Below are 285510 nucleotides of genomic sequence, written 5' to 3'. Positions count from 1 at the left end.
TTAAAAAGAGTAGTCAAAAAATTTCAAACAATAACATTTCTTATAGCATAAAATTATATAGTTACAAATGACACAAGAATTGTCCTAATGTCCAAATTTGCTGCACAGCAGTATTAACTTATCATAATCTATATTTAAATACTATGACATACATTACCAGAATGAACGAATTAAGATAATTTGTTGAATACGTAATGAAGAGAACATTTATCATTAAGTTAAACTTGCACCCCCATCCTTTACAACGTCCTCGATCTTTGAAATGACCAATTCGATTAAAATTTTTCTAAAAGAAGAAAATTAAATTTATGTTAAAATTAAACAATGAAAATATCCATGAAAAAGAATATCGCTTTGTCTTGTTTGAAATTTGGTAAAATAATATTTGTTAGCTATAAATTTAAAAAGTACTAAGCCCTTAATAACCGATCCCGAGGTCTTTACGGAGAAATAATGGACCGAGGTGTTTTTGTACAGACCGAGCCCGTAGAGCGAGGTTTGTACAAAAAGACAGAGTTCCGATATTTCTCAGTAAAGACCGAGAAAGCGAGGTTATTAAAAGGATTGTTATATGGCATTATTTGAACTGAAACGAAGCTTGCTTTATTTCTCGTCCTTGCTGTTTTTACGGTTTGATTTTCACTTTGCTAGTTTTCGTCCATAAAAAATAAATCGTTTCAAATTGTATCGTCTGGATAGTTAAACTGTTTTCCAAGTATTTTTCTTTCGAATCACATTCGTAAATGGTTTTTTGTTTCGTTTATATTGCGTTTTGCTGTTTGCATTAGGAAGTTTGTTTACACTTGACTGTAAAATTACGCGTTTTGGACCGTGGTCGATTACGGAAAAATAATGGACCGGCAAAAATGTTTCTGAGCCAATCAAAGCGCACCATTTTGCCGGAGGTGACGCTTGCCATTACATTTCTAAACACCTTAAAGACAAATCCATTGGAAAGATTATATTCTTTAGAAAATATAAACCAATAGTGTTTTTCTAAATGAAATTTGAATTTAAAATTGAGAAGCTATAACTTATTTCGACGTACACGGCATCCGCTATTGATAACGCTTGTCAATGAGCTTTATTAGAAGTTGTTATATTGTTTTTTCATTCCAACACAAACTACAGATACTAAGTGCAGTAATGACATTTATATTAGCTTATTTTAAATCTGCTCACTTACTGTTTTGACACCATCGACCTGCAAATCCAAACAAACATCTACAAGTAGGAACAAATCTTCTACGGCGTCTTCTTCTGCTTATGCATTTCATCCTACAAGATCCACCATTTTTGCAGGGATTTGGGAAACAGGTTTTAGGGATTTCTGTAAATAGATAAGAGAAAATATTTAAACAAGAGTATAGTTACTTGAATTTATAAACTTGGTTGCAATTATCAATAAATTTCTCTATCAAAATAATCATAACGAATAAAAGTAAATTAATTTTTTGCCAGTTACCTACGTATGCCTTACTTTATGCATATTTAAGAAAAGCAAATTTGCTTTCGCTAATAAAATAGTTTATTTTATTCATAATTCAACTCACCTTGCCAAGGTTTGAGATTCAATACCCTGCTTGAGTCGCAGACATTCTTGTAATTAGTAAGAAAAGCATCTCTTTGAACTGACACAACATCCACGTTGTTACAGACAACGTCAGACAGCTTACGTTGATTGATAGCTCTACGTTGACGAGATGTAAAAATGCCTCTCCTTTCATAGTAAAATCTGTCTCCGTCACGAACACGCTCGAATTGATCGATCACTAAACATGTAAAAGTCGGTCCAAGTATTGGATCTGGCAAGTCATCTGGTGTTTCATATCGTGAAAAGCGTTGTTTACTTCTGGGAATATGTGGAACAAAGCTTTTATCTCGTGGGTTTTCACCAATACCAGCAGGAAACACATCAGTATTTTGAGGTTTATCGTTGTAAACTTCTTTGAGACTTTTTAAAACTTCTGGTTTAAAGAGATCAGTGAGTTCATCAAAACTTTTTACATTAGAAAGATCAAGATTTGCAGGATACAATCCAGGATATTTACGTTGACATGTTGCTAAAATATCACTATAAAAACTTAGACCATGTTCACGTGCACGTTGCATGTTCAAAGCTGCAAGATTTAGACCCTCTCGACTGATTTCATCACGTTGAAACATTTCATTTGTAAGTCCTATTGCCATTTCATTGTCCATTTCTTGAGAAACATTGCCAACCAAACCAATAATCCAGCCATCAATTCCGTTGAGTTGAGCAAGTGTATTGTTAAAGAAAACTTGTCGCAGAGGGACTGGAGAGAATGGGAAAGGTTTGTAGTCACGTTTAAGAAAATCGAATTTAGGTCTGACTAGACTATGACCCAACCGAAATGCTATTGTAGAGAATTCATTAGAGATCCCTGGATCGATTTTAGGTCTGTATCGTTTGTACCGAGGCAAAGCATTTCTTCCTATGAGAATTGGCAGCCATTCCTTGAAGGTAATCTGCTGAACCAAGGCGCCAACAATTTTTCTTGCTTCCTGATAAATTTTCTCCTCGTCCCAGAAAGGATTGATGTTTCTTAGACCAGTTGCAATACGATTGTGTTCACGAACCCAGAGTGTATGCATAGCTGCTAAAGCTGCTTGTTCGTTAACACGAACGTCACCTGCTAAAAAACAAGATCCAAGATTCTCACAAAGGTTAAGAGGCTCACCCAATTGAGTGTTATCAATTGGAGGTAGATCATCACCAGAAGTTGCCAACAACGCACGATCATCTAAAATATAATTTAAACTTTCAATGTTTTTATATTAGCTAATGATTAATGATTACGTATGATTTGTTCATCACTTTCTAATTATTTCTTCTTTACGTTGAAATTTAAAGTACTCACTGGTATCACGAAGTCTGAGTGCTAGATTATCTGTTGAACCATAAATCATAGAGCCATCAATATATGCTGTATTTACATTGATTTGTTCTCGTGGCTCCAGTCGGTAACCATCAATTTGACATCTTGCTGCAGATCTAATCATTCTGATGCAAGATCTGTTATTTACTGGCAATATTGGAAAGCATGGATCGACAAAATCTGCTGCACTGCCATTGCAACTGTAGAAAAAGAATTTTAGAATGAGTCATGAAGTAATTTTGTTATATTTCATTTATTCATGAAATCATACTTCAGAGTGTTTAACAAAATTATGCTTGTTTTTTTTGCTAAAAACTACTTGTGTTCCAGCGAAATGGAACAATTTATAAAAGTAATAAACTTCAACATAATCTAATTTCAGATGTGTTCAATATTGTGATGGCACCTTATACATATTATTAACACTGGATTAATAAGTTTTTTTATTCGTTAGAAGATAAACTTTTCCTGATTTTTACTTCATGAGAATTGTAACGTATACTTACGGCACATCAGCACATATATCACCATTTTCAGATTCCGGTGCCAATGTTAAATCATGATCAAGAAACTGTCCCCATTGCATGAACAAATGTGTGATACCATCGCGGTTTGGTTGATTCTTGTTTTGAATTACAATGTATTGATCGGTCACATTGGATGGATTAGGTAGGTCTGGTGCATTAGGTTGATCTAGTCCTCCACCTGCAGGTTCACTCAGTCCTTCAGCATCAAAGTATTGAGCAGGAAGCAATCGTACAAACACACTGTCAGCTGCACCTCTTGTTGCATTTACTAAATTGTTACATGTTCCGTTTATCGTGCGATATCGAAATGTTTCTGGTCCACATTTTATATCTTTCACCTCTGGAATACATCCTGTCTCTTCTATTAAATCTTCAAGTGCCTTAGTGGATAATAATGCTTGAGGTCCAGCGTGAAATTGAGCATTTGGGTTGACTAAAACATTGAATTTGTTTATGTTGACTTGCATAATGTAGCAAAAATCAAATTTGGTAAACAACTACAAGCTTACGTGAGTAAGGAGAGTTCAAAGCTCCAGTTTATGTTTTATATAACAATCAATTTATTTGGATGATTTTATAAAAAAAATATATGTTTTACTAACTTGTATTTTTCATTTGCTTTACGGTCTCTTGATAAATATGGTTGAATTTAGAAGTTGCTAATGATGATTGTTTAACCCTCTGACTTTTGGTCGACATTAATATACTGTGAATTTTTTTTGGAAGAATGTAGTTTCGAGAAATAGGACGATAGGGATTGCTTGGTTTCACCTCCGACATTTTATACATGAGACGGTGCATTATACCATCGGCGATTCCTTCTTTAATCATAATCAAATTGATGTTGATTTTGTTAATGTTATTGTTTAGTTCGACGTTTATTTCATATTTATTTTTCCTATTAAATGGTATTGATCCTTGCAATGATTTCGCCAACTTGATTGTTCCTCTCATCTTATCATCCAGAATAAAAAACGCTGCAAATTTCACGTCGGTAATTTTAATGTTGAACTGCGAAATACCCATCGCATTCAATTTTGCCTTAAACACCATAGCACCTTCATCAGCGGACTCACTTATGATACAACTTTCGAAAAAGTCTGTAATAAGAAAATTTAAATGCATTACAAAACGAGAATAAACGACTTCATGTACTTTACAAGCTGTACAATATAGTTACCTTTTGCCTGGGTTATGTTGATGTAGGATATGAGCACCAATATCAACACAACTTTCATATTTCACTCAGTGTTGCAATATCTTGTGATTAATGAAATGATCTTCACTCTAAAAAAGTATCTTCTGTAGAAATGTTCCTTGTTCAACTAACCAACTCGTTATGACTTATTCGTCTATGTTCCTCGTCTTATATAGCCAAGGTATTGGTCGGTTACCGTTTTCTTCCTTATTGTGATTGTTTTGCCAATGGAACAAAATTTCTCTATGATCATACGCCCATCTAAGTTCCGTATAAACAATAGCATCTGTTTGAAAAAAACCGGTACTACTAAATATAGACATATTGCATGTTTAGCTAGTTGAGTGGCAAAACGTCATTGCTTTCACATTTATTTGTTGAGAGGCAGCACAGTGTAGTGAAAGTAAATATGTTTCCTATATCTTTGTAAAATTTTGCATTTCATTCAAACTACTCGTATTTCTTTTCTTTAAATTATTGTATTCTGATGAGTTTTTCTCTGGAAAAACAAAAGAGATTTCTTTGAGTTTAGCGTGTCTTCGTATAGCTACATTGGTGATTTTAGCTGTTTCAATTATCTTTTGACATGTATATTTTGTTATGATAATGTCGATGGATAAAGTGTTCAGTTTAATTGAGCAATTATGAAAGTATGAATGCAGAATTTAATAGAAATTCTAAGTAAAGTTCAGATTTTTGTAGAATAATATAACAAGTAACTGCAGTTTATTCCGTGTTGAGTGCACGCAAGTAAATCTTCTTCAACTTGAAGACCTTTTTTATATTGAAACGCAAGAGAAAAATTAGCGATAGATCAAGTCTTGATACATGGATACTTTAGAACATTTCAGTTCATAATAAAACGTTAATAAAATGATTTCAGGCATGCTACTCACGTGTATCAAACTTGTCCAAGCACGTGCCTCATTCCAGACAAAATGTAGGAAACCACTGATGTACAAAAAGTTACGTATTTTGAACTGGGAGCGGCATATTAAGGAAGCATATTTGTAAAATTAAATATTTTCTGTTTTCAAATACATTAGTGTTCTTTGAATAATTTTTGTAAAGTTCTTTTGCTTTTTTTTGAAATATTTTGCTTTAAAGACAAAGTCTTATAATTTGTATATATAGCTACAGCTTTTAGCTATATAATAAACACAGTGCAATAAAATTAATATACTCGTTGACTAAATCGGGCGAAACATCTCATTACTTAATTTTGGTTATCGTGTTTTAAAATCACTAAAATAAACTATTTTTTGTATTGCACTTATTGACAATAGTTTCACAAGAAAATCTGTGTTTTTATTTATTTTTGTAACAAATTATGTATACTTAGGGGCTGATTCAATGAGTAGCCGAGTAGCTGGGGATCCAGCCTAGCATTAAATGATTTTGGCAAATGGAAACGATTCAATACTCATCATCAGATAAATCTTCCCGCACAGTTTCACATAATTCTGATTTAATATCTAGGCAAAACATTTAAAATCAAAACCACCAATTCGGCCTAGTTTGAGAATTACAACAGAAATGACCTTGTGGCGCCTAACAAACAGTTGCCTCCTTTCAATGCCTCGAAATTATTTCAAGCCTTACTGAATCCCGGATTTGCGGGGGTTAAATAAACAGCTCCTCACATGAGTTTCAACTGAAAGTCTGTCGGCATTTGGTGAAATAAATAATATTTTAAAATATTAGAAAATTGGAAAAATATTTTCTCTCGTTTTAAATTATTTTGACAATATGACGAGCCTATTTCAAATACTCGAAACGGAAATGTTTGTTTAGTTTTAATGTTGTGGCTGATTTTGTCCTTAGTTTAAATTCGACATATTCAACTACACTGCATTTTGTCCACTTTCTGTTGATGTTCATTTAAAAATTACGTAAACCACTCAAGGTGTGTATTTCAATGCGATAATGTGCTTCCTTGTCAACAAATCACTCGTTTTTACAGTTTCGAAGGATGTATTTTGAATGAAATCTTTTTGTCTTCGCAAATTATATAACTATTAATTATGATATAAAGACTCTTACATCCTATTTTCCGCGTGCTGCGTTTTAGTTCCCCTTAGAAATTATTTTTAATCTTGCAATTAGCTAAACGCGTAAATTACAAAATCAATACATGGATTTTCTGAAGAATTTTCAAGGTAGGATTTAAACATCACAAAATTTATCCATATACGTTGGCTTATTGCTGTGACTACGGAAACGTAAGTGGTAATTCATAATTTTAGAGAATATTTTAACTAGAAAGCTTCTCATATAATGCTCTGATCGGGTGTTCTTCAACGTATAGTGAATAGTATAAAACAAATTCCGAAAAAGCAAGACATCTTGTGGTTGCAAAATATGCAGCAAAACAAGACGAGAAGTGAACTGTAAATTTTCGACTTTATTTTAAAGTCATCCTCAGACAGAATGATCACTTCTCGTCTTGTTTTGATGCATATTTTTCAATCTCAAAATGTCTTGCTTTTTCGGAATTTGCTTTATACTATATTTCTTTAAATTGTCGGCCGGTCATGGTTTTTGGTATGGTGGACAGAGTCAATGAACATTTAGAAACACTACATTTTGTCTCAGAAAGATTATTATAAACTGCGTTTTTAGTGCTTACTAGATATTTCTGTTTACAAAAACAAATAAATTCAGTTTAATGTAGAAAAAACGACCATATGCAACATACTGCAAAATAATGCAATACAATATAGTTAGATCAGCTCACGACTCTTTAATTCTAGATAGTAAGTACATGATGCTTTTTGTGGAATATTCACTAATATGGCAACGTATCTATAAACGCATCAATATATACTCTAAAGTATATACTTATCAATCTTGGCACGGCGTTATGTAATTTGCATGGCCATAGTAATTTTGCATACGTATAACAAAGTTTTAATCGTTTAATTGTGTCACACAAACACTTTCAATCATGCAGATGTAAGGAGATGTCGTCAATATATGGTAAGGATTGTTTAACTTGATTAAATTTTACACAGTTTTTCTTTGAGAATATTTTGAATGAAGTTTTATAATTCATCACATAATTTATCGAAAGTAGTTGGGATTTTGGTGATTGCTATTACTAATTTTTACTATGATTCTGTTTTGACGCTATTTTGAATAAAGCATTAACGCGATTAACTTGCACATAGTATTTTATATATCTGAGTTTTACAAATGGAGAACAAATGAACAATTGTAGGCAGCGTATATCACTTACTAATACAGTAATGCTGCATTAACAGACAATCTTTGGGTTAGTTAAAGTTGTTAAATTTATACCTAATTTTCTGGACATCCTGACACACCATAATATATTCACAACTAAAACAAAGGACAAAAAAGCTGAGATTATATAAAGCAACACACTCTAATAATATCAACATCATATATCATACTATAATCTCTGCTTTAGCATTGAGCACTCTATCTATACGATTATGTTTGCGCTAGCTACTACAGCTATCACTACAATAATCTTTTACTTATATATGTATTATTTATATATATTTATATTTGTAAAGTTCGTTTCGTGTTTAAACGTAAAGGTAGATCCTGCATTATAGTTCCATTCATTTTAGTATTTACGTGGAAGTGTTACAAAATGAGTGAGTCAAACTTTATTTATCAAATCGTAATTCATTATTATTGAAACGTGTTCAAAGGAACTATAACTTTTGCTTGACAATGGCTACAAGGAACGATTTTTATGTTGTGAAGACTACTGTGAAATACTGGTGAGCCATGAACTTTTGATTGCCTTGAGACGAAATTCTGCCAAATGAAAGACACTAAAGATAAAGTAGAAGATACATTAAAGATAAACGTCCTTCAATGAAGTCAACTTAGTAAAGTCTTCATATAATATTGTTGACGGGGGTTGACGCAAAATTGCAGATCAATTGCAGATACGATTAATCTTTTGTCTTGAGCACCAAGAAAAACAACGACATATAGTGCCATACATTTATAGGCCATAGTATATTAAATACCATGTACTTGTGGTTATATTGAACTGCAAATTGCAAAACAAAGGTAAAAGGTTCAAAACTACTGTATTTTCTATGAAATAACTACTAATGTTCAAGCTCTATCTTAAATTTATTAAAATAATTAATATTTTTCAATTAAATATTTATCTTTCCAGACTACCCATAATTTTACTGCTCGATAATGAAAGGATCTTTGAGCGATGCTTTGTCAGTGTAAACTTCGGGAAGATGAGATCTTTAACGTCTCTTGTAGGATGATGGTGAACAATAGTGTGGTTTAGACATTGGTTACTGAGATATTTTGATGCTTTCTGCAAAAAAACTTTTCTTTATTGCTGAACAGTAACGTGGTTTAAGAATTGCTGCCTGAGAAACGCTGGTGCTTCAGTCTGAAAAGAACTACGTTTCATTGCATTTTATTTAGCTGATCTCTATCTAGTTAATAACAGGAAATGTGAATAATTGCAATGAAAATTTCATGCAGGATCGGGTTATCGCCATTGCCCTAACTAATGCAGGAGAGGATCCTGGAGATTATGAAAGAAGGGGCTGAACTCTTTGAATTAGTTTGAAAACTGAAACTCAGATATATTATTCAATTTTCTTGGGTTTTTGTCTAGCAAAAGGGGTGGGGGTGGGCAGCTTCAACCCTGCTAATGTGCTTACAATTGCCATTTGATATATGCAAGAAACGTTCACCGTTTCAATAAAAAAACCCTAAACTGGCCAGTTATTTCTTTGATATTAGCCAAGTATTGAGCTGTTAACGATTTTAATTCTTCTGTTGCTTGATAAGGCAACGTAGCTGCATGGTTGCATTTTATATATATGTGCAAAAAAAACATAACATACAACGTGAATAAATTTATTGAAAAATATAATCTTTTTATATGGAAATATAAAAAGTTTATTCAGAATGAATGCGTTTTTGAAACACAAACATCCTTATACCGATGTGATAAATAATCATGGGATATTATTTTACTAGGTATGAAAATTCATTGTCTGTGAATATAAATTCAGCCTGTAGTTCTAAAGTAAACATTGATTAGTAGTTAGTTTAAGACAATTAAAAACGACTTAAAGCAAAAAATCCAGTTAGTTTTCACACTCTTCAGTTCTCACTTAATGGCAACAGCTCGGTGATTCTAAGAAAAAAAAAATATTAAACTTGAGTTCATTCAGTCTCATACAAGACTTTTTATTTGCAGAATTAAAACATATGAAGATGTTTTGATTATATGTCACATTATAACAATATAAATGCAAAACAGGCAAGAGACATATAGCTTTAATAAAGTCACTATTTTAAAAATTGTAAGTACGTACCTCGCCATGGTCTAATATTCAGTCGCCTTGTTCTATCGCAAACTTCTTTACGTCCTTTTGCAAAGAAAGCTTTTTGCTGAACTGATATAACATCAATGTTGTCGCAAATTACATCTGACAACTCACGAGCTTCTATTGCTTTTCGCTGAGCATCCGTAAATCCTTCTGGCAATGGATTTGTGTAAAAGAATCTATCCCCTTGTCTTAACCGATCAAATTGATCTTTGACGATACAAGTAAAGGTAGGTCCTAGAATTGGGCTTTCATTTGCTGAAGAAATACGCGGTTTTTCACCAATGCCAGCTGCAAACACATCAGTATTTTGAGGTCGATTATTATAAACTGATTTAAGACTTTGCAGTACTTCTGGTTCAAAAAGTACACTAATATCGTCAAAACTTCTCACACGAGAGAGATCAAGTTCGCTGGGATACAAAAAGGGATAACGCCGCTGACATCTTCTTAGAAATGCGCTATAAAAACGTAGGCCATGTTCACGTGCACGTTGCATGTTCAATGCAGCAAGATTTAGACCTTCTCGGCTGATTTCATCACGCTGGAACAATTCATTTGTGAGACCAATCGCCATTTCATTGTCCATTTCTTGAGAAACATTGCCAACCATTCCAATCAACCAGCCATCAATCCCGTTGACTTGAGCCAGTGTATTATTAAAGAAAAGTTCGCGCAGGGGGACTGGAGAGAACGGAAAAGATTCATAGTCTCTTTTGAGAAATTCAAACTTCGGTCTGATCAAACTATGTCCTAACCTAAATGCTATTGTAGCAAACTCGTTAGATATAGAAGCATTTACTCTGGGGTCATATCTGATGTTTGAATCTAATACATCAGTTCCAATCAGAATTGGTAACCATTCTTCATATGTTATATGTTGAATCAAAGCCCCAACAATTTTTCTTGCTTCCTGATAGATTTTTTCTGAGTACCAATGTGGATTTATTCTTGAAAGACGTCTTGCAATACGATTGTGTTCACGAACCCAGAGTGTATGCATAGCTGCTAAAGCTGCTTGTTCGTTTATTCGGTTATCACCTGCGAGGAAACAAGATCCAAGATTCTCGCAAAGGCTAAGTGGCTCACCTAATTGACTGTTGTCAATTGGAGGAAGATTATCACCAGAAGTTGCCAGAAACCTAAGATTTCCTAAAAAACAAATACAAAAGAATTATTGGACTTTTATGAATTTTAGCAAACTTTTAGAGGCAGTTTTATAAAAGTGTCTGTTTTTGTTATTTGAAAGAATGTTGTTTTTGTTATTCTTACTTATACTTTGCATGTTTGGCAATGTTTTACATATCCTTACCGGCATCACGAACTGCTTCTTCAACGCTTTCTGATGACCCATAAACCATAGATGCATCAAGATATGCAGTATTTACATTAATCTGCTCACGTGGTGTAGCTTTCTTAAAATCACATCTTGCCGCAGATCTAATTAATCGAATACATGGTCTTTGTCCAAAAGGCAAAATTGGGAAGCATGGATCAACAAAATCTTCTGCACTACCATCGCACCTGAAATTTAAGAGTATGAGAAAATAAACAATTTGTTTTGTTTAACAAAAGTTTTCAAGTAAAAAAACAGATCATTTTACATACGGTATATTTTCACATATGTCACCATTCTCAGATTCCGGTGCTAATGTTAAATCATGGTCAATAAACTGTCCCCATTGCATGAACAAATGCGTGATACCATCGCGGTTTGGTTGATTTTTATCTTGAATGACGATGTACTCATCTGTTACTTTGGAAGGATTAGGTAGGTTTGGTGCATTAGGTTGATTTAAACCTCCACCTGCCGGCTCATTCAGTCCTTCAGCATCAAAGTATCGAGCACGAAACATGCGGGAAAAAATAGTATCAGCTGCACCTTGTGTTGGATTATCTAAATTGTTACATGTTCCATCTATCGATCGATAAGCTTGATTTGCTTCGCATTGAATATTTGAAATCTCTGGAATGCAACCAGTCTCTTCTATTAGTTCTTCAAGACGCTCTTCTGAAAACATACCCTCAGGACCCACATAAATTTCAGCGGTCTCGTCAACTGAAATAAAATTCTTTGATTGAAATTTCATTTTTTTACATGATACAGATAAAATTTTCCAAATTTTCTGCATAATATAAATATATTTATAATAAGTATTAAAAGTATTAAAATTATAATATCTTACCCTCCGTTTTGATCAGTTTTTCAGCCTCTTTGCACACCTGATTAAACTTGCATGAAGCCAGTGAGTTCGCTCTTGTCCATCTGCTCCTTGTTGCCATAAGGATGCTATGCAATTTTTTTGGTAATCTGAAGTTTTGTCCAGTGGGTCGGAAAGGATTACTTAGTTTTACTTTATCCATTACAGACAAAGCTTTTTTAAGCAAACTATTGGCGTAGCCTGCTTTCAAAACATACACCACAAGATTGATCTTATCAAGAAGTATATCATTTCTTATGTGCCTTAGCTCACAGGTTATTCTGAAGGTTCTTTCGGAACCAAATGGAATGAGACCAAAAAGTGTCTTATTTAATACAATTATTCCATTTATATTATCGCCAAGTACAAGAACTGCCCGGAATCTTCCATCGGTAACTAAAAGCTGGAACGCAGCGCCAGTTGTTGCTCTGAATTTCGACTTAAACACGCCAGTTAGAAGCGGTGTCTTTTCACTGATGATCGATTTTAAAAAAAAGTCTGAAAGAAAAGAAAATCTTGTTAAATCTTTGAAGGATAATATCTACGTTGTTCATAATTTTTTTCATCTAGCAATCAATATTAAAATGGGTATTTTCTAGATAAAAAAGTGTAGATAAAATTGTAGCAAGTAATTAATTGAAATCGCATGTACTAAATATAAACAAAAAGTCGTCTTTTTCAGTCTTCTAAATCACCTGCCTTCATTGTGAAGTAAAGATTTTAATTTCAACTTATATAGAAACTTTGTAGAGATCAGGAAAAAATAGCATTTTCATACGGTTGGTACTTGGTAAAACAAAATATAGCTATTTTTGGAAAAGGGCATCAACTTCAAACAGATTTGGCCATGAAACATAACGGCTAGATGTCTCTAAACAAGCATTTACTGTTTAAGGAAGAATATTTGTCGTTTGCTCCATTGATAAGATGTTTGAAGCAGTCTTGGTTTCTTACCTGTAGCTTGACATGTAGAAATGTACAAGACCAACAATAATATCAATTTAGTCGTCATTTTCGTAAGCTACAGCTGAACAGTTGAGTTGCTTGATCAGTAAGCTTGCTCTATCTCAGTCACCGATTCACTTGATCTTATATATCCTTGCTGGTAATCGGTAATTACTTTAATCTCTAAGGAGAATTTTGCGTTGGAATGTCTTAATATCAAAATCTTTGCATGTGTCATTAAACTCCCCCAGAAAAATTAAGATACCGACAGTTAATTGTTCACGAAAATTTTTGCTTGTATACAGAGACGCACGATCAGAAAGATTTAAAAAAACATCTAGCGATTTTAAGAAGATGGGTATAGTTTTGCAAGAAATTTTATCATAAGATAAAATCTCACAAAAATATCTTTATTGCTAATACCTGACAGAAATATTATTGGAATTTGAATCCCTCTAATATTATATATGACATATAAAAATCTTGCATTATATTTTATATTATTGGAGTTTTAAGGTCAAATATATTGAAACGTTTTGTTATTAATATAGCGAAGAAAACTTTGAAGGTATGTCTAAGGTTGAGAGCATTATTTCTTTATTGTGAGAATTAGCCTGTAACAAAGCTTTTATCGTTACGTGTTTTTGTGTAATACATTGTGCATTGAAACTATCGTCATTTTGTTTTCTTTAATCTATGTTGATTGTAATGGTTTAGTTACATTGTTAATATGGAAGTTTGCCAAATATTCTAGACTATCTTGTGCATAATATTTTTTCAGTATCTGATACAGAATGAAAATGGATTGTGCTTACGACGTAATTATTTTGCCCACTAATGTAGACACTTCACGGGTAGGGATACTTTGGGTTTTTTGTTCAGACTACTTTCACCATAGTAATCCTCAAAAAAGGAGGTTTATGGAGCCCAGTATAAAAGTTAGTATTTCCTTAAAAATGATATATCTGAAAACACAACACGTTTGCCAACACAAATTCTTCACATGTGGCACACAAAATCTTCACGTGTACACTTCATAATTCCGAAGTGTTTTACGACTATTATAATAATCTTTAAATAGGCATTCGCCTCCCACAAATGGCAGGAAATGGCTACTCAAATAGAGTGATAATTTGTTTAACAGTTTTACCATGGCCTGTTGGTCTCAGTGAGTTGTATTATTACAAGACATATAAATTGTTAAAGATTTTTGCTCAAGATTATTAAATTACTTATTGAAATTGCTTGCTCGATTGTTGCAAGGACGACCATTTTATTGAATTTATAGCGTTTATCAATGAACTTCAATTCTTAAAAAAGCATTCATTTTAACTGCGATTATTTGATGTAAATGTACGTTAAGATTAGAGTCAAATTTATATTTAAACTTTGCATGTTATCTTTGTCCATCACTAAGGCGTATTTTATGCTCTTTTTTAATGATAAATGTCTCCAAAATTCAGTGCATACTGACACACTCTCAAAACCCTTAGAAAAATTTTCCTTCGTTGTTTTGAAGACTTATATTATACTTGAGAAAGACTAAGCGTGCCGGAAGACGTCAATTAGTCAAGTTTAGATTAACAAAATCTACCAAAACAGGTAATGTTGTTTTTAAAATGCCCATTATTGATTCCGGTAGCTTTATCGTTTTGTCAAACATGTGTATTAAGATCTCGTCTATGGAGGTTTAATATTTAAAATTTATTTTTGCTAAACAATTATAGTTAAATATAGTTGTCCTGCGTAGCAAACCTTTGTTGTTATATAACTGAAAAATCTTCTGTGTTACATAACTCAACACTGAAGTTTCACTTAGCAAAAATAGCAATTTCTAAATTATATAATTTTCACTTTAATGCTTAACATTCGTGGGTTCCTCGGTGCTCTAATGAACATTAGTTTTTTTATTGATGTCCAAAATAAAATAACGGAAACAAGATATGACGTTTTTGTTTTGTCATCTGTACCACGCAAGGCTACACGATCCCATACCACGCTTAAGTATGAAGTTTGTATATACTGTTTGTTAGATCAACAACATAATAAAACATTTATGTTTACAAAGTACTCTTTCTTTACGCTAGGTAAAAGATATAAACCTGTTACACTCAACGCTTACCAATTTTTTTCTCAGTAAAGTTTTTTCGGTGCTTTTTCAAAATAAGAAAAAACATGCATATGATATAAGCAACTCACACAGAGAAATATATATACCCACTGAAGTATTTGGGTAAAAGGGATGTTATGGTTTTTGTGATTATAAGCATCAGAACAGGAACTTTTTAATCAATATAGACCATTAATTCATCATATAGAGCATAATAAAAGTTGCAATTTATAGCTAGCTAAAGCTGTTTAAATTGCCCGTCACAGGATGATCGTTTATGTGTCTAGCAAAATATACCAATGCTAAACATGTACAAGTTTCAATTTCTCGTCTATGGAGGATTAATATTTAAAACTTTATTGTTTTGCTAAATAATTACAGTTAAATATAGTTGTCTTGTGTAGCAAACCTTTGTTGTTATATAACTTCAAAGTCTTCTGTGTTACATAACTCAACACTGAAGTTTCAGTTAGAAAAAATAGCAACTTCTAAATTATATAATTTTCGCTTTATCGCTTAACATTTGTGGGTTCTTCGGCGCTCTAATGAACATTAATTTTTTTATTGATGTCCAAAACAAAATAACGGAAACAAGATATGACGTTTTTGTTTTGTCATTTTTTTGTACCACGCAAGGCTACACGACCCATACCACGCTTAAGTATGAAGTATGTATATACTGTTTGTTAGATCAACAACATGATAAAACAATTATGTTTACAAAGTACTTTGAAAGTTTGTCTTTCTTTACGCTAGGTAAAAGATATAAACCTGTTACACTCAATGTTTACCAATTTTTTTCTCAGTAAACATTTTTCGATGATTTTTTAAAATAAGAAAAAACATGCATGTGACATAAGCAACTCACACAGAGAAACAAGAGTGCTGCTCAGAAAAGTATATTGCAGTTGGAAATTACATTTGTAGCTATTTACAAACCTTGAATTTATTCAATCACAACTTAAATTATATTCATATCAATTTAAAATATTGACAGTTTAATGCTCACCGATTGCTATGATTTAGTTTATAGCGCTTACTGATACACATTCATAATTTCCTATCATTTTTGTAGAGTTTGTCATGTTCTAGATTACAACTAACTTAACATTCATTTTAATTTTAAGGAATTTGTTTGTCAAAGGAATTGATTAATGCTCAATGAATAACGTTATATAGGTCTACCATAAATGCTTTATTTGAAGATTAAATATGAGAGTCCATTTGGCTGTAGTTCTGAACATTACACTTGTGAGAAAAATGGACAAATTCAAGTCTTAAAGTTTAACAGAAATTTTCCCTCTTTAGATAGATTTTTGTCCCTCTGTTACGGATGTTTGCATTGTTTTTCGGAAACACATTTTGTCTGCATCTGTTCAAATGAAACCAACTAATCACAATGGAGTATGAAAGCAGATCATGATGGGGTTTCAATGATCTTCTCACAAAACATCATTGCAAACACAAATATAAGTACTTTAACGATGAACAAAGGTTTTAATAACATTCAACAAAGCCAAACCACATGTCAACAACATCAAACTACGAATTTCAAGTCCATTTCATTTCGTGATGTTTGATTAAAGAACGCAGTTCTGATACAAGTGTAAGTTATTATATTTATATTTATATTTATATTTATATTTTAATATTTTATTTGTATTTATATTCATATTTATTCATGACACCCACATCATTTGCGCGTTTTCATTAGCCTAAATTATTAGTATAATCTTTGAAAATACTCAATACATATAAGTACATTCACTTGGCTTGCCTCGAGTATTCGGTCATTATATGATATGTGTGTTTTTTACAAGTTTGTAGATGTAGATCGTCCAGGTTCGTACAGTCCTGAGAAGGACTGTTTTTGTTGTTGTTGACTGACGTTTCGACAACCTTAGCGGTAGTCATCTTAAGAGTCAAATGAGGAGTAAACGTCAGGTTAGCAGTATTTGTTATCTGGTTCTTACGTCATTGTATTGTGTGTACAGGAAATGTTTGGGTGTTAATTGTGTATTTTAACTGTGGATTAGTGTGAAGTGTAATGTTTTTAGTTGATCGTTTGTTTGTATTGTGAATAAGTCGTTTGTAAAGTGCCGGTAATTGCTGTGATCTGTTCAGGGGGGTTTGTTCCAAGTTGATATATCAACTTTCTAATGTAAGCCATTGTTTATAGTCAGTGCTGTATGTAATGCATTTTGCCGAGTCCCAGTCAATGTTGTGCTTTGTGGGTCGGTAATGTTCGGCAATGTGATTAGTTTTGTCTTGTTTCTTTGTAGCTCGTTTATGTTCAGTAAGTCTTATGTTTAAGTTCCTGCCAGTTTCCCCGATACCAACGTTTGAGATAGTTGTTTTTGTTGTGTAGAGCGTCCAGTGAATCACAAATGATTTGCGCACGTCTTGTTAATATTCTGATTGTGGTGTCTTTGCGTGATGTAGGGTTGTAAGATGATTGGTCTAGTAGTCGGTCAGTGTGTGTTGGTTTGTGATAAACTGTTATTCGTAGTTTGTGATTGTCCTGTTTTATCAAACAGTCGAGAGAAGGAAGTGTTCCGTTTTCTTCGACATCTCTGGTAAATTGTATGTGGCTGTTCTGTTTGTTGATGTGAGTGTGAAAATTCATCAATCTCGTCCGCATGTAGTGCTGTGATTGTGTCATCTACGTAGCGGAAACAAAAAGGTAGTGCATGTTTGTAAGTCGTGAGCGCCCGTTCCTCTATATATTGCATTACAATTTCAGCAACTACAACAGAAACGGGTGAGCCCATTGCTGTACCATGTAATTGTTTGTAGTGTGTACCTTTGTACTGGAAGTAAGTCGAGGTGAAGCAGAGCTCCAGTAGCTCCATAATGTCTTCTGTCGGTAATGGCAGTACGTCCGTGGTGTTTGTAATGAGGGTTTTTGTACAAATGAGTGCCAGATTAAGTGGAATACTAATGAACAATGATTTCACTTCAAAAGACACTAGTATATAGTTGTCCGGTATTTGTATAGTGCTTAATTTTTTAATGAAATTTTCAGTGGATTGTAGCTTGTGTTTTGATTTGCTTGTAAGGGGTTGCAGTATGTAAGCCAAGTAGTTTGAGAGTTCGTAAGTAGGCGAACCACAGAATGATACAATTGGTCGCATGGGTATTTTTGGTTTGTGAAGTTTTGGTAGTCCGTATAGTCTGGGTGATCGTGGTACTGAAGATCTAAGTCGATGGTAAATACGTTCAGATGTAATGTTAGATTTTCTCATAGAGAAGATCTTGCTGTTAAGTTTGCGTACTAGTGATGGTGTTGGGTCTCGTTTGAGTTGTTCGTACGTTTGTCTGTCGCTAACAAGGGTTTCCATTTTGTCAAAGTAATCATTCCTGTCCATGAACACAGTCACGTGTCCTTTGTCTGCTGGTAAAATGACGATGTTGTTGTCGTGTTTTAGTCGTTTGAGTGCATGTTGCTCGTCCTTTGTCAAGTTGTTGTCACGTATAGAGGTAAAAAACAAGGATTTGAACCTGGGAAGGCACCTGAGCACCGCACCAACCACTATACCTCTCATCCAGACGAGAGACAGTCGCTGGAAACAGTTGGAAATTGGAAATTATATTCAAATCGGGAAACATTACATGCCGGGCGGGAACTATTATTCCTCAACGAAAATGGTCGATAACCACAAAAATAAGACCATGCTGGAGATGTACAATGGAGATGTATAAACGCGCCCGCGCACACGAGTGCCATAGACCATTTAATAACATGGCGGATAAATCATCAGTGGTATGTTTCACTGCAGTAAAGAGGCATATACAACCACAAATACAACCATCCGACTGGTGCAGCCTAAATAAGACATTTCAGGCTTTAATTTAGTTCATTTTTAAAATTTCATGTATGAGAACAATATTTCTTCGTGCATCCATGTTTTTTAGGAGTTTGCAACATCAAACGTTCGAATCAAGGCACCACAACCGACCAACAGGGTTCACTCAGTACTCATAAATATCTATGTGAGAAGTCTGACTCGGAGATTGGTACTTAGACTAATTATAGTCTAGTATTGTTAATTCAAGAACACAGTACTGGACTACTGGTTTTTGTTAATTGGGATATTTTTGGATTACATCTGCTAAATCTATCAATTTAGAAATAAATTCAGACGCTCATATGAGTTCTTTTACAATAACGTTGGGAGGAAAGGGAACACACGAATCGATGATATGGTATGAATTTTGAAAGTGTTCTTTTTATTATTTGTAGTTGCACAAATTCATATTAATTTACATTCATTGTTAATTGTGCTCAAATATTAATTATGTGTTCAACTTTATTTATGCCCACAAAATTTGTGTAGGAAAAAACAATTGTTCTGAAAACATTTTCCAGTTTGAAGTCTGTGTTCTCTATTTCCTTCAATAACAATGTCATATATCATTATATGTTAATAGAATAGCAGTGTGTCATATGAATGTCGATTTTTTGAGCAAGAAAGTGAATTGGGTGATTTGGTTTACATGTATTGTATAAATATGTAGATGGAAAAATATATTATGTTCATGGTTTTTCTCTCATTTATATGTAGAATGAACAAAGTGAACATATTGCTAACAGCTATGACAAGCACCAAGAGTTAAGCACCAAAACACAAGTTTGTAATGTACATATTGACATTGTTTCTCATAAAAAGTCATTGGAGATAGTTATATGTATGAGTGCTTTCAATTGAAGTAAATGAAAAATTTTGAAGTAATTTAAAGAAGGCATGTATTATTTTAACTCATATTAAAAGTATGCACATATTTTAAATTTAATAATGTTCTTTATTTTGTAGGATTTGGTGCCATCTTGAGGTAGTATTTGTTCTTGTGGTTCAGAGTGGAATAGACGTTCTATTCAAGATGAATGGTTGTACCTAGACTTGTGTTCAGTTGCATGCTTTTATTCAATCTATGATGTGAAAGGTAAGCTCTGATTTGCTACAGGTTGCAATTCACTTCATAATTATTTGACTTAAATAAATTATTTAGTGTGTAGTAGACCTTGCTCCTCATGTGCTACGAAAAAGCACTATGAAGGCGTTGAAGACAGGATTGTATGGTTCGGATCATATGCAATATCTCTTGCCGTTCCAAAAGATTGCATTCGACTTTTCATAACGTCCAGGTACTTTTTTATGAAAATGTCCCAAAGCATTAGTAGCTACGTTTTTCCATTATTTAGTTTCTTGTGCAAATATTATGTTTCATATGTACAAAGGCAAGTGTCTTCGGGTAATTTTAATTTCCCAACTCTAGGAATACAGAAAATTTTCTTACCAAATAATTTAAGAGAATCTAATACTGGATTGCTCATATCTTGCAAGATCTTGCATCTTGATTTTGAAATGCTTTATGTACGCTTAGGTACGTAATAAATTGGACAGCTGTCTCTATGCTATCAAAAGAATTCCTTTGAATCCAAAAAGTGTGCTGTTTAATCGCAAACTTACTTGAGAAGAGAAGTTACTTTCTAGATTGAATCATGAAAATATTCTAAGGTAAAAAGAAATTTATCATCCAAAATTAATCAAAATTTTATAACATAATGGTTCAAAGCGAGGTTCAATTTAGACGATACAAATTTCTTGGCTTATTAAATGTTATCTTTGTAGAAACTATTATAACAACCATGGTTATTTATGCCAAAAACTGGCATATTTCTATTTCTATATTCTTCTAGGCAATACAACAAGTGACGATCTCTTCCAGCCTGGACGGCTGTCTCTATGCGATCAAAAGAATTCCTAATAATCCGAAAAGTGTACTGTTTAATCGCAAAATTACTCGAGAAGAGAAGTTACTTTCTGGATTGAATCATAAAAATATTGTAAGGTAAGAAGAAATTTATCATCCAAAATTAATCAAAATTTTATAACATAATGGTTCAAAGCGAGGTTCAATTTAGACGATACAAATTTCTTGGCTTATTAAATATTATCTTTGTAGAAACTATTATAAGAAGGTAGATAATCCCTTTTTTCAATAAAGCCCATGGATGCTTTCGTTCATAATGAAAGAGTCATATTGTATAAGCAGGCTCTCGTTCATCACGAGAGAGTTATGAGAAAGTTACATTGTAAAAGGTAACAACTAAAAAACGTATAAACATGCTTAGAGTCGGTTTAAGTTTTGAGTCGAAATGGCAGAAGTTGTTTGAACGTTTGCAGTATCCTTGGATGTTCAAGTTTTCTTTTTGAGATGAATTCTTTTAAAGAAAAAAGACAAATTTTGAAAATATGAAAATCCCGTTTTCGTCCATGCCTCCGATACCCCGAGATATTTGAGTACTAGCGCGTCTCATGTTAATTAAGTGAACCAGATAATCCTGTCAGTCATGAAGCCCATGAATGGTTTGCTCGTGTTACGCGAGAAACAGTAAATGAGAGAGTTAAATCAGAAAGATATAAACCAATAAAAATTGTATAAAACATGTTTAAGGTTGTCTTGATTTATAAGTGCAAGAAAAAGGCACAGTGTCAGAAGAAGTTATTGAAACATTGCTTGGTTTATTTTATGAACATTGGTTTATTTTGTAAACAAAAAGATAAAATTCAAAAGCAAAAAAACCCCGTTTTCGGTCCATGCTTCCCGATACCTCGTTATAAGTAAGGCACTAGAACACCGCATGTTAACATTTCGGTAGGAGATTTCGGCCTCCACGCTATCCTACTTGGAGATGCCAATACGTGGCAAGCTTCCGCCCGTCAGACCCCGAGATCACCTGCAATAGGCTTTGCTCGGGGTCTGGGTCCCTAAGCCACTGCATACTGTATCGCACCCAGCTTCCACTGCTAGTTGACATCTACTATATAAAGTATTTACTTTATATATATATATATACACACAAATTCAAAGGCTTACAAAAGTTGTGGTATAATTGACATTGTTACTGCGCATGCCCAGATGATTTCTTTGATAATTTGCGACTAAGTGAATTAATTGCGACAATTGGTCGACTGCGCATGCTCAAGGAGACTACGCGTGCGCAGATGATTTCTCTATTAAATTGTTACTAAGCGTGCTATTTACTTCAAAATTGGTGCTAGTAGATAGTGTTGGTCGTTGCCATGACCATGAACTACGGCAGCTGGTCAAGTCGACCGCGCATGCTCAAGGAGACTACGCATGCGCCGATGATTTATCTGAAAATTTGTTACAGAACGAGCTAATTACTCCATAATCGGTACTAATGCATGCCCTTGGTCGTTAACATGACCATGAACGTGAAGAGTTCGTGCAGTAGACTACGCATGCTAAGATTAATTCTCGAAAATTTTTGCTTATAAATGCGCTTAGCAAATTTTCAATCAAATATTTTTGACACGCTGTTTGTCTTTTTAAGCTTGTTTGAGAAATGCATGTCAAAGTCATAAACACTTTGTTACGCCACTCCTAATATCTTTGACAATGTTAAAGATGTTTTTCGTTTTCTACATAACTTTGTATCTGCATATTTTGTGCATAAACAATCCTTTAATATTTATGACAGATATTATAATTCGTGGATTGAGGCAGAAGAAATACTTGAAAATGAAACTTCCAACAGTGAAACAAAATCAATAGTGACAGAGACGAAACGACGACGCCAGGTTGACGATAGCTTGATGAAATTGAACGTAGTTCAAGCACTTAGCGTACGCTAGAGAGTTTTGAATGAGGACTCGTTGATCAATGAAAACACGAATGATTCCAAGCATGTTGACGGCGATAAAAGCTCTAGCGTAGACGAGGCTCGATTGCAAAAACCATTTATAACACGGAGTCTACTGAAGATATGTTCAAAAAAATATCGATGAATCGCATATACAGTTTTGAATTTCGTTGGCTCACGTGGTATATAGTAGTGAGGACTGTTCATGATGTTGCTAAAAATGTGTAAAAATAACTACCTGTGTCTTTCCTTTAGGACGACGGAAACTGATGTCGAAAGTGAAGAGAAAGCAATCACCAAAAGAAATTTGCAAATCATACTCTGCAAACTTTTATATACAGGAGTATTGTGAGAAGAGTACCTTAAAGAATGCTATTGAGGAGGAATAGTACAAGGACCAACAGAGAATGTGGCTTATTCTCCGTGAGATTGTGGAACAATCAGTTCACATTCATTCACAGGTAGAAAAATAATGTGAAAAATTTTCGTTTAGCTCAATAAATATATATAAAGACTTATTATTTGCTATTTTCTCTAATTTTCGCCAATCGCGTTTCGACATTTTTTGGTTTTCTATTTTTGCATTTTTTAGGTGTTTTCTTTAAAAAGTCAACTATTGTCAAGGAGAAAGAGTTTGGCATTTGGATACATTGAAAGCTCGTTTTGGACTTATAAGTTCAAAAGTAAGTTCATGAGTAAAATCTTGCCTAATATCTTGCAAGATATCGCATCTTGATTTTGAAATGCTTTGTACATGCTTAGATACGAAATAAATTGGACGGATTTCTCTACGCGATCAAAAGAATTCCTTTGAATCGGAAAAGTGTGCTGTTTAATTGCAAATTACTCGAGAAGAGAAGTTACTTTCTAGATTGAATCAAGAAAATCATGTAAGATAAGAAGAAATTTATCATCCAAAATGAATCAAAATTTTATAACATAATGATTCAAAGCGAGGTTCAATTTAGACGATACAAATTTCTTGGCTTATTACATGTTATCTTTGCAGAAACTATTATAACAACCATGGTTATATGTTTGTAAATGTAGATCGTCCAGGTTGGTATAGTCCTGAGAAGGACTGTTTTTGTTGTTGTTGACTGTTTTGTTGTAGATATACTGTCTATAGTCAGTACTGTAAGTAATGCATTTCGCCGAGTCCCAGTCAATGTTGTGCTTTGTGATTCGGTGATGTTCAGCAATGTGATTAGTTTTGTCTTATTTCGTAGTAGCTCGTTTGTGTTCAGTAAGTCTTATGTTTAAGTTCCTGCCAGTTTCCCCGATATAGGAGGCGTGGCAGTCGGAGTAGTTTATTTTGTAAACTGCACCTTGTCGTTCGTTGGGTTGTTCTTTGTCTTTTATGTTCGTTAGTACTTGTCGTAACGTTGTGATTGGTTTTGCGACACGTATGTTGTATGGTCGTAAGATACGCGAGATAGTCTCAGACGTACTTTTGATGTAAGGTATCGTTGCTGTTGTCACTGAGTTGTTCGTTTCGTTGGGTTCGTTGGGTTTGTAAGTGTTGCGTTTGATAAAGTCAGAGTTATAGTTGTTTTTGTGAAAAACACGTTTGAGATAGTTGTTTTCGTTGTGTACAGCGTCCGGTGAATCACATATGATTTGTGCACGTCTTGTTAATGTTCTGATTGTGGTGGCTTTGTGTGATGTAGGGTTGTAATCATGGTTATATATGCCAAAAACTGGCATATTTATATTTCTATATTCTTCTAAGCAGTACAACACCTTCAGCATTCCCTTCACTATTTTAAACTTAAACTTACAGTGTCTCTCGAATTCTACATTCTTACAACCATGGTTATATATGCCGAAATCTAGCAAATTTGTATTTCTATATTCTTCCAGGCAATACAATGCGTGACGATCTCTTTGCGAACAAAAGAAGTCCTTTGAATCCAAAAAGTGTACTGTTTGATCGCAAAATTACTCGAGAAGAGAAGTTACTTTCTAGATTGAATCATGAAAATATTGTAAGGTAAGAAGAAATTTACCATCTTTCCACACAAAAATTAAGAAACTCTACCGAACTCAGTAAACACATATGGACACTAAAAGACAACAACGTCGATCACGATGTTCTTCATCACCTACCAACCACAACTATCATCACTCAACAAACGTAACGAACTTGTCTCCTCTTGTCGCCATAGACACAAGGCACTTTTATCCAATTTGTAATCGTACACCTAGCTTATTTTGTGATTCTACCTTAATTTTTATCCTAACTTCCTCGTATATATAGTTCAACACATGCTTTTGTATTCATTTATTATTATCCCCTGAAGAGTGAGAAATCACGAAACAGGCTTGTCGGGATGAAATTGTAGTTTTTGTGTATTTTTTTCTTATCAATATTTATGCTCTGCTCTAACGCATCGAGCAGTTTAATTACGGAAAATCAAATAAACAAAACTTCCTATATATGTATATATATACAAAGTGTATAACAATGTGCCCTCCCGGCTATCACCATAGTAAAATGGTGACTCCTGTACTTAGGACACAGGATATACAGGTAATTGATTATATATATAATCAATTAATACAAAGTTTGCGGCGCACGGTCTGTTATAATGAAAAGGGGCGAGTTATCGTTTGTTTATAAAATTTAGCTAGCTAAGTGATTTATTGGACCGCCTATGGTCTCACTTCTCTTCCTGCAAAATTATTCTAAAATATGCCGCTTCTCAAAACAAACCAAACGCTATCAGTAAAAGTTATTAGTCGGCCTTCACAAGAGCATTTTTGCACGCCGACTTATTCAGATGGTTTTTAAAGGTGTTGAACTACAATTCTAGCATAAAATGAAATTGCCCCTAGGTATGGTAGGTTTTTACTCAATTTTCTTCACTTATCTCTTTGACTGACTTTTTATAGATATTCTGCTGTAGGTTAAAGCACAAGTCGACTAAATTCAAAAGTTCGAACTCGTTATAAAAATCTTAGAAAATTTGCAAAATATAAGTTGTAAAGCTGCGTTAAGCGTTGAACGAGGAAGGCAACAAAATGCAACAAATTAATTTACCCCCCAAGGCATGACATAGTCGCATAGGTATAGTTTGACTTTGTTGCTCAATTTGTTTATGTAATAGCATGGTTTCGAGTGCAATTTGGGAAAAACATGCACTAGTGAATTTTTCAAAGACTATCAAAATTGAAGTCTTTGAAAAACTCACGAGAAGGGGAAAAAGGTGCTGGGTGCGGAATCGGATTGTTGTTCCCATGCAGTATAGCAAATTTGTTTTTAACAGTTGATTTCGTTTGTTAAGTTTATTATTGATCAACGTCGACTAAAAAATGAAAGTGGAACATAATTGAGACATGAAATACTGTTGAACATCCATACTTATCAAATGTAATTATTTGCCAAAGCGGATTTTTATATTTTTACACTTTGCAAAGCAGGAGATTATATATACCGTATTTTGAATCATGCGTCAGTAAAATTATGAAAATGTGATTTTATAAACGCAATCAATAAAGCATAAACTATAAAACTTGCTTTTCATTAACTTCGATTGAAATCTAAACAAAGTGAAAGTTGTTGTTTTTGCACAATAACTCTTATATAAAAGACAAACTAATCAGCAAGTCTCATTAATTAATATGTCAAGAAAAAATTAGATCAATCATTAATCCAATTAAGTTTCTCTATGCAACGTGTTAAATGCATTTTGACTTAATTAAATTGTTTATAGTAGCTTTTGTGATGATTATAAAGTCCATTTTACATTATTTCTTCCAGCTGTACTCGCTTGGAAGTGTTGCTCCGGGCTAGAATAATATCATATTGAAGGACAGTATTGCACTCGAATAGTACGCAATGACATCATGGGTTTATTGCGCATGTCAAAATGAAACCAATATGAGCAACTAGCTAAATATGGCTCGTCCTTCATAAATACCTTTATCAATACCATAGAATAGGCCATTTAAATAAAGCTTTGACTCTTTACACGACGTAAAAATTCTTTGTCGAAATTCATCGTCTACTGCGATGAACATCGTTTCACTTAATTGATATGTCTGACATTGACGTACTCAACTGAATAAACAACGAGTTGTCAATAAATTTTAAGTCATTTACTTTGCCTTCGGCTTCACACTGTGCGCAATAATGTAAAGTTAGCATTTCTCCTTCCGTACTGCACGTTAAAGTATGCGTTTATTTGAACTGTCGAAAAACATGTTTTGTTCATAAATTTCTTATGAGCTTGTAACTAAAATTTAAGTTTCGTCACGATCAGATCCATCCAAATTTTTCGTTCGTGTAAACGAGATAGCATTGTCATTGTCCTTTAATATTGACATGCTTAAACAAGTTCAAACTTGACCTTTTGTGAATTGTTTCCAAAGAAAATCATGATTATGGATTACCTAGTTTCTATTTGAATAGTAACATAATCCTGAAGTCGATTTCATTATACATAGCTAGTATTGCTACAACTCAGCAAAATACAGAAGACAACTCGATCTGAATTGACATATAATGGATGAAAAGTATTTTTACAAAATATTATTCTTGCTCTTTTTCATAAACACTTGTTTTTATCAAAGCCATTCTCAAAGTAAGTCAATTGATTTTTTTTCTGAAAAATTTTTTCTTTCGAGTAAAAGAGAATGCATAATTTTTAACAAATAGTGTATTACTTGTCAAATAGCTTTGTTGACTCACAGTAAATTAACATAGGAAAATTTCTATTTTTTTATTCGATAATTTTCCAAGCTGCTTTGTAGAATAATTGAATGTACAGCGTTTTTTAGATCAATAGCTACTTGTAGAACGAAAAAAAATCACGACAGCATCGAGTAAACGCATTATTTTCTTTCTTTTTAGTCTGTTTATATTTATTAAAACTGATAATAAATAAAATGTCGTGACATATTAACGCCAGATGACAATAATTAGTTTCCTTATTGATTGAATTGTAAGAATTTGAAAATAGCTACTTCCTTAACTTGGTCTGTTGCAACTTTGCTCTTTTCTTGGCTGTAGCAATATGAAATTAAGCGCAACACTTTGTAAAAAGTTGCTACGAATGTAATTTAATTGATTTCCTAAAACATCAATCTTGATCAAACATTTGACTTTCAGAATTCAGTCTGTCTAACAGCATGTCTCACTAAAGCTTGAGATCTGCAAATTGTTGCTTAAGTCAATAGAAAATCATTTTATTGTGTTGTACGGACATTTTTCTTGCTGATAATGAGCGTATTTGCTTGGAAGATAATACCACTCCTGCAAAAAATGAGAGCGTGAGAGAAAGGGCCTTAGCTAAATCACCGTTGAAGTATGAACCTCATTTTTTGACTTATTTTTAAGACATCTACAGCAACCTAAATTCCTGCAAACTTTCTGGACCATCAAGCTTTAAATGAAATAATTCCGTAGAAGAAAAATGCTGTTAAATAATAGAGCTGTGTATGATACAGTGTATACAGTGTTAAATTTCATTCTAAGACGTCTGATTATTGAGATCAGTGGTTTTACAAAAAATTTACATTGCGTCACAAACTAGCATGAGTAAATATACTATGTTCTGTAATTGCTCAAATACATTCAATATCCATGTATTCTTTAACTGATTTTTGGTCATTGGCTAGTACAATAAACCATAAGATACAGTTCAGGGCCGTGGCTAGAACGCTAATATGGAGGTGTATATACATATATTCTGTTGTGCTTGACTTCTGTTGAAAGTAATTTGGCTTTCTGTATTTTCTGCACAATGAAATTCTCCCAACTACATTGTTTCAATTTTCAAGACAAACTACTTTGTTATCCGTCATACATTTGCTGCTCAACATCATTTCAACAATCTTTATTTTTTGAACAGGTCAATATTCTGTTAGACTTCAAGGACCAAGAAGTTCTAGTGGTAGAGGTCGTGTTGAAGTTTATTACAATGGAGAATGGGGAACAGTTTGTGATGATTACTGGGATTTGAATGATGCAAAGGTGATTTGTCGTCAACTTGGTTTTGCTGCTGCTACTAGAGCTTTCCAAGGAAGTTATGTACCTGATGGCAGTGGACGAATATGGTTAGATGATGTTCGTTGTGTAGGAAATGAAAGAAATATTGCCAATTGTCGACACAATGGATGGGGATCACACAATTGTGGACATGATGAAGATGCTGGTGTACAATGTTTAGGTTTGTATGGTGCATAATTTATCTTTAAAATTTCAAGATAATTTCAATAAAGATGATTAACTGGAAGTGTGAGCATTTTAACTGGAAGTGATCATTTTAACTGGAACTGTGATCAATGTGTGCATTTTAAACTATTAGTCTGGGACCGGTTGCACGAAGCCTGGATAGCGTTATCCATTGGATAGCAAAACTTTTCAAACTTGTTAAAAAGGTGTTTATATTCTTCTTACGACAAAGAAATTTTGTAATCTTCGAAACAATGTTTGTTTCGTTGATTGCACAGTTCAAATCGTATACTTTTCTCCTATAAGAGATTTTATGAACGTTCAAAAAAGTTTGCTATCCAGTGGATAACGCTATCCAGGCTTCGCTCAACTGACCCCTGATGATGTCTTTGGGATAAAGACGAAATATTACACAATCTGTTGTCTAAAACTCTTGTATCATCTTGAATATCAAGAAAACGAGATGTCTGTTTTCGGAATTTGTTTTATTTTGTTTTACTACCTTATTCTAATAAGATGAAGAATTTTTAACTGAAATTTGAATCCAAATACAGAATATTAATGATCCCAGAGTACAGTGTTGTATTGCATGATTATCTACACAGACCTCAGATTCAATAAAAGTAATTTTACATTGCGCACATAACTCTTCGTCGTTCTCAGAACAAAAATAGGCCCTTGTCGATAAGTTGTTAGGGCGTCACATTAATGGGGCGTCATAATTAAACAATAGATGACCATTATATATGACTATTTTACATACATCAAAAGATAGTGGTGACTGGGGAACACAACACAAGCCAATTAGTATGGAGATTTCAATGTAAGCTGGATGCTGGAATTGCAGCGAAAACCCCTTTATATATTGACAAGTGATACTTGATAGGTACTATCATTATTATGTAGTTTTGCATGTAATTACTGCACTTTTACCATTTGTATTCAAAGTTCATTTTAGATGTTTAGTTGAATTTGTTATTAACTTCCTGCATTTATGTACGTATATTTATAAGTATACACCACTAAACAGTCAATTATTACTTGGTTTGCACTTTTTATCTTTATGTTATGTTTGTACGTATATATTGGTTATGTTAATATGTTAAATATGATTCCTTGAAGCTGTTCAATTTATTTATCATGATTTCAATATTATAATTTAATGATTAGGGAATACAGCTACCAACAACTAATAAGCAATTTCACAACTTAAAAGTGTAATTGATCACTTGTACACAATTTTGATTATCTAAGACGGCAGCTCATGGTCACTTTTTTAGTTTTTATCACAATTGATGTCATACTCGTGTATCTATAACTGTATAGACAATGGTTAAATGTTATCTATTTGTTAAATACTTCATTGTACTGGTAAATGCAAAAGTTCTATGACAACTATTGCTTCTATTAAATAGCCAGCTATTTATCTCCACTCATAAGTGCCTCTTCAAGTATACTTCAGTTAAACCAATGCTTTCAAGCTCCAACCTTATTTCCCAATTCTAGCATGCCATGCAGGCTTGCAACATGTATGCTCGGCGCACAAACTTTTGCTATATATTATAGGTGCAATGAACTGTCTAGCCGATGTATTAAAAATGCATCAATAATAGTTTCCGTATTTTGTGCAAAATGAAATGAAACTCTCTCAACTGCATTGTTTCAAAACTTCCAATTTTCAAGGCAAGCTACTTTGTTCTCCTTCATACCTTTGCTGGTCAATGTCATTTCAATAATCTTTATCGTTTGAACAGGTCAAATTTCTGTTAGACTTCAAGGACCAAGAAGTTCTAGTGGTAGAGGTCGTGTTGAAGTTTATTACAATGGACAATGGGGAACAGTATGTGATGATGACTGGGATTTGAATGATGCTAAAGTGGTTTGTCGTCAACTTGGTCTTGCTGCTGTCAGTGCTTTACAAGGATATTATGTACCTGATGGCAATGGAAGAATATGGTTAGATAATGTTCATTGTGTAGGAAATGAAAGAAATATTGCCAACTGTCCACACAATGGATGGGGATCACATGATTGTTCACATTCTGAAGATGCTGGTGTAGAATGTTCAGGTTTGTATGGTGCATAATTTATCTTTAAAATTTCAAGATAATTTCAATAAAGATTATGAACTGGAACTGTGATCGATGATTAATTTCAATATTTAAAATGATTTCATGTTATTTAAACAGATATTAATGAATGCCTGCAAAATCAACATAACTGCGGAAGTAACTCCAACTGTAGGAACACATTTGGTAGTTTCACCTGTGTTTGTCGTGCTGGTTTCTCAGGAAATGGAAGAATTTGCTCAGGTAAAAATTCTTTTATACATGAAGATGCTGGTGTAGAATGTTCAGGTTTGTATGGTGCATAATTTATCTTTAAAATTGCAAGATAATTTCAATAAAGATTATGAACTGGAACTGTGATCGATGATTAATTTCAATATTTAAAATGATTTCATGTTATTTAAACAGATATTAATGAATGCCTGCAAAATCAACATAACTGCGGGTAACTCCAACTGTAGGAACACATTTGGTAGTTTCACCTGTGTTTGTCGTGCTGGTTTCTCAGGAAATGGAAGAATTTGCTCAGGTAAAATTCTTTTATACATGAAGATGCTGGTGTAGAATGTTCAGGTTTTATGGTGCATAATTTATCTTTAAAACTGCAAGATAATTTCAATAAAGATTATGAACTGGAACTGTGATCGATGATTAATTTCAATATTTAAATTAATTTTATGTTATTTAAACAGATATTAATGAATGCATGCAAAATCAACATAACTGCGGAAGTAACTCCAACTGTATAAACACATTTGGTAGTTTCACCTGTGTTTGTCGTACTGGTTTCTCAGGAAATGGAAGAATTTGCTCAGGTAAAAATTCTTTTATATATTCTTTGTTATTTGTTGCTCTAAGTATTTTAATTGTTGACATGTTTAATGCTTTGTTGGTTTATTGTCAGGAATATTTGTCTTTGAAAGGTTTGAGTTATTAAACATTTATAGTTGATGGCCAAACAATTTTATTTCTACCGTTTCTTTAACTTTTTTCACAACCAATTTAAATTCCTTTCCTTACTGACATTCTTTTTTAATGTTTTGAATTGATAATTGTATATCATCTCTAAATTGCGCATTCTCAAAACAATTCTTACTTGAACGTAAAACGGTGAGAGTTTTCATAAATTTTTATCATGAGTGGTGTTTTGTCAACAAAAATTAATTTTATAAATGATAGATAATTTTGAAAAAACTTTAGTTTGAAATCCTTACATAAGTCATTACTCTATCTTAAAACATGTTCAAACATGAAATTTAGCTTTATTTATTGAAATAATCATAAAAAGAAAATATACAGGAATAAGAGACATATTTTAAAATATAGAGTAATAACCACGGGGTGGAATAATACACTTGCTACGATTTTAATTCTCTTAAGCGATTACAAAGTAGATAAAATTGAAAATTTTCAACTTACCATACAAAGAAATGCAAAAATGTAAATTATGATAGAATGTTTGTGCTTTTTGAATGCATACACACCAGATGGGTATTATGGCCTAGAAAACTTATGAATGAAATCGACAAAGACAGTTGTTTAAAGCTATGATTTTAGAGACAGAATTCAAAATCATCAATTTGATCTTACCGCATGAAATATAAATATTTGATGTCAGCCTCGGAACTCGAGATGTTCTACTTAATTTTATGGAAGTAAAATGAAAAGTTTAAAGTCATAGAAGTATGATTTTTAATTGGTCATTGAATGATATAAGACGCAAATACTTATTGTTATAGATATTGATGAATGTTCTCTTTCTATTGACAATTGTCATCAAAACTCAATCTGTGTTAATACAAATGGATCTTACTTATGTAATTGCAATGCTGGTTATTCTGGAAATGGAACTTTTTGTGAAGGTCAGTCTTGTAAAGTATGATTTTGAAATTAGTCAATTGAATTACATACGAATCGCAATTATATGTATTTTTTATTATAGATATTGACGAATGTTCTCTTTCTATCGACAATTGTCATCAAAACTCAACCTGTGTTAACTCAAATGGATCTTATTTATGTAATTGTAACGCTGGTTATTCTGGAAATGGAACTTTTTGTGAAGGTCAGTCTTGTAAAGTATGATTTTGAAATTAGTCAATTGAATTACATACGAATCGCAATTATATGTATTTTTTATTATAGATATTGACGAATGTTCTCTTTCTATCGACAATTGTCATCAAACTCAACCTGTGTTAACTCAAATGGATCTTATTTATGTAATTGTAACGCTGGTTATTCTGGAAATGGAACTTTTTGTGAAGGTCAGTCTTTTAAAGTATGATTTTGAAACTAGTCAATTGAATTACATACGAATCGCAATTATATGTATTTTTTGTTATAGATATTGACGAATGTTCTCTTTCTATCGACAATTGTCATCAAAACTCAACCTGTGTTAACTCAAATGGATCTTATTTATGTAATTGTAACGCTGGTTATTCTGGAAATGGATCTTTTTGTGAAGGTCAGTCTTGTAAAGTATGATTTTGAAATAAGTCAATTGAATTACATACGAATCACAATTATACGTATTTTTTGTCATAGATATTGATGAATGTTCTCTTTCTATCGACAATTGTCATCAAAACTCAACCTGTGTTAACAGAAACGGATCTTATTTATGTAATTGCAACGTTGGTTATTCTGGAAATGGAACTTTCTGTGAAGGTCAGTCTTGTAAAGTATGATTTTGAAATTAGTCAATTGAATTACATACAAATTGCAAATATACGTATTTTTTGTGATAGATATTGACGAATGTTCTCTTTCTATCGACAATTGTCATCAAAACTCAACCTGTGTTAATACAAACGGATCTTATTTATGTAATTGCAACGTTGGTTATTCTGGAAATGGAACTTTTTGTGAAGGTCAGTCTTGTAAAGTATGATTTTGAAATTAGTCAATTGAATTACATACGAATTGCAAATATACGTATTTTTTGTTGTAGATATTGACGAATGTTTTCTTTCTATTGACAATTGTCATCAAAACTCAATCTGTGTTAATACAAATGGATCTTATTTATGTAATTGCAACGCTGGTTATTCTGGAAATGGGACATTTTGTAAAGGTTGGATTTGAAAACTGTGTTTTGAATTTTAACAAAGAAATTTTACTCAAATGTGCGAATAACTCTTAGATATTGATGAATGTTCTCTGTCTATCGACAATTGTCATCAAAACTCAATCTGTGTTAATACAAATGGATCTTATTTATGTAATTGTAACGTTGGTTATTCTGGAAATGGATCTTTTTGTGAAGGTCAGTCTTATAAAGTATGATCTTGAAATTAGTCAATTGAATTACATACAAATTGCAAATATACGTATTTTTTGTTATAGATATTGACGAATGTTCTCTTTCTATTGACAATTGTCATCAAAACTCAATCTGTGTTAATACAAATGGATCTTATTTATGTAATTGCAACGCTGGTTATTCTGAAATGGGACTTTTGTGAAGGTTGGTTTGAAAACTGTGTTTTGAATTTTAACAAAGAAATTTTACTCAAATGTGCGAATAATTCTTAGATATTGATGAGTGTTCTCTTTCTATCCACAATTGTCATCAAAACTCAATCTGTGTTAATACAAATGGATCTTATTTATGTAATTGCAACGTTGGTTATTCTGGAAATGGAACTTTTTGTGAAGGTCAGTCTTATAAAGTATGATTTTGAAATTAGTCAATTGAATTACATACGAATCGCAATTATATGTATTTTTTGTTATAGATATTGACGAATGTTCTCTTTCTATCGACAATTGTCATCAAAACTCAACCTGTGTTAACTCAAATGGATCTTATTTATGTAATTGTAACGCTGGTTATTCTGGAAATGGATCTTTTTGTGAAGGTCAGTCTTGTAAAGTATGATTTTGAAATAAGTCAATTGAATTACATACGAATCACAATTATACGTATTTTTTGTCATAGATATTGATGAATGTTCTCTTTCTATCAACAATTGTGATCAAAACTCAATCTGTTTTAATACAAATGGATCTTATTTATGTAATTGCAACGCTGGTTATTCTGGAAATGGGACATTTTGTAAAGGTTGGATTTGAAAACTGTGTTTTGAATTTTAACAAAGAAATTTTACTCAAATGTGCGAATAATTCTTAGATATTGATGAATGTTCTCTGCCTATCCACAATTGTCATCAGAACTCAATCTGTGTTAACACAAATGGATCTTATACTTGTAATTGTAACGCTGGTTATTCTGGAAATGGGACATTTTGTAAAGGTTGGATTTGAAAACTGTGTTTTGAATTTTAACAAAGAAATTTTACTCAAATGTGCGAATAATTCTTAGATATTGATGAATGTTCTCTGCCTATCCACAATTGTCATCAGAACTCAATCTGTGTTAACACAAATGGATCTTATACTTGTAATTGTAACGTTGGTTATTCTGGAAGTGGAACTTTTTGTGAAGGTCAGTCTTGTAAAGTATGATTTTGAAATTAGTCAATTGAATTAGATACGAATCGCAAATATATGTATTTTTTGTGATAGATATTGATGAATGTTCTCTTTCCATCGACAACTGTCATCAAAACTCAATCTGTGTTAATACAAATGGATCTTACTTATGTAATTGTAACGCTGGTTATTCTGGAAATGGAACTTTTTGTAAAGGTCTGTCTTGTAAAGTATGATTTTGAAATTAGTCAATTGAATTACATACGAATCGCAAATATATGTATTTTTTGTTATAGATATTGACGAATGTTCTCTTTTTATCAACAATTGTCATCAAAACTCAATCTGTGTTAATACAAATGGATCTTATTTATGTAATTGCAACGTTGGTTATTCTGGAAATGGATCTTTTTGTGAAGGTCAGTCTTGTAAAGTATGATTTTGAAATTGGTCAATTGAATTACATACGATTCGCAAATATATGTATTTTTTGTTATAGATATTGACGAATGTTCTCTTTCTATCGACAATTGTCATCAAAACTCAATCTGTGTTAATACAAACGGATCTTATTTATGTAATTGCAACGTTGGTTATTCTGGAAATGGAACTTTTTGTGAAGGTCAGTCTTGTAAAGTATGATTTTGAAATTAGTCATTTGAATTACATATGAATCGCAAATATATGTATTTTTTGTGATAGATATTGATGAATGTTCTCTTTCCTTCGACAACTGTCATCAAAACTCAATCTGTGTTAATACAAACGGATCTTATTTATGTAATTGTAACGCTGGTTATTCTGGAAATGGAACTTTTTGTAAAGGTCTGTCTTGTAAAGTATGATTTTGAAATTAGTCAATTAAATTACATACGAATCGCAAATATATGTATTTTTGTGATAGATATTGATGAATGTTCTCTTTCTATCGACAATTGTCATCAAAACTCAACCTGTGTTAACAGAAACGGATCTTATTTATGTAATTGCAACGTTGGTTATTCTGGAAATGGAACTTTTTGTGAAGGTCAGTCATGTAAAGTATGATTTTCAAATTAGTCAATTGATTTACATACGAATCCTAAATATATGTATTTTTGTTATAGATATTGATGAATGTTCTCGTTCTTTTGAAAATTGTCATCAAAACTCAATCTGTGTTAATACAAATGGATCTTATTTATGTAATTGTAACGTTGGTTATTCTGGAAATGGAACTTTTTGTGAAGGTCAGTCTTGTAAAGTATGATTTTCAAATTAGTCAATTGAATTACATACGAATCGCAAATATATGTATTTTTTGTGATAGATATTGATGAATGTTCTCTTTCTATTGACAATTGTCATCAAAACTCAATCTGTGTTAATACAAATGGATCTTATTTATGTAATTGCAACGTTGGTTATTCTGGAAATGGAACTTTTTGTGAAGGTCAGTCTTGTAAAGTATGATTTTGAAATTAGTCAATTGAATTACATACAAATTGCAAATATACGTATTTTTTGTGATAGATATTGACGAATGTTCTCTTTCTATCGACAATTGTCATCAAAACTCAACCTGTGTTAATACAAACGGATCTTATTTATGTAATTGCAACGTTGGTTATTCTGGAAATGGAACTTTTTGTGAAGGTCAGTCTTGTAAAGTATGATTTTCAAATTAATCAATTGAATTACATACAAATTGCAAATATACGTATTTTTGTGATAGATATTGACGAATGTTCTCTTTCTATCGACAATTGTCATCAAAACTCAACCTGTGTTAACAGAAACGGATCTTATTTATGTAATTGTAACGTTGGTTATTCTGGAAATGGAACTTTTTGTGAAGGTCAGTCTTTTAAAGTATGATTTTGAAATTAGTCAATTGAATTACATACGAATGCAAATATACGTATTTTTTGTTATAGATATTGACGAATGTTTTCTTTCTATTGACAATTGTCATCAAAACTCAACCTGTGTTAATACAAATGGATCTTATTTATGTAATTGCAACGTTGGTTATTCTGGAAATGGGACATTTTGTAAAGGTTGGATTTGAAAACTGTGTTTTGAATTTTAACAAAGAAATTTTACTCAAATGTGCGAATAATTCTTAGATATTGATGAATGTTCTCTTTTTATCGACAATTGTCATCAAAACTCAATCTGTGTTAATACAAATGGATCTTATTTATGTAATTGCAACGCTGGTTATTCTGGAAATGGGACATTTTGTAAAGGTTGGATATGAAAACTGTGTTTTGAATTTTAACAAAGAAATTTTACTCAAATGTGCGAATAATTCTTAGATATTGATGAATGTTCTCTGTCTATCGACAATTGTCATCAAAACTCAATCTGTGTTAATACAAATGGATCTTATTTATGTAATTGTAACGTTGGTTATTCTGGAAATGGATCTTTTTGTGAAGGTCAGTCTTATAAAGTATGATCTTGAAATTAGTCAATTGAATTACATACAAATTGCAAATATACGTATTTTTTGTTATAGATATTGACGAATGTTCTCTTTCTATTGACAATTGTCATCAAAACTCATTCTGTGTTAATACAAATGGATCTTATTTATGTAATTGCAACGCTGGTTATTCTGGAAATGGGACTTTTTGTGAAGGTTGGATTTGAAAACTGTGTTTTGAATTTTAACAAAGAAATTTTACTCAAATGTGCGAATAATTCTTAGATATTGATGAGTGTTCTCTTTCTATCCACAATTGTCATCAAAACTCAATCTGTGTTAATACAAATGGATCTTATTTATGTAATTGCAACTTTGGTTATTCTGGAAATGGAACTTTTTGTGAAGGTCAGTCTTATAAAGTATGATTTTGAAATTAGTCAATTGAATTACATACGAATTGCAATTATATGTACTTTTTGTTATAGATATTGATGAGTGTTCTCTTTCTATCGACAATTGTGATCAAAACTCAATCTGTGTTAATACAAATGGATCTTATTTATGTAATTGCAATGTTGGATATTCTGGAAATGGATCTTTTTGTGAAGGTCAGTCTTGTAAAGTATGATTTTGAAATTAGTCAATTGAATTACATACGAATCGCAATTATATGTATTTTTTATTATAGATATTGACGAATGTTCTCTTTCTATCGACAATTGTCATCAAAACTCAACCTGTGTTAACTCAAATGGATCTCATTTATGTAATTGTAACGCTGGTTATTCTGGAAATGGATCTTTTTGTGAAGGTCAGTCTTGTAAAGTATGATTTTGAAATAAGTCAAATGAATTACATACGAATCACAATTATACGTATTTTTTGTCATAGATATTGATGAATGTTCTCTTTCTATCAACAATTGTCATCAAAACTCAATCTGTGTTAATACAAATGGATCTTATTTATGTAATTGCAACGTTGGTTATTCTGGAAATGGAACTTTCTGTGAAGGTCAGTCTTGTAAAGTATGATTTTGAAATTAGTCAATTGAATTACATACAAATTGCAAATATACGTATTTTTTGTGATAGATATTGACGAATGTTCTCTTTCTATCGACAATTGTCATCAAAACTCAACCTGTGTTAATACAAACGGATCTTATTTATGTAATTGCAACGTTGGTTATTCTGGAAATGGAACTTTTTGTGAAGGTCAGTCTTGTAAAGTATGATTTTCAAATTAATCAATTGAATTACATACAAATTGCAAATATACGTATTTTTGTGATAGATATTGACGAATGTTCTCTTTCTATCGACAATTGTCATCAAAACTCAACCTGTGTTAACAGAAACGGATCTTATTTATGTAATTGCAACGTTGGTTATTCTGGAAATGGAACTTTTTGTGAAGGTCAGTCTTGTAAAGTATGATTTTGAAATTAGTCAATTGAATTACATACGAATTGCAAATATACGTATTTTTTGTTATAGATATTGACGAATGTTTTCTTTCTATTGACAATTGTCATCAAAACTCAACCTGTGTTAATACAAATGGATCTTATTCATGTAATTGCAACGTTGGTTATTCTGGAAATGGGACATTTTGTAAAGGTTGGATTTGAAAACTGTGTTTTGAATTTTAACAAAGAAATTTTACTCAAATGTGCGAATAACTCTTAGATATTGATGAATGTTCTCTTTTTATCGACAATTGTTATCAAAACTCAATCTGTGTTAATACAAATGGATCTTATTTATGTAATTGCAACGCTGGTTATTCTGGAAATGGGAGATTTTGTAAAGGTTGGATTTGAAAACTGTGTTTTGAATTTTAACAAAGAAATTTTACTCAAATGTGCGAATAATTCTTAGATATTGATGAATGTTCTCTGTCTATCGACAATTGTCATCAAAACTCAATCTGTGTTAATACAAATGGATCTTATTTATGTAATTTTAACGTTGGTTATTCTGGAAATGGATCTTTTTGTGAAGGTCAGTCTTATAAAGTATGATCTTGAAACTAGTCAATTGAATTACATACAAATTGCAAATATACGTATTTTTTGTTATAGATATTGACGAATGTTCTCTTTCTATTGACAATTGTCATCAAAACTCAATCTGTGTTAATACAAATGGATCTTATTTATGTAATTGCAACGCTGGTTATTCTGGAAATGGGACTTTTTGTGAAGGTTGGATTTGAAAACTGTGTTTTGATTTTTAACAAAGAAATTTTACTCAAATGTGCGAATAATTCTTAGATATTGATGAGTGTTCTCTTTCTATCCACAATTGTCATCAAAACTCAATCTGTGTTAATACAAATGGATCTTATTTATGTAATTGCAACGTTGGTTATTCTGGAAATGGAACTTTTTGTGAAGGTCAGTCTTATAAAGTATGATTTTGAAATTAGTCAATTGAATTACATACGAATCGCAATTATATGTATTTTTTGTTATAGATATTGGTGAGTGTTCTCTTTCTATCGACAATTGTGATCAAAACTCAATCTGTTTTAATACAAATGGATCTTATTTATGTAATTGCAATATTGGTTATTCTGGAAATGGATCTTTTTGTGAAGGTCAGTCTTGTAAAGTATGATTTTCAAATTAGTCAATTGAATTACATACGAATCGCAAATATATGTATTTTTTGTGATAGATATTGATGAATGTTCTCTTTTTATCGACAATTGTCATCAAAACTCAACCTGTGTTGATACAAATGGATCTTATTTATGTAATTGCAACGCTGGTTATTCTGGAAATGGGACATTTTGTAAAGGTTGGATTTGAAAACTGTGTTTTGAATTTTAACAAAGAAATTTTACTCAAATGTGCGAATAATTCTTAGATATTGATGAATGTTCTCTGCCTATCCACAATTGTCATCAGAACTCAATCTGTGTTAACACAAATGGATCTTATATTTGTAATTGTAACGTTGGTTATTCTGGAAGTGGAACTTTTTGTGAAGGTCAGTCTTGTAAAGTATGATTTTGAAATTAGTCAATTGAATTAGATACGAATCGCAAATTTATGTATTTTTTGTGATAGATATTGATGAATGTTCTCTTTCCATCGACAACTGTCATCAAAACTCAATCTGTGTTAATACAAATGGATCTTACTTATGTAATTGTAACGCTGGTTATTCTGGAAATGGAACTTTTGTAAGGTCTGTCTTGTAAAGTATGATTTTGAAATTAGTCAATTGAATTACATATGAATCGCAAATATATGTATTTTTTGTTATAGATATTGACGAATGTTCTCTTTTTATCAACAATTGTCATCAAAACTTAATCTGTGTTAACTCAAATGGATCTTATTTATGTAATTGTAACGCTGGTTATTCTGGAAATGGAACTTTTTGTGAAGGTCAGTCTTGTAAAGTATGATTTTGAAGTTGGTCAATTGAATTACATACGAATCGCAAATATATGTATTTTTTGTGATAGATATTGACGAATGTTCTCTTTCTATCGACAATTGTCATCAAAACTCAATCTGTGTTAATACAAACGGATCTTATTTATGTAATTGCAACGTTGGTTATTCTGGAAATGGAACTTTTTGTGAAGGTCAGTCTTGTAAAGTATGATTTTGAAATTAGTCAATTGAATTACATACGAATCGCAATTATATGTATTTTTTATTATAGATATTGACGAATGTTCTCTTTCTATCGACAATTGTCATCAAAACTCAACCTGTGTTAACTCAAATGGATCTTATTTATGTAATTGTAACGCTGGTTATTCTGGAAATGGAACTTTTTGTGAAGGTCAGTCTTCTAAAGTATGATTTTGAAATTAGTCAATTGAATTACATACGAATCGCAAATACATGTCTTTTTTGTTATAGATATTGACGAATGTTCAGTTTCTATTGACAATTGTCATCAAGACTCATTCTGTGTTAATACAAATGGATCTTATTTATGTAATTGCAACGCTGGTTATCCTGGAAATGGAACTTTTTGTGAAGGTCTGTCTTGTAAAGTATGATTTTGAAATTAGTCAATTGAATTACATGCGAATCACAAATACATGTATTTTTTGTTATAGATATTGATGAATGTTCTCTTTCTATCGACAATTGTCATCAAAACTCAATCTGTGTTAATACAAATGGATCTTACTTATGTAATTGTTATGTTGGTTTTTCTGGAAATGGAACTTTTTGTGAAGGTTGGCTTTATAATCAACAGTTTTGCAGTACTTTTTATAAGCACTGGTTAAAATGACTGTTCTGGGATTTGAAGTGCTTGTGCAGTTCAGTTTGTTAAACTGGACGACCAATGAATGAGTAAAAATGATTTAGAAGTAATGTTTTGCTGAAAGTTGTTTAACCAGCATTTCTGACTGAGCAATATATATGAAAGTTATATCTTTTGAGTGTAACTTAGTAGTTGTTTGTTTCATTGAAAAGTAAATCTAAGTTTACAGAACACAAATGATTATCGCTCTTTGCTTTATAAAGGCCGATTTCCATTCAGTGCGAATTTCCGCACGATTGACTTTTCGAAATCACTTTTTTTTCGATTGTAAACTCTTAACTGGAACAGTTTAACATTGCTGCACACACACATATGAAAAGACAGTGATTGCAAGAAGTCGATCGCGCGAGAATTTGCCTGGCTTGAAATCAGCCTTTACTTTTGGTCATACGAGATATGCATAAAGCCATTTAGGCAAGTATGATGAAGCTTATCATAGCTTGACAATATTATCACATACGTTTGACTGTCATTTCGTATTATAATTTGTTATTTGCTATCATCTCTAGTATCCATAGATATAGATGAATGTATCAGTCACGTTTGTCTCTAATATCCATAGATATAGATGAATGTATCAGTCACGTCTGTCTCTAATATCCATAGATATAGATGAATGTATCAGTCACGCATGTCTGTAATATCCATAGATATAGATGAATGTATCAGTCACGCTTGTCTCTAATATCCATAGATATAGATGAATGTATCAGTCACGCTTGTCTCTAATATCCATAGATATAGATGAATGTATCAGTCACGCTTGTCTCTAATATCCATAGATATAGATGAATGTATCAGTCACGCTTGTCTCTAATATCCATAGATATAGATGAATGTATCAGTCACGCATGTCTGTAATATCCATAGATATAGATGAATGTATCAGTCACGCTTGTCTCTAATATCCATAGATATAGATGAATGTATCAGTCACGCTTGTCTCTAATATCCATAGATATAGATGAATGTATCAGTCACGCTTGTCTCTAATATCCATAGATATAGATGAATGTATCAGTCACGCTTGTCTCTAATATCCATAGATATAAATGAATGTATCAGTCACGCTTGTCTCTAATATCCATAGATATAGATGAATGTATCAGTCACGCTTGTCTCTAATATCCATAGATATAGATGAATGTATCAGTCACGCTTGTCTCTAATATCCATAGATATAGATGAATGTATCAGTCACGCTTGTCTCTAATATCCATAGATATAGATGAATGTATCAGTCACGCTTGTCTCTAATATCCATAGATATAGATGAATGTATCAGTCACGCTTGTCTCTAATATCCATAGATATAGATGAATGTATCAGTCACGTTTGTCTCTAATATCCATAGATATAGATGAATGTACCAACAAACCATGTCACAATGCAGACTGTGTTAACCAACCTGGATCATATGTGTGTGTTTGTAGTGAAGGTTTTATTAAAGATGGTGTATCTTGTAAAGGTATGTGCAATATGCATTTATATCCAAAAATACAGGATTTGTTAAATTTATTTTAATCAAATCAATTGACTGTAGATTGATGTCATACTAATAAGGGGTGGGATGGGTTGAAGACTTTATTTTGCAAAATAATTATGACAAAAAGTAGCGCAGCCAGTCTGCAAGCTTATTGGTTCTCCTTTTTTTTAATTCAGACCATTATATTGTTCTTCAATTCGTTACAAATATATTGTTTTCACAGTGACTGAACAGAATATTTTACAGAGCACGATATGCTTTATTGTAAACTTCTTTCATTACATAGATATTAATGAATGTCTTTTGGAGGCAGATTGTGGGTTAAATAGTGACTGTTTGAACACTGCTGGAGCATATGAATGCAAATGTAAAGAGGGATACGAAAAAAGAGATGACCGCTGTACAGGTAGATTGCGGGTACATCAGACAATCTAGTGCAAAGCGCAACCAGCCTTTCAGTTTGTTGGTTCTGCTTTTTGTAATTAGACCATTGTATTGTTCTTCAATTCTTTATAAATATATTGTTTTCACAGTGACTAAACAGAATATTTTACAAAGCTATTGTGCTTTATTGTAAACTTGCTTTCATTAAATAGATATTAACGAATGCGTTTCGGAGGCAGTTTGTGGGCTAAATAGTGACTGTTTGAACACTGCTGGAGCATATAAATGCAAATGTAAAGAGGGATACGAAAAAAGAGATGACCGCTGTACAGGTAGATCGCGGATATATCAGACAATTTAATTTAAAGCAATTTTGATTTCCAGTTAATTTTTGTATTTTTCCAGTACAATGCATTGTAATTCTTACTCTTCTTTGTGCTTGTAGAAGTCATTTCTTTGCAAGTGGGAAGATCAAAAGGTATAGTAGTAAATTTCAACTTTACATAGCTACGCCATATTCCCACGATAATGTTGAGTTAAAGCAGGGTAACTGTATTCCTTAAAAATTGACTGAATTCAAACATAATTAAAACAGCTTTTTAATGTATTCTTTGCACTACGACATCGTTAGGTGTAACTCTCCCATTCATTGGGCAATGACGTTGTTAAATTTTAGGAAAATCGTTGAATGCAAAGAATTTTCTCTCTTTCCCAAACTTGGCTTATGCTATAATTGCATTTGTTTTGTTTGTGGCTATAATACTGCTTGTTATGTTTATTATTCGACGACGACGACGGTGGCGCCAGGGAACGAATGAGAAGTCTTCAAAAGAAGAGAATGATATTCAAATGTCGTTTGAAAATGAAATTTATTCCAACTGTGAAAACGTCGACAATGAATACAACCATACGCAATCAGAAGTCAATCAGTTGTACTTTATACAGAAAAAATGTGTTGAGCCAGAAGTTTCCAACGTCACTGAATGTTAATGTGTGTCAAAGTTGTGTATTATTTTTTATATTTTCAATTTATTCCTACACTTGACACACAGCAAAAGCAATTTATACTACAATTACTTATAAAGAAATAAACAATAAAATTCTGTGAGGAAATTCTATTATCAAGTCTTGATCCCGAAAAAAATAATGAAACAATATCGACATCTCGGCATTTGATGTATTTGCTGATAAATATTGCAATTGATTAGGTAAAAAGATCAGAATTCTGAGTTGGTACAAATGCGCGTGATGAGGCGTTATTGAACTTTGTTCACTTCTTTATAATATTAAGTTGTCCTGTCTACATGCAGTTAGTTGATAAAGATCATCTAGGCAGACGCCTGGCGATTTTTTCCAAGTAATGATCTTTGTTGTTTTTCTTTCCATCATTGTCTGTCTTTATTATCTAAGAATGTAAAGCCATGTTTAGCATACGTAGCTTCATTCTTGCAAATTTTCATTGTTTTTTATCACCTTTCATTAATTTTTCCCCAATTTGTTGCAAGTTTTTGCATTAATCGTGCTTTAATTCCATATTCACGTCGTGCAGGGTAAAAACCTTGCAATCCAAGAAACAATGTACAAAACACTTTTGTACTAACTGAAACAACGAGAAGCGACATCTGTTATTCAACATAATGTGTGTGTTTACTTATACAAAACAAAGAAGTGAGGAGTAGTTACTCCGTACATAAGGTTTAGCCCTGGATGATTTTGTGCCCAAACCATTTCTCAAAGAACGTGTTCGTTAGCTGCAAGGCCGTCAGCTGAATTCATTCAAAGTTTTATTTGAATTTAACGAACAGTTACACAAGTTTATGGAAATGCCTACGACAAAGACAATATTAACATGACACGGCACAGTCTTTCTTTGAGTCCCAAAACGTGAATTACAAAATACACAGGAGTAAATGTGCTTCTGAACGTCCTCGTTAGGCCTGAAACAGTGTGTAGTGAATAATATCAAAATATTAATTAAATGTGATTTAAAGTTATTTATTATTTCAATAATTCAACTTAATACTTAACTTATGTTCTCTATAGTTTCACAGCTTTTGCAAAAAAGTAATATTTCGTGCATTTCGTCATCTCTACTTTCAAATATTTTTTGTTAAACATTTCGAATTTTCACATCATAGCTTTTTTAGAGAATTAGGCCTGTTTCAAACGTAGCATTTTACATGAGCCGAACGCATTTGAAACAAAAATGAAGAATTTTATCTCATTTTCTTTTGTTTTCAATGCACTCAGCGCATGTAAATTGCGACGCTTGAAACGGGCCTTAACTTCGCTCATTTATATTTCCAGTGAATGAACACAAAAATGTTTGCATTGTAGGAGTAAAAAGTAAATAATTTGAGAGAGATAAAACAAAAAATGTAATGTGATCATTTTTAATGACAAGTCACAACATATCCCACTGCAACAATAATAGAAACCGATTCTGAGATGTAGATCAACTATTATTTTTATTAAATTTTGTTACTCCTATACACGACGTGACTGGCGTTAAATTAACCCTATAGCCACAGTATAGATATCTTCACAGAAGGTCCACAAGTGTCGGAACCTTTGATGTTAGTGTCCCCTACTTTTCTGAAGCAATTTCTGAGACACGGCTTCCAGCAAGATACTTCCGCTAGATTGCAATAGACAATATAGATGTTTTTACAAATACATCGTTTTGCACTACAAAAGCTTGGAACTTTATCGTCTTCGTGACTGATATTAAAACAAATCAAACTATCATTTGTATTATGCGTCAGTCAAGCTCAAGCCCAACAAGTCTCATTAATATGTCAAGAAAAAACTAGATCAATCATTAACCGAAATAAGTTTCCCTTTACAACGTGTTAAATATCTTTTGCTTAAATCACGGCTTTTTCATTTTTATCATGATTATAATTTATAAAGCCCATGTTATACATAAGGTGAATCGTTGTTTCAGCTGTTAAACGTGACAGGGACTCCATAATCGCTGGAAACATTAACTTATGTCATCATAGTTAAATGTATCCCAGTGCATTTACAGTGATGTTTAAGTAATTTTAAGATAATGACATAGTTGAGACTTATTGATAGTACTTATTACTCACAATGACACCGTGGAATGTTTTGTAATTTCCTTGTTAATTTTCATATGCATGTGATAATTTGTTTATCGCATGCATATGAAAATTAAGCAAAATTAAATGACAATTTATTTTAAACTAAGTTCAATTGTGTGTGATCCGAGTTTGGTCTTTTTGTTGAGGCTATATTTTCAACCTACTTAAAAAATGTTTTTTCAGGTGCAATTTTATTTCATGAGGAAAATTGTATTTCACTAAATAAACTTTTTCCCATTTGTTCATTTCCAGAGTAGCCAAAAAATTTTCAAACCAGGATTTGAAAAGGATTTGATATTTTTGGTTTATGACCATTGAAACGACTAACTATAGAAAGTTAATCCAGGTATGGCCCTCTAAACTATGCGAAAAATCCTTTGTCGAAATTTGCCATTATCTGCGTTTAACTTAATGAATATCTTAATTTCACATTGATGCAGTCATAAACTAAATAAACAACAAGCTTTCAATAAATTTTAAGCGTTTACTTTCCTTTCGGCTTCACATTGTGCACGATAATTTAAAATGTAAAGTTAGCTCTTCATCATACTGTATAGGTTAAAGTATACCTTCATTTGTGCAGTTGTTCGTTTATTTGTTATTATGAGCTTTAAATACGACCTAAAAATTAAAATTTCGAGACGATCTGATTCATCGATTTTTTGTTTTTTATAAGAGATAGCTTTCATTTCATCAGGCTGTATAAAGACATGTTTGAACCTGGCTTGTACAAGTACAAACGTGAACATTTTTGCATTGTGTCCCGAAAGTTTTCCGAAAATGATTATCCACTTTACATTTAAATAGCAATATGTTACAGAAATTGATTTCAGTGCATAGCTAAAGCAGAACACAGAAGACAGCTCTATCTGTATTGACATATAATGGAAGAAAAATATTTTTACAAAGCATTATTCTTGCTCCTTTTAATCAATGCTTGTTTTTATCAGAGCAATTCTCAAAGTAAGTACATTGAAGTTTTTCATTAAAAAGTATCTTTGTAGTCTGTAGAGTGTAAGAACGAATAACTTTTTCTTCATAACGTCATTACACCATTAACTTAATATAAATTATTATAAGAAAATTTTCATGGTTATTTCGACAATTTTCCAAAACTGCTCAATAATTGCTCGAATAGTATTTTGCACTTTAGGATGGACTTGAAAAATAAAAAAATCACGACCACATAAAGCAAACGGATTGTTTCTTTCTTTTTAGAGACTGTCTATAATTATTTACGAACTTGTTCAGTTATAACAACGATGATTTCAAATAAAAATTTGTCTTCATGGTAGTAGCAATACGAAATGAAGCTACAACTTTTTAGAGAAATTTTCCTCGTTATAGGATAAGTAGTTTGATTGATATCCTAAAACATCATCAACGACCAAACATTTAACTTTTATTTTGTCTTACAATATGATTTCTCTGTAAGTTGGAGATCTGAAAAATTTCTGAATAAATCTTGATGCCAAAATGAAGATACTAACTGCATGAAGGACATTGCCTGTCTTTCAAAAAAAAGTGAGAGGGACCTAAAAGCTCCCTACAAGTATAAACAGTTTTTTAAGTTATATTGCTGTGAAGTTTTGAAGATTAAGGTAAGATTATACAGGCAGTCAATTTCGTGTAATTGTAAAGTATTAAATTGTTACCAAACGTGATTGATTACTTCTAACCTTTTCTTTCCCAAATACAATGCGGAAATTTTACAAGACATAAAATGCTCTTTCATATATTCTTTATATGATGTTTTATTTTATAAAAATGTTTCAATATTTTATTTATACAATCATAAACAATATTTGCGTCCATATGACGATCTCGTCTTTGTGACTTGTGGACATTTCGTTTTTAACCACATGAGATGTGGCATCATTCTTCCTGTGTATCTAAAACCGTACAGACAACGGCAGAGTGTGATCTTTTTGCTTTGTATAATTAAGACAGAAGCCAGAAAAATTGTTTGTACGAAAAAAACCCGATATCTTTGAGTTCCAAAGCTCTAAACTACGCAAACCTTTTTTGTTTTTGTTATAGCTAAATCTTCTCCAAGGCTTTCACCATTCTAATTCAGAGATAAATTCTCTCAATGCCAAACCTTAAAGTTCCCTTTTATTTTTTATGTATTGGGGACAGCCAAGTCTTTGACTTCATTCCCTGCTTCTTTGCGCCTGTAGATCATGCTTCTGGGCAATCAAATAGCTTGATTTTTCAATCAATATATACAAACAACATGCACTGCACATTGTTTTTCGGTGACCGATCTTTGTTGTCTGGTGTGGTAAAGTTTAAAAATGTCTACAAATGTCGTGATGATTGTAGAAATGAAGATTCAAAGAACCGCTCGTTAAAAACAATGCAACTACTAACAGAAACGTACATTATTGAGCTGTTGCAACTCGCAAGAATTGCAACTTTCTCATACCCTGTCCATGTCCTATCCACAAAAATTACGCAATTTGTTCTAAACTTGAAGCCGGAAGTTAATCTGTCCATATCAATATGGCTGGGGACCAGTGAACTCTACAACAACTGGAAGGCTAACTCATTATAAACAAACCTACACTTTTTTGATGCCAAATAGAAGCTGATTTGCCGCTTCGCGTGTATCTCGCGTGGACTGTTTTATTTGCGTGACGGATTGTTTTGCAAAAACTGCTAACTTGGAAATAGAATGCTAGCCTAAATGTTTTATTTTTTCAAAACCGTTAGCAAAATTTGGTTATTAATGTGTTAAGATGCGTTGTGGACGTTCCAAGACATGTTTTGCATACGTAACGCTGTATTATATAAAACATAAAAGGGAGAACACACTTCGAAATATGAATTTCTCATTTGTCGTCGAAAGACCAAAAATTTAAGAAAAAACTGATAACAGGTAGTCTGTATCTTTGAATGCTGTGCGAAATACACACAATCCACTTAATATAACATGTTTCATAACAGTTTTATTGCTTTCAAAGTTAGACTTGCTTTGTAAGAATTTCACATGCTTTTTTTGTTATGTGTGAAAGTGATGATTTGAAATTTTGAATTTTTGGTGATTGTTGGTTCTTGTCATTTACTTCTCCCACTTCTTAAGAACTGGTGGAAGATTTGACATGCATTCATATTTGTGTATTGAGCATTTTATCAGCAAGTTCATGCTTATAAATAAATAGCCAAGTGTACAACATGACAAGTATTGCTAATATAACCTGCTGTACATAAATGCTAAAAAGCAACCCTCATCCTCAGTGGTTTAAACTAGGGTTTTAAAATGATTATAAAGCAAGCAAAGCTATATCATGTATCAAAATTTTATAGTATATCATATTGAATATAAAATTAGTTTTTCTTGTAATACAGATGATGATAAATGTATATGTAATATATTAAATATTAGGATGTGTGTTTAAAATGTTTGGTCATATTTGTGAAAATATATGATGATTCTATAATATTAGACTAATAATCTTTTTCATACTTGTATTACAGTACAATTTTTACTTAAGTGTTTCAAAAGTTATGAATATGGAGTGTCAATTGTGTTTTTGTCTTTTTTTTAAGTTAGTATTGACCCTTTTGACTCTTTAATGGTGCAATTAATGATAACACAATAATATGGCATAACAGTTTTTTTTTAAAACTAACTCAAAATATTTTTTGCTAACTTTTTGAAATGTTTCGCAATGTTTTTTTGTTTTTGTTTACGCTCTGAACTTTCAAAAAGGACTGGGGCGAGCTAATTTTGCTCGGAAAAACAAAAATTACCGAAAAACAGCGTTTTTTGCCCTGACAGCTTCATTTTCAAAGATTCAAACAATATTATAAGGCTAGACAAGTGCATTTTACATCCTTTTAATGAAAAAAAACGAGGAGTGTCAGTTTTGTATTCAAGTTATAAGGCATGTTTTCACGTGCCAAAACAAAGTTCGCTTTTCATCCTTCTAAAAAGAAGCTTAAACATGTACAAATGTCGTTCAAACTTGTTTTATATTAAAGTCCAATCATTGTTTAAGGTTTTTAGACATAAAGCTGGCTTGAAGATCACTGTTTTTTGCAAAAAATCCGTCAATTTCGAAGTGATGTATTTCGCCCCGTACCTTCAATGGCGGCGCTCATGCAGGCTCCAAAGATGGCGTCCAAGTTAGCCTTCCAGTTGTTATGGAGTTCATTGCTGGGGACTCACTTTTCTGTGGTTTTGTATTACGTAATCGCTGTTTTTGTAACGTTCTGACTTTTACACTTTTCTGATCGGACCAATTTTCTTATCACAACTATAAAAGGATTTGAAGGATTTGACGGTTATTTCGGCATCGTAACGCTGTGAAACTTCCGGGAGAGTTCCGGAAGTTTGCCTTTTTGGGACAGAAAATTCATGTCCGTTTTGTTTGATATATAACTATAGGTTTGATGAGAATTTTTAAACTACGACGAATTTTACGAAGAAGGTCGAAAAGCAAACGTTTACCTTGTTTGCGTAGATATGGTATTCTAATGAAAATTTTACGGAGGTCATTGCTTGGAGGGGCTATTTTTGGCGGAAACTTTGGTTTTGAGTTTATGAATCATGAATTTCCAAACTGTAAGAGAGAAACCATTCCATGATATAAAAGACTTGAGTATTTGAATTTGTTTTTTGAACAATGTTTGGTTAGAACAAATGTTAAATGCGTGAAAAAATAGGGAATTGATCCAAGTAGTTTTGTGGTTAAAAGGCTCGAAACTTGAAAAATGTGTATACTGGCCAGTATGAGTTGTTTTAAGGAAAATATCAATTTCATTATTGGTTATTTTGAGGTCTAGAAAGTGGACATGTAAGTCAGAAAAGACATCAAAAGTAAATTTAAGATTTTTATCAAGATTATTAAATTTGGCAAGAACATGAGGAATGTCAGAATGTCGCATAAGAACAAGAGTATCATCAACATAACGTCGGTAAAACTTAAGGACACCTGAGTTGATCAAATGAGTGACAATGATGTTTTCAAACTCAGTGAGAATTATATTAGCTAAGACGTGACCGAGAGAAGGAAACCCATGGAAACCTCATGAAATATAATAAAGATTACAAAATTTCTTTGTCGTAAGAAAAACATAAACACCTTTTTCACAAGTTTAAAATTTTCGCTCTCCAATGGATAGCGCTATCCAGGCTTCGAGCAACCGGCCCCTGCATTTTATTTTAAACTATTAGTCTGGAGAAATTATCATAATTTCAATATTATAACTTAATGATTAGGGAATACAGCTACCAACAACTAATAAGCAATTTCACAACTTAAAAGTGTAATTGATCACTTGCACACAATTTTGATTATCTAAGACGGCAGCTCATGGTCACTTTTTTAGTTTTTATCACAATTGATGTCATACTCGTGTATCTATAACTGTATAGACAATGGTTGAATGTTATCTATTTGTTGAATACTTCATTGTACTGGTAAATGCAAAAGTTCTATGACAACTATTGCTTCTATTAAATCTGGCTATTTATCTCCACTCATTAGTGCCTTTTCAAGTATACCAATGATACACCAATGCTTTCAAGCTCCAACCTTATTTACCAATTCTAGCACATGCCATGTAGGCTTGCAACATGTACACTTGGCCCACAAACTTTTGCCTTATATTATAGGTGCAATGAACTGTCTAGCCGATGTATTAAAAATGCATCCATGATAGTTTCCGTATTTTGTGCAAATGAAATGAAACTCTCTCAACTGCATTGTTTCAAAACTTTCAATTTTCGAGACAAACTACTTTGTTGTCCATCAAACTTTTGCTGGTCAACATCATTTCAATAATCTTTATTGTTTGAACAGGTCAATATTCTGTTAGGCTTCGTGGACCAAGAAGTTCTAGTGGTAGAGGTCGTGTTGAAGTTTATTACAATGGAGAATGGGGAACAGTTTGTGATGATTACTGGGATTTGAATGATGCTAAAGTGGTTTGTCGTCAACTTGGTCTTGCTGCTGTCAGTGCTTTAGGTTATTGGGATAATGTTCCTCATGGCAGTGGAAGAATATGGTTGGATAATGTTCATTGTACAGGAAATGAAAGAAATATTGCCAATTGTCCACACAATGGATGGGGATCACATGATTGTTCACATCCTGAAGATGCTGGTGTAGAATGTTCAGGTTTGTATGGTGCATAATTTATCTTTAAAATTGCAAGATAATTTCAATAAAGATTATGAACTGGAACTGTGATCGATGATTAATTTCAATATTTAAAATGATTTCATGTTATTTAAACAGATATTAATGAATGCCTGCAAAATCAACATAACTGCGGAAGTAACTCCAACTGTAGGAACACATTTGGTAGTTTCACCTGTGTTTGTCGTACTGGTTTCTCAGGAAATGGAAGAGTTTGCTCAGGTAAAAATTCTTTTATACATGAAGATGCTGGTGTAGAATGTTCAGGTTTTTATGGTGCATAATTTATCTTTAAAATTGCAAGATAATTTCAATAAAGATTATGAACTGGAACTGTGATCGATGATTAATTTCAATATTTAAAATGATTTTATGTTATTTAAACAGATATTAATGAATGCCTGCAAAATCAACATAACTGCGGAAGTAACTCCAACTGTAGGAACACATTTGGTAGTTTCACCTGTGTTTGTCGTGCTGGTTTCTCAGGAAATGGAAGAATTTGCTCAGGTAAAAATTCTTTTATACATTCTTTGTCATTTGTTGCTCTAAGTATTTTAATTGTTGACATGTTTAATGCTTTGTTGGTTTTTTGAGTTTTTTGGCGAGATATGCAGACAGTTCTTACTGACTGTCTCTTTAGATGTTTTGGAGTGATGACTGTATTTATCATCTCCAATTTGCGAATGCTCAAAACAGTTCTTGTTCGTCAGTTTTTGCAGAATGCCATTATCATTTAATAAAAATCTTCTTGAATTTATGACATACGTATTAACTTAGTTTAAATAAGATTCTTTAAAATTTTTAATAATTAGCCAGCCAATAAATGGCATTGTCATTAATTGTTATCATGGGTAGGTATTGGCCAACAAAAAAATTTATTAGAAAAGACGTTACTTAACTACCGAGCTAAGGACTCGAGCTCGGGATCGACCTGAGACTCAAATATGGACTTGATCTCAGACTCTTACTCGGTCTTGAACTAAATTAACTTGTATATTAGTATATTGTGATCGCAATTTCCCACGTAATAAGGTCGGCATATAATCGTTGAAGCTCAGTCATAAAAAGATTTTTAAAATATGATCTACAAAACAATACGCACGGCTCAAACGTAGACATGTATGATATTTACAATGCCTGTTGTCATATACTATACGGAAATTAGCATGAGCTCGATTGATCTGTTGACTGTTGGCAAAATGCTTCCGTTCTTTATATACAAAGCTTCCCTAAATAGTTATAAATTTAGTCAAAACTAAAAAGCTCGAAATATTTTGCCAATTCAAGCTTCGCATGTGATCACTAACATAAGTCATAGATCTCTTTTAGGTGAACTGTAATAGGCAGTGAACTCTACAACCACTGCAAGGCTAACTTGGCCGCCATCTTTGCAGCCTGCATGATCGCCGCCATTGAGAGTACGGAGGCGTATAAAAATTTCCAAATATTTAAATTCATCAGTTTTATCTCGGAGATTTAAACATTTAATAACAGCGAATTTGTTGCATGTTTACATGGGACCCGCACGAAATCACGAAAAATCCTGATTTGTGTAATGCCTTCTTTGCAGGCTAGTTTTACACTTGCTAACCATTTCGTTTTTGTAATTTACTTTTGTCCTCATGTGTTGTTGTCATTTCAGACCGGTTTGAACGTTCATTTGAGTTTACATTGATATGCCAGTTTCAATTCATACCGTTCTGAACTTAGTCGGATCGTTCGGAAGGCGGTACGACTTCCGACCACTCTGAGCCATTTTCGTAAACATGTACACGATCCGATGTAAACATATACTAGAAATAATATTATAACCGACACGAGCTGGAACCGGTTTGACTTCGTTCCGCTCTCATGTAAAGAGGACCTTAAAATTCCAGAGGTTCAAGTCAAAAGTTTCATGGTGTAGCAACATATACATTTAACTAAAAGGTGGTGCAAAAAGTTTTGCAATTAATTGTTTTAAGTACTCAATAATGGAAGTAAACATCAAATTTTTTTATTTACATCCAAAGTTTCAAATCATAAAACTATCATTGTGAAAATGGTCATTGAATTATACAAAATGCAAATACGTGTATTATTCTTAGACATAGATGAATGCACTCTTTCTATCAACAATTGTCATCAAAATTCAACCTGCATCAACACTATTGGATCTTATTTATGTAATTGTAATGTTGGTTTTTCTGGAAATGGAAACATTTGTAACGGTTGGTTTTATAATTTTACTTTTTGTTAGTAGTCCACTCATTTCTGCTCAATAAAGTCTCAACGTCAAAAACTTGTTTTGTATTCTTAGATATTGATGAATGTACTCTGTCTATCAACAATTGTCATGAAAACTCAACATGCATCAACATAAATGGATCTTATTTGTGTCATTGCAACGTTGGTTATTCTGGAAATGGAACAGTTTGTGAAGGTTTGTTTTATAATATAAGATTTATAGTTTAACAAACCAATTTTAACTCAAAAATGTGTAATATTAATAGACATTGATGAATGTTCTCTTTCTATGGACGATTGTCATCAAAACTCAACCTGTATCAATATAAATGGATCATATTTATGTAATTGCAATGTTGGTTATTCTGGAAATGGAACAGTTTGTGAAGGTTTGTTTTATAAACTAAGATTTTGACTTTTGATAAAATATCTCTAATTTGATTACGTTTATTATTAATAGATATTAATGAATGTTCTCTTTCTATCGACAATTGTCATCAAAACTCAATCTGTGTTAATACAAATGGATCTTATTTATGTAATTGCAATGTTGGTTATTCTGGAAATGGAACTGTTTGTGATGGTTCGTTTTATCAACTAGAATTTATAGTTTAACAAACAAATTTTAACTCAAAAATGTGTAATATTAATAGATATTGATGAATGTTCACTTTCTATCGACAATTGTCATCAAAACTCAATCTGTGTTGACACAAATGGATCGTATTTATGTAATTGCAACTTTGGTTATTCTGGAAATGGGACTGTTTGTGATGGTTCGTTTTATCGACTAGAATTTATAGTTTAACAAACAAATTTTAACTCAAAAATGTGTAATATTAATAGATATTGATGAATGTTCTCTTTCTATCGACAACTGTCATCAAAACTCAACATGTGTTAACACCAATGGATCGTATTTATGTAACTGCAACATTGGTTATTCTGGAAATGGAACTGTTTGTGATGGTTCGTTTTGTAAACACTAATTTTAAAGGTGGTCTTTTGAATTATGTTATAAAAGTTGAGTGCAAATATGTATTTATTCTTAGATATTGATGAATGTTCTCTTTTTATCGACAATTGTCATCAAAACTCAATCTGTGTTAATACAAATGGATCTTATTTATGTAATTGCAACATTGGTTATTCTGGAAATGGAACTGTTTGTGAAGGTTTGTTTTATCAACTGAAATTTATAATTGTGACAAGGGTATACTGGGCGGAAAGCAAAGTTTAAATATAAATATCAAAGCCCAGCAAAGTGCTTTTAAAAGAGCCATTTAATGCATAGAAAGAAATATTTATAAGGTGTAACGTTTCGTCTTGACTCTCAAGACATCATCAGACAATATTGAATTACAAGTATAGAGGGATATATATATAATAGCTATTTACATAATATTAAATTACATGGTGGAATGAAAACGTGTTAGTAAATATTGGATAAGATGGTATGACGTGGGATAAGTAGAAACACGAAAGAAACAAAAAAAACAAACAAAACACAAAGTATACAGACATGAGGACGGACGAAATTAGATTAAAGCAACTGAAGGACAATGGAGTTTCCTTGGACGTTAAGAGATGGTTTCATTTTGTTGATTAAGAGGCTTTCGTGAATAAGAAGTTCTTGTCAGTTTGAGCATGAAGAAAGTAAAATCGTCGAAGGTGGCGGTGTGTCCTGTGGATTTAATGTGTTATAGTATGGAGGAATGACAGGGATGTTTAGAACGTTTACCAGTCAAAGGGGTGATGCCCAAATGCTCTGAAATTCGAGTTTGTAGGTGGCGGGTGGTTTGACCCACGTACGATGCGGAGCAGCATCGACACTTAAAAGAATAGACAACATTCGATTTCAGAGTTTTGGGCACTTTGTCCTTGAAAGGAAACAGGCTGGAGAGGCGTTTGGTGGATCGAAAGAAGAATCGTATTTCACAGTGTGGGAAAGCGGCACGACAAAAGCGATTGATTTGTGTGCGGATTTGGGATGAGTATAGACCAGTAAATGGAAGGCCGAAATACAGTATTTTCTTGGGTACGGTATGAACAGGTGGTTTGGGTTGAAAGACTTTGTCAAGAAACATTTTTACACAGTGATCAAATATGTGACAGGGAAATAAATTGGGAATAAATAATCTGCCTGCTTTTTCGATTTCAGTATGGAAGTTTTCATAAGTGGAGCAAATATTAAAGAAGCGATGAACTAAACATAATATTAAACTGCGTTTATATGTTAGTGGAATGAAGCTGTGGAAATTAGTAAAAAGACCAGTGAACGTAGGTTTTCTGTATATGGACGTGAAGAACTTTCCATTAATCAAACAAAATGAAACCATCTCTTAACGTCCAAGGAAACTCCATTGTCCTTCAGTTGCTTTAATCTAATTTCGTCCGTCCTCATGTCTGTATACTTTGTGATTATGTGTGTTTTGTTTGTTTTTTGTTTCTTTCGTGTTTCTACTTATCCCACGTCATACCATCTTATCCCATATTCACTAACACGTTTTCATCCCACCATGTAATTTAACATTATGTAAATAGCTATTACATATATATCCCTCTATACTTGTAATTCAATATTGTCTGATGATGTCTTGAGAGTCAAGACGAAACGTTACACCTTATAAATATTTCTTTCTATGCATTAAATGGCTCTTTTAAAAGCACTTTGCTGGGCTTTGATATTTATATTTAAACTAAAATTTATAGTTTAACAAACCAATGTTAACTAAAAAATGTGTAATATTAATAGATATTGATGAATGTTCTCTTTCCATTGACAATTGTCATCAAAACTCAACCTGTGTTAACACAAATGGATCGCATTTATGTAATTGTAACGTTGGTTATTCTGGAAATGGAACTGTTTGTGATGGTTCGTTTTGTAAAAACTAATTTTAAATTATGTTATAAAAGTTGAGTGCAAATATGTATTTATTCTTAGATATTGATGAATGTTCTCTTTTTATCGACAATTGTCATCAAAACTCACTCTGTGTTAATACAAATGGATCTTATTTATGTAATTGCAATGTTGGTTATTCTGGAAATGGAACTGTTTGTGATGGTTCGTTTTGTAAAAACTAATTTTAAATTATGTTATAAAAGTTGAGTGCAAATATGTATTTATTCTTAGATATTGATGAATGTTCTCTTTTATCGACAATTGTCATCAAAACTCACTCTGTGTTAATACAAATGGATCTTATTTATGTAATTGCAATGTTGGTTATTCTGGAAATGGAACTGTTTGTGATGGTTCGTTTTGTAAAACTAATTTTAAATTATGTTATAAAAGTTGAGTGCAAATATGTATTTATTCTTAGATATTGATGAATGTTCTCTTTTTATCGACAATTGTCATCAAAACTCACTCTGTGTTAACACAAATGGATCTTATTTATGTAATTGCAACGTTGGTTATTCTGGAAATGGGTCTTTTTGTGAAGGTTCGTTTATCAACTACGATTTATAGTTTAACAAACAAATTTTAACTAGAAAATGTGTAATATTAATAGACATTGATGAATGTTCTCTTTCTATGGACGATTGTCATCAAAACTCAACCTGCATCAACATAAATGGATCATATATATGTAATTGCAATGTTGGTTATTCTGGAAGTGGAACAGTTTGTGAAGGTTTGTTCTATAAACTAAGATTTTGACTTTTAAAAAAATATCTCTAATTTGATTACATTTATTATTAATAGATATTGATGAATGTTCTCTGTCTATCGACAATTGTCATCAAAACTCAATCTGTGTTAACACAAATGGATCGCATTTATGTAACTGCAATGTTGGTTATTCTGGAAATGGAACTGTTTGTGAAGGTTGGTTTTATCAACTAAAATTTATAGTTTAACAAACCAATTTTAACTCAAAAATGTGTATTATTAATAGATATTGATGAATGTTCACTTTCTATCCACAACTGTCATCAAAACTCAGCTTGCGTTAACGCCAATGGAACGCATTTATGTAACTGCAATGTTGGTTATTCTGGAAATGGGTCAGTTTGTGAAGGTACCTTCTGTAAACACCGATTTTAAAGGTGGTGTTTTGAACTACTTTAAAAAAGTTGGATGCAAATATGTATTTATTCTTAGATATTGATGAATGTTCTCCGTCTATCGACAACTGTCATCAAAACTCAACCTGTGTTAACACAAATGGATCTTATTTATGTAATTGCAATGTTGGTTATTCTGGAAATGGAACTTTTTGTGAAGGTTTGTTTTGTAAACACTAATTTTAAAGGTGGTGTTTTGAATTATGGTATAAAAGTTGAGTGGAAATATGTATTTATTCTTAGATATTGATGAATGTTCTCTTTCCATCGACAATTGTCATCAAAACTCAATCTGTGTTAATACAAATGGATCGTATTTATGTAATTGCAACGTTGGTTATTCTGGAAATGGAACTTTTTGTGAAGGTCAGTCTTGTAAAGTATGATTTTTAAATTAGTCAATTTGATTACGTACCAATCGCAAATACATCTTTTTTTGTTATAGATATTGATGAATGTTCTCTTTTTATCGACAATTGTCATCAAAACTCAATCTGTGTTAATACAAATGGATCTTATTTATGTAATTGCAACGTTGGTTATTCTGGAAATGGAACTTTTTGTGAAGGTCAGTCTTGTAAAGTATGATTTTTAAATTAGTCAATTGAATTACATACGAATCGCAATTATATGTATTTTTTGTCATAGATATTGATGAATGTTCTCTTTCTATTGACAATTGTCATCAAAACTCAATCTGTGTTAACACAAATGGATCGCATTTATGTAACTGCAATATTGGTTATTTTGGAAATGGAACTGTTTGTGATGGTTGGTTTTATCAACTAAAATTTATAATTGTGACCAAAGTATACTGGGCGGAAAGCGAAGTTTAAATATAAATATCAAAGCCCAGCAAAGTGCTTTTAAAAGAGCCATTTAATGCATAGAAAGAAATATTTATAAGGTGTAACGTTTCGTCTTGACTCTCAAGACATCATCAGACAATATTGAATTACAAGTATAGAGGGATATATATATAATAGCTATTTACATAATATTAAATTACATAATATTAAATTACATGGTGGGATGAATACGTGTTAGTGAATATGGGATAAGATGGTATGACGTGTGATAAGTAGAAACACGAAAGAAACAAAAAAAACAAACAAAACACACATAATCACAAGTATACAGACATGAGGACGGACGAAATTAGATTAAAGCAACTGAAGGACAATGGAGTTTCCTTGGACGTTAAGAGATGGTTTCATTTTGTTGATTAAGAGGCTTTCGTGAATAAGAAGATCTTGTGAGTCTGAGCATGAAGAAAGTATTTTAAAATCCTCGAAGGTGGCGGTGTGTCCTGTGGATTTAAGGTGTGATAGTATGGAGGAAAGACAGGGATGTTTAGAACGTTTACCAGTCAAAGGGGTGATGCCCAAATGCTCTGAAATTCGAGTTTGTAGGTGGCGGGTGGTTTGACCCACGTACGATGCGGAGCAGCATCGACACTTAAAAGAATAGACAACATTCGATTTCAGAGTTTTGGGCACTTTGTCCTTGAAAGGAAACAGGCTGGAGAGGCGTTTGGTGGATCGAAAGAAGAATCGTATTTCACAGTGTGGGAAAGCGGCACGACAAAGGCGATTGATTTGTGTGCGGATTTGGGATGAGTGTAGACCAGTAAATGGAAGGCCGAAATACAGTATTTTCTTGGGTACGGTATGAACAGGTGGTTTGGGTTGAAAGACTTTGTCAAGAAACATTTTTACACAGTGATCAAATATGTGACAGGGAAATGAATTGGGAATAAATAATCTGCGTACTTTTTCGATTTCAGTATGGAAGTTTTCATAAGTGGAGCAAATATTAAAGAAGCGATGAACTAAACATAATATCAAACTGCGTTTATATGTTAGTGGAATGAAGCTGTGGAAATTAGTAAAAAGACCAGTGAACGTAGGTTTTCTGTATATGGACGTGAAGAACTTTCCATTAATCAACAAAATGAAACCATCTCTTAACGTCCAAGGAAACTCCATTGTCCTTCAGTTGCTTTAATCTAATTTCGTCCGTCCTCATGTCTGTATACTTTGAGATTATGTGTGTTTTGTTTGTTTTTTTTTGTTTCTTTCGTGTTTCTACTTATCCCACGTCATAACATCTTATCCCATATTCACTAACACGTTTTCATCCCACCATGTAATTTAACATTATGTAAATAGCTATTACATATATATCCCTCTATACTTGTAATTCAATATTGTCTGATGATGTCTTGGGAGTCAAGACGAAACGTTACACCTTATAAATATTTCTTTCTATGCATTAAATGGCTCTTTTAAAAGACCTTTGCTGGGCTTTGATATTTATATTTAAACTAAAATTTATAGTTTAACAAACAAATTTTAACTCAAAAATGTGTAATATTAATAGATATTGATGAATGTTCTCTTTCTATGGACGATTGTCATCAAAACTCAACCTGTATCAACATAAATGGATCATATATATGTAATTGCAATATTGGTTATTCTGGAAGTGGAACAGTTTGTGAAGGTTTGTTCTATAAACTAAGATTTTGACTTTTAAAAAAATATCTCTAATTTGATTACATTTATTATTAATAGATATTGATGAATGTTCTCTTTTTATCAACAATTGTCATCAAAACTCAATCTGTGTTAATACAAATGGATCGCATTTATGTAATTGCAATGTTGGTTATTCTGGAAATGGAACTGTTTGTGATGGTTCGTTTTGTAAACACTAATTTTAAAGGTGGTCTTTTGAATTATGTTATAAAAGTTGAGTGCAAATATGTATTTATTCTTAGATATTGATGAATGTTCTCTTTTTATCGACAATTGTCACCAAAACTCAATCTGTGTTAATACAAATGGATCTTATTTATGTAATTGCAACATTGGTTATTCTGGAAATGGAACTTTTTGTGAAGGTACGTTTTGTAAACATTATTTTTAAAGGTGGTCTTTTGAATTATGTTATAAAAGTTGAGTGCAAATATTTGTATTTATTCTTAGATATTGATGAATGTTCTCTTTTATCGACAATTGTCACCAAAACTCAATCTGTTTTAATACAAATGGATCGTATTTATGTAATTGCAACGTTGGTTATTCTGGAAATGGAACTTTTTGTGAAGGTTTGTTTTATCAACTAAAATTTATAGTTAAACAAACAAATTTTAACTCAAAAATTTGTAATATTAATAGATATTGATGAATGTTCACTTTCTATCCACAACTGTCATCAAAACTCAGCTTGCATTAACACCAATGGAACGCATTTATGTAACTGCAATGTTGGTTATTCTGGAAATGGGTCAGTTTGTGAAGGTTTGTTTATCAACTAAAATTTATAGTTTAACAAACCAATTTTAACTCAAAAATGTATAATATTAATAGATATTGATGAATGTTCTCTTTTTATGGACAATTGTCATGAAAACTCAACATGCATCAACACAAATGGATCTTATTTCTGTAATTGTAATGTTGGTTATTTTGGAAATGGGACGGTTTGTGAAGGTTGGTTTTACAAACTAAGATTTCGAATTGAACAAAGCCAATTCTAACTTAAATACGTTTATTATTAACAGATATTGACGAATGTTCTCTTTCTATTGACAATTGTCATCAAAACTCACTCTGTGTTGACACAAATGGATCTTATTTGTGTCATTGCAACGTTGGTTATTCTGGAAATGGAACAGTTTGTGATGGTTCGTTTTATAATATAAGATTCATAATTTAACAAACCAATTTTAATTCAAAAATGTGTAATATTAATAGATATTGATGAATGTTCTCTTTCTATAAACAATTGTCATCAAAACTCAATCTGTGTTAATACAAATGGATCGTATTTATGTAATTGCAACGTTGGTTATTCTGGAAATGGAACTTTTTGTGAAGGTCAGTCTTGTAAAGTATGATTTTGAAATTAGTCAATTGAGTTACATACGAATTGCAAATACATGTATTTTTTATTATAGATATTGATGAATGTTCTCTTTCTATCGACAACTGTCATCAAAACTCACTCTGTGTTAATACAAATGGATCTTATTTATGTAATTGTAACCCTGGTTATTCTGGAAATGGAACTTTTTGTGAAGGTCAGTCTTGTAAAGTATGATTTTGAAATTAGTCAATTGAGTTACATACGAATTGCAAATACATGTATTTTTTATTATAGATATTGATGAATGTTCTCTTTCTATCGACAACTGTCATCAAAACTCACTCTGTGTTAATACAAATGGATCTTATTTATGTAATTGTAACCCTGGTTATTCTGGAAATGGAACTTTTTGTGAAGGTCAGTCTTGTAAAGTATGATTTTCAAATTAGTCAATTGAATTACAAACGAATCCCAAATATATGTATTTTTTGTTACAGATATTGACGAATGTTCTCTTTCCATCGACAATTGTCATCAAAACTCAATCTGTGTTAATACAAATGGATCTTATTTATGTAATTGCAACGTTGGTTATTCTGGAAATGGAACTTTTTGTGAAGGTCAGTCTTGTGAAATATGATTTTCAAATTAGTCAATTGAAATACATACGAATCGCAAATACACGTATTTTTTGTTATAGATATTGATGAATGTTCTCTTTTTATCGACAATTGTCATCAAAACTCAATCTGTGTCAATACAAATGGATCTTATTTGTGTAAATGCAATGTTGGTTATTCTGGAAATGGAAAAACTTGTGAAGGTCAGTCTTGTGAAATATGATTTTCAAATTAGTCAATTGAATTACATACGAATCGCAAATACATATATTTTTTGTTATAGATATTGATGAATGTTCTCTTTCCATCGACAATTGTCATCAAAACTCATTCTGTGTTAATACCAATGGATCTTATTTATGTAACTGCTACATTGGCTTTTCTGGAAATGGAACTTTTTGTAAAGGTTCGTTTTATCAAGTAAGATTTATAACTTAACAAGTAAATTTTAATTCAAAAATTTGTAATAATAGACATTGACGAATGTTCTCTTTCCATCGACAATTGTCATGAAAACTCAATCTGTGTCAATACAAATGGATCTTATTTGTGTAAATGCAATGTTGGTTATTCTGGAAATGGAAAAACTTGTGAAGGTTGGTTTAATAAGTATCGATTTTAAAGATGGCCTTTTGAATTACGTATGTGAAAAAAGTTCGCTCGAAATAGTATTAATTCTTAGATATTGATGAGTGTTCTCTTTCTATCGACAATTGTCATCAAAACTCAATCTGTGTCAATACAAATGGTTCTTATTTATGTAATTGCAATCTTGGTTATTCTGGAAATGGAACTTTTTGTGAAGGTCAGTCTTGTAAAGTATGATTTTCAAATTAGTCACTTGAATTACATGCGAATCGCAAATACATATATTTTTTGTTATAGATATTGATGAATGTTCTCTTTCTATTGACAATTGTCATCAAAACTCAACCTGTGTTAATACAAATGGATCGTATTTATGTAACTGCATTGCTGGTTATTCTGGAAATGGAACAGTCTGTGAAGGTCTGTTTCATAATTTTACATTTTAGCAGTTGTTATTATTTTATATGAAATGATGGTATAATGATGAAATTTTTTATTTTAGATATTAATGAATGTTTGATGTCAGTTTTTAATTGTGATGAAAACTCAATCTGTGTCAACAACATTGGATCATATTCATGCAGTTGTCAATATGGTTATGTACGAAATGGAGTTATTTGTACAGGTCGGTGTCTTAAAAGTGCCAACTTGTAAAGGATTAGGAAATAGTATAAGGATAATGCTTTTAGAAATATGCTCAGAAAATAAATATTGTCAATTGTTGGCATAGACGTGCCAAACAACTGTTCCTTGCGAGTGTAATTTTTTTGCACTCGCATGGAGAATTTTATTTCAGTAGAAAATAATTCACACTAATGTGGCAGTCATGTTTTTTGTATAAATGGTATTTGCACTTTAATCTATAACTCGTGGTTGTACTGGTAACGGAGAAAGTGGTTTGTTAAATGCGATTAAGTTTAGGAATGAAAGAAAACTATATCACAATTTCCCTCTTTTTGATATTTTCCCTGAAGTGAAGGATGAATTTTTGTGTTTAGTCCCTACTACTTTGCGTTTTATGCGTTAGAGGCCATTTCTTCTATTCACAGGACAATGATTTTGTTACCTTTTAGAAATACCTGTGAATGCAAAGAATTTTCTCTCTTTTCCAAACTGGGCTTATGCAATAGTTTCATTTGTTTTAATTTTGGCTGCAATAATACTTGTTATTTTTGTTATTCGACGACTACGAGGACGCCGCCGCCTGGGTGTGGATAAGAAGTCTTCAAAAGACGGGAATACTATCCAAATGTCGTTTTTGAATGACATTTATTCCAATTGTGAAAACACCGACCATCAGAGGAAATCTGTTGAGCCAGAAGTTTCAACGGCACTGAATGTTAATGCGTGTCGATGATTCGTTTTTTTTCTCAGTTTTTTATTTTTTTCATTTAATCTCATTCATACACGTGATTTTAGACTTTCAGCAGAAACAAATAAACAGAAATGACTTATTTAGAAATTTACACAAAAGTTATTTGTTGTAATTCTACGTACGATATTTGGCAAGTGTCATAATCCACACTGATAATCATTTGCTTTGTTTTCGTGATTTTAGAAAACAATTTTGACGTCCTAGCATTTTATGTAGTTCATGCTGGTAAATATAGCAATTACAACTTAAAAGCTCGAACATGTTCAGAATTAAAGAATGTAATAAAGGTGAATTGCAATATTTACCATTAATAATACAAGCGATACCATGCATAATAAAAATACTGTAATTTTTTCACGGTAATTACAATTGGCATTCATGTCAATACATACAAGGAATAAAAGTTAAAACATATGGTTTTGAATAATATCTTTAAAATTTTTCAGGCTGCTTCATATGAAATGATTTCTCGGTTATGTTCAACAGCTAGTTTTATTTAAATTGTATTGTATAGTTTGCAAAATCATTGAGCTAAAATACATGAACGCTACCTGTACTTACGCAGTAATTATTGCTGGGTTACATATTGCGTATGTTCTCTCGTGCTGTTCCACCTCCCCTTCCCCGGCCTTTTTTGGAACAGCGCGGTCAATGTGGTTTAAAAAATGCAAAGAAAACAACTGTGTTGAAAAGAAAATTCGTAAAAAATTTGTTATTTTTTAAACTCTAAGAATGCATATAACAATCAAAAATGTCTGATGCTAACATCACTCACTTTCAATCTTCTGGACAATTTTCCAAAAACACAGTTTCGTTAACACTAGAGTGCAAAAATTTTATCCTTTCTAAGAAAAAACCTGTTTCTCGTGGAAAACAATCAATGAAGTGGTATGTCGACAATATATTCTACCCTTTTATCTTATGTTAATAAAAGCAGGAGTGTCACATAACTTTTCCTTAACTTAAAACAGGAGACAACTCTTCAACTTTTTCTTCTTGAATTGGGAGAAAATCACCTTCTTCTTTTGGTGTTTTATTTGGGGCATAAGAAATGGTTCGGATTTCCTTTACGATGCAATTTTTAATGTTCTTAATATCTGTCTCCGTTAATGCAACATTCGTGACAACTGGAACGGTTCGAGATCGAATGAGAAGGAAGACGCATAACAATAGAATTATGGTTATTATTACAACCATAACTGGTTGCCACATTGAAGGTATTTTACTAAGGAAGGCGTTCAAACTTTCTCCACATGAAGCAGCAATGTATTCCAATGGATGAAATATCAGACGAGTTGCAGTGGTTGAAAGAGCCTGAAATTGCAAACAAGAGCAATTAAATAGGAAAGGCTTGTCACTCACCCAAATCAACCCCAATTTGTCTGAAAGATACTTTTCCAGTGACTAAACAAGCATTGTTGGAATCGTAACGATTTAAACTATTGAAACGTCATTTTTAAGAACAATTTGTTGTGGTCATCTTATCACCACTAATCACAACTTTCTTTCATAGAAACGCACGCTTTGCCAGGTAGAGAAGTCTTTAGAGTAAAAAGTTACAAGCAGAATAATGAAAACAAGGTTAGAAGATTATTGACATTCACATTCGCACATTGAAATCCTACAAATGAATTTTATTGGATTTATGACAAGCCGTGACGTAACCCAAGACGAAACACGTATATGACAACATGTACATGGGCAGTGCCGTGACGTAGCTCACTATGACGTAACATTGCGTTATCAATAGTACTTACCACTGATGGTGATATTTCCCAAATCGGATCAATCAAAATGGCTTCTTGATATTTAATACAATCATCTTGTTTCCACGTCAAAGATCCGGCGATCCACACTGATATTCTATCCATTATTGCCATGTTTTTAGCTGCAAGACATTGCTTAGGAATTTCTTTTAAATATTCGACTTGTTTACGTGCATACGATTGCTTATAAAGTCTAAACCATTCCCAAGGAATGCTTATAAGGAAAAGAAGACCAAAAACGTACCAACACTGACGATACCAAGGCATGCTCGTACGAATTTCAAATAAGATTAGCAAGGAGAGTATCACAACCATAACAAAAGCTACTGCAAATGTACCATTGTGGTATGAGACAAATTGAGCCATGTAAATAAATATTGACTCAGAAATAGGAACGTCGTCTATTGGAGCATGTAAAAAAAATTTGGATATTATTTCCACAGCATGTGCAACCTTTTCGTCTTTCCCATTTTTAAATTCTTCAAGATGTTTGAAGTCATCGTCCGTTAAATAAATTAAAAAGTTTCGTTTCCCAGGAATTGTGAAAGTCTCCAGAATAATTCGAGTAAGTTGTTTTAAATGTGCAAAGTCGCAAGTTGTCGAGCCTTTTTTAGAAAACATATCCTGACTGTCGGCCGACATTGATTCTGGATTGAAGGTCGAAAAATATTTTTTTTTGTTTTTTCTCTTTTTCTTTGACTTTTTTTTACCATTATTGTCTTTTTATTGAGCTGCAACAACATGAATACTTTAGTTAAGAAAATATCTATGACATATATGTAATTAAAAGGGAATGCAGGGATAGTTATGTAGTTAAGAGGAAATGCAGGGTTCATAAACAACAGCCAAATGTGCTCAATCAAAATGACAGGACTACTTCATAGTAGCTCAGTCAAATTTATAGTTTTAAAAATAGTATTTTTCATTGCTCATCTGATGTGGTATCTTCAAGATACTATAACTATTCGTGAGTTATAAATATGCATTTTATGAGTTTATTTCATCAAATTAAATCCCAGCTCTACGTAACTATCAGGTGGTTCATTGTCAAAGCATAACCTAGTTCTCTCAGGCTTTATAAATTGCTTTGTGACACACTCCTTTGAATTGAATTATTTCAAAAGGTACTTAGCATGTTGTTCAGTGTTCATAGAGGAAGATATATAACATACATAGTAATACATCTCCACTATCTTAGACAGACTGCGTTTTTACTCCAGTGATGCAAATATTTTTGTGTTCACTGACCATAAGAAAAATAGATTTCTAACAAAATGAATAAAGGCAATCTTTCAAAATTTACATATCAGGAATAAATCTGCAGGCTTGCTATGCTATTGAATGTATATCTCACTCATAAACAACTTTTAAACTATGGTACTGCCCCAGAAAATGTTATTTAAGAATTGAGAGATTTTTACCATAGTTTTTTGTTTTATGAAGAGAGGATTGTTACGCATACCATAGTTAAATGTTTTTGCATAAAGAATGTTTATATTATGTTAAATTAAAGCTAAAAATCATGCATTCTCTACAGGAATAAAAAACATAATCCTACAATTCTGGTTTGTTCAGAACCTTAGTCAAGAGTTGCTTATTGATCACTGATCAGGATGCATTTAATCAATTCAATACTAATTCTGTAATCAGTTTGATTATGTAAGCAAAAAACAAAATTTGCACACTTCTGGAATAAATCTAATATAATAATCACTTTATACAAACAAATCAAAGATATTTTTATTCATCTTTATGTCACAAATGATTGTAACAGCTCATTCATGAAAACTTATCAGTTCATTTTACATACTTGTCCCTTGCATGTCATAATTTGCTATGTAAAAAACAAATTAAAAATAGGGGAAGTTGGCATGAAGACATGCAGTCTTCCTATAGGTTTAAGTGAGCACCATTAAAAAAGTAGAGATTTTCTTTAATAATATTTTCATATTTGGAGTTTGGAGTTTCATTTGTCATTTTGTCATTGTTTTTTTCCATTATTACTGCATTTTTGAGCTTAAACACTAAGCTGAATTATCTCCTTACCTTATTAAAATGATCATTTTTTGTTTGAACCAAGGCCATTGGATCAACCCAATCATCAGGAAGTATATTCTGTTCATTTGGATGATTTAACTTACAAGAACAATAACATAAACAGAAAGTGATTAAAAAAGCTAATATTTGTAGCTTCTCCATAAAATCCATTTTGGAAAATATACTAGCAGCACGGTTACAGCAGCTATTTTTCAATTACATAAAAGGACTTCTAGCACAAAACAGAAAAATATATGAACATTTCGTGTCTCTTGTGTGGGTTGTCACTTGTGTTGTGTGTGTGATGTCGTCATTTCTACGAATTACAATAAACGACCAATCACCATTTCAATAGCGATAGTGCGACAACGATACTTCATGTAATTTACACGAATAGACATATGCACCATTTTGCAAGAAGAAACATGCGTTCATTTAGAAAACTCTCAAAACGTTTTTGAAAATGAATTTGTTGCCAAAATCAGCGAAAGATTTCGGTTCAAAACGGTACTGGGATAAATTTTTTGAGAAACGCAAAGATGCTTTTGAGTGGTACGGTGAATATGCCGACATTTGTGGTGTATTACATAAATATTGTAAACCTCATGATCATATTCTTGTAACAGGTAAAAATATATGTCTTATGTTCAGTATACTGACACATTTATTAATTTTCAAAAAATTGTGGGACCTGCGGACCTAGATGAGCTCTTATAATCATTTTAAGCTATTCTATTTGTGAGGATTGCAATGGCATTTTTAATTTTGCGTAAAACAAGCTTGCTGTGGCATATTGCATCTCATCTGCAATCAGTTTTTCAAAATTCAAAACATTATGATTATTTTCTTCTTTTGAAATCCATTGCTTATTGAAGGGAATGGGTACTAACATATTTGTATTGAATAAGCAAATAAACTGTTAAAAATTAATGCCACTATTTCATGTTTTTCTTGACGTAATTCATGAATTCATGTCACTCATGTGTATTGATAACTTTTATATAAAAATTGCTAGATAACTTTTTTATAAAAAACTTTTTAATTTTGCATGGACCACTCTACACAAATTCTTTCTCTTTGTTTGCTGGAGTACTAGCTGTTGTGAACGGAAAAATTTTTTTTTATTGTGCTTCAATTTGGCATAAAAAACATGTGTTCAAGGCAACTGAAAATTTTTACAAGAATTTGTCTTGAACATGTCACATTTTGATTTTTAAAACTAGCATAGTGTTTCCTGCCTTATGTCAATTATTTGTGAGATGAATGAATACATTTGAACTATTATTCTGTTAGGGATTGGTCAACATAATCAGTCAACTATATAATATTTAAATTTATGCATGTACAGTAATTTCAATTCTTAAACTGCTACCAATACAATTTCTAGACTGCAACTGATACAAAGATACTATTATCTTTGCAATTTTCATTGCTTCCCAGAATTTGCTTCATGAAAAGTTTTTACTCAAAAAATTTATTTTTTGCCATGAAGGATTCAAAAGTTTCTGATTTTTGCACGAAAACATTTTCTCCAGAGTGACCTTTTCATTGAAAGAAATCATTGGCTTTATGAATCAAATGAAGCATTCTTACATGTGCCCTAATTTATTTTAATATCACATGTTCCTGCAAATTGCACATTTAATGTAACATAAGCATAGAACTCTCAATAAAAGATCAGAATTTTTCTTCAAGTGCTGTATGCCAACTGGCAATCTACTCTCAAAATATATGTTTAGTAACAAAAAATTAATTATAATTTCAAAGTTTTGTGCACCTTATGTAATTTACATATTCTGCTTAGGTGATTATCTGACGTAATCACACATATTAAATGTCGTCAAACCTAATTAGCAACAGCTGGCAGTTAATCTGCCCAATTGCTCTGTGTAAAATACTGTATGCATAATGTTTTTTCTCTGTTTTTGTATTATGCTCTCTATTGTTCTAATATCATTGTATTTTCATAATATTTCATATTTATATCTGTGATTTACATATAGATGAAGCTGTCTTTAGTAGTTACTTTTTGCTCAACTTTTTACTTATTTGATCTAGTTCTCATGTACCCATGGCCAATGTGTTTACATGTAAAGTATTTCTGGAACTCAGCATGTATTTGAAATAACTGCAATCATGTTCGGTGGAATTTTAATGGTTGTTTTTCATACATATATTTGTGTTTTTTTTGCAAATCAATGCATTTTGTGGTGATAGTAAAGCCTGCAGACAACCACAGTGTTGTAGTAATGTGAACATTCACTGGAGTGTATAACCTGCAGACAACCACAGTGTTGTAGTAATGTGAACATTGACTGTAGTGTATAGCCTGCAGACAACCACAGTGTTGTAGTAATGTGAACATTCACTGGAGTGTATAGCCTGCAGACAGCCACAGTGTTGTAGTAATGTGAACATTCACTGGAGTGTATAGCCTGTAGACAACCACAATGTTGTAGTAATGTGAACATTGACTGGAGTGTATAGCCTGCAGACAACCACAGTGTTGTAGTAATGTGAACATTGACTGGAGTGTATAACCTGCAGACAACCACAGTGTTGTAGTAATGTGAACATTGACTGGAGTGTATAACCTGTAGACAACCACAGTGTTGTAGTAATGTGAACATTGACTGGAGTGTATAGCCTGCAGACAGCCACAGTGTTGTAGTGATGTGAACATTGACTGTAGTGTATAGCCTGTAGACAACCACAATGTTGTAGTAATGTGAACATTGACTGGAGTGTATAGCCTACAGACAGCCACAGTGTTGTAGTAATATGAACATTGACTGTAGTGTATAGCCTACAGACAGCCACAGTGTTGTAGTAATATGAACATTGACTGTAGTGTATAGCCTGTAGACAACCACAGTGTTGTAGTAATGTGAACATTGACTGGAGTGTATAGCCTACTGAACAAAGTACGTAATTAATGTTAGTATAGCATAGAAAAAATTGTTCATTAATAAAGTGTAGAATTTATCTCCGAACATCAATCATTCAAAGGAATTGACTCAATAAAGCAATATATTTTTATGTTACTATTAATGTTGCCTTTTTGTGTTACGATTATTATTCATTGCTGTTTGTGGTAATTAGCCCTATTTTTGGCTAATAACGTTAAAATCAATGCAACGCATGCACGTGTAATCTATTATTTTATGTATGTATTATTGCTTCAACTATATATGTAGTTATAAATATTTTTTAAACGTATGTTCCTCTAACATTAGCAACTTCAGTTTCAACAACAATTTTGGGCGTGGTCATAAGTACCTAGTTCAGTCCCCATGTCGGATTTGCCGCTTTGTGACAGACTCTCCGTCTTTGTTATAATTCCTTACAACGCGAAACTTTTTTAAGACTTACATAAATCACGGACACGCAAACTGAGCCATCATTATAGGCAGATATAAGCAAAATTGTTTATTTGTTCTACGATTTTCATTATTCTCACGAATTTTTCAACAATTGTATGCTAAACTTGCATTTTTAAAAATCATGATGTGACCACTCTGATGTGACCACTCTGGCAAAACTCAAGTGTTGCGCAATCTAATTTCCCACAATATTGTTATAATTGTAGTACAACTATCTTTTATGTAAAATACCTAGATTGCATTGAATTGACTCTTTTTAATACTGCTTTTGCTAGTCATGCACAATTTATTTAATTTACGCTTTTATGAAATGAAAATTTTGATTTGATTACCAAACACATCCGCAACATTTAAGGTTACATATTTTGGTCACATGTCCATTGACGTCATTAATATTATTTTTCTTTTTGATAATTATTACTTACTTTGTTGTATCATATTATCTCTGTATCTGTCATTATTTTTCAAACCATTGACAATTTTTCCTTGTAACATAAAGTTTAGGAATTACGTAAAGGTCATGACTATATGACATGAAAAATTCATAAAATATGACACATGTTTGTAAATGTAGATCGTCCAGGTTGGTATAGTCCTGAGAAAGACTGTTTTTGTTGTTGTCGAAACGTCAGTCAACAACAACAAAAACAGTCTATCTCAGGACTATACCAACCTGGACGATCTACATTTACAAACATGTAACGATACTCCCGGGTTCAAATCATTTACTTTAAAATATGACACAGTTATTTATTTCAACTGGCAACTAAGTATACATTATTTACACAATTAACAGGTACGATTTTCTAGCTGATAACCATCATCTTCCATACAGATCAAATGTTATTTTGTCTGTATGTAGTTCTATGTTGTTCCAAAGTTATAATAAAGTATTTACAACAGTGCACGTTCAATTTACTGCTTCCTTATGTACAATGAAATAGGCCAATTAATATCATTGAAGGTTATATCAATGAATATCAAGGAAGGTTAGTAGTCCTAGCCACACCCACCGTGTATTTTAACTTGTTCGCTTATAGTATATTTGTTATATTAATTTGGTCGTCGAGTTACGAAATGATATATTTCTAATTGCGCAAAAATCTCTTTAAATGTGATCAAATTTGCATCTTAATTATATTAACTACTGCATTCAGCCGAAATTACGTTATTTATTACGAATGTGGTATAAAACAACTCATTTTTCGAATTTCTCTTGAAAAAGAGTTATTTTAAACCACCATTTAATTCCAAGATTGTTCTATTCAACAGCAATTCTTGTGAAGCAACGCATTCAGTGCCATAGTTTCTCTGGAAAATGAGTTCTATTTAATTGATATGTATTTTATTGACAGGTTGTGGTAACTCGCGGTTGAGTGAAGATATGTACGATGTTGGTTATCATTTATTGAAAAACATTGATATCTCAGATGTTGTTATCAGACAAATGACCTCAAGAAACGAAACGAAACGCCCTCAAATGAAATTTATCAAGATGGATTTGCTTGATCTGCAGTTTGACGATGAATTCTTCCATGTTGTACTTGATAAAGGAACATTAGATGCTATTTTTACAAGCAATGATGAGATGGTTATTGAAAAAGTCGATAAAATGCTTAATGAAGTTTCTCGAGTTCTAAAAATTGGAGGAAGATATGTTTGTCTATCGTTGGCACAAGATTATATCCTTAAAAAATTGCTTGATTATTTTCAATATATTAACTGGTTTATTCGAGTTCATACCATAAATACACCATCAAATGCTTCGTCATTGCCAGTTTTTGTTTTTGTATTTACTAAAACAAGACCTGCTCATCAAGTGTCATTAATGCCGAAAATAATGGAAATTGTTTATGATTCATCAGAAAAAGTCAAACGTTTGAATAACCCAGATGAATTATCTGATGTTATAAAGTCTCTGCGAGAGTTTGCCTTTAGTAAAAAGATTTTGGAGACATTGAATCCGGAAGAAGAATTTCACATCGATTTATGGTCAAATGAGAGCTCACTTGACCCAAGATTCTCCTTAACTATTATTGATTCAAAAATTTATAAAGCTGGAAAATTTGCGATATTTATTGTCCCTCAAGGAAGGGAGCATGAATGGTTGTTTTGTGTTAAAGAAGGACAGAGGCAACTTGCTGAGTCAGCAGGTTTTCAACGTCTTATCATAGTTGCGTTGAATCGAGGTCATACGTATGAAAGTATTGATAAGATTAAAGAAGAATTATCTAGCAAAGTGATGGAGCTTGCTCAAAATGGTGTTGATTCTGCATTTAAGGTTCCCTTTCTTTCTATTGGTGATGATATCGGTTCCCGCACTTTAGTACATTCGGGTACTTCATCATACACTGGTAATTATGTCGTTGAAGACACCACAATGGAGAATGGTGAAGTATTTCGTTATTTGATTTTCTTGAAGAATAAAAATATCGTGCAATCTGAAGCAAGGTTATGTGAGAAAAAAGTTATGAAATCAAATAAGAAGAAAGGTAAAAGTAAAATATCACTAAGTGTCGATTTTTCTTTTTTATCGTGTCAACATCACGAGGCCATTGTTGCTGCATTATCTCTGTCTCCTAAAGTTTTAAATAATGATGTGAGTGTGTTGCTTATTGGTCTTGGTGGAGGAAGCCTTCCTATGTTTATTTTCTCTCATTTTCCCCGCATTTACTCAACGGTCGTTGAACTTGATCCGGATATTGTAATGATTGCTAAAAAATGGTTTGGATTTAGCGAAAACGAGAGAATGAATTTGATTGTCAAGGACGGTCTTGACTTTTTGAACGAAAGCTCAAAAACTTATGACATTATTGTGTTTGATATTGATTCCAAAGATGCTTCAAACGCTTTAAGTTGTCCACCAGATGCTTTCATTGATAAAGCAATACTTGCTAAGGTAAAAGAAATGTTGTGTCGTGATGGCTTATTTCTCTTGAATCTAGTGTGCAGAGAGAAAGAAAAAAAATCTGTGGTCGTTAATAATATATGCGAAATATTTTCAGTGGTTTATAAAATGCATATTGTAAATGTGGTAAATGAAATTCTCGTTAGTGGTGACTTGGATTCGACATTAAAACTGTCTGAGGTTAAGAAAAACGCTGGAAAATTAAAAGATCAAATTATAGCTGTTAACAGGTCTTCAAAAGTTGACCTGGAATCACATTTGAACAATCTAAAAATTGCTCAATAATGTCGTGATTTTACCTATGGAAATGTAGATAAAATACTCTTTTTCTTCCCTAATCATGGTGTATTGTGCAATGCTTGGCGCATGAAAAAAAATAGAAACGTGAAACTGAATTTTTTCAGGCTATATCAATATGTGAAACGTAGACATTGGGGAATATAGTTATCTTTAAAAGTGTAAAATCTTTGGAATAGAGTGCTAAGTGTTATAGAATAAAGGTTTTTGTGGAACACATATTGTTGGTGATACTTTGCATATTAAGTACGAAAAATTTCTGCATTTTTCAAAACAGTGGTTATAGCGATTCTACACAAGTGCATATATTCATAGGGTTATCAAGAAAATTTAGAAAATGCGTAGAAAACTATCATTTTATCAAAATTTTTGAAAAGTGTGTTCACGTCAAAGTGTTTTGTCACATGTCGTTTATCTCAAAGTAAAAACCATAAGAAAAATTAATTCAAGTACTCTTCTGAAAAACATAGGCTGCTCCATAAACGAAATAACTGTCATCGATTATTTTTTCTGAGTTGAGCACTCACATGCATGTTATTTTAACTTGAGGCTGTTTTGACTGATATCATTTCCTGTCAATGGTCAAGGCCTCGAGGTTAAAGGTGATTGCGTCGTCAGTCGTCTTTTTAGATAAATAGAAATCTTAATTAATTATTTTCACTGGAAAGACATTAAACGATCAGTATACTTTCTGTAGCATAAGAATTACAAATCTAAAACTTAACTGTAACGCTAAATAACTTTCTGTTTAATTCTGTTTTTTCTTAACTCTTCTAAAATGTGTGTGGCGCAAGCCGTGTAACTGAAACCAAATCGTAAGTTTCGGCATGCTGTGTAGAATGGATTTCTCAAGACAAAATAATGGAAATGAAATAAAATTTACAATGCGCAACCAAACTTACATGCTTACTAAGCCAGTACGACTGTATTTACTTACCCATTTCTCATTTGGCGCAAAAGGCTGCATTATATATTTCCGAATAAAATTTTTTTTCGTTTCATATTTCAAAGAATCGGCGCTTTACCCGTCACATTTTGTTACAACGTTTTGTTTTACTAATGTTCAAATTGACATTCCGGAAATACGTTATCTTTTGATGAAACATAAATACGTGTTGATAAAATTTAATATTATTTCAATTTGATTTATTCGTCACAAGAAAGAAAATCTCTTGTTGCTATCGGTAAGATTTGTTTTCTTATTTATTTGGCTCACGGATAAGTTTTAATCTGTTCTTGTAAAAGTTCTTCGTGCGCTTGTATTTATTATAGGCGCTTGATATTTGTATGATTGTCGCGCGCTTTGTTAATCGCACATTTTACGTGATAAATGTGTAGAAGGTCATTTTAACATTTCATTTATTGCCAACTGAAAGTTGCTGCTTTTACGCACGTATAGCAAATTTTTACTTGAACAAATAATTATTCTCTTCCCAATCCGATGTCAATTTTCCTAGAACATCATTCAGAAGTTCTTATTCACGAATTAACTATTTCTAACAAAAAAATTTATATAGCTAATATTCAATTTTAGGTAATGTTCGAAATGTTAAACATTTTTATTTCACACTGTGAAATGTTATTCCTTGTTGTAACCAAAGCGGTTTTCGCATATTTTTGAGGTGTGATACAAGCAAGCCAAGTGAGTTTGTCTTTTAAACTGAACAGATTATGTTTAAGAATTAAAAATTTCCCAAAGTTAAAGTGAGAAAATAATTTTTGTTATTCACATCTGTCAATTTTATCCATTAACTTGATAGCGGCAGGAAAAAATCTGAATAGTTGTGATTGTGCTTGTGTTGCATTTTTTTCAAACGGTAAATTATTTTTATCCTATACAGAATTACAGATATACTGTTAATGAAGCTTGTGTTTGAAGTAAATCCTGTGAACTTTATCATTTTGTGCGTTTCCAATCATTTGACCTTGTGTATATGTGCTTCACCCTAACGACCAATGACAAATTAACAATAGCGATGTTTATTTTACAACGGACGAGTAAAGTGTTGAAAAGTATTTTGCTTCCCGGTGATATCATTCTCGTGCTGTAAAAATTGAAACCTTACCTTATCGCTAGTGTAGTTATGCTTATTTTATAACGATGACTAGTCAAAACAACAGTTTAATACAATACATCCCTAGTATGATTCTTGCGATTCTTACGTTTAGGAGTGACTATGTAAAGATGCTTCGTCCTTGTGGTGCCTTAATATTTTTACTGTCTCTCACTGTCATCTCGGCTATGAAGAAATGCGATACAACTCCATACATCTCTCAGCCTCCTATATCGTGGAAAAAGGGAAATGTTATTGTTGTTGCTCTGCTTAAAGCTGGATGACCATTGTGTCAGCGTTACGCTGTTTTATTACAACGCATACAAATATACATGAACCGGTGAGCTCGATCATTTCTGCCTAAACTTATTTATATTGTGAGCATTTTCAGGAGTTGATTCAGTGGGGGACTTCAGGCGATCCCCATCACAACCTAAGCTCGGATATTGTATTAACTTATAATTAAAATTTTATGGTATTACAACATGCATTCGATGCAACCCTTCCTTAAAAAAATCCTCGATCTGCTGTTGTGTGTTCAGTTATACGACTTAAAAAATGATTGGCAGCATTTGATGTGTGTAGCCACTAACTATACGGAACAAAAACCAGAATATTTCATGAACAATAAACAATTACAATGGATGTATTTAAAACGTGCTTAAAAGAGAAAAGGAATTTGGCCATGCAATTAAAAACAGGTAGCTACACCGTTGATTTTAGATAATTAAGTAAATTCTTATTTGCTACGAAAACTATACAATTTAACAAAGACAAGTCTTAGTCTTTGAAGGGTAAGACACACTCACTAAGAAACCGTTTGTAGCTAAACATGCTCGTACAGGTTAAAAACTTTTATTCATGAAATATCTTAAACTCTAAATTTCACTTTTGGACCTAATTGTCATAAATGGGACCTTTCTTACTTTTTGCATAAAAAGCAAGTTGTAGCTATGAAATCGCCCAAAAAGTTCTTTCCACTAATCGTATATCGTAATTTCTTCAATTTTCTAGGTTCAATGTTTCATTTGTATCGATCAATGATCGAAGTGATGGCAAAATTGCGATTTTAAAAAGAATTCTTACTTTCCCAGTTTATCAAGACACAAAAAAGCTGAATTTGTGGTCTAAATTGGACGGTGGGAAAGATCATTTCTTAGTTTTTGATAAATGTGGTCGTCTTATCGCGCATTTAAAGAGGCCCAAGCTTCGTAAATTTTTTTTAATAATTTGGTAAGTTATAGCTATCTTTGTAAACAAACAGAGGTTTATTCCCATCGTTGAACTAAACTCTTTTGATATGATTTTTAGGAAGAAAATTGCCAAAGCCTATAATAGGAAAATGTGTGGATGGAAATGCGCAAAATAATGCAATCAAAAATCACAATGGTATAAGAAGCTTACAAACGACCATAAAAGTCTTTTTAAATTATTCGTTATAGCTTTTTTATAAATTTTATATCAACAGGCTTAGCGAGCACGATGAACTTCAATGAAAAGGTCTTTTTGATTTGTTTTTTTTGTTTATATCAGTCTTCCAAGCTTTGTCAATCTCATTTTAATTATTTTAGGGGTTTAATGATATTTTTGAGCAAACAGAACATTTGCATCGTTTAGTTTTAACTGTTAAAAATCCATTTTTCTGTTACTTTTAACGCTGGGCTTTGTAGCAAAAACCGACAAAGTGTAAAACACACGTTTTATGCCTTACACATCCATATTATTTTACCATTGATAAAAAAAATGTAGAATTTCATAGCATTAGACAGTGGCTATCAATGTGCATGCATGGTTTAATTTTATGCGTAGGTTTTGATGATAAAATTTTGTTAAAATAGACTTCATGCAGGATTTTTGATGACCCAATCAACATGAAATATAAAAAATAACCATTTATGTAATTTCAGGCTTATGCTAATACGAACTGTATATGCATGAAGTAGATCAGAGTTTTCAAAATAATACAGTTTATGATGAGCTTTTCGTTAAAATTAGAAATGCGTTAAGTTTTGATGACGTTCTGTAAGATAAAGAAAACGTTAAATTACATGTCTTGTGCTATATAAATAAAATTTGTCTTTATTTTTTTAATATTTCTCTTGTCTTTACCAAGCCAAAACACTTACAAACTTTGTCTTGGGATGTCAAACTCTGCTGAGATACACTTAACATATTCATATACCTACGTAAATAACAGCTAGTTGTCCTTGGGGCTCAAAACAAAAGACCACCGCTATGATTCCGCCCTTAAACAAAGATTGTTTTATTCAATTGAGTTACAATTATAAGTGATTCATGTTAATGATGTCAATCTTGTAAAGACGAGTTGCAAAAATAGCAAACAGAAAACCTTGGCCATTGAATAACAAAAGAAAACACAGATTGCCAACTTGCCATAGCATGGCTTTGCAGTACATCGTGCAAAATTAGAGAGGACTTGATATGCGGTTATGAATTGCTGTTATTTTCTTTCTTTTATGGCTTCTTTTCCTTTGCGAAATGGAAAAAAATTGACGAGACTGCACGTATAACTAGATTTGGAAAAGCCGACTTGAATCACTCACTTATCCAAAATGGATTAAACATCGACTATAAATCAGATGATGGAATCAGACATTGACAAAAAAAGTTTACATTGACTCAATTTAACCGCCCTAATTTTCTTCCAGTGAGTTTCATTTGTCTTCTTTATTGTTCCTCGCTTCTCACACCGCTGTCACACCTCTAACTTGCAGCTCATTTGCAGTCATTCTTTGTAATTTTTCTGCTAAAATCAAACGGCAAAAGCATTTTGAAATCAAGACACACGTGGGCATAATCAATATGCGCTTGCATAGCTATATATTATCGAGAAAGTTTTGAATTAAGGATTGAGCATTGGCTGTTTTGCTTTTTGTGGTATTAATGAGCGACAGGCAGCATTAAAAAGCAATGAAAAAAATTGTTTGAACTGAAAACCTATTCAAAGTCAAGTTAACTCTTTAAATCTTTACTCATTGTCTAACAATGTAATTTCCGTATACAATAAAAGTTCACCCCTATAGACAGTGTTTAGTGCTTTTTTATTTAAATAGCTACATCACAGGTTGTTTGTTGTTTTCTACATGACGAAGAAAATAATTCATATTTCAAAAGGCTCTACCATAATACGTTCTATAAAAGCAAGCATGTTGTTCTCACCTTCTTTACTGGTCACACCGCCTCTCACTTAAGATCTATATATAAATAGAATATAAACGTTCTCTGGTTTTGATTTTTTATTAAATTAATCACGAGTTTTTGGCCACCAAACTGTAGCCTTCGATGGGTGGGTGGTATATGATGATTATAAATAGTAAATGAAGTGATGTGTATGAAGGCGACAATTTGGTAACCAAAAACTCGTGATTAATTAATAAAAATAAAAACCAGAGAACGGTTATTCTATTTCTATTATTATTATGTCTACACTTGGTTACATTTTAGCAAATGCAGTTTAGGTAACAAGGTGCTAAGCCTTAATAAAATCATAATGACCTTGGATTTAATTACACATCTATTGGCATAATAACACGTTGATCTGATGTAAAAATAAACGAACAGCTACAGTTTAGCGCATTTCTCGATTTTGTGATAGCATAAAAATCTGAAGTCTAGGTAAACTTGCATTAAGTTTATGATATTTTAATTTGTCAATCTGTTCTTCTGTACTTTTGGTAACGTCTTTTTTGAGAGAGCATGACCAAAACATGCATGAATTTTTAGGGATGATTAATTTACGTGGTAATTTTTACATTCACCTTGCTATGTTATTAATTACCTTATTCACTGAATTTAATTTATTAATTATTCTTCTTTGGGGATAATTTTTCATAGCAATTTATAATCATAAATTGTACTTAAATAGCAATTTTAGATCACACATACTGTTTCATTCAGCTTAAGTCAAAAATTGCTACAAACAAGTCTTGACCAGATTGCAACTTTATAAAATATAAAATAAAGGATAATACTAAAAAAGACATCTTGTAAACTCAAATTATAGTTATAACCAAGGCAATTTACTAATATTTTGGTTTTAGTTATTTCAAAACTATCAGTCTGTTATACTCCATTCATTTACATATTTTAGAAGAGTTTCAGTCATTGTTACGCTTTAAAGTACAATGGCAATTGGTTATAAAATCATAAATAGTGCCTGCTTGCTAATATGTAAATTACATACGGACAAAGCATGTTTTTCATACAAAAGAAAATGAGATCACTGATGGAATTTTGAAACCAAATTGTGAATCATAGAAGAAATCACGTCTCTTTGATTCCAAAATCCCATAAATTCACTGTGTTTACCATGATCATTTTAATTTTTGATGCTTTAATAATTTGATCTGTGTACATTGAATAGATTTCTTTAAAATAAAGGAAGTTCGTGACAGAATAAGTAGTTAGAATTTGGAAAAAATCACTTAGCTGATCTGTCTCGTTTTTCAAATACAAAATCCATGCATGCTCATGAGCACAAATTCAAATTACACAGAAAATTTTGCAATAATGGCAGTGATAAAAATGTGATAATTAATTTTGTATTTCTCTCTTAAAAATTTCTAATCTTTTGAAACATTCATAAGTGGGGACTTCTTTACCTTTGCTAAATCATTTTACTCATTTCCATGGCAAAAGACATTTAAACGTCTGTTGGTACTTTGTGTCACCTACCTACCAATACCTACATGATAGCTATTAGATGTGATTGCAAAAATTTTTGTTGATTTAGCTGAAACAATCTGTTAGGTTAAGGATATATAATGTATTATCGCGTTTAAATAAATATTTCACTTGCAAGTACATGCGCCCCGGTGTTGATGGATATTTTTATGAGACGTCGTAATCAGGATGTCATTAAGGAGATTACGTGTTTTTTGCCTTGTAAAAGGATAATTATAATGACATTTTGAGCAAAAAAAATCAAATCGATAACGTGAAAGCATCACTCATTTGCGATCACATTCCATCGTACGCAAGAAAACTGCATTTGAATATAGATTTTCTCAACAAAAGGTTTGTAATTATTTAATGATCTTTGCGACTTTTTCTAAAATATTTCTTGAAGAGAAAATTCAAATAGCTATCTATTGCGTTCAATCATATCATCCATAAACTATAGTAACTTACGTGCAATATATTATATCTTGAACTCATGAAGAATTAAATGGTTGAGCTCTTTGAACTATAAAACTTTGTAAATTTATTATGATTCTATACTTAGTAAAATCTTCGTTTTTATTCAAAAAAGTTTGATTTTCGTGTCTAAAAGTTTTCATATACTATAGAAATCAGCAATATAAAAGCTTGCGTGATTAACAATGCAATTTTTTAAATGGTGTGGATTGATTTTTCAACTAGCTGTTTCTTAAAAATTGGATCAAATGAATAAATAGTTAACAGTGGAAGAGATAGAACAGGAAAGTTGTTTGTTAAAATATCTTTTTTTCAATAGTCGAGGTCTTTTATATACGTATAGTGCAAAAATTCACTTATGTTAATTGACTGTAGAGCCTTATCATACAGAATGAAGAAGATAAGATGTTGCTATAGCGTATCTTAAAACGTGCAATACAGCTTTGTAATAGATTTCGTAACAAAAACTCTGACGCAAATGTGTTTGGACATTGATGTGAAGTGTGTATGAAAAAAATTTAAGTCGGTCAGAAAATCTCTACACAAGCATCAAAATTGTTTCTTTAAAAAAAGTTGATGAAATGATTGTTTGCAAAAAATCAATATCTGCGAGGCCATTGGCTGTTTCAGGATCGACTTAGCATTGATAACTTTTAGCTACTAGCGTCATTAGGATTTTTTTAAACAAAAAGTGATGTAATTTAAAGCAAACAAGAAAATGCGTTAGTGGCTGGTTGCTTTTAAAATTCAATATACGGAAGATAATATCGATTTTGATTGGACAAAGTAGCCTTGACAAAACGTGATCCAATTGTCTTTCAAGTCAAGATAAAAATACATAAAAAAACTATAGCACACCCACCAACTGTCAAATTCTTATCTTATTCTTAAGTTGTCAACTATATGACACACCCGAGGGAGCGATACTTAGCTATATATAAACTATTCTCTGCTCGTTTTTTTCATTAGGGGTAGAATCAACCATGAACAAACTGTTTTTCCTCGTCATGGTTGCGTTGACCAACACTTTCGTTTTGTCAGTTAAACTTCGTTGCTGTAGAAAACTTCCACAACTTATTATCAATGGAACAAATATCTTCAAAGAAAAAGAAGGAAGCCATATTCTTTTGGCTTTTCTTGAAGGGAACAATAAAGACTCAAGGATTCAAATCAAAGGAATGGATTTGTTGTTGCACAACTATCGCAATATGTAAGTACTATTAGGTGTTGTGTGTTATTCTGATATTCAATAACATATTTAAATGAAACAAATTACAAAATCGCGTAATTTATAATCTCAAGTGTGCAATGTATTTTAATTAATGGATAAATTTATTGGGGGTGAAAACCACTGCATTGTTACCATTAAATAATGAAAATGTAAAGGTATCAAATCTTTATAGACAAAAATTTATTGAATGCATTTGTCACATTTACCATCCAATATTAAAAGTTCTTTCGACATTTCATTTTACATAGTTTTGCTGCTTAAATGGTCAACATTTAAGTCAGTTAGAATTGTTTGACTTTTTCCTTTTTTAAAGACAAGAATATGACGTATGTAGCTGGAATATATCTTTGGTGAAGGTGTAAATGTGAAAGTACATTTGATGCTACATATATATAATGATTTATCATAACCGATGGATTTGAATTAAAAAGCTAAAGGCTTGAACGCATCGCTGTGTTAATGACAATGGGAAGACTTGTTCCTTGTTTTAATTTTCTGTTTTTTATATTTCCACTGTATCCGTATTAAGTGTTGTATCCGTATTAGTGTGCAAAATGTTGTCGAAGGTAATCAACAGAAACACCGCTAAGTGTTAGATAGCTATTGTATCAACAGCTCAACGTTCATCATCGAGTAAACAACCTTCATAAATCGTAATATTTATTAATAGATTAAATTGTTAAATAGGTATGAGTCAATAAAACAATAGAGCTGTTGTATACCCATATTGTAACTTACTGTTAATAATCAAGGTGACATGCACTGTTACAATGTCCTCAAAATGTAATCAAATAATTAAGCAGCAACAATTCAACTTTAGATTTGTAATTTCAGTATTCTAATTCAGTAATTCTAATTCTGCAAACTTCAAAGCGTCATGCTGAATTGGAACTTAATTGATTCACAGAGTTGCCAAAAATGCATTGAGCTTCATAACATATATAGCAGCACATATACTCTATCGATATGATCGAAAATTCGAAGATAAATATTTGTAATTCACTTTTTAGGGATATTTTGGACATAAATTTTATGGCCATCAATCGTCACAATGATTCAGGATTTCGTCATCTGAGACGGAGAGCAAAATTTGATATTTACCAAGAGCCAACGGGAGGAAATATTTGGGAAGAACTTCATATAAGTACTAACGATTTCATTATTTTTGATCACTGTGGTTATATGGTTGGCTTTATTACTTTTCCAAGTAATTACTTATGGAACGCAAAAGGAAGGTGTGTATGTGTATTAAATAAATGATGTTACTCGATAAAAGTCATGTAGAAAATATAATATGTACTGACAAAAACCTTTTTATGTAGCTAGTACCGACAGATAGGTTCTGTGCCAATGCTGAAAGAATACTTCTTTTTTATACATCTCAACTCTAGCAGTCAGAAAATTTATCTACTTTGTTATGAATTTTTGAGCTATGTGCTAAACAATCATTTTTGTATAGCTAATTCTAACATCAGCAAATCATTCGTTGTCAGAAATGTTTCTAACATTTAATTCACAATATTGGCAGTAAATTTAATCAGCACATATAGCAGCCATATTTTTTCATTCAATAATTGATATTTATGCAGTAATTTCTTTTATAGAACCTGTACAACGACTCTGATACGCAATACCTATCTTAAATCACCTTGCAAAAAATACTGGACATGTCCTATACCACATCATCAGTTCAATGGACACAATTTTGTAGGTGAAATTGAGTAAGGTATTTTCGTTGTTTGTAAATCATGTGGTATATGAATGCACAACTTTATCAGCAGAAGTAAAGACGCAGTTCGCTTTTCTTGGTTTCAATTTGTAAAAGCAAATCGCTTATGTAAATATTTTAAATTTTCTTTTCGTACAATTTTATATACTTGATTAGAATTGAATACAACAGCCAGTTTCACAATCCATTATAAAATAAAATAACTTATTTTTATCACATCAATGAAACGCAAAGTGTAGCTACTCAAAGAAAAAGTGCAGCCAAAATACGCTTTGAGACAAATTTTGCTCACCAGTCATCGTTTGAAAAAGTCGGAGTCATTCAAGAAATCGGCATTCATTAAAGTTGACATTTAAAAATTTAAGGCAGCCAAATGTACTCGATGTAATTGTAACGTAGTCGAACGAAGTCGTTTTATTGAAGAAGACATTTCATAAGAGCAAGGTCGAATGAACATCGCACGAGGCTTGTGGTGGATCTTCAGATTTTTCAATCACACATATGGATCAATTGTGCTGGATGGGGAGTTTTGATCGAAACTCATTGAAGTTATTTCAGTATTGAAAATTTTGTAAAAATATGTTAAGTTAAATAAATTACCTCCTGCCTGTGCATATAACCGCCACAATGTCAAATTCAACAGCAGAAAGTTTTTTTCTTTACTTCGATGCTTAAATTGTTCTTTATTAAAATACAAAAATGCAATTTTGACTGAATTGTTTATGAATCTTAAGCATTGCTGGAAGGTTAAGTTAATTTGATGTTAGTGGAAGTTTGTATAAAATGGTCACATGGTCAATTCCAGTTTTCGTTAGCACAGTGAACATTTACATCCAGCTTCTTGAAGTATGGCGCCATTCAGTGATAATTCCAGATATCTAAATATTGAGTTCATTTGATGGGGCACATCACCATTCAGAAATATTTCTGCCAGTAGTCAAGATGTACTTTTAAGTTTATTCTTTGCACTAGGTACTTTAGTCGTTGCTTCATGTAGACTCTTGCTTTGAAGATATAACATTATCTCTTCAATAAAAGTTTACATGTGTTGTATTTCTTTTGTGATGGGATTTTCTTCTTTGACGGCGCTGGAGATTTTGTTGACTTCTTTAGCTACTCGACTAAGTTTGCATTGAAAGTAGATGGTATACTTTAGCTGTGATTGGAGGTGAGCAAGAAATCTAATTATTCAACTAGCATACATATGAAAATAACACTAATACTCATTAAAACGATCTTTAGAAAAACCGAATCAGATACTTGGTTAAAGCCTTACCAGAAGGTCAAAATTTGGAGTTTTTTTCTTGTTTTTAATATAAGGTCAATAGATATGTGCATGCTAATAAAGAAAATAAAGTTTATTTGTGGTTAAAACAATTTCAGGAAGGGTTTTTGTGAAAATTGATTGAAATCAAACATTTAACGTAAATGAGCACTTTTTTAAATTTTGTAAGGCATACATATTTTGGCGAACTTATGCCATCTTCAGTGCAGTATAATGAATGGAATATTTACATAGAGTTAATTCATGATGAAATATAATACATGATATATTTATAGACAAAAAAGGTCGATGCTAAAATTATTTACAATATTTTGATTAGGGGTGTTAAGTTATTTACAAATCAAAGATAGTATTGACATGCTGAATTTTTTTCTTGAGATTAGGCTTAAGTTTTTTGATGTACAGTTCTTCTTTGATTTTTAAAGAGGAACATATTTCACATCAAGCTACCAAGAAAGGGAATTTCTCTTTTTGAACAGCTATGAAGGTTGATTTTGGGTGCGTATGGAACGTAAATCCGGTTATTTGTCATTCTCCTAAAGAGGTTTTGCTCCATGAAACGCTTTAAAATGTTGTCATATTTATTTTGAGTCAGTCTTCAACCGACATTCTCCAGAGTGTTCGATGTTTTGTGTCAAGCGTAATTTCAATAACAGTTTAACTTTATCAACAGTTCAAAGGAAGTAGTCTATCTTTCTCTTCTAAATTTTCTTATATTTCAGATCCAATTGTGACACATTTACACAAACAAAGCAGACCAGCACGTTTTGCATATCGACGGAATCGAAAAAAATTACTATTGCAACTGTTGCTAAATATGTACAGGAAAGTCACAGTTCGAAAAATCTTGGAAACTAGGGTAAATGTGAGTAGTATTAAGCTACGTGTGGACTGGAAAACAATTTTTTGGGCAACCTGACTCACAACAAAGGCTCTACAGGTACAAATATACATATCGATAATTGTGGGCAGGGGTGTATAAGTAAGTGTGGGTTTGATAGAGCTGCTAGAACAGTCAGACCTCAGTGAGTGTGAGTGAGTGAGCTGTTAGGAGAGTCTGGGCCTCAGTGAGTGTGAGAGAGTGAGCTGTTAGAACAGTCAGGCCTCAGCGAGTGTGAGTGAGTGAGCTGTTAGAACAGTCAGGCCTCAGTGAGTGTGAGTGAGTGAGCTGTTAGGAGAGTCTGGGCCTCAGTGAGTGTGAGTGAGTGAGCTGTTAGAACAGTCAGGCCTCAGCAGTGTGTGAGTGAGTGAGCTGTTAGGAGAGTCTGGGCCTCAGTGAGTGTGAGTGAGTGAGATTTTAGGAAAGTCTGGGCCTCAGTGAGTGTGAGTGAGTGAGCAGTTAGAACTGTCAGGCCTCAGTGAGTGTAAGTGAGTGAGCTGTTGTAGAGTCTGGAACTCCGTGAGTGTGAGTGACTGAGCTGTTAGAAGAGTCTGGGCCTCAGTGAGAACTAGTGAGTGAGCCGCTAGAAGAGTCTGGATCTCAGTGAGTGTGAGTGAGTGAGCCGCTAGAAGAGTCTGGATCTCAGTGAGTGGGAGTGAGTGAGCCGTTAGAAGAGTCTGGGCCTCAGTGAGTGAGAGTGAGTAAGCTGTTAGAAGAGTCTGGGCCTCAGTGAGTGTACGTTAGTGAGCTGTCCGAAGAGTATAAGCCTCGGTGAGTGTTAGTGAGTGAGCTGTTCGAAGAGTCTGGACTTCAGTGAGTGTGAGTGAGTAAACTTTTAGAAGAGTCGAGATTTTAGTGTGTGTGAGTTGGCTGCTGGACGAGTCAGGCTTCAATGAGTTTGAGTTAGTGAGATGTTGGAACAAACGTATTAGAGAACGGACGTAAACTTATATCCTGTGAAAGCATTAATACACAACACACCAACGAGGTTGAACAGTCGAACTTTTTATTCTTCGAACTCGATACTAGTCGAAAACACCGAATTACAATAAACGTTGAATGTCTTAAGCGTTAAATAATCGCTAGCGATCACTTAGGCAAAGGAGTAAAGCAATATAATTTTTGGCATGAAATTGTGTGCAAATGCACATATAATTCACAAATGAACTATAGTCTTTGGCATGAAAATTTGTGAAAATCATGAAATTTAGTCATTGGCATGAAATTGTGTGAAAATCATGAACTATACTCTTTGGCATGAAAATGTGTGAAAATCATGAGCTAGAGCCTTTGGCATGAAAATAAGGGAAAATCATGAACTATAGTCTTTGGCTTGAAAATGTGTGAAAATCATGAGCTATAGACTTTGGCATGAAAATTTTGAAAACCATGAACTATAGTCTTTGGCATGAAAATTTGTGGAAATCATGAAATTTAGTCTTTGGCATGAAATTGTGTGAAAATCATGAACTATAGTCTTTGGCATGAAATTATGTGAAAATCATGAACTATAGTCTTTGGCATGAATATACGTGAAATACAGTCTTTGGCATTAAAATTTGTGAAAATCATGATTTATAGTCTTTGGCATTAAAATTTGTGAAAATCATGAGCTTTAGTCTTTGGCATGAAAATGTGTGAAAATCATGAGCAAGAGCCTTTGGCATGAAAATAAGGGAAAATCATGAACTATAGTTATTGGCTTGAAAATGTGTGAAAATCATGAACTTTAGTCTTTGGCATTAAAATTTGTGAAAATCATGAGCTTTAGTCTTTGGTTTTAAAATGTGTGAAAATCATGAGCTTTAGTCTTTGGCATGAAATTGCGGGAAAATCATGAACTATAGTCTTTATTATGAATATATCTGAAAATTCATGAACTATAATTTTTGTCATGAAAATGTGTAAAAATCATGAACTATAGTCTTTGGCATGAAAATGTATGAAAATCATGAACTATAGTCTTTGTTATGAATATATCTGAAAATTCATGAATTATAGTCTTTGGCATGAAAATGTATGAAAATCATGAACTATAGACTTTGTCATGAAAATGTGTGAAAATCATGAACTTTAGTCTTTGGCATGAAAATGTGTGAAAATCATGAACTTTAGCCTTTGCATGAAAATAAGTGAAAATCATGAACTATAGTCTTTGTCATGAAATTATGTGAAAATCATGAACTATAGTCTTTGTCATGAAAATGTGTGAAAATCATGATCTATAGTCTTTGGCATGAAAATGTGTGAAAATCATGAACTATACTCTTTGGTATGAAAATTTGTGAAAATCATGAACTTTAGTCTTTGCATGAAAATGTGTGAAAATCATGATTTATAGTCTTTGGCATTAAAATTTGTGAAAATCATGAACTTTAGTCTTTGGCATGAAAATGTGTGAAAATCATAAACACTAGCCTTTGGCATGAAAATAAGTAAAAATCATGAACTACAGTCTTTGGCATGGAAATGTGTTAAAATCATGAACTATAGTCTTTGTTATGAATATATCTGAAAATTAATGAAAATGTGTAAAAATCATGAACTATAGTCTTTGTCATGAAAATGTATGAAAATCATGAACTATAGACTTTGTCATGAAAATGTGTGAAAATCATGATCTATAGTCTTTGGCATGAAAATGTGTGAAAATCATGAACTATACTCTTTGGTATGAAAATTTGTGAAAATCATGAACTTTAGTCTTTGCATGAAAATGTGTGAAAATCATGAAATTTAGCCTTTGCATGAAAATAAGTGAAAATCATGAACTATAGTCTTTGGCATGAAAATGTGTGAAAATCATGAACTATAGTCTTTGGCATGAAAATTTGTGAAAATCATGAACTTTAGTCTTTGGCATGAAATTGTGTGAAAATCATGAGCTAGAGCCTTTGGCATGAAAATAAGGGAAAATCATGAACTATAGTCTTTGGCATGAAAATGTGTAAAAATCATGATCTATAGACTTTGGCATGAAAATTTTGAAAACCATGAACTATAGTCTTTGGCATGAAAATTTGTGGAAATCATGAAATTTAGTCTTTATCATGAAAATGTATGAAAATCATGAACTATAGACTTTGTCACGAAAATGTGTGAAAATCATGATCTATAGTCTTTGCATGAAAATGTGTGAAAATCATGAACTATACTCTTTGGTATGAAAATGTGTGAAAATCATGATTTATAGTCTTTGGCATTAAAATTTGTGAAAATCATGAATTATAGTCTTTGTCATGAAAATGTGTAAAAATCATGAACTATAGTCTTTGTGATGAAATTGCATGAAAATCATGAACTATAGTCTTTGGCATGAAAATAAGTGTAAATCATGAACCATAGCCTTTGGCATAAAAATGTGTAAAAATCATGAAATATAGTCTTTTACATGAATATACGTGAAATATAGTCTTTGGCATGAAAATGTATGAAAATCATGAACTATAGTCTTTGTCATGAAAATGTGTGAAAATCATGATCTATACTCTTTGGCATGAAAATTTGTGAAAATCATGAACTTTAGTCTTTGGCATGAAAATGTGTGAAAATCATGAACTTTAGTCTTTGGCATGAAAATGTGTGAAAATCATTAACAATACACTTTGGCATGAAAATAAGTGTAAATCATGAGCTACAGTCTTTGGTATGAAGATGTTTAAAAATCATGAATTATAGTCTTTGGCATAAAAATGTATGAAAATCATGAACTATAGACTTTGTCATGAAAATGTGTGAAAATCATGAACAATAGCCTTTGGCATGAAAATAAGGGAAAATCATGAACTACAGTCTTTGGCATGAAAATGTGTGAAAATCATGAACTATAGTCTTTGGCATGAATATACGTGAAATATAGCCTTTGCATGAAAATAAGTGAAAATCATGAACTATAGTCTTTGGCATGAAATTATGTGAAAATCATGAACTATAGTCTTTGGTATGAATATACGTGAAATATAGTCTTTGGCATGAAAATGTGTGAAAATCATGAACAAAAGCCTTTGGCATGAAAATAAGGGAAAATCATGAACTACAGTCTTTGGCATTAAAATGTGTGAAAATCATGAACTATAGTCTTTCTTATGAATATATCTGAAAATGCATGAATTATAGTCTTTGGCATGAAAATATGTGTAAATCATGAACAATAGCCTTTGGCATAAAAATGTGTAAAAATCATGAAATATAGTCTTTGGCATAAAAATAAATGAAAATCATGAACTATAGTCTTTGGCATGAAAATGTGTGAAAATCATGAACTATACTCTTTGGTATGAAAATTTGTGAAAATCATGAACTTTAGTCTTTGGCATGAAAATGTGTGAAAATCATGAACTTTAGCCTTTGCATGAAAATAAGTGAAAATCATGAACTATAGTCTTTGGCATGAAAATGTGAAAATCATGATTTATAGTCTTTGGCATTAAAATTGTGAAAATCATGAACTTAGTCTTTGGCATGAAAATGTGTGAAAATCATGAACTATACTTTGGCATGAAAATAAGTGAAAATCATGAACTATAGTCTTTGGTATGAAAATGTTTAAAATCATGAATTTATAGTCTTTGGCATAAAATGTATGAAAATCATGAACTATAGTCTTTGTCATGAAAATGTGAAAATCATGAACTATAGCTTTGGCATGAAAATAAGTGAAAATCATGAACTATAGTCTTTGGTATGAAAATGTGTGAAAATCATGAACAATAGTCTTTGTCATGAAAATGTGAAAATCATGAACTGCTTTGCATGAAAATAAGTGAAAATCATGAACTATAGTCCTTGGCATGAAAATGTGTGAAAATCATGATTTATAGTCTTTGGCATTAAAATTTGTGAAAATCATGAACTTTAGTCTTTGGCATGAAAATGTGTGAAAATCATTAACAATACACTTTGGCATGAAAATAAGTGAAAATCATGAACTACAGTCTTTGGTATGAAGATGTTTAAAAATCATGAATTTATAGTCTTTGGCATAAAAATGTATGAAAATCATGAACTATAGACTTTGTCATGAAAATGTGTGAAAATCATGAACAATAGCTTTGGCATGAAAATAAGTGAAAATCATGAACTACAGTCTTTGGTATGAAAATGTGTGAAAATCATGAACAATAGACTTTGTCATGAAAATGTGTGAAAATCATGAACTTTAGCCTTTGCATGAAAATAAGTGAAAATCATGAACTATAGTCCTTGGCATGAAAATGTGTGAAAATCATGATTTATAGTCTTTGGCATTAAAATTTGTGAAAATCATGAACTTTAGTCTTTGGCATGAAAATGTGTGAAAATCATTAACAATACACTTTGGCATGAAAATAAGTGAAAATCATGAACTACAGTCTTTGGTATGAAGATGTTTAAAAATCATGAATTTATAGTCTTTGGCATGAAAATGTATGAAAATCATGAACTATACACTTTGTCATGAAAATGTGTGAAAATCATGAACAATAGCGTTTGGCATGAAAATAAGTGAAAATCATGAACTACAGTCTTTGGTATGAAAATGTGTGAAAATCATGAACAATAGACTTTGTCATGAAAATGTGTGAAAATCATGAACTTTAGCCTTTGCATGAAAATAAGTGAAAATCATGAACTATAGTCCTTGGCATGAAAATGTGTGAAAATCATGATTTATAGTCTTTGGCATTAAAATTTGTGAAAATCATGAAACTTTAGTCTTTGGCATGAAAATGTGTGAAAATCATTAACAATACACTTTGGCATGAAAATAAGTGAAATCCTTGAACTACAGTCTTTGGTATGAAGATGTTTAAAAATCATGAATTTATAGTCTTTGGCATAAAAATGTATGAAAATCATGAACTATAGTCTTTGGCATGAAAATAAGTGAAAATCATGAACTATACTCTTTGGTATGAAAATTTGTGAAAATCATGAACTTTAGTCTTTGGCATGAAAATGTGTGAAAATCATGAACTTTAGCCTTTGCATGAAAATAAGTGAAAATCATGAACTATAGTCTTTGGCATGAAAATGTGTGAAAATCATGATTTATAGTCTTTGGCATTAAAATTTGTGAAAATCATGAACTTTAGTCTTTGGCATGAAAATGTGTGAAAATCATTAACAATACACTTTGGCATGAAAATAAGTGAAAATCATGAACTATAGTCTTTGGTATGAAAATGTTTAAAATCATGAATTATAGTCTTTGGCATAAAAATGTATGAAAATCATGAACTATAGTCTTTGTCATGAAAATGTGTGAAAATCATGAACAATAGCTTTGGCATGAAAATAAGTGAAAATCATGAACTATAGTCTTTGGTATGAAAATGTGTGAAAATCATGAACTATAGTCTTTGTCATGAAAATGTGTGAAAATCATGAACTATAGCCTTTGCATGAAAATAAGTGAAAATCATGAACTATAGTCTTTGGCATGAAAATGTGAAAATCATGATTTATAGTCTTTGGCATTAAAATTTGTGAAAATCATGAACTTTAGTCTTTGGCATGAAAATGTGTGAAAATCATTAACAATACACTTTGGCATGAAAATAAGTGAAAATCATGAACTACAGTCTTTGGCATGATGTTTAAAATCATGAATTTATAGTCTTTGGCATAAAAATGTATGAAAATCATGAACTATAGACTTTGTCATGAAAATGTGTGAAAATCATGAACAATAGCGTTTGGCATGAAAATAAGTGAAAATCATGAACTACAGTCTTTGGTATGAAAATGTGTGAAAATCATGAACTATAGACTTTGTCATGAAAATGTGTGAAAATCATGAACTTTAGCCTTTGCATGAAAATAAGTGAAAATCATGAACTATAGTCCTTGGCATGAAAATGTGTGAAAATCATGATTTATAGTCTTTGGCATTAAAATTTGTGAAAATCATGAACTTTATAGTCTTTGGCATGAAAATGTGTGAAAATCATGAACTATAGTCTTTGGCATGAAAATAAGTGAAAATCATGAACTATAGTCTTTGGTATGAAAATGTTTAAAATCATGAATTATAGTCTTTGGCATGAAAATGTATGAAAATCATGAACTATAGTCTTTGTCATGAAAATGTGTGAAAATCATGAACTATAGTCTTTGGCATGAAAATAAGTGAAAATCATGAACTATAGTCTTTGTTATGAATATATCAAAAAATTCATGAACTATAGTCTTTGTCATGAATATGTGTAAAAATCATGAACTTTAGCCTTTGCATGAAAATAAGTGAAAATCATGAACTATATTCTTTGGCATGAAAATGTGTGAAAATCATGATCTATAGTCTTTGGCATTAAAATTTGTGAAAATCATGAACTATAGTCTTTGGCATGAAAATGTGTGAAAATCATGAACTATAGTCTTTGGCATGAAAATAAGTGAAATCATGAACTATAGTCTTTGGCATGAAAATGTTTAAAATCATGAATTATAGTCTTTGGCATAAAAATGTATGAAAATCATGAACTATAGACTTTGTCATGAAAATGTGTGAAAATCATGAACAATAGCCTTTGGCATGAAAATAAGTGAAAATCATGAACTATAGTCTTTGTTATGAATATATCTGAAAATTCATGAACTATAGTCTTTGTCATGAAAATGTGTAAAAATCATGATCTATAGTCCTTGGCATGAGATTGTGTGAAAATTATGAGTTATAGAATTTGGCGTAAAAGTAAGTGAAAATCATGAAATATAGTCTTTGGCATGAATATACGTGAAATATAGGCTTTAGCATGAAAATATTTGTAAATCATGATTTATAGTCTTTGGCATGAAAATTTGTGAAAATCATGAACTTTAGTCTTTGTCATGAAAATGTGTGAAAATCATGAACAATAGCGTTTGGCATGAAAATAAGTGAAAATCATGAACTATAGTCTTTGGCATGAAAATGTGTGAAAATCATGAACTATAGTCTTTGTCATGAAAATGTGTGAAAATCATGAACTTTAGCCTTTGCATGAAAATAAGTGAAAATCATGAACTATAGTCCTTGGCATGAAAATGTGTGAAAATCATGATTATAGTCTTTGGCATGAAAATTTGTGAAAATCATGAACTATAGTCTTTGGCATGAAAATGTGTGAAAATCATGAACTATAGTCTTTGGCATGAAAATAAGTGAAAATCATGAACTATAGTCTTTGGCATGAAAATGTTTAAAATCATGAATTATAGTCTTTGGCATAAAAATGTATGAAAATCATGAACTATAGTCTTTGTCATGAAAATGTGTGAAAATCATGAACTATAGTCTTTGGCATGAAAATAAGTGAAAATCATGAACTATAGTCTTTGGCATGAAAATGTGTGAAAATCATGAACTATAGTCTTTGGCATGAAAATGTGTGAAAATCATGAACTATAGTCTTTGCATGAAAATAAGTGAAAATCATGAACTATAGTCTTTGGCATGAAAATGTGTGAAAATCATGATTATAGTCTTTGGCATGAAAATTTGTGAAAATCATGAACTATAGTCTTTGGCATGAAAATGTGAAAATCATGAACTATAGTCTTTGGCATGAAAATAAGTGAAAATCATGAACTATAGTCTTTGGTATGAAAATGTTTAAAATCATGAATTATAGTCTTTGGCATAAAATGTGTGAAAATCATGAACTATAGTCTTTGGCATGAAATTGTGTGAAAATCATGAGCTAGAGCCTTTGGCATGAAAATAAGGGAAAATCATGAACTATAGTCTTTGGCATGAAAATGTGTAAAAATCATGATCTATACTCTTTGGCATGAAAATTTGTGAAAATCATGAACTTTAGCCTTTGGATGAAAATAAGTGAAAATCATGAACTATATTCTTTGGCATGAAATTATGTGAAAATCATGAACTACAGTCTTTGGCATGAAAATTTGTGAAAATCATGAATTATAGTCGTTGTTATGAATATATCTGAAAATTCATGAATTATAGTCTTTGGCATGAAAATGTGTGAAAATCATGAACTATAGTCTTTGGCATGAAAATGTAAGAAAATCATGAATTTTAGTCTTTGGCATGAAAATGTGTGAAAATCATGAACTATAGTCTTTGTTATGAAAATGTGTGAAAATCATGAACAATAGCTTTGGCATGAAAATGTATGAAAATCATGGACTATAGTCTTTGTCATGAAAATGTGTAAAAATCATGATCTATACTCTTTGGCATGAAAATGTGCGAAAATTAATGAATTATAGTCTTTGCCATTGAAATATGTGAAAATCATGAATTATAGTCTTTGTCATGAAAACGTGTGAAAATCATGATCTATATTCTTTGGCATGAAAATTTGTGAAAATCATGAACTTTAGTCTTTGGCATGAAAATGTGTGAAAATCATGAACTATAGTCTTTGGCATGAAAATAAGTGAAATCATGAACTATAGTCTTTGGCATGAAAATGTTTAAAAATCATGAATTATAGTCTTTGGCATGAAAATGTATGAAAATCATGAACTATAGTCTTTGTCATGAAAATGTGTGAAAATCATGAACTATAGTCTTTGGCATGAAAATATGTGAAAATCATGAACTATAGTCTTTGTCATGAAAATATGTGAAAATCATGAACTATAGTCTTTGGCATGAAAATGTGTAAAATCATGATCTATAGTCTTTGGCATGAAATTGTGTGAAAATCATGAACTATAGTCTTTGGCATAAAATAAGTGAAAATCATGAACTATAGTCTTTGGCATGAATATACGTGAAATATAGGCTTTAGCATGAAAATATTGAAAATCATGAACTATAGTCTTTGGCATGAAAATTTGTGAAAATCATGAACTATAGTCTTTGGCATGAAAATGTGTGAAAATCATTAACAATACACTTTGGCATGAAAATAAGTGAAATCCTTGAACTACAGTCTTTGGTATGAAGATGTTTAAAAATCATGAATTTATAGTCTTTGGCATAAAAATGTATGAAAATCATGAACTATAGACTTTGTCATGAAAATGTGTGAAAATCATGAACAATAGTCTTTGGCATGAAAATAAGTGAAAATCATGAACTATAGTCTTTGTTATGAATATATCTGAAAATTCATGAACTATACTTTTTGTCATGAAAATGTGTAAAAATCATGATCTATAGTCTTTGTCATGAAAATGTGTGAAAATCATGAACTATAGACTTTGACATGAAAATTTGTGAAAATCATGAACTTTAGTCTTTGGCATGAAAATACGTGAAATATAGTCTTTGCATGAAAATATTTAAATCATGAACTATAGTCTTTGGCATGAAAATTTGTGAAAATCATGAACTATAGTCTTTGTCATGAAAATGTGAAAATCATGAACTATAGTCTTGGCATGAAAATAAGTGAAAATCATGAACTATAGTCTTTGGCATGAAAATGTGAAAATCATGATTTATAGTCTTTGGCATGAAAATTTGAAAATCATGAACTATAGTCTTTGGCATGAAAATGTGTAAAAATCATGAACTATAGTCTTTGGCATGAAAATAAGTGAAAATCATGAACTATAGTCTTTGGTATGAAAATGTTTAAAATCATGAATTATAGTCTTTGGCATAAAATGTATGAAAATCATGAACTATAGTCTTTGTCATGAAAATGTGAAAATCATGAACTATAGTCTTTGGCATGAAAATAAGTGAAAATCATGAACTATAGTCCTTGGCATGAAAATGTGTGAAAATCATGATTTATAGTCTTTGGCATGAAAATTGTGAAAATCATGAACTTTAGTCTTTGGCATGAAAATGTGTAAAATCATGAACTATAGTCTTTGGCATGAAAATAAGTGAAAATCATGAACTATAGTCTTTGGCATGAAAATGTTTAAAATCATGAATTATAGTCTTTGGCATGAAAATATGAAAATCATGAACTATAGTCTTTGTCATGAAAATGAAAATCATGAACTATAGTCTTTGGCATGAAAATAAGTGAAAATCATGAACTATAGTCTTTGGTATGAAAATGTGTGAAAATCATGAACAATAGACTTTGTCATGAAAATGTGTGAAAATCATGAACTTTAGCCTTTGCATGAAAATAAGTGAAAATCATGAACTATAGTCCTTGGCATGAAAATGTGTGAAAATCATGATTTATAGTCTTAGGCATTAAAATTTGTGAAAATCATGAACTTTAGTCTTTGGCATGAAAATAAGTGAAAATCATGAGCTAGAGCCTTTGTCATGAAAATAAGGGAAAATCATGAACTATAGTCTTTGGCTTGAAAATGTGTAAAAGTCATGAGCTATAGACTTTGGCATGAAAATTGAAAATCATGAACTATAGTCTTTGGCATGAAAATTTGTGAAAATCATGAAATATAGTCTTTATCATGAAAATGTGTGAAAATCATGAACTATAGTCTTTGTCATGAAAATGTGTGAAAATCATGATCTATAGTCTTTGGCATGAAAATGTGTGAAAATCATGAACTATAGTCTTTGGTATGAAAATGTGTGAAAATCATGAATTATAGTCTTTGGCATTAAAATTTGTGAAAATCATGAATTATAGTCTTTGTCATGAAAATGTGTAAAAATCATGAACTATAGTCTTTGTGATGAGATTGCATGAAAATCATGAACTATAGTCTTTGGCATGAAAATATGTGTAAATCATGAACCATAGCCTTTGGCATAAAAATGTGTAAAAATCATGAAATATAGTCTTTTACATGAATATACGTATAGTCTTTGGCATGAAAATGTATAAAAATCATGAACTATAGTCTTTGGCATGAAAATTTGTGAAAATCATGAACTATAGTCTTTGGCATGAAAATGTGTGAAAATCATGAACTATAGTCTTTGTTATGAATATATCTGAAAATTCATGAATTTCATGCAGTCTTTGGCATGAAAATGTGTGAAAAACATGAACTATAGTCTTTGGCATGAAAATGTTTGAAAATCATGATCTATAGTCTTTGGCATGAAAATATGTGAAAATCATGAACTATAGTCTTTGGCATGAAAATATGTGAAAATCATGAACTATAGTCTTTGGCATGAAAATGTGTTAAAATCATGAACTATAGTCTTTGTTATGAATATATCTGAAAATTCATGAATTATAGTCTTTGGCATGAAAATGTGTGAAAAACATGAACTATAGTCTTTGGCATGAAAATATGTGAAAATCATGAAATATATTCTTTGGCATGAAAATGTGTAAAAATCATGAACTATAGTCTTTGGTATGAAAATGTGTGAAAATCATGATCCTACATAAAAGAGTACACTAAGTATTCAGAACTCAAATGAATGCTGTTCTTATAAATTTCATCAGTCTTCAAAAGTCTACATTTATGTTTGCTTCTGTGTACCTTTGTTATTTGTGTCTACCTTTTTGTTTTTATGCGTCTAAATTTTTGTCGAACTTTATATCTGCCTTTCTGTATAGATTTTTGTTTACCTTGCTGTTAATGAAAATATTTTAAAATGTTTTCCCATAAAATGAAGATGACTTTGTAAAATTTCTATACCTATGAATAAAATCTTTTTGAAATGTCGACTCACTTAGACGAGATTTTAAAGGACGACTCTTGCTAAAGGATGATTCTTTAGAAGAGACTCCTACGAAAACACGCTTTTAAATGTTTTTACGTTTGAAATGAAGATATTTATGATATAATATAAGGAAGATTTTTAGAAATGAATATTCTTATGAAATTATGACTTTTAAGACAGAAATTTATGTTGAATGAAGACTTTGAGAAAATGATACTTGTGAGGACAAATTTTTATGCCTCTTAGAATAAGTCCCTTGGGTTGTACGCACGGACATACGACTAAACTTCTAAAACGGAAAGTGTGCAGTTAATATAACATTTATTCTGCATCCTTAATATTGTCGATATATTCTTTGTTTTCATTGAAGGATTAGAGATTGTTTGACGATTAGAAGGCAGACATCTTTCTACAATCTCTATTTGCAAGCGCAGGTCTTATGGGAGATTTGACTGTTAACAGCTTACAGTTGAAATGCATTTCCCACATAATTATATGAAAATATTACAGAGTCAAATGTTGACGGAACTTTGTATCTTTATACATTTACATTGTAATCCCTGAGACGGTTCGAAAAAGCCCATGATTCTGTAGGAACTTATTTTTTAAGGACGGGAACCTAGTACTTGAGGGAAATAAAGACAGCAAATTGGGACAGGTCATAATCCTCGTACTTTATCGTTAGAGGAAAGTATTGAATATAAATGGTGTAGATTTTTGAATCACCAAAGTTTAATAAAGTGTGTATACATAATATTATATGTCTATATCATATGGAGAGAAAATGGAGCTTACACTTCTTTATAGCTACACAAAAACGCGGCAATCCAAATAATTCAAAAAAATTTGAAAGGAAAGAAATTCCTAAAACCAGGCATTTTGAATGACAAGAATTAAAACAGACGAACGAATTATAATGCAAATTTTATTAACAGATGTAACTATACAGCGAACTTATGTCGCAGCATCATCTTCAAATAGGACCACATATGCATTTATCAGTGAAGTTAAACCATGCAAGGAATATAATTATTTTAAAGTTATAGAAAGCCATAAATTATCTTTTAAGAATATGTAATTTACCAATATCAATGTATTCGCGTCCTTTACAATATGGCAAAGAATAAAGGTTGCATCCTTTGAAGCATTTGATCTGCAAATATCGAGTGGTTACTAAGTTTTACCATGACAACAGTGCACTGGGAATCGAACCCAAAGACTAAATTGTACCGCTCTTTAAAGTTGTTCATTTCATTTTTGTTAATCGGGTAGTTTAATTATTCAGAGAATTTTAAACATATTTAAGATGTTCTTCGTAATTTTAAAACTTCATATTTTTAGTTGCTTCACCGTGATGTTACATAAAGGGAAGCCTTAAATTAATATCTTAACAAAATTCAGTCCTTAGGTGCTTATTTAAAAACATTTCTAGTGAAAAAATTTACTTATTAAATATTACTGAACACCGCCAGAATATTGCTCCTTACAAAAAGCGCAATTTGATGCTGACAAAGAACAATAGCTACCATGTACATTTTTTGGGGGGTGGTCTAGCAGTTGGTCAAAATGTTCAAATTTTAGCTGCCAAAATTACATGAAAATTATGCTTTCGAAATATTAAATTGCATTGCATCAATTTTTAACATCTTCTTAACTGTAGTAAATGACCGAATAGAAAAAATAGTATTAGCTCTGAGACTAACAAAATGATATTAAACTTTGTTATGTGGTTGTTAAAGCTCTCTTATAGAATTTTTAGTTCTGATGATTTTGTATTTAACATGAAGTACAAATTTAGTCCCATACCAACGACACTGTTTTTTTTAAAACCTAACCGAAATAAAAAATCTCTAATGGAAAAACCTGAACGGTATAAACCAAGACCGAACACGAAGTCCTAAGAACTTGGAGAATACTGAACAGGAAAAAACCACTAGAGATTTTAGCCGAAGTTCCGCACCCCAGGGGCCCTTAGAAACAATAAACTTTACTTACTTTTGCAACGATTGAAAAAGCCAAGACCAAAAAAAATTCGAAATTTTTTCATACCTTTTCAAGCCTAACAATTTGTTAGTTTTTTTTAAGGTATTTTAGTTTTTGAAGTCTTTCGCCATTTTCAACATCCAGATAACGAACCGTTGACGCCATATTTCAGTTTAAATAAATGGATTTGATCACCGAACCGGACAATTTTCTACTTTGAACGAGAAAATTGTGTAGCTGAAGGGAATTTCTTAAAACGTGTGCTTTGCTCATCCAATCTACATCCGCATCGCTCAAACCTAGCGCCACCTAAGCGTCCCTATTTTGCACTGTTTCATTCAGTGCTTAGCGCGCCCGGTGTCACTAACGCTTTAAACTGGAGCATGCGCGCTTGCTGTATGACATGGATTGGATGAATATACCTCAAGATATTTTATAGAGCCAGAATTTTTTCTTTATTGGCAATAATGCTAATGTATTTCGAACAAATACAAATGAAAATGCAATTTCGACAGAAATGATTTGTAGAAGCACACGTTAAGTTTGGTTCGAATGGTTTAACCAAACAAATAGCAGCGCTTGCTTTTAGTTTCTTTTCCACTCATTGCAAAACATACTCGCAAGGTCGCTGAGAGTGCCAGCCTGCGAGTTACTTGCTGCGAGCTTACGATGATTTGCATTCAAGTAAATCATCGTAAGCTCGTAGCGAGTAAACTGCAGGCCCTGGCGGCGAGCTTGCTGGTATGTTTTGCGATGAGTAGAAAAGAGCCTTTAAAATGAAATGTTTAATTTTGACGATAATCACATAAATAACTTTGATAGCAACGCAATTGGTGAACATGGAAACCTTTGTGTAACTATTAGTAAAATACGTGACAACGTCTGCGGTTTGTCTTCATAATAATCATTATAAGAAAACAACACAATGCACTTTCATTCAAATTACGTTTCCTTTCACGTTTTTATGAAGACATTCCGCATACTTAGACCTGGTGTACTAATCATTTACTTTTTACGCTTGCTTACGATGTGGCTTGCAGCATTGAAATTCCCTGGAATGAAGTCTTCTTCATAAGAAAACAACAAACCGATTTTTACATTTACAGTGATTGCCACGCCGCCCCTAGACTGTAAATGTCTTAACAAACTGAATACTTTTATAAAGCTTCAATTTGTCGTTCTAAAAATGACTGAAAAGAAGATTGAAATCGAAATTTGCTTCCAAACTTATAAATTTTAGTCATTTCTTTTAATAGTGGTGTTGTCCTGTATAGGCACAAATCCCACATTAACACTGAGCGTAGCAACTTTCCGCAGCAACTACAGCGCACGCCTAAGCTATCTAAACTTCCTACCTGCGCATGACACCGGAATTCCGCCCTGAAAAGGAATGCCCCTTGAAGGAGGTAACCCATCATGCCCTTAACTTAACCTAACCTAGTGCATGTAGCACCTACAGGTGACCTCCAACCGGGGTAGGTTGAACTACTCATGCATTATAGGGGTTCCATGAGTGCCTTAATAGTCACTGTAGAAAGCCATTCATGAAATTGGCTAACTACAACGACTGCATGCTTTTACCGTACTAGGGGAGAGATATTTTTCTTTCCACCAAACCACCGTCTTTCCTTTGTCTGCAATAGGTCTTGCTCGCTTGATCCAGTCTTCAAAGGTCTTCTTACAGATGCTATTTGCATCCTCTACACTAAGGTACCATTTGTACCCACTAACCCCAAGTAGAAGTTGCCTTCCTTTGGCCAAACTTCACTTGCATTTCCGATCTACACTATTTATGATCATCTATCACTCGGCGAGGCAAGAACCGCTGCTATAATGCGTGGCTCCTTAAATCAGTATATTCACACAGAGGTTCTTAGAGATAAACCGGATAGAACAGTCGCAATTGACCAATAACCGCGCGTTCACACAAACTTCACACTTACTGAAGAACAAATTTTAAAAATATGTATTGTATTAAAACAAAATACAAAAAATTGCTCGAATCGAAATAATTTTTACAACCTCTTAAACAAAACTATTTTTGAAAATGCGTGTGAGAACTTGAACATAAAAGTGCATTTATTAAATTCTCTGCATTAAAAAAATAGTCTTACAGTGGAATATACTGCGCACCAGGATTTGTTGTGGCTTTTGCCCAAATTGTATAAAAGACCTTGCCTGTTAGCAGGCTACACTACGTACAGACAAAGTAAAACTCACGGTTTTCGGCGAATCCCTTGCCAACGTTTACGACAGACGATGAAAACCTTTCCAATTTATCGACAAACAACGTATCTTTGCCAAATGTAACAGCGATCGGATGCTCAGCACGTAAAACCACATAGATGCGCAAAATTTTTTAAAAAATTTAAAACGTTGATGGTTAATCCATCGTATCCAACTTTCCGGCTACCTGACGAACATTCCAGGTTTCATGTCGACGACGGCAAGCACAGAAGCAAGATTGGCCATTTCTTGCAACTGCGCATGTCGCATACGGCATGAAATCGAAAATATCGACAGACAGTCGGAAAATTAGGACTTTTAGATTTCAATTTTTGAAAAGAAGAAATTCCATGTTTTTATACGGAAAAATTTTCATTTCAATTAATTTTGAAATTTATGAGTTTGATAGTGGCGTGGTTTCGAGACTTGTCTTTACAATTGATTAACCAGGCAGGAATCGTAGTCTTAGCAGGACAAATACCCAGGAAACGCGTTTCAAAAAGCCATAGTCCATTTGATAGAGGCTCCTCTATGAACACAGATGTTGAGCTGATGGACCGGAGATGTTGCTCTCGAGTTGTATTTTGCATTTGCTTTCATAGTTTGTCATTTATAGCTACACCTGGATGGAAGTGTTTGCCAACTTTAAAATTTACCAGAGAATATAAAGTCCATTCTTAATCATTGTTCACAGGGTTTCTAAAAGAATAGCGTAATCAAAGTTAACAATTGCATTTTACAATATATACTTTTTGAAAAATTCGAATAAGTATGTTAAGGAAAAAAACGATACTTACAATGAACAATTTATTCAGTGTTAAAGCAGCTGAAAGAAAGTAGAATTTCAACCAAAATTACGGAATTTACAGCTGCACATAGCGCAAATTGTTCGTTATTATCATTTATGTTTAGCTCAGCATCAGTGGAATGATTAGCAAAAGGCAAATCCGTCTTCATCGTGAACAATTATCAACTTCTTTAGTTAAACCTGTTCACCATCGTAATGAATATAAACCACCAACATTTGTTCAATATTTCTCGATGGCGTTTGGTGATCATTTGTCGTTGAATAGAAATAAGTTCAAGTCTAAAATCAAACATAGAGCAACAAATATTAGTTATCAAAATGAAATTTTAGTGGAAGACAAATTTGGAATTCACATTTTGCACGAATAAAGATCAAAATGCCGTTCACATTTCACACATCGATCAAAGATAAAGTTCTCTGTTAAAAGAAATTTCAAAAGACATACCTGAACTTGGTTTCAGGGAGATATTCGACTCATACTTCATAGTAGAGACTTGTCTTTGCAATTGATTAACCAGTTAGGAATCGTAATCTTAGCAGGACAAAAACCCAGGAAACACGTTTCAAAAAGCCATAGTCCAATAAAATAGTGGCTCCTCTATGAATACAGGTGTTGAGCTGATAGAGACGTTGCTCTTGAGTTTTATTTTGTGTTTTCTTTCGTAGTTTAAATTGTCATTTATAACTACACCTTGAATGGAAGTGTTTGCTAACTTCATCAGAGAATATATTGTCCATTGTTAATCTTTGTTCTGAGAGTTTCTACAAAAGATAAGCATGACCGAAGTTAATAATTGCAATTCACGATACATACTTTTTGCAAAAATTCTGATAAATATATATTAAGGAAGAAAAAAAGATACTTACTATGAACAATTCATTCAGTGTTAAATTATTTGTTATTATGTGTAGCTCAGCCTCTGGGAATAATTAGCAAATGCCAAACCGTCTTCTTCGTGAACAATTATCAACTTCTTTAGTTAAACCTGTCCACCATCGTAGTGAATATAAACCACCAACATTTGTTCAATATTTCTCGATCGCATTTGATGATCATTTGTCGTTGAATAGAAATAAGTTCAAGTCTAAAATCAAGCATAGAGCAACAAATATTAGTTATCAAAATGAAACTTTACAGAAGACAAATTTAGACTTCACATTTTGCATGAATAAAGATTAAAATTCCGTTCACATTTCACACGTCGATCAAAGATAAAGTTCTCTGTTAAAAGAAACTTCAAAAGATATACCTGAACTTGGTTTCGAGGAGATATTCGACTCATACTTCACAAATCGTTTCAAATTTTTCCGGATAATCTTAGTGCACGAACTGACGAACAGATTCAAATGACAAGTTCGCAAGCTGTACATGTGTTAATCTTGAAGTATGGCAAAAATTTCGTTAACGTGTTGTGTTTTGATTGGTCATTTTTTAAGTGCGTCACAATTGTAATTAGTACCTAGGTAAAAAGGTCACTAAGGTATATCTTATGTTATATTGTGTTTATCAGCAAGCGCTTTCATAGTTATAATTAGCAATGCAAAAGAGTTTAATGACTACATGCTATATGTTTAGTACATGGTTTAAGGTTTAACAAACAATTGCTAAATGCGTCAGTAATCGGCAGTGCGTCCTTAAGGACCTTGACAAACTGCTCATCTTTGAAACCGTCGGCTTATTTCACAAAATTTAGCAATTACTTCGAACAAAACTTATTAACTCGTCAGGCGTTGAGGAGAATTTCATTTTTTGCAATTTAATGTAAATCATTACAACTGACATACTTTTCAGTAAGCAAACTCTGATGTAAAAAAATCAAAACTTTGAATTTTAGAAAATGCTCTTTTTGCAGGAAAAATGTCGTGTTTAAACAAAAATTACCCCCAAAATCTTGAGCACCCCCTCCCCCTAACTTTCACTTGCTTCCTATTCTTCTGACAAAAACATAATGACTAAGCAAAAGAATTATAAAATCTGCAATACTGATGTTCATTTTTATCGAAAAAAACATTTATGAACAAAAATTTGAACATTTAAAGAAATAAATGATGTAAAAATACGAGTAAAATAGGCTAAAACTATTTATTTGCTTCACAACAATTACCTTACAACATACAACAATGTTAAATTGTTACACTTTAAAGCATCAAATACTATAAAAAGCTAAGTGCTTGTTTATTCTTATACAACCAATTATTATTTAAAAACATGACTGAGAAATTTTTACGAAGTAATATCCTCCATGAGAATATTTATAGCAACATTTCATCTTCTTAGAGTTGTAGTTTTGGTTGCCACAACAAGATGAGCCATGAAGTCGAGAAAGAAGCTTGTATCCACAACAAATGGTACTGGAAGGATGATAATTTACACTGCCACAACATGAACTACCTCTAAACTTCGAGCGAATATGACCAGAACAGCAAACATGTTTTCTTGTATCATAGACATTAGAGCCACAGCATCCAGTGTACGAAAAATAGGATTTTGACAGGACATTGTTGTGACAGCATATCTGAGAAGACAATCGGTACAAGGAAGATCCACAGCACTGGTATCCAGAAGAACCATTAAGTATCTTACCATTACAACAACGTTGAGATTTTGAATTGTAATTATGGCTTCCACAACAAGATCTCCGTCCTCTAGATTTACTTAAGATATTTCCATGGCAACAAACATACAAACGGGAGTTGTAAGGACGAGATCCGCAGCATTTGTTACCGTTTAACTTCGAGTATAAGTTGTTGTAACAGCAGATATGCGTTCTTGAGTCATAGTTCCGGCCTCCACAACAAGATGATCCAAAATATCTTAGTTGAACTTTACCACGACAGCAGATAGATGTAGTTGAACTCATTGGAATACCGTAATAATAAGGACTTTTATATGAACCCCAGTAGGTACAACAATGGGAGCCAAATGATTTTGGATACAGGTGGTTACCACAGCAAGTTTTTTGTAAAGGATCAAAGCTATTCGAGCCACAACACATACTTCCAGTGGATCTTAATCGAAGTTTATAGTTACAGCAAATGTGTTTTGTAGGATTGTAGTTTCTCGAACCACAGCAGCGAGATCCAGAGGAACGAGACAAAATATTTCCATGACAGCATACCTTACTAAAGGAATCATAATTTATAGAGCCACAACATAAAGTACCCTTACTTTTGGGCAAAACTCTACCTGAACAGCAGACCTGCTTGCTTCTATGATAAGCATGACTCAAACAGCAGCTAACCCCACTTCCACCAGGAAAAAGGTTATTGTGACAACATTTTTTGTGATTAGGGAAGAAAGCCCTAGAACCGCAACAAGATGAACCATGAATTCTTGAGATAATTTTGCCATTGCAACACAAATGACTTTTACTATTATAATTACGTGATTTGCAACATGAAGAACCTCGCCATTTGTAGAATAGTCTTCCATGACAACAAACTGCCACTGCAGAATTATAAACTTGATTATGACAACAAGAATTACCTCTCCTTTTACTGTGAATCTTACCATTACAACAAACTTGTGAATAACTGTTATAAGAGTGAGAACCACAACAACTACTACCAAGAAATCGAGATTGAATCACTCCACTGCAACACACATGAGAACCACTTTTGTAATTTTTTGAGCCACAACATACATCACCTGATGACTTAGACAGAATGTTACCACTACAACAAACTGAACTAGAAGGATTGTAATTTATTGTACCACAACAAGCAGAACCAAATCTTTTGCTTAAAATTTTTCCATCACAACAGACTTGAGAGGAAGGCCGGTAATAATTATTACCACAACAACTTATAAAGAAACCATAGAATACCTTGCCATTACAACAAATGGCTCTGGTAGGATCGTAGGTTTGGGAAGCACAACATTGAAAGCTTGAAGGTAAATATTTATGAAGCTTACCACCACAACAAACACCAATAAAAGGATTATAGTTGACAGACCCACAACAAGCAAAACCGTTTGTTCTATCAAGAATCTTTCCATGACAGCAAACAAAATGTAGTATCATAAATTTTGTCCCCACAACAATTCCCACCGCTATAAAGTGGATGTATTTTTCCTGCACAGCACATTTCAGTTTGAGGATTATAATAACGATGTCCACAAAGAACAGATTGCGGTGGCGCATGGTATTCTAAAAGTAAAAATGTAGCGTGTATTACTGATGCTAAGGATCTCAAAATTTAATCAAAGTTTATACCATAACATTGGATTTTGAACATAAGCAGTTGAAAAATTTAATTAGATACACCTGGTCATAGTTTGCATGTCATAGTTGATATGAATACATTGAAAGTTGTTGTAGGTAATAGATTGATAATAGATGAAATAATAATTAGAAATAATACTTAGAGTGATTAATAATATGATATAGAGACAATATCAATGTCGTAGAAAACGTGTTAATCTAACTCTGATATAGAAGCTGATTTATAACATAAGTGGTAAAATATTCCGCTATCTTTGGTTATTTGGTTATATTCCGATATTTTTGTCTTTTCTAAAGCTATTTCTCATTTATTTGTCACAAATTCGTCTTGAAAATCAATAAAAATGCGTTCAGTATTTAATGGACACCAACTAGCTCATTACACAAAACATGACAAAACATAAGTTCATAGTCGTTTTGTGAGAGTTTACTTAAATTGGTGCATGCGATATATGAGACATATTGATGTCTTACAAAAAGTTCTATGAAAACTAGTGTATTAAATACGAGAAAAACAATAATTATTAAGTCGCTGACCTTCACAAAACGAGCCGTTTCCAGAAAAACCAAAATTACAAATACAAGAATACGATCCATTCGTGTTAACACATGTTGCATTTTGATGACAATTGTCGATAGAAAGAGAACATTCATCAATATCTATAATAAGAAACACATGTACGTATTTGCGATTCGTATGTAATTCAATTGACCTATTTGAAGATCATACTTTACAAAACCGACCTTCACAAAAAGTTCCATTTCCAGAATAACCAACATTGCAATTACATAAATAAGATCCATTTGTATTAACACAGATTGAGTTTTGATGACAGTTGTCGATAGAAAGAGAACATTCATCAATATCTATAACAAAAAATAGATGTATTTGCGATTCGTATGTAATTCAATTGACTAATTTGAAAATCATACTTTACAAGACTGACCTTCACAAAAAGTTCCATTTCCAGAATAACCAACGTTACAATTACATAAATAAGATCCATTTGTTAACACAGGTTGAGTTTTGATGACAATTGTCGATAGAAAGAGAACATTCATCAATATCTATAATAAAAAATGCAAGTATTTGTGATTCATATGTAATTCAATTGACCAATTTGAAAATCATACTTTACACGACTGACCTTCACAAAAAGTTCCATTTCCAGAATAACCAACGTTACAATTACATAAATAAGATCCATTTGAGTTAACACAGGTTGAGTTTTGATGACAATTGTCGATAGAAAGAGAACATTCGTCAATATCTATAACAAAAAATACATGTATTTGCGATTCGTATGTAATTCAATTGACCAATTTGAAAATCATACTTTACAAGACTGACCTTCACAAAAAGTTCCATTTCCAGAATAACCAACGTTGCAATTACATAAATAAGATCCATTTGTATTAACACAGATTGAGTTTTGATGACAATTGTCGATAGAAAGAGAACATTCATCAATATCTATAACAAAAATACAAGTATTTGGATTCATATGTAATTCAATTGACCAATTTGAAAATTATACTTTACACGACTGACCTTCACAAAAAGTTCCATTTCCAGAATAACCAACGTTGCAATTACATAAATAAGATCCATTTGAGTTAACACAGGTTGAGTTTTGATGACAATTGTCGATAGAAAGAGAACATTCATCAATATCTATAACAAAAATTACATGTATTTGGGATTCATATGTAATTTAATTGACCAATTTGAAAATCATACTTTACAAGACTGACCTTCACAAAAAGTTCCATTTCCAGAATGACCAGCGTTGCAATTACATAAATAAGATCCATTTGAGTTAACACAGGTTGAGTTTTGATGACAATTGTCGATAGAAAGAGAACATTCATCAACGTCTATAACAAAAATTACATTTATTTGTGAATCGTATGTATTTCAATTGACCAATTTGAAAATCATACTTTACAAGACTGACCTTCACAAAAAGTTCCACTTCCAGAATAACCAACGTTGCAATTACATAAATAAGATCCATTTGAGTTAACACAGGTTGAGTTTTGATGACAATTGTCGATAGAAAGAGAACACTCATCAATATCTATAAAAAAAATACATGTATTTGCGATTCATATGTAATTTAATTGACTAATTTGAAAATCATACTTTACAAGACTGACCTTCACAAAAAGTTCCATTTCCAGAATGACCAGCGTTGCAATTACATAAATAAGATCCATTTGAGTTAACACAGGTTGAGTTTTGATGACAATTGTCAATAGAAAGAGAACATTCATCAATGTCTATAACAAAAATTACATTTATTTGTGAATCGTATGTATTTCAATTGACCAATTTCAAAATCATACTTTACAAGACTGACCTTCACAAAAAGTTCCACTTCCAGAATAACCAACATTGCAATTACATAAAAACGATCCAATTGTATTAACACAGGTTGAGTTTTGATGACAATTGTCGATAGAAAGAGAACATTCGTCAATATCTATTACAAAAAATACATGTATTTGTGATTCATATGTAATTTAATTGACTAATTTGAAAATCATACTTTACAAGACAGACCTTTACAAAAAGTTCCACTTCCAGAATAACCAACATTGCAATTACATAAAAACGATCCAATTGTATTCACACATTTTGACTGTTGATGACAATTGTCGAGAGAACGAGAACATTCATCAATATCTAAAATAATACAAATATGTACATTGGATTTTTACAATTTAACATCATACAAATAAACCATTAAACCGAAAATTGATTCAATCATTCAAATAATATTCAGTACAAAATAAGTCCATTTCTCAAATAATAATGAGGAAAATGACCCATGGTTGTTAACACAGATTAATTTCTTATGACAATTATCGGTAGAAACGACACATTAATTGATATCTATGAAGACACCAAAAAATACGTTTTATCATCATGATCATATATCATATATATTGAAACAAAAAGTCAAGGTGATAGCTGTTTGCTTGACTTTAAACATGAGAATGATTAGAAACACAAACAGTTCTTTTAGCGATTGAACTAACCTAAACGATCTACATCCACGCCCATTTACATATGTCAAGTTTGAATCGTTAAACACTTTGTATTTCTTTAAATTTATTAATTACTTCAAATATTTCTACTGCATTTCGAAATATCTTTATGTAATTTTATTGCCACTGTACAAAACCGTAGTTTTTCCAAATACATTTGCAACCCTTTGCGTTGAAAATTTAATTCAATTATTGATGAAGTCATGAAAGTATAATTAAAAACCGCAAACGCATCGGTGATTTTTTCACTTAATCATTTAACATGACGTGTACATTTCCTTCTATGTTTCACTTCATACAGCACATGTACATGTAGCTAATTTTTAACAGGATGATTAAGTTGTGGTCAGTAAAATACTTTGAAAAGTTGTTGAAATTTTATTTAACTTAATTTCATTAAAACATTGTTTTATCAGTGAATTCATTTTACTCATACGCCACCGTTGAGGTATGGCGACGTCATGGAAACCACCCAAAACTCCAAGGACCAAAATACTTGGCAAGTAAAGGATTAGAATCTTTTTGATGGTTTGTTTATTTGAAAATGTTTCTAGAATGTTATTTGTAACTAAGTTCAATCTTCGTGCATAAAATGTTTGTAAAGTTCATTTACGTAGAAACATATGCAAATGTTTTGTTTTAATGCAAGAAATGTAGTTTCTACATCTTTTAATAAAGCACTATCAAAAAAAAATTAAAACTGATCAAATTTCTTATTGCCATTCTTATTAACCCAATCATTGATCATACAGACAAGCAGATATTTATCCAAAAGTTATCGAGCACTTCACACATGCATTAGTACAGCACTGAGCAAAAATTTATTTTGAGAAAGAAAAGGTCAAATAATATATCATAATACCTACTTAACATAACAGCCATAATTTCTCTACACTATCACCATAACATTTACCTGTCTGGCAACATGTTCCTGTCCAACCACTTTTACAGATACATCTACCATTTGTTGGTCTTCCTCCATTACGACATTTATTTCTGTTGCATGCTCTTGTTTCACTGAAACTATATGGACAACGCCCACCACAACATTCTGTTACAGACTTTCCTCTTTTTCGTGTCTGTACACCAGAATTACCACATTGATGATTACAAGAACTCCAGCTGGACCATTGACTTGGTACACAATTTCTGGGAGGAGGTGGAGGTGGAGGCCTTCTTCGTCTACGTCGTCTTCTACGTCGCCAACATGATGCATCATGCAATAACACGATAATTAGAATCACTAAGAAAACCTTCATATTTTATCAAACAGTTGAAGAATTTGCGGCTATTTTTCCTGTGTTCTTGTTTCTTTACTATGTATTAAAACGGCAAGCTAGAAGAACGCGTTATTGTTCGGATTGATTGTTTGGATTATGATTTGTTCTTACATTGATCCCGCTTGTCGTTTGGCTTTCTGAACCCCGATGCAAGACGTCTGTTTCCTTTTATTCAGTAACAGAAAGTTTTATAATAATGTATAATAATTGGCTCGCTAGAAAAGTCTATTTTCCTTTAGCTACGTTTATCCGGTTTCATTTAGCTTGAGGGCAACATTTAGTAAATTGTGGAAATAATTGGTATTGCTCAAAGAACAGAAAATTACGGTGTCTTACAAGAAAATAAAAAAAACAAGTACATAGAACATGATTTTTGTTTGTTTGTGTTTGACCCTTGTGAGCCGCTGTAGGAAAAAGAAAGAAAAAGATTAGAATGTTAAACTACTGCAATTTTTAAGACTCGTGTTTAAAAGAAAACATTCAGTATTATACATTATTAGGTGATTTACTACAGACGTGTTTCATCATGAAAAGCCTTTGATGTCAAAATTAGTTGCTAAAAAAAAATTTGCTAAAGGAACAGGATACGTTCAAGATTTAACAAAAGAAGTATTTTCAACAATTTTCTCGTTCGTGGCAACTATGTTTGTTATGGCTGTCTCACACATCGCTACGAAAGAAATGCAAAAAAAGAAATGTCTTTTCCTAACGTCCAACACAATTTTTATTGCTTTTGTGATTTTGTTATGCGGAAATCAACAATAAAAGTGGTTTTGGCACTGCGTTTCCATGTTTTCCACATCGTAAATAAAAGATTTTTTGTCATAGAACAATTCATTGATGGATAACGTTAGTAGAATCTGCCCGACACCTAACAGTTAAAAATCACAATATTTATCATTTATGATAGCAATGACATACTTGACAGCAGTTACAGTATAGGGAATAAACAGTAAGACCACTTTTAGTGTGCGACTAGCTGCTGTATATTTAATTAGATTACTGGATGCAGTTAGCTATTTCGTCATTCCTATTAATCAAAAAAAGCAATTGACTGGCTGCCACTATGGTAATCACATGAGTAATAAGACATGCATGGCAAGAAAAAATTCAGGGGAATGGCTCTATTAAATATTTACTTTACTGAGTAGTAGCATTGTAGATTTTGTACCATTACGTACACATGGATTGCAACCAATATCCACGGAATTATGAAACAATGTTACCCGCCCACGACGGCTGGTGCCAACAATGTCACTGATAAAATATTCTTTTATATTTGACCACAACATGGCTGCCGTGACGTGACATACAAGTCACCTCTTCTGAAATGACAAACCTTCGCTAATCAAACTGATTCTACATGACGTATGTTTAAATAACAATATAACCTGATGAATGAATATTTTCTCCAGAGGACACAGTTTGCTAACACATTTCATGATTTATCGCAAGAACACCTTGTTTTTAGTATGCTGCAAAATTATTTTACATTTTGTCAAGTTGTGTAACGAATTTGCATTCGCTTTTATGTGGCAAATTATTGATAAGACTCATCTGCAAATATATTTAAAATTTAGGAATTTGAATTGTCAGTAGAATATACTAAACTTATTGTCGATTTCAGTTAACGTTTCAAATGGCGGTTGCCAAGTTACTTTCTAATGTTGCCAACTACATTTCCAAATATGGAATATTCGATATGAACTTGTCAACTTGAGTTGACAAGTTGTGTTCTTGAGTAGTTGCGAAGTACTGGCAAACGCTAAAAGGTCTTTGTACCCTGTAGACATTTGGCAATGAATCCGTGGCAACCGCCATTGAAAGCTTGGCAATGAAAACTTGGCAACCGCCATTGAAAGCTTGGCAATGAAAACTTGGGAACCGCCATTTGAAAAGTTAACTGAAATCGACAATAATATGTTATGTGCATTTCAAATAGTTAGGAATAAATATATTTCAGTGAATTTATTTAAGATATCAATGTTTATTTTGAACAGCCCATTGAGTCCAATGTCTCTCAAGTCTAATTAACATAATACATAAGTGGAGTAAATTGTCGACGTCTGGTCAAAAAAAACACATACTTTGCAACAATATAAAGTACATCATGCGTTCAAATATATGCTCGAAATCAATAAAAAGCTTTGAACACGGCGAAAAAATACTATAAGTGTTTCAAAGAAAGTCTAATTAATGTGGGAGGAATTGTCGCGCGCCAGGTCTATGACGCGTTCAAAAAAATCATAAATGCTCATGAATTAAAAGCTTTCAACGTGGCGAACATTAATGCTATAAGTGTTAATAAAGGTCTTTGAATTTTTAAAGCCATTGGGATTTTCTTCGGATTTTTATTTTACCAATAAAGCCTGGTTCACATATAACTGAGACATGACTGAGGCATTATTAAGGCAAGCCTGAGATGCTTTCTGATCTTGTGGCTGAGGCAGGACTGAGGCATGCCTGCTATGCTTTTCAATGACATAATTCAACATCGCCGATATAACCCACCGAAATTTAGCGGCAGTTTGAATTTGGCAAAATGGTGCTTCGTAATCTGAAAATAGCGATACCAATAGCGAATTATGCGGCCCTTTTAACAGTCATTTTAAAATACATCAAAGATGGGAGAGCCGTTTGACAAAGAGAGAAAAATTTGAATTTTACTCATTGATTTTTGTACTCTGGACACGATTTATCATAAATAGCCCGATAGTTGTGTATTGTATCCACAAGTTTTATTTTTATCGTGAAGTGATTGGGATTGTTCCATTAAGTCTTTTTGGTTCCATGTCCTGTGTTGAAAATTCATCCACCATCTTTTATCCAAATGCAGGATGGGAAATATTGCCACCGGTCTATCGCAGAAGCGTTCACATATAACATAAATAACCAAAATATGTTCTGTACACCGCCGTTCAGCCGCCGACATGCCGGGAAACTTGAACACAACTCAACTTTTACGGCATTTCGGCGGTATACTGCAGGTAACTCCTAGAACTACCTGAAACACCATTTGTGTGTCAGCGATGAGTGTTTACATTTGCTTTGAGAGCAACGCAGGCGTCGTCACAGGTATGCCTCAGCCAAGTCTCAGTCGGGAAGAAGCCAGTATAGCAAATTTTTTTCAACAGTTTTATCAATAATCATTCAATATTTATTATTGATCAATCTAACGTCAACTAAAAATGAATGTGGGACATAAGTGAGACATGAAATACTGTTAAACATCCCAACTTATCAAATGTAAGTATTTCCCAAAGCGGATTTTTATATTTTTATTCTTTACAAAGCCAGAGATGTAGAAAAAAATATGAAATAAGTCTTCGTCTCGTACAAAATCAAAAACCTGTTTAGTTTTAAAGACCCCATTTCCGACGATCTTATATCTTTACTTGCCAAAATGTAAATTCCTGTTGTATTGGTGAGACCACCCGACATCTAGCCACTAGGACTACAGAGCACTCCAACAAAAGCTCACACATGCGCAATCACTTACTGAAAATCTTAAATGAAAACCCAAATATACTCGCGCTTGCTTCTACCAACATTATAAATTTCAAACATTATAAATATCAAACCTAGACTGTCAACTTTGCAACTGTCTATTAGTTCAGGAAAAGCAGATATTAGCCTTAAATATTGTCAGTTTTGCCACCTTTCATAATGAAGTCCCCTCATTTAGTCTCGTAACTATATAAAGTTTCGGCGGAGTCGAATATCCAGTAGATTGGGTTCTAGGTCATGAATTGCAACTACTTAAGGCATATAATCGCTAAATTTTCATCGTCTTGTTGAAAGCAGGGGCGAAACTAAAACGTTGATTGGCGGGGTTGGTAAATACTCATATATTCAGCTGTGCCCTGCTGACTTCTTTTTAGGCGATGTTAATTTGAAAAGAAGTCAGCAGGGCAGAGCTGAATATATGAATATTTACCTCCTCAATTAGTGTTCTAGTTTTGTCCCTCGTTGAAGCTTCTGATTGTATATTTTTTGCCCATATATGTATATCCAAATCTACAAACGAGCATTGATCAATGAACAAGAAGTAAATCAGAAAACTTTCAGTACGCAAAAGTAATCAGATGGTGTAAGGTAACATTGAGGATATACTGCATGATAAAATGTCTGCAGGTACGTAAAATTACATTCACTCTAAGTACATCAAAGTTCATAATGACTGTATACTCATTCAAAGAAGTTATATATATTACACGATTAGATGGATGCAGACTTCTTTGGAGACACTTTTAGGAATTGTGCTTTTACATGGTTACTCGACTTCGGTATTGTGTAAATGGTGTTATAACCAGTAGCGTGTTGGTAGGGAGGGGCATTGTTCCCCAGCTGTCAATTTTATGGGGGTGCAGCAATCAATCTAGGTGCCGAATTTCGAAATTGGTTGCAAAAAATGCATTTAAAATAATGCACTTGTTTGAGTCTTATTTTCGAAAATATGCATTTACAGATTCACACATTTAGGCGATAAATTGATATAACAAATTTCCGACCTTTTTCTCTAAACGCACTGCACTTGCTACCATACATGAGATTATTTACTTCAAAACATGATTGACAATAATAAATCTTTGATAAAGTCTAACCCCTATTTTCATGTCTCTCGATAAGGAGCAGATTATTACAACATTTGGAAGTCTCACATCAGAATTAATCAAAGTCCTTGAATAAAACTGTTGATCGTTATTGAAAAAACAATTATACTATTTCAACTTTCAAGCAAAATTAGTAAACACGTTAAAGAAGAACACCTTTCATTAATTTTGTCGTCGATAATTAATTTGAAAATAACAAATAGAAAATATACTGAGAGATTGTATTATGCTATAAAATTGTCATAGAATAAAGATTTATAGTCAAGCCAGTATCTATTAATTTAAGTACTAATTAATCGGTCTGAATATATTTTCGATATGTTACAATGCCATCTCTTCACCAATACATTTATGTCAAATCATACCCCCAAAGTCCGGGAAATGATTATTCAGAGCTTCTAAGTTTAAAGGTTTTCGGGATGAGCATGCCCCTTGACCTACCCAGCAATTAAACCCTTGCAACTACGCGGCTTAGCACGGGTCTTCGGCCCTCGCTTCTTAAATTTGATAATTATGGCGCATTTTTTAACGGTCACCCCAGATAAAATGTTCTTAGCACATCACTGGTTAAAGCAATCCATTTTACCAAGCGCAAATTTTTCACTAATAAGGCACCACAAAAGTCGGTCCAAAAACTTTGAACAACACTGACGAACTCTAAGTTCTGCCGAAACGAGACCAAAATCCTTACAGCCGTGGTTAAACGAGAGTTATTGCCGTATGCGTCTGACGTTGCTTGCAAAACGCATGTAGTCGTTAGCAAGTTGTTCGCTCTGTCGTCCAAAAGATCGCAATAATACAAATACAAAATTGACTGATATCAGAAAAAAATTCATGATTTAAACGGAATTAATTCAACTGTTATGTAGATGATAAATTTGTGTCATGTACTTTATATATACCTCTATTGTGATGTCTTTGTTATTGTCCTTGTAATTATTTTCAAACTATTAGGCAATCTGTAATAGCCTGATTGATGATTTACAATAAATAAATAGATTAGGTTACATCTTATTTCATCACTTTCTTTCAGTAGAAAGCTTAATAAAGTCGTGTAGTTTGTCTAGTTTCAAATAGAAACGCCCACAAAACCTTTACTTTTTACCTTTCGATCATTGGGACACAACAGCTGAAGATTTTTGATGAAAAAAATTGTATAGTGCTACAGAGGGTATACAGAGTTAAATGCTTCAATTTTTGTATTTTGCTTCAATTCTTGTATTTAACTATCTGCAGTTGTTTTTATTGGGTTTACTACAGGCTAATACCTCAAAAGACAACATATTGATTCGCTTAAAAGAAAATTCCATTTTATTTTCTTATTATGAAATTACAAGCCTGTTTCACTCAATAGTGAACAGTCGAATATTTGTAAATTAATTAATAAGAAACCAAATTGCTTTTGAAAGCTGCAAGCACGGAAAAATAGCTAATGCCTATGGTACCAATTCAGTTAGTTGAGGTATACAAACAAAGAAATATGAAAGTGAACTACTTTTTATTGTTTATTATTCGTCTATTTCTACTAACACTAATCATACTCTAATCAAATGCCCTAATGGCATATGTTGTTTAGTTAATACTACTTCGTTTTCACGAACGTTTCGTTTTTGAGTCGTTGTTTTTTGCGTTGTTCACTTTAGGTCAACATGACTTAGACTTTTTCACTAGGTAGTAACCACCATGTGAAGAGCGATAGCAACATTTCATACTTCTTGAGTTGTATGTCCGGTTACCACAACAGGATGAACCATTACGTCGATAGAAAAGATTGTACCCACAACAAATGTGGGTAGAAGAATTGTAATTTGCACTTCCACAACATGAAGTACCAGCTGATTTTGAGCGCATGTAACCAGAGCAACAGACGGATGTTCTGTTGTCGTAAACACCAGAACCACAGCATGCAGTGTCGGAAGAATAAGATTTTGACAGGACATTGTTGTAACAGCATATCTGAGAAGATAATTGGTACAAGGAAGATCCACAGCACTGGTATCCAGAAGAACCATTAAGTACCTTACCATTGCAACAACTTTGAGAACTTGAATTGTAGTTATGACTTCCACAACAAGATGTCCGTCCTCCAGATTTACTTAAGATGTTTCCTCCACAACAAATGTGCGAACCAGAGTTGTAAGGACGAGATCCACAGCAACTGTTTCTCATGCCCTTAAAAAACAGATTATTTTTGCAGCAGATATTTATAGCTGGGTCATAGTTCTGTCCTCCACAACAAGATTTTCCTTGTGATTTTGAATAAACTTTGCCTCGGCAACAAATGGATAAAGTTGAACTCATTGGAGTTCCATAATAATATGGGCTATTGCGCATGCCCCATGGCGTACAGCAATTGGAGCCAAACGATTTTGGGTACAAGCGGTTTCCACAGCATGTGTACCTCAAGGGAAAGTAATTTAAAGAACCACAACATTCGTTTCCGACAGACCTAAGTTGCAAATTGTAGTTACAACAAATGTATTTTGATTTGATGTAATTCTTAGAACCACAGCAGTGAGAACCAATTGAACGAGGTAAAATATTTCCATGACAGCAGACTTTATTGGATGGATTATAGTTTAGAGAACCACAACATAAAGAACCTGAACGTTTTGAAAGGACTTTTCCTAAACAGCAAATTTGTTTGCTCGTATTATAACTTTGACTCCTACAGCAGCGAACCCCGTCTCCTCCAGAAAAAAGATTGTGGTAACAGCATGTCTTAGAATTAGGAAAATAAGCTTTAGAACCGCAACAAGATGAACCATGAATTCTTGAGATAATTTTGCCATTGCAACACAAATGACTTTTACTATTATAATTACGTGATCTGCAACATGAGGATCCGCGCCATTTGTAAAATATGCGACCATTGCAACAAACTGATAACGCATGATTATAAACTTGATTGTGACAGCAAGAATTACCTCTCCTTTTACTGTGAATCTTACCATTACAACAAAGTTGTGAATAACTGTTATAAGAGTGAGAACCACAACAACTACCACCAAGAAACCGAGATTGAATCACTCCACTGCAACACACATGAGAAGCACTTTTGTAATTTTTAGAACCGCAACATACATCACCTGATGACTTAGACAGAATGTTACCACTACAACAAACTGAACTAGAAGGATTGTAATTTATTGTACCACAACAAGCAGAACCAAATCTTTTGCTTAAAATTTTTCCATTACAACAGACTTGAGAGGAAGGCTGGTAGTAGCTTCTTCCACAACAGCGAGCCTTAGAACTGTAGATTATCTTACCATTGCAGCAAATTGCTTTGGTTGGATCATAGACTTCAGAAGCACAACATTGAGAGTGGGAAGGAGCAAAATGATGAAGCTTGCCACCGCAACAAACACCCATAAATGGATCATAGTTCTTAGAACCACAACAAGCAAAACCATTGGCTATAAATGGATATTTCCTTGGCAGCAAACAAAGTATGAAGGATTAAAGTTTTTATTCCCACAACAATTCACCCCGTAACGACGTGAAAGTACTTTTTTTGCACAACATACTTCAGTTTTGACATTATACAAACGAGAACCACATGTTCTAGACAGCGGCTTTCCTAAAAATTTCATAAAAACTAAATGGAATAATGTGAAAGCTTGTATTGTTATCCAATCAGTATTTATTGTTTTGTGTTAAAGTAGATTTAAGATCTGATAAGAAAATTTTTATAGGATTTTTTTATTCCTGTAGAGGAGCTCATAGTACAAAAAATTGTCTTAAAGTAAAGACAGTTTATGCATGATTATGAAATGAACTCTGCAACTCAGGTGGATATGACGTGGTATAAAAGTACTTTAGACTTTAAAAATGACTATGACGACTGAAAAACTTTCCTATGATTTCATGGCGTTTCTGGACATAATAACCAGGACAACAATATTTTCCCATAATTTTGCATTTGACTGGTTGTTAATGACTACAAATGCCTTCATCAAAACAAAATTTCATCTCCAAAATGAAGTAAATCAAAAATTTCTAGCAACGGAAGCGTACTTGCAAGTCTAAACGTGTTACTATTACAACGCTGTAGACTTTAAAAAAAATTTATTGGGACGATAGTATGTTTAAAAATAAAAGAAAAAGGAATATGCGTTGGTAGATGTGCCTGAAATCTTTTTGAAGACATTTTTGCATGAGATTTCAAAGAAAAACTTGTGATAACATGAGCAGTTTAAAAACCAAAATAATTTGCTTGACACTTTTGACTGAGTACATGACATAAAAATTTAACAATATTCGTGCAAACTTTACCACAAACCTTTCGAACATTCTACTCCAGCATCTTCATGATGGCGGCAATTGTGTATTCCCCATTTTTCATGTTTACATTTGGCTATATTTGCTTCATTTCCAGCACAATGAACATTATCTAACCAAATTTTTCCTTTTCCGTCAGGAACAGAACTTCCTTGAAGAGCTTTAAGGGCTTTACCTAGGCCAAGTTGACGACAAACAACCATGGCATTTTTTAAATCCCAGCTATCGTCACACACTGTTCCCCACTCACTGCCATAAAAAACTTCAACACGACCACTGACATTAGAACCTTTTATTCCTCGAAGTCTAATGGCATCTGAAGGCCCTGCAAAAAGAAGAATTTTTGAATCAAAGCAGAAACATAACTTACAGAATAGACATTAATTTTTTTTAATTATTAGAAAATATATATCGAAATTACTCCTTAATTAAACTTGTTTTCTTACCCAAGCATAATGTTCCATTTCCGAAAAAGCCAACTTTACATTTACATGTAAATGATCCGTTTGTATTTGTACATATTGCGTTTTTATGACAGTTATCAATAGAACGTAAACATTCATTGACATCTACAAAATGCAAAAATAAAATTAACGATTTTCACCACTACTGTTGGCTTGAAATCCATACAGCAAAAAGACTGTTACATGTTTTTAGATAATGTCATCATTTGATGTTTTAAAACAAGAACGATTTTTCCACTGACGAAAGAGCTTGGAGAATTTGATGCAAACTAAGCTATGTTGTCACTAAACAAACCTTTGGCGCAACATTTTCCTTTCCAACCTTTTCTACAGATACATCTACCATAGGTTGGTCTTCCTCCATTTTGACATTTATTTCTGTTGCATGCCTTGTTTGGATGAAACTATATGGACAACGTCCACCACAACATTCTGTCACCCTCTTTCCTCTTGTTCGCTTCTCTATACCTGCATTACCACATTGATGATTACAAGAACTCCAGCTGGACCATTGACCTGGGACACAATTTCTGGGAGGTGGAGGCCTTCGTCGTCTACGTCTACGCCAAAAATCCCGCCACATCATGCAATACCACGAGAAACACAAGCATCAGAAAAAGTTTCATATTTTATCAAGAAATTCTGAAAAAAAGATTTAAATGATCATCGAATGCAAAATCTATAAAATGTGTATTTATAACATTCATTGTGTGATTTGATTCATCGCGATCTTCGAGTTCTTTGAAGAAATCATAAGAAAACAAGTGATCCCTAATGTCTACCGTCAACTTCGTTACTTGATATTCTAGTATGTATCACTGACCTGTATATAATTACTTGGATGAGAAATCCACATCCAAATTACTATATTTTATTAACGCGCGGCCGGGTATCAAAACATGGATGCCGTAATACGAAGTATGGCAAATTTTGGGGAAATGACGTGGCCTCATTCAATGAAAAGTTTTGCACTCCCCCGGAATATTTTTAAATTTCATATATTTATTGCGTCGTAACAGCAAGTCGTATATTTCGAAACTTTCTTTCTAAAATGCCAAAATATTGCGGTACCTGGGTGCCAAAATAGTACTGCATATAAAAAGTTTTCAATGCACCGGTAGGAAAGAAAGAATATAATTTTATGAATGTACTTATTGCTTTTACTATTCAGTGCCGTCGCTTTTTTTACAGTTACTTTTTCGCTTTTTGCAATCGCTTTTTTTGCTTCATTTTCTTTAATATTTTTCTCATTTTAATTTATCTTTTATCATTACAGTTGATGATTATAGTCGATGGTTTCTATTTGGTGTTTTGTCAATGTTTTCACCACCACTCTTCTTTATTTCAAAACTTTCTTTGGCAGGCTAAAAAGTAGCAGAAGCTCGTTTTATTTGATAACAAATTAACATGACGATCAAAACAACAAAATTTGTGTTGAGGTTATTAAATAAGTAAAATGTGTAGTCCTGTATCAAAGTAAAAATACAAAACGAAAACTCAATGAATCGTGTAATAAATTCTTTATTTTCAATTTTTTGATTTGTCAACAATTTATATAACACAAGACTTATAAACATATCACCAATACCTTCACTTCAGGTATAGTAAAAACTGCATAATAATATAATGGGAAAATATCCAGCTAGTTATTATTTAGGTGCAACAATTCTCAGCAAAAATAAAAAAGTTGAGCCTAGAATGTAGATGGCTGAACAAGAAAGTAGACAACACGACTTTCATATAAGGAGCAATCGGGATTCGGCAAACCAAGTCAAAAATCATCAAAACTGAAGAGTCATTACATTTTTGTCGTATGAATACGCGTCCATCAATTCCGCAATTTTGCACTGATTCGATAAACAGAACAAATACTTCACAGCCACGTTTCGAAATAAAAAGAAGTTGACCTAACGCTAACCAACCCACCAAAACATTTGTCTTTTACAGTTTACAAACAATACTCAGTTGTCTAGTACTCAATTTTAGCTCAGCCACACTGGGGGAGTGAATAATAAAAATAATTTTTCAAGTGGAAGTTTTTCACCAAAAATTTAATTGTGGCATCCATATTTTTGATACCCGTGTCCAGACCCTTTTCCCTCCAGGTAATTTAGTAGAACTCAATGGTATGTATATGTAATAGGATAGTTTCGAGGGCAATTTGGAAAAAACATGCACGAGTGAGTTTTTCAAAGCCTATCATGAAGTCTTTGAAAAACTCGCGAGTGCATGTTTCCCAAATTGCACGAGAAACCATGCTATTACATTTTAATAATATACATGAAAAAATTTCTAAATTCTGTTGACTTTTAACTTCACCGTGCGTTCATTTCAGCCGGCGAGTTTAATCATCCGATCGACCGGCTCGTATTTTTCAATTCCGTCGGATATTACTTTTCACAACACCATAGTTTCCGCACACTCAGCTCTTGGACAAGGTATCTACTTTTAGCAGTATTGCTATTTTCATCCAGAAACACTTTGCAAACGGTGAACTGTAAACTCGTTTGCTAAAGAAAATCCTCTTAAAACGTACGCCAGCCGTTGTAATTGCTTTGTTTACAATAATTTAACTTTCCCGCCTTTGAAACGTTTTAATTTGATTGGCTCTTAGATTATTTCTTTGTTTGACTAACCAATGAAAAGCAGCTTTGAAGTGAAATCAGCACTGGTGTTTCGCTTTTTTGCACTGGCGTTTCGCTTTTTGCACAGGTGTTTCAAATTTTTGCACTGGTATTTAAGAAAAACTGCACTGCTCTTAACCAATCAGAATTGGGAAATTTTTTCATGTATATTATCATTCATGAAACAATAAATGAGGTGTCAGATTGTCAAGTGATGGGGGTTAGTGGGGGAGGCGAGCGACTCCTGACAAAATCACAATTAAATATTATTTAACAATCAAAAATTTATGGGAAATCAAATTATGAGCTCAGAACGTATTGGCAGCTTAAATACCATTATTGTATGACTTCGCAATTTCAGTAGCTAAGGGAGGCGTACGTGACAAATTAACATAGACTCTTCTATTATGAAATTCTAAGTGAACATTGCTCCATGTATAAAGAAGTCGCAAGTCGGAAATATAAATTGATAAATACGATCACGTATTCAACCTATTTCTGGTGAAGCAAGGCGGGCACCAATGAATGATTGACAAAGGGCCCCAGCCGTTGCATTTTACTAATATATCTTAGACTACGGACGTAAATATTAACAAAAACGATAATGTGGTGTGATGTCTAAATAAAAATATCTTATTGAAAAACATGTAGTTTGAGCTTTTGAGGCAATATAGTTAATACAATGAAGTATTTCTGTGGTTGTCGATGACTAAATATTTACATTTTATAAAGACCACAAAGTACAAATTAGTATCCCTTACGCATGCACAGTTATACACTCAGCTAGAAAGAAAATAGAAAAAAATTGCATTTGTTTAGTATTTCTAAGATTTCAAGGCAAATATTTTGCATAGCCACTCACAGAGATAAGCTTTGAGTATGAAGAGATTTATTTCGCAATGATTAACGAAAGGATTTGCATCATCATCAGAAATAAAAAGAGATGAACGCTTGTCAACTTTGTTGATTTGGCGTATTTGCAGTGTTTTATGTCATTGCAATTATCTACCATCCAAGATACGAACTGTAAAGTTTTTGCCCTCAATGAACGCTGACAAAAATAGATGTATAAATTTGGCTAAACTAAATTATTGGGCATAGTGTATAAGTGATGTTTTGGTAGTTATATTCCTAAAATGCAAAGCGATTAGACGATGCAATAGTCGTATTTTATCGGACAAAACCCTCAAATTATCGAACACTCGTGTATAGGGTGAGATTTTAGATCATGAAAACTATTATTTGCTTCATTTAGCTAATACATCATACCTGTTCGTGTAGACTGCAAGAAAAATGAATGAGCTTATGAAAAATCCAAGAACAACAATGCTATGTGAGTGAAGCTTCTTCAGTCGACTTTGTGCTGCTTGGGAGTAGATCATTTTATTTTATATGCTTGCACCTTCCTAATGCAGGAAGTATACAGGCCACAAAGTTTGCTAAAGGAAGCCACAGGAGCTGCTGAAGATCGAGGCACATAACAATAAAAGAATACATGATTCGTGGCTTCTCTCATCTTTCTGGCGCTGCCGACACCGTTTAACTTTCGATAAGGCGCCATTGTCTGGCAATAATATGAGATAACGAATTTTTTGAAAAATGATTTTTGACAGCGTAATTTGATCAAAACTAAAAGTAGAAAAGGCAAGCCAATAATTCAAATCCTTTCTTTGCCAAAGAAATCAATTACAAAGAAATGCAGAGGAATGCAATGACATGATTAGACTTAGCAATTAATAAAATTGCAAAAGTGATAACCAATTTATTTCAAAATCGTCTTGTATTGGTTTGGACTCAGGTTATTAAAATGCACATTTCTTGAACAAATTGTTGTGTTTGTTTTCTGATGCTTTGAAAATGAATTAGCACGTCGAATCGATCGACTTAAAAATAGATATCCATAAACACTGTCTCTCTAATCAAACTGTCTCTTTGTCAACAACAAAAGACAGACTGCGATGTGGATTTTGTATGGGGCAGGAAATTGCTGAACAAACATATCTTTCGTTGTGGCATTTAGAAATCAACTCAAGCCTGACAATCCATTTATAGCTTGATTTGCTTCTTCTTCTTCTGATAAAAATAATGGATATGACAGCATTTTGGTGGTGTATTTGGTTACATAGACAAAGCTATGCATAAGCGAAGCAAAATGAAAGCTACTTTGATAAAGAATTTGCTTTCCACACAGACTGTGCATGTGGTCATAAATTAATGTAAAAACTTTTGTTCAGACTGTAACAAACAACATTCATTTAACATACATAAATGCTAAACTTGTGGTTTTCTGTCTTGAGCTTATGCACATATGAATTTCTTTGATATAAATATCGTATGAATTATGAAATACCGCATCCAATAAAAAATCAAATTTAAAAAATGTGTTGAGTAAAACATGTTTTTGAATCAACTAAAATTGAACGTACAAATACATTTAAATGGCCATACTTGCACACTGTTTTGTCCATTATAAACAAAATTTAACCGTATTCAACATTTATATGCGTCACATCCAGCAAGCAATTAAGACTTGATTATTCATATTGTAACAAAGATCATTTGGCATCCGGATCGACTATGCTCTTGTACGACGCGTCCAACCTATAAACGGTTAGTGAATAAAGAAATATTATCTTTTCATTTGTGTCATTTGCTTGTTATAACTGAACTATTTTACGAAATATTCGTTCTATGTTTCTTTGAAATCAATAATAGACAGCTTTAGAAAACACAACGCGACGTCGACGAGGACGTATTAGAGAGCTTTAGCAAAGAGTACGAGTACGACTACGAACACGAACTACGTCCTTTTGACGCGAAAACATCGTTGCGACAACAAAAACACGTAGCCGTGATCAATCTGAGTACGATGTTTTGTAAAAAATTCGTAGTCGCGAGTACGATGTCTTTTTAAGCAAAGAAAGTAAGTATATTTTTTCATTTTGTTAAAAATTAGTTTACAGTACTATTTTCGAGCATCCAGGCTTTACTTTAGAACCTTTTTTTGAGCGCATATGTACATTTAAAAGGAAAATATGACCTTGAAAACTTTCATGCATTTCGTACGCAAAGTGAACGGTAAACAAACAATAAAATAGTATAAATATATCGTACATAAAATTTAAAATAGTGAAGATTTTTTACTCTAAAGAGTCCTGTGTTCTTGCAAAATCAGTATTACCGATTAGTTGATATCATTATTGACAAATGGAGCCTTAGATGCTTCGCAAACGTCGGTGTTTTACACAATAAAAAGGCTCGTTCTGTTGTTTACAACTAAAGCAAAATTTTGACGAAGCGACAACGACAACAAACTTCCTTGTGCCATTCCCTTACACGGTCAAACTTCGTACTCGTTGTCGTAGTCGTACTCTTGCTACAGCTCCCTATTGTCAGAAGTCGCTGAAAACTAATGCGCTGTTGTGACGTCACGTATATTTCCGTAGTTGCTTGCTTTTAAATTAAAGATGGCTTTCTTTGTTCAATTTTATTTATTTTCGAAGTAATTTAAGGAGGGTTCTGTAGAGAATTACGATGTCATATAAAGTTCATTCTCTATTAAACATATGAAGTATTTGTTGGTAATGAAAAAAAATTGGTTACAGCATTAGGTCAGGTGACTGCGTGAATACCTCTCAGCAATCAGTAACGCCAAACGCAAGTGTTTCAAATATCATAAAATGAAAAGCTGTTGTTGACGCTATATTTTAGAAATACTGTAACATACTTTACTCGTAGTCGAGTAACCAAACACCACAGTCATACCATTTTACTTAATGTTTGATGAGATAAATCATTACCCGACATTTAATGTAATTTGTTGAAGCTTTTAAGAGATTGCAATCATGAACATTCGTGTATTGTAAAAGTTCTTTTTTTTTACACAACAAAAGAATATTTATAATTAAATGCAATTGTGAACTACACAGACAGCGTTAAGTCGAATTAGGATAATTTGCATTGAACAAGAAAAACATGAAATAACTAAAAAAAGACAGAGCGTCATCCTCGTTGTTAAAAATACAAAATATGTCGTCTATATTATTATAAGCACCACTTCTTGCCCATCTTTTAACCTAACATATTGTATTACAGACGCTAGGTAGGTGACAATTTTGTAAAGTAAAGATGAATATCTTGTTCATAACTTCATATATGGGTAAACTATCACTACTATTAATGGAGAACGCATGTACGAACAAAAATCTTTTTACTTCATGGTATCTATTTTACATGGATTCGAAATATCACGACTGAAGGATACTTATTTGAAGTTCACAATTATTGTAAACTAAAGTGAAAATCTATGAACTAGGCTGCTAAAACAATGTAAAATGCAAGCAGTAAATATTCTTTGCCAATTAAAACGGTCAACAATCTGATTTAATTCTGTTATCATGCAGTAATATTTATTAACTAACTTTACGTAATATGCAAAGATGACAACTATCTCTTCATAATAAAGTTCCGAGTGTCCATGCAATATACTTCTCTGTAATTCTTAATTATTTCTTGAGTCTATTTTTAGCCTTTAGAGACTTAGAGTCTATGAAATCAGTTGAGCAGACAGCCTCCTGCAGTGTTACTTGTGTAGATTTTTGATGTTATCTTCTCGCTGTATCAAATAGAAAACTGTCACGAGTTTCTTTGCATAATTGAAAACTATTATCCTTTCTAAGAGTTCAAGACCATTTACGAATTTTACATGGAGCAATTTTAGCGAGTAAAATTTAGTAAATTTTAAGTTTAAAGTCTTTCTGCAAGAATATTCACTTGCGACAAATATGAACACGAGGTCATGAAGTAATAACAACATTTGTAGTAACTCAGTTCTCTCTATCTTATTTACTTCATGAAAACAATATGTATACAGTCAATGCGAAACAAAGTTTGTCACATATATGTGTAAATAAGTCCCCATAAAAAATACGAAATAATTTCACACAGCGATAGTTTCGATATTTATTTACTTTAATATAGACTAATTCTGTTGTCATATTTTATTTTGTGGCTGTGATTTTTGCCTACATTGCACTTACATCTAAACTGGTTAACCTGAAAACGCACAACACTGTCAGTGGATTCTCAAATAAAATAAACATGCAGGTGTAATAATCGAGTGAAATAGTATACATAAAACGTTTAAAGTATTTTAGTTTGCTTGATTATCATACCCATGCACTTCGTAAAGATAAACATTACACAGTGCATTAACTATTCCAATTATCTATTGATTACCAACAATATTACCATACAATATATCCAGAAAAGACGTAGACATAAAATTTGCCATTTCTATTATCACTGTTCATCGTGGCACAGAAAACATATAAACGTATTACATAAAAACTACACAAAACTCTATCATTTTAAAATGATATTATTGCATATTGAACTCGACTTTTTGAAAATACTCATTGCTGACGTGCCTGACAAAAATGTTCCTGCTGTTTCTGAAACAATTCTGTAGGAGACTACAGAGAAATCCCAATATCGTGTTATTTTCTCAAAAGTTAACTTTACTTGCCAAGAAATGCCGAGATTTCCATTCAAGATTAGCATCAACTTGTTCGTCTTCTTCAGCAAACGAACAACTTGGGCGATTACAAACATAAATAGGGAGCTTTAGCAAGAATACGAACGACTCATTGAGTTCTATAAGGTCTTTTATCGCTTCCGCATAATCATAACAAATCGAAATCCAAAGGAGGTTCTGGGGCTAATGACCTCTGTTTTCTGTGCGCATGACATTAAAGAGTACTCTCTTTTGGGTAAAAATTGGCAATGTGTGAAAGCACATGCCGATTTATTAAAATAGAAATAACAAGAATAGCATAATCTAAATTAATTATTTTACACAATTTAAACAAAAATCTTTACGAATAAAGTTTTTCAGTATAGCATAGAAAAGGTGGGGTGCTAAAAACGCCATCCCGGAAACAAGTCTAAATGGTACATGCAAAATCGACAGAGAGAAAGGGAGAGAAAGAAGGGTGGATTTTTCGATAAACTTCACCTGGCGACGGCCACCTGCTGAATGATATGTGATTTGTTTGTGCATAACCTCTAAGTCAAGGCTAACACCTGTGCACGTGAATCACACTACGTGCATGTGAACAAAATGCAAATAACTGTAGCAAACAGCCTGTTTGCTTTTGCAGCGTCCGCAATGAACCTTGGACTCCATGACCTTAGCACGCGGACTGCTTTGGGTAAATAACAACAAACTTTCCCAGTACTTTTTTATATGTTAATAGTGTGTCCCACCCTCTCTTTGTTTCCCCTTGATTAACATATCTCCTATTTACAATTTAAACTACAAAATAACCAGCGGAAGCAATAAAATTATTATTCGCTTATGCAAATAACTCCTATAGAACTCAATGGAAGACACGGGTCGCAAAATTCGACAGCGTCGAAGTTTGATGTGTCGTTCGACGAAAGCCAATTTAGATGTCGCGTTTTCGTCGAATAAAACTCATGGCATTATATGCGACGAATTAAATCCGACTGAAATTCAACGTATAAACTGGGCCTAATTGACCTTTTGCAAAAGTTAATGTTTTTCGTCCGTTCAAATGAATATTGCAAAGTTTTCGATTTACAACTACAAAATTTCCATTTGTAACTCAAGTTTTGTTACAGTGGCACGTTTTTCCATCATTCGTATGTATTTTCGGAGTTTTTTCGAACTTTGGTGAAGACTCTCGATGCTCAAAGCTTGCTGTTTAACTATTTCCCTTGACTCTTCGATACTCTTGCGCGCTTCATCCATTTCAGCTTTAAACGATGACCACGTACACTTAGATTTTCGAGGCAAACATTTAGTTCTATCACAATTTTTACTTTTCACTGAAATCTGTGACATTATTTAGTTTATCTGCATCTAAAGTTTTGCTTTAAAAATGTCGAAATTGTCAGGACTCGGGAGTAAGAATAGCCACACCACACATATTTTGATCTTTCATTTCAACAACGAACCGAAGGTGTTTGAATTTTTAAAGCCATTGGGATTTTTATTTTACGAATAAGATGTTGGAATTCTTCATATGGATTTTAACAATAAATCCGTTATTGTAATTATTACACAACAGTTCTTTTATTTCAAAACATATAGCTTGTCGAATTTTAATACAAACCGAATTTGTATCTTGTTATCGTGGGGGCGATAAGCAAAATTTTATAATATATTATAAAATAAACAACACGAAATGTCATATTTGGCGCCATAAATAAGATGTTAAGTTTGTTGCAACCCTGCTTCAAATTGGTCGTGTGCAACCATTCCCCTGGGAGTAAGACAGCAATGGAATGTTCGCCATGTTGACAATGGATGACATTTGCATTGTAAATAAGGAAAACTTTTTAAATTCATCCAACATGGCTGCTATGACGTACTTGCACACCAACAATTGGAGTCATTAATTTTCGTTATGGCGTAAAAGTTTAGTTGTTATATGCATCAATTTTAGGCTTAAAAATATGTGCTATTTTATCAGAGATTTAAATTTGTATAAGAAAAAAATACTGTTTTATCAAATAGTCCTGGTTGTCTTTTTTCGAAAATGTTGCATGTGCAAAATTTCTGTAAAAACTCCAATGACATTAGTTACTTGCATATACAAAATATTTTGGTACAGTTTTCATCCGGTTCTTACCATAGGATACGTTCATATTCTGTACTTGGTCCAAAGCAGTAAACAAAGTGGTAAATTACTGCTGAGCATTCTTGAAAATTATATATACGCGTCACAAAATTCTGTTTCATCTTGTTCACTATTACAATTTATAAAAGCTTTACAAAGTATGTGGCAGTAACCCTTTATTACTCATTTTGCATAATCGACATGACTGACTGGCAAAACTTGAATTTCTAAAACATAGCCAGTAAATAATAGACTTGTAATACATGTACTGCACCCCTTTCTGGTTACTGCTCTGTTCACCGAACTTTGGCGGTCAATAGCTCCCTCTCCACCCCAAAAATTTCGATAACATTTAAAGAAATTCAATAAATATCACTAAAAGGTCAATGGGAACAGAATGTTTAGTTTGGTCATATGAATTCGCTAAAATGTTATTGAATTTGAGCTTTTACATCAACTAATCTAATTGACCTTCAGCAAATGTTAATGTTTTTTTTCCGTTTAAATGAATATCCAAAGTTTTATTGATGTATCGCATCATGTTATTGAATGTTCATTCTTGTTTAACGAAAGGCAAAAGGTCTATTAATATGAGAATTCGTTTTCCGCCAGGAATTTCCTTGTTTACTATTCTAATTCCTGATTTGAAACAAAACGTCATGAGCTTGGTCCCTTATGTTCCTTTTCAATAGTACATACGTTTTAAAACTATTTCTTCAATATCAGCAATCACAGTGTCCTCCTTGTTGTCCACAGCAAACATGTGGGTCAGCGGTAATTAAACCATGACATAAACATTTCTCAGTCTTTACATGTTTTTTACATCCACCTTTACAACGTCGCAAGTCATGTGACATGACGTCATCTAAATTAAATGTCAGACTGAGACGTTTATCAATTTTGAAAGGTTTGAAAATGGGAGTATTGATTCATGTTTGTTGACGTAAATCACCCAGGTAGTGAAGTCCTAAGGACTGTTGATGTTGTTGATTGACGTTTATGCTGCAGGATGTGAGGAGTGAAGGATAAAACGTCAGTCAACACCAACATCAACTGTCATTCTCAGGACTTGATTTACAACTACAAAATTTCCATTTATAACTCACGTTTTGTTACACTAGCACGTTTTTCCATCATTCGTACGTATTTTCGGAGTTTTTTCGAACTTTGTTGAAGATCATCGATGCTCAAAGCTTGCTGTTTAACTATTTCCCTTAAATCTTCAATACTTTTACACGCTTCATTCAGTTCAGCTTCAAACAGCGATGCCCACGGGCACTTAAATCTTCCAGGCAAACATTCACTTCTATCACAACTTTCAATTTTCAATGAAATCTGTGACATCACTTAATTTATCTGCATCTAAGACTTTGCTATAAAAATGTCAAACTGTCAGGACAAGAATAGCCACACCACAAATATTCTTCGTCTTTCATTCCAACAACGAGCCAAACGAAAAGCTTTATGTGACGTCATTAATTAAATGAACAATTAAATATTGACAAACTATTAGATTCCCCTCGAACATCAGACTCTCCAAATCGAGTACCACTACTAATAGTCTTTAAAAAGCAACCAAAAATTACTTTAGTCGTTTCGTTGTGTTCAACCTCTTTCCCTACAACATTTATCATCACAAATTTAATTACAGCAATTCCGTGTTTCTGAATTTCAAATTTTCTGATGATGCGTTATTTTCCTAGTTGGCTGTAAGATTTGGCTGCAAAAATACCATTAACAACCATGATTTAAAAAGGATATAAACATGATACTTATTTTCTTTTCTTTTTCTTTTCAACACCATAAGCAAGCAGTCTTGATGAGGACAGTTTTGATATTTTGTCAGATTTTGCTCCATGAAAATAACGCATTACTCGACGTTTCTTGTTTATTTCAAATCGATCATTGACAGATAATTTTTTATTTCCCCTCCATCGCCATTTTACATCACCTGCGGTTTTCTTCGTAACTTCTTTAATCCGAGATTTCATTAAATGATTTTTTCTTTTTCTGTTGTTATTAATGTCGTCATTTTCTTCTTTATTATCAATCCTATTAAACAAAGATTTGTTATACAAGAGCATTAAACTATTGCACTGCAGATGACTCAGAGTTTCAGTTGACGAAGAGAAAAACGTATGATTCGGTGCATAATTTTAATTCCTAATTGTTTTGTTCATTAAGTAAATGCCTGTGTAAGAAAGTCCATCTTCAGTAAATGATTAAAATTTGTGCCATATTACAACAATGCAAGCAGATATTCAATTTAGCAAATACTAACCAGTGATTTCGCCATACACCTTATAATAACCTTATAATAACCTTTAAATACAATACCTCACATACAACATTAAAATAGACGTGATATAAACAAGTTCGAGTAAAAATGACTGCAACAGTGTGTAGCTAGAAATTGCTAAAGTTTACAGGTAAGATTAATTATTTACCTTTGATAATACACTCACAGTAAACATTGATTGCTAAGCTATACCATGCATGATTTGTTTTTTAACGATAAAGAAAATTTCCTGGTAACATTGTTTAAGACATTGCGTGTAGAGAATTTTTGTAGTCTAGAAGAGAAGTAAATAATCCTGAAAAATATAGCCTTAACAAAGTACTTTACCCTGAAACAGCAAGAGACTTGAGAATCATCATTTTCTTTTTATATCTTTTCCTTCTGACGATACTTTTTAATGTCCTTTCTTTCTTCATCTCTTGTTCTTTATAATAAAGAAAAAAGTAACTCTTGTTGAATCCGTTCAATTGTGAATGGGTAAAATCATTGATCGCTCAACGAACATTTGAGAAGTGCATTCGATAAAGATTTAGCAAAATTTTATTAAATTTCAACAAAACAATTGAATCTCAAGTACGCACCTATAAAGAATTGATTTTTTCAATGAAGCCCATTGATTTAACTCCTTATCGTCGCACATCAATATCTAAACGAAAGTTAATACATGTAGCGCAGTAATAATAAAATTCATCAACACAGCAGCTACAAGCTGCAGTGAAAAATGTTCGAATAAACTCTGCACTTGCTTTTTTTGAAACTTTTCAACCATGAACGTTCCTAGTGATAAAGTTATCACAATCAAAGGAATTAAGAAATATCAAATCATCCTAGTGATAAAGTTATCACAATCAAAGGAATTAAGGAATATCAAATCATCCTAGTGATAAAGTTATCACAATCAAAGGAATTAAGGAATATTAAATCATCCTAGTGATAAAGTTATCACAATCAAAGGAATTAAGGAATATTAAATCATCCTAGTGATAAAGTTATCACAATCAAAGGAATTAAGGAATATTAAATCATCCTAGTGATAAAGTTATCACAATCAAAGGAATTAAGGAATATTAAATCATCCTAGTGATAAAGTTATCACAATCAAAGGAATTAAGAATATTAAATCATCCTAGTGATAAAGTTATCACAATCAAAGGAATTAAGGAATATTAAATCATCCTAGTGATAAAGTTATCACAATCAAAGGAATTAAGGAATATTAAATCATCCTAGTGATAAAGTTATCACAATCAAAGGAATTAAGGAATATTAAATCATCCTAGTGATAAAGTTATCACAATCAAAGGAATTAAGGAATATTAAATCATCCTAGTGATAAAGTTATCACAATCAAAGGAATTAAGGAATATTAAATCATCCTAGTGATAAAGTTATCACAATCAAAGGAATTAAGGAATATTAAATCATCCTAGTGATAAAGTTATCACAATCAAAGGAATTAAGGAATATTAAATCATCCTAGTGATAAAGTTATCACAATCAAAGGAATTAAGGAATATTAAATCAGCCTAGTGATAAAGTTATCACAATCAAAGGAATTAAGGAATATCAAATCAGCCTAGTGATAAAGTTATCACAATCAAAGGAATTAAGGAATATTAAATCAGCCTAGTGATAAAGTTATCACAATCAAAGGAATTAAGGAATATTAAATCAGCCTAGTGATAAAGTTATCACAATCAAAGGAATTAAGGAATATTAAATCATCCTAGTGATAAAGTTATCACAATCAAAGGAATTAAGGAATATTAAATCATCCTAGTGATAAAGTTATCACAATCAAAGGAATTAAGGAATATTAAATCAGCCTAGTGATAAAGTTATCACAATCAAAGGAATTAAGGAATATCAAATCATCCTAGTGATAAAGTTATCACAATCAAAGGAATTAAGGAATATTAAATCAGCCTAGTGATAAAGTTATCACAATCAAAGGAATTAAGGAATATTAAATCATCCTAGTGATAAAGTTATTACAATCAAAGGAATTAAGGAATATTAAATCATCCTAGTGATAAAGTTATCACAATCAAAGGAATTAAGGAATATCAAATCATCCTAGTGATAAAGTTATCACAATCAAAGGAATTAAGGAATATTAAATCATCCTAGTGATAAAGTTATCACAATCAAAGGAATTAAGGAATATTAAATCATCCTAGTGATAAAGTTATCACAATCAAAGGAATTAAGGAATATTAAATCAGCCTAGTGATAAAGTTATCACAATCAAAGGAATTAAGGAATATTAAATCATCCTAGTGATAAAGTTATTACAATCAAAGGAATTAAGGAATATTAAATCATCCTAGTGATAAAGTTATCACAATCAAAGGAATTAAGGAATATCAAATCATCCTAGTGATAAAGTTATCACAATCAAAGGAATTAAGGAATATTAAATCATCCTAGTGATAAAGTTATCACAATCAAAGGAATTAAGGAATATTAAATCATCCTAGTGATAAAGTTATCACAATCAAAGGAATTAAGGAATATTAAATCATCCTAGTGATAAAGTTATCACAATCAAAGGAATTAAGGAATATCAAATCATCCTAGTGATAAAGTTATCACAATCAAAGGAATTAAGGAATATTAAATCATCCTAGTGATAAAGTTATCACAATCAAAGGAATTAAGGAATATTAAATCATCCTAGTGATAAAGCTATTACAATCAAAGGAATTAAGGAATATTAAATCATCCTAGTGATAAAGTTATCACAATCAAAGGAATTAAGGAATATTAAACCATGGTTTTAAGAAACACAAATATGCATAAAGGTCCCTCTACACACGGCATAAACAACACAAAACAAGAAAGAATGCCTCGTCTCGTCAAATACCTGACTTTTTTCTAATGCATAACTATTACACTCTTAACTCCTAGAACCAGCGTAACACAAGAAATCACTGAAGCCGAGAAGTCCCAAGAAATTAACAATATACGTTATTAATGAATAAAAGCATATAAACTGAACCTCATCAACAGTTAAGCCAAAATCATTTGGTTCCACTTGTCTGTATTTAAACCTGCACGGTAAATCACCAATGATGTCTTCATAATCCAGCTTGTAATACTCATCAAAATATGCTTCAAATGATTTCTCGTCTATAACATTAAATATAATTCATTTATAACATCAAGTCCAACGTAGAAAAAAACTCAAGTGAGCATTATGAGTACATACTTACAAATACACACGACAAAAAATCTTACTTGGATCAAATGAAGGTTTCGATGCATAAACAGCGCTAGCAAACAAAGATTTCTTTCTTCTATTATTTTCATTCATCGTTGTTGAAGCTGTATCATCGAAATCTGCATCCATCTTTTTAGAAGAAACGTCAAAGTTTATTATAAAAAAAATTTCTTAATTGAACTGAGATACGTATGTACGACGCACTACGAAACAATAATAAGAAACTATTTACTAATGACATCGCATCAAAATATCTTACATTAAATCCAGGATCATCACAATGAAGTTCTAAAAATGAATAAAATAAATCATTACCTTCATCAAACGCAAGTGACAGATATCTTTCTGGGAAACTCCATTTAAAATACAAATTTAAGTTGATGAATTTCATATAATATTGGAAATACTGCAATGCCTCAATAATGTTAAATGTTTTAAACATCATACCGCCTTCATCATTGCCTTCCCATTCATCCCAATTTTCTGAAAGAAATAAACACTCAATGATTTCAACTTGAAGCATCATAGTTTTTAAAACCAAAAAAATTTTTACTCGGCCGTTGTAAGAGGCAATTCACCAAAAATCTTTTCTGATGAGATTTTAGACAAAATTTTATCCAATAATTTTAACAACGATTGGGTTTATACACAAGAAATTAAAACACCATATACACGTTGACGAACGGCATGAAAAGCAACAAAAATTCTATCTATTAAAGGAGATACAAACCTTCTTCATAATCTTGCCAATCTTCCTCGTTAAATTCTGGTTTTTCAGTTTCTTCTTCGTTATAATACTCATCATCAAATGCTTTCTACAAAATCATTTAAAGGTACAAATATTAAAAAACAAGATGTTTAACCACAACGAAATTAATCAAACTTCTGTTTTACGTATTTAGTTTGTATAACCTGCATTGCTTCATCATATTTGACTGGATCAAAATCGCCTTCTAAATCTTCATCATTAAATCCTACATTTGGATTTCCTGTCACTTCTAAAAATTAAAAATAAATATACTTTTCAAATATTAGGCATTCACATGACATTGAATCGAGTCTTAGATACTCTCTACAACAAATCACTTTGACTCTAATGTTGTAAATTATCTACAATTGCTTCAAGATTGTTGAATGAAATATTTCATTTCTTTAAAACAATCTCATGATGATAATGGGATCTATACAATGATAGCAAATATTGACAGTAAATATCGTAAACCTTTCAATTTTTCCAATTTTTCTAAGATCTCTTTCTTTTTGAGATTCTTTAATCGTTTCAATTCCTGTTTCTTTTTCTCTTTTTCCTGTTAAATAATCACATTCTATTGAGCGGTACATCACAAAATGCTTCATCTATCTATTAACAAAAATAACATTTTAAACAATATTGACATACGCGTCAAACCTTTTCTCTATAATAAGTTGATGAAATTTATTCATTACTGTGAAATGATAAAACTAAGCATTTTATGACAACCTTAAGTTTACGTTCATTTCTTTCCTCTCTTTTCTCTTTTCTTTTGTTGTCTTTTCGGCGAAGTGTTCCCGTGACATTTCTTGGATAACTTTTTAGCTGGCAAAAACAATTACAAAATAATTAAAACAACGGTAACTAAAGAGAGTTGAGTTGTTTCTTTTTTTATATGATTCTGTTTCTAAGAGGTGGTTTATAGCATACTGGCTTATAATGAAAGATCTGGGATTAATGGTTGTAGTTGACTTGTTATCCCTTAATGTATATGAAATATGGCGATGAAATTCATTAAAAACAAAAATCATTTGAAAATTGACTTCTCTGATCAAAAAACGAATAACATCCGAATTGAACATAACTTAACAAAAACTCTGTTTGTAAATGTAGATCGTCCAGGTTGGTATAGTCCTGAGAAGGATTGTTTTTGTTGTTGTTCAGAGTCAAAATGACTACCGCTAAGGTTGTCGAAACGTCAGTCAACAACAACAAAAACAGTCCTTATAAGGACTATGCCAACCTGAACGATCTACATTTATAAACATGTAACGATACTCCCGGGTTCAAACTATTTACTCAACAAAAACTATCTCGATCTTTAAAACCAGTAGTCAAATATTACAACATTTTTATAAACAAAGTTAACAGTACAAACTTGTGCTGAATCTGGTTCTTCATATCTGAAATTATATTTTCGTTCAAATTCTTCCTGTTTCTCAAGTTGTTCTTCATCCTGACAACAGGAACGCAAGGAAACATAAAATATAAATCAATGATGAATAGAACCTACGTATGTATGTATAAAAATCTTATGACAGAATGTTTTATGCAGTGCGGTATTTGAAATTAAATGAAGATATGATCTTCGCACTTTGCTGGACAATTTGTCCAGGAAAGTGCGAAGATCATATCTTCATTTAATATAAAATCTTGATAATGAACTTGCCTCTTCAAAATCATCAACAATTTCATCATAAGTTGGAGTTCTAAAGGCGTAAATATCGATAACTTGAATCAACTGACAACAACTTTCATAAGCATTTTCTCAATAACATTAAATTCATTAAAACACATAAACAATATACATACTCCAAGGAATCTTTATCAATGTATTGTTTTTGTAAAATGAAATTACGAAGAAATTTCTCGTCTTCGTCAAGGTCTGGATTATTCCAAATTTGAAGCAATGGCTCCTACATGAACAAAAAAATTTTCAAAAACTAGCAGCAATGGCTAATTCATTTTTAGCAATTCAAATCATGATGAGCAACGAGAAAGGTCAGGCTACGTATATGACACGTGACTAGTTTATCTACAAACCAATTCCGTTTTATCTTTTTCTGATAAATCTTTTTCTTTTAACCATTCAAGGTATTCTTTGTCTTCTGTTTCCTATATTTATGTAGAAATACATGAAGAAACTACGTATGAATTTAAACTTCACTGTCACACCATACCTACGTAACATGAAATTCTAACATGAAGGGTCTATGCCCACTTTTATAACTTGATTAAAAATTATAAGAAAATCTTGCAGATTTTTATTGATATTAACATTCCAGTAAATCAACAATTATGCTTTCAGTAAAAAATTCAACATAATTAATAGGTTATTGAAGATGAAACTTCTCAAATCTGAGAATTTTTTGTTTGATTTCAAGAAAGTTTTTGTCCTGACTGAGAACACTCAGTTCCTTATAAAAACATATCACAGACTCGACAACTACAAAAATCACACGAGAACCATCATTTATTATTTTCCATTCTAAATTTATTGATTACAAAACAAAAAAACCGAGAAAATCACATACATGCCAAATGATATTTTTGTAATGTTTTTTCGAAACACTCAAATAATTATTTACCTTTTCTTGTTTTGGTTTTATCCGTGTCTTTAAAAAATCACTTTTATCTTCATCACCATTGAAAGCATCTTTGAAACTTAAGAACAAATATATTAATATGGTCAACAAAAATTTGCATGTTACATATGTACAATGTCTACTGCACTGTTACGCTATAAAGCTGGACAAAAATTTGCATGTTACATATGTACAATGTCTACTGCACTGTTACACTATAAAGCTGGACGTTACATATGTACAATGTCTACTGCACTGTTACGCTATAAAGCTGGACAAAATTTGCATGTTACATATGAACAATGTCTACTGCACTGTTACACTATAAAGCTGGACGTTACATATGTACAATGTCTACTGCACTGTTACGCTATAAAGTTGGACGTTACATATAAAAAAATATAGATAATGTCTATATGTTGATGCTGTTTTTAAATAAAATGTAAATTGCAAAAGAAATGTGGACAACAAGAAATAAAGTCTATCCTAAATGACAGCAATATGTCCGATGATGGATGTACCAGTTGGTTGACATAAAAACCACAATTGGCAAGTGGCATGACTTGTAAATTCATAAAAATCCATCATTTCATACCTCATTATTTTAAATTTTTCTACAAGGTCAGCACTGTTACTCAAACAATAAATGAAAATGATATCAAGTTACTTTCTATTTCACCTTTTTTTCAACTCTTCTTGTTCTTCAATGTAAGTTAATCCATTCTGCAACATAGACACTGGATAACTATAGGATAACTATAGGAGAACTATAGGATACATATAGGATAACTATAGGATACATATAGGATACATATAGGCAGTGTGCGAATTAACGATGTGCAATGTGCAAATTGCACATCGTTTTAGCTAAAATGAAAACAATTGCACATCACTTTTTCAAACGATGTGCAAAAATCAGCGGTTTTAACGAAAAACACTGTCGTAAATCATATGAATTTGTTCACGTTTAAAAATACTAATTTAGCAATTAGCGCTATATAATAATTAACGTAATATCGATTTGATTATGCCTCTAAAGAAACACTTTTGTCAAAGAATTGAATGAATGAATGAATGAAAATCTTTATTTTGACACACTGGCCTTGTCAACTGGGGTTGATTTCCACAAGGGGCGTGCTTTTGTTCAAAAACAATTACAATTGCAATAGGTTAAATTACAATTGCTTTTGTTCAAATTGCACATCGTTTTTTCTGAACTAATTTGCACACTGCATATAGGACAACTATGAACATAGAGTAACATCAAAGAATGGATGACTGGATAACTTTGGCACAACAATTAAAATAACAGAGTAAAGCTTATGTAAGGATGACAATTAAGATGAGTTAAATAAAACCACCTCTTTATTCTTTTCTTCAAAGCTACAACTTTCCTCAGATTCAGAGAGTTCACTTAAAATGTGCAAATGCATTATTAACCTTTCACTTCAACATTATATGATTGAAATAAAATTTTATTTCAACATACGATCCTTGTTCCAATAATCTTTTCCTTTCATAATCTTTAAGGAACATAGGTTTATCACTTTTTCTTGCTTTTTCTTCATTCAAGATGACTTCTAAGAAAAATGTTATAAACACTTAATTGTAAGCTTTATAAGCTATTGGCAAGTTGACATGATTTCTTTAGGTGATATGTTGTTAATGTTTATAAAACTTTGAACATGTTTTAAATATGCTTGCCATTTGAATAAAATGTTGCATTTTTATCATAGATTTTTGGGTCCTTGTTCTTTATAAGTGCCAAAGTCTTTAGAAAATTCTTTTCTTTTTCAAAATTAAGCTCCTGAAAATCAAAATAACACACATGATCAAACACTCCAATGATGTTAATTGTTATATGTACGTATAAGGAGTATGTAAAATCATATCTGCATCATCAAATGAGTTGCCAGCAGTTGTTCTTGAATTAAACTTGTCAGCAAACATGGGACAAGAGAAATCTCGGCCCAACCAACTCAGCTAAAATTTCCAGTCTCTATTGTTTGATATTTATCGAGATTTTAACACTACATTACTTAACTAAACACTAAGGTTAAAAATTGTATTATTGTTGTTTTTCTTAACCAAACCTTGCAAGCATTGTTAACCTGTTCCTAACTCAGGGATCAAACTACAATAAAATGCAAGAATCAAAAACTTTTAATTGGCCGACCATTTAATTCAAATGCGAAACAAGACCATAACTTCAGATTAAGGTAAATCGTTAACTCAAACTATAGTTTGGTAATTTTTTATGGCTACGATGAAGTAAAACCTCAATGGTTGTGTTATTGGGCCAAGTTGGTTGGGCCGAGATTGTCGTTGGCCGAGTAGACCAAACACCAAATTTAATGTTTCCTTGCACTTGGCAATTTTTTGGTTTCCAATCTGGCAAAGTCTGGCATGTAAACAATCTTTTGTGAGATGTGACATGTTCTCAAGAAGACTAACAATATAAATGGATATTTCGAAATTTAAACTAACAATACCCTTGCATCTTCATCTTCTGACTCACTCGAGCTTTCAGAATTGTCTACAATTTCGCCATATTTGTCCTTTACTACAATTTATCAACGATAATAAAACAAAATAATAAGTTGATGTCAATTCAAAACATTGCCAAAGCGAAAAGAAATATTTCATACACTTATCAAGTTCAGCCCTTTCACTTCTTTTTTGAAAATTTGCGGCGTACTTTTTGTTAATTTTCAATGCACATTTTTCGTATTTCATTTTGTCCGCCATATTAACTATTATATGCCATTACTTCATGTAATAAAAATATCAATCAGAAGATTAATAGTTTAAGAATTCACATTTTAAAAAACACACTTCATTCTTGTTTTAACAACTAGTTTAAGTTTAGAACCAGGAATTTCATCGGTAGAAATGCAGAATATTGAAAGAGGGAGAAATCAATGATCTTGTTAAGCCTATTAAGCCTAGTTTGTCCCAATGATCTCAAATAATGCAACCAATGTATTGCAGGCTCAAACCCTTCAATGGCGGCTTTTTATACATTGTTATACCTTTTCTTGTTTTGTGAAATCTTTGGTATTGGGTTGTTTTTAAAAGGCTTTTTTCCTTTGAAAGAAAACACCACTGGTTTTTCTACAAGTAATTCCAATGAAAATTTAGTTCGTCATAAATTTGATCGTTTGATTGTTGTCTTGGTTGATGCATTGCGAGCAGATTTTGTATTTGAAAATAATTCTTACATGGCTTTTACAAGCAACTTGATAAAAAATGGTGACACCTTTAGGTTGGTAAAATCACTATGACTTCGAAGTTCATAAAGTTAATAATTAAGTGTGCTGATGAGGTTTTGCTAATTAGAACTATAGTAACTAGGTTTTCTCATACATAGTTTGTACGTTGTTGGTTGTAATTTTCTTTATCCAATACACGTCTATTCAATATTTTTATTTTCACTTTCTGTTCATATAGTTTTCGTGCATATTCCAGCCCTCCAACTGTCACGATGCCCCGCATTAAGGTAAAAGAGACAAACTTGGCTGGCTTTTTCCATAAGCAATTGCAGTGCAGAGTGAATGCGTAAATTGTATTAAGTACTTGTGTAATCTAGAAAAGGCAAAATGGCCATTCTTCAGTCATTGTAATGTATCTAGTATTAAATTTTCAATGAAGATATATATTTAGTTTTATTAAGTTAATACAAAAGTGTTGGTTATTGACAAATCATAAATCACTTTTTTTGTTCAAGAACTACACTTCATTAGATTGCATCACAAAAAAACATTAGATTTTTGCTACATGATTACTCTTTAACTATAAAATGTACACTTGTTGATATTTTTACTATTTTTGTGTTTATTATCCACAGGCAATAACAACTGGAACTGTACCTGGTTTCATAGATGTCATTATGAATATTGACTCAAACGAATTGTCTGAAGATAATCTTATTGCACAAACAAAACAGTCAAATAAGAAAGTCATATTTTATGGTGACAACACTTGGATTAAGTTGTTTCCAAATCATTTCAGACGACATGATGGGACAACATCATTTTTTGTGTCTGACTATACAGAGGTAAAGAGAATTGTCTTTGTGTCTGACTATACAGAGGTAAAGAGAATTGTCTTTGATAAGACAAGTTTTAAATAGATGTTCTAGTCATACTTGTTCAAGTGTTTTTCATGAACATGTGGCTCTCCCAGTTACTAAATGGGGGGCATTCATATGTCCATGCTATAATCCATAAAAAGTTTATACAAAATATTGCCCTCCCTCCCTCCCTCTCATATATTAGGCTGCCCATGTCACCATTAAGGACCTGCTTCGTATTTGGATATGGTCTAGATTTCCACGTTATCGTATTATTCAGAAATCTTTAACATAGCACTAAATCATGGTTACTTTTTTGAAGTTCTGCAGTTAAATATGTCGTAGTTTTAGGTGGACGAAAACGTAACTCGACATGTTATACCAGAGTTAAACAAAAAGGATTGGGATGTTATGATCTTACATTATCTTGGACTGGATCATATAGGTCATCTTGCTGGACCAAATAGTCCACTTGTACGTCCAAAACTACGTGAAATGGATGAAATTATACATCGCATTTATGAAACGATAGTGCAACAGGATTTCAAGCGAAATATTTCAACGTTGCTGGTATTATGTGGTGATCATGGTATGAGTGACGGTGGCAGTCATGGAGGATCTTCTTTTGCAGAAACAACCACACCACTTGTGTTTATGAGCTCTCTTTTTGCCCAAGGAAAAGGTACAAAAAGCACGTTTACGTAGATAGTAGCTACATATACGTCGATTAACTGCTTTTTCGCTAATGGTAAAGTCTCTTTAAAGGAAACGTTTACGACGCAACAAAATGGGTTGATCAAATTGACATAACGCCAACATTGGCTCTTCTTCTTGGTCTGTCAATACCAAAGAACAGGTAAAAAAGTTGCATCATTGACAGCAATATTGAGATCCCCGCAATAGATCGAATATTTATTTATCTTGAATTTTTTCCAGTACAAATAGTTGTACAAATATTATAGACGTAACTAGTTGGTTTAATCCATGGTTTAATTACACAAATATCTAGACCCGAGAGCCATCGGAAATTTCCATCTGTAGTGAAACCGAGTTGAATAAATGTTTGAATCAGTCACAATTCAGAAAATACCATTTTGCCATCTACCTGAATTTTGTCTTTTATATTTTAGTTTTGGTATCTTAATCCCTGACCTGTTCAACTACCATTCTGTGAGAGAGCGATTAGAAGCTATACGTATGAACGCTTTACAAATTTCTACAGTTTACATGAGAAACACAAATAATGAGAGCGTTGTTGAGTTAGACCTTGCATTGCGGTTTCATGACGAGTTAATAAAGAAATTTGTTGATAAAAATCTTGAGAGGGACGCTGCAGTTGAGAAAATTGAAAAACTTTACTTCTCTGGAATGAAGAAAATGGCCGAAAAACTAACAAAGTTCATGTCTTCTTACGACTTTTATTCCCTGTATGTTGCAATATCACTGTTACTCCTTTGCTTCATAGGTTCTATATTTCTGCATCTTGAACTGTATCCCAAAATATTGTACGAATTCTTCCAAACTCACTTTTCTTTTCTTTCAATTGCATTCTTTGTATTTACAACTTTAATTTCCTACAGTCATTTTTATCTTTGCACATCTCCAAGACTAGGTAAGGAAACATTTTCTTTTCTACACATTTCACATTATGTCAATCTCCTGTTACAGTGTAAGTGTAAAATGTGATTAGAAATACTTGACGTCTGAATTTTAGTACTTGTATATTTTAAATATATTTTTTATCTTTTCAAGGAACGAGTGAAATATTATGTTCTTCTTCAACTCTTTCGTATTCACTATCCTGGACGTTTATCACCATAACAGTCATGGCGTCACTAAGTTTTCTTTCCATTGTAATCAACATCTATCATCATGGTGTACCAACATGGCACAGAGAATCCTCATATATCCTAAAAGGAACATGTACATTCCTTCTCCTTGGCATATTATTACACAACATAAGTTTGTTGTCTACGAGTTTTATTGAAGAAGAACATCAAACTTGGTATTTTTTAACAACTACCTACCACTCCATCGTATTTTTCAAAATATGTTCGGAAAGATGGAAAATGAACTATCAATTTTGTTCACCAGATAATGTTAAACGACCTACCAATAATACATCTTCAAGCGAAAGCACTGATAAGATTGTCTTACGGAATAATATGAGCAATCTAAAAGTCTGCGATCACACCTCAACTGTTACTATAACGGCATTGTGTGTATTCTTCCTGTTGATTTGCGATAGAACATTACGTAGTTGGAATCAAACAGGAATAAAATGGTCTGAGGAACCTGATATCGAAGATTGGTTAATCAATCCAGAAAGAAACATTGTGTTATCTTTATTAATCATCATTTCTTTAGTCGGGATAACTCTAATCCTGTTTGACAAAACCAGGATCAAGGATGATCCGTATGAATTCATTGCGTTTGTAAGTGAGATCATCAGTGTTTATATATTTCGGGCAACCACTGGCACAATTTCATTTCCTATTGTTGTTGAAAGTCGAAAAACTGGAAAAAATATTGCTAGATTTATCTACTGTTGTGTTATAGTAATGCTATTACGTCGTGTATTTGCTAAAACAAGAGCAGTTAACATTGGTGAATCAATTATCTGCGCATATGTATTATTGATAACTCTACTTTTAAGAACGCATAATATACCAACGGTGCTGATTATGTTACTGCAGGCTCGTATCCATCATCAAGTTGTATGGAGTAGGTGAGTATTTTAAGTTAATGTAGTCTTAAACACATCGTTATCATGACTACAAACATAATCTGCATCGTTCAAAATTTACTTGGGCTAAAGATAGGAAATTCTTTGTTCTTTGGTTTAATAAAGACAACATGTTTTTCATGATTTCTTTAGATGTTTTACAAACCTAGAAGTTATTCTTAGCGCTTATTATATGGGCTGGTTGACTTATTTTGCTCAAGGCAACTCAAACAGCTTAGCGACCGTTGATATTTCAGCTGGATACATAGGCTTAGGAGAAGATTATTGGCCGTTAACTGTTGCTCTTCTAACAACACTGGCCACTTTCTCTGGACCTCTTTTTTGGTTACTTCAAGCGATGACGTATATTTGCCGTCATAGGTAAAAAATAATGTACTTTAAAATATTTCAAATTCTAGGTGGGGACGTTTTTTGTATTGTGGCAATGATAACACGTTAAGAAATTTGGCAAACGACACAGAACTCCACTAATTATAGTAAATCTACCGAAGGACGACTGAATATGAAGGATGTTTGTTATGCCTATGACTAAATGGAATGAAGGATTAAATTTTGTAAAATGTTGCTTTCTGCACACTACATTCATGATATCGGAATTTAATCATTGATAAATCTATTAAGAATTATTTTGGTAAATTATGCGTCCCATCATTGATTCCGAAACAGCTAATTTCTCATTTTCTTTTTAGACTATGGTCGCTTTCAAAGTGTTTAAATGAGATGTGTACAGCTTTGTTGTTTATAAAATCTCTTAATCTCACAGTTTATACAATATTGTCATATATCAATTGTTATCATTTATTTATTTGGAGTGTGTTTGCACCAAAATTACTTTACGAAGCTGTCACAAGTCTAATATTTGCTATTTTTATTTTGGTCCTCTCTCTGTTTTCTCAAATGTGTAAAAAAAGTTAATAAATTAATTAACCAAAGAATTCTCAACAGACATTGCATTTATTATTAATATAAATCTATTACTATCATGAGTTCGGTCGGCCACACAGGATTGTTGTATGTCCGGAACGTAGAAAACTTTCATGCGTAAAATTAAAGTAAATGGTTTGAACCCGGGAGTATCGTTACATGTTTGTAAATGTAGATCGTCCAGGTTGGTATAGTCCTGAGAAGGACTGTTTTTGTTGTTGTTGACTGACGTTTCGACAACCTTAGCGGTAGTCATCTTCAGAGTCAAAAAATTCGTCAGAGTCAAAGAATTCAAAAAATCTTCAGAGTCATTTTTGATCTTACTTTGGAATACCCCATTCTTTGCACCATCTTTGGATCCCTATTTATCAATTGAGTTCCTCGGCCAGGAACACCCTGTTCTTTGCACCATCCTTGGATCCCTAGTTATCAATTGAGTTCCTCGGCCAGGAACCTAAATATTACTCAATAATTAAAATTTTGTTAGGATCGTTAGATGTTCTTAACGCAGGAAGCTTCGTGTGTGAAGGCGGTTAAAAATGACTTTTTTCATCAGTTCAAACAAAAACCCTACCTTAGCTTTTAAAACAACCTAAGATTCCTTAGGTTTTCAGTTTTCACATAAAATCCTAACAAAATTTTAATTATTGAGTAATATTTAGGTTCCTGGCCGAGGAACTCAATTGATAACTAGGGATCCAAGGATGGTGCAAAGAATGGGGTATTCCAAAGTAAGATCAAAAATGACTCTGAAGATTTTTTGAATTCTTTGACTCTGAAGAATTTTTTGACTCTGAAGATGACTACCGCTAAGGTTGTCGAAACGTCAGTCAACAACAACAAAAACAGTCCTTCTCAGGACTATACCAACCTGAACGATCTACATTTACAAACATGTAACGATATTCCCGGGTTCAAACCATTTACTTTATGCGTAAAATTAGTTGAAAACGATAATATAGCCTAGCCGGCCAGCTAGGATCGTTAGATGTTCTTAACGTAGGAAGCTTCGTGTGTAAAGGCATTTAAAAATGACTTTTCTTATCAGCTCAAACAAAAATCCTACCTTAGAACTGTTAAAATAACCTTCTATGAATTGACTAACTACAAAATATCACCACGAAGAAGGTGAATTAAATTCAACACCAAGAGAGTTTACATGAAGTATAATCACCACTAATCACATTACTGCATGGAAATATTGCAAGTTGAATGGAATAGTCACGATTTCATTCAACTATGCCTTTAAAATTAAAATCTCTACATTCTGAAAGATCCTGATTAAAAGTCTTATTTTTAAAAAAGAAATAACAAGAAAATCCACTTTATCGATCACTGTTCACGACACGTCAGATAAAATTGATTTAATACACCCTTAGGTTCGTAAAAAAAACGGAGCTTTAAACTTAGCTAGTAATGCGACAAAAATGTTTTTGTTCTTTTATTAGAAACATAATTATATGTTAATGAATAGTTTCTGATAGTGTTCTTTATTAAATTATCATACACTGTAGTAATTATACTAATGTAATTTCTTTTCAATCGAACAAATTCTCGATATTGTCTTTCCAAAAATAACCCATTCTTGAAATGACCCGGATCCCAGTGTCACTAAGTGACTTGAACGACTCAAAATATTCATTTCAACAATAGCCACAACGCTATGATCCTTCAAAAACGGATTTGATTTATGAGCACCATATCGCTTCGGTTTCAACTTGTTCATTACATATTTTTCATGCAGCTTTTTGACCTTGAGGTTTTTAGGATACAGAGTGTCAGAAGCAAAGTAACACAGGTCCGTCGACAAAAATACGCTCCCAATCTTATACTTTCGTTTTTTATGCATTTTGCAAAGTATATTTTTTATATTTTCCCACCCAATCAATATGGTTTTTACGTTTAAGTAAGAGTTGCAAGTAATAAACAAATCCTACGAACCACACACATTAATCTTTTATATACGTACTCGCTAGCTCATGTTTAGATGATATCATATTATCTAGAAGAACTAATACAAAATTTGTAAATTATTCATTTCTTTGGACATAAACTGTTTTTAAATCAACACTCAATAAGCAGAGAGATATTTTCAGAAGAAGTAAAGACCCTTTAATTGTAATACAACTTGATTTATTGGTTTTGTATTAATGTCAATCATTAAAAGTTAATATGCTTAAGACAAAAAATTATGAACACAACAAAATATCGTACGTAGATGTACTTTTTTGGTCTTTAGATTGTGTATATTCATGGTTTTGTAATTTAAATGATCACATAATCAAGTTGTGACATAAAATAAATCACATTGTTTATTTTTCAAACATCATAACAGCGGTGAAGACATAAATTGTTTATCCATAAATAAATGATATTACTTGAAGTATTAGGATGATACAAATAATCTTTTGTCAGAATGAAAAACTGGCACTGTTGGTCTAAAAAATTTGATTTCCCATGAGAAGTATTCATCTTATTATGACGTAATGTATCATCTTATTATGACGTAATGTACGTAAACGTAAAAATAAAGAAACAACTCGAATATATGATTTCATTTAGCATTGCAAGATTTGCGCGTTAGTGAGATGCATAAACTGTAAGATTTTGTACGTTTTAGTACACAAATACGTCTCTACTTCGGGTAAAATTAAAGTTGAAGTAACATATAACTCAACTCACAAAAAACATCTAAATACCTGAATGATGCCAACAATTACACCAAACAAACCAATTGCACTCCCAAAAATTTCCACAATTAAAATTTTCACAAACAATGCAGCATTCTGTGCATCAGCTAAAGCAGCACCACTACCAATAATACCAACACAAATACCGCATGATAAGTTAGAAAGACCAACAGTCAAACCAGCTCCAAATATCTTGTAAGCTAAACATGAAATTCTTAACGTTAAAATTCTCAACCAAAAATTAAAAAATAGGTTCGCAGAGCGCACAAGCGGCTACCTACAGCAGAACGTTTTATTGGGGAGTTTACGTTAAATACAGGGTTGTATAACCACAGACTTGTATAGTAATTATTAAAAAGAAAAAGAAAGTAAGAAAAAACAAACACATCCTAGTCCCATAGTTTTTTATGAGTAAAAATGAAACGATTCTTCTCTACGTAGAATAACACATACATACGTAGATAACACATACATACGTAGATAACACATACATACGTAGATAACACATACATACGTAAATAACACATACATACGTAGATAACACATAAATACGTAGAATAACACATACATACGTAGATAACACATACATACGTAGATAACACATACATAAGTAGATAACACATACGTACGTAGATAACACATACATACGTAGATAACACATACATACGTAGATAACACATACATACGTAGATAACACATACATACGTAGATAACACATACATACGTAGATAACACATACATACGTAGATAACATACATACGTAGATAACACATACATGCGTGGATAACACATACATACGTAGATAACACATACATACGTAGAATAACACATACATACGTAGAAAACACATACATACGTGAAAACACACATACGTAGATAACACATACATACGTAGATAACACATACATACGTAGATAACACATACATATGTAGAAAACACATACATACGTAGAAAACAATACATACGTAGATAACACATACATACGTGGATAACACATACATACGTAGAATAACACATACATACGTAGAATAACACATACATACGTAGAAAACACATACATACGTAGATAACACATACATACGTAGAATAACACATACATACGTGGATAACACATACATACGTGGATAACACATACATACGTGGATAACACATACATACGTGGATAACACATACATATGGATAACACATACATACGTAGAATAACACATGCATACGTAGATAACACATACATGCGTGAGATAACACATACATACTGGATAACACATACATACGTGGATAACACATACATACGTGGATAAACGCATACATGCGTGGATAACACATACATACGTGGATAACACATGCTGTGGATAACACATACATACGTGGATAACACATACATACGTGGATAACACATGCATACGTGGATAACACATACATACGTGGATAACACATACATATGCGTGGATAACACATACATACGTAGATAACACACATACGTGGATAACACATACATGGATGAAACACATACATACGTGGATAACACATACACGTGGATAACACGTACATACGTGGATAACACATACATACGTGGATAACACATACATACGTGGATAACACATACATGCGTAGATAACACATACATACGTGGATAACACATACATACGTAGATAACACATACATACGTAGATAACACATACTTACGTGGATAACACATACATACGTAGATAACACATACATACGTGGATAACACATACATACGTAGATAACATACATACGTAGATAACACATACATACGTGATAACACATACTTACGTGGATAACACATACATACGTGGATAACATACTTACGTGGATAACACATACATACGTGGATAACACATACACGTGGATAACACACATACGTGGATGCACGTACATGCGTGGATAACACATACATACGTAGATAACACATACATACGTGGATAACACATACACATACGTGGATAACACATACATACGTGGATAACACATACATACGTAGATAACACATACATACGTGGATAACACATACATACGTGGATAACACATACATACGTGGATAACACATGTACATACGTAGGATAACACATACATGCGTGGATAACACATACATACGTGGATAACGTACATGCGTGGATAACACATACATACGTGGATAACACATACATCGTGGATAACACGTACATACGTAGATAACACATACATACGTAGATAACACATACATACGTAGATAACACATACATGCGTGGATATACATACATACGTGGATAACACATACATACGTGGATAAACATGCTTACGTGGATAACACATACATACGTGGATAACACATGCATACGTGGATAACACATACATACGTGGATAACACATACATACGTGGATAACACATACATACGTAGATACATGCATGCGTGGATAACACATACATACGTAGATAACACATACATACGTGGATAACACATACATACGTAGATAACACATACATACGTGGATAACACATACATGCGTGGATAACACATACATACGTGGATAACACATACATGCGTGGATAACACATACATGCGTGGATAACACATACATACGTGGATAACACATACATACGTAGATGTACATACATACGTAGATAACACATACATACGTAGATAACATACCACGTAGATAACATACGTGATAACGCATACCGTAGATAACACATACATACGTAGATAACACATACATACGTAGATAACACATACATACGTAGATAACACATACATACGTGGATAACATACATACGTAGATAACACATACATACGTAGATAACACATACATACGTAGATAACACATACATACGTAGAATAACACATACATACGTAGATAACACATACATACGTAGATAACACATACTTACGTAGATAACACATACATACGTAGATAACACATACATACGTAGATAACACATACATACGTAGATAACACATACGTACGTAGAATAACACATACTTACGTAGATAACACATACTTACGTAGATAACACATACATACGTAGATAACACATACTTACGTTGACGTATTCTTCAGTAACATGAAAACACGAAGCAAGTACATAATATTTTATTGAGAATCTGAAACATTTCATAACTAATTTTTACATCTTGGTATATTAACAAACAAATAGTTCACATACCTGCACCATATAATTCTCGCTTTTTAACTTCATCAATATCTTGTAAACTACCATTCTAAAAATAACAGGAGATTACATGAATATAAATGTCACCAAATACTACATGAGTTAGCACAAAGTCTACTTAGCAATACATGTGAATTTGATAAATTTGAGTATAGCTTTCATTTTTCCACAAAATTTGGGAGAAGATTTTGTGGTACATGAACAACAATATTGGATGATAAAATTACAAATTGCAAGGATTAAATTCTGTCAATCATGTAATGAAATAATGATAAATACTCTAACCATCTTATCATTTGTTCTACATTGCCATTTGTACTGCCAGAGGATGGAATATACGTAGCAATTTAACAGCGCACATCCTTTGGAGTCGTTGTAGTCTTTACAAACCTCACTCATGCATGTTTATACATAATTGAAATTAAAACTATGACTAAAATGGTGAACTTTTTATGTAAAGACTAAATATTTTCCAGGTAATCTAAACAATTTGCTTTCATTAAACCACAAACCTCCACTTTTTGTACCAACACAATAGCCATGATTATGCCATAAATTGCAACTGCCTCACAGAATATAATACTAACAAGATTTCTTGTTTTAATCCTGGGTGCTTTGACTCCTGCCCCAAGAATACTTACACCAGTTGTAAAAATCCCCCTATGAAAACACAAAATAACAAAGCTCACTGACATACACAACTTACTTCAAATTTTTCATTCACCCAAATCACCACCTGCAGTAAAAACTGATTTCAAAGTTTTAAGACCCACACCTTTACTATTTAATACAGTGTTGGGTGCTCCCTGGTAATAGGGGGGACAATAAATTGTTAATAAGATAACAGATCTACGTAATAATAGGGTGTACAATGGATCACTGTTGATATTGCAAATTTATTAATGCATTGTGAAATGCATTATCAAGCTAATTTAAAATATTAAATTTATGCTAATTATTTAGTAGGCTTTTATTCTCAATATATTTATGTTATTTACCAGTTCAATTTATTTGAAAAGAGGTGTTTTCACTAACAGAAAAGCAGCCAAAGATGCACATTGTCTATCACAGTTTCTTTCACAAATAATTTATATAATTACATCTTTTTGAAGATTTTGCTTACCTAAAGATGCTTGAACTGTACTACATATTTATAACTATAGTTTTGAAAGTTTTAACTTTAATTTCAATACTGATTTTCAAGCAATGCTTGGTATATATACCAGATTGATAGATCCAGTACTATATTAACAAACCTCAGCTATTGTTGCTATTGATACTCCATGGCATATCTCAAATTATGTTCAACAACTGTTCATTTTAATATATCATTCACAATTTAGTACACTAACAAGTAATTTAGCCAATCATAGGTAAAGTTTCATAGATATAATGCAAGTAATGCAATTTTGCTACCATCAGTTTAAACCTTGGACATTAAATGATGAACAAGGTAAAATAATTCTCACTATACCATGCAGCACCAACAACGGAAAGTGAAACAGCCAATCCAGAGCCAATACAAGCCCACATGAATGGTGAAGAAGATGAAAGAACCCTAAGAAGTTCAAGAAAAAATAATCACAACACTTGAGTTAAAATCAAAAATTACCAAATATTCTATTGAAGTACAAGGATTTGAGACTGGAAAATTTGTAAGCTTCCTACCTGAGATCAAAATTTTAAAGAAATTTAGGATATGTGACTATTGTTTTTGAATGGCCGAAATGCAAATGTTGCATTTGCCTGTAATATGATATTTTAGTTTTTTCCTAACAATTACGTACCAATACGAAGGTTTTAGCACCATACTTGCCAAAAATATCACATTTTTTAAAATTTGCAAAATTTTCATTGTTTTCAATCATAATAAGACGTATCAATTAAACAGTTTATTTTGTGAAATCCGTCTAACGAATTAATGAAGGTACGTACGTATCAGACGAGACTACGAAGAAATATCACAAATCGTCAGTAACATAGATAAATTATCTGTCAAATGACATATATACATACCATCCAATATCAAAACGTCCTCCCTGACCAGTCAAAACATAATACAAACCTAGGAGGAAAAATTTACAAAATGATTTGATAAATCTGCACTTTTCAATTTTCATCATCTAGAACTCGACACTAACCAACGGCTGTAATTATAAATGTTGCTAGATATGAGACATATAAATGGTACGATAAACTGCTTGATGTTCCATAAGCCATTATTAATAAAAAGAAAATTCCAAACTACTTTTCACAAAATCTACTGAGGTTGACATTGACTTTCCACCATCTTGAACTTAATTGTGATCATTGTCACATGACCACCGGGATTTGTGCGTGGTAAAACCACGCGTTGCAGGCATATCACGCGAGGTACGTGCAAAATGGCAAATCGGATACATTTCTTTGGAGTATGTTTTTTCTTACTTCCGTGTAGTATTTAAGAAAAAATACTATTTTTGTAAAGCAAATATATAGAAAATTACCTTTTTATATCTTACACAAGTTGTGGCAGCTTTCGTAAGATATAAAAAGGTAATTTTCATAAAGATTCACGTGGACTCTAGGCCAACTAATTTTCAAGAAGAGCAGTAGTTTGAATCGCGTATTGATGCGTATAGGTTTTTGAAATATCTTCTGCCATGGCTAAATTTAGATACAAACAACCTATATTACCTTTAATGCAAACTGCAAGTCTGTTAGAGTTTTTGGTTAAAATAGTGGACGTAGTGTTTGTTGCGAAGTAAATTGAGTCAATTCAATTAACAATTAATTTATTCTGAACAAATTAAATAAATGGTTTCAACTGATGGTTATATATGGTCGTCAAATGTTCGTTTTTTAACTTGAGTTTTGATTTCTTTAAGCTAAACTTTAATTGTTTTTGTTTGTTTATGTTTCGTTATGTGTAATTAGATTTCCTTTAATGACTCTGATGAATATTGCTATATCTGAACAGAGAATTTGTTATTCTTCAATGTCAACAATATCAGGCCTTTTATTTTTGTTAGGACGGTTCAGCAAAATATTGGTTGACAGGGGGAAGTATTTAAAGACCAGTTGAGATTGCGTAGCAATATACGTATTATAAAAATTGCGGATTTCAAATGATCTTTGTCATTTATCTATGGCTTAAACATATACTTATATATACGTTAACACATTTTTATAAAAAAGTTTCACACAGTACAAATTTGTTCATCTTATTTTAAAGTACTTGCTTATTTATTCCTGGTTTCTCAACGTGCGAACAAGCACGATTTTGCTTAAAATTATTCAATGTTTGGCGGCAACGCAGTTTTCTACACAAATATAGGTAGAATTAATACAATTTGTTACCTTAGCTACACCATTTGATCAAATTTGTTGAAACGAAAGCTTCCTAACAATAAGATTAGACCTGCAACGGAAACCGCCCCGCTCTTGACACAAGTTATATAACTACATGTCCTTGTTTAGTATACTACAATTATTAATCAGCATTTTTTAGTCGAAACTAAGGAATTGTCTCATTCCTAAGTTGTCTTATACTTTCATGCAACACCATAAGACAATTTTCGTGACATTTCTAAATCATCTTCAACGTTTTGTATGTCTCCTAGTGTTATGAAAATTAGATGTTATGGCTTGTAATTTATTCAGAATTATAATATGAGGAAATTGTACACGGCAGGGTGTTTCACATTATTTTAATATTTATCTTCACAATAGGCGACAGGAACAGGCAACCAACGCAACTTTCCTGTCGTCAACCCATTAATTAAGGAAGCACGTATCTTTAAAAAAGTGATCAAAACCGACTGTCTAACACTCTTACACAGTATATCAGGGTGTCAAGAAGGGAAAACGAGTCTCGTGAATTATAAAACTGGAAGGATTTCAAAAGATAGAAAAGTTAAAAGAGGACTGTGCTTAAGTAAGAGGTAACAGAAATAAATGATTAATTAATGAAAAACCAGATGAAGGTTTAATTTATTGAAATATGAATAGAGACATGGTCTTATTATTTACATTTAATGAAAGTGCGTTTTTACGAGCTATAAAATTTGATGTGAAATTAGCTATAAGCCTATAAAACAGGTGCTGCTCTTTATGCTATAAAACTTTCTGTTAATAAATTTTTATCTTAAATAAATCTTTCCATATGATGTCAGACTCATTCAATAAATCACAAATAACTTGACAGAATGGCCACAGCTTGATTCTTAACGTTGTTTATGCAACAAATTAATTAAAAAGTTTTCTTCGATGAACAGTATTAGCTAAAAGAAAATTTTTCAAGCATTTTGTAAGTACTTTTTAGCTTTGACGACATGGCTATATCTTCCACGTATGTCATTAATGTAATAAAAGAAATTAACTTTTGAGTTTTGGAGTATTTACATTGGAGAAATTTTGATTGTTGTATTTATATAGATGAATAAGTTGAATGAACAAAGTAATTTCAAATTTAAAACAATAATTTCTTGAAAATGGCAAATAATCAATGGCGCCTGAGTTTTGTCTTTAGTTTTGTCTTTTTTTACGTGGTTTCCTTGTTTCTTCACGTTTCAAAGTGTTTTCTTGCCAGTATTTTGCGTTTTGTGCCGTGATGTATGGATCATAAAACACTGGAATGATAATTGACCCAAAGCAACATAATGAGTATATTAATAGCACCAACATTATGGCATCATTAGCACGTAACAATGCTATTTTAAAATGAAGCTTGTTATCTATAAGTTGAGATAAGTAAATGAGAGTTTTTATGAAGGCAAAAGTTTAGCAAATAACAGAACCAAATACCAAACAAAAAAGCTTTATTTTCGATAAAAAATGAAGTTATTAGAATCGAACTTATTTCTGATTCCTCTTCAAAGTTATATAATTCTTACTGGATGGATACTTTTTAACCAATTAAATTAGTTCAAAAACAATACTGATAATTTCCTGTGTTAATAAAAACTCTTTGTGTAGCGTTGCACGCTGTAACTATAACAAAGATTTTGACATCCTAAATTGCAAACTGAAAGTATCATAAACTATCTTATTTTAGAAAAGTATTATAAAAATTTGTCATAAAAATGTCTGTGAGTCATGTAAGAAAAACAAACACTTAGCATTTATCATAGACAACAAGAGTTAATGTATTTATAATTATTTATGTTATATAACTTATATATTGATGCCGAATATGGGAATTTGAGAAGGACATTCGATGTTAAACAACGTTATAATTGCATATAATTAACATAAAGTGAAGAGTAAAAAATATATTACAGTTTATTTTTTTATCTTTATCAAAAGTCGCAGAAAGAAAATGGAGAACAACCTAGCTGTTAGCACTGTCGCCATTCCAATGGATAGTTATGACCGCCGACCTTCAGCATGGTTCAGGGAAAGTTTTGGATTATTGGGAAAATATGGAAAAATTTCTAAAGAACAATTTGTTAGAGCGTCTTGTGATATAGGGGTAGGTATATAAATGTGAGACAAGATATTCATGAAAAATTGTAAAATCCTATTTAGTCAATGAAAAAGCATTTTTCTTATTTTTAACAAAGTACGATGGCATAACACATTTACATAATTTTTCAATAGGATTTAAGCTCAAAGTTGTATGGCATGTTTGATCCAAAAAATGTTGGATATGTACAAGTTCAAGAAGTTGTTGGTTCTTTTAGATTGTTATATCTGTAAGTATCTACATACGGGCCCAGGCACGCTCAGTTTTCACATAACATATTAGAGATGCAGGTATATTTGATAAAACAATATGTCGGATTTTCTGCTTGACAACATACTAAATACGCGCATGAACCAGGGGCGAGGAACATTGATAATCGGGGGGGGCTATATTCATATATTCATATCTTATAATCCGTAAACACAATTGATTTCAATGGAAACTAATAAAGTGAAGCATGCATATATGAATAATAGCCCCCTCCCCAACTATCAATGTTCCACCGCCCTTGGCTTGAACTATTGAGTTGTGACTAAATCTTTATATCAGTGACGATCACTTAAGTTAGTTAGCACGCCTTGGTTGTTTCTAATAACTCAAATACATAACATACTAATTGTAACTTCAGGTGAAACTAATTTTTCTGCCTCAATTTACCCCGCAGACGGAGCAAAACTGGTAATGGAAAAGCAAACACAAAATCATTCATTTGGTTAAGGAATAGTGTGGAGTATCTAGCAGATTCGAATGGCAATATTCCATCTGAAAAACTAAAAGAAGAAATGACGAAAGCAAAAGTACGTAGAATAAGACAAAAGCAAGTCAGCAAAATCGCAATCTTGCTGAGTTGAAGCAACATCTGCGAAAATTCGAAAGATTTTTTTGATTTTTTACGAGTTTTTTTTCAAATATTCTTCTTTGTTTTTTAGTTTATGGAGAATTTTTTTAAGCTTTTGGATGTTAATAATGAGGGCGAAATTAGTTTGAGCCAAATTGTTGCAGCAATCGACAGAATTGAATGGTATAAAATAAGTGTGATATTTTTTCTGTGTTCCAGTTAAAACGTTGTCATGCAGTCATTTTTATTTTAATTTTTTTAAATTACGTAGCTCCTCGACAGATTCCAAGTGGTATGAATGGATCGAAGAAAAATTTTCAGTGGACAGCAATGAATCACGTTTAATCACTCTAAAGCAATTTAAGAAAGGACTTCACATTGAAAAGGTACATAAAATGAAATAGCCATTTTGAGAAATTTTATTATCTGTTATAGAAATGTGCGGTTCAAAACTAGAATCTGTTATTCTGGCAATGTAAATTTCTGATTTTTCTATTTTCTAGAGTTTTTTTGCCGAACGATTTTTCCATTTGTTTAAAACGGACTTAGTTGAGGAGGCAGATTCAATTTCAATGAAAGATTTGTGCCAGGGACTAGAAATGTTAACGAATGGAAGTCAAATAGAAAAGTTGAAGTTTTTATTTAAAGTTTATGATATTGATGGTGAGTTTTTAGTTCGTAAAAACATTGAAAAAAATATCGGCAGTTTCATGAAAGGAGATGCAGTTTTTGTAATGACTTACAATACCTGATAAAAACGATAATATTTTTATAGGCAATGGTAAGCTTGATCGGAATGAAATGAAAACAGTTCTGGAATCATGTGTTGAAGAAAGTTCTTTAAGCATGGATCAGCAACAAGTTGAAGATCTAACAGACGTTTTGTTTGAAGAGTCTGACAAAGAAGGAAAAGGATTTATTACATTTGATGAGCTGCAAAGTTTTCTTGATAAATTTCCAGGAATTGCCGAAAACCTGACCATCAGGTCTGTTTTTTAAATTAGATTGCTTTAAGCATTTCCCAATTACCAATCATATTAATTATAAATTTTTTTAAATTTAAAGTGCTGGTAAATGGTTGACCCCACCTCAAAAGTCAAAGAAGAAAACAGTCTCAAGTTATATTCCAAAATATTTTACTTGGAACTACATTAGCAACAACCCGGAACGCGTGGGTTTTATTACTTTTTATCTTCTTATTAACGCTGCCCTTATGGTATGGGTTGGCATTGAAAGAGCACCAATGGGAGTATTTGTTGTTTTGGCCAGAATCCATGGCATGTGTTTGAATCTTAACTGCACATTTATTTTTGTGCTCATGTTAAAAATGAGCTTGACTTGGCTAAGATCAACGTCGTTGAGGAAAATACTGCCGATAGATGATCATATAATGTTTCATAAACTCGTTGGTCTCTTTATTATCTATCTCAGTTTTGGTCATACATTGGGTCATGTTGGCTTTTACAGTAAGCATAAATCTCATATTTTCAATTGTCATTTTAACTTCAAATAAAAAACTGAAACACATGGAATGATATAAAATATAGAAAGAATTGCAGTGATGAAAATTGTATCCCATAAACTGATAAACAAGACATTTATATTGATTTTTGTTATTGTTAGTTGACACACCAGGAATGAAAGATAACAATGCAACATTAGCTGTTTGGGAATATCTTTTTACAACACGAGGAAAGCAAGGATGGTTTGAAAACCTTGCTGGAATCACAGGAGTTATTTTAATACTTATACTCGTCATTATGGGGATTTTTTCTTTGCCATTTGTTCGAAGGAGTGGACATTTTGAGGTGAATAACTAAAAAGGTTCTTTAGTCTAAATTCATGAGCAAGATTGTAAACTTTTGACAGTTATAGTATAGTCATAACAACGTGTGAAGACTTTGTTATCAACTTTTTGTTTTATTTCATGTTTCTGGATATGGCCATCACGAAAACACTTTAATTTTTTTCAGATATTTTACTGGACTCATCATCTTTTCATCGCATTCTGGATATTAATTATACTTCACGCTCCAAATTTCTGGAAATGGATTATTGTTCCAGGAATCCTTTATATAGTCGAAAGAATAATTCGTCTACGATGGTTCAACCTCGCAAGATATGGACGAACGTTTATTGAAGAAGGAATCACTTTACCATCTAAGGTGGATGAACGATAAACAATTTGGATGAATACATAAAGTTTCTTGCATAAATTTTCCGTAATCTGGATACACAATATTTAAGAAGAAAACAATCGCAAACTTCATTTTTTTTTTGTCTTAGGTAACACATCTTGTAATCACAAGACCTCCAAACTTTAACTTCAAACCAGGAGATTATGTTCATATCAATATTCCAGAAATTGCTAGTAATGAATGGCATCCATTTACAATAAGCAGTTCTCCAGAACAAGAAGACGTTTTATGGGTACATGTGAGAGGTGTTGGTACATGGACCAAAAAGTTGTATGACTACTATGAAAAAGAAATTGACAATGAAGAACAAAATGAAGGTAAAAAAAGGTCAACCATCAGACGAGAAAGAACTCATCGGGCAAAAGATCGTGATAGGTAATGTGTGATATTCTTTTCTTGTTAAACTGCAACTTTTTAAGAAATGTATTTTTTCTTTTTAGATATAAAGAAGACATTGGTGAAGACAATGATGGAGTTGTATCGGAAAACAATGATAATAATGAGATAAAAGAATCGGAGAACACAATGACAGTTAGACGTCGCAAGTCACCTTCACAAAATCGAAAGAAATTGAGAGTTAGTATTTATTAAACTATTATCATATAACCTTTTGACAGACATATCTAAACAGTTGAAGAGAAATTTTATAACCTCTTCCTCTCTGCTAACAATAACAAATTTCATCCTTCAGATTTATGTCGACGGGCCGTATGGAGCACCCTCAGTTCATATCTTTGAAGCTGAGCATGCAGTATTGATTGCCGGCGGTATCGGTGTTACACCATTTGCTTCCATTCTTCAAAGTATAATGAAGAAAGTTCAAAGTGCAACTAACGATTGTCCACTTTGTCACCATAAATGGGTTGGAGCAATGCCTCAAGGATTGCAAAAACTTAGAAAGGTTAGTTAATGAAGATCTAGTTGATTAAAGAATGAAGTATTTGTTTTAATGTGGCATATTGACAAAAACAAACAAAAACAAAAACAAAAACAATAATTTGCTTCTTCACTATGTAGTTTTTATTTCACTGATTAATGTCATGTTTAGGTTGATTTCTACTGGATAAATCGTTGCCAGCGCTCATTTGAATGGTTTCTTAGTTTAATGAATGAAATAGAAGTTCAACAATGCTGTCAAGGTTTGAAGAAAAATTTCATCGACATGCACATACACATGACGTCAGCTTTAAAAAAAGATGATATGAAAGGACTGGGTCTACAGTTAGCATTAGATTTAATTCATGAAAAGAATTCTGTGGATATGATTACTGGCTTGAGAACGAAAACATCACCAGGAAGGCCTAACTGGGATAAGGTAACGATAAATTATAAAAATCTAATTCTTAATGCATTATTATATATAACCTTTTTCTGAGAAATAAATGAAAAACTTTTAGCTAATTATCTGTTTTGTTATAGGAATTCGAAAGGCTTTACAATGAAAAACAAGGCAAAGTAACTGTGTTTTTTTGCGGTGCACCAGTCATGGGCAAAGTGATCAAAGTTTACTGCAGAAAATATGGATTTGGGTTTCGAAAAGAAAATTTCTAATTCCAAATCGCGATGTTACCAACAATATTTACTCGTAAATGAAAAACAGCATAACAAAAATTCAGTCTCTGGTAGAAAACATACGATAATTTCTGATATAAATTCATTGACAGTAAAAGAAATATAGCAAATGACATTTGTATAACAAATGAAATTGTAAGAAAACCTACGATATGAATCATAACAGTCATAGTTAAATGTATATAGGTTTGTCTGTAAATTAATTTAAAGAAAAGCATTAATTGCTGATATACAAACATAGCACAAATAAATAGGAAAGACAGCATGGTCAAATAGTACGTATTTACTATACATATTTCTAGCCAAAGAATATACTGTAGTATTGTATACAAAGAAAAACACTTGGTGTAGCAACTTTAGAAACATTTTTCATACGATATATTCAACGTTCAACTTTTTCCAACTGACACTTTTATGAAATATAATAGAAAACATCATCTTGTAAACTAAAAATCTTGATTGTTTGAAGTATGTTTAGAGTATTTATGTTTTTCATGCATGAATTATTGACATGTATAGTTTTTACAGCAAGTTTTGGGACAAAAGAGCATTCGCAGTACGTTTCACAATGAAATATTTCAAGACAAAAATATTAAATTCCAAGAGAATAAAAACGCCATACATATGTCATGTTGCAGAAAGTAATTCATGGTGGATTCTCTGTCTATCGTAAAAAATTGAAATTTCCTAAGCACGGTAAACGTGTAGTACCGCAAGTTTTTTTATTTGATGCAATCAATGTTTTAAAAGAGACGTTTCTTCTAGCTGATTTTTAATCCTTTTCACATTACCACTACATTTTTCACAGCCAAACGTATATTTTCATGAAATAGCGAGAAACTTGCCAAGCGGGAAACGGATTCGTATTAGAGAAACAACTTTATACATTTTTCCTTATAAATATGAGTATATTTTTTCCTGTTCATCACACCTAACTCACTGTAATCTAACACTAACAGGTACTCTCCCAATATGCAAATCTTTGTATATATATAAAAACACACATGGACCATTTTAACTACTAGTCTGATGATGTCTTGTGTTAAGACGAAACGTTACTGTCATTAAACTTTATAAAATAAACACAATGAAACGCGTGCGCTGATTGGTCTAGAGCTGTGTTTGCATTAGCCTGTGCAAAACACATCTGAGCTCAACCAATCAAATCAATTAAAACAATCAATCAGTCAAAGAGAATATGTATCTCGAGCATATGCAACCCTCGACCTTCGGTCTCAGGCTTGCACTGATCAGCTCTAGAGTTCTCCCAAAAGTCTCCTCGGCTTGCATAAGCCTGTGCAAACACAGTAAACATCTTTTATTTCTTAAATAATTCTTTAAAAATGGCTATAATTAGAATTTTATGTTGCGCAATTGTTTTTCAAAAAAGAGATATACTTGGAACAAGGCATACTTCGTGGGCACTAAATCACGTTCTAGACTCGACGGCAATTTTTTCTTGACACGACTTTAATATAAATGTGAATTTCATTCACATTATCAATACTTAAATATTTTAACTAATGACAACTGTAACATTGATTTTAACCTGTTGATACCAACAACTAACAATTTTATTATTTTTACAGGAGAACGAGCTTGTTCATTCTCCATGCATTAAACTCTTTCCCCGATTTAGGTTTTCTCAATCTAAGAAAAGTTGAAATTTTTAAAAGACATGCAAGTACTAATTTTTGTGTACTCACGTCGTTCAACTTGCTTTCCTTAATCTCGAACATCACAAAAATATGGAAAGATATTTAATTATTTTTAAACAATCCAGGAAACCAATATAAACGGTCTTTACACTCTTGATCATCAATCCAAATCATTCCTTCTTGAATCATGTGTTCCTAAATAACAATATGTGTTCCAAAATAAGCTGTGTTTCTAAATATCAAGTTGTTTCAAAATAAAATATGTGTTCCACCGCAAGCTTGACATTTATTACTCATCAAAACAGCTAATACAGGTAATATTGCATCGGCTTAGCGTCCTTGTACCTTAGAGAAGCCTAAACACAAACAGTCTTGATTATAAATATACATACTGTATGTCTATAGTGCTCCATGCGGATGGGTAGGTGGGACTCAAGTCAAACTGGATGCAACAACAAAATGATCTTAATATAACCTACACCACGCGCCACAATGATTCACAATTGGGCTCCCAAGGGTGTGTGAGAAAATATTTTCCGCCTTTTCGTTCCTCAGTCGGCAGGAAATACTTCACAATCAAATAAAAACAAAATTTCCACTCACCAACACATGTTCAGCACGTTTAATTTCCCATCCTAAAGTATTCGTTATTAAAGATAACGAAATGTTGGAAGTTTCCTGTAGAAGAGTTTATTCATTGTTAAATTAAAACTTTGAACCATTGTTTTCCCCACCATATAACACTGTATAAAACATTGTTCCATATCCTACAACACTGTGTAAAACATTGTTCCATATCCTACAACACTGTGTAAAACATTGTTCCATATCCTACAACACTGTGTAAAACATTGTTCCATATCCTACAACATTGTGTAAAACATTGTTCCACATCCTACAACACTGTGTAAAACATTGTTCCACATCCTACAACACTGTGTAAAACATTGTTCCATATCCTACAACACTGTGTAAAACATTGTTCCATATCCTACAACATTGTGTAAAACATTGTTCCATATCCTACAACACTGTGTAAAACATTGTTCCATATCCTACAACACTGTGTAAAACATTGTTCCATATCCTACAACACTGTGTAAAACATTGTTCCATATCCTACAACATTGTGTAAAACATTGTTCCACATCCTACAACACTGTGTAAAACATTGTTCCACATCCTACAACACTGTGTAAAACATTGTTCCATATCCTACAACACTGTGTAAAACATTGTTCCATATCCTACAACACTGTGTAAAACATTGTTCCATATCCTACAACATTGTGTAAAACATTGTTCCATATCCTACAACACTGTGTAAAACATTGTTCCATATCCTACAACATTGTGTAAAACATTGTTCCACATCCTACAACACTGTGTAAAACATTGTTCCACATCCTACAACACTGTGTAAAACATTGTTCCATATCCTACAACACTGTGTAAAACATTGTTCCATATCCTACAACACTGTGTAAAACATTGTTCCATATCCTACAACACTGTGTAAAACATTGTTCCATATCCTACAACACTGTGTAAAACATTGTTCCATATCCTACAACATTGTGTAAAACATTGTTCCATATCCTACAACACTGTGTAAAACATTGTTCCACATCCTACAACACTGTGTAAAACATTGTTCCACATCCTACAACACTGTGTAAAACATTGTTCCATATCCTACAACATTGTGTAAAACATTGTTCCATATCCTACAACACTGTGTAAAACATTGTTCCATATCCTACAACACTGTGTAAAACATTGTTCCATATCCTACAACACTGTGTAAAACATTGTTCCATATCCTACAACACTGTGTAAAACATTGTTCCATATCCTACAACACTGTGTAAAACATTGTTCCATATCCTACAACACTGTGTAAAACATTGTTCCATATCCTACAACACTGTGTAAAACATTGTTCCATATCCTACAACATTGTGTAAAACATTGTTCCATATCCTACAACACTGTGTAAAACATTGTTCCACATCCTACAACACTGTGTAAAACATTGTTCCATATCCTACAACATTGTGTAAAACATTGTTCCATATCCTACAACACTGTGTAAAACATTGTTCCACATCCTACAACACTGTGTAAAACATTGTTCCATATCCTACAACATTGTGTAAAACATTGTTCCATATCCTACAACACTGTGTAAAACATTGTTCCACATCCTACAACACTGTGTAAAACATTGTTCCATATCCTACAACATTGTGTAAAACATTGTTCCATATCCTACAACACTGTGTAAAACATTGTTCCATATCCTACAACACTGTGTAAAACATTGTTCCATATCCTACAACATTGTGTAAAACATTGTTCCATATCCTACAACACTGTGTAAAACATTGTTCCATATCCTACAACATTGTGTAAAACATTGTTCCATATCCTACAACACTGTGTAAAACATTGTTCCATATCCTACAACACTGTGTAAAACATTGTTCCATATCCTACAACACTGTGTAAAACATTGTTCCATCCTACAACACTGTGTAAAACATTGTTCCATATCCTACAACACTGTGTAAAACATTGTTCCATATCCTACAACATTGTGTAAAACATTGTTCCATATCCTACAACATTGTAAAACATTGTTCCATATCCTACAACACTGTGTAAAACATTGTTCCACATCCTACAACACTGTGTAAAACATTGTTCCATATCCTACAACACTGTGTAAAACATTGTTCCATATCCTACAACATTGTGTAAAACATTGTTCCATATCCTACAACACTGTGTAAAACATTGTTCCATATCCTACAACACTGTGTAAAACATTGTTCCATATCCTACAACATTGTGTAAAACATTGTTCCATATCCTACAACACTGTGTAAAACATTGTTCCATATCCTACAACACTGTGTAAAACATTGTTCCATATCCTACAACACTGTGTAAAACATTGTTCCACATCCTACAACATTGTGTAAAACATTGTTCCCATTGTCCACATTTGTGTAAACATTGTTCCAAACATTGTGTAAAACATTGTTCCATATCCTACAACACTGTGTAAAACATTGTTCCATATCCTACAACACTGTGTAAAACATTGTTCCACATCCTACAACATTGTGTAAAACATTGTTCCACATCCTACAACATTGTGTAAAACATTGTTCCATATCCTACAACACTGTGTAAAACATTGTTCCATATCCTACAACATTGTGTAAAACATTGTTCCATATCCTACAACACTGTGTAAAACATTGTTCCACATCCTACAACACTGTGTAAAACATTGTTCCATATCCTACAACATTGTGTAAAACATTGTTCCATATCCTACAACATTGTGTAAAACATTGTTCCACATCCTACAACACTGTGTAAAACATTGTTCCATATCCTACAACACTGTGTAAAACATTGTTCCATATCCTACAACACTGTGTAAAACATTGTTCCATCCCAACACTGTGTAAAACATTGTTCCACATCCTACAACACTGTGTAAAACATTGTTCCATATCCTACAACACTGTGTAAAACATTGTTCCATATCCTACAACACTGTGTAAAACATTGTTCCATATCCTACAACACTGTGTAAAACATTGTTCCACATCCTACAACACTGTGTAAAACATTGTTCCACATCCTACAACACTGTGTAAAACATTGTTCCATATCCTACAACACTGTGTAAAACATTGTTCCATATCCTACAACACTGTGTAAAACATTGTTCCACATCCTACAACACTGTGTAAAACATTGTTCCATATCCTACAACACTGTGTAAAACATTGTTCCATATCCTACAACACTGTGTAAAACATTGCTCCACATCCTACAACACTGTGTAAAACATTGTTCCATATCCTACAACACTGTATAAAACATTGTTCCATATCCTACAACATTGTGTAAAACATTGTTCCACATCCTACAACACTGTGTAAAACATTGTTCCACATCCTACAACACTGTGTAAAACATTGTTCCATATCCTACAACACTGTGTAAAACATTGTTCCATATCCTACAACACTGTGTAAAACATTGTTCCATATCCTACAACACTGTGTAAAACACTGTTCCATATCCTACAACACTGTGTAAAACATTGTTCCATATCCTACAACACTGTGTAAAACAGTCTTCCATATCCTACAACACTGTGTAAAACATTGTTCCACATCCTACAACACTGTGTAAAACATTGTTCCATATCCTACAACACTGTGTAAAACATTGTTCCATATCCTACAACATTGTGTAAAACATTGTTCCACATCCTACAACACTGTGTAAAACATTGTTCCACATCCTACAACACTGTGTAAAACATTGTTCCATATCCTACAACACTGTGTAAAACATTGTTCCATATCCTACAACACTGTGTAAAACATTGTTCCATATCCTACAACACTGTGTAAAACATTGTTCCACATCCTACAACACTGTGTAAAACATTGTTCCACATCCTACAACACTGTGTAAAACATTGTTCCACATCCTACAACACTGTGTAAAACATTGTTCCATATCCTACAACATTGTGTAAAACATTGTTCCATATCCTACAACACTGTGTAAAACATTGTTCCATATCCTACAACACTGTGTAAAACATTGTTCCACATCCTACAACACTGTGTAAAACATTGTTCCATATCCTACAACACTGTGTAAAACATTGTTCCATATCCTACAACATTGTGTAAAACATTGTTCCATATCCTACAACACTGTGTAAAACATTGTTCCATATCCTACAACACTGTGTAAAACATTGTTCCATATCCTACAACACTGTGTAAAACATTGTTCCATATCCTACAACACTGTGTAAAACATTGTTCCATATCCTACAACACTGTGTAAAACATTGTTCCACATCCTACAACACTGTGTAAAACATTGTTCCACATCCTACAACACTGTGTAAAACATTGTTCCATATCCTACAACACTGTGTAAAACATTGTTCCACATCCTAAAACACTGTGTAAAACATTGTTCCATATCCTACAACACTGTGTAAAACATTGTTCCACATCCTACAACATTGTGTAAAACATTGTTCCATATCCTTGAGTTGAAATATGAAAATGCTTCAATTTCTATACTCACATTTACGAAAGTAAATGTTAATAATTTTTATCAGACCTTTACGTAATTTTTCCATTTGAATGATTAAAAGAGCTATGCTGCCTTTTTTTATTAATTGAATAAGAGAAAAAATCATTGTAGAACGAAGTAAACACAAAATAAAATAACTAGCCAATTGCTAGACTTATTCTGGATTTACAAAAAAAATACCCTCTCAACGCATGCGCATTAATTTCAGCTTTCCCAATCTTTTGCCCACCTGAACACGTGAGGGCAACTTGAAAGCCCAACAATATATATTATAGACATAGAAATAGTATTTACCTGTGACAGTTCTAATACAGTGGTATGATCCATATTTAATTCACCAGGCACAGATTGGACAATACGATTCTGTCCAACAGGTATAATTTGAAAACCACTTCCTAATGTATGAAGCTTTTTTATGGCCCGTGCCAAATCATCTCTTAAAAGTAAATAATGAATCCTGTAAGTCCGTCGACCTGTCATGTAAGTACATGATGAAAAAACTGCTGGACAAAAAATTCATACAACCTACATGACGTAGATTTGATGAGATAAATTTCTATTCAAAAGAAATTTACTCACACAGTAACATCTTGTCTGGATTTTCCTCCTCCTTTTAACAATAAACGATGTAGTTCATCAAGAGGCAAAAGACCTGAAGAAACAAACAAATTCTGTCGTAATCTCCTTGACAATAAAACAAAAAAATTCTGTTCTACTTACCTCCATTTCTTGTTCGTGTTGCCATACATATTTCAATTGCTTGAATACCAAGCTACAGAAGAAAATAACAGAATTTCACATTATCAATAAGACAGAGATTAATATAGTCGGCTGAACGAATATAAGAATCAAGTAAATGGTTTGAACCCGGGAGTATCGTTATATGTTTGTAAATGTCGATCGTCCAGGTTGGTATAGTCCTGAGAAGGACTGTTTTTGTTGTTGTTGACTGACGTTTCGACAACCTTAGCGGTAGTCATCTTTATCTTCATCTTTTGACTCTGAAGATGACTACCGCTAAGGTTGTCAAAACGTCAGTCAACGACAACAAAAACAGTCCTTCTCAGGACTATACCAACCTGGACGATCTACAATTACAAACATGAATATAAGAGTCACTAAAGTAATGACAAGTTAAATATGATTTACCTCATAGTAGAAATCGCCGACTCCTAACATTTCTGCCCAAAATCCTTTGCTAGCTAAATGAATATACATGAAATAATAAACGCAACAGTTCATGGGTCTTACGTAAAAACGCTTTATCGTTGGAGATAGAAAATTCATTGTTTTTATTGCAAACTATTAGTAAATACGTTCTTGATAAAACTTTAACTTTGATCAAATCTTGGAAACTTACATGCTAATGGATCAACTCCAATCCTAGCACACATTTGTTGAAAATGTCCGCGAAATTCGGCATTTTTCTTAATATCCGACTTGTGTTTTGTAGCAAATTCCTCCAGATATGTTTTGAACGACTCCAATTGTTTGGACATCTGGTTTTTCAATATATTTTATTATTTTACAAGTAGCAAATAATAGTGATTACAAAGAAATGTTAAATAAGCACTTCATAATTGTAATATTTCTTACGCTATTATAAAATGATAAAAACTATAAAATGCGCTATGGTATGGACAAGAAAAAAAAGCAATTCTTGCAAAGGGCACCATAAAATTTTTTTGGTTTAACCAAAACAATACATAATTCATTAAAACAGGCGCTAGATGAAAGAAAAAACTGTATTAAAAGAAAAATATTTGTTTTAAAGTACTTAGTGATGATATCAACTTAGTAATACAAACAAACAAACAACATTTGTATACCGGCCAGTATTAATCCCCGCCAGGGGGGTTGACCGGTCCATGAACTTTTCTACGCCAAACGTCTCTATCTCTCGCCATATCTCTCGTTATACCCATCGCCTTCATATCACTGTTCACAGCATCCATCCATCTCTTTCTCGGTCAATCCTCTCTTATCGCAAAGCCAACACCATTCGTGCCACTTCCGTTTCCCTTCCAAAACCACTTAAATCTCGCTCCATTATCTTCACCCTTTATGACTCTCGTACCTTCACCTTTAAACCTTACCTCCTGAAACCCACACACATCAACTTTCCTTCTCTTCAACATGTCCGCCACTTCTACACTCCTTCCCTTCATTGTCCCAACGTTCACTGTGCCAAGGGTGACACTTCCACCAACATTCGTAGAACCAACTCTCACCCCCGAGTTTTCGACTATCGATCCGGAGATTCTTCGCACCCCCTGCCCACTGAAGGGCTGCCGGGAACTGGGGGCCATGTCTTCTTTTCCAAAGTTCATGAATTTTGTTGGAGCAAAAGTTTTACGGTAGGATGCCCTTCCTTACACGAACCCCTTTTAGTCGTCTTTTACGACACGCAGAGGATACGTTGGCACAATTCTAAGCTGGCAACCACACGGCTAATGATCAACTTAGTAATGACCTAAGTAAAATTTTGTGCCAAGATTATAACTAGGATATCTACAACTACAACAATTTAATATAAATAAATGTGAATCAAATGATCGGAGGAATAGATTCATAATGATTGACTAGCTAACATTTCCCTTTGATAAAGAAAAACTCCAAATAGCACAAAGTTTAGTTTTTAATAAATGCCTGCTTTACCTGAGATATTTGGGCATCAGCAATATCATTTCCTTTTTGTTCAAACTTTGCCTGTAATGTTAAGTAGAAACATAAAACATGTTGGTTAAAATCAAAATTTCTATCAAAAATTCTACATATTTTACAAGGGAAGTGGCATTAAAGATATGTAGGCAGCAGGCTATGATGCTGCAAACATTTCTATTCATGACATAACTTTGTATATCTCACTTCTCAACAACAACAGGATACAAATGTGATAGCAAAAATATAAACTATGTAGCAATTGCATACCCAACCCAAATATGTACATACTTTAAAAACAATAGATTTCTCACAAAATAACAATGATAATGTTCCAAAACTAGCATAATACGTAGGTATAGAACATGCAGGGCAACTACATTACCCTGTACTACAATGTAAGGAGATGAAAGATGTCAGTTAAATACAAGTTAAGCAAAAAATGCTAAGAATAACATTGGGTTTGATCTAAAAGGGCAAATAAAAACATGAGAAAGCCTTGAGGGCATACATATTTTTTATTACCTCATCACCAAGACTTTGAACAATAATCAGACTAAGTTATGATTAGGAATAATGCAAATGTTATTTGTAGCTCCAGACATGCATGCAGGTAAATAAGCATATGGTATGGGTCTTCTACAACTATTCAGTGTAAAAAATAACAAAACTAATATCGTTTTCTGTCAATTAGAAAAGTGCAGGAAGAAAAAAGCATAACATTTGACTATAACTCCTACATGAAAGTTTGAGAAAACTGGGCTTTTAAGATTGCAAATTTTAAATCTTGACTCTTGAGAGCGCAGTTTACAAACTTTCCAGTCTGGGCTATAACCAAAAAAGTGTCCTTCCAAAAAAATGACCAGATTTAACGGTGAGGAAGTGCTGAGATAGATACAACAACAACTAAGTCAATGAAGAAAGAAAGAACAACAGATAAGACTACAAGGGCAAAGTACATACATAATTTTTCAAACACAGTAAGTACTTTTTCAAAATTACCTTAGCAAGCCTCTGTTTATTTATGGCCCCGATTCCCCCAGGTCCTCGTCTCATGGCTGTTATTCTCTGAATAACCAAAAAAAGCCCTTGAAAGTTTGGGACACAAAACCGAACTCCATTCAACAATTAAACTTCAACTGTGATTAGAAGTCGAAGGAGACTATTTTACATCTATTAGAAGGCTTTCGAGATCAGAACAAAAATAGACCGTGTAATGTGGTCTGAGTCTCTAAAGTATTTTTAGCGACAGTATTAACAATAAAAGCTCTTGCCAAAATTATTCAAGTTTTTAAAATACTAATGGCAACGCAAAGTAAGAAATATTTCAAAGAAAACATTTTGGAAATTGGAATGTAAAGTTAGAAAGGTTCGTATATATATGATATACAATTTAACGTCGAACCCATCGCTATCCCCTAATATCAAGATATTATCATATTATCCTTCATTTCGTAAAGATTTCATAATGGCGGACGACGGACACGTGAAAAGCAAAGATTTGAAAGATTTAAAGGTTGCAAATTTTTTGTGCGTTTCTTTTTAACTTTGTTTTGAAACCCTCATGAATCATACATGCAGTGGCTGCATACGATTGAAAAGCAAGCCTAAAACTCAATAGCCATTTTCCATTTATGATTTGGGCATTAGCATCAACTCCGAAACTCACTCAGAGGTCTGAGTCTTTAATGTTCGACCTCTTTACGCTTTTTGTCACGAATGAAAAATGCATCCGTTAGTGTATGAATTTTATGTTGGGAAAATTGACTATCGCAACTTGACTAAATCGGCGTCAATGTGATTTTTGAATAATAATGGTATTTTAAAATAGGAAAACGTTGTGTGAAATTAACATGGAATACACGCTGTGTAACCAATCATATAGTTTAATAAATACCTTAATTTCATCTATTTAAGGTTGTTGAGCTTCGTAAAGAATTGCATGAGAGAGGATTGAGTATTACTGGCAATAAAAGTGACTTAATTTCTCGTTTGGAAGAACATCTTTTAAAACATGGTATTAGCAGACATTGATTTGATGTCATCAAATTATCCTTTTGTTGTGTTTAGTTATGTGTTTGTACCAGAATCTTCAAACAATACATCAATAACCATCATCAGAGAATATATATATAATATATTAATCCTAACACGGTTTTTAATATGCACATGAAAAACATGTCCATACGCAGTTTAAAAGAGATTTGACTCGTCTCCAATCCCTGTGAGCTTGGTAGCTCGACAGGTAGAGCGGCGGACTAGTATCCCAAAGGTGCGAGTTCAAATCTCATCCAAGTCACATGTTTTTCATGTGCATATTAAAAATCGTGTTAGGATTAATATATTATATATATACATCAATAACATTCTACAATGTTTCTGCCCTTTGAGTGTAAACAAGAAGTTATTTTCTCACATTTTTATTAGATATACATCGGGCAATCATTCAAATTTTTTGCCTTTTTTAATATTGGCATTGATTTTTCTCGCTAAAATAAATAGACTTACCTAAATCCACCTGGAACTTTGTTATGATCACCATACAGTTTTAGTTGATTGGAAACTCAATATATATTTAATATTATGAATCATAACCTTATTTTTTCAATTTGAAGCAGATGAAGGAGAAGAAATCGAGGTTGAAGAAGGAGTATTTGATAGTGAGATTGAAAACATAACTACTGATCTTGAACACGATGACTTGACTGAAGATACTTTTGATGAGCAAGACAGTGGAAATGATTCAAAAAATGAGCAAACTGATGAAAAGGTGGAAAATTTGACAAATTTCATTTAATATTAAATCTTGGATATGTTCACATCAGTGGCAGATCCATTATCAGTCATATATTATAGCTACTCATTTTTAATTCAAAATGCCTTTAAAACAACAATATTTGTTATGAATTTCCAAAATTTTACTAACTGAGGGAATTGCCTCTAAGGTGTTTGGAAAAGTAGATGTATTTAAGAATAAGCAGTAATTGGCTTACCCTAAATTTGCCACTGGTTCCCATGGCAACATCAAACTATAGTTAATGATTGTAAATTCCATTTTTTTATTAGTCTGATGTACCAAGTGAAAACATTCCTCCAGATGATGATTTATCAAATGTTGAAGATAGCTTGTGAGAAATAGTTATTTGCTACTAGTATACATAATAAACGTATACCATATTTAACATAGGCTGCATAAGACTTTCAATTTGTTATAGAGAGCTGATCAAATCTGATGAGCAGCCAAGAAAAACTCCATTGACCTCCCTAAAAACAGAAAGTGAAGTATGTAGAATATATTTCTTCTATATTTGATTGTTACTTTAAAGCATTAGGTTTTCTTACTTTGTTCTTTGTCTTGTTATTTGTTTAGAGAAAACTAGATCGACAAAAAAGATTTGCTATTCCTCTTAATGAAAAACAAAAGAAACTTGCCAGAGCTGAAAGGTTAGTACTTTTATATTTATAATATAATGTCACAACTGTAGTTAAATTTTTTCAAACAATGAAATTAACATCAAAATATATCAATGTGTATGTAGATTTGCCATCAGTGGTAGCAAAACTGAAGGAATAGTCAGGGTTTGTATGGATGAATGCATAACTTTCTTTCCTATAATCATGGAATTTCACTAAATTCAATCTTTGTCAAATATTGCTTAAAAAACAAAATTTTAATTGTTCTTTTAAAGGAATCAAGTCAATTGGAAAAATTATCAAAACGAGCTGAGCGGTTTGGAGCTGTCTCTAAGGCTGTTGCTAAAGTACATATTAATTTTCTTTTGATCTTGAAAGTTTGATTTCTAATGCTTTTGTAACATGTTTGGAAAATTTTTCAGACAGTTGAAGAGGAGAAGATGAAAAAGAGAAAAGAAAGATTTGGTGCTTTAACATCAGCCTTACCATCTGATGTTGAGGTATAAGTCTAATGCTCTCATATGTACATTTAGCTTCTCGCTTTAAGTCAGTTTCCACCAAACAAAGAAGTTGAGATTTAATTCTTATTTAGACAAGAAAGAAGATGAGAAGTGAAAGATTCAAGTCTTGAACATTGTGCAAATGACTATGTTTTACTGCACATTTAAAATTCTTCATTCATAGACATCCTATAAAGTGTATTTTTCATATAAGATAAACATAATCTTACAAGATGAATCACATTTATCAATCATTGTTTAAAACATTCAAGATATTCCTATAGTTGTAAAAAACAGACGTGGTTGAAATGCATTTGTCATGGATTTGGCAAAATTCATTGTAAACAATGTTACAAATTAGTACCTTATAACAATAATTTACAACTAGAAGACAATAACTTTGCTCATCACTGCAAGTTGTACATAGAGTTGCTCATTTTGAGATTGTAAATTCTGTCAAGTGTTATTGGTATAAACGGTACAGTTGATACTATTTGTGATGTCGTTTGCTGATTTCAAAACCCTAGCACTTTATTGAAAAATTAGGAAATTTTCGACCAACACAATTTCAACGAAAAACCAAAGATTTTGTATTTTTACGTTGAATATACATTACGTTATTTTGTATTTTTACGTCGAAATATAAGCGAAGGTTTGATGGTGTTATGTAACTGATTAAAGTAAATTAAATGTTTAATCTAAAATGTTATTTGCATGTTTCGTGGAATGTTACCAGGTTATTAGGTCGAATAAATTAGCAGGTCATTTAGGTCAGTATTTCTGTCATTCTATTCTTTTTATATAACTCTATTTACACGATAGAAGCTTGGTTTCCCCAAACCAGACGCTTATAAAGAATTAAGAAACTATTGAAATTGGTGTTACATGAAAAACTGACATTATTCATGCAAGAAATAAAAGAGTTCAAACCACTGCACCAGTAATGTTTAATTCAATACCTGAAAATGTTCAACGAAAAAAAATCAAAAAACGGAGCTATTTGATATGAAGGCCCAGGATCTTGGAACAAGAATCTCCCTCAACGAATCCTAAAATTTGAAATGACATGTACAGAAACATATAAAGTTGAACAAATTTGCGTAAAGATGATTCTAATTTTATAACGCTAAAACTTAACTCAAAAACAAATTTGTGTTTCTCAAAGACCACGGATTTGTATGGACTTTGCGTTAACGAAAGAAACAAAAAACTATTCAACTTACATTTGACTTTGGATTATTCTGTACAGCAAACCATTCAATAGAATACAACACCATTAACATACCACTTCCAAAGATTAATGTAACCCACATAAATATATTCCAACCAGGAGAGACATTTTTGCCTTTTCTTGGTTTCAAAAACACGAATGAAACTGGAAACGAAAACGAAAGCAGTTCAAAACGATGTCAAAATAATCGTTTCTTAATGAATAAACCACCTTAGCACATGCAGGTAAAGGAATCATGTTTAGATAAAAATCAGACATCATAAAACTTTATAGTGTCATTTGTTGATACATATCTCTTTCGGACATGGGCCGTTCACAAGAAAGAGCTATATTGTTGAAATAAATTTTTTTGCGTTTTCATTTCCAAAACAAGAAAAGAAATTCGGGCTTCATCTTTAGTCACTTTCTACACAGGCATTTTAACACAACAAAAATCTCGAAAACAGATTGTAGTCTTTGATATCCAAGAAGTCTTTGTTATATCCATGCAGTGTATCGTTTATATCATAAAAAAGCTAAAGATATGCAATCTAAAGAGTTTATGTGAATGGCGTATTCTTGCCACCTTATACAATAAGTAGCGCGGAAATAGGAATAGAAAAATTTGTATACAGAACTAGGTAAGAATAAACAAACATATGTTGAAAGTTTGAATGAAAGAATAACAACTTGGTGTATGTATTCAGGAATGTATTCTACAATAACTAAATCTCGATGTTCCGCGCGAAATAATAATTCGAAGGAAAAGAAAAAAATTCAGATAATACTTTCATTTTTTTAATAAATTTACCTCCAAAACCAAAGAACGAGACGAATAACGCAGGGAAAAAAAAGTTGAATGAAATTATCAAGACGTATTCGTGAACGAGAGCTGAGATTAAAAATGTTATAATCATTGCAATATTTCTATTTCTTCTGAACATCTATAAAACAGAAATAATAAAATAAACTACACAAACATTTCTATACGTAAAGTCTACGTAATAAAACACTTCTGTCACTAACCCAATGAAAATCTCGAAAACAGTAAGCATACAGCCAATCATGGACAACAACATTCCATGTACGATAATAATTTGCATACGATGTGGAATTCCACCAGTCCTAAAAATACAAAGTTACGTTGAACTAATCTCGGAATTTTCCGCCTAGTGCATTTTTCCAAACACCATTTTATGTCAAAATGCTGTTTCACGTTTTCAATATGTAAATTACAAATAATTAATTTTCTTTTCTCTTTTGTTGTTATTATTAGTGTCTTAGGTAGGTAAACATTGCAATAATACACGTTACCTTGTAAAACATTCTGTCAGCAAACTTGAGCATTTCCGCAAATGCATTGAGCCAGGAATGAAGAATGCAAAAAAATCCAAGAACAAGAACAAGGGTTCCAGGTAACATGGTGTTGAAAATAGAAAGAACAACCTTTCTACGGAGATACGTAAAAAGAAATAAAACATGTTCCTATTGTATGTAAAATTATAAAATATTTATGAGATTATGAGATTATAACTTCACCAGATTCTTTTTAAGAATTAAAACAAATGTTTTACATTTTCCTCTAATATTTATTGAATTGATTTGCACAGGCTAATGCAAACTCAGGTATAGACCAACTCGATAAGGTATAGACCAAACTCAGGTATAGACCAACTCAGGTATAGACCAAACTCAGGTATAGACCAACTATAGACAAACTCAGGTATATACTCAGGTATAGGTGTGCGTGAGCGCACACGTTTTACTGTAACTATTTTAGAAATAATTTTCTCAAATAGGAAAAAGACTAACAACCTGTATGTCAAAGACAGACAATGAAAATGCCATATATAAAATGATCTACCAAATATTTCATTATATAAACTTACTTCAAATTAGGAGGATTATTTCCCATATCTCTGAAGACCGGAACACAGAAACGGACAAAGATGTAGTAAGTATAAAACACACAACCAAGAACTTGAAGAAAATTCGTCACAACATAATGCCAACGAATCTTTGATGTTCTATACAAATACATGGATATTCCTGAGGAAAAAGTTTACCAATCGATAATATTTATCAAAATTGAAGTTCAAAAAGTTAGATTAAATACAAAATACTGATAAAAAACAGTCGTTCAAAATAGGCCACTTTATATATGCATATATAGGCAGGGACTTGAGAAACCATGGGTGTGTGGGTGTCCGTTTTGTAGTGTTTTTGTAGTGTGGGTGTCCTTTAAAAAGGAACACCCACAAATTATACTCCTTGTTGTAACGTTAACGATACAATGTCAAGTTTTAATAGGTGCAGCAAATTTTTAAACTAATGAACAGGCTCTTCGCTTTGATATGATTGGTAAAGTTAAAAAAAAAATTCGATAGAAAATAACTAAAACGTAATAACTAAAATAGCGTTTGTGAGTTATTATCACAGAAAAAGCTTCGAACATCCACAAAAGCTTTAAAAGCTTCCAAAGAACTTGCGTAAAAAGTGCTTTGATACACCATCGAGAAAATAAATCTTTTATAATAATACCTAGTAAGGTATGCGTATATAAAATAAGTATAACGACTTTAAAACACACAAACGACAGAAAAGGACTTACACACAGAAAGTGAACTTGTATGGAGCTGGAGTATACACAATGTGTTTTATTTGGTTCAGCTACTTTGTAGCTACTTTCTCTAACAACTTATCAATTTTTACTTCGGTGTAGAGATTATGTATGAACATTATAAACACTTACTGTGGGTATGAATCTCTGTAAATAAGAGTTGGGGCAAAAAGGAAATAAAGAAACTGACTAAAACCAGGAATGTTTCTATCTTCTTTACAAGCATCCTCATTATCCTCATCTTCTGATTGTTCGTTATCACTGTTCTTTTTGTCCGAACCTATAATTTCAAAATTCAAAAGCTTTCATTTGATTTGTAAATTCGTTTTTAAAATAATTTACGTATAGTACTATCTCAAATGGAAAAACCTTAACAATGTTGAAAATAAAGAACTGAATATACGAATATTTCATTTGTTCTATTTCATGCGAGAGATGAAAGTAGATGACAGTAAAAGGTAAAAATGATAAAATTACTTGAAGAAGCAAGAACTCTAGGGGCAACTTCTCTCACAAATGCGTGAAGTTTCATATAAAACCGAACCTAAAATAAGAGAACATATGAATATAAAGAATACCCCAATCATTCACGTAAAACATCTACCACAAGTTATAAATTTCAATAGAAACCTGTTCCATGAGGAACATATAAATATAAAGAATACCCCAATCATTCAGGTAAAACATCTACCAAAAGTTACAAATTTCAATAGAAACCTGTTCCATGAGGAACATATAAATATAAAGAATACCCCAATCATTCAGGTAAGACATCTACCACAAGTTACAAATTTCAATAGAAACCTGTTCCATGAGGAACATATAAATATAAAGAATACCCCAATCATTCAGGTAAAACATCTACCACAAGTTATAAATTTCAATAGAAACCTGTTCCATGAGGATAATAATTCGGGAGACAGGAGGTAAATCATGCGCGTAGATCACATTGATAGGAAAACAAATGAGGAAAACCACATAAGCAATGAGAATTCCCAACCAAATAAAATCCACGACTTTAGATGATGGAGAACGCGTTGATATCCAGGCTTGAAACAATGGATACGCCGAAAGGAGTTGCACTTGCATGGCTATCCACGTCAACAAAACAACAGGAACATTGCCAAAAGCCCAGGTCAAAATACTAATGTCTATCACAAACCTTGCAAATACAAAACACACAGGTGATCAAGCAGAATTGTCGTAAATTAACCGTTTAGCTGCAGTACCGCTCACGTGTATTTAACACTTTTTTGCGTATGGTACGCGTATGATACAAATATAATGTGCGTATAGTTAGTTGTTTTCTTTTCAGTTGTTTAAACTAATGCAATAAAAAATGATCTGAACGCCCTTCTCTATTAAACGTTTTCTATACGGGTATCATACGCACATTATATTTGTATCCTACGCGCATGTTAAGATACACGCGAGGGGTACTGTAGGTTGCACGCGTATGTTAAGATACACGCGAGCGGTACTGTAGGTTGCACGCGTATGTTAAGATACACGCGAGGGGTACTGTAGGTTGCACGCGTATGTTTAGATACACGCGAGGTACTGTAGGTTGCACGCGTATGTTAAGATACACGCGAGGGTACTGTAGGTTGCACGCGTATGTTAAGATACACGCGAGGGTACTGTAGGTTGCACGCGTATGTTAAGATACACGCGAGGGTACTGTAGGTTGCACGCGTATGTTAAGATACACGCGAGGGTACTGTAGGTTGCACGCGTATGTTAAGATACACGCGAGGGGTACTGTAGGTTGCACGCGTATGTTAAGATACACGCGAGCGGTACTGTAGGTTGCACGCGTATGTTAAGATACACGCGAGGGGTACTGTAGGTTGCACGCGTATGTTAAGATACACGCGAGCGGTACTGTAGGTTGCACGGCTAACAATGTGTATTAATAATTTTCAAATTACCTTCCATGATCAATGTAGTCGTAAACAAGAGTGTTAAAACTAAATACAATAAGTATTGCAACGAAAATGTTGTAAATTGTGCGAATATGGGAAACTTCCAGCAAAACACTAAAATAAAAGAAAAACATGATATACTCATTTTTCTACTACACACGAAACGAGTTTTGTCGCTTAGTCAGATATAAAAACAATAGTAGTATTTAACATACGTAAGGACAGACTGCTGTGGTTTGAACACTTTTCTTGACTCCATGGAGCTTAAACATGAAGAAAAATAAAATTTCACCGATGAAGCAGTTTCAATTTCAATAAAAAGTATAATCATTAGGGAGAGTCACACATCAACATACCATAACACTACCATGATGTAAAATGAAATAATTACACATTAAGTTGTAATAATTACACATCAACATGCCATAACATTACCATGATGTAAAATGAAATAATTACACATTAAGTTGTAATAATTACACATCAACATGCCATAACATTACCTGATGTAAAATGAAATAATTACACATTAAGTTGTAATAATTACACATCAACATGCCATAACATTACCTGATGTAAATTAAATAATTACACATTAAGTTGTAATAATTACACATCAACATGCCATAACATTACCTGATGTAAAATAAATAATTACACATTAAGTTGTAATAATTACACATCAACATGCCATAACATTACCTGATGTAAATTAAATAATTACACATTAAGTTGTAATAATTACACATCAACATGCCATAACATTACCTGATGTAAATTAAATAATTACACATTAAGTTGTAATAATTACACATCAACATGCCATAACATTACCTGATGTAAATTAAATAATTACACATTAAGTTGTAATAATTACACATCAACATGCCATAACATTACCTGATGTAAATTAAATAATTACACATTAAGTTGTAATAATTACACATCAACATGCCATAACATTACCTGATGTAAAATAAATAATTACACATTAAGTTGTAATAATTACACATCAACATGCCATAACATTACCTGATGTAAATTAAATAATTACACATTAAGTTGTAATAATTACACATCAACATGCCATAACATTACCTGATGTAAATTAAATAATTACACATTAAGTTGTAATAATTACACATCAACATGCCATAACATTACCTGATGTAAATTAAATAATTACACATTAAGTTGTAATAATTACACATCAACATGCCATAACATTACCTGATGTAAATTAAATAATTACACATTAAGTTGTAATAATTACACATCAACATGCCATAACATTACCTGATGTAAATTAAATAATTACACATTAAGTTGTAATAACACATCAACATGCCATAACATTACCTGATGTAAATTAAATAATTACACATTAAGTTGTAATAATTACAAATCAACATGCCATAACAATGATAAAATCTCCAAAACGTAAAATTAAAATATCAATAGTTGAATACAACAGACATAAATTTCAATTGTGAAAGGCAGTGGTGAGATGTGCTGTGCCTGTATCATTGAGATAAGAAATAATACTAAAGATGGCATCATAATACAACGTGTAAGGCAAAAAATGGTACGCGTAGGGGGACAAATCCCATTCCAGGATGTTGACTGGTCAAGCGACAATAACAAAGTTTTCGGGTATATTTTGTCCAAATATTATAGTGAATGTTATCAAAATTAATTTTTTGAACTATGTTTTTTATCGCAATCTTAGATGGTTTAAACCACTCGTATTTTGCAAAACATATTTGTGTTGCTTTTAAACATAAGTCGGGAGTGTTGATTGATAAAAACGCCTTTTTCGTCGTTAATTCAGCCGGTAAGAGACTTCAAAAAACATATTTTTGTCATCTATACCAGGAAATGTTAAAAATGGTTAAACTATGTGAATATGTGGGTGGTAAAAATAGAAAAACAAGCAAGAACAACATAAGCGCCTTCACGAAGCAAGCTCGCGTTACACCTTTCCCCCACGTCCCTTCTATAGGGGAGGGGGGGAAGGGGGTATGACATAGGAGTTCAAAGTACATGGGAGAATGCATCAAGGTGAATGGCAGACTAACAGACAAAATTAGAAAGGAGTCCAATGGACTACGATACTTCAGCTGTGACATTGACATTATGTAGTAAGGATAGAGAGCATAAATTAAGTTACTCTAGAGAGATGAAGGAATGCTTTAGAAAGTCGACAAACAAAGATAAGTCAGAAAACACAGAATACACATGATTGAAAGGGATCTAAATGGTACAGTAAGATTACGGAAGCAGAGATGAAGGTGGAGGATTTTACTATTTTATGATCAACACTCCAGAGCATTAAAAAATGTGAAAAGAAAAGTGAAAAAACATGTGAAAGCAGAATGAAAGGTATGTTACAAAAATCAAGATGCTGAGGTGAGATCATCAGACTCCGGATCAGAACTAGACTCCGGATCAGGATTAGACACTGAATCAGGATGGCCACATGCAGCAAATCCAGGTATTTTCGTAGGATGCTAAGTTTAGAACTTAGCACTGCATGACCCTAGAGGCTATAGGCTACAGAGAAATACAAAACAGGAGGTATACATACAAATACACAAAAAGAGGCAGTTTGAGACAGGAGTCGATATATTATAGAGAAAAGATCAAGGCAGATGATTGGCAATTGTAACCTCGAAAAAGAACAAGCCAAAAAAAAAGATGAGGAGTCACTTCACAAGCTAACTTTTCCAATCACACAGCTATCTGAAAACCATGATTTTCATTTTAAGAAGTACATTACTCCAAAAGAGCTTATATTGGAGTATTTGTATTACATATGACATTTTTAAATGATGTAAAACATTCACAATAATTTTAATAATTTAATGATCCTAAATACCAATAAAATTAGACATTTATATTTATAAGTATACTAGCAAGCATTTATTATGACAGCAAAAACTTTCATAGATTTGTATGCATTATAGCATGATTATGCTAGATCAATCTTTAAAATAGATTGTTGATACAATCCTTGGTTTGCACTCCAGCAATATTCATAAAACTTAATCAATAGCAATTTAAAAATTGAAAAATGAGCCACACAAAAATATTTCAAAACAATAGTTAAATAAAAGGTCCACATTTTAAAGTGGACCTTTTATACACAACTCTGTCAAACATGAATGTATAAGAGTTGAATGTGTGAAAAGCTTTGACAAATGTAGTGAAAATCTAAAATTTAAATATTAATAAATAAAAAAACAATAGATTGTACAATTTAAAAGACTCAAAACTCCCTTTTTTAAATCTTGTGGTGTGACGACAACACTTATTATTTAACAATAATTTCCCGTTAACAAATCACAAATGTTAAAATCTGCGGTACATTTCAAATGTTCATTTAAACGCTCCGTGGAGAAATTTGAAATTTCCCGTCATAAATTCATGTTTCATGTCTGTCCACAAACAAGTTATTTTGAAAATACATTTCTAAATAGAGAACCAACTTACTTCCTTGTAGATTGATCTACGATGCCTCCATTTCTAGTTGTTTGGCCAACAGACCCAACATTCTCTCTCAAGAAATCTTGAAATAAATCATCCATACTCGACTCAAAGCTGTCTTGAAATTGTCGAAGCAGCTTCTTCTTAACATTCTTTTCAATCACGGCATCATAAATGTTATTACAAAAATATAAGTAACATGGTCATAGTTTTATTCTCTAGAAATTTTGTTATTTTATCTCATGTAAAAAATATTACTTTAAGAATTCAAATATACCTCGGCTTTCGTCTTTAAATTTTGCTGTTTCATTTCGTCCATACTCTGCCAAGCAATTTCTACAGCAAGTAATTCATATATGAAATTTTACGTGGAGTAAAAAGATCACTTATTTTCCGTTACTTTATTTACACTTACGTTCGGGAAACTTATTTGAATTTATATTCTTCATCGTTAAATCGGAATAAAAATAAACATCTTCCGAAATGCGATTTGTATAATGAATAATAACAAGTCAAATATATGAATAATAACAAGCTATTTTCCGCAACAGTAAACTTACTTCAGCTATCAGTAATTGCGAGTCTTTGTTCAATGTTCTTATGAACATTATGAATAACAAGAACCACACTGTCGCTTGTGTTAAAGTGCATGGCAAAAAATGGCATTCATACAAACAATGTCGACCTGAGCGTAAGGAACAAGAATCGATTCAATAATCCAGACACTTGATTTTGTCCGAATGACTTGATTTTAATCCGAATGACTTGATTTTGATTATAGCTTAAAGTAAGGCTAGTGATAAATTTTGCAGATAGAAATTACACAAAACAAACTTTATGCTCACTCGTAATGTTGTATAAAAGTGATGAAGCCTTCAATATTAAAATTTACTCAAATGCCGAACTCAGAATTGAAGGTTGTTGCACTTATCCTATTTATGCAAAAACTTCACCTTTCTGGTCATGAGATTTGTGGCTCCGGAAGGCACTTTTAGGCCGTGGACGGTGGACCAATGCGCTCAAAAACATAAATTTCGCTGCACACCTCTCACAAATAATGAGTTCTTTCACAGAGTTAGAGAATAATGCAAAAGCAAATAATCAGAGTGGCCTCAAACAATAAGTGTACACAAGCAGAAATTTACGTTTTTATTCACGATGAAGTCATCAATAGCTATGAAAACCAAAAAATTTGCAAATTCCAGGAATTCTCAATACCATTCGATAGACTAGTATGAAATGAGTAAAAAGTATATCACACCGTTCACTTTCAGTCACTCGTTTATGAAGCATCAACGACTGTTAACCATTATGCTGACTCAGCATTTTAAGGTCTTGTCTTATACCACCAGGCAGACCTGCCAACTCACCTGGTTTTATCTGCCATCACATAAATATTAAAACAAATCTTCAGAACATGAGATTTTCGATCACTTTCATCCGTTTTAAATTTTTGCTATAACTTGTATTTAGTAAAATAATTTTGAACAAATCAAGTCTAAGTGAGTGTTTAATTGAGAATTCTATTCACCTACACATTAACGAACAGAAGAACTCGTTGGAAGAGAATAGAGTGTTTTCGTCAGTCGCCGGTCATCGGCAATTTGATGTACTCCCCCAACATGGCTGATTTGACTTCACATACACACACTCTATTGTACATTTAGTACAAAGCACATTTTTAAATCTTTCACAAGTTTGATATTAGTAAATAATATTAAATATGTATCGTTGCTTCAGCTATGTTTAGTTAATTTACTTCATTATGTAGCCATACTTGACAGGCTACCCACACGTACGCACTACGCATCTATTTTTACTAATTGCATACAAAGTGAACAACCTTCCTCGACGTTTTTAACAATATTCATTCTGTGGCTTACTATTTTGTATTTCTTTTTTTATATGAAGGGAAATGATTTTACAAGTAACGTTTATCGTTTACCACATTAGAATAACATGAATTTGTGTAATGCAAAGATAAATATCTATTATTGAAAATAAAAAGTGAATGAAACAAATAAAAAAACTCTACGTAAAACCATGGGTGGCCAAGAAATCTGTAAAAGCTATTTAATCGAATTCATTGTTTATTTTAAGACACCACCACAACAGGTACCTATCAGCAAATCAGAAGTCTATAAATACAACTGCGAACAATTTACCCATCTGACTAATTTCGTACGAGTCAAAATGAACGAACCCAGTAATTAACGAACAATTTAATCCTAACTCCGAAATTTCCTTCCGAACAATTGTCACATCATAAATAGGGCCAAGCATTGGTCGAGCCTTTTACTTAAAGAAACAATCGCCATCTGAAGGCAAAAACTGGAATTTATGTGACGAATACCTGTTTAACACATGTGTAAAATAGTGCTCTTTGTGCGGTTAAAGATGACATAGCTACGTTTTCGATATTCCTCCTTTCCGATACACCCTTCCATTACGTTGTACATATACATATTTGATAAAGTGCTTCCTTTATTAGTCATAGTGAACGCCTCATTTCTGACACTATAAAAACAAATTACATTATATTGAGTTACCGTTGTTATGTATTTTATTAAACAACATTTTACTATATTTTTGGAGTTTTTTAAAACTTAAATATATTTCTATGCAAATTTTCTATGCAAAAATGCCTTTATTGTGGTGTGGTCACATTTGCCTCATAATCTGATCAACGTTTATGCATCTTTTGTTAGTTAGAAACTGGTCAATTTTTACGTTTTTCAAAAAGTTATTTTGCTGACAACAGGATTCTACGGCTTTATCCTCACCGCCTACGTCATCTCTTTGCAACTGCTTATCGTTATGTACTACACTCTCGCATATGTGTACCGTGAGATAGCAAAAAGTATCAATGTGAATGAGAAAAAACACTGTTGTGAATGATTATTAATTCGCCACAGAGAGATCTCAACGTATAATATGTATGGAATTATTAAAAAAACTCTACGTAAAACCATGGGTGGCCCAGAAATCTGCAAAAGCTATTTAATCGAATTCATTGTTTATTTTAAGACACCACCACAACAGGTACCTATCAACAAATCAGAAGTCTATAAATACAACTGCGAACAATTTACCCATCTGACTAATTTCGTACGAGTAACGAACAATTTAATCCTAACTCCGAAATTTCCTTCTGAACAATTGTCACATCATAAACAGGGCCAAGCATTGGTCGAGCCTTTTACTTAAAGAAACAATCGCCATCTGTAGGCAAAAACTGGAATTTATGACGAATACCTGTTTAACACATGTGTAAAATACTGCTCTTTGTGCGGTTAAAGATGACATAGCTACGTTTTCGATATTCCTCCTTTCCGATACACCCTTCCATTACGATGTACATATACATATTTGATAAAGTGCTTCCTTTATTAGTCATAGTGAACGCCTCATTTCTGACAGTATAAAAACAAATTACATTATATTGAGTTACCGTTGTTATGTATTTTATTAAAAAACATTTTACTATATTTTTGGAGTTTTTTAACACTTAAATATATTTCTATGCAAATTTTCTATGCATATTTTCTATAATAGAAAATATGCATATAAAATATGCGTTCGTCATATTTTTGAAGGCATCGCAGATTGACTACAATTATTTTTGCATAAATTGAGATTGGCTATAATAGTTTTCGCATAAATTCAGCCAATCTGCCATGTCTTTGATTATGAAGATGGTTGTTAAATTTAAAATAGTATCATGCTCTAAATACTAAGCAGAAAAACCACTGAGATAATTATAATTGATTTAATTTACAAGCACTAATTATATATGGTTCCATCAAATGGTGCCCGCATCCTCCAGTGAAGCGATTCTAAAGCAACAATTTTGTAAATAAAAAAGATACAAAACACATGATCACGATGTGTCAAAGTGAGTATTCTTACGTGTTCAAACGGCCTTCTTTTTCATTGAAATGAGAACTACAGAAATATTCTCATAAATATATTTCCTCATATCTTTTATTTACTAAAGCTCCAGTAACCTGTTCTCTCCATCAGTTAGTAAATATTAGCAAATATTCTATTTAAAAAGTACATCCCAACACAACAAAATCAACCTGCAAATAAGAAACGTGATACAACAAGAAAACCCAAAAAATTACCTCTTAATGAGAAGTAAACACTAGTAAGAGTATGGGTACTAAAGTAAACACTAGCAAGAGTATGGGTACTAAAGTAAATAATAGCAAGAGTATGGCTACTAGAGTAAACACTAGCAAGCGTATGGGTACTAGAGTAAACACTAGCAAGAGTATGGGTACTGGAGTAAACACTAGTAAGAGTATGGGTACTAAAGTAAACACTAGCAAGAGTATGGGTACTAAAGTAAATACTAGCAAGAGTATGGGTACTGGAGTAAACACTAGCATGAGTATGGGTACTAAAGTAAATACTAGCAAGAGTATGGGTACTAGAGTAAACACTAGCAAGAGTATGGGTACTAAAGTAAACACTAGCAAGAGTATATGCCTAAAGTAAATACTAGCAAGAGTATGGGTACTGGAGTAAACACTAGCATGAGTATGGGTACTAGAGTAAACACTAGCAAGAGTATGGGTACTAAAGTAAATACTAGCAAGAGTATGGGTACTGGAGTAAACACTAGCATGAGTATGGGTACTAGAGTAAACACTAGCAAGAGTATGGGTACTAAAGTAAACACTAGTAAGAGTATGGGTACTGGAGTAAACACTAGCATGAGTATGGGTACTGAGTAAACACTAGCAAGAGTATGGGTACTGGAGTAAACACTATTAAGAGTATGGGTACTGGAGTAAACACTAGTAAGAGTATGGGTACTGGAGTAAACACTAGCATGAGTATGGGTACTAGAGTAAACACTAGTAAGAGTATGGGTACTGGAGTAAACACTAGCATGAGTATGGGTACTGGAGTAAACACTAGCATGAGTATGGGTACTAGAGTAAACACTAGTAAGAGTATGGGTACTGGAGTAAACACTATTAGAGTATGGGTACTGGAGTAAACACTAGCATGAGTATGGGTACTAGAGTAAACACTAGTAAGAGTATGGGTACTGGAGTAAACACTAGCATGAGTATGGGTACTAGAGTAAACACTAGTAAGAGTATGGGTACTGGAGTAAACACTAGCATGAGTATGGGTACTAGAGTAAACACTAGTAAGAGTATGGGTACTGGAGTAAACACTAGCATGAGTATGGGTACTAGGTAAACACTAGTAAGAGTATGGGTACTGGAGTAAACACTAGCATGAGTATGGGTACTGGAGTAAACACTAGCATGAGTATGGGTACTAGAGTAAACACTAGTAAGAGTATGGGTACTGGAGTAAACACTATTAAGAGTATGGGTACTGGAGTAAACACTAGCATGAGTATGGGTACTAGAGTAAACACTAGTAAGAGTATGGGTACTGGAGTAAACACTAGCAAGAGTATGGGTACTGGAGTAAACACTAGTAAGAGTATGGGTACTGGAGTAAACACTATTAAGAGTATGGGTACTGGAGTAAACACTAGCATGAGTATGGGTACTAGAGTAAACACTAGTAAGAGTATGGGTACTGGAGTAAACACTAGCATGAGTATGGGTACTAGAGTAAACACTAGTAAGAGTATGGGTACTAGAGTAAACACTAGCATGAGTACTCTCAAAGTATTCAAAGTATGGGTTTGGTGACATTTGACACTAATGTTGTTGAACGTTTGTACCAAGTAGCTCAGTGAATTGGCCCTACTCTTATTCTTTGTACTGTCGTTGTTTTCGAGTAGTGTTTTCGTAAAATAGCCGAGATCTTTCTTAAGAAAAAAAATGCCTTTATTGTGGTGTGGTCACATTTGCCTCATAATCTGATCAACGTTTATGCATCTTTTGTTAGTTAGAAACTGCTCAATTTTTACGTTTTTCAAAAAGTTATTTTGCTGACAACAGGATTCTACAGCTTTATCCTCACCGCCTACGTCATCTCTTTGCAACTGCTTATCGTTATGTACACTCTCGCATATGTGTACCGTGAGATAGCAAAAAATATCAATGCGAATGAGAAAAAACACTGTTGTGAATGATTATTAATTTACTACAGAGAGATCTCAACGTATAATATGTATGGAATTATTAAAGCAAATACATTGGAGCAAAAACGACAATATCCTCATAGGTTCGAAGCAAAATAATAAGACACAATTGCATTTACTAACGCAAATTTTCACGGCAAAGTTAACAGCAAAATACGGAAATTAGATATGTCTTCACTAGATTAATTAGTTTTCATTAGAACAACTATTAACATTAATTTAGTTTGAATTCAGTTCCACATCAAAGTCTAATGAACAAATCAATTCAGACTACCTCAGTCTAATGGAACATTTTTATACATGTCATTTTTTGAGAAAGAGGTAATGTTGAACCAAGAAATCAGTACAAAAATTTTTCGGATTGCTCGAGGTTTAGATCCAAACTGAGTAAAATATACTTATATAATGAAAAACCATATATACTTCATTATCCAACTACGCACATCTTTTCACAGACATACTTTTATACATATGTTGCGTCTTCAGAAGCCAAACTTAACGACCTTTGCATATTATTGTATTTTTTTGATTTGGGTAATGTCTTACTTTTTGTAGTGTCGTAGGATGGCTTTTGGGCAACTGGTGGTTTTTGTGGTTTCTTCGCAATCGGTGGCGCTTTTCCCTCAGAAAAACATTGCGTGGTGTTTCGCTTGACTTCGGAACCTCTTAGAGAAGGTGAAAATGAAGGATCAATTTTATTTTTTAGCGTTGTGAGAACGGGCTGCTCAATTTTTAGTCTGTTAGTTCGCGATTGAGAAGTTGATGATGTAATAACATTTGAATCTTGAAAATTTCTATTCTGAGCAACAACTGCAGCTGCCTGTTGAGCTATAGAAGCCATAGCCGTCTTAGATGGTTTTTCAACCATTTTTGTAACAGGAAGAGTCGTTTTATCTGAACTAATAATGTGCTGTTGGTTTATTGAATTACTTTTTGGTGAAACTGGGACAAAAGTTTGGGATTTAGTAGCAGCCACAGTTCTAGCGGAGGTATTTAAGTTTGAAGATGAATCTTTGGAATCTTTAGATACTTCATCATCTACAGACATGGACATTAAAACTTTGGTGGTACTTGGGGATGCAAGTTGATGTGGGTTATCATCCAATTCAGCTGAAGTTAGAGAAACTTGCTTTCGAGGAAAAGATACGTTGGGCGAAGAAGAAATAGATTTTTTTTGATGTAATAATGGTTTAGGCTGAATAGAAGGACGGTTGTAGGCGGGATTATTTGGGCTGGATTTTGTTCTTTTTACAGGAACGTGTTTGGAATAATTGTCATATTTAAAAGCCATTGGACTTGCATCAGATTTTTTAGAATAGACTGATTGCTTGGAAGAACTGATTTTTTCAGCCGGTTTCTCTTCTTTCATCGCGTCATTTGCTACATCAACATCAATTTTAAAGTCGGAGGTGGTCTTGTCATTTTTATAGGTATTATTTTCTAAACACTTTGTTTCAATGTCTTCACTAGAGCTGATTTGGACAAAGGCGTCTTTTGAAGATGTTTTCTTTTGAGTTCCAATGTTGCTTTCCTCTTCAATTTTTTTTATCTCAGCTATTTGTTGTTCTTTGTTTTTTGATGTCTCGAAATCTTCAATAATTTTAGCATCAGTTTTCTTTCTTGTATTCTTAAAAATTGCACTCTCAACATAAGATGGCTTTCGCTCAATTTCCTCAACTGAACCGCTCACTGACTTATGCTCTTTCATTGACATTGATTCTGGACTATCTCTTCCCGAACACTTCACAGAAAAATCTGAAGTTTTACTTTTTTCATCGATTGGTAAAGCAACAGGTTGAATGGATTTCTCAACGCTTTGACTTGATGATTTTGAAGGAGCAAATTGAGGCTTTCCCTGCGAGACTTGAGCAAGCATTTTCTTGAACAATGGACGATTAACTAGCTCTTCGCTCTTTGGAGGAGATGGTGACGGCTGTGTTGTGTTTTTTTCAGATTTATCTTCAGCTTCTTCCACCATTATCTCATTCTTTAGTGTGACAGAACTTTCTTTGGTTTCTGGAAGATTCGTTACAGGAGCGACAATAGGTGTTGGAGCAGGCATAGGAGATGTTTCACCATTTGGATTAAGTAGATTTAAAGGTGTAACTCCTGCGATTGGCATAGCACCTACTTGAGATTGCTGGAGTATCATTTGCTGTAGCAACATATTTGAGAGCATTTGTTGTTGTTGTTGTATCAACAACTGTTGATTGTTAACATCAAGCTGCTGTTGAGGGTTTTGAAAAATAGCTAACAAAGACTGTAATTGTTGTTCGGCTGTCAACAACTTAATATTTTGATTTGTTGATAAATTATCGTTTTTGTCAACTGTTTTCATCTCAGGATTGTTCTTTCCATCAACCTTGTCCAAAGAAGGTCTTGATAAAATCTCATCTTCCATCTTTTCTTTCTTCATTTCATTGGAAATGTTTAAATTTTGCTCATTTTCATGTTCTTTATCACTAAAATCAGTTTCTTGACTTTCATCATCAGACTTGATGTCTTGTGATTGTACGTCATTTCCATCATCGTCAACATCTTAAAATTTAAAACATAAGTTGTGTAACAAAGTTTATGCTATTTTGTGTTGTGTTTACAAAAGATCTTTTCTTACAACATGTGGAATTTTGAATTAACACAACGTAAAACACAGCTTACCTACTGGAAAGTCAATATATTCAACTTGTTTTTCACATTCATCAATTGGTGGAGGAGCTGTCTCCGGTGGCGGGGGCGCAATGAATACTGGGAATGGTGTCTTATGTTCATTACAAGGATCGTCTATAGCCATAGATTTTTTCAGGTAAGATGTCTGAAGCTCATTTGAACTTTCTGGAGGAATTAAGGTCGTTGAACCATGAGATGTTGAAGGAGAAAGTGGGATTGAAGAAGACAAAGAACAAGAAGGACATTTTGGACTATCATCTAACGTTTTGGATGAAGATGATATAGACGAAGGAGAAGATAGTGAAGAATTATGGCATGATAAAGTATCACGAGGTGAAGTAACAGGAGAGGTTGAACTAGTAGAAGTTGAAGTTGCAGGAGAGGTTGAACTAGTAGAAGTTGAAGGAGAGGTTGACATATCAGGTGAAATTGAAGCAGCCAAAGATGCTGAAGAAATAGGATTAGTTAAAGATTTTGTTTGATTTAAGAGATTAGAAGTCGCTGACGGTATATTGTTGTCTTTTTCACTCGACGTTACTTCGACATTTACGTTAGCTGTAGATAATGTAGATAACATTTTTGGTGGTGATGGAGCTCTGCGTTTTTTCATTTCAGTGTTATTAAGACTTATACTGGAACCATAAATGACATTGGTAGATTTCCCACTGCTTGGAGGTAGGGGTGCTTTCTTCTTGGAAGGTCTTTTCGACGGTAATGTGTGACAATATGTTTTAGTGACAGCTGGGTCACTTTTGCTGGGTTTAGCCAAAGTATGACCGGATGGTTTTCTTTCTAAAACACAAGATTCCGTGCAGGAAAACAAATAAGTATTTCAAAGTAGAACTACAGTAAATGTTAATGCTATGATACCTAAGCTTCTTTGATCTGCATTTCCCCCCTCTTTTTTCACGCTATCATTGCTCTGTCAAGATAGAATAAAATTAAATTTCAAAACCTGAATGGACACAGCTATAGTGGCAAAATTTTATACATTCTTTAAAAAAAATGCACTAAGGTCGTCTTTCATCTTGTAAGTGCCGTAAACTGCAAAACATTTTCTGTTTAGCATGGTATACACTACAATGCTACCATTGCAAAAATGAGTCCACCTTGAACATTTCGTGACAGCATATAGACGTGATATCGCTTTGCAAATCTACAACATTGCGCATGCCCAGTACTATTTTTTATTTATTTTTAAAACAAATAAGGTCCACTTGCAAATATAATCAGATTATCGAGATAAGGCTATCATACCAGAGTTCTATTTATTATAGCATTTTTAAAAAAGCAATCAGTATATGCTATGCTGACCTTGCTTAGGTTTTCAACAGAACGTCCTTGAATTTCTACAACAAAAAATCGAATTAAAAATCATTAAACTCAACATGAACAGTTGGAACATCTCTTGCAGAGTTAAATGCCTTGATTTACGAGATGCATTAACTCAATACATGAATCTAGTTGGACTTGGACTGGTATCACAACACAACTTAAATATAAGTAGCTACATGATTTTAACAGCCTACCTCTTTTAGAAACTAAGCGTATCTTGTCCGTACTCAAATCGCCAATTCTGAGAGACAAATTCACACTGTCCTTGGTTTGCTGCATAACTTCGAAATAATATTCATTTACGGTGAGGTTTTCTTGAGTACACACTGTCTTTAGAGCTCTTTTTAAGGTATCAGTCTTGTAGAAACTGTATAGACAGACTTTTGAAGATGGAAGACAGATTTCCAGATTAACCATCTTAAAAAATGAAAAGCACATTATAAAATACCAATCATTAACCAGGGAATCTATGAAAATGCACAAAGAAGTTGGCAAAGCATTATGTCACTCTACAAAGAAGATAAAATAGTTTGAGAAGAAATTTTCTACAAAGTGAATTGTAATAATATCCAATGCAATACTATATGCCTTCTATTTTAATAAGTCTATAGGTAGTTACTGCAGTTATTTTTTGAATAAAACAGAAGTAGGTATGATTGTCAAAGTAGCCTATAGACACTTACTAACTAATGTCTACCAATCATGATAAAAATACAAGCAAGATCACGTCCAGATGGCCAGAACACATATTACCATGCTTAGCAAATTCATACGTGATTTATGATCGTGTTACCTTATCAAAATTTTCTTTTTCTAGCTCCTTTCCTTTACGAATCGTTGAAGCCATTCTTGAAATTGTGTCGTAAAACTGAAAAACAATGCGTGAAAATCTAATTAAACGTTTATTGGTTTATTTTAACATGGATTAATTTCAAAATTACGATGATGATGAACTGTATACAGAGAGCACAAATTGCACAAGCAAATACAAAGAGCAAAGTCTTTTACAATAAGTATATGACACAGTGACGTGTACAAGTAAATGGTAAAATTTTTCTAGGGAAAGAGCAAAGCTTATAAAGGGCAGGACGTTATAACTTTTCAAACCACGAATTTTTTCAAGCATCACAAAAGCACTTAATGTCCAAAGAAAAATGATATTGTTTTGTCTTCCCTTTCCAAATTATATTGTTGTTACTGACAATGAGATAGCATGCTGGTGTAACTGTCTCTATACTTATGTAAATGCGCATGCTTCCTTCCCAGTTTATTACATCAATCATACAATGACTTCATGAAAATTTTCGAAGAGCAACAGATGTAAAAATAATCTACCTGAAGCGCAACAGATTTACTCGCGAACTTTGCTCCAAATTTTTCTTGATCTTCCCAGCAAACAATATTGCCTTCAATACTTGTCTTCGTTTGCCAACTTATGACAGAGTCAATCACCTATACACATATGAGAAAAATAATTTTTTAATCTTTCTTGCATATGATGAAATGTTAAATCGTTTTCATCAAAGATTACGGGACTTTAAACTTCTTTTTGTACAACCAGGAAATTGATATAAAAATATAAAAAATAAGCATATAGAACACATCCATTCAGCTCTTACTAAGGGGGAAAATTCTTGTTGGGGTGAATGAACAGGACTCGTTTTGAACAGCATCACCGTAAACAAAGGGTGTTTAGGTAGTACAAGTTGGGATGTGGTAGTACAAGTTGGGATGTGTCTATGTACAACGGCACGATCTCGCTGACTGGCAAAAATTACGGCAAAATTTGATCATTTTTACCGTAACTTAAACGACAAAGATTCATCTCAAAATTCGGGACGTGTCTTATATTTAATTATAAGAAGCTATCGCTTTTTTAAATTATGCGTTTTAAAATATTATTTTCTCTTAAAAAACCCGTTTTCAAGGATCGATGGTAGAAAATTTTGTTGTTTTCATTGCAATACAGAGGACAAGAACTGCTTCATTAAGACAACCATTAGCAATGTAAATGTTTTTTAATAACAAATTAGCAGTTGCTTGACGTCTAATTGAATGAACTACTTTGTTTAATGGAAGACATGAATTGATTGCAACCTCCGTTTGGCATTGATTTGGGATTGTAACTTCTCTATTAAAAAAACTGCCTTGTCTCTCTGCTTCATCATCGATGTTTAATTGCTTACATGTATAATTTAGTTTTTCAGTTAAGAATGAAGTGTTCTCCGTAGAGTCTCCATTTTTTATGAAAACAATCAACTCACCCTGACAAAATTATCAATCTCGTTGTCGATGACTAAAATCCTGAAAGGATATTTTACATGGTGGAAACCAACTCGGATCAAGTATATGGGTAGATAATCCGATTTCAAGCTGAGCCAATTGGCTCCCTCGATGATAAATATGAGGCCGTGGAAGGTCGCGAGTAAATGCTCACTTGGTCGTAAAAAAAGCGACAAATGACGTGAAGAATCTTCACTTTGACTTCTTTTAAACGCAGTGACAGGAGGTGATGGTGCAGTCTTTGATTTTTTTTCACTAGAAATAAATAAATATTATAAATAAATTTATTTGTAGTTATTAATTCATTGTAATTTCTTATCCTAAATTCACCCTTGGTTAGGAATGAAGTTAAGTCACAGTTAACACACAAAACTTTAATAGTCTATACGCGTAATTCTTCCATCGTTGTTAAATAATACATCAACACATGAAATTCTGCAGCTAATGGTGTTAAATGGAAAAAATTGCTTTGCTAAAACTAAAACTTTGTATAATATAAAGGAATAATGAATATTCTAATCATAAAACAACTTTAGTTTACGCATCACTTGCAACAAAACGATAGAAACATATAGCTCATGATTCAAAAGTTTCGAACAACTCTCATTGAGAGAATTTATAATCTTGTGACTCTTGTCTAAGCTTCAATAAATAAGCAAAAGAGCACCAAACCGAATTAACTATAGGATGAAGCAAATAACGCGTCTGTTCAGGAGCGATATCTGCTTACAAGATTTTGTTATAATTAACAATCCAGTTAAACGGTCCTTTAGTTACAATTATAACTTTAAATTGTTCTGTAGTTAATCAACAGGGTAATTTGATGTACGTAGAAAGTACATACTCTCCAGAACTCCCTGTCTTTTGCAAATATTGTGCCTTATAGACTGATTCACTAGAATATTTTACTGACCGATTGGCCCATAAATATCTTAACTTAGCAATGAATTCGCGAAGTTTTATGTAAAGTTTAAAATATAAAATAAAGAAATACTACATTAATTAAAAAACTGTACAGACTTTAAGAAAATAATTTAAAATGATAATGCTATCACATAATAATGACTATGAGACTGACAGACTTTACATGCATGTTTTAAGAAAATAAGATAGCAACTAATATAATAGATTAAAGAACAAACCGATGTCAAATAAAAAAAAACAAAGCTTGCTGAAATAAAGTACTTTTTTACATATAAATTTACAATATTGATCGAACAAAGACCAAGTCTATCGTCCGTCGCAAAATCGTTTCAAAGCCCACATATTTACATAATAGTTTTCTAGCAGCGTTTTACAAATAAAAACCATTTTTTTCTTTCGTGCCAGTGCACTGGCCAAACTAAACGAAAACGAATTTTCAATTCAGATAAATAAAATGAAAGCAAGTTAATTTGATGCAACCGCAAAGCAGCTACCGGTATTTATCATTAAGAGTTTATTCGAAATTTCGAATGCGTGACCCGCTACATAGCTAATATTTTACTTTTTTTACACCAAATTGTTCAACAGATTGATATCCTTTAACTTTATTGTTAACAAGATTATGTCGAATGAAATAAGTAATTAAGTTTCACGCCTCAACAAGTCTTTTTTGGCATGAATTAAGCGACAGTTTTCGAACAGACCTTCGATATGAAAATGTAAGGTGGAATATATTTACACAGCAGTATATAAACGGAATACAAATTGTAACTTACATACGCTCGTCTAAAACCAGCATTTCAAAAATTTGTCGTCTCGAGAAAGTATTAGACTACTTCGAAATAATCTTGTGTACAGGAGAAATATTTAAGTGATCAATCAATGCAACAAATGTTTAACATTACAGGTAAAATATTTGGAGTATATGTTATAAACAAGACTAATTTCATTCGTTTGTACCACCGTATGTGTATTATTGTGTATGTATATTACTCAATTTAGATGACACAGAGTTTGAAAAATAACATAGACACAAACCTCAATAATCGTTTATCTTTGGAATCTTCGCTGTTCGTATTTTTTGAATTTTTCTCACTAGAATAAATTTCCATGCTCATGAGGATAAAACAGTTGGGGGTTGGGAAAGTATACCACAATAAAATAACTGTGCTATTTCAATGAAATGGCTTCACAGTCATTACTCTAATTCATACAACATCGTTTTCGCGATTTGTAAAATTTCTATAATTCACAAATTAAATGTCGTCATTTCAGAGTTCTTTAATGACGGGAAGGAACGAAAAGCACTTATGTGCAAGAGACGAAGCAATTTATTCACTATGAGCAATACACAAACAAAATTTGCATGCCTATCTCGAAAAGAATTAGTGTTAGTTCACCATTCAAGTTAAAGTGATTAATTGCAAAGGAATCGGGGACGACATAATAGCTTAAAAAAAGAATCTAGACTTATTGGAATGAAATATGGTCATATTGATAACGACTACGGCACAAACGAGAAAGCCGCACTGCACGTTTCTCAGGAATTAATGTGACACACTGTCAATCACCTACCTTCGAAGATTTTCTCACGCTTTTCTTTCCCAGCATGAAAATAATAACATTTCATAGATTTGAGTAATACTACTCATTCCTTTGAATATGCAGGATAAATATCAACCAGAGCAAACCGGCAGAATTCAAACCAGTGTATCTTCAACAAACATATTGTTTTATTTGTAACTATGAGCCGAAAAATTTATGCAAAAAAACAAAGCATCTTTTTGGTTTTCAAAACGTCTTTTGGTTTTCAGATTCGTCACACGATTTGACATGAAACAATAGATCATTCTCGATCTATATCATCAAAATTCAAAACGCACGTCGAAAAGCAACGATTGCGTAATGGTAATATAAATTAAAACTGGGCGAACACTGCAAAAAAACAAAACTGGAAATAAAAATTTCCCAGCCAATCACATCGCGGGGTTTAGAAATCTTAACAAAAAGCAATTGATAAGTTCATTAAGTTGGGAGAAATAAAAGACAGTTAAGTCACCTCGACAATTGGCCACAAACGACATTTCAAAGGCTGCTCTATGTCTGAGCATTTTTTTTAAATTTAAAACAAGGGTAAGGTTAGGCTATTATTATGTTGGTGGTAACCATCATTTAAGTAGTTTGTGTAAGACAAAAAAGCGCAATTACCAGCAATGTGAAACCAAGTCATTTTGATCAAACGACCGCATTGTGCTTACAATTGTTAAGAATATCAAATAGTCAAAATGACTCAGTGAACATTAACATACAATAATTTCACGAACTGGACCAACCTGGACGATGAAAATCTACATACAAGTTGAATTATTTAACGATGTTAACTTTGGGTCAAAAATCAAGCGTTTGGTTCGGATAAAATGAAAACACTGCCACAAAAGCATGGAATACAAACGCACAAAATAGAACTACTCTATTTAATTTTGCAGAAAACTCACAAATTCTCAATAATAAAAAATTAAGTCAATTTTATTTTTGAATGATTTTGGTGTGAAAAGCTGGATATGGCCATGCATTACTTAAAATGCTTGATAAAAAATCGCTCAATATGGTAAAATTTTAGTTAAACATTAAAAACAATTATTGTTTAGACAGTTTCTGATATTCGTAGCAGTGAAGTAAGATAATGTATTGTGTATGTTTAACAATTTAGAATTGACGCAAAGTTCAACATTATGACATCAAAAAACAGCTGCAAGTGTAAATAAGTTGAGCTGTGGAAAAGCCTTGAAGACAACTTAAATTGTCTATTTGACTACAAACAGCTGATTGAGTCTGTAATGTTTAAATGTTAAGTAGTATACTTTGAAATCTCGATGTATTTTCTTCACAGTGCAATTTCAAGTTTTTATTTGACACAAGCAACAAAATCATGTGTTTTAATGTGAATGGAATAGAACAGTGAAGTATTTTACCTTGATTTGACAAATCAACATCAACCACATTTCAGATTTGAACGTTTTTTGTGAAACATTTGAAATAATAATAATGAACATAAGCTTTCATACTAACACAAAAAAAATAAGCTACAGAATGATTAAGTTTATCCAGAGTATCTGTCATCTTTAACAGTGGAAATGAGTAAAGAAATCTATTTTTTTGACTTGGCAATTTTTCTTTTCTTGCTCTGACTTGTGCCTGCATACTTTTCTTCCAAATTGGTGAGAAAATTGTTCATTTCACTCTTTCTATCATTCTGTCGTTTAGCAATCAAAGCAGACAGATCATTATCACTATGAACACCCATTTCTTTGGCTAATTTCTCTGCTTCAACAGCTTCTTGCTTTGCCTACAACATGATCAACATCATAAATGGAGATAATATACAATATAAATTTCCAAAATATTAATATCATTTGATATACTATCTTGGACATGTGAAATAAAACACAATATTTTTTCAATCTTATAAAAAAATTCACAGGATAATATGCAGGTCATTCAAAGTAATATAGCCTCAGGCAAGACAAAGAACTTCTAGCATGATAAAAATACCTTAATTTAACAACAACATGCATAACTGATTGAAAATATTTGTGAATTCTCATTCATCAAGAAACTGCCATTATGTTATGTCTGGAAAGATCTTGGAATAACTTAAGGTTCAAGGAAGGCTATAGCAACAATTGAACAACCAACAAAAATTTTAGAAAAAATGAGAAACACAAGACCAATTAAATATTACATCCACCATGGTTAAGAATTGTAAAAAAAATTAATGTGCAGACCATTCAGCTGACAAGCATTCATTTGAATTGTAAGTGGCAACCACAACTGAGCAATTAAATCACGATTTAAGGTATACTTGTCATTGAGCTATTTGCTTCAAACCTTTTGTTTTCTAGCTTTTCGCTTTTTCTTATCAACTTTGGTAAAACTTTCCAACTTTGGTAATTCACCCTTGTCAATGGCACTTTGTAAAATCTTCCTAAATCTACCTTCATCATCTTCAGTTGAACACAAAACGTTTTCCAAGATTCCTTCCATATCTCCTTCACACTTTATATAAGCTGATTTCAAATCATTGAGTTCCTCAACAGAATCTTTGTACTTCTTTTCAAATTTTTTAATATCTTCATTTGTAATTTTAGGAAATAACAACCTCCAATAATACATCCAATCGCGTTCTTCTTTCACTATTTCATCGCCAATTTCACCTGTTTCATCGTAAGCTTTACGGAGATGCTTATCCGATAATAAAGAGTGTATTTTACTTATCGCTTGAAATTTCTTTGTAGCGTTCTGTTTGTGTTCACTGCCAACTCTGTCTGGGTGTACTTTCAAAGATAATCGTCGATACGCTTTCTTAATCTCAGCATCAGAAGCTGTTTTCTCTACTCCAAAAATCTCATACAAATTACTACAGCCAAATAATGAGTTTAGTTCGTCTAAAAAGCTCATAGTAAATTCGCAAAAGAAAAAAATATATACGTCTTCTTTACAGTCTACGTTGTTCGTATGAAACTCGTTGAAACTCAAATTTCCACTTCAAAGCCCTCACCCTGCATAGCCACTTTACTCTTTTCCAATTCTTTACTCTCTGTCAATAATCAATATCAGTGGTCAAAATTTGTTTTCTTGCAAGAACAACGTAGGAAATGATGGAAACACAATCTATGCTTTGAGAAATTGTGAAGACTTTTATGAACAGAGGAGCTGTATAATTAGTATCATTCAGAATGAGGTTAACGTTGAATCCAGAATACTAGATATAGTTAATAATTGTTACTATGGTATCATTGTTGGTATGCCTCATGGTATGTGCCTATGGCTATATGTTTACTACGTTGGTCGCTGGGCAAGACTAGTAGAATTTGTAACAGAGTATTTCGTTAAAAGGGGCTCATACTGTCCAACTGGAACATGACTGCAAATGTTATTTATGTATAAACAAGCATAAATGAATAAGGAAGTCAACTTTCAATAATAAATCTTATTTCTAATTCTATTTTACTGGTTATTCAATTTTTGGAAATGAGTGGAAAAAGAGAATTTGAAAATCCTTATTCTGATGAAATAAGTGGCAAACTTGTTGAGAATTCTGGAAAGGTATCGTATTTTTACAGCAATATTTACCAAGGACCAAATTCATAGTTGCAGTTGGGTAGCCAGCCATCAAATTTTGGTCCTGCTATGCTAAATTCTGATCATTAACAATATTCATTTCTTTAGAAATCTATTGTTTTTACAGCAAAATTACCATAGCAGGACCAAAGTGATGAGCATTTGTCCTTAGCAATTCTGTCATTAGATCAATCATTTCTGGGTTCCATACATGCAAGAACATGTAATCAAATTCCATTCATTCATCTCATTCCACTTTTGTCATATTTTAATTTTAACTTTTTCAAGATTGATATTATCCTTGACATATCATCTTTGTAGGTTTGCCAACCTTTAGAGCTTCGATTGAGACATAATATTGAGAAGTATTTAAACCATTTACATAATGGCTTGAAGTATTCGAATCCCCATGATTACTCTGTTTACACTGGATCTGCTGGTATTTTATTTTATCATTTAATGTATTTGCAAATAACTCTTTGTTTTTATTGACAATTAAGTGACATACATTGCTATTATAATAATATTCAATTGTGTAAAATCATTATTTTGCCATGTACAGGAAATTGCTTCATCTTTCTTAAGGTATTGCATTACTTTACCTTCATGTCGCCTCAACTGTTTTATCTCAAAATGTGGGTGAACAAACAAGGTTGTTGACCAAAGCTACAGATATTATTGAAGGTGATTTGCGCAGACTGAGCAGAAGGCGTGTCACATTTCTTTGTGGTGATTCAGGTGATCAATGATAATTTACACTCAGTAGCTGTTACTTCTGGAAATTTACTTGAATGATTTCCTGTAATTCTTAATAATGTTTGATCAAAGTTATTGTATGACTCCTTTGTAATATAAAAATAAAACAACATCATCAAAGTTTGCTTTTTTTTGCTCAAAACTTTCTACAATATTTTTTACGTTACACCTAAGAAAGCTAATTAGTAAGGTTTGAAAACTGGTGTTTACTGCATACCAGTGAAGCATGAATTCATTATTGCCACTTATGCTTCTTGCTCCATTTTCATATAGTGTGAAATGTAATTGCTATTGTGGAACCATTATAGTTCAGCAGATGTCAACTCTATTACAATCAGTGGAATAGCCAGACCACAAGCTAAAAAAAATAGAATTGTAAAGAAATAATAAATGATAATAATCAGTTAATTTTACATGAGCACGACCAAACTTGCAGACTGGCTACCCCATCGATTGCTACAGTTATTTCTTTATTTCTGTAGGTATTTTATCCATTGCTGCAGTGTTGTATGCAAAGCTCGGACAAAAACAAAAAAGTGATGAATGTCTATCTGCCCTATGCTCCTTGCATCGTGACATAGGAGATGATTTGTCTCTGCCAGATGAATTGCTGTATGGTAAAGCAGGATACCTCTATTCTCTCTTATTTGTAAAAACTCATTTAGGAAAAGACCAGTTGTTGGATCATATTGCTGAAAAGGTAACTAAAGACCCACTTCCACAGTTCTGCTTCAATTATCACTGTAGATTTTAAAATATAGAAATTTACAAAGTTCTTGTTGATTCATGCGAAATGTACTTGTCGCTTCCTCAAATAATATGCCATTATTTTCATTTGTTTTACTTTGTGAAGTACAAGTAAAAATATCTTTTGTAGGTTGCCTCAGCCATGTTGCATTCTGGAGTTAGTCTTGCTCAAAAGAAACATACCACATCTCCCCTAATGTATGCTTGGCATGGTAAATATTACGTTGGAGCTGCTCATGGTATTGCTGGAATATTGTACATGTTATTACAGGTTTGATGATTTGCAAAATATTACAATATATTCATACATAAAAATTTCCTAGATTTTTCAATAAATATCTTGTTTTGTTACTACTACTTAAACTTTTTAAATACATAAACCGTTATATCTTCTTTAGCTTCATCCATACAGTCATGCTGTGAAAGAACATATAAACGAAATTCAGGGCAGTATTGACTATCTACTCACAGTACGATTCCCATCGGGAAACTATCCATCCTCCTTTGAAAATGAAAAGGATCGTCTGATCCACTGGTGTCATGGTGCTCCTGGAGTTGTGTTTTTAATGTTGAAAGCATTTCAGGTTTGTTTGTACAATCATTGTAACGGAAGATCTTTTTTTAGAACAAAAATTTTTCTTTACAAAGAATTCATGTCATCCATTTTGACCAGTTGCAGAATGTAGCTATTTTTCATGATCGTCATAAGCGTTTTTCAACTCAGGAGTAGATTTTTTGTTTAACTAGAGTTGTTTATTTCACCAAAAATGTTAGCAATCTACCTGAACGTACGCAGTGCCTACCACCTTTTATGTGTTTCACCTTCGCGTAACGATGCATAACAATTTTATCATTAAGGTGTTTGAAGAAAAGAGGTACCTGGATGCGGCAATATCTTGTGGGGAAGTTGTTTGGAAACGTGGTTTGTTAAAGAAAGGTTATGGTATTTGCCATGGTGTTTCTGGGAATGCCTACACCTTTTTAGCCCTTTATAAACATACGGAAAATGAGCTTTATCTTCATAGAGCATTGAAGGTTAGCGAATATAATTAAAAATTGAATGTTACAATAATTTTAGCATACATCTATGTTGGGAAATGATTTCAGTCTGCAACCGTCTCCCAAACTTCGTTAGGAAGCCTTTAGATTGAATAACTGTTTTTGCATCGTCTCTGCATGCCTTCCACAAGCTGAGGGTCCTTGGATTTTATATGGTAGTCATGATAATAAACATTTTGGAATATGTCAATTGTCCCCTAGTTTGCTGAATGGACATTTTCGTATGGGGAACATGATTGTCGGACTCCTGACGCACCGTTCTCATTGTTCGAAGGTAAATTTTATACCATTTGTGGTCAAGGGGGCTTTTTTCAGCATATGATATACAAGCTTCATACTACGACGTATTATTTTTAAAGGAAAAATAATTTACTTCACTCCAAATTAACGAGAGGAAAGAAGTGCAATATTGGAAAATAAATAAATAGTTATATTTTAAATTTCTGATGTTGAATATTTTGTATTCTTTTCTATTTTTTTCAGCTAATAAGAGCATAGTGTGTCGCTCTTTGTTTTGGACTGTGTTTGATCTAGAAGGTTGCAAGCTTTCCAACAAAGAACAAATTTTGTCTTTTTGATTAACGAGAATTCGTTACTCAAACAAAAATTTAATTGACGTACGTAAGAGTGCATTCCTTAATGCTTTTTATCTTTGTGTAGGACTCGCGGGAACCATTTATTTTTGGTCAGATCTTCTCGATACCAAGAAATCTCGCTTTCCAGCTTTTGAACTTGGCTAGAAAACATTTGGCTACGTAAAAGAAAGTTTGTGTATTGTATGTAAACGTAAATCACAATTTACTCGCCTTTTCACAACAGGTTCACTTTCCTTTTCAAGAATTGCATAATAATTATAAAGTTAAATGCATGTTGTGCAAACAAAGTTGTAAAAAAGATTTTGTTAAAAAATAGAGAGTAATCACTTCTAAAATGATTCTTCTGCTGTTTTGGTTTATGCAAACAAAGAAACGTGTGATACAAACTAGAACTAATCAACCAGGACGCAGAGTGTTTCGTCTGTGATTTCTTCATTTTTATAATGCTATACGTATGTTAAAATTGTAGAGGCTGCACAAGATGAGCTGTGGCACCAGTTAACATGTGTTACCGAAATGCCACATTTGCCAGGTGTAAACAATTTTTTCAAAGAGATTCCAGCGGCAAAAACTAAACTCTAAAGATATCATATTTAGGGCTTTGATGCTGTTGAAAAGTAATCAATGTTTTCAAAATTTAAAACACTGAATCGTGATTTAATTTTCAAGACAGCTAGAAACATTCTCATTTAATTATTACTGCAGTTCACAATTGAATGTAATTTTATAATCTTTTTTACTGCACTAGTTAGCTGGTGTTATTATAAAATCTCTTGAGAAGAGAACCAGTTAAGGCACTGCAAAACTTCCTTTACGGAAATGCTGCGACAACTTTAGAGACAGCCTGTTTACGAAACTGCTGAGTTCGGATAACATGAATAATATAAAGTTATTAGTTATATTTATTTTAGCTATGCCAAGTCATACGATTGGGAAGTTAAAATTGTTCTTACGTTATAATTGTAACGATGAACAATTTTTACCGAAAATTTTGTGGTAATTAGTTCCGATTTTGTACATGTGCAACTAAAATTGTGACTAGTTCCAAATAAAAAGTAAATTTAACCTTTCCTTTCATCACTGATTACGACGAAATCCATTTTCGAGTCGATTGGACTCGAAAGTTGAGTGATCCAAATTCCCATCGGGTAAAATTCGATTGTCAACAACTGATCAATAAATTCCGGTCGGGTTAAGTACCATCAACACAGCTTGAGGAAATCGCCTCAAATGGAATGTTTGGTCTATGGAAGGTAAAAATGACATAAATAAAAAAGCGTGGGTATCATAAAGACAAAAGAAGGTAATTTTTCCTTTTGATAGTTTAATTTTAATTTCAAATATACGAAATTTATCGACACCACAGAAGAAACGAGTTTGAGTCATGCCCATATCCGCCGGAGTTCTTGCATACAAAAGCAAGTAAAAAGTTTGACGTAAATGAAATAAAAATTAAGAAAGCCAATATACAAGCCACATAAATTAACACCTAGAAGGTCGTAAAAATTTTAATGCCGAGAAATCTTCGACATTTATAAGCAAAGGAGCAAAATACCGACATTATTTACCAATATCAACACCTCTTGTACAAATAAATGCAGCTTCTCCGCAAAAGTTGATGTAAACGACGCTTTTTGAGGTATATTTTCGTTTTGTTAAATATACGCGATTAGCATGACGATTAGGTAATTCTAGTTTCGTTGTAGTTGGAAATTTTGTCATTTCTACATGTCAGGTTGGAAAAAAATTATTTTGATAAAATACAATGCCGGTTAAGATATAAAACCATTATAAGAATGTACGTTTTATGTTATTTTTAAGTTTCAATTTATTATCTGGTTTTGAAATAAATTTTGAAACAAACACTGAGCAGTTAGCGAAAATTTTGCTTTCGCATAGTAGGGCTAATTTTTCATAGCCGTGTGGTATTAACCAGGTCTTTTTTCGAATCATTTTTGTTCAATGAAATTTTACTATAACACCTGTTTATATGATTATATTTAGTATATTTAATATGATGTTCATTATTATACTTCAATTTTATAATTTATAACATTGTAATTTATACTTTTTAAGATTATGCTTTGATTGTTTTGTTTGTAAAAATGAATATCATTTCATTTGTGAACATATGCATCGTTGTAATTTCACTTTAAAAATTTTGTTAAAATTCTACCCTGTGGGTGTTCTGTTAATTGTATGTCTTAACACACAGCATATTTTAATAGCAGGCTGTATATATAAATGGTGTCACTCTGTGACTTTGTTGATTAATTAACAGAAAAATTCTCTGCATGCATGTGAGAATTTGTCAGAACATGTTCAATCAAGAACTTATAATTAAACAATTATATGTTTCATTTGAAGGCTCGCTTTACGCTATAATGATTAGATTTCATTCTCAAACAACTAATGCATGATTTTTATTGAGGATAGTATATAATGAATGAAATAAGCTGTTGGTATTTTATTCATTCAAAATTGATTTACAATTCTTTTGTTTCTACTTTAAGTGTCAATTATCAAATAATTATCAAATAACAGAATGACTTGTAAAAGCTGTTAAGTTTTCCCTGAGAAAGCTTTATCTTTATTGTGCTGGCACTTTTTTTATTCTGTAAACTTTCATATTTTACTTTGTAGTTTGAAATTTATTTTATGGAATTAGTGAGAACAAGACAAAATTGCAGTCAGGATGGTCAAATTGTAGCCACTCCCAATCATACTTTAAGTGAAAAATGTTTTCTTTATGCGATATTTTGATCCAGTAGAGGATGCATGATAATTTGCGTGTAATGTTATTCCTCCTATTTTCATGTTGATCTTGCAACTAACTTTTCTCTGAATCGTGATGTTCACTAAACTAACCAGTTGTAAATGAGTTCCGTTGCAAGAATAGCACCGCAAAATTGAACCTGGGGGGGGCTACCAATTATATTTACTGAATTTACTTGGTCTTACTTTACTTGGGCTAAAATAGATAAATGTTAGCAAAAATTTTATTTTGGGGAAAAGTGGGAGGGTTGAGGCCCCCCCTTTTGGTTCTGTGAATGCAGTACATCCCCTTGCTACTAATGACGTGGAATGTTTTTTTCAATTTAGAATCATAAATAAAATGGATATCAATGGAAGTGAAAGTATATCAGAGGACACAGTCAGTTTGGCATCATATTATGACAATCCCGAGACATTAAAATCATCCAGTAGTTTTGAAGATCAAAGTGATGATGAGAGTGAATCAGATCAAAATGATCATGAGGCTGATATTGACAAGATGCTATTGGATCTTGAGGGATTTCAAGTGGTAAGTGAAGCGATCTCATCAATATTTTGTGTTGATGAGCTTAAATTTCTCAAACATATTACCGTGTGAGAGTGAAGAAAAGAGGATTGATAACACCATACTTGTTTTTACCTGCAAACTTTTTTCAAACTTATTTAAAAAATTTTTTTTGATATAGGAACTAATCCAGACTAATGGACCAAATGCAGAAGAAGAAGTTGAAAACAATGAACCATTGGTATGTTTGATTTTTATTGAAAATTAGCTGATGTTGGTTAGAATTAAAAATGTATGTTGTACAATATTGGATAGAATACATACTAAATGATGTAGTATAGGTAAGGATACACAATGAAGTGATGAAGATTGTGTATTGATGACTAAAACATTGTGACTATCTAATCACATGCAACAGTAGTGAAGTCATCACAACTTTTTATTTCTGCTATGGGTAGAAATATTTTCATGTCTTTTCACCAAAAATGAATTAAAGTTTTGAAGATTAATGAAAATAATTGTTCAAAGAAGTGAGCAATGATTTTACCAAAGAATTTGCAAGAGTATAAGAGTAAAAATACTACATGGGTTTGGCACTAATGTATGAAAAGATTCAAACTTAAGTATGTGTAAACTAGTTGCATGTCTTGTTCAGTTTAGTAAAAGATGTGCAAACTATTTAGATTTATTCTAAATTTTTTGTGGTTGCCTTGTTCAATTGGGACTGCATCCTGTTTAACCATTAATTGCATTAATTAATTACTAATTTAATTTGGAATATATTGGTGTATTTTAGTTTTCTTTTACATGCTAAAAATTTAGTGAAAAATATTTGTTGGGAAAAGTATAAAAGCAAAGGTGTGTTATTGTTTTAAACTGCATAGGATCAGATTTCATATTCAATGAACATAATAGAAGATAGTGGCGATGTGGACTTAGATGCGCTCCTAGAAGATCTCTGTGTAATGGAAAAAGACTTAGTAGGAGACATTAAAACTACACATGAAACTTCCCGTGAAACAAGATCTCCACCACCATCAATTAAAAGATTATCATCTCCTGTAAAGGTGCTCATACGTGTAGAACATACATTAGAAATATTTGTGTTTAAGATCAATAAATATCACTAATATTCACATTGTTTACATGCAAGGTAAGCCAGCTTAGGAAATGTAGTTTGGATGATAGGATTTTTGTGGAAAAACAACTATTTTATAATTTTTGTATGTCATGTTTTGGCAATGTTGCAACTTTATGTTTTGAATGAGCTGTCTTATTAAATGCTTAAAAATTTCAAAACTTTATAGTTAATAAGTTGAATGGATTTTTTAGGTTACAGCTGATGTAAAAATGCAGTTGGAAGCATTTGGTGAAGAGTTGGAAAATAGAGAACTAACTTTGGTAAGACTGTTTTTTTCTTTGTTTCATCCTGTTTCATTATCAAATTTTTGTGAAGAGTTTTCAAGAAAATCCTGATTGACAATTGCAAATATAAAAGTCGTGAATATAGGATCAATTATCACTACATTTCTCATCAATTTTTGTTTGATTGGAGTAGTTATTTCCATTAAACTTGTTGGTATAATTCATATATACACAAAGATGACAATTATTGGTTCAAATCACAAATTATCATAGTTTATGGTGGTAGAAATAAGGTCATGATGCTGCTACTATCTGATTAATGACTTATTTCATTTCCAGGAGGAACAACAAGCAAAGTTTAAAGAAGAGAAAATTCGTATTGCTATGGAAAAACTACGGGAAGCTCGCATCAAGAAGGTAAATAATGACAACCATCTTGTGTATCTTGATAAAACTTCTTTAACAACAACATAGGAAGCAAGTTTTCTTGTAGTGATTTTTTATTTCGTTTGATTTATTGTATTTTCGTCTTGAGATAGACTTGACGTCTTTTCAAGCACTTTGCTCTTTAAAACTATTTTCTGTGTTCACATTGCCGTTATGAGCACAATAAAGGTTGTGACTCTTCCCAATTCTATTGAACATGCTGTTTATATTTACAAAAATAATAATTATATTAACAAACTCCTTAGTTTCTTTGGCGTTAATACGATTTTTAAAATTTTCATAGCTTGTGATAAAAATATTTAATGATGAAGATCCAACCTCTAAAACAATTCTCGTTGATGAATCATGGACAGCTTGGATGGTTTGTAAGAAAATGGTCATAAAATATGACAGAGAACAAAGTACAAACTGGGTGCTTGAGGAAAGACAACATTCCAATAACTTATGTATGTAATAGTTGTATTTAATGATTGCATCGTGAATTTCCTCTCACTAGAACTCTTGCTGTTGTTCAAAAAAACAAATTTTAAAATGAGATGAAGCTCCATCAGTTTACCAATATTACAAATCATAACATTTTTATTATTTTACTGGTTTTGCTTTCTTTCAATAATGCTTGACATATTTGGCACGAATAGTTGATTTAACGTGCTGTTTATCATTTGTGATCATTTATATTTTCAACGAAAAATTCATTTTATACGTAGATATTTTCGTTCCTGTCGTTCGCATTAGCAGTTTTTTTGTTTTTTCATCACAAATCTTGTGTTTTCTAATTCTTTCACAAATAAGAAACTTTAATGATTTAGGTCGTGTTATTGAGGACCATGAAATAATCGTTGACATTGTGTCACAGTGGCCACGAGAAACGGATAATCAGTTGGTTTTTACGATGCGCCGCGATAAATATGTTTTATTTAAAAATCCTCAGGTGATATATTGTGCAATTAAAGATAATAATTTGTGCGATGATTTTATATCAAGGGTTTATGAAAAAAATCTTCTTGTTTGATAGAATTACTTACTTTCAAGTGACACAAATGAAGGCTCGGCCAGGTTAGCTGAGCAGAGCAAAGACACTTTGATTAATGTAAGTCGAATTATATTTCACCAATGTGATGGGTTTTCGTACGAACAATGAAAATAGCCTATGAGATGAAGTAATTAATTGGAAACCACTTAAAGTGAAGAAGGGAAATCGGCTGTGTGTATGTTGAGATGATTTTCTGGTTGGGTGGAGATAAGTTGATTGAAGGGAATATACTTGTATCAAAAACCATGACCAGCCTACAATTTAAAGAAATATAATAAAAACAAATTCCGAAGAAGCAAGTTTCTGTCTGAGGATCTCAGGTCTTTGGAACAAAGTCGAAAATTTACGTTTCACTTCTCGTCTTGTTTTGATTCATATTTTGCAATCTCAAGATGTCTTGCTTCTTCGCAATTTGTTTTATATTATACTTGTATCAATTCACCAAAACTATCCTGCGTTTGTATAAAGCAACGTTTAAAAATTAGATGAATATTATCATTTTGTAGGAATTTTTCAAATCTGACGCAATGCGTCTTCCAAACCTTGATGGAATATTGTATTTAAAAGAAGGACGACGTACGTGGAAAAAGCATTACTTTCTCTTAAGAGCCTCGGGAGTTTATTACACTCCAAAAGGAAAGACGAAAGTAAGTAGGTGTCACTCTAGTCATGGAATGAATGTGTATTTAACGAACTTTTCATAAACTCTTTCAGAATCAACGCAACATGAGTTGTCTTGTATCGTTTGATAATACTTATGTTTACACGACAACCGATTTTAAACGAACTCAGAAGGCTCCTACTGATCATTGCTTTGTTATTAAGGTAAGCCCTACGGCCGAATGGTACGTATGTACCTAGAGTGATTATGTAATCTAAAATTCAAAAGCAACTGGGGAGTTTCTTTTAAAAATTAAGATCAATGGATGAGGTATAGCTACTATATTTTACAGCCGTCTATGTCGAAAGATCTTGATTCACGGGCAGTGAAATGTCTTTGTGCCAGTGATGCTCAAACAATGCAACGATGGATTACCTGTGTACGAGTTGGCAAGGTAATAATCATTCACGTCTATTATTACTGCTGACCATGTAGCAATAATGCCGGCTCACCATATATATATATAACGAAGTTAATTCTGTGTTTGTATGTGAATTTCTGTTACAAAGGGCTCAAAACTCCATTAGTAAATGATAGTTTTAAAATGTTTTAAACACGGTGCTATTTGTGAAACTGACGGAAGATACTGAATGGTCTGAACTTTTTGGGGTGACCATAATGTTTCCCAAACTTGTTTTTGTACAGTTTGGGTATAAAATGCTTGAAAATAAAAATAATGTTCATGAAGAAGTTGAAGATCTTACTGTTGGGACTATCAAAAGATCAAGAACATTATCTTCTGGATCTGGCTCAAGTATGGAGCTTCCTTTGCAGGTTAGCACGACATTAAACGTTAAAATGTAACAAAACATTAAGAATTCACCAAATTATATGTTAACTTGTGTAGAACGACTTTAATAAACTATTTATGACGTGAGTCAATTGATAAACTTTACGACGTATTTTTGTGTGTTTTCTTGATTATTGTGAGTGTTAATTTGATTTTCTGATCTTTTTGTGTTTTACCTGATAGGAAATTTCCGGTACCATAAGAGGTCGTTCACGAACAGAAATCTCCATTGACCAAGGTGTCGTAAGATCTTTATAAAATTGCTATGATCGAACATCGATAAGAAATATGAATTGTGCTTTTTACAGGGCATAGAAGAAGCTCAATAAGAAAAAAAGAACCCATTCCACAACTTGGTTCGAAACTTCTCGCAAAACTATTTCAAGAAGCGTGGAAAAATGGCGCCGAAACTGAACATGTATGTACATAAGTGTAACTTTGAAATTCTATGTCAAAACCGACGTCTTCTTTTATTTAAAATTTGCTAGCGTTAAAACAGCTGAAGTGCATGTTTGAGCGGTTTTAAATAGTTCAAAAACACGGACTTCAAACTAAAAAGATCATATTTATACTCAATTTTTAGGCCAACAAGAGGAGATAGTTATACAGCAGTGACATTTTTTTAGCTTTTGTTTTTGCCAGTGGAAGTGTTAAAATCAAGATTTAATCCGAAATTATAGTACTTGTGCCTTTGGAGATTGTGTAGACACTTACAATAACTTGATTTATTTTGGCCTTCTTACTTCAAAAAATGATGCGTACTTTTACACTTTTATACTTAATCAAATAACGTTATATTCAATTAACTAAATTTTTAGAGTCACGCGAGTTTATTGTTTATAGGTATTGTCCCCTACATCTCCCAGCACTATATTTTCTCCAACAAAATCAAATGAAACCCCTCACTCACCATCAAAGTCCTTTTTCATGGAAAATGAAAAACTTCGAAATCTTGATAATATTAAAGAAGAAGAAGAAACGAAGACTTTAAACCAAGAATCTTCGCTTGTTCTCAACCCACCTCCACCAACTCGAAAATCATTTAGCATTCCTACTAAAACGACAATTACAACACCACCATCAGCAACACCAACACCAGCATCAGCAACACCACCACCACCAGCATCAGCAACACCACCACCACCAACACAAAGCAGCAGCACCACCGCCACCACCACCAACACAAGCAGCAGTAGCACCGCCACCACCACCAACACAAGCAGCAGTAGCACCACCGCCACCACCAGCAACACCAGCACCAGCAGCACCACTCACCAGCAGCACCACCACCACCACCACCACTAACACCAGCAGCACCGGCACCAGCACCGGCACCACCACCAGCAGCACCCTCACCAGCACCACCAGCACCACCGCCACCACCACTAACACCAGCAGCACCGGCACCACCGCCGCCACCAGCACCACCGCTGTCATCAAGCGATGTTTTTCGTGATGAAATAGATGATGAATTGACGACGTCTGTAGATGAAACACAATCCCAAGTAACAAATACTGCTTCTAATGGCTTCCCAACACCACAAGCAATTGTCAATGATTCAAATCCGCCACAATCTTCATCTCAAAGTCCAGATAGTCCTTCAAATGACGATTTTCCTTTACCTCCTCCACCTTCCTCCATGTTTTCTGATGAAGAAGTCCTTATTGATGAGAGAAGAAGTGAACCTGAGATAAACAATTCTCCATCACCTGTTCCCACCGAAGCATCTCGACCCCCACCACCACCTCCACCTCCGTCAATCGCAATCGCTTCCACGCAATTCTAAATTCGCAAAATCTCGATGAAATAAACATACCTTGATGTGATTTTATGATAATATATTTTCATGTTTTATTTGAATGATCTTCTAGTATGGCGATGCTGTCATATTTTTCTGGATCGAAGACAAATTCAACGAGAAAACGTAAAGTATAAAGTTTATGAATGGGATCATAGTTAAGTAACTTGATTGTAAAAAGATAAGACCATAAACTACTGATTTAATTCTTTACTATTTACTATAAGTATAAATACATTCTCTATGTACGCATTTAACACGATTGTTGTTTACTATTCCTTAACCTACTAAGGTTACTGTTACTGCGTGAAGAATCTCAACTTATACTAAATCGCCGTTTTCTCTTTTTGTTTAATCCTTTTCGCCAACGTGCTTGTAATGGTTGCGAGGTTGTCGTTGGGACAAATTGAACATTTTTCGTATGACGATGCATGTATGAATTTTTTACTCTTTGGTAACGTATACTAATAGACTTTATTTTTTGAACAGAAATTTCTTTTTTTTACTAAAATTTTCTCCACGAACAACTAGAACAAATTTATATATGTCTGTCGTTATATGAACTTGTTTCTGGCATTAACCATCTATATCAACCGACCGCATCCTGTTCTCCTTTACACTGGCTTTTCAATTGCACTGTAATTTCTTCGAGAAAAATTTTTTTGGTCGCGCTTATAAAATGTAACCTTTTCGATAAATACTGGTTAATGTTGCTCGTATACTTTTAACTCTCTTTGCGATAATCGCTGTGTTGATTTTTCCACTACTGCCACTTCTATTCTTTCAACAACATATTTTTTGTCTGCTATAGTGCTGTCATGTCAGAGTTCATCCTTCTTTCTCTACAAAACCATTGTATTGTATAAAACCTTGAATTGTTTACATGTTGGTATTTTGACAATCTTTTGAGTTTTCTCTCCCTAGTGTTTATGTCGAACTAATTATACTTTTATTTTTCGTAACATGGAATCTGTTGTAAAAATGTATCTTGTACATGGAGACCAAATGGGACACTATGATCATGAAATATGAAAAATCAGAACTGCTCATTGAGCTAAAATACATGGAACGCTACATGTAATAGAAAAGTCTATTAATTTTTTGAAGCCAAATCTTACACCAAGATACGCGTATGTAGTTCAATCAATTTTCACTCCGCGAGAGAATCTCGAAACACTACACACGCGTGTCAGGGTGTAATCTCGCCTGTCTCGGGTAAGATTTGGGTTTATTTGCTTCAAGGTAGCGTTCCATGTATTCTAGTTCAATGGTACTACTCCAAGTACCCCATGGCTGCATCGCTTGCCATCTATATAGTGTATACAAAAGAAGACAAGGAGAAGCTTCCTGAATGATTTCGTTTCCGGGGAAAACGTTTTTGAATTGTCATGTATATAGTGTTATATAGAAGCTTGAAGATTGGTAATCCTGGCGTTATTGTTGAAAAATAAAAGTTTCTCCTGATTCTATATATAATTTTATTGAGCTTTCGACTCGGTGCTTCGAGCCTTCTTCAGAATAAGGAAATTACTAGAATACTAGCTATTCACACAGTTTTTAGATTGTAGACGTTTAGAGCGTCTAATTGGATTAGCGAGTGGATTAATATTATTGGTTGGTTGGGATACGATGGTGTTATAAAACGAAGTTCGTTCATAGAAAATATTGGAAAAGGTACAGAGAAAGAAATTATTGGAGTTCAATCCACGAGATCAACAACATATCTTATTGCGTTCAGCAGTGATAAAATAAATGTCTTGGTGTAGCGAGGCTAGCTTTGACATGGTGAAGAACATTGAACATGAACTAAAGTCAGAAATGTGGGTAGACTTGGATAATAAGATATGGTGGGAAATGGAAAGTTTTATTCAGTAAATGCCAAGTCCGTAGGACGAGGGTAGTACAAAAAGACAGAGGTGAGATAATGGCATTATTTCACCTGAAACGAAACTTTTTATTCTTTCTAGTTGTTTTTTAAGAGTTGGATTTCACTCTGCTTTTTGTCAGTAAAAAATAAAATCTTTGTAGTTGTGTCGTCCATGAATAATAAAACTTACTTTCTGTGTGTTGTTCAGACGTAAATGATTTTTTCATATTTTTCAAAACCTTCGCTGTTTGGTTCAGGACATTTGTTTTTTTTTCGTAAAATAATGGACACGCAAAAATGTTCTATTTGAAACGAAAATGAGGATTATAGAACAAGACAGAAAACAAAGAGACAAAATAATGAGAGAAGAAGATGGATACAGAATAAAACAGATAAGACTAAAAGATTGCGGCCATTGCAAGATAGACAATAATTTACATCAAGTTTTGTGTGGAAAAAAAAGTGAAAAAACCATCGCAAAAGCATGACAGTGTCCATATTGGAAATTTTGGGCAATATTTTTTTGGAGTACCAAAATTACTGTAAAATCAACAATTATAAAGATCTTGAAAAGAAAAAGATGCAGAATTGCGTAATTGTTGGCTGTCATCGGAATCGTCGGCAAAATAGTCTTATCACAATGTTATTTAATATGGAAAACGAAACCAACACGGTTCGTCGGCCCAAAAATAGTAATACAGTTACATAATATCAATATTGTCTGTTCATACGGAAGTAAACACATGTTGCTTTATCCGTAGGATGAACGACGTACTTAACTTTAACTCACACAACGTTTGGAATAACAAAATGTCGAAGTTCAGGTTTAATTGTGGTTTTTTGGTTTTTGATTCGCCCACAACTGATTTTGAAAGCAGTTAAATTGTTCGCACGATAAAGCACGATAAAACTTTCATTAAACGAACAGTTAAGTAAATAATAGCATTGAATTTTAGAGACGTATCAGATCTAGGAACGTAGTAAAGAGTGATGTAATCGCCACTCGTCACAACAAAATCTTCGAAAAAACCGTGTGTGTTGAAAATTGTCCTAGTTCATTCTTCTCGTTATAAACATGAAAAGTCCTGGAGATTCATAAATGAAGAAAAAGCATACTTAAAGTGTCATGTAAATTTTCATACCTTGAAATTAAATATACGTAGAAATAATGATATTAGCACTGTATTGATCGATCGACTTGGGTTTATGACAAGTTCCATTAGTGGCAACAAGAACTTCGCTTTGCAAACCTATTTTTTGTAAACTTGTACCCTGTAAGCTATGGCAACACCGAATGGGTTTATAATACCAATAATAAGCAATTATTCATAGTTGATATAACTGATAAATTTATATTCACATATATGGATGAAACATATGCAATATTAACAAGAAACGTACGTGTAGAAGACAATTTGAACATGGCTTTCATTCCCCCGACTTAGCATACCAGAAATATTTACTTTAATGGGAGGGGTGGTGAAGGGGGGGATTAGCCAAAACCAACAAAAAATGTTTTTGTGGTTCGATTGTCATCTCCTTGCAGGCGCCACAGAATTAAGACAAAAACAATCAAGATATAACTGGTATCGATTTACAAAACTGATGCAATAGAACCGTGCTAAAATTTCATTTTGAGTTTGTAAATTTTTAGTTCGTAAGAGTTTTACGTATCAAGTGCAATTTTTTTCAAAACATTAAATTATTTTTATTTGAAGTAGATGTCTTCATAATAGTCAGAATTGGCATAAAAATCTCAAATCATAAGTTTGAAGCGGTAAACGAGCCAATATTGTCAACGAACAAACTTCCAAATGCTATTTTGTTTCAAAAATACGTAATTCCATTTGACGCAACATATTCTGAAGAAACAATAACTTTATTAAATGTGATTTAACGATAACCTTTGCTATTTGTCAACAATATAGGGGGATGTTTGTATTTTTGTCGTTTCACTCAGAAGAGCCAAGCACAGGATGTAATCAGACATCACACAGTTTATCGCACAGTTTGGGTTTTTATATTTTTTAGAAGTAATTTCATGAGTTTTTTCTAATATTGAGAAAGAAGAATTTGACGAATTAAGGTTTATTTTTTTCAAAATTGATCAAATAATAAACTATTTCGCGAAAAGTTATAAGGGCTTTTTTTATTTCTTTTAATTGAAATGTTACATAAGACGTGTCTCGTCAGATGTTTTTGTTTGAATAACAAGTAATTGCGTAACAAGTAATTGTATCTTGAAAACTCATCTCTTGCCTGCAAAAATCTTACATTCGCGCAATGAGAGTAAAACTTACAACAAATTTCAGTTAGTTCAATACCTTAACTGGTATAGAGCGATGACCATCTCATCATTCTGATGGGCCGAATTTATGACACATGAATTCACAGTCTATAAATAAAGCTCAGTAACACGTCTTTCTCGCTCTGGGAGTGTGAAGGTTGGAGAAGTTTAAGAAATATAGGGATATTTTGTGAGCTTACTTTAGATTTTTACAAAACAGATGTAACACCAATAGGGCAGTGTTGGCAAATTGATACGCCGCGACGCATGAAGTGGTGTCTGCATTTGTTTTATAAATTCTTCTAAAAGCGTCTGTGTTTTCCGAAACGGAAATGGAAATGTTCTATATCACGTGATCAAGTTGTATATTATTCCTTATCAGAGTGTTAAGTGCGCAATAGTCAAGTTGTTTTTCGTGTTAGTAAGACGTGTTTTTGGAGGCACCTCAAAAAGATAATTTGACGTCTTATTTGCGCGTAGTTCTAACGCTTTAGACAATGTCCGGCTTTGGTAACTTCAATTTCAATTCTTTTGGCTCAATGAACAACCTTAATGGTCTGGCACAGTCAGCAGAAAGGCTTAAACGTCTTATGACAGAGAATTGTATAAGGCAGCAAGAAAGCGCAAATAATGAACGCATTTTGATAAATAATGATTTCTTTAGTTCTTCAAACGACGACAGAAACCTGACACCTCCTTCTCCTTCAACGGTATGTTTTAATGTATTTGAAAAAGTACCATCATTTTACAGAATTGGAAATTGTTTCCATTTGGTTTCAAGCAATGACGCTTTCATAATTTAACTCATTTTCACAAAACAATATTAATTATACTTTACTTTTAAAAACCAGTAAGTTTTGTGCAGTGCATGGTTTTTCTATAATCTCGGTCGTAATAATCAAAGATATTGAAGTCGCAACTGTCAATGTCAAAAGCCCCTAAAATATATTGAAATTTAAATCTTCTGTACACAAACCATATGTTTGTTAGTGTATGACAAAATATGAATCGCTTGTTGGGTAGATTCAATGTGGAGCCAATGTATTTTCATGTTTTAGCACAGGTACCGTTCATGTTTCAATAACTATTTCTAAGTCATTCACTGACGCAATAATTCTGCAAATTTAGTCTTTAATTACAATGTAATTTTTCTGCATTTTCTCACTTCCAAAACAATAAATTTCTAAAAAATGAATAACGAATTCCTGAACTTCATATGTCGGGACAAACGCATGCGCACTGGCGACGTTACTAACATCATGGAGTCATATTGACCAGATTTTGATAAATTTTTATCGATGATTATAGAACTACAGTTTATTTTCTAATCTGAAATAGTGTCGCAAAATTTTACAATGTCAAAGCTCTTGATCATTGACTCCGGGAAAATTCTCCTCATGTTTTATGGGATAAATCGCCTCTAAACAACCTTTTACGTATGGTCACATGTTTCTAGTGGTTTCATACAAATTCATACACTATTATTCATCACTAAGTAATACCTAGCTCCGTTCATTATAAAACTCTGTATTCTACTCGGAAATTGTAAATGTTGCACAAATTTGTTGACATTATTCAATGTTTACGCACATGTTGACATTATTCAATGTTTACGCACATGTTTTATTTGCTGAATAGTTTTTTTTTCAATAATCAAAAATTCTTTTTAGAGAATTTGATCTTCAAAGAACTACCTTCAAAATAGTTATTCCATTTCACTTAAATTTTTTACATATGCTGTAGACGATAGACAACTGTAGTCAATGGTTTCCTTCGTTGAACTGCTCTGACGATTTTTCATTCTGTTAATTAATGCACCATTTCTTTTATTGATATACTTTTTCATCTTGCCGTTTATAAAAATTTTCATTTGCAAGACCAAGGTGAAGACATCTTACAAAGCGTTCAATCAGAGCTTCGTCTCTTAGATAGTACCAACATATCTTGGCAATCATCTTTTTCTTGATAACCTTCCATTCTTTGCTCATCATAGCTCACCAACCACTACGGCAGACGCTATACAAATCGCCATGATCATGGTATTTCAAGGATAAAGCGAGGCTCAGCGAGTGGTGCGGGAATCTTAGGTCCCGCCCCTATTAGGAGTAGCAGTTCGTCAGGTTTGGACGTCTTTTTTGTAAAGAATTAGCTTCTTCAATTTGGCGGTAGCAAGCAATTATTTTGTATGGATTAAATTCTGAAAAAATTGAAAGGATTAACGAGCTTCGTCTTTGAAACACAAATCTTCTTTTGCTATTTTCTCTTTCGTGCGTTTCTTGCCTGTCAATATTTTTAACTGTTTTCAATCTTTACCTAAATCTAACCTTGGCTATTCATCCTGCGCTACGTTTTGCCGGGATTCATACGACTTTCCTTTTAAAACAAGCAATGTTATCTTCTGAATCGTAGTTTTACATGTTTTTCACATGTGATACTTCAATTCGTCTTCATTAAACTCAAATTTAATAATTAACAATTTCATTCAGTCATTGAAGGATGCTTCTTAGCTTTTCTAATCATGTTTACGTGGTTCTGGAGGTAATGTTGCTTTTTAATATCGGTTTTTCAATTTCACTAATATCAACTTTCTTATGCAACAAAAGCTCTTGCCATTTTCATACATATAATGGAAAGTATACCTTCAGAATTGCTTTGGTTATTTTATGAATTTCTCTGTGATTATGAGTTTTTCAGTTGCAAACATAGACTGCACAGTTCTAATGTGTTTATATGAAATAGTGTTTATATATTAGCTAATATGTCCTTATCTTGATATTCAGGAAATTCTTCGCATAATTTTACATGGAATAAAATCAACAGTAATCAGGCACAATTCAATCAACAGGCACACCAACTTCAGAACATGTTGCAGACACGTCAACTTTTGGCTGCCGTGCAGACTCAGGCAAATTTAGCTAGTCAGCAGTCTTTGAGCATGATGAATGACTTTAGGTTCCCACGACAGGGGAGAAGTCGTATGCATAATCAAAGCGGTGGTCGCTCAAATCCTTATAAGAGAGCGTATCAAGGACTTTCCAATCGTCGACACGATCGTAAGCGAAAGCACTCCCCCCGTTCAAAACCTTTCACACAAGATCGACGAAATGAAACTGCAAGGTTATATTGAAGTGTAGATTTTTTGTGTCATTATGATTATCAGTATATTCAATATCTTGTAGTTTGTTCATTTCATTTTATCACATCATTTTTGTGGATACAATAACGCGCAGTAACTTTAAGTTTCATCAACGTTTTTCCGAAGCGCGGCTTTAATATCTATTTTGATCTTACTTTACTTTCTATTTCTAAAAAAGCTATGTCTAGTTCTGACGACATCGTTTCATAAAGTTCTAAACACCTCTAAGAAGTATTTGAATATTTTCTTTAGTAAATATCAATCAATACGAAAACAGACTAATGATGTTCCAATGAAGAAAAACGAAGTAAACGAAAAAGGTGTGAAACCGATCTATCTCAAAGGTTTTTAACATCACGGATGTGTGAATGTTTTTAACATCACCTGAATGTGTGAATATTTTAACATCACGGATGTGTGAATGTGTTTAACATCACCTGAATGTGTGAATGTTTTTAACATCACCTGAATGTGTGAATGTTTTTAACATTATGGATGTGTGAATGTTTTTAACATCACCTGAATGTGTGAATGTTTGTAACATCACCTGAATGCGTGAAAGTTTTTCTTCTTTACTCTTGATTTCATTTCACTTAATAAAATTGATTTGGATATTTGCCTGCATGAAGTCTTCGTGATATATTAATGTATACGATGTGCTCACTAGAAGTGGAAGAGAAACAAAAAATCTCCTTGACAGCAAGAAGGAACGCAGCTGGGGAAAATGTAGAAGAATTAGTAAAGATGAATTTTGATGGCAAACGTTATTGGTGTACAACGTGTAAAATAGTTTGTGTAAAATTGAAGGTAAATTGAATCATCATTTAGTCGATCACTGGCGAAACATCAGAAAAACCAATTAATCGCCTTTTTTGACAAAGTCAGGTCATCAGTCTTTCAGCTCGTTGTCTTTCCACATCGGCAAGGTAATCAATGTTAATCAACACTGATCAAAAGTGGAAACACAATGTACTATTTCCTGGCTAGACTTTGTTTTTGGCTCACTGCAATTCAGACTATGACTGGCTACTTGCCATTTTATTGGTGTTGAGGTTGGAATGATAATTATCCCCACAAAACTTTGGAAATTTAGACTTCAGTCTCCTAAAGACACTTCTCGTCACTTAAGATGAACATTTCATTGTCTTCTTCAAAATATAAAATTGAAGATTTCAGCTTTATCCTCCTAAATGACAATCTATAAACAACCGTTTGTCGGCAATTGCTAATTGAATTTGGTGTTTTAAAAAAGAGAAGTCGTTTCTCTTTTTCTGATGACTTTGATACAGGTGCAAACTTTGACGCTGGTCTGATTTGCGCATTTCTGGGCCATTTGTCACATCTGAACATAGTTTTTCATGGCCAATAAGAGTACTTCAAACTTCTTTGATTGTTTTCCTTACTTGTCACTCATTTTACATACAAAAGAAATTCTTCATTTTCAGCCCTATGTTATATTCTATAAAGATGTGTGTTTAGTAATGGGCCGATTTTGACTTTTCATAAGGAGCCCATGTACACAACATGCCAATTTGTACGTTTTTCGACTTTTTGTATTTATGGCATGACAACTTAAGCAAGTTCTTCAAATATGCCGTTTGGAGAGTTTTAAAAGCAACGGTAACCGTACTTTGTTCTGTGAGGAGAAAAGCAAGTAGTTTTCTTCAAAATTAAGACAATTTATGATAATCAGCAAGTCCAATCAAATCTCATAAGGAACTTGGTGTTTTGTTCAAGATGTTAAAAAATGTCGCCTGTTTACTACATACTTCAACAGGAAAATACGCTTGTCGTATAACGTTCCGTTAAGTCACGTACATCAGTTTTGGTAATGTAATTATCATCGGCTTTGCTGATTGATTGGCCAAAATCTAATCGGTAAAAATCGGCTTTAGAGAATCCGTATCGGCAATTGATTTTGTCAAGCATTTGTTCACTACTAAATTCAATTCATAAGTACTTTTTGACTTCGTAGTTGAAACTACTTTCTCATATCAAACGAGACAATCCAATGGTTAACAATGTGTATGATTACCAACACACACCGAGATTTTCTTTTGCAGATCGATCTCGTAACGCAAGTTTCGTTCCAGTCATATTACAGTACACTGGAAGTGACACTAGCAAAATAAATAAAGTGTTTTATAAGCTCGAGCCAACATAAAGTACAGTCATTCATTGATAACAACACGGTATATCAGAGCAAGCTGCCTAAATTTTTTAGAGCATCCAAAAGCATTTCTTAAGCGAGAGCCACGTGAAAGCAGCTACTGAAAAAGCGAAAAAAGAGCTAAATGCAGAAAATATGAGGGTGTGTTTAACGAGCATTGAATATATCTGTTTCATTTTATGATTGCTCACACAGTCGTTTATCTTACTGCAACAGGAATCAAAGACAGGGAAGAAACCAAAAGACATCAAGGAATATTTGAAATATGTTTGTCGTACCAAGTTAACAGCAAGAAAAGAAAACAACGAAATCTACTTATCATCTCTAACCGATTGCATCGTGAAGGTCACAGATTTCTCATGTGAACGAGGCTTCATGGGTTTGTATGTTTGTATTATTGTGGAATTGAGATTGAAGGATTTCAATAACATCTTTTGAAGCAAGATGATTTTCCACGCTAAATTCCCGTCTATTCCAAATAGAAAGATTTTAAATCACAGTGATAAACCTTAGGACACTACACCTCATATTGCTCACAAATCACGAGGGTGTAGAAATGATAGAATTCATCAAATAATCTTCCTGCGAAAATAGAAAAGATATAAAACTGTTTATTTACGAGTTGCTTTTCTTCAAGGTTCCGAGTTCGTGAAAGCTGTTTCAGGATTTAAATGCCAATTGTGTAATGTCTTAATGAGACAAGAAAATGACATCATTCAACATCTTAAAGAAAAGAAACACAACGATAAATACCAGGTAAGTTGAAAAACATGTCTCAAAAATAAAGTACGCACGTTTCTAGCAATAAGGGAGAGGTGTATTGAATTGAAAATGCAAACGCAAAATTTCTCTTGCATGCATAAAAATTGTAACTCTAAGAAGTATTAGATGTTTGTTCGCAAGAATGATTTTTGTCGCTTATTTAAACTGAAGGTGTATTTGAAAGAGAATCCTGACTATTTGGAGAAACAGGAGAAAGTAAACAAAGAATTGTTAAATATGTTGATGAAAAACGAAGGGCAAGAAATCGTGTTACAGGATAATATTGGAGACAAGTTTGATGATCTTGATTTACCCGAAGAAAAGGTAAACAGTTGTGACCATAAAAACAGCGTTGAAAATGTAGCGTAGTATTTTTACATACAGTTAACCATCGAACAACTCAATATTATCGAAATAAATCTTAAAATTAGTTGCACATTTGTGGCAATTTTCTAAGCGTATACAGCATAGCGGCCCACTGCGACAAATGTTTGAGAAGTTCAACAACAGCCATGTTGTTAATGCCAGTTAACAGTTGCGCCTTTCACCTTTTCTAGCCGGAAGATGTTCATTTTGATGCAATTGAAGCAGTAAAAACATACAAAAATTCAAAGATAGTAGACTACGAGAGAGAATGTAATGAATTTGTTGTTTCCCACAAGGACATTGGAGAACTGAAATCAGGGGTGATACGAGAGACTAGTATGGGAACAGAAGATGGTGCGAAAGCTCAGGATGACGACGAAGTGGACGAAAAACAAGTGGAAAAACCAATAATGGACGATGTAAAGATAAAACAGACACTCAATCTGAAGAAAAACAGGACGTTTTGATGAAAATTGGAGACGAAAAAGATAAAGTTTGTAAAATTGTTGCCGTTTGTATAGTTTGAAGTAATCTTGAAATGAGATTGCTTCTTAGCTAAAATTATTTTAGAATGTTCGCGTTTTACTCACAATTATTGGCTAATCAGATGCTTGCGTTTCTTTTAGTTTTCTCACGAAAATATGGTACATAAGCCAAAACAAAGTAAACTTGATTACTCTCTGTTTAATGGAAAAGTGGAAAATGACATGACAGATACGTCTAGTGATGTCAATATGAAAAAGTCCAATATCGTTGCCATGTTTCCTACGAAGGAGCACGAGACGGAAGCAAAACTCCCCAATTTTGCACGAAGTCAAAAGAACCACAGGTTCTTGAAACCTCTAGTTTGGCCTTGAGCGATTCTGTCGAGCTAGAAATGAAACACGCTTCGCTAAACATAGCAGAAAAAGCAAAACGTGGAAGCATTAAAGCAAAACGAGATGACTGCAAGGTTCAACGTAAGCTGAAGACAATAAAGAAATCAGCGGAGTATGATGACATTTTTGAACCGGAGAGCCAAAAGAAAACCACAAAAAGGCAAATGACCGATGCCAGTAAAACAGCTAAAGCTGTAGTTCAAGATGCGATATCGGCAAAAATCCCTGAAATCAAAACGCCAGCTTACGCTGTAATGGAATTAGCGACAAAGGAAACAGAACTGGAAAAATCGAAAGATGTCCATGAAAGAGAAGATTGCAGGAAACACAACGAGCAAAACACAGACAAACAAAATTATCTTGAGCAAACACAGCAGAGCATGGAACAAGGGACTTCAAGCGAACCGGAAACGTTGAAGGATCGAAAATTTTGAACAAAGAAGGAACTCCTAAAGAAACAGAAGAAAAAGACAAATCAAAGCCAGAAACTAGTTCTCTCTTATCAAATGAGCTCATGTGCTTGCATGAATCTGAAGCAATGTTCAAAAATGATGCCAAAGAAGTCGATGGATTTGAGGTATTAGACGATGTTGAAAGCGATGGTTCTGAGACAGAAGATGATATGTGCATGGTTTGACAAATAATTAACTATGAAAGAAGATTAATGTAGACCAGAAGTATTGCATGAGTAGAGATATCACCACAAGTTAAGTTTAGTTTGACACATTCAACTTGAATACAAGAAAACTTGTAGCTTTAGTAAACATGTAACGAGCTTAAGTAATATAAATTAGCAATATATATCATGATAAAGATAATATATTTCTTGCAACTGTAATGGCATATAATCAGCACCATCAATTTGGTTGGTGGTTTAAGCGAACTTTGACGAATATTTGAAGTAGAATAAAACAATTTAATCACCAGTACAAATTAAAGAGATGTCAAACCATGAAACTCTTCAGTTTTTTCCCGTCAAATATTCATAATCATTGTCTAAATTATAGGCGATTTATACTTATACACCGTATACTGACAAATAGAAACAGCATTTTTTTGGTCAACACGAATGTAAATGATTGATCCTCCACAAGCGGAGGATCAAAATTCTCCATTCATATCAAGTTACTAACTAGATATGAATGGAGGAGAGGAAACGCAATTCGGAATTTTGACCAAACTGAATAATTATAAGAGACGACATTTTCTACTTTAACTATTCAAAAAAATTTTCCTTCAGAGAAGGCTCGATCGCTTGGCTTCGCATCTTTCACTATTTACAAACAAATTCTCCTCATCATGTTTTTCAAAACCTTTTGTCAACTGCAACACAAGTCCAACGAAAATATTCGGTGACTTTTTTTGTGGAATATTTGATCTGATGTCTGTTTTGTCCAGTTATTTGCCTACTTATCTTTGATTGATACTTTGTCTAAATAGTAATTTATTTGCCATTTGAATTATAAGTATAAAAGCAGAGTCAAACCATTTTTGTTAAAGACTGTTTTCCTAATTGTTTTGTTATATAAGTATGTTATTAACATTCATTCTGCACCCTAAGAAACCAAATATTACTTTTCGGTATGTCACTGTAAGTAAAAATGAAGTAAGGTGGTTACAGATTGTGGGTGGACATAAATGGATAAAAAAGATTTACCGTAGCAGACACAGAGGAGACTGAACTAAGACGTTTAGGTGGTTACAGATTGTGGGTGGACATAAATAGATAAAAAAGATTTACCGTAGCAGACACAGAGGAGACTGAACTAAGACGTTTAGGTGGTTACAGATTGTGGGCGGACATAAATGGATAAAAAAGATTTACCGTAGCAGACACAGAGGAGACTTAACTAAGACGTTTAGGTGGTTACAGATTGTGGGTGGACATAAATAGATAAAAAAGATTTACCGTAGCAGACACAGAGGAGACTTAACTAAGACGTTTAGGTGGTTACAGATTGTGGGTGGACATAAATGGATAAAAAAGATTTACCGTAGCAGACACAGAGGAGACCGAACTAAGACGTTTAGGTGGTTACAGATTGTGGGTGGACATAAATGGATAAAAAAGATTTACCGTGGCAGACACAGAGGAGACTGAACTAAGACGTTTAGGTGGTTACAGATTGTGGGTGGACATAAATGGATAAAAAGATTTACCGTGGCAGACACAGAGGAGACCGAACTAAGACGTTTAGGTGGTTACAGATTGTGGGTGGACATAAATGGATAAAAAAGATTTACCGTAGCAGACACAGAGGAGACTGAACTAAGACGTTTAGGTGGTTACAGATTGTGGGTGGACATAAATGGATAAAAAAGATTTACCGTGGCAGACACAGAGGAGACATAACTAAGACGTTTAGGTGGTTACAGATTGTGGGTGGACATAAATGGATAAAAAGATTTACCGTAGCAGACACAGAGGAGACTTAACTAAGACGTTTAGGTGGTTACAGATTGTGGGTGGACATAAATAGATAAAAAGATTTACCGTAGCAGACACAGAGGAGACTGAACTAAGACGTTTAGGTGGTTACAGATTGTGGGCGGACATAAATGGATAAAAAAGATTTACCGTAGCAGACACAGAGGAGACTTAACTAAGACGTTTAGGTGGTTACAGATTGTGGGTGGACATAAATAGATAAAAAAGATTTACCGTAGCAGACACAGAGGAGACTGAACTAAGACGTTTAGGTGGTTACAGATTGTGGGCGGACATAAATGGATAAAAAAGATTTACCGTAGCAGACACAGAGGAGACCGAACTAAGACGTTTAGGTGGTTACAGATTGTGGGTGGACATAAATGGATAAAAAAGATTTACCGTGGCAGACACAGAGGAGACTGAACTAAGACGTTTCGGAGAGTGGAATTTCCAAGAGAAGCCTTAATCCGGTAAACTTTGTAAAATTACATGCCTTTGCAAGTTTTTTGAAACTTTTTCTACAAAAAATTACTCGCGTGTACTACTTTCATTACATTCACCTTTTTTCATCAAATATGCATAATTAAGCGTTCAACTATTATAATTTGATCAACGTCTTTAAAATGTGCTTTTTTTAAATTTATTCTACTAAAATGAATTTATGTTTTAGATAAACTATTTTAACAATTTAGAAAACTGCCAACATGCAGCGACTGTAATCATACCTATTTGAACTTTTTTGCAACAAAACAGAAGAAATTCATTGCTAACTATATTTTGATACCTTTGTATTACTTAATCATTAACAGAGAAGTGTTATTCTAGTAATTTAAAGCTCACATTCACCATAGGATTCAAGTTTCCTCTTAACATTCTGATCTAGTCTAATCTCTTTAACATCTTCAGGAATTATTTCTGAGTAAGCCAGAGGGCCAATAAAACCAGGCAAAACTTTAAATTTCCTTATATTAAGTATGAATTCCTAGAAAAGTAACAGTACAAATATAGAGCTGGTGTAATATTGCTGTAATACTGTAATACTATAATACTGTAATATTGATGATATAGTTCAATCATTTGCTTGCATTGTAAAATAGCTTCAATAAATATATTACACAAATGCTTAAGAAACACCAGAGATTTGCTTGTATAAAATGTAAAATAATTGTAGACAACAGGCAGTAACTTGTTTCATAATTTCATTTACTTTTTCAATGACATGCTCTGCAAACTAACAACTAAATATGCCCAGGAAAAATTGAAAATCAACAATCACAAAATGGTCCCATTTCACTAACCAGATTCTTTTTTCTAGGAAAAAGTTCACATAATGTCTATTAATAATGTAAATTATGAAATCGAAACATACTGATTTCTTCACAAACTTCTAGGGCATTAATTCTACTTGCAAGATTTTTTCATTACATGAGAAAGATCCTAAAATTACTCCAAATATTTTTGTGTTCATTTACTTGAAAAACAACAAATGAATTTTCAAATGGAGTGTATAGTAATTTTCTTGAAATATTTGTATTATAGAAACTAATGTTTCAGCTGGTTTGACTGCTAGAAAGTTCACTAATTATTTACTAATTATGCAAAATGTTAAACAAATCTAAAATACTTCTCTTCACTTTGCCAAATAAAAAACATCCAAAGATCTTTTTATCCTTTGAAATGAATTGAGCCATTTATACTTATAACTTAACTAAATTTGTCTTTGCATTACAACATATACCAAAGCCTCAACCAAAGCTGCCAGAACTGTATGATGTATTGATAAACTACAAGGGCAACTGTCAGTGTTGCCTATCTGCAACTTTTAAATTTGGTTTCTATAAGTGATTGTAAATAAGTTTGATTACAAAAAGCACTTTATTTGGTATTTACACAATAAAATACAAAATAGTAATATAGCGATGTTTTTGAATGACATTTCCATTTTCAGATTTCAAAACAAATTTTGGCCTACCAAATTTATCCAGCATATTGATCTACCTGACAACAGACTTCTATTTTAAAATTAATGTCAACATACTCATTTCTTGAACTAATAAAGTCATTGGCTTATGTAAATGACCGAATTCATGGTTATTCCAAAGTTTTCAAAGAAGCATGAAAACATTATTGTACAGAAAAAAGTCAACAATAGATTCAAGGACTTACTTCACGCAACTGTTGAATGGTTACTTTAAGTTTATAACTTAAGTATGTTATTTAAGAAATAAAAGATGTTTATTGTGTTTCCATCATTGGTTTGCACAAGCTTATGCAAAACACGGAGACGTTTGCAAGAACTCAAGAGCAGATCAGTGCAAACCCAAGACTAAAGGTCAAGAAATATTCATTCGTTTCTTTTATAAGTAACAGTAATGCAAAACAAATAACAAATGTTTTAAATAGACCAAGGTGGAGAAACTTTGCACATGTGCCAATCAGTGATGTAGCCAGCCGCAAGTTTTGAGCATGTTATGTAAAATTGAGATCATTAACATATTATTCATTTCTTTAGAAATTTGTTGTTTTTACAGTGGGTGAAAACAGAAAAATTAACATAACAGGACCAAATTTGAGAGCTGAATAAGCCAATGGTGCCAATAAGCTAAGGGTGTGTGCATTTACATTGTAAACACGAAAAGTAAAAAACGTTGATAGCAAATTAAAGAATAACAATGAAGACTTGTGATAAACATAATACCCCACAAAGAACAATTAACGATACCTACCTTGGTGGGAATATATTTTGTCTTTTCGTAATCCGTTAACACAATTGCAGCACCGAGAACATCAGAAAATTTGTTGAAAACGTGACCATGAGCTTTATCTTTTAGACATTCCTGAACAGCCTGTTGAGAAAAACGACGTTGACACAGAATGAATAGTCGGTAATTTGTCCATTATATGTGCCATCGTCGTTTGCACGCTTTGATAGGCGGGAAACACGAGCTTTTCTTTTTTTTGTCAATGTCATATTTTTGTTGTCCTCGCTTAATACATAATCTCTAATCCATGGAAAGTGTATCAATTTTTGGTTAAACATTTTCTATCCACCATTTTCTATTAAGAATCATATATCCGTAACTGAGAACTACCAGCTGAGAACTACACGTTGGCTACTTGGCTGATTTTCACGCTTTCCACGTCAGTCTGACTGGTCTGACTCAATCAGTTGTCGTCTGACACTTGGACTTGGTCACAGACAAACTTGGTCTTTCACCTACACGTGTCCATGCCACTGACCTTAATTTACTGGACTTATACGTATGTGAATTCAATGTGTTATCGATTGGCAGTCAGCAGAAAGGTCCATTGGCAAGCAGTGGCAAGCAGTGGCCCCAAACTTTCAAATTTAATATAAAAATTTCCCTTCTATGAACAAGAAAAGTGCCCTTTTTTTACAAGAAATGAGTCCTTTGAAAATCCGTCTCAAAAATCTTGAGCCCTCTAACTTTCACTTGCTTCCCAGGCCTCTTTTGGCGAGGGAATTTTTCCTAATCTAAAAATAGGCCACTTCTGATTAAATTACAAAAATTGCTCTGGACGAAGGATTTTGTTTCACGAGTTCCATGCCAGTCAAATTTGTAAAATTGCTAGCAAAATTCTGCAGTGTTAAAAATATATGGATTAATGTCAGAAAGTTAATTAAGCCCCTCCTCCAGCACCGGTTCACAAAAGCAAATAATGGATGACAAAGCAAAACCTTTACCCAAAGTTGATTTCCTTGTTCAAGGCTGCGTTGAAATGCAACAAATCGTGAAAACTTAATTAAAACTAAAAAACTGGTGGAGCTTGGTTTCGTACTTGCATGTGTTATACATGAAGACTCGTGAACGACAACCAACATGCTGAGTCATCAAAATAGGTCATTGCCGAACAACGAAAAGAGACATAAAAATACGCACTTGAAAACCATGTGGCTTTCACGAAATTTGATGAAGGTGACCTGACGTGTCAAACTAAAAGTATTTAACACACCTTGGGGCGTTTGCTTGAGACAAATAAAAAAATGCGCATGTCACTCGTAATTTATTGTGTCTATAGTGCGAACACAAAGGAGCAGAAGGCAAACACAAGCTGCAGGGCAGACAAGCCTGATCAGCCAATATTTGCTTGAAAGTCGTTTAAAAAGCTGAACACTTAGATTCTTGAAAATTAAAAATGCACAGACTACTCCCAAACAACATCAACTGAAACATCCATGTAGAGCATGAATATATTTCTTCTACGACTGACTAACCTCGCCACTATATAGCTATCATTAGTAATGAAAAAAGATGATCCATAACCACATAGAAGATTCATTCTGTCTGAGGATGACTTTAAAATAAAGTCGAAAATTTACAGTTCACTTCTCGTCTTGTTTTGATGCATATTTTGCAATCACAAGAGTCTTGCTTTTTCGGAATTTGCTTTATACTAGACGATACGTCGTGTTTGCTAAATCTCTCTACTAATTTCACTTATTACTCACACGGAAGCTGTAGGTATTTCTCATCCATGACGATCGAGGTTGTACTTGTATAGAAATTAGAAACATTTTTGGTGAAAGTTCACCTTAAACTCGAAATTGTGAAAAACAAGCGAAAGCAGACGCAGTATTTAGTAAACACATTTCGAACAAAATTATCATAAATTCTTCATTAGATTGTGCTATTTTTCTAAAGTAGTGTGCAGGATTTAATTAGCGTCTTCTAACATTATCAATATTTTTCTAAACGTGAAATGTGAACTATTAACTACTTCTGGTTACTTATTATTATTCAACTAAAAATACAACTGTCAGTTATCACACACATCCTACTATGTTAACAGTGAATAAACACAACGACAGCGGGCAAAGAAAGGTTTGACCACATGAAAAGGCAAAAGATGTGAAGTGTTGATGTCTAGCTCTCAATGTATGTTTAAAACAGGAAATGACGTTTCATCGCAGGTGGTTGGGTCTCCTTTCAACTGCTGCTATTGTATCATGGGGTATCACAATATTACTTCCAATTTTTTAAATTTTATGGAAGGGGTGTTTTATAACACAGATTTTTGATATTTCGTTTCCTTTAATCGCTTCTGGAACATCTGCTGTTCATATATTTCGCTGGACATATTCAAGAATATGTGGAACTACTTGCTCAATTCGTATTGGAGTGAAAGCTTTTGGCTGCCAGCTAATGTCACATGGAAAGATTTTCAGTCCAGTGAAAACATGACTATGCCTCAACCAAGCGATCTCAAAATAATACCGCTTTTAACTATACTTTTAATAGTTACTCGAATTTTTTTTGAAAGGTAAATGATATTCAAGATTTTTAGAAAACGGAAACACGGTCATCAAAACTAGAGCATTGTTATTTGTTCATTATGAAAATGAATCGCTTAATCGCGAACTATAAATTGCTGCTATATCGTTAAAGGTTTGAAGAAGAAAGGTTTTATCAAAACTAAACTGACGTGTAAGTTCCCGACGGATGCACAAGCCCATACACGGACTTGACAAGGAAATCTGCGAGTTTATTAGTCGATTTTAAGTGGTATCAAGTTTTCTTAGAATAGTTTGACAAAGGATTGTTTTTGACTGACTTGCTCATTCAACCAAGTCTAGTATTAAATTGTTCTTGGCAATTTCATGAGCATTGCCTTTCACAAGGTCGAATAATATTTACATAAATGTGATCAAATACTTCCTGTGTCTGTTGTAAGCTTTATATCGGAAGCTTCTTTGAAACTACTCACTTGAAAAATTTATACAATTTATACGATGCATATTTTAAGTTACGCAAGCAGAGATGAAAAATTCTTACCCTAAATAACATCAACAATGTGACAAATGGGGTTTTGTTCTGTGAAATAATTTGTAGACAATGACTGACTACTATCACCAGTGTTGTTTTTGTTGTTTGCTTATGTCAATATTAGTAATATTTTTATAAATGAATCATATAAAACCAGACGAATTCTTATAGATACATTGGTTATCACATCTCACTATTCATTGGTGTTCCTGACATAAAGAGAAAAATGGCTGAACCAAACAAAATACTTGAAAAAGTGTTCAATACAATATGCAGGACACCAGATAAAGAAAGAACTCGAGGACTTGCCATGGAGTTGAAATGGACTGAAAAACAAGTTAAACAATGGTTTTACCTTAGAAGAAATATCAAGAAACCAACAATAATGAAGAAGTCAACTGAAAGCTGGTGAGATCTTTGGTGAGATTAGGGCTGTTTACAAATCTAAATGGGAAAATCAAAATATTAAATAACCCTGCTATTGGTATATCTGAAAAATGTTTTAGAACCAATATTGCACCAATGGAATTTTAATTTTGGTTTAAATTTTTGAGCAACTCTTAATATGACATTGTTAGCTCATGAAGTTCATATTCAGAAGTATTTTTTATGAACTGCATTAACTGGGATTCCCTTATATATGAAATGATTTTGAGTCATTTAAAACTTTAAAACATACACAATAAAAGCAAATAGTTAGCCCCAATTCAATAATATGATGTAATATAAAGTTTTAATATATGTGTTTGATGTCTTGACTCCTTTCAATGCCTTTAATTGATTTCATGTCTTACTTCCACTTAAATGGCTTCATATAAACAACCCTAAAGTTTGTCATATGCCTACTTATGAAGTTCATGAAATAGTTCACATTGTAAATATTACTTCAACACTTTTTGTTAAAACTTTTGTGCGTAAGAACTTGCTCATTTTATAGTATCAACAACTTTGAGAAGTTATGAAGCTCTTTTTAGCCATATTAGTACTCATGATTTAATAATTTTTTGATTTTGTTTTCAGTTGGAGATTTATGTTTTATTTTACTGCATTTTATACTGGACTCTATCTTTTACACAAAGTATGTAAGCTTTCACTATTTTTATTTATTTTACTTGTCTTATATGTACATGGTGCCAAAAGAACAACTATTAATTTTGGTTCTATTTCACATGTAACAAAGAATGGTGTGAACCAGCTTTATTCACTCAAGCCATTTATTTATCAACATGAAGTACAAACAACATAAATGTAATAATATCAACAATTAATCACTGAAACTTATCTCTCCTCTGTCTGAGAGCAACTGCAAGTCTTTAATCTTGAGCTTTTGTTAATCCAGCAATGACTTACAACATTTTCCCAAATACATGTACATTAAAGGCACAAAATACAGTTATGGCACAAAAGCCTAGATAGTTGTCATGTAGATTGTCAACCCACCTCAGTAGGCTATGCCTCTTAGGTTGTCTTCTCATAGGTTGTACTCAGTACTGTCAACTACTGATATATATATATATATATATATATATACAAAGTGTATTACAATGTGCCCTCCTGGCTATCACCATAGTAAAATGGTGACTCCTGCACTTGGGACACAGGACATATGGTAAATATACATACATAATCTAATGGGAAGTATTGTGGTTTTATGACCAACATCTTCTATGCAATATAGTATGATACAGCAAAATACAACAAAACTTTTAACATCAATTACAAACCACAATAACAACATCTGTGAGTTCTATTATATGTGTTTATGTATGCGAGCAAGCTTCTAGATTTCTCAACTCTGTGTCTTATTTTAATACATATATTTACTTGGTTGGTTGTCAGGTCTTAATTCTTAATGCCATAACTATGCTTATAATTCACATTTCTATTTTCTGGCTCTTTGATTGTTTATTGGAAGAAAGTTAACTTTCTGAACCTAGTGCCTAACATCCATAGAATTCTGAAATAGAATGTTTGAAGATAATACAATATGTCAGCTAATGATATTTTTTCCACCATAGGAGAAGTTTTTCTTTGACACACGTCATGCCTGGTACAACTACCCTTACTATGTATGTATGCACATTTCTTTCCTGTTTTTTGTGGAAATAAAATATTGGTCATTTTACCTTGTGGATGGAAACAGTTGTTTATTTAATGCATTTTTCCTTTTTGTTATTTTAGAATATCAAAGCATCAATTTATTATTACTACATGGTTGAAGCTTCGTTTTACACATCGTTGATATTTTCTCAGTTTATGGATGTAAGAAGGAAAGTGAGTGAACTGAATATGTATGCTTTATTTTTGTATTTTACACATAAATTGCCTTCTTGCACACCTGTTGCTTGTTGGCTTTATACATTGGACTGTTTCATTTGGTAATTTTTTAATAGTGCATGTATATTCATTGATAAGAATCAGTCAAGTTAATTGAACTGTCTACAAAAATTTTCTGAAAAATTGCCTGACAGGAGTGAAAATTGGGCCGACATCTTCACCTCTGTGTGTAATGCCATTGACTTGCATGTGGTTTGAGAGGCCTTTGTGATAGGGAAAGGTTGTTAAACCTTGTCTTGTATGAGTCTGATACCATGAGTGTTACCAGTAACAAGAAGATGATTTTTGTCTCCATTTATTTTTCAGGATTTCTGGCCAATGTTTATTCATCACAATGCAACGGTTGTCTTAATCGTCATGTCCTATGTGACTAACCATATTCGTATTGGTTGTCTTATAATTCTTGTACATGATTCAGCAGATTATTTTTTTGGAGGTAGGATAAATAATGACTATACACAAGAGTTACTTTTTTACTTTTATCCCCATTTCGACAACCTTTGTCTGATAACTGCTTTTCAACTTTGACTGTATGGTAAATAGTTATGAATTTGTAACATTTCAACTAAGCTGCAGTCCTTATCACTGTTCTGTTCAATTTAGAAACTAGAGATGCAGGAAGATCAATAAATGGGTGGGAGGGGGGGAGGGGTTGTTCATGTTTCTATATGCATGTTAACTGGTTATAACTCCACTGAAACAAAAAATCGATCAGTCGTTGAAATGATTATATTGTGGTTTGGCAAAAATGGTATTGTCCATAAGCCATTAAAATGCAATTTCCCTACACATACAAAAATAACTATGAAAGAAATATCTTTGAATGAATTAGTCAAATTTAGTAAACTTGCATCTTGCTGTTGGCGGGCATTCAATTGTACATTACTTTTGCAGTTGACAGGGTTTTGAATACACAACGTAATACCTGTGTTTGCAAGAAAACATCAACATTCTTCTTGCAATAGATGAGGATTTGAATATACAATATAATACCTGTGTTTGCAAAAAAACTTCAACTTACTTCTTGCAGTAAAATTGATCGCATAAAAAGCATACATTTATCCGCTTTATCAAATCAAATATACATTACAACATTTAATTTCTCAAGAAAACGATCAGTTAGCCAGAAGATACAAGAAATGGAATGAATCACTTCAGTAGTTTAGTAAACACGTTATGTTGTTATTTTAGTATTTAACACCAAAAACATTGTTATAAGTAATAATAAACATTTCACGACGTGACGAAATACAACGGCAAAGGGGACCCTGGTATCCTAATCAATGAAACCAAATTGCTAATTTTTGAAACTTTGCTGGTATATTTTTTATAGTTACAAAATCATTTACAATCGTTGTTAGTGATGATGAAGTTTTCCTCTTTGTTCTAGGCTGCCAAAGTTTTTAACTACGGCAAAATGCAAAGAACTTGTGATGTTCTTTTTGCACTTTTTGCTATCATATTTTGTATCAGTCGTTTGGTCATATACCCTGGATGGTAAGTACACTCCTAACATATTTTTGTTTCTCTCCTATCGCTCACCATGTTCGTGTGAATAAGATGGTTAAAAGGGTGTAGTAAGGTTAGGTTGTATTGAACTTGTAGTTAACTATATTGCAACACTATAAGTTGATTGATAACCAGGACAAGCAGACAATTTAAAGTAAAACAAAATAAAACAAATTCCGAAAACAGACATCTCGTTTTCTTGATATTCAAGATGATACAAGAGTTTCAAAACAAAAGATTGTGTGACATTTCGTCTTTATTCCATAGACATTATCAGACTAATAGTTTACAATGCAGGCTGCGAAACTTTTATATAATTATTTACAAGCGGAAGATTACTATTAGAGAACTATAAGACTCAACAATTAGTCTTATATTCTCAACAAGACTCAACAATTATACTTATATTTAAAATAGAGATAATATTATCTCTATTTTAAATGTAAGTATACTGCCTAATTGTTGAGTCTTATAGTTCTCTAATTACGTAACTGTCACTTCCGCTTGTAAATAATTATATAAATGTTTCGCAGCCTGCATTGTAAACTATTAGTCTGATGATGTCTTTGGAATAAAGACGAAATATCACACCATCTGTTGTCTAAAACTCTTGTATCATCTTGAATATCAAGAAAACGAGATGTCTGTTTTCGGAATTTGTTTATTTTGTTTTACATAAGTTGATTGACAGGGGATGATCAGCTTAGGATGTTAAAACATGAATCCTAATCTCGACCTACGGCACAGATTTTGTTCCAGACTACTCCTGTGACAAACCAGAGTGAACTAGATATTTATTAAGTTTTACAACGTGAATTTTTTGATAGCATGTTTTCACAATGATCTTATAACTTCTCCATCAGCAAACAAATATTTTAATCCGAGACGATTTGTGGAGATTGTAGTCTTTAAAGTAATCTTTGTTTATGTCATTTTGTTTATGTGATGTGACAACTTGACCTTATGAACGCCTTGAATCGGCACTTTTCTGTATTCACATTAGGATTTTAAACACAGTATTATTTGAAGCAAGAGAGATTGTTGGCCATTTTAACTCTTGGTATCCGTTTGTCATTCTCCTTTCACTACTTCAGGTAATTTTATCTTTATCAACTGTTTTTTCGTGAACTTCAAGTCTGACCTACACTTAAGAATGTCTCAAGATGTCCCAAACATTTCAAAACGATCTTTTCTTCCTTAAGTATAATTTATCCGATTGCATCATCGTTATTGCCTTTCTTTCACTGGATCAACGATTTCTATATTTTCTTTTAAGATTCTTCATTTCTTTTGGGCTTTCTTTGTTGTTCGTGTTGTGTATACTTCTATTGTTGAAGGAAAGGTAATTATAAAATTTCACTCCGTATTAAACGTGTTTTGTGATCCATTCGATTGTTAACATTTCTTACGTTAAATTTTCAAACAAGCCAAACTTTTTGCATTGATGATGCTCTGTTGGTTATGTCACAAAACGTGATCTACCTTCTCAGATCGTCCTGAGAAGGACATTTGTTGAGTTCTTGACTGACGTTTCGACAACCTTAGTGGTAGTCATCTTCAGAATCAAGATGACTATTGCTAAGGTTGTCGAAAGGTCAGTCACCATCAACAACAACAGTTCTTCTCAGGACTCTACTAGCCTGGACGATCTACATCTACAAACATGTGACGATACTCCTGGGTTCAAACCATTTACTTTAATGCAATGAATTTTACAATGAAGTTTGTCAAGTTTTACACATAACTCGCTGACTTTGCTCCTCCTGAAATGAATTCTTGTATAAAGTTTTATTAAACTATTCACAAAGTCCGTTCTTTTTACAATTTGTACTCATATGTTTTGTGGGTTTGAATGAACTCATATTTACGTTATAATTTCCAAAAAAGTTAAATGTTTTCCTGCCAAGTAATGCTTTGACTGGGACATTTAAACTATTTCCAATCACATACAATCTAAATATAAGAACATTTAATTTGCCATCAAATCAAATCATGTCTCATATGCCATTTATATAATGCTCCAAACTAACTTCTTACAACGTTTCTTGTTTGTCCTCAATCTCAATAGTTATACTCTCATGCATTTCGTCATTTGTTTCGTCATGCGTGTCATCAATTGTTTTGTCATGTATTTCATCAGTTGTTTCGTCATGTATTTCATCAGTTGTTTCGTCATGTATTTTATCAGTTGTTTTTCATGTATTTCATCAGTTGTTTCGTCATGTATTTTATCAGTTGTTTTTTCATGTATTTCATCAGTTGTTTCGTCATGTATTTTATCAGTTGTTTCGTCATGTATTTCATCAGTTGTTTCGTCATGTATTTCATCAGTTGTTTCGTCATGTATTTCATCAGTTGTTTTTCATGTATTTCATCAGTTGTTTCGTCATGTATTTTATCTGTTGTTTCGTCATGTATTTTATCTGTTGTTTCGTCATGTATTTTATCAGTTGTTTTTTCATGTATTTCATCAGTTGTTTCGTCATGTATTTTATCTGTTGTTTCGTCATGTATTTTATCTGTTGTTTCGTCATGTATTTTATCTGTTGTTTTGTCATGTATTTCATCAGTTGTTTCGTCATGTATTTTATCTGTTGTTTCGTCATGTATTTATCTGTTGTTTCGTCATGTATTTTATCAGTTGTTTCATGTATTTCATCAGTTGTTTCGTCATGTATTTTATTTGTTGTCATGTATTTCATCAGTTGTTTTGTCATGTATTTCATCAGTTGTTTCGTCATGTATTTCATCAGTTGTTTCGTCATGTATTTCATCAGTTGTTTCGTCATGTATTTCATCAGTTGTTTCGTCATGTATTTCATCAGTTGTTTTCATGTATTTTATCTGTTGTTTCGTCATGTATTTCATCAGTTGTTTCGTCATGTATTTCATCAGTTGTTTCGTCATGTATTTCATCAGTTGTTTCGTCATGTATTTCATCAGTTGTTTCGTCATGTATTTTATCTGTTGTTTCGTCATGTATTTCATCAGTTGTTTCATGTATTTCATCAGTTGTTGTCATGTATTTCATCAGTTGTTTCGTCATGTATTTTATCTGTTGTTTCGTCATGTATTTCATCAGTTGTTTCGTCATGTATTTCATCAGTTGTTTCGTCATGTATTTCATCAGTTGTTTCGTCATGTATTTCATCAGTTGTTTCGTCATGTATTTTATCTGTTGTTTCGTCATGTATTTCATCAGTTGTTTCGTCATGTATTTCATCAGTTGTTTCGTCATGTATTTCATCAGTTGTTTGTCATGTATTTTATCTGTTGTTTCGTCATGTATTTCATCAGTTGTTTCGTCATGTATTTCATCAGTTGTTTCGTCATGTATTTTATCTGTTGTTTCGTCATGTATTTTATCTGTTGTTTCGTCATGTATGTTGTTTCGTCATGTATTTCATCAGTTGTTTCGTCATGTATTTTATCTGTTGTTTCGTCATGTATTTCATCAGTTGTTTCGTCATGTATTTTATCATGTATTTCATCAGTTGTTTCGTCATGTATTTCATCAGTTGTTTCGTCATGTATTTTATCTGTTGTTTCGTCATGTATTTTATCTGTTGTTTTGTCATGTATTTCATCAGTTGTTTCGTCATGTATTTCATCAGTTGTTTCGTCATGTATTTTATCTGTTGTTTCGTCATGTATTTTATCTGTTGTTTCGTCATGTATTTCATCAGTTGTTTCGTCATGTATTTCATCAGTTGTTTCGTCATGTATTTCATCAGTTGTTTCGTCATGTATTTCATCAGTTGTTTCGTCATGTATTTTATCTGTTGTTTCGTCATGTATTTCATCAGTTGTTTCGTCATGTATTTCATCAGTTGTTTCGTCATGTATTTTATCTGTTATAACCAGTTGACTAGTTATACCTTGACCGAATGATTGTATTTGTTGCCTTAAGGTCGACGGAGACGCGCGCAGTGATAGTGAAGAATCCGAGGAAGAAGATTCGGATGGTAAAGAAGCCCGTCCGGACACCAAGATCATTCAGAATGGCAAGAAAAAGTTGTAAGTTTTTAGATTGTATAAAGAAAACATTAAAGTTATAGTTTAAAGATTATGTTCTTTCAATTGTATAAAGACGATGTTAGAGCTTTATATCATTGCCACTTGATTATTAAAAGGAAATTGATTGTTTTATCATTTTATATATTTTATTTGTACCATAAAAGGGACATGTTTTCATTTTCGTGGTTATGTATTATCTATTAGCACGATTGTTTTCAAAAAATCTGTAGGTATTTATAATATTCTTTTGTTTTAAAAATAAAAGCTAGATTTTATGGCATATAAACTCAACGAACCTGCCTCAACTTTTTTGAATATATTGACAGAATAGTCTTTTATGTGCATTCTGCATTGTACACATTTTATTTTATTGAAATTCTTTAATTTAATTCCCATCAAACATCTCCAGGTTTACAATAACAGTTATGAATTGTCTAGAAACTTCAGTGCTAAAAAAAAAACAAAGCAAAGCATATTCTCCCAAGGTTTTGGAGAAAACGAAACAAGAAGGATTTTCTTTTCATTTTAATTTGCTTGTGTTGATCATGATTGTGTCAGACGCTTCATTGCTTTTTCTTCTTTTCTTTTGTCTTTGCTTGTTTTTATGTGTATGTCGCAAGCAAACACCAGACCTAAGAGTTACTTATTATAGTAACTGATTACGGCCTACCTAAACTTTTCCACTTTTTTAAATCTAAATGTTTTGCACAAGAACGTCAATAGCGGGTGGTTTAACCCCAAAAAAAATATTAATTTTCTGTAATAAATGAGGAAAATTAACATACTCCACTTTATCTCAGAATCCGTTGTAACGTTAGTGGCATATATATTTAAATTTTGTGCCTCTCTCTTTAACCCCCCACCCCAGCAACGCAACTAATTTGCCACGCTATAAGATTGGGCGAGGAAAGAGTTAAAGAAAAACAGAGTTGCAGTTGCTTAGAAATAGTCTCAAATTAGCATATTAGAAATGATTAGGAATTCTATGTCAGTGTGAGCTGTTGTCGTTGTATCGTTAACATCAACGACAAATAGAATCATTGACGAAACTTTGCTATAACTATGTTTGAGCCTATTAGTCAGTGGTTTTGGAACGAGAAGTTTTGGCTACCTCCTAATATTAGATGGGCTGACTTGAATAACGCGAAAAGTAGCATTCGTATTCCGGAGACTCACGACTTGTATGTTGTTTTCCCATTGACTCTTTTAATCATCTGTATTCGACGTGTATTTGAAAGGTAAAGAATTCTTTTTCTGTTAATTGAAATTCCATAGTAATTAGATTTGAGACATTTCTTGTAAACGATTTACAACAATTGTGCAATAGTAGCAATACTTTACTCTGAGTTGTGTAAGGTTTAGTAATTTTACAATTTCTGTAGTTCAATAAAAACCCGCTTCCATAGTGTAAATAATTTATTAAGTCTTACATATTCGTTGGAATCAGCATTTCATTTTGATATACATCTTTGTGTTAACTATTGTTATGAGGAATTTTAATTGAATATTTCTCATTATTTATCAGTGTGTATTCTTGTCAATGTGTACAAGTAAGCTATTCAGTCTCTGAGTCGTTTACAAAATTTATGTGTTTTGATAGAAATAATTGCATGCACTGTTGTCGCTCATACGTGTTCATATTTTTCTTGCGTAAAATTGTTAGAAGTTTGGCCAAGATTGTAACGTCAATTGGACGTATTGTACTGTGTACCTTATCATAAAAATTGTGTATTTAACTAGAGGCACAATTATAAAATACCCTTCCTCAAAACCTGCTTGCAACTTTCAGGCTAGGACAGCTAGGCTTATGAATCTCATTTATGAAAAAGGTTAGGTTGTTGTCAGGCTTGCAGGTAGTTATGTATATGACTGGGTATTCTATAAATATTCCCTTGATTTTTTTTGTTTGATTTAATCAGGTTTATAGCTCTTCCATTGCTACTCAAATTTGGTCTTAAAGATCGAAGTGGGGTAAAAGTAAAATCAAATCCCATGTTAGAAAAGGTTTACAAAGATTTAACAGGCACACTACAACAGCAACAGGTTAAAACTCTTGCATCCAAGTTGGGTTGGACTGTAAAGAATGTTGAAAAATGGTTTCATTATCGAAGTAATGTGTCCAAGCCATCAAGGTTGACAAAGGCGAAGGAATCCAGGTATTGTAAACAGTAATTAAGTTGCATTTGGACACTGTTTGATTGACAATAAATCATGAGAAGCCTATGTCTGTGTCTTTGTTTTTGAATGCAATTTGAAGAATAATGAATGAATCTCATATTATTAACTTAAAAATTACATGAGTAATTATGAAATATGTGTTGTTTTAGTAAAGTATTTTGTGTAAAGCAATTCATAAATGATTGTTGGTATCAACTTCAGATTCTTTGGATTAATTATATAAAATAATTGCATATATATTTTTCTTCTTCTCTAGTTGGCGTTTTTTCTTCTATTTTTCAATATGCATATTGGGAACCATAGTTCTTGCAAAGGTTAACAATTATTTGTTTGATTTTTGTTTAGTTGTTTATTTTTACATTTGCTGATCATTTATATTTTTTTATTATAGGAAGATTATTTATTTGATTCAAGACATTTTTGGATTGGATATCCAAATCATGTAAGTGATATTTTTCCTATTATTGTTCAATGATAATTGATCAGTTTGAGCAATGGGTAAAACTCTGGCATCTTTACATGCTAAATGAAGTTAATGAAACACCATCTGATGGCATTTTGTGTTTGGCTTTGACCATCCTCTGATTTCATTAATTTATTTTGTAAGTCTTATTCTTGCCAAGGGTAAATTTTCTCAAAAGTGAATCAGGAATCATCTTCTACACAAATCAACATGCTAGCACATTAGCTATTTTGTGTTGGATCCATAACTTGATGCAATTTTACTATTTCTGGTGCCAAAATTTATGTTCTTTTTATATTGACAATGTTTTGGAGCAAATGAGTGGAATAATGAATTTTATAAGAGCTTGCATCTGTTTTAGTTGTAAAATGATTCCAAATACACCAGTCCACTGTCCCATACAGTAGCTACATGTCATGAAAACTTTGAGAATGTATTAAAATGAGATTTTTAAAAGTAGACATGTTTTTTGAAAGAGATTTTGGTGAATCACCTTCATTCAACTTGTTTCCACTCCACCATTATGCTGGCATTTTAAATCCTCACAGCATAAACCAGGTTTTATTCTACTCGCTTGTTATTTTCATTACAGTATTCATTATTGCTTTTTTGTCTCTTTCAGCTATTCAGTATTAATTCATTGTCATCATCGACGTAAATCGAACATTGAGGGCAAACATATTTATATATTCTGCTATGTCTGGCTAATTTCCTTTAGAAAAGACGTCACTTTGAAAATAATGAGCGTGGCATAACAGAATATGTGTATGGTTCCCTTCAGTGTGCGAATTAACGGTGTGCAATGTGCAATTTGCACATCGTTTTAGCTAAAATGAAAACAATTGCAGATCACTTTTTCAAACGATGTGCAAAAATCAGCGGTTTTAACCAAAAACACTGTCGTAAATCATATGAATTTGTTCAAGTTTAAAAATATTAATTTAGCAATTAGCGCTATATAATAATTAACATAATATCGATTTGATTATGCCTCTAAAGAAACACTTTTGTCAAAAAAATTGCACATCGTTTTTTCTGAACTAATTCGCACACTGGTTTCCTTCGTTCATTCAAAGTTGGATAAATTGACGCTCATGATTGTCATTTTAGCTGGCAAATCTTTTGATTGAAATTATACAATAAACGTGCCTTATCGCAAGGTTCTAAAACAGGACACTTCGTTAAGACCCAAATTTATTTCCATTTAGCTAATTCGTAACTATGAAATCTCTATCAAGCGGACACCTCCATTTACCAACACTCGTTGGTTTGCTGAGGTGTCCGCTTAATACAGGTTTGACTGTAATTAATGTAAAAATATCTGCGAGAAGAATTTATAATGTATAAGGATTTGCTCATGGATTTGGATTTGCTTCTTGCTCAACTTATATTCTTTGCATATTAACGAGTCTTTACTTGTAAGGCAAACTTTATACTATCATTACTATACATATATGTACATTTGAACCTTGCAGGATCTTCAGGACGGTGTTTATTATTATTACGTCATTGAACTATCTTTCTATTCAGCTTTGTTGATTTCACAATTCACTGATGTAAAGAGAAAGGTCTGTCTTAATACAATTCATTTTATTGATTATTTTCTATTCTCTGATGCAATCATGTATTAAATTTACATTTGGAGCCATACTGTATTGTTTTACATAACTTTTTCTACACTTTTAACTGGATCCCTATTAATAACATACATATAGTTCATCTTCACTGTGTTTGATTGTGCTTATAAATAAAATTTTACCATCCGTCATCAGTGCAGATCCAGGGGTTGTCAAAATACGTTACTGGAAATATATTTCCATTTTAAAATACTCTGGAGCAGATCCTAGTGAGAATATTTTACCTTTAATATTCTTTAGAAACTTTTAACCTACATCGTTCAAAATTTTAATTTAAAATGAGCTTCTATAATTTATTTTGATCCAACTCAGATCCGCCATTGTCTATCATGAAGATCAACATATCTTTATGTCCAAGAATGTAGAAAACATGAGACAGTGATGCAAGGATTAGTTACATGAAATTACTAGTATTTGCTCACGTTACCCGTTTCATTTGTTCAGTGGACTTCACTCTATTCACTCTACTTACAGAAAATTGCTCAAATTTTCGTCTTTCTATGGTCATATCTCTGTCGTTGTGCACAGAATAATACACATTTATAATTATGTCATAATACTGGTCTATTGTTTCTTTATAACATTTCATCTTTTCTTTGTTCCAGGATTTTTGGATTCAAACTATTCATCATTTAGTCACTATTTCTCTACTTGTATTTTCGTATTCTTGTAACTTTGTAAGAGTTGGTGCTGTTATATTATTGGTTCACGACACTACGGATATTTTACTTGAGGTAATATTGATTTTATATGATTGTACTAAAAGCATATTCCATGAAGGCTTTATCGCTTCAACTAGACATATATTTTTTTTATTGGCAAAGTTTAGTAGGAAAAATGTTAACCATTTTAAATGTGTGAGTGAGTTACACATAAAACTCAAATAGAAATTTCGAAAAGATTACTTTTTTTAATATAACGTAACAATATTTGTGTTTATAGTGTGGTAAAGTGTCAAAGTATCTTAGTTCGGTAATGGATATTCAGAGATTTTGTGATCTTATATTTGGAATGTTTGCAATTGTATTTTTTATCAGTAGAATCGTCATACTTCCATTTTGGTAAGTAACCGAATTCACATTCAATCAAATTGTCGCATTTATCCTTTATTCATGAATTTATTCAAAAGATTTGCACAGTTTTCTATTTGAGTAATTTTAGTTAGAACTACAGGTTTATATAAAATGACATAAAATGACATTCCAAGTCGTCCATTCTGATGTACGTCGAATATGATGTTAAAGATAGTGAATAAGTTGATGTTGACAAGTAATTTGCGTTTATTTGTCACTTTCTATGTTAGAGAGCACCGTAGCTATATCTTGCCTGTTTTAAATTTCTTTCAAAGTCCTTATTCTTCTTTTCTGTCAATAGGATCATTAGATCTGCTTATTTTGAAGCCGCTACAATCTTTAAAGAAACGTGGCCAATGTACTATTGTTTTAATGCTTTATTACTTGCCCTGCAGGTTTGTTGAAATTCCATTTTGTTTTTAACTTTTTTTCTAACTTGGAACTTTTTAGGCATTGAATCATTAAGTAGAATGTAGCTAATGAATGTAGATGATTCGATTCCTAATTACGTAGTTTTTGTTTCATTCTTCTTTCAGTATTTTGGCATTTTTTGTAAAGTGGAAAAAATTAACTTTACATCGAATTTTTCAATTGTTTTTGCAGACAATGCATCTTTACTGGGGTTATCTTGTTGCCCGAATGGCTTATGTATTTTTTGTTGAAGGACAGGTATAAGTTTATTGATTAGATAAATTTAAAGGATACTTCGAGTTCTCATCAAAATTAATGCAGTTTTAATTATTTGAGTATATTGATGTAGGTGTCGAAATGAGTTATGTATTATTAAAGTACAAAGAAGTAGATTAATTTACGTATATGTTAATTAAATCCACATTTTGTTTCTTGAAATCGACAGCAATGTAGCTATAAAAGATATGTTCAATTAGATTAGGATTGTAATTAAGCATGTTCACGCTATAGTGAACTTTAAAATTGAGCACGTTAATTAAAGAAAATTTTTGATAAATATTTTTTCCTTCTTTTCGTTCACTTAGGTTGAAAATGATGCTCGCAGTGATAGTGAAGAATCTTCGACCAACGAAGAAAATAATAGCGTATTGGAAAATAGTTTTACTGAAAAGAGGGAAATATTGAATGGAAAGAAAAAGGTACATTAACTACGCATCATGATTTTGATCTGCAAGGCATTTTACAAACCAAAATGACAAAAAATGGGCATTCTTGAAGCGCAGAGTTGAAAACGCTGTGGAGAAAAGTCGTATTTGCAGATAATGGAACTATTGTATTCTTGTATGTCAATTTTAAAAAAGTCGAAAGATTTTTACTTCTTTTGCAATTATTTTACTGGGGTCGGTAGCACGAAGCTTGGATAGGGTTACCATTCGATAGCGAAAATTTTCAAACTTCTAAAAAAGGTGTTTATGTAATACTTACGACAAAGAAATTTTTTAATCTTCGAAACAGTATTTTATTTCAGTGATTGCTCCGTTGAAATCTTATATTTTTTGCTTTTTAAAAGGTTTTATAAAAATTTAAAACATTGCTATTCAATGGATAACGCTAACCAGGCTTCGCGTAACCGCCCTCTGTAATTTAAATGCCACGTAATTATAATATGTATAATGATCAACCACGCAACTTTATTGACGTTCATTAAGATCTATTTATTCATTTGACTGGCTCACATTTAACACGACGAATAACGTAAATGTTGAAGAGTATGAAGTATGCATTGGAAGTAACATAGAAAAGATCGTGGATTATAAATTGATTATACCTTACAGTACTTTTTACGTCTATGTCACTGATCTATGTACCAACTGTAATCTCAGAGAGAAACACAACTGCAGCTTTATTGAGCTTGTATGAACTTCTTAGCTCATATATAACTATAGTTTAGGCGGTGCACGCAGAGGTATAGCGTCACATTTGTGATTGGGAATTTGGTAAGGGCTTGTAGCTATCATCTCTACTCGTGTCGACCGTAATTGTAGTGTTGATGAAGTATACTATACTTAAAAACAATCATAATGCATGATTTTAATGCCTCCATTGGTTAAAGACCAGGCTCGAAAAAACAAATAATGTGCTACTACGAATTCATTTTTCTGATGACCCTAGAGCTGTTGGTTGACAAGTCTTATAACACTGTATGAAATTTGTTTTTTCATTGGCTGCTGCAGCCTAGTTCTAGCTGTAGTAGTTTTGCCAGTTCAGTTTTTCAAAAAGAACAAAATTGTGTTTTTTGATGTGTCAAGGATCGTTTAAGTCTGGTCAGTCTAGTCTTACGCACCTGCTGTGTCTGTGATAAACTTTTGTGGCGTGGCGACAAAAACTGCTAAATTAACTCATTAAAACTCAAAGTGATCAATAATTGTCTTGCTTAATTGCGAAGACAGAAAATGAAAAATTGGCTTTTTTCATATCCACTGTGTGATAATTGACTTTCGTCATGTTGGTCGTGTGCCAAAGTTATTTTTACCTGACATGATGATCTTATCAAATGCTAATTGACCCAATGTTTCTGCAATATGGACGTGAATCTGTCAGATGCAGTTCGCGGACAGATGTGGTAACCAAAAATGGTGACAAAGATTACCTTGCGTATAATTCGACAAATGAACTTTCGTTATGGATGTCGAAGTATTTAAATCAGTTTTAATTATTGGTTGTAATCGTGGTCTTGGTTTAGAGTTAGTACGTTATCTACTTAATGTAGAAAAACCTCCACAATTTATATTTGCAACATGCCGTGATCTGGACGCATGTTCAGCCCTCAAAGCTTATAATGTTTTCTGGAATAAACGGAAAACCAAAGTAAAAGTATTACAACTTGATGTTAACAATGACAGTGAAATTGCAGCTGTTGTAAGCAACATCGAACAAGATTTGGCTGGTGTTGGTTTGAGCGTTCTCATAAACAATGCAGAGCGTCACACAATAAAAGATTTGGACACATTATGTCGTGAAGATATGCGAAAAACCTATGAAACTAACGCAGTTTCGCCAATCATGATTGCAAAGGCATTCCGTTCAATACTTTGGTCATTTGTTTTGCAGAGCTCAAAAGACGTTCAGCGCGAACGTAACGCAGTCATTGTCAATATAAGCTCAGTAATGGGTAGGTAAAAACTTAAGAAGACATAACTGAATCATTTTTTATAGTATATTTATCCATTAGGGCGACAGTGTGTGTTAATGTTTCTTTGAGAATAAAATGAGGTGTTATTCTATGTAATTCCAAAGATAATATATATACTTGCATGTTCCAGAGACAGCTAGGATATTATGAATGATTTGCCATACTTGTGACTGGAAATGTTTTGCAGGATCAATTTCATGCAATAAAAGAGGAGGTCAGTATCCTTATCGAACCAGTAAAGCAGCTCTTAACATGGCAACAAGATGTCTGAGTGCTGACTTCAAAGAAAATAAGATTATTGTTTTTTCTTTACATCCAAGAAACGTACCAAACAAGATGGAAAAGCCACTCTCTTATAACATAACTGCTCCAGGTATAATTAAATTCATATCAACAGCAGACATTTCTAAAAGTGGTGGATTTTATGCATATGATGGCATGCCTCTTCCTTTTTAAATTTTCTTGTTTGTATAAATTCATTTAATCTGTGAGAACTTTGAAAGGAATTTTGATTAAAGTGTGGAATCATAATTTTATTGTAGTATTGCTACGTATTTCTAATTTATTGTAAGAATATTTTGCTTAAAATAATTTGAACCGTGGACTATGGTACATGTTTGTAGATGTTGATTGTTCAGGTAAGTACAATCCTGAGAAGACCTTCTGTGAAAGTCTTGGCTATGCCTCATGTTTACTTGTCACTTAACTCTGTAAATAACTACCTCTAAGGTTGTCAAAATACTGGTCAACATCTTCAACAACAACATTTGTTATGCCTGCACAGTGCAATATTAAAGCTTGATAATCTTCATCAAGAAATATTTTGCTCTGTTATAAATCACATGTTAAACGTTTTATATATGTCATTTGATTGCATATTTCATCATTGTAACTTGAAATACAGCACATTAAATTTAGTAGCAGCTGTCATTGTTTGCTTTGATGTATGGGAGAATTGTTTGCTTGAGTGACAAGTTTTTATCCTGACCACAGAGAATGTAGTAGATGAGACTCCACAGATTTCTTGCCAGGCTCTTGTAAGTGTTTGGTAACATACTTTTTTAGCTCTTAGTATAAATATTCATTCTCATTGTATCAGTAAAATGAGTTAAGATTTTGTCCTTTATTTTTCTGTGTGTTAGTAAAAGTGTTTGAATCAACGGTTTGAATACACGGAGGGTTTCTGGGTTTGAGATCTTTTATACGTTACTATGACAACTCACGTGTGTTACCATGACAACTTCAACGAAGATAACAAAATGGCGACTATGAAACTTGATCAAAATTGTCAATTGTCTTTTGGAGAATATGTTATAGATCAAAGAAACCAGAAGAAATCAGTTCCAAATCATTTACTTGATACAAGTATGCATTTCTTAAAGATTATTTTGTAGTTAATTTCTCACTTGAGGAATGTTGTCTTTTTTTAGAAATTTTTAACAAAATAGCTGAAAATGGCATATTTCAAGCTTCTCCTTCTAGTGTCCATTTTTGTGGTTTCCAACTGAAAAAAACGTCAAAAAAAATTTTGGTTAGTGTCCTAATTTGTCATAAGCATGTTTTTCTGTAGTTTTGTTTGTGATTTAAGTTTAATGCAAGCAATTACTAAAATACTGTTTGGCTGTCGTAATTTTTGATTTTGAATTATTTCACAACTTTTAGAAACTAACAAATATTTCATCTCAATGGCAAAAAATGCACGTGATTCCTCCTTCGACATCTTATTTCACTGTCAAATATGTGAAAAAGGTAGAGTTCTTGGTGGAGAATTGGTGGAGTTCTTTTGAATAAATTTATAATTGTACAGCACAGTTTGCGAATATAACTCTCCTCCTTCTTGAGAACCATAATTTTTCCAATTCCGTGATTGTTAAAAGTTTCAATGGCACTCCTCTAAAACTAAAAAGTACGCTTATGCCTGTATGCCATATATGTATCTTGTCCCAATATGTAGAGTTGAACATGTATTAAATGGCACCATATTATCAAAAAATTCCCAATATAAATACCATTGAAGTGATCTTCATTGAATGGTAACCTCTATTAAGCAACCCAGCCACTTTTCCAATACTGAAAATGCAATTTTTCATTGTTTTGAAATTGTATTAAACACTTTGGTACGTGAAATTACAACCATGCAGCACATGTTACATTATATGTGTATGTTTATATAGTTCTACTTATGAACTTTTACCCTAGAAAATATGATGTATTATATTACAAATCTATTCTGTTGTTATATTTTAGGAAAGACTTGTTCCTGGTTTTTTTATGGAAATTGAAATTAGATTTACACCAAAAGAATGGCAGTATTATTTTGATTGTATCAGAATACATTGTGAGGTAAGTTCATGTCTTTATACACTGGTGGTAAGACTTCTTTGATACATGTATTTTGTTTTTCAAATTAAAGACAACAAAATAATTGCTACATTACTTAAAAGAAGGCTTTACAATACAATGTTACAATGTGACAATTTAATCGAGGCTGACAATTGAGAGGTTTATGGTGTTGCGTCTTCTAGCTTTAATGCTGTTCTAGGTAAAGGAAAATATTACTTAGACATTAATTTTCTAGGAGGTTTAGCTGTTCTCATGTTAATACCTCCATAAGATTTTAACTCAAATCAGATTATTTGTTTGCTTTCAACATATACATATGTCAGAAGAACAATAATTTAGGGGAAGGGCTGACATTTATACATGCATATGTTCTTCTTTATTAGTTTTTATTGAAATAAATTGTGATTAAGAATTATAATATATGAATATGAGCCAGCCAGCCCCCCCAATTATCAATCTTCTGGTGTCCCTGTTCTATCAGGTTGGTACCATTGCTATGGTCAAAACAATGAACTAAATAGGTTTTATGTATTTTTGCCTGAACACTGCAAGACAACACTAAAAATACATGTAATGTATTTAGAGCATTTTTCTTTGCAATATATTGTGTAAATATTATGCTTTAGTTTTTAATGTTTTTAAATATATGTTTTTAAACTTAGTTTTTAATTTTAGTCTAATGAACATCTGATCATACCAATCCATGGCTATCCTTCATTAAATCTGTCTGAATTTCCAAAAAAAATAAATTTTGGAAGTGTTCCTGTTGGAGAAAGGTATTAAAGGCAGTTATAATGCAAGACATAATATTGAAGTCAAGGACTTACAATTTTTTTGAATCGTATGAACTTCTGTAATTTGCCTTTTATCATAAAAGAAACTATAAAAGACTCTGGCTCTGTTGTGACATAGGTGTAGATTATAGCCCAATGATGGTGGTGTTGAGCTCTTCTTGGCAAATATTTCCATATATAGTGATTCAGAAACTTTTTTTCAGTTTTAGCAAAAGAATCTCTTTAAAGTCTGATGTTCCTGTTGACTTTGAAATGAAATTGAATCTACTTCAGTCAACTGATGCCATACAAGTGAAGCCATTACAAGGTCAAGGATACCTCTCAAAGGAAGAAGTTTGTTCTTTGAATTGTAAAATTTGTGCCGAAGGAACGCAGTTTCTTTATTGTTAAATCTCGTTTTCTTGCCCCATCTTATACAGTAGTATTCATGTTTTGCTTCAGTTCATAAAGAGAAAGTGTTAGAACTAACAGCAGCGGAAAATTTCTTAATTTATGATAAAAAATATTTCGTTGTCCATTGAAAACTTGCGTTAAGAAAAAGTGAAAAACTTACTTAGGAAAAACAATGCTGTCTCAATATTGAGAAATCTGACAGAATGTATAGACTTTATTTGTAATTTTAGGTATTGTGCCTGGAAATGGTTCACTGGATATTGAAGTCTTTTTTAACCCAACTGAGTTTTGTACTGTACATGCCAAATTACAGGTAAACTGAATAGCTAGTTTGTTCTGTTTTCATTCTTTGTACAATTTTTTTCGCACCTTGGCACCCGTAACGTGGAAAAAACGGAACGCTTCCTTGTGTCCCCTTTTCAAGTATAATATTCTGTTGACTGTAGTCTTTCAGTTGTACCACTCAGAATAATGTCAGCTGTATTACATACAGTGATACAACACAATGTTAAGCATGTTGCAAAAGTTGATAAAAATGTTTTAATTGGGCGATTTTTTCTTTATTTTTAATAAGTTTTAATGTTTCAGCTATTGGTGTCACAATTCATTGTATCGCCGCTAATTTGCCATATCACAGGATCGTCTTCACCTGGCATGAAGTTAACGTATGTTTAAATTGAATATTATCACATTAACATTAACGTTAAGGAACAAATAACAATAACTGGCGTTCACAGCAGACAAGTTGCAAAGCATAACTGTCTTTACAACACTCTCCTGTATCAAAGCCACAATTACACTACTTTGTATTATGTTCCCTTACTAAATGTGTTGTATGTAGTTGCAGCAACGTAATTTTATTGCCTTGTAAGTTTTTTGGGGAAGATAATCACTTTTTTAAAAAGTTGAACCAGCTCCATTTTTTGAAAGAAGCTGTCCATTGCTGTTTTGCAATAGAATTGTTCAAAGAAAAAGTTTACGAGAAATTTCTTTTTTACAACATGAGCTCATAGACCAATGCATATCTTCACATCAGGAACTCAGAGACCATGCATATCTTTACATCATGAACTCAAATTTATGTTTGTGTGTGTTTGTTTGTGTATCCACAAATTGAGAAAGTGTGCTTACGAAAGTCTTGCTTTGGCGTTTTCCATTCACAATTATTTGAGCACAACATGTTCAATGGAAAGAACTTCCCTGATGCTTTGTAAAGGCATTCAATTGCTGCATGTAATGCTGAAGACAGTAAATCCATTGATGGTGGAAAGGAAGTTATACATCGAATGCATACTTGCGTGGAAAACATGATCGTTTACATGAAAAACGATTGAAAAAGGGATAGATCTGGACAGTTCCATTCACATCGACATATCTCATAAATTGCTGCTTTATCATTGATTCTGTAAAGTATTTCAAGCTTTATTCCTGGAAATGATGATAAGCATCATAATAGATGTGTCATGTGAACTGTAAAGAAGAAGCTAAAGAAGCTGTTTGGTGGTCTGGAAATGGAAAGGAAACACTTTGTCCGTTCGGATGTGTTTATGTAGTTCTTCTCCCTCTCAAAAGAAGAGTCTTCATTAATTGTCAATGTGGATTGCTACTCCAAGTACGCTGAGGTCATATGTTTGTCCAAAACCTCGCATCTAGTGATAAAATAAACTGAAAAAATGCTTAAAAGATGGGGAGTCTCCGAAAGAAGTCGTAAGTGGCAACGGTCAAAAACTTTAGTCAGATATGTTTTCAGATGTCTTTTAAAGTTGTTGCAATAAATACAGCACACATGGTATGTAAATCTACTGAATGTACGCACTCTGTGTAACATCATGTTAATTATTTGTACATTAGTAATGTAATTATAATTGTAAAGTCTTTGCTTGACTACAAAATGGCTATGAAATTAATGTTTAAATTAAGAAAAGTTATAAAGCTGTTGCAGTGGAAAAAAAGATAGAAAATCTGGGTCATACAACAGTAAATCAAGATGCAGGATTGCATGTGAAGAAGAGCAGAATATACGCAATGATATTTTCAACAGAAAAAAGTTGCGATGAAAACGAAAAGATGGAAAGAGTTGTTGCCTGATTAATAAAAGAAGAGTTCAATATGATAGACTTATTCTGCGATATGGAACAATTTCGTGTTTCAATTTGAACAAAACAAAGAAATGAAAGAACTAAGAACTAGAGAATTTCATTGTTGTGAAAAAGATATTTGTCTGGCTCAAACTAAAAAGGAAATATCACATTCGTAGATGTGCGTATGTAGAGAAAGTTGGTTGGTCGTAAAGACAACCTTTAAAAGATGAAAAAAACTGCTTTCACTCATTAGTTTTGTTCTGGACTAAATAAAATTTAGGACCTTTAAATATTTCACGTGTAGATCACATACATTGAATCTTTATTGAAACAAATTTGTTCACTGCCCCAACAATTGTATATATGAAAGATTTAAACGACTTTTGAGATTTTATACTATACCTTTGATTTTATTTAGACTACTTGAGGAAAAACAACAAGAAATGGATTCACAAGAAGTATCAACAAAAACATTAGATCCTCTGTCCCTAGATCCATTGTTTAGATCTCGATTGAAGAAACAAGAAGTAACCCAAAAAAATTATGTTGATAAAAAAGAGGTAACAGAATTTTAATAAATATATTTTAATTTTCGTATTAGTTGTATTTAAAATTACAAAAATTGTTTACCAATTGTTGGACGTTTATACCTTTTGGAAACTTCCAACTCTTTACACTTTTTTTTAATTGTGGTAATGTACGTCGACAAAATACCGTAGAGTTCAATGAACCCAGACTCAAAGCATTTGAAAATGTGCTTTTGAAGTAGCATGTCTCAAATATAGTAAATTGTTGTCTGTAGAAATAACGTTTGGTTGTTTTTACTCAGAATAACCTATACTAGCTACACAGTAGAAAATTCAAAACTTGAATACCAAATTAGCACATCGTATACAAATAAGAAGCCATTTAGTTCACAATTAAGCACTTGGTACAAAATTTAATGCTTAGTCTACAATTTTGTCCCCAATAAAGTACTTAGTCCAGTATCTTTAGTCCAGAGTAAAGTACCTAAGTAGTTCATAATGAATTATTCCGTCTATTGTGAACTACTTATCTCGAATAAAGTGCATAGTCCTGGATCAAGTATTTCCTAATTATTCGTAGAGTATGTCTGGGAACGTGAAGAGATACTGTAGAGATAGAGATAGTGTTTTCCTCGCTTCCATTATTTTATTATTAATTGTGTTGGTCTTTAGGAAATCATTCGCAACGGAATAAGGTTTCCTAAGAATCTAGCTACAACAAGTGCTGTATCTTATGTTTTACAACAAAAGCCTGGTAAACTGAAAGCCAAAGATGTTCGACAAGGTATAGTAACATATTGTATGCATAAAATTTACTTTTAGTGACCATTTCTATGTTTGTGGATGAAGATATTTCACGGTACGACTTGAGATTAGTTCTTTTCTCAGACGTCAGAAAAACGTTAAGTCAGCAGCATATAATCTGAAACTTTTTAATGTCATTGCTTTTGTTAATACTTGTTCTAAGAATTAAAGTTTTTATACTGTGATAACGTTCATCTGTTTGTTAATATGCAACGCCTGGTATTCATGTGGCAATTATTTATAATCAAAGCTGTTGAATATTATATTATTCACAGCTGTAAGAGACAAGAAAGACATTCTACTGAGCGGAAAGCAGTTAAAGGTATGATACCCAGAGTACATTGCACTCGCTAAGTCGCTATCATATGATAAGAAAGACTATTTGTTGCTCATGATCACTCATGATGGACAAATACGCATTGTACACTGTATACGAAATGCTGGCATACATCAATAGAATTATATAATGTATATTTAAAGATAAATTTTTATGTTATAGATATATGCTCACTTTTGATACTTATTAAACGCACTGAATAATCTAAATAACAATGGTTACAGTTGCACATCAAACAATCAAATACTAGGAATCTTTGTGGATTGATTTTCTTTTCTTATTTTCTTGGACAGGAAACAGCATTTGAATATAAAGTTCAACAGACTATGACAGAAGAAAGACAAAATCAATTGCGCTGGTGTGTTGTTCGAAGTTTGAATTCTTTTAATTTAATTTGGAAGAAGCTTTGTATTTTTATGATAAATAGCGAAAGTTCATAGAGACATAAAATCAGATGTCATAGAGTAAACTTTCTGAAAGTGCGATAATTTTCACAAGCTTTAGATCGGTGGGAGTTTGTCTGAATAATTTGTGACTAAGTGAGCCAGTTCCACTGAGTATGAAGAGCAAGTACTAAAGTACTTTCAATCAGTCGTTGTCATGACTACTATAAATTCAAACAGTCGGTCAAGGAGATTGCGAACAATCAGATGATTTCCTTAAAAATAAGAGACAAAGCGAGCTAGTTAATCAGAGAGCGATGAAAGTGCCCTCAGTTGTTTTTTTACTATGAGCAATAAATGATAATTTTTAATTTTGTATGGAGGCAAATTTTAAGGATTTTGGGGGGACCTGTGATTTAATATACAATAAAACTGCGATTAATGAGACACTTACACCAATATTTGTTAACAATGACGTTAGCAATGACGTTAGCAATGGCGTTAGCAATGACGTTTCGAGTGTTTTCGAAAACCTTCAACTATTTAATCTTCATATTATTTTCATATTTGCACGACGTGATCTAAATGTTTTTTTATTCATTTTAAAAGGTGTGTCAAGTTAGGAGATGAGAAAATATCAGATGTTGAAAAAAGTCGTATTTTAGATGAACGAGTTCAGGCCAATAAAGAATACAAGGTGAGTTAAAAACATTTTTCTTTGCCGTGAAGTCAATGATGTTCGATCATATAATATATGAATACATAAAATAAAATAAAATTAGAGCTTATGAAGAAATAAAATAAATGTATGAAATATTTTATAGTGGACTCAAATTACAAATCAAAATGCAGTTTATTTTTATGAAACTCAACACCGTCCTTAGATTCCTAGTTATTACTTGAAATGCATTCCTAATTTTTAGTTATCATTGCTGATTGAGAAAATTTTTTTAAAACAAAATGTGGTATTTCAGATGCAAAAAGGTGATTTAGTGTCCGAGGTGGAATTTGACCGCTCTGCTACTGAGTGTAATCAATGTCGAATACAACGTCAAGCTAGAACGGTAAAGTCATTGCTAATGAATCTATTTTAATTGAAAATTTTTATTCATAGACCCATTCAAATGATATTGATAACTCTCTTTACTCGAGCTAAATAAGTATTAAGTCAACAATTAAAATGCAAAAATAATAATTTGTGATGTTTTTTATTTAGTTACTGTAGGTTTTTAACCTTTAAAGTATGTTAAATATAAAACTAAATGTATGAAATTTTATGTGATATATATTATATTTTAAAATAATTATTCATGGTATTCTGTAGCACACACATTGTTTATTTTTAGTATCCCGCGTGCACTGCTCGCTTTGATTTTTTTGTAAATGATGATTGGACGAGAAGACATCGTGTGCTAAGTAGATTTATACAAATTGGAAGAAAGGTATTGTGCAATAATTAAATATAAATACTTTAAGATATTTGATTTTCTTTGACGAGTTTTGCCGCAATGTTTGTCTTGCATTGGACTCGTTTGGACAAAGTTGACAGTCTGTAGAGGCTATATACAAGTGTATAATCGAGGTAGTCTAAGTAGTTCAGTTTGCAATCAGTTTATCTCTTCAAGTAAAGTTATATTGTCTTTTATTTATGAAGTTTGTCTTTTTTCGTAGATAATCGTGCGTCGTCGAGCTGATCGATATATTGAATCGTTAAACAAAAATTTAGTTGAAAGTTTAAGAGAAGGATCTTTTTCAAGGCAGTGCACGTATGTCTGATGTATGTTCTATTAACATGTATATGAATATTGTTCGTAGATATGTGTGTTTGTGTGTTGAATAATTTAGGTGCAAATCGTGCTAAGTCAGAAAACTGTACAACATCAACGGTGTTTCATTTGAGACCCCACATGGTTTCACCTTTTTTATTTCCAAAGTCATCATTGGATGATAAAAATAATGATCAGGTTAGTGATTCTCCTTAATCTCTGAATTATTTCCAAAGTCATAATTGGATGATTAAAGTAATGATCAGGTTAGCGATTCTCCTTAATCTCTGAATTAGTGAAGTCATTCTATAAACAATGAGTTTCTGACTTTTGAAGGGATATTTTGCTCTAGTTAACGTGGGAGATAATACTTTATTAAGTATTTTTAGCAATGTTTGTTTAAGAAAGTCAATGTATAAATATGATGGGGGGAAAATGTACTCATACCCACTACCACTTTCTGCGTTCATATTAAGAACTTGCTGACTTTTAAATAACGTATGTTTATTTTGTAGTGATTATAAGAGATGGAATTAATTCGTAAGCTCATGATTTTTTTAATCACAAACATAACATTTTGTATTGCAGATTGAAAAAAATATTGATGAATTACCTGTCGAATCAACTGTTGTTCATCTTGAACATTATACTCCATATTATAAACTTAAAGTAAGTGATCTTTGCAGCACTTTTGATTTAAATAGTCTTAGGCTATGTGCAGCCGGTCTCAACATGTTCTCTTTTAGTCTCTCTACATTTTAGACTCAACATGTTTAGAGAATTTACAAACTCTGGGGTGGAGTGTTTAATGGTATTGAGCAGTGTTGAGCGCTGTTGAGAAAAGTTTGAAGTTACTCTTACCTTCCATTTAACAGTGCTCAACATTTGTTTGCTCCGTTGTCACCAAGGCGTACCTAAACATTGTTTAGTGCATGAACAGCACATTCAACAATGTTAAGCGAAGGCATGCGCACTGTTCAGCGTATATGTAACTGTATATTGTAACTGGTCACTGAACCGTATAAGTAGCTGTATATTGTAACTGGTCACTGAACCGTACATGTAACTGTATATTGTAACTGGTCACTGAACCGTATATGTAACTGTATATTGTAACTGGTCACTGAACCGTATATGTAGCTGTATATTGTAACTGGTCACTGAACCGTATATGTAGCTGTATATATAAGCACAGAGCGTTTGCACACATCGCTTAACATCACTCAACAAACGCAAAACAATATTGAGCGCGTATTGAGTCAACATGTTGAGAGAGCTTCCTTCTCAATGTGTCGTGTATAGTCGTATTTTTTCGTATTTTATCGTATCTTATCATTTTTGCAAATAAATAATAATAGTCACATGACCCAAATAGATATCACAAAGTCTTACCTTGCAATAAAACTATGGTATTGATCAAATCATCTCTATGGTACCACAAAATCTAACCATGAAACAATAAAACGAAGACTTGGTTCTGGTGATTAAATCTAAATATTCCCTTGAAAAGCGCTATTACTGTGATGAATGGAAAAAAAATTGTACATTTCCCAAAAGTTCTGAAAACCAAGAAAAATCAAGAAAAGAAAAATCAAGAGAGAACCAAGAAAAATCAAGAAAAGAAAAATCAAGAGAGAACCGAGAAAAATCAAGAAAAGAAAAATCAAGAAAAGAAAAATCAAGAGAGAACCGAGAAAAATCAAGAAAAGAAAAACCAAGAGTTAAAACAGTTCTTTTCAGAACTTTTGTTTTAGTGTTTTAATTCTAAACCAATTCCTTTCTGATCTCTTGTGTTTTTCTTGTCTTGTTTTTACTTAATTTTCTCTTGGGCTTCTTGGAATTCCTGGGTTTCAGAACTATATTGGGGTTTCTATATGTTTGCAAAACTCGTGGAAACTCTAAAACTTTTGGCTGTTCACCATGACAATTGCGCTCTTCATGGTATTATAATGAACCATTGGTATGAAATGTGTATTTCGTCATCTTTATAGGTACCACAACAGTATGCCTTGCTTGGTTATAAATCTCATACCACCCAACAATTGATTAGTTCTGATATGATCGGTGATATCCCAAGACCTTTGAGGACTGGAGCTGAGGTGGGAAAAAATTATTATAAAGATTTATGTTTGACGTCTCAACACAAGTATTTTGCAATTTTTAATCTCTAAGGATGAAATTATCAAGATGGATTCATCTCTTCCTCATACTATCAACATTAACAGTTTACCAATGGAAAATGATGTAGAGGCAAACAATAACGTTGTCGATGTGCTGAGACAGAGCACTGTTACTGCTGGTGATCGACTTGTGATACCTTACTCTGTCTTTAAGAAACAAAAATATGATCCTTTGGAAATGTTTGTAAGTTGTTTATCATCATCGTTGTTTAATAAATGAGGTAATGTTGTAAAAATCTTACTTTTTAATTACATGGACGATTAAGCCATGATCTTCTTTTGAAAACAAGTAAAAGCTTATTTTTACTATATATTCTTACGGTATATCCCTGGTCACAATTCTAAAAGCTTATTGTCATAAGATTTTTATGAGATTGTACTTACTTATTGCATTAATACTGTTAGTGAATAAGTATTTAACTCAATCTTCTGTTTATTATTGATTTTTAACATTTCTAATCAACAATGAATTATCTTTTATTTTCAGATTCCTTTACCTGATCTTCACGTTTTACAACCCCAAGTTTTATATTCTGAAGTTGATGATGAATACCATCTTTGTCCATTACCTCGTTATAAGTTGACTAGTAAAAATATTGCTGCAACTAAACATGAAAAATCATTAATTGAAAGACCTGTGAGTCATTTTCACTCGTCATTTTGTCAAACTTATCCTTTTATTCCTCAAATATATCTTAACATCCTTGCAAACCTGTGAAGTTCTCTTACAGTGTTTGTAATATGCGAATTCTTATCCTTATAGTTCTACTCACAAGACTGACTTTCTATTCTCTTTGTTTTATTTGGGAGAATGAAAATTTGCAAGTTTGATTATTTCCATTTGGCTAAAGGTCTATCTTTTCAGGATGTAATCTCGAGTTTAATGAGTTGGAAGAGATTTTCATGTCAAAGTTTAGTGACCGCTAGCAATGTTCCTCACATAACTGATGTTTGGGTCCCACGTTTGTGAGTATGTTTAATATCAACAATCGTCAATGTTTAGTTAATGTTTTATACATTACTGTATTTTCCTTGAAGTTGGCGATAACATTAATCTGCAAGAGCGAAGCAAGTATATATTGAAGCAATTTGTTTTTGCTTGTGTAATGCATGCGTGACATTTGATAATTGATGATTTTGTTTCTATTCTGAGAGTTTCCTACTGCACAATGAATATCCTTACTTATTTATATGTTAATATTATTGAAAAATAGAAAATATTTAAACACATGCTATTTTTCCATTCGCCGCGGCAATTAAGGCTTCATCTTAAGGACCATAAACTTTGTTTTCCATCCGCAGGAGCAATATAGAATCCATATTTGGTGTGAACGTGAAATTTAGCACAGGAAAACATCATAATTTCTTTTACACAGCTATGCAATTTTTCTTTCTCTTTATGCTGTAAAATATATATATATGAACTTAATTATTATGGCCGAACTACAGTACATGCGTTGTATATGCAGTTAAGTCACACCCACCTTGTTCATTTCTATTTTTAGAACAAGTCCATTTCTTGACGACCTCCTTCCGCCAGAACCACCGGCACTTCTTCAAGAACTGCCAGCTGATGACGTCATGAGGGATTTGTATGTACAATATTGTCAAATATTGTAGTTTTTTTTTTATCTTTTTACCTAGTTTTCACCCATCATTTTATCTTTCTTTACCAATTAATGGATATTATCCTTTTGTTTTACGAAGCGTCTTTACTTAAAATGGCTCCCAAAAATTTTAAAAAATCACTTTGTCGTCGGTTTCATAATCGATACACGTAACTTGAATATTTTGTAAACACATATATTTTACTTCGACTTTAAATTATATTTATAGATGCTGTCTAAAATTTAAACATTTAATTTATTTCCTGAGTTTTAATAGATATTTATTGCATTTACACTTGTTTACAATAAAATGTCCTTATAAATAGCTTCTATTGGATAAATGGCCGTGACATAGCCAGCTCAATAAATGGGGGTAGTGGTCTGTATTCTGTGATTACAGAATTTTTGATGGAGTGATCTTATTTAAGGACGGAGATGATATAAATCTTTTTTGTCACATGACTTTCTTCCATGAGAATATTGTATTCCCTACAATGATGACGTAAAATGTTTTTCTTTAGCCATGATGATGTAAAATGTTTTCTTTAGCCATGATGACGTAAAATGTTTTTCTTTAGCCATGATGATGTAAAATGTTTTCTTTAGCCATGATGACGTAAAATGTTTTTCTTTAGCCATGATGATGTAAAATGTTTTTCTTTAGCCATGATGACGTAAAATGTTTTTCTTTAGCCATGATGACGTAAAATGTTTCTTTAGCCATGATGATGTAAAATGTTTTCTTTAGCCATGATGACGTAAAATGTTTTTTTAGCCATGATGATGTAAAATGTTTTCCCATGATGATGTAAAATGTTTTCTTTAGCCATGATGATGTAAAATGTTTTAGCCATGATGACGTAAAATGTTTTCTTTAGCCATGATAATGTTTTCTTTAGCCATGATGACGTAAAATGTTTTCTTTAGCCATGATGATGTAAAATGTTTTTCTTTAGCCATGATGACGTAAAATGTTTTTCTTTAGCCATGATGACGTAAAATGTTTTTCTTTAGCCATGATGACGTAAAATGTTTTCTTTAGCCATGATGACGTAAAATGTTTTTCTTTAGCCATGATGACGTAAAATGTTTTTTTAGCCATGATGACGTAAAATGTTTTCTTTAGCCATGATGATGTAAAATGTTTTCTTTAGCCATGATGACGTAAAATGTTTTCTTTAGCCATGATGATGTAAAATGTTTTCTTTAGCCATGATGATGTAAAATGTTTTCTTTAGCCATGATGATGTAAAATGTTTTTCTTTAGCCATGATGACGTAAAATGTTTTCTTTAGCCATGATAACGTAAAATGTTTTCTTTAGCCATGATGACGTAAAATGTTTTTCTTTAGCCATGATGATGTAAAATGTTTTCTTTAGCCATGATGACGTAAAATGTTTTCTTTAGCCATGATGACGTAAAATGTTTTCTTTAGCCATGATGACGTAAAATGTTTTTCTTTATGATGACGTAAAATGTTTTCTTTAGCCATGATAACGTAAAATGTTTTCTTTAGCCATGATGACGTAAAATGTTTTCTTTAGCCATGATGACGTAAAATGTTTTCTTTAGCCATGATGACGTAAAATGTTTTCTTTAGCCATGATGATGTAAAATGTTTTCTTTAGCCATGATGATGTAAAATGTTTTCTTTAGCCATGATGATGTAAAATGTTTTCTTTAGCCATGATGATGTAAAATGTTTTCTTTAGCCATGATGACGTAAAATGTTTTTCTTTAGCCATGATGATGACACTGCAGAGACTTCAACCAATCCCACTATGCTTGTGCCTGCTATGGTAAATGCAATGTTTCCACTTGTGAGCAACACTCTTTCACAGGAGAATGAAGATACTAGGTTAGTTAGACCCACAACGTATAAACTGTAAGGCTTTACAGGTTAAAAAATAATTTTGTAATTTTCTATGGTTAATGCAACTGTGTTTATTTCATATTATTATATGGCAAGCGTCACTTCCGGCTAAATGGCGCGCTTTGATTGGCTCAGAAATATTTTTGCCGGTCCATTATTTTCCCGTAATCGACCACGATCCAAAACGCGTAATTTTGCAGTCAAATGTAAACAAACTTCGTAAAGCAAACAACAAAACGCAAAAAAACGAAACAAAAGTAATTTACGAATGTGAGTCGAAGGAAAAACACTCGTAAAACAATTTAACTATCCAGACGATACAATTTGAAACGATTTATTTTTTACTGACAAAAACTAGAATAGCGAAAGTCGACCCTTACAAAACATCAAGGACGAGAAAGAAAACAAGCTTCGTTTCAGTTCAAATAATGCCATATAATAATCCTTTTAATAACCTCGCTTTCTCGGTCTTTACTGAGAAATATTGGACCTCTGTCTTTTTGTACAAACCTCGCCCTACGAGCTCGGTCTGTACAAAAACATCTCCGTCCGTTATTTCTCCGTAAAGACCTCATGCTCGGTTATTAAGGGCTTAATATTGATTTACCTGTTTTCCTCAACTGTGCATGAAACCATTTTTCATTGTGGTCTTTAAAACTGTCAATTCACTAAAGACAATGTTGACTTTAATTGCTTGTTACGATATCAATATTTTTTTGATTGTTAATGAAAAATTTGTTTATTGTATTTAAGTAATGAAATATTTCCACAAAGTGGACGACTACCTCCAAATAACAACCCAGTGTCTTCACAAGGATTATTATCCAGGTATGAAGAAATTTTTTATTTCTTTAATATCTCAACGACACCAAACCACGATTTTGCTGTTTAAATAGAAAATTTGTTGTTAAGGGATTTTAAAATCTTTTTTTACATTTGCCACAAATTTTGAACCATACATTATTTGTTTTGTCTAAACTAAAGTTTTCCACTGCTATTATAAAGATAAGTTTCTTATTCATGCATGCAATCTTCCTTTCGATTAGCTAAAAGTCCCCATCCAACCACACGTCTTGCTGGCTACAATTATTTGCAGCTTTCGAGTTTAGTTTAATTTTTAATTTTTGTTTGATTTTTACATAATGTAAAAATTTTCAACTTTCAAACATAAAATGTGGTAGAAACATTCTCTGCATTGTTGACTATCTGTATTTTTTAGAGATGAACGAGCTGCTTCCCTAAATACTCATATTAATGTTTGTTGTGATCGCTTGGGTAAAGCTGTACGTCTGAGATTACAGGAAATAAATGGCATTTTGAAAGATGATAAATTAAAAACAACTTTATAAACAAATTTACGATGAAATTGTTTTATCGTGTTTTTTTTTTAAATATGTGTTTAATGTCAAATGTGTGCAGCTCTTGTACCACAAATTTTACCACATTTTTTACATACAATCTCCAATTAATTATTCTACATTTGTAAATTAAAACAGTTTATTATTTTTTGATAAGGTTAGCAGAATTATATTGACCGTTACTTTCCTTTTAGGAAGCTACAAAATTCTTTGGTGGGTCTCTGCGTTGAAAAAGTTTGTTGATTCTAAAAGCTAAAAAAGTCTACAAAATTAAGTTTCTGTTTAGCCATAAAATTGTATGAATCTGGTTATTTATAAAAATATAAGTTTAAGTTATTTTGGTTCCAAAACCCTCATTCGTGAAATTTTGTGGTCTGGTGCTTTGCCTTGTAGTTAAAATGAAATTTTCTTATGGAATTAATAAGGTTTAACTATTATTTGCCTAGTTTTTTACTTTGACCAGTTTGTATCATAAAATATCTCACAATAATACTAAATATTATCATGGCATTGTAATATTTGGTATTATTAGCAAAAACTTTGTTTGTGGTTTTAATATCTAAGCGTTTTAGGCATTAATGAAAGTTCTATGAAATTCTTCAATTTTAATTCAGAGACCTACTACCATATTCTAACAAATAAAAATTGTTCAACGCATGTCTATATCTATGAAATTCTTCAATTTTAATTCAGAGATCTACTACCATATTCTAACAAATAAAAATTGTTCAACGCATGTCTATATCTATGAAATTCTTCAATTTTAATTCAGAGATCAACTACCATATTCTAACAAATAAAAATTGTTCAACGCATGTCTATAACTGCTTTTTTGAATTACCTGCAATTGTATGCAGAAAATTTTGACTAAAACGTTTAAAATGTAAAGAGAAACATCTGCCAACACTTCAATACTATGTTAAGGTGATCTGATGAGAGAAAAAGTGAGACACTGTTCGCTGAAAACTAATTCAAAATTTCTTTTGCTCTTTGGTCCTTTTCTTTACTTTTCTAGAAGTCTTTTTGACAATTAAAGTAATTGTTGAGAAATTGCTGTTTGTGAACTTCACTTTAGCTGATTAGGCCACTGTAAAGGCTATGACATAGAGACAGATGGAACAGACATCTGTTATGTTTTGAAATATATACTGTGATAAAACAATATAAATTGGTATGAAATACTTAAAGATATTTTTATTTGCAATATTAATCGTAATTGTAACATTATGACAGAGATGCTAACAAATAAAATTGTTCAACGCATGTCTATAACTGCTTTTTTGAATTACCTGCAATTGTATGCAGAAAATTTTGACTAAAATGTTTAAAATGTAAAGAGAAACATCTGCCAACACTTCAATACTATGTTAAGATGATCTGATGAGAGAAAAAGTGAGACACTGTTCGCTGAAAACTAATTAAAAAATTCTTTTGCTCTTTGGTCCTTTTCTTTACTTTTCTAGAAGTCTTTTGACAATTAAAGTAATTGTTGAGAAATTGCTGTTTGTGAATTTCTCTTTAGCTGTTTAAGCCACTGTAAAGGCTATGACATACGCATGACGAGACAGATGGAACACTTGAATAGACCTCTGTTTAAGTTAGCTGTTTTGAAAACGCAACGCATAAAGACCTATACGCACTGTGATAAAACAAGCAAAACGAAGATATAAAATGGTATGAAATACTTAAAGATATTTTTATTTGCAATGATTAATCGTAATGATAACAATTATGATATATTTATGTGTAAATTCTGAGATAAATAGATGAGCCAAAGTTGTCAATTCATTCCTTTCTTTGTAGAGTACAAAGTGACTCTAAACACAGAGAGACTGAATATCGCCTTTGATGTTTGGAGAATTAATAGTTTTTGGCTAAAGCAGGAATAGTTTTGCTCTGATAAATCCCCATTATAATAATTTTTGTTTGAGAACGAAACAAAACAAAACACATAAAATAGAAACAAAAGAATAAAAGCCATGCTTTTATGTATACACTGAAACTAGCTATCGTTTATGCAAAGTAATTTTCTTTTGTCTGAATTTTTCTGTGTTAAACATTAAATAATAAAATTTAGAAAGCAAACTTCAATAGTTTTGCGTCTTCAAGATGAAAATGACTCACAAACAAAGTGCTCTTTCATTCACTCTCCCTCCCCTTCCCTTCCACGTCTCCATTTATAACTTAGAGATTGCAACTTGTTAGTGCCTTTCAGTTTATTAGCTATATCGCATTTAAATAATTTGGTGTATTATGAAAGTTTTGAAATCGATAACTTCGTAATCTATATCATTATAAATTATTAGTTGATTATAAAAACATACATAATTTATGGCTGTGACAATATGTACATTTTCTCCATTTGAAGAAATGAACGTCTAGTTTTTACAACTCGTGGATTGAAGCTGGACAAAATACTATTGAAAAAAAATAATCATGGATGTATCTTCATTTTTCATACTCACTTTTTTCTTATATTTGTCTTGCACAACACAATATTGTCCATATTTCAACTTACATACTAGCTTATTTAATTCAATTTCTTGTGAATACAACTCATTCATTTTACAAAATCTGTCATTAGAGATATTTGTGCTGTGTTTTGCTCAAGATTTGGATTGAAAAAAATTTTGTCGACTTATAAATGATATCTTGTTTTTACCAAAACGTTAGTTTTCCAATTATACTTGTTTCTTTCTATGTCATGCATTCAGACCAGTAAACCACTTAAATATTTATGTTACTATGAACATTTCCATTTATAAAATTCCTGTTTTTATTTAGAAATCTCAATTAGAAATAGTTTCTAATATTTAGTGAAAGTTTCGCTAATTTTTCGTGCATTTTATTGACATCATCTCATTTACAAAAAAATTGCTATTCCATTGTAGGTACGATGATATCTTACGTAAGAGATTTTTTCATTTTCCTTCTCCTTTCTGCCAGCTCTAAGCAAAAATGTCAGAATAATAATACAGGTTAGTATAACTTATATTTTCGAAGCCTTTTAAGGCATTTATATTTTATTCATAAGCATTTCGCTGTTCATAAGTGATTATTTATAATTCTGATTATTGCCTACTTTACATACAGCAAAATGACAATGTAACATATTGATATAGTAAAAAAAATTAGTTTCAGTAACACGATGTGCCCTTTAAGACGAGGTCAAGAAAATGAAAAATAGTGTAAACCTCATTCATACATGATGGATGATTGACACAGTGGAGAAGTCAGTCTACAGGTTTTGGTCCTGCTATGTAAATTTCAGATGAATATTATTGTTAAATTTCTTAATTGGCCGATTATATGGTCAATTTCAACCCGGGCTGAGTTTCAGCCTTGGCTGAAGTTGCTCCATGTACTCTGCCCCTTAGAAACGCTTTGTTTTGGTGAGTGAAGAAACACAGAAATTTGCACTATCGAATTTTATTAATGGAACTTTTTCACTTTAATCAAAAACGATTTCTTAATATGTTGTTTACGTGTAATCATAACATGTGCGTGCCTGTGGCTGGTTTTTCTTTAAAACATAGATAGCATTAGCAACTATGTTAAGATACATCCTGGTATTTTTTTGCATTTTGAAGTTCTCGTTGTCTATTGTTTTTATTTTAGATGAAAACTGTACATTGGATATTCTACGTTGCACAGAAAATATTACAATACCACAGACAGATTATTCCTGTGTTCTGTCTAATAAAGGTTATTTTTTAAATCAATGGGAAAAATGAATAACACTGCACCTCAAGTGAATGTTTACAACCTTCATTTGTTTCATTGTATCATCAGAAAAACTATTGAATAGGATTGAGTAAAATATGAATTATTTTGCCACCAGGTCAGTGTTTTCACCTTAGTTAAAGGTTGAGGTGATTAACACGGACGATATGCTACGAAGGAAAATTATACATGATTGCTTAATTTATTGTATACGTTCGACATGTTCAAAAGATAAATGTATGAACAAGCAAATCTTAATCATTTTACGTGATTAAATTAACTCAAATTAGGCATACCAGTGACAACAACATATTATTTGTCTTTATCCTTATTATTGTCAAACTCCTCGCTGAATTCAATTTTTTGAATTCCTAGATTTTACTGGATGCAAAGACTTGAAAATGAAACACACATATACATCTCAAGTACAAATATGTGATAATGGCGAAATGTAAATAACTTTAAAATAATCGATCAAATAGAAGTTTGCTTCAGAAGAAAGAAAATACACTTTTATTAAGAAAAGACATATTAATTAAGGAAAAGATTTTTATATTATAATAACAACTTCTAATAAACCAAGACAAAAAATGTGCCGGAAAAGTCGTTTTGAAAAAGACTGCATGAGACTTTATAGGAACGTTAATAAAGAAAGAGTGTCAATGAAGGTTATCTTTCATGTGTCTTAACAAAAAAACAAATAATTCACTCATGCATGGAACATATAAAAAAATCATTTTTAAAGCTTTGTATAAGTGTACAAACTAACAATGCTGCTTACTGTAAGTAAAAAACGTAAATTTTGCTCTCTTTTCAGTGATGAAGAGAAAGTCCAACGTATCTGTGGAGATGTATTTCGACAAAAAGAAAAATGTCTTGTTACTGTGAAGGCTTTGTAAGTATTTCTAAGGCTATGTTTGAATATAACAGTTTTATATTCTTTTTTAATGTTTAATACCATTCTAAAAGACAAATATTACATTCTTAAATGCCAGCGATGCACAATATTACCATTACATTTAGTGTGACTTATTTACTATTGCAAACTATGATCAAATATTTCCTGAGATATTCGAAGATAACGGGAAAAATTGGAACAAGAAATGCATTCTTTGATTACATAAAAACTTATCATATAATTAATCATAAAATTCAAAGGAAAAAAACAATGTTGTTAAATGTTGGCAAATTTGTGTTGAATAAAGCTTGTATTGTTCATATTTAAACTAGAAGGCTATATTTTTTATTCATTATTTTAGAGATTTGTCAAACAATAAACTTTCATTACAAAACTGTGAGATGTTTAATGGGCTAATCGAACTGGAAAATCTGTAAGTGCATTTGAAGTACATAATCCGATAGTGCACTTATCCATGGTAATGTAATTTCTTTTTTTACATTGAAATTTATTCTTTGCTTTCCATATAATTTTTCTAGCAACTTAGCTGGAAACGTTTAAAAAAATTCCAACAGACTGTTTTAAAAGTTTGACCAATTTGAAACACCTGTAAGCATTTACTATTTTGTATTCTTATAGCTTTGTTTTTGTATCTTAATTGTTCAATTTTGGCAATCTATTGTTAAACTTGTCGATCCCATTGTGGTATTGGTCCAGTGGCGCACCTAGGGACGTCGACTTGAAATATAGATTGTTTTCATTGGAATCTGCTTCTTTTATCAGTTGTTAAATGTTGGAAATTTGTGTTGAATAAAGCTTGTATTGTTCATATTTAAACTAGAAGGCTATATTTTTTATTCATTATTTTAGAGATTTGTCAAACAATGAACTTTCATTACAAAACTGTGAGATGTTTAATGGGCTAACCGAACTGGAAAATCTGTAAGTGCATTTGAAGTACATAATCCGATAGTGCACTTATACATGGTAATGTAATTTCTTTTTTCACATTGAAATTTATTCATTGCTTTCCATATAATTTTTCTAGCAACCTTGCTGGAAACAGTTTAAAAAAAATTCCAACAGACTGTTTTAAAAGTTTGACCAATTTGAAACACCTGTAAGCATTTACTATTTTGTATTCTTATAGCTTTGTTTTTGTATCTTAATTGTTCAATTTTGGCAATCTATTGTTAAACTTGTCGATCCCATTGTGGTATTGGTCCAGTGGCGCACCTAGGGACGTCGACTTGAAATATAGATTGTTTTCATAGGAATCTGCTTCTTTTTATCAGCTGTTAAATGTTGTCAAATTTGTGTTGAATAAAGCTTGTATTGTTCATATTTAAACTAGAAGGCTATATTTTTTATTCATTATTTTAGAGATTTGTCAAACAATAAACTTTCATTACAAAACTGTGAGATGTTTAATGGGCTAATCGAACTGGAAAATCTGTAGATGTTTTAGAAGTACATTACATAAAGCCCCTTATAGTTATGGACTTATTTTGATTTTCGTTCAAGGAAAACTATATTTTGTTATTTTTCTTGACATGTAGTTCCTATTTCATTTTCTAGTGACTTGTCACACAACAACATTGCGGAAATTCCCAAGGGATGTTTTAAAACTCTTAACAAATTAAGAAATCTGTAAGCATTTTTTTATTTATTGTTTGTTGATTATGTTTTCTGTTTTTATGTTCTGTCAAATTTTCTCATCCCAATTCTTTTTCTTGGTTTACATTTTTTAATGAAATTTCAAACACAGGCAGGCTGGTCAATAGTTTTTTGAATTAAATTTTTTTCTTCGAATATGAATTTACTTTTTTCACCCAGCCTCTTCTATTTCTTCCTTTTTTTGTTATTTGATATTGTCCTGCGTAAAAATTTCTTTTATGCATGATCAAAAACAAAATTCAGACAAAAAATGGATCTGTAATCATTTAAAACAATCTCCTAAGCATTTTGTAATTTCACTTTCAAATATTTTATAGCAATATTTCTCACAATAAAATAAAGAAAATTGATCGTCACACATTTGATGGACTATGTAGTTTAGAAATGTTGTAAGTGCACCATTTTTGTATATTTTATAACTCCAAATTTGAATCAGTAACTCGTATTGCAAATGATGAATGTATATATCGACATCATGTGCAGATATTACTGCCATGTTTTGTGATTCATGAACAAGCTGAGATTGCTAACCTGGGGTGAAGATCAAGTCTATACCCACTACTAATTAAAGAGAATTTCATCATGATGACGTTTGCATTAGCCATGGTTTTTTATTTTACTATGTAATATGGTCATAACTGAATATTTTTTATTAATATTGAGTGTAATAATTAAGATCGTATTTTAATATTTAGATCATTCGAAGGCAATGAAACATATGTCAAACTTCGTGATATTTTTACTTTAAGAGATTTAAAGATTGTGTAAGTATACATTGATCAATGATTCATTTATCCAATTTTTATTTGATTTTCAGGTATGTAAAATAAAGTTTCGCGTTTATTGCGAGATACATGTATAAGTATCCAATAGTGAGCAAACGTTTTCTTTTGTAGTGAAATGTCCTGTAAAAATTGCTGCCCCTTTCTTTGTTTGAATAATAGTATAACATGTAACTGCAGTGGAGACCCGAGAAAGGAATGCCCACGGAGGCTGTTGCATAAAGAAAGTTATCGTGTGTTTGTGTGGATTACCGTTGTTCTCATTTTGTTGGCAATATTTTTGCTCTGATAATGAGGCTTCTTTTTGCCGAGTTACATACAGTACAAAATCTTTTTATTTGCAATTTATGCTTGAGTGATATGTTGATGGGAGTGTATTTGGTTGGAATAATGTACAAAGATCTGGCAACATACGGTGAATACCTTCATCATAAATGTCTATGGCCAAAGGAAACGACATGTAAAGTTCTTGGAGCTATCTCGATTATTTCAAGCGAGGTTTCGGTGTTTACACTAATCTTTATTGCATACGACAGATTTTTGTATGTTGTTCATGGTTTACATCATAAAAAGATCCGATACCGTACAGCATTGGTACTTTTACTGTTTACATGGCTAATATCTGCTGCTGTTGGTGTTTTGTCTATTTGTCTTCCTAATTACATACCCCAGTGTCAAGGAAGGAAACTTGATTACCAGTATTTCGGAAGATGTGTATACCAGTGGAGTTCAAAGAGAAAACACTGTTTTTGGTATTACAGTATTGCAATATTTGGCTTTATCAACCCTGCAGCAGCTGTGTGTCTGATCATTCTTTACATGAGAATATTCTTTTCGTTTTACATGACATCAAGAGATGCAGAAAATCGAACGTATGACCATCGCGTTATGGCAAAAAGATTTGCTGCAATTGTTTTCACAGGTAAATGAAAAAATTAAAAATTCAATTTGATAAATTCGATTTTGTCTATGGAAACATAATTGACCCCATTACCGAAAAACATATTTGGAAATGGGATCTCAAGCTCAAGATAGATTTATTTTGATTGAGCCAAATTGCAAATTTTTGTGTGAACATGCCACATGCAAGTCACGATACTGACCATTTTGTTGAATGAGAGTCTCCTGTAAACAATCAGCTACATTATATCTCATGTCATGTATGTTACTGTAGAAAGTACATAAACATGAAAATATAATAAAAATGGAATTTGAGATCTTCCCTCAAATCGGAGCTACTGTGTTGATTGGGTTGACGGGGCAAGATCAAATCACCTCTCCTCTTAGGCAGTCCAGCATGCAACGTTCAACTTTGTATGTGGGTGTGTGATATTTTGATTTAAAACAAAAGTATTTGGCAACAGCCAGCTATTCTATCTATTTTGACGTTTTGAAGAAATAATGCATATTAATAAAGGACCGATTCAACCTTGGTTTGGATACAATCAAAAATATTTCATGATAATTGAATCTTGTGAGCGTAAGGGATATAATTTAATGTTGTTTTCATGGTAACTTTTGATTGCGTCTGTAATTGTATTTTTATATTAACATATAGCTTTATTGTTATAGATGTCTGCTGCTGGATTCCCGTTTCAACACTTTTTTATATAGATATCAATAAAAATCATCTTGTTAACAAATTATTTATGATTTTTGCTGTGCCCATTAACTCGGCCATCAATCCGTTCCTCTATACATTAAGTGCTCCCACGTTTTGGAATGTAGTGAAGAAATTCTTTCTCAGAATTTTCAATAAATGGAAGCAATAATGGTTGTGACAAAAGGCTGTGGATTTATGAATATACTTAATTATTAAGTTGTTTTCGTCAATGGAAATTCTTATCATGAATTAAGCACATTTCACTCCTCTATTTTAAAGTAGATCAGCTCGATTTGACTGATCTAACACTACATAATAATCACAGTTAGTAAACTGCTAAAGTTTCATATAATGTTGCACTTGTAGCTAAATTAACAATTAAAATTGTAGATGGAATTTTGAACAACTGTAACTGTATTGATATTGCTATAGCCATGGATAAATAAACTCATGTGTGTATTTCACAATATGATCACAAGAGATCATGCAAGTGCTTACTAAAACTGGAAGTATTTCCAAAAAGTAGCTTTTACAGCCCTGTATATAATTTTGATATGAGAGAAGACAACGGCAAAAGATATTCAGTCAGTCTAAAAGCTCCATTTATGAAATCTAATAAACTGCTATGCGTTTCAAACGAACGAACGAGCATCACCATTAGCTATAGGGCTGCCTCAGGTCAGCCATGATATGGATTGGAGCACAGTGAAATGAAAAACAGTATTGCCTTTTTACAGAAATCTTTCATCGCATATCTTTTTCACGCGGTATTGCCACAATGAAGCCAGTAAATTGCTTCTTCCGATCAAGGAAACACTAACAGCAAAGTGGTCCTACAGTTTCCAATTTTTCAATACTGTGTGTTGTTCCATGAGAAATACCAATAAACCTATCATCAGCCGCTCCAATATCAATTGCTTGATCTTTGGGTTTAGTCTGTTCTACCATTCTTCACCGCGATGGTTGTTGAAACAACACACTCCTCAAATGTAGAGCAAGTGGTAATCTTGTTCAAACGTGTTAGTGAAAGCTTTGAAGTTGCTAAAGAGCTGGTTGGCTTGGACCAAGTCGCATCAAGTGATGCTGAAAGTATTTACGGTGTTAACACAGATGTTTTTAAGCGATTGAATCTTGCTATGTCAAAAATACGCGGACAGAATTCCGTTGTGGCAACAAGATTGCAAAGAAAATAGCAAAAAGCCGTTTTCACTCTTTGTTACGTCATTCGCTTAACTTGGCCTGTGGTGTTACCAAAAAAGGAAGCAAACTTATGCGAGACGCTCTGGACAGAACACACGAGTTAACAAAATTGATTAAGAAATTTTTCTTACAAGATAGACTGTCCGTGCTGAGACTTTGAATAGCATCATTGACAACCACCAGTTGAAACTATGGAACAATACAATATTTTGATATTATTGCCTTTTGTGTTATATCGTGCAGTTTATCAGATTGTAGTTTTATCTCATCTTTAAAAATTCGTCGACTAATTCATGTAATTTGCCCTACGAGACCAAAGATTGAGGAGGAGGGGTATCATGTATCACGACAATGCTGTCTAGTTATTCATGAGAATAGTAAAATTTTACTTTCTAAAACTTTTTAGGGTGCGTTACAATGATGCGTTATAACCATTTTGTTATAAATTATTCGGGATCTATAATATTATAATCCGGGATTCTAATATTATATATTATCATATTATTATTATCCGGGATCTAAAATATTATATTCCGGGATTCTAATATTCAGTTAAATAGTTGGAATGTTATTTGATTATAACCAACAAGACCTTGTCCAACAACATTTGAGAAATTATTCCGTAAACCAGACAAGTCTGCTCAAAAGCAGCGAGTCTTATACGCTTATGTTTAACATCGATATTAGATTCTTTTCCAGTGGATGCTTTCACTGAAGGGCAATGATGTATTGTCTAACATTAACACCGGATTATGTTACTGATATTTAATATGGAATTCGAGCTTTGTCCATATGAACTGTTCAACATGCTTCCAAACAAAAAATGAGCAGGAATATTCAGTTGATTAATCTATGATAAACCTTGTATAAGACTCGCTGCTTTTGAGCAGACTTGTCTGGTTTACAAGGATTAATTTCTCAAATGTTGTTGGTTTGTAGTTGTTGGTTAGGGATTCTAATATTATAATTTTATGGCAGATGTAAACACAAGTGTAAGCAAGCTGTAAAATATGTGTGATCACAATTGATAACTTCTTTCTTGTGTGGTTTCCTTTTTTATAGAGAACAGATTAAACTTAAGTATAAATTTGCTTGGTAAATTACCGATAGAATATCATAGCATTGATTGTCATTTAACTGCGAGTCTATTCTATGTAAATGACGCAATCAAAAAATGGATCGATTTCATGGAAAGACAATGTAAAGGTGTATTTAGATGATTATAACAGTGACCTAAATTTTGTCATAGAAGAAGATGGATTAACTGGTTCCTGTTTGCATAAAGATGGCTTTGAGTTCATTTGGGCCGGAGCTAGAGCTACACATGGCGTATCAAGGGGAAAGGTAAAATTTTCAACTTTTATCTTTTTTTTTTACTGACAATGTACGATTTCAAATACCATACTATAACATAATGTTGTCTTTGTAAGAAATTTGATTAAATATCTCGAACATAAAGTGTCTTATACAAGATATTGGCAAGATGGTCTTCTATATGCAAAATATGAAAATAATTATTCGGCTGTCATGTTAAATTAATTGTAATGCATTTGTCATTGGAGGGGGGGGAGGGATTGTGGTTAGGGTTACCTTGGTAAGTTTGGTATCAGCTCTCTGGTAGATAATGAATATATTCTAAGTTAGACCCTGTTTACACTAGCCCAGGCTGATATTCAATGTGGTTCAATTTAACAATGTAGTAATCTTTGTCAAATGACTTTAGTTTCGACTTATTTTGAACTCACAAAATTTTGCATGAAATAATTTGGTATCTTACTTTTTATTTCACTTACAGACCTAGACATGCCCAAATACAATCTCTGATGATTAATAAATGTATGCACTATACTAGCTAAAATAATTACAATCAAACCTGTATTAAGGGCCCTTCATCAAGCAGACACCCTGTATTAAATAGGACACTTAGTAAAGTCCCGAATTAAATCTCATATAATTTGTAGTAATGAAACCCTATCAAGTGGACACTGACACAAAACTTGTCCGATAATAACACAAAAATCTGTGTTTAACAGACTATTCTTCAAAATATTTCATGTTATCTACTGACTTAATGTTGTTCACACAGCTATGCAATTTTTCTTTCTCTATGCTGTAAAATATATATATATGAACTTAATTATTATGGCCAAACTACAGTACATGCATTGTATATGCAGTTAGGTCACACTCACCTTGTTCATTTCTATTTTAGAACAAGTCCATTTCTTGATGACCTCCTTCCACCAGAACCACCTGCACTTCTTCAAGAACTGCCAGCTGATGACGTCATGAGGGATTTGTATGTACAATATTTGACAATATTGTAGTTTTTTTTTATCTTTTTACCTAGTTTTCACCCATCATTTTATCTTTTTTTACCGATTAATGGATATTATCCTTTTGTTTTACGAAGCGTCTTTACTTAAAATGGCTCCCAAAATTTTAAAAATCACTTTG

The 285510-nt window shown here is 32.5% G+C and overlaps 27 protein-coding genes and 7 long non-coding RNA genes across 47 annotated transcripts; 17 read left to right on the top strand and 17 right to left on the bottom strand.

The window, feature by feature from the left end:
• Window positions 1–21: 21 nt before the first annotated feature.
• On the bottom strand, window positions 22–4767 carry LOC124440181 (eosinophil peroxidase-like). Its single transcript, XM_046990515.1, has 7 exons — window positions 4608–4767; window positions 4030–4527; window positions 3407–3860; window positions 2883–3100; window positions 1554–2765; window positions 1187–1330; window positions 22–286 (listed from the first exon to the last, which is right to left on the bottom strand). Exons 1-7 carry the CDS (start codon window positions 4663–4665, stop codon window positions 276–278), a joined length of 2595 nt encoding a protein of 864 aa, XP_046846471.1. The 5' UTR covers window positions 4666–4767; the 3' UTR covers window positions 22–275.
• Window positions 4768–9484: 4717 nt separating this feature from the next.
• Window positions 9485–13211, bottom strand: LOC124440184 (eosinophil peroxidase-like). The gene is made up of 6 exons (XM_046990519.1): window positions 13132–13211; window positions 12163–12675; window positions 11585–12035; window positions 11289–11500; window positions 9965–11128; window positions 9485–9783 (listed from the first exon to the last, which is right to left on the bottom strand). Exons 1-6 carry the CDS (start codon window positions 13187–13189, stop codon window positions 9761–9763), a joined length of 2421 nt encoding a protein of 806 aa, XP_046846475.1. The 5' UTR covers window positions 13190–13211; the 3' UTR covers window positions 9485–9760.
• A 5764-nt stretch (window positions 13212–18975) lies between these two features.
• On the top strand, window positions 18976–66752 carry LOC124440178 (fibrillin-2-like). Of its 4 annotated transcripts, XM_046990511.1 has the most exons (28): window positions 27390–27490; window positions 28760–29077; window positions 30837–31151; window positions 31272–31394; window positions 31844–31966; window positions 32891–33013; window positions 33094–33216; window positions 33905–34027; window positions 34692–34814; window positions 34895–35017; window positions 37104–37226; window positions 37306–37428; window positions 38693–38815; window positions 39099–39221; window positions 39301–39423; window positions 41488–41610; window positions 41691–41813; window positions 42097–42219; window positions 56124–56246; window positions 56510–56632; window positions 56716–56838; window positions 59572–59694; window positions 59778–59900; window positions 62523–62645; window positions 62923–63045; window positions 65119–65241; window positions 65324–65446; window positions 65895–66752. In XM_046990511.1, exons 1-28 carry the CDS (start codon window positions 27412–27414, stop codon window positions 66176–66178), a joined length of 3948 nt encoding a protein of 1315 aa, XP_046846467.1. In that variant the 5' UTR covers window positions 27390–27411; the 3' UTR covers window positions 66179–66752. The 4 variants fall into 4 exon arrangements, 1 of the variants encoding a protein (XP_046846467.1); XR_006946590.1 differs by lacking the exons at window positions 27390–27490; window positions 30837–31151; window positions 31272–31394; ... (22 more) ...; window positions 65324–65446; window positions 65895–66752 and adding exons at window positions 18976–19249; window positions 19363–19438; window positions 19798–19863; ... (7 more) ...; window positions 23667–23794; window positions 24768–24897 and having other exon boundaries at window positions 28760–28836; XR_006946591.1 differs by lacking the exons at window positions 27390–27490; window positions 30837–31151; window positions 31272–31394; ... (22 more) ...; window positions 65324–65446; window positions 65895–66752 and adding exons at window positions 18976–19249; window positions 19363–19438; window positions 19798–19872; ... (7 more) ...; window positions 23667–23794; window positions 24768–24897 and having other exon boundaries at window positions 28760–28836.
• A 129-nt stretch (window positions 66753–66881) lies between these two features.
• Window positions 66882–70311, bottom strand: LOC124440186 (chloride channel CLIC-like protein 1). Of its 2 annotated transcripts, none has more exons than XM_046990523.1 (3): window positions 70009–70311; window positions 67954–68696; window positions 66882–67510 (listed from the first exon to the last, which is right to left on the bottom strand). In XM_046990523.1, the coding sequence occupies exons 2-3, from the start codon at window positions 68602–68604 to the stop codon at window positions 67154–67156; spliced, it is 1008 nt and encodes a 335-aa protein (XP_046846479.1). In that variant the 5' UTR covers window positions 68605–68696; window positions 70009–70311; the 3' UTR covers window positions 66882–67153. The 2 variants fall into 2 exon arrangements, with proteins under 2 accessions (XP_046846479.1, XP_046846478.1); XM_046990522.1 differs by having other exon boundaries at window positions 67954–68693.
• A 97-nt stretch (window positions 70312–70408) lies between these two features.
• LOC124440185 (eEF1A lysine and N-terminal methyltransferase-like) lies at window positions 70409–78977 on the top strand. 3 transcript variants are annotated; one of them, XM_046990521.1, is made up of 3 exons: window positions 70409–70625; window positions 74738–75874; window positions 78757–78977. In XM_046990521.1, the coding sequence occupies exons 1-3, from the start codon at window positions 70463–70465 to the stop codon at window positions 78768–78770; spliced, it is 1314 nt and encodes a 437-aa protein (XP_046846477.1). In that variant the 5' UTR covers window positions 70409–70462; the 3' UTR covers window positions 78771–78977. The 3 variants fall into 3 exon arrangements, 2 of the variants coding, with proteins under 2 accessions (XP_046846477.1, XP_046846476.1); XM_046990520.1 differs by lacking the exon at window positions 78757–78977 and having other exon boundaries at window positions 74738–76806; XR_006946592.1 differs by lacking the exons at window positions 70409–70625; window positions 74738–75874 and adding an exon at window positions 77674–77771.
• Window positions 78978–87790: 8813 nt separating this feature from the next.
• LOC124440757 lies at window positions 87791–88047 on the top strand. Its single transcript, XR_006946753.1, has 2 exons — window positions 87791–87926; window positions 88001–88047. It is a non-coding gene; the product is annotated as an uncharacterized LOC124440757 (long non-coding RNA).
• Window positions 88048–107103: 19056 nt separating this feature from the next.
• LOC124440702 lies at window positions 107104–107818 on the bottom strand. The gene is made up of 3 exons (XR_006946721.1): window positions 107696–107818; window positions 107313–107530; window positions 107104–107207 (listed from the first exon to the last, which is right to left on the bottom strand). It is a non-coding gene; the product is annotated as an uncharacterized LOC124440702 (long non-coding RNA).
• Window positions 107819–108514: 696 nt separating this feature from the next.
• LOC124440042 lies at window positions 108515–110564 on the bottom strand. Its single transcript, XM_046990368.1, has one exon. It carries the CDS (start codon window positions 110468–110470, stop codon window positions 108647–108649), a length of 1824 nt encoding a protein of 607 aa, XP_046846324.1. The 5' UTR covers window positions 110471–110564; the 3' UTR covers window positions 108515–108646.
• A 300-nt stretch (window positions 110565–110864) lies between these two features.
• Window positions 110865–113070, bottom strand: LOC124440569 (adhesion G protein-coupled receptor E2-like). Its single transcript, XM_046990964.1, has 8 exons — window positions 113004–113070; window positions 112832–112936; window positions 112630–112752; window positions 112427–112549; window positions 112224–112346; window positions 111416–111538; window positions 111209–111331; window positions 110865–110875 (listed from the first exon to the last, which is right to left on the bottom strand). Exons 1-8 carry the CDS (start codon window positions 113068–113070, stop codon window positions 110865–110867), a joined length of 798 nt encoding a protein of 265 aa, XP_046846920.1.
• Window positions 113071–121262: 8192 nt separating this feature from the next.
• On the bottom strand, window positions 121263–121919 carry LOC124440568 (galaxin-like). The gene has a single exon (XM_046990963.1). The coding sequence runs from the start codon at window positions 121917–121919 to the stop codon at window positions 121263–121265; it is 657 nt and encodes a 218-aa protein (XP_046846919.1).
• An 860-nt stretch (window positions 121920–122779) lies between these two features.
• Window positions 122780–124840, bottom strand: LOC124440567 (scavenger receptor cysteine-rich type 1 protein M130-like). Its single transcript, XM_046990962.1, has 5 exons — window positions 124835–124840; window positions 124662–124770; window positions 124349–124471; window positions 123904–124227; window positions 122780–123201 (listed from the first exon to the last, which is right to left on the bottom strand). The coding sequence occupies exons 1-5, from the start codon at window positions 124838–124840 to the stop codon at window positions 123038–123040; spliced, it is 726 nt and encodes a 241-aa protein (XP_046846918.1). The 3' UTR covers window positions 122780–123037.
• A 4530-nt stretch (window positions 124841–129370) lies between these two features.
• Window positions 129371–130212, bottom strand: LOC124440103. The gene is made up of 2 exons (XR_006946560.1): window positions 130172–130212; window positions 129371–129591 (listed from the first exon to the last, which is right to left on the bottom strand). It is a non-coding gene; the product is annotated as an uncharacterized LOC124440103 (long non-coding RNA).
• Window positions 130213–134987: 4775 nt separating this feature from the next.
• Window positions 134988–146273, bottom strand: LOC124440102 (protein KRI1 homolog). Of its 2 annotated transcripts, XR_006946559.1 has the most exons (23): window positions 146143–146273; window positions 145987–146057; window positions 145199–145301; window positions 144984–145074; window positions 144856–144907; window positions 144174–144217; window positions 143498–143573; window positions 142953–143024; window positions 142722–142825; window positions 142579–142618; window positions 142288–142365; window positions 141639–141734; window positions 141381–141465; window positions 141071–141156; window positions 140889–140973; window positions 140606–140641; window positions 140418–140446; window positions 140176–140287; window positions 139937–140067; window positions 137517–137581; window positions 137263–137359; window positions 135743–136688; window positions 134988–135501 (listed from the first exon to the last, which is right to left on the bottom strand). XR_006946559.1 is itself a non-coding variant. In XM_046990422.1 (22 exons), the coding sequence occupies exons 1-21, from the start codon at window positions 146240–146242 to the stop codon at window positions 137302–137304; spliced, it is 1614 nt and encodes a 537-aa protein (XP_046846378.1). In that variant the 5' UTR covers window positions 146243–146273; the 3' UTR covers window positions 134988–136688; window positions 137263–137301. The 2 variants fall into 2 exon arrangements, 1 of the variants encoding a protein (XP_046846378.1); XM_046990422.1 differs by having other exon boundaries at window positions 134988–136688.
• Window positions 146274–146544: 271 nt separating this feature from the next.
• LOC124440101 (GPI ethanolamine phosphate transferase 2-like) lies at window positions 146545–151247 on the top strand. Of its 2 annotated transcripts, XM_046990421.1 has the most exons (9): window positions 146545–146759; window positions 146945–146993; window positions 147342–147551; window positions 147918–148248; window positions 148332–148422; window positions 148697–149178; window positions 149319–150294; window positions 150445–150672; window positions 151002–151247. In XM_046990421.1, exons 1-9 carry the CDS (start codon window positions 146716–146718, stop codon window positions 151225–151227), a joined length of 2637 nt encoding a protein of 878 aa, XP_046846377.1. In that variant the 5' UTR covers window positions 146545–146715; the 3' UTR covers window positions 151228–151247. The 2 variants fall into 2 exon arrangements, with proteins under 2 accessions (XP_046846377.1, XP_046846376.1); XM_046990420.1 differs by lacking the exon at window positions 146545–146759 and having other exon boundaries at window positions 146977–146993; window positions 147912–148248.
• A 2078-nt stretch (window positions 151248–153325) lies between these two features.
• Window positions 153326–159426, bottom strand: LOC124440588 (V-type proton ATPase 21 kDa proteolipid subunit-like). Its single transcript, XM_046990987.1, has 7 exons — window positions 159241–159426; window positions 159116–159164; window positions 158574–158657; window positions 157612–157759; window positions 157094–157148; window positions 153936–154126; window positions 153326–153674 (listed from the first exon to the last, which is right to left on the bottom strand). The coding sequence occupies exons 1-7, from the start codon at window positions 159317–159319 to the stop codon at window positions 153648–153650; spliced, it is 633 nt and encodes a 210-aa protein (XP_046846943.1). The 5' UTR covers window positions 159320–159426; the 3' UTR covers window positions 153326–153647.
• A 1467-nt stretch (window positions 159427–160893) lies between these two features.
• LOC124439813 (NADPH oxidase 5-like) lies at window positions 160894–167606 on the top strand. 2 transcript variants are annotated; one of them, XM_046990065.1, is made up of 16 exons: window positions 160894–161022; window positions 162386–162551; window positions 162680–162774; window positions 163210–163342; window positions 163475–163566; window positions 163655–163769; window positions 163887–164046; window positions 164159–164369; window positions 164449–164849; window positions 165007–165191; window positions 165357–165548; window positions 165670–165956; window positions 166022–166157; window positions 166273–166482; window positions 166630–166896; window positions 167001–167606. In XM_046990065.1, the coding sequence occupies exons 2-16, from the start codon at window positions 162399–162401 to the stop codon at window positions 167130–167132; spliced, it is 2769 nt and encodes a 922-aa protein (XP_046846021.1). In that variant the 5' UTR covers window positions 160894–161022; window positions 162386–162398; the 3' UTR covers window positions 167133–167606. The 2 variants fall into 2 exon arrangements, with proteins under 2 accessions (XP_046846021.1, XP_046846022.1); XM_046990066.1 differs by having other exon boundaries at window positions 160901–161015.
• A 1089-nt stretch (window positions 167607–168695) lies between these two features.
• LOC124439816 (vacuolar-sorting protein SNF8-like) lies at window positions 168696–177797 on the bottom strand. Its single transcript, XM_046990072.1, has 9 exons — window positions 177626–177797; window positions 176621–176671; window positions 175323–175461; window positions 175112–175164; window positions 174683–174734; window positions 174542–174614; window positions 174257–174398; window positions 169415–169489; window positions 168696–169006 (listed from the first exon to the last, which is right to left on the bottom strand). The coding sequence occupies exons 1-9, from the start codon at window positions 177677–177679 to the stop codon at window positions 168914–168916; spliced, it is 732 nt and encodes a 243-aa protein (XP_046846028.1). The 5' UTR covers window positions 177680–177797; the 3' UTR covers window positions 168696–168913.
• Window positions 177798–177973: 176 nt separating this feature from the next.
• LOC124439815 (SAP domain-containing ribonucleoprotein-like) lies at window positions 177974–181030 on the top strand. 2 transcript variants are annotated; one of them, XM_046990071.1, is made up of 11 exons: window positions 177974–177992; window positions 178084–178139; window positions 178541–178640; window positions 179242–179393; window positions 179690–179751; window positions 179839–179905; window positions 179994–180067; window positions 180163–180202; window positions 180313–180384; window positions 180460–180537; window positions 180630–181030. In XM_046990071.1, exons 2-11 carry the CDS (start codon window positions 178092–178094, stop codon window positions 180666–180668), a joined length of 732 nt encoding a protein of 243 aa, XP_046846027.1. In that variant the 5' UTR covers window positions 177974–177992; window positions 178084–178091; the 3' UTR covers window positions 180669–181030. The 2 variants fall into 2 exon arrangements, with proteins under 2 accessions (XP_046846027.1, XP_046846026.1); XM_046990070.1 differs by having other exon boundaries at window positions 179239–179393.
• Window positions 181031–181302: 272 nt separating this feature from the next.
• On the bottom strand, window positions 181303–190503 carry LOC124439814 (sterol O-acyltransferase 1-like). 2 transcript variants are annotated; one of them, XM_046990069.1, is made up of 14 exons: window positions 190339–190503; window positions 190056–190114; window positions 189785–189930; window positions 186508–186555; window positions 186299–186406; window positions 185259–185529; window positions 184845–184911; window positions 184500–184647; window positions 183637–183774; window positions 183062–183197; window positions 182774–182872; window positions 182559–182691; window positions 181761–181912; window positions 181303–181586 (listed from the first exon to the last, which is right to left on the bottom strand). In XM_046990069.1, exons 2-14 carry the CDS (start codon window positions 190095–190097, stop codon window positions 181521–181523), a joined length of 1554 nt encoding a protein of 517 aa, XP_046846025.1. In that variant the 5' UTR covers window positions 190098–190114; window positions 190339–190503; the 3' UTR covers window positions 181303–181520. The 2 variants fall into 2 exon arrangements, with proteins under 2 accessions (XP_046846025.1, XP_046846023.1); XM_046990067.1 differs by lacking the exon at window positions 190339–190503 and adding an exon at window positions 190194–190296.
• A 1702-nt stretch (window positions 190504–192205) lies between these two features.
• Window positions 192206–193119, bottom strand: LOC124439879. The gene is made up of 2 exons (XR_006946492.1): window positions 193034–193119; window positions 192206–192295 (listed from the first exon to the last, which is right to left on the bottom strand). It is a non-coding gene; the product is annotated as an uncharacterized LOC124439879 (long non-coding RNA).
• On the top strand, window positions 192972–197197 carry LOC124439878. The gene is made up of 2 exons (XR_006946490.1): window positions 192972–193673; window positions 196416–197197. It is a non-coding gene; the product is annotated as an uncharacterized LOC124439878 (long non-coding RNA).
• Window positions 195845–204917, bottom strand: LOC124439873 (serine-rich adhesin for platelets-like). Of its 2 annotated transcripts, XM_046990149.1 has the most exons (10): window positions 204645–204917; window positions 204108–204164; window positions 202127–202400; window positions 201198–201314; window positions 200656–200730; window positions 200057–200279; window positions 199842–199876; window positions 199398–199449; window positions 198519–199319; window positions 195845–198398 (listed from the first exon to the last, which is right to left on the bottom strand). In XM_046990149.1, exons 5-10 carry the CDS (start codon window positions 200707–200709, stop codon window positions 196324–196326), a joined length of 3240 nt encoding a protein of 1079 aa, XP_046846105.1. In that variant the 5' UTR covers window positions 200710–200730; window positions 201198–201314; window positions 202127–202400; window positions 204108–204164; window positions 204645–204917; the 3' UTR covers window positions 195845–196323. The 2 variants fall into 2 exon arrangements, with proteins under 2 accessions (XP_046846105.1, XP_046846104.1); XM_046990148.1 differs by lacking the exon at window positions 204645–204917 and having other exon boundaries at window positions 204108–204487.
• A 1153-nt stretch (window positions 204918–206070) lies between these two features.
• On the bottom strand, window positions 206071–207816 carry LOC124439877 (dnaJ homolog subfamily C member 9-like). The gene is made up of 2 exons (XM_046990151.1): window positions 206958–207816; window positions 206071–206415 (listed from the first exon to the last, which is right to left on the bottom strand). Exons 1-2 carry the CDS (start codon window positions 207525–207527, stop codon window positions 206218–206220), a joined length of 768 nt encoding a protein of 255 aa, XP_046846107.1. The 5' UTR covers window positions 207528–207816; the 3' UTR covers window positions 206071–206217.
• An 81-nt stretch (window positions 207817–207897) lies between these two features.
• Window positions 207898–211683, top strand: LOC124439876 (lanC-like protein 2). The gene is made up of 9 exons (XM_046990150.1): window positions 207898–208175; window positions 208512–208629; window positions 208776–208928; window positions 209429–209646; window positions 209824–209964; window positions 210092–210277; window positions 210552–210728; window positions 210954–211026; window positions 211413–211683. Exons 1-9 carry the CDS (start codon window positions 208101–208103, stop codon window positions 211490–211492), a joined length of 1221 nt encoding a protein of 406 aa, XP_046846106.1. The 5' UTR covers window positions 207898–208100; the 3' UTR covers window positions 211493–211683.
• A 1112-nt stretch (window positions 211684–212795) lies between these two features.
• Window positions 212796–219812, top strand: LOC124440143 (amyloid beta A4 precursor protein-binding family B member 1-interacting protein-like). The gene is made up of 16 exons (XM_046990472.1): window positions 212796–212987; window positions 214451–214652; window positions 214810–214869; window positions 215513–215695; window positions 215961–216029; window positions 216333–216410; window positions 216724–216886; window positions 217250–217371; window positions 217456–217530; window positions 217980–218120; window positions 218188–218298; window positions 218427–218528; window positions 218780–218908; window positions 219108–219162; window positions 219233–219342; window positions 219508–219812. The coding sequence occupies exons 2-16, from the start codon at window positions 214464–214466 to the stop codon at window positions 219523–219525; spliced, it is 1605 nt and encodes a 534-aa protein (XP_046846428.1). The 5' UTR covers window positions 212796–212987; window positions 214451–214463; the 3' UTR covers window positions 219526–219812.
• A 106-nt stretch (window positions 219813–219918) lies between these two features.
• On the top strand, window positions 219919–220980 carry LOC124440144 (formin-like protein 5; the record flags this gene model as incomplete). The annotated part of the gene is given in 2 exon segments (XM_046990473.1): window positions 219919–220193; window positions 220195–220980. Coding segments are annotated over 2 exon segments (792 nt in total), but the record flags the coding sequence as incomplete, so codon positions are not given.
• A 14134-nt stretch (window positions 220981–235114) lies between these two features.
• On the bottom strand, window positions 235115–237854 carry LOC124440606. Of its 2 annotated transcripts, none has more exons than XR_006946688.1 (2): window positions 237347–237854; window positions 235115–235602 (listed from the first exon to the last, which is right to left on the bottom strand). It is a non-coding gene; the product is annotated as an uncharacterized LOC124440606 (long non-coding RNA). The 2 variants fall into 2 exon arrangements; XR_006946689.1 differs by lacking the exon at window positions 235115–235602 and adding an exon at window positions 235803–236455.
• Window positions 237855–239570: 1716 nt separating this feature from the next.
• On the top strand, window positions 239571–248560 carry LOC124440809 (ceramide synthase 6-like). Its single transcript, XM_046991248.1, has 10 exons — window positions 239571–239903; window positions 240578–240814; window positions 241427–241484; window positions 242425–242475; window positions 242588–242680; window positions 243050–243176; window positions 244132–244240; window positions 245256–245346; window positions 245529–245594; window positions 248163–248560. Exons 1-10 carry the CDS (start codon window positions 239731–239733, stop codon window positions 248271–248273), a joined length of 1116 nt encoding a protein of 371 aa, XP_046847204.1. The 5' UTR covers window positions 239571–239730; the 3' UTR covers window positions 248274–248560.
• On the top strand, window positions 240147–273827 carry LOC124440565 (cilia- and flagella-associated protein 221-like). Its single transcript, XM_046990961.1, has 28 exons — window positions 240147–240152; window positions 254809–254816; window positions 257960–258088; window positions 258154–258254; window positions 258386–258472; window positions 258971–259066; window positions 259742–259842; window positions 260064–260167; window positions 260484–260566; window positions 260842–260918; window positions 262753–262894; window positions 263534–263645; window positions 263941–263987; window positions 264296–264360; window positions 264995–265082; window positions 265360–265449; window positions 265732–265827; window positions 266057–266145; window positions 266187–266349; window positions 266740–266820; window positions 268143–268250; window positions 268324–268515; window positions 268819–268968; window positions 269197–269297; window positions 269837–269923; window positions 271681–271797; window positions 272566–272640; window positions 273032–273827. Exons 3-28 carry the CDS (start codon window positions 257983–257985, stop codon window positions 273159–273161), a joined length of 2688 nt encoding a protein of 895 aa, XP_046846917.1. The 5' UTR covers window positions 240147–240152; window positions 254809–254816; window positions 257960–257982; the 3' UTR covers window positions 273162–273827.
• LOC124440805 (ceramide synthase 6-like) lies at window positions 249214–254917 on the top strand. The gene is made up of 10 exons (XM_046991243.1): window positions 249214–249507; window positions 250189–250425; window positions 250704–250761; window positions 250839–250889; window positions 252386–252478; window positions 253153–253281; window positions 253490–253608; window positions 253922–254015; window positions 254224–254289; window positions 254616–254917. Exons 1-10 carry the CDS (start codon window positions 249332–249334, stop codon window positions 254736–254738), a joined length of 1146 nt encoding a protein of 381 aa, XP_046847199.1. The 5' UTR covers window positions 249214–249331; the 3' UTR covers window positions 254739–254917.
• On the top strand, window positions 256108–257254 carry LOC124440807 (C-factor-like). Its single transcript, XM_046991246.1, has 2 exons — window positions 256108–256702; window positions 256911–257254. The coding sequence occupies exons 1-2, from the start codon at window positions 256213–256215 to the stop codon at window positions 257177–257179; spliced, it is 759 nt and encodes a 252-aa protein (XP_046847202.1). The 5' UTR covers window positions 256108–256212; the 3' UTR covers window positions 257180–257254.
• A 904-nt stretch (window positions 273828–274731) lies between the features above and the next one.
• LOC124440564 (adhesion G protein-coupled receptor A3-like) lies at window positions 274732–278352 on the top strand. The gene is made up of 7 exons (XM_046990960.1): window positions 274732–274844; window positions 276062–276148; window positions 276789–276875; window positions 277269–277344; window positions 277711–277788; window positions 278153–278224; window positions 278331–278352. Exons 2-7 carry the CDS (start codon window positions 276067–276069, stop codon window positions 278350–278352), a joined length of 417 nt encoding a protein of 138 aa, XP_046846916.1. The 5' UTR covers window positions 274732–274844; window positions 276062–276066.
• Window positions 278353–278888: 536 nt separating this feature from the next.
• LOC124440563 (insulin-like growth factor-binding protein complex acid labile subunit) lies at window positions 278889–280539 on the top strand. The gene is made up of 6 exons (XM_046990959.1): window positions 278889–278911; window positions 279175–279246; window positions 279370–279441; window positions 279786–279857; window positions 280164–280232; window positions 280365–280539. Exons 2-6 carry the CDS (start codon window positions 279215–279217, stop codon window positions 280537–280539), a joined length of 420 nt encoding a protein of 139 aa, XP_046846915.1. The 5' UTR covers window positions 278889–278911; window positions 279175–279214.
• Window positions 280540–281007: 468 nt separating this feature from the next.
• On the top strand, window positions 281008–282333 carry LOC124440810. The gene is made up of 2 exons (XR_006946772.1): window positions 281008–281172; window positions 281823–282333. It is a non-coding gene; the product is annotated as an uncharacterized LOC124440810 (long non-coding RNA).
• The last annotated feature ends 3177 nt before the right edge of the window (window positions 282334–285510 follow it).

The sequence above is a fragment of the Xenia sp. Carnegie-2017 genome, unplaced genomic scaffold, assembly GCF_021976095.1.
Source record: "Xenia sp. Carnegie-2017 unplaced genomic scaffold, XeniaSp_v1 HiC_scaffold_2, whole genome shotgun sequence".
Lineage (NCBI taxonomy): Eukaryota > Metazoa > Cnidaria > Anthozoa > Malacalcyonacea > Xeniidae > Xenia > Xenia sp. Carnegie-2017.
Note: the sequence above shows the minus strand (reverse complement) of the source record. Positions and strands in the feature narration are given on the sequence as shown.

What these genes read in the sequence shown, in the direction of transcription:
- LOC124440588 (XM_046990987.1), bottom strand. Translation starts at nt 159,319, where the DNA reads ATGGCTTATGGAACATCAAGCAGTTTATCGTACCATTTATATGTCTCA. An exon ending in ATTTATAATTACAGCCGTTG is followed by an intron (nt 159,165 to 159,240) that starts GTTAGTGTCGAG and finishes TTTTCCTCCTAG; the next exon opens with GTTTGTATTATGTTTTGACT. An exon ending in GCGAGAATTATATGGTGCAG is followed by an intron (nt 154,127 to 157,093) that starts GTATGTGAACTA and finishes TTTCATGTTTAG; the next exon opens with CTTACAAGATATTTGGAGCT.
- LOC124440807 (XM_046991246.1), top strand. Translation starts at nt 256,213, where the DNA reads ATGGATGTCGAAGTATTTAAATCAGTTTTAATTATTGGTTGTAATCGT. An exon ending in CAATATAAGCTCAGTAATGG is followed by an intron (nt 256,703 to 256,910) that starts GTAGGTAAAAAC and finishes AATGTTTTGCAG; the next exon opens with GATCAATTTCATGCAATAAA.
- LOC124440101 (XM_046990421.1), top strand. Translation starts at nt 146,716, where the DNA reads ATGGCTTTTACAAGCAACTTGATAAAAAATGGTGACACCTTTAG. An exon ending in AAAAATGGTGACACCTTTAG is followed by an intron (nt 146,760 to 146,944) that starts GTTGGTAAAATC and finishes CTGTTCATATAG; the next exon opens with TTTTCGTGCATATTCCAGCC. An exon ending in TCTTTTTGCCCAAGGAAAAG is followed by an intron (nt 148,249 to 148,331) that starts GTACAAAAAGCA and finishes GTCTCTTTAAAG; the next exon opens with GAAACGTTTACGACGCAACA.
- LOC124440567 (XM_046990962.1), bottom strand. An exon ending in AGGAAAATGTTGCGCCAAAG is followed by an intron (nt 124,472 to 124,661) that starts GTTTGTTTAGTG and finishes TGCATTTTGTAG; the next exon opens with ATGTCAATGAATGTTTACGT. An exon ending in TGGAGTAGAATGTTCGAAAG is followed by an intron (nt 123,202 to 123,903) that starts GTTTGTGGTAAA and finishes TGAAATTTTTAG; the next exon opens with GAAAGCCGCTGTCTAGAACA.
- LOC124440178 (XM_046990511.1), top strand. Translation starts at nt 27,412, where the DNA reads ATGGATGAAAAGTATTTTTACAAAATATTATTCTTGCTCTTTTTCATA. An exon ending in TGCTGGTGTACAATGTTTAG is followed by an intron (nt 29,078 to 30,836) that starts GTTTGTATGGTG and finishes TCGTTTGAACAG; the next exon opens with GTCAAATTTCTGTTAGACTT. An exon ending in AAATGGGTCAGTTTGTGAAG is followed by an intron (nt 59,695 to 59,777) that starts GTACCTTCTGTA and finishes ATTTATTCTTAG; the next exon opens with ATATTGATGAATGTTCTCCG.
- LOC124440809 (XM_046991248.1), top strand. Translation starts at nt 239,731, where the DNA reads ATGTGGAACTACTTGCTCAATTCGTATTGGAGTGAAAGCTTTTGGCTG. An exon ending in TTATGGATGTAAGAAGGAAA is followed by an intron (nt 242,681 to 243,049) that starts GTGAGTGAACTG and finishes TTTATTTTTCAG; the next exon opens with GATTTCTGGCCAATGTTTAT. An exon ending in TTGGTCATATACCCTGGATG is followed by an intron (nt 244,241 to 245,255) that starts GTAAGTACACTC and finishes TATTCACATTAG; the next exon opens with GATTTTAAACACAGTATTAT.
- LOC124440568 (XM_046990963.1), bottom strand. Translation starts at nt 121,919, where the DNA reads ATGAGTTCAACTTTATCCATTTGTTGCCGAGGCAAAGTTTATTCAAAA.
- LOC124440805 (XM_046991243.1), top strand. Translation starts at nt 249,332, where the DNA reads ATGTTTGAGCCTATTAGTCAGTGGTTTTGGAACGAGAAGTTTTGGCTA. An exon ending in GAACCATAGTTCTTGCAAAG is followed by an intron (nt 250,762 to 250,838) that starts GTTAACAATTAT and finishes TTTTTATTATAG; the next exon opens with GAAGATTATTTATTTGATTC. An exon ending in CTACGGATATTTTACTTGAG is followed by an intron (nt 253,282 to 253,489) that starts GTAATATTGATT and finishes TTGTGTTTATAG; the next exon opens with TGTGGTAAAGTGTCAAAGTA.
- LOC124440565 (XM_046990961.1), top strand. Translation starts at nt 257,983, where the DNA reads ATGGCGACTATGAAACTTGATCAAAATTGTCAATTGTCTTTTGGAGAA. An exon ending in CTGTACATGCCAAATTACAG is followed by an intron (nt 260,567 to 260,841) that starts GTAAACTGAATA and finishes TTAATGTTTCAG; the next exon opens with CTATTGGTGTCACAATTCAT. An exon ending in TCACAAGGATTATTATCCAG is followed by an intron (nt 272,641 to 273,031) that starts GTATGAAGAAAT and finishes TGTATTTTTTAG; the next exon opens with AGATGAACGAGCTGCTTCCC.
- LOC124440102 (XM_046990422.1), bottom strand. Translation starts at nt 146,242, where the DNA reads ATGGCGGACAAAATGAAATACGAAAAATGTGCATTGAAAATTAACAAA. An exon ending in AAAAAGATAAAACGGAATTG is followed by an intron (nt 142,826 to 142,952) that starts GTTTGTAGATAA and finishes TTGTTCATGTAG; the next exon opens with GAGCCATTGCTTCAAATTTG. An exon ending in AAAATTGGAAAAATTGAAAG is followed by an intron (nt 141,157 to 141,380) that starts GTTTACGATATT and finishes TTTAATTTTTAG; the next exon opens with AAGTGACAGGAAATCCAAAT.
- LOC124439814 (XM_046990067.1), bottom strand. Translation starts at nt 190,227, where the DNA reads ATGAAGAATATAAATTCAAATAAGTTTCCCGAAC. An exon ending in ATTTAAAGACGAAAGCCGAG is followed by an intron (nt 189,931 to 190,055) that starts GTATATTTGAAT and finishes GTGATTGAAAAG; the next exon opens with AATGTTAAGAAGAAGCTGCT. An exon ending in AATAATCCTCCTAATTTGAA is followed by an intron (nt 183,198 to 183,636) that starts GTAAGTTTATAT and finishes GTATCTCCGTAG; the next exon opens with AAAGGTTGTTCTTTCTATTT.
- LOC124440185 (XM_046990520.1), top strand. Translation starts at nt 70,463, where the DNA reads ATGAATTTGTTGCCAAAATCAGCGAAAGATTTCGGTTCAAAACGGTAC. An exon ending in TGATCATATTCTTGTAACAG is followed by an intron (nt 70,626 to 74,737) that starts GTAAAAATATAT and finishes TTTTATTGACAG; the next exon opens with GTTGTGGTAACTCGCGGTTG.
- LOC124440563 (XM_046990959.1), top strand. Translation starts at nt 279,215, where the DNA reads ATGTTTAATGGGCTAATCGAACTGGAAAATCT. An exon ending in CTAATCGAACTGGAAAATCT is followed by an intron (nt 279,247 to 279,369) that starts GTAGATGTTTTA and finishes TTCATTTTCTAG; the next exon opens with TGACTTGTCACACAACAACA. An exon ending in TTAAGAGATTTAAAGATTGT is followed by an intron (nt 280,233 to 280,364) that starts GTAAGTATACAT and finishes TTTCTTTTGTAG; the next exon opens with TGAAATGTCCTGTAAAAATT.
- LOC124440564 (XM_046990960.1), top strand. Translation starts at nt 276,067, where the DNA reads ATGATATCTTACGTAAGAGATTTTTTCATTTTCCTTCTCCTTTCTGCC. An exon ending in ATGTCAGAATAATAATACAG is followed by an intron (nt 276,149 to 276,788) that starts GTTAGTATAACT and finishes TTTTTATTTTAG; the next exon opens with ATGAAAACTGTACATTGGAT. An exon ending in CTGTGTTCTGTCTAATAAAG is followed by an intron (nt 276,876 to 277,268) that starts GTTATTTTTTAA and finishes TTGAATTCCTAG; the next exon opens with ATTTTACTGGATGCAAAGAC.
- LOC124439813 (XM_046990065.1), top strand. Translation starts at nt 162,399, where the DNA reads ATGGAGAACAACCTAGCTGTTAGCACTGTCGCCATTCCAATGGATAGT. An exon ending in CGGGCAAAAGATCGTGATAG is followed by an intron (nt 165,957 to 166,021) that starts GTAATGTGTGAT and finishes TTTTCTTTTTAG; the next exon opens with ATATAAAGAAGACATTGGTG. An exon ending in AAAATCGAAAGAAATTGAGA is followed by an intron (nt 166,158 to 166,272) that starts GTTAGTATTTAT and finishes TTCATCCTTCAG; the next exon opens with ATTTATGTCGACGGGCCGTA.
- LOC124439816 (XM_046990072.1), bottom strand. Translation starts at nt 177,679, where the DNA reads ATGAGACGAGGACCTGGGGGAATCGGGGCCATAAATAAACAGAGGCTT. An exon ending in TGGAGTTGATCCATTAGCAT is followed by an intron (nt 175,165 to 175,322) that starts GTAAGTTTCCAA and finishes ATATTCATTTAG; the next exon opens with CTAGCAAAGGATTTTGGGCA. An exon ending in CTGTATTAGAACTGTCACAG is followed by an intron (nt 169,490 to 174,256) that starts GTAAATACTATT and finishes ACTCTTCTACAG; the next exon opens with GAAACTTCCAACATTTCGTT.
- LOC124440184 (XM_046990519.1), bottom strand. Translation starts at nt 13,189, where the DNA reads ATGACGACTAAATTGATATTATTGTTGGTCTTGTACATTTCTACATGT. An exon ending in TTCTACATGTCAAGCTACAG is followed by an intron (nt 12,676 to 13,131) that starts GTAAGAAACCAA and finishes CTTTTCTTTCAG; the next exon opens with ACTTTTTTTTAAAATCGATC. An exon ending in GACATATGTGAAAATATACC is followed by an intron (nt 11,501 to 11,584) that starts GTATGTAAAATG and finishes CTTAAATTTCAG; the next exon opens with GTGCGATGGTAGTGCAGAAG.
- LOC124439873 (XM_046990148.1), bottom strand. Translation starts at nt 204,187, where the DNA reads ATGAGCATGGAAATTTATTCTAGTGAGAAAAATTCAAAAAATACGAAC. An exon ending in AGATTGATAATTTTGTCAGG is followed by an intron (nt 201,315 to 202,126) that starts GTGAGTTGATTG and finishes ATATGTGTATAG; the next exon opens with GTGATTGACTCTGTCATAAG. An exon ending in AAAAAGAAAATTTTGATAAG is followed by an intron (nt 200,280 to 200,655) that starts GTAACACGATCA and finishes TCATTTTTTAAG; the next exon opens with ATGGTTAATCTGGAAATCTG.
- LOC124440569 (XM_046990964.1), bottom strand. Translation starts at nt 113,070, where the DNA reads ATGTTGGTTATTCTGGAAGTGGAACTTTTTGTGAAGGTCAGTCTTGTA. An exon ending in AAAGTATGATTTTGAAATTG is followed by an intron (nt 112,937 to 113,003) that starts GTCAATTGAAAT and finishes ATGAATGTTCTC; the next exon opens with TTTCTATTGACAATTGTCAT. An exon ending in AAGTGGAACTTTTTGTGAAG is followed by an intron (nt 112,550 to 112,629) that starts GTCAGTCTTGTA and finishes TTTTTGTTATAG; the next exon opens with ACGTTGATGAATGTTCTCTT.
- LOC124439815 (XM_046990070.1), top strand. Translation starts at nt 178,092, where the DNA reads ATGGCGGACGACGGACACGTGAAAAGCAAAGATTTGAAAGATTTAAAG. An exon ending in TCAAATGTTGAAGATAGCTT is followed by an intron (nt 179,752 to 179,838) that starts GTGAGAAATAGT and finishes AATTTGTTATAG; the next exon opens with AGAGCTGATCAAATCTGATG. An exon ending in CCCTAAAAACAGAAAGTGAA is followed by an intron (nt 179,906 to 179,993) that starts GTATGTAGAATA and finishes TTATTTGTTTAG; the next exon opens with AGAAAACTAGATCGACAAAA.
- LOC124440143 (XM_046990472.1), top strand. Translation starts at nt 214,464, where the DNA reads ATGGATATCAATGGAAGTGAAAGTATATCAGAGGACACAGTCAGTTTG. An exon ending in AAAATAGAGAACTAACTTTG is followed by an intron (nt 216,030 to 216,332) that starts GTAAGACTGTTT and finishes TTTCATTTCCAG; the next exon opens with GAGGAACAACAAGCAAAGTT. An exon ending in ACAACATTCCAATAACTTAT is followed by an intron (nt 216,887 to 217,249) that starts GTATGTAATAGT and finishes TTAATGATTTAG; the next exon opens with GTCGTGTTATTGAGGACCAT.
- LOC124440181 (XM_046990515.1), bottom strand. Translation starts at nt 4,665, where the DNA reads ATGAAAGTTGTGTTGATATTGGTGCTCATATCCTACATCAACATAACC. An exon ending in CAACATAACCCAGGCAAAAG is followed by an intron (nt 4,528 to 4,607) that starts GTAACTATATTG and finishes TTCTTATTACAG; the next exon opens with ACTTTTTCGAAAGTTGTATC. An exon ending in ACTCAGACTTCGTGATACCA is followed by an intron (nt 2,766 to 2,882) that starts GTGAGTACTTTA and finishes ATTATATTTTAG; the next exon opens with ATGATCGTGCGTTGTTGGCA.
- LOC124440042 (XM_046990368.1), bottom strand. Translation starts at nt 110,470, where the DNA reads ATGATACTACATTTTGTTTGCTGTCATGGAAAGATTCTTGATAGAACA.
- LOC124439877 (XM_046990151.1), bottom strand. Translation starts at nt 207,527, where the DNA reads ATGAGCTTTTTAGACGAACTAAACTCATTATTTGGCTGTAGTAATTTG. An exon ending in GAAAAGCTAGAAAACAAAAG is followed by an intron (nt 206,416 to 206,957) that starts GTTTGAAGCAAA and finishes ATCATGTTGTAG; the next exon opens with GCAAAGCAAGAAGCTGTTGA.
- LOC124439876 (XM_046990150.1), top strand. Translation starts at nt 208,101, where the DNA reads ATGAGTGGAAAAAGAGAATTTGAAAATCCTTATTCTGATGAAATAAGT. An exon ending in ATTTCTTTGTGGTGATTCAG is followed by an intron (nt 208,929 to 209,428) that starts GTGATCAATGAT and finishes TTATTTCTGTAG; the next exon opens with GTATTTTATCCATTGCTGCA. An exon ending in ACCGTTCTCATTGTTCGAAG is followed by an intron (nt 211,027 to 211,412) that starts GTAAATTTTATA and finishes ATCTTTGTGTAG; the next exon opens with GACTCGCGGGAACCATTTAT.
- LOC124440186 (XM_046990523.1), bottom strand. Translation starts at nt 68,604, where the DNA reads ATGTCGGCCGACAGTCAGGATATGTTTTCTAAAAAAGGCTCGACAACT. An exon ending in GGGAAATATCACCATCAGTG is followed by an intron (nt 67,511 to 67,953) that starts GTAAGTACTATT and finishes TTGCAATTTCAG; the next exon opens with GCTCTTTCAACCACTGCAAC.